At 41.0% G+C, this 288,358-nt stretch overlaps 2 protein-coding genes across 2 annotated transcripts in view; both read right to left on the reverse strand.

Annotated features, from left to right (window-relative positions):
• STK17A (serine/threonine kinase 17a) overlaps window positions 1–9,722 on the reverse strand; it is a 22,823-nt gene extending 13,101 nt beyond the window's left edge. Inside the window, exons 1-2 of the mRNA XM_082303356.1 lie at window positions 9,412–9,722; window positions 1,869–2,081 (exon numbers count right to left, since the gene is read on the reverse strand). Coding sequence (XP_082159482.1) covers window positions 1,869–2,081; window positions 9,412–9,590 — 392 coding nt within the window. The 5' untranslated portion in view covers window positions 9,591–9,722. The remainder of the gene's footprint in view (window positions 1–1,868; window positions 2,082–9,411) is intronic.
• A 13,227-nt stretch (window positions 9,723–22,949) lies between these two features.
• On the reverse strand, window positions 22,950–204,214 carry HECW1 (HECT, C2 and WW domain containing E3 ubiquitin protein ligase 1; the record flags this gene model as incomplete). Its single annotated transcript, XM_082278039.1, has 28 exons — window positions 22,950–23,061; window positions 30,398–30,596; window positions 31,855–31,969; window positions 32,720–32,866; window positions 36,596–36,725; window positions 38,098–38,196; window positions 55,538–55,690; window positions 59,026–59,139; window positions 60,549–60,669; window positions 62,794–62,903; window positions 63,890–63,973; window positions 65,972–66,068; window positions 66,252–66,357; window positions 71,619–71,753; window positions 72,354–72,539; window positions 75,348–75,469; window positions 78,035–78,165; window positions 82,353–82,560; window positions 87,753–87,854; window positions 91,261–92,628; window positions 93,930–94,030; window positions 96,008–96,150; window positions 109,794–109,963; window positions 119,161–119,239; window positions 143,131–143,225; window positions 179,660–179,767; window positions 194,030–194,354; window positions 204,155–204,214. 28 exons carry the CDS (start codon window positions 204,212–204,214, stop codon window positions 22,950–22,952), a joined length of 4,920 nt encoding a protein of 1,639 aa, XP_082134165.1.
• Window positions 204,215–288,358: the final 84,144 nt, after the last annotated feature.

Raw genomic sequence — 288,358 nt, forward strand, 5'->3', positions numbered from 1 at the left:
CAGCCCCAATTTGCTCTGCTACAGCTGAAGCCAACACTCTAATGCCTCCTTGCTTCCCACTGCTCAACACTTAATATTAACAGTGGCCAATTTTAAGTTCGTTTTCTGTCAAAAATTGATAGTGCTTGAAAGACAAGCCCCCATGTAACATTAGTATTTCTCTTCCTGAAGGCAAAACACTTCCTGAAGGCAAAACCCTCAGCCCTTATGACAGATTCCACAAGACTGGAAACTTTAAAACCTTAGCAGATGAAGTTAGCGGCCAAGAATTAAGTATTTATTTTACTTCTTCAGGAGATAAAGATCTGCCACAAAGACCATCAAGCTTAATAGAAACTGAAAAGCCCTAGAGAAGCTTGCAGTCTAGGTATGTTCTTTAATCCTCTGCAGACAGAATGTCAGAAATTCACTAACATTCATACCTGTTTTGTTGCAACATGTCTCTGAAACATGTTGACTTTAAAGAAGCATCCAGACATACTTGCTGAAGTCAGGGAAAGACTATTTTTGTAATTTACAACTCCAGCACACAGCTATTTATCTGAAACAAGGTATGACTGATGCATATAAACCCAATAATTTTGCTAATTACTGAACAGCCTAGTTAATACTTCAGATTAGAAGAGTTTTGCAACTGGAAGAAAACTGAGTTCTAAAAGAAAACTAAGAATTTTGCATCAAAATTATCACAAAGCTCATTGCTCATTTAGATTTCACTGCTCATATTAAATCCTACGGGATCTAGAAAATTAAACTGTATTTTATTTTAAATTTCTGCTAATGTTTAAAGCAGCTACTTATGAGTCCTCAGTAGCAGCAGTTAAAACCCCAGAAGCTCTGTCACACCTATGTATTATAAAAGATACTTGAATATTTCATACCTCATGACTTCATTAAGAGCACAATGAAGTTTAAAAAATGTATTATAGAAGGAATTTTGCCTTAGGAGGCACGGCCTCATTCCATTTCACTGAACTTTAAAGATACAGTTTCTTTTGACTTCTAAACAAGATGTGATTGGGACACAAGATTTCTCACCATTTCTTTTTGCTATCAAGTAAGAGAAGAGCTGCACAAACTAGATTTATCTTAGCAGACAAGTCACTTCTGAACTATTTAGCCTCACTGTTCGTCTCCTAATTATTTAAAATCCATAGAGCTTAACAAGAATATAGAGTTCAGTCGCAACAAGCATTTGGGTGGATCTTTGGAAGCCAGCTAGATGCCCTAGTATCTAAAGTCATTGGCATACGAGATGAACAGTCATGACAGCTGCTGGAATACCCATCGGGACAAACTCAAGTGGAGAAAACCACACAGACAAATGCAGAGTCAAGTGTCCTTAGAAACTATTCTAGGTCTCAATCCTCCTCCTTTCTTTCCCCCAAAAGATACTGTTTTAGCAAGCTTTCTGTCTTAGGGGGTTCTGATAGTTTCTTTCTAGCAATGATGTCGCTTTCAATACCTTTTTTATAACTGGCAAAAAAACCACAACAGATTTCATCCCGTCTTTGCCACTGTCAATGAAATAAACTTCAGTTGTTGAACAGATACTCATTGCTTCTTTCCTCTTCCTCTTTTACAAGTAGGGAGTGTACATTAAAGATGCTTTAACTACATAAATTATAGTTCAGCTTTGAAAGATACTACATAATTAGAGAAATTTGTTATAATCTGAAGTAGTTACGAGACTGCACATAACTTCTTGTAATCGTCATTTTCTTAGCAATTCTTCTTGAAGTTAAGCAAGGGTAAGAGGCAACCAATAAAAACTTTCACATTATTCACATTGATACGCAGTATTTTTACATTATTCGTTTTAAGAAAATACTGCATAAAGTTATTCAGGAATTATTATTAATACTTACTATTCCAGGACTAAAATCATCTCAGTTGCAGTTTCATAAACTTCATGCAAGTTAATGACCCAAAGGTTGCACTGTGCCAGCTCAAGGACTGCAATTTCGTGGATTATTTCCATCCGACAGTCTTGACCCTTTCTTCTTTTTCTCATGAATTTTGCTGCAAACTCTCTTTCAGTGTCTTTCTGGATACACTTCTTCACCACTGCAAATTTTCCCCTGAAATTAAATAATAATGAAATTTTACATTCCCTAGTGACAGCTTTAGCACTGCCTTTATAAATTAACGTTTCAAGAAACTTGAACCAAATCACTGTTAAAGGATGCAGTTAAGAGACAATATGGATTCAGAAAGATGCCTTGCTGAGTGATGATCCCTGTGTTTGAAAGGTACAAACACCCCAGCTCAGAATGTAAATAACCTCCATTAAACATAAAGAATTAAAAAAAAACCCCAATCAATTCAAACAACCCGGTTTTCAAAAATACAGAATAAACAAGTTGTGCTAGTCCCAAGATTAAATTATCCTCAAAACTTTAATTTAAAAAGCTGGCAAAACCAAAATGTACAAATAAGCAATTTATGCTTTCTCTGATTATCTCACAGTAACCCAGTTATTGTTTTCTCAAGTATCCCACCATATCCAAGGTAACAGCACTCTCATTGAATCCTGCTCCATTTGCCATGCAATATCCAGACTCTACATTTTCTAATATGGCACTTTGTATTTTCACCATGGCATGTCTCAAATGATAACAGACAGAGTTTTTTGATTAACAATACTCAAAATCCCTTACTTACACAGTGAGACTAAATAATAAGGAACACAGATAATTTAAATACAGTGAAGCAGCTTGACTAACATCAAGCTTTGTAGCACGATTTTTGCAGCAATGCCAAAGTGAATAGGAACACTGAGAGCAGAGAGAGCTGAGCACAGTGCTTAGCCCACATTAATGAGCGTCACCTCGGCAGAACACACACCTGATGATGCACCAGGCCAGCTCAAACCACACTGCAGCGCTTGCATCACACCACTTCCCCCCCAGCACTCTGGCAGAAGTGGCTTCTCTTAACTTCCCTGCAAGAGTCCCACACCACCTGCTCCACTCAGTTCCCTTCACACAGTGCTGATTTTTAGACTGAATAGGTATTTTAATTAATACCTGTCACTAATGCAATGATGAATTCTCACACTTTGAAGTATAGTAATCTTACTTTAGCTCTTTCCATACAGGTATAATAATAATCAAAACTACCTTTTTTTTATTTTTATGTAAACATTTTCTTATAAAGCTGCAGGAATAACTTGGAGATCTTTAGTTTGGTTCTTTACTTACTGTAGGGTTGCTGAAACCAAAATAATAGTCCTCATCTATTTTGGGACACAATTACAATGGCTTTTGCCTCTCCCATCTCCAAGCTGAAGTTCACAAAATTAACTACTTCAGCTTGTGTCAAAGTTTTCACTCTCCCAGCCTATTGGCAGAAGACTGCTATTCATGAAATATAACTGCTAAACAAAGTTGTGGTCGGCTTGCTTTTAATAAGCATTTGTTTCAAAATCACACAGTCTAAATGAATCAAGTCAAATAAGTACCCACAAAGTGGGTATTTGCTAGGCAATCTCAATAAAATAATTGGACTTGTAACCACTGATACAGCCACAGTTGTTCCTCTAGGAATAATATTTTGCATAAGCACACATTATCTACAGCACAGTAGGTATTAAGACTAGATCACAGCACAGTCCAGATGTCTGGTGAAGGTAGACAAACAGTAAGAATATGCTTTCAATGTCTTGAATCTAACTTTTTGGGAAAGAGTTCTCAATTACTAATATATACATGAAGACAAAACTATTGAGGTTTGTAAATGCATGAAGATAATTTTGTAGCACAGAATTAATGTACAGTAGAAAGCTATGCATTTATCAAAAGTGTTAAGTTACTTGTTCAAGTTCTTAGCACCAAAAACATTTCAAGACAAAAAATCAACTGGTGAGTAGGTTGTCAAAAAACAACATATAAAAATAAATGGAGATGCCCTTTAACAGCAAGTTATTTAAATACCTGATACTAAGCCTCTATACCAATAAATATAGGTCCCTGGCTGGGTTCAGCCTTCTCTGTTTTCCTTAGATAGTCTCTGAATGCACTGTGCAACTTCCTCCTGAATGTTGCCTCAGTGCAGTCAAAAGCTTTTAATTCTAGCACCAGGAAGGACCTAGAGAAAGCGGCTTAGAAAAGTTTGAAATCTTTATAATACAGCTTTCAAGTACTGTGCTGTTTTGAATTACATACAAAATCTATCTGGAAACAAGTTAATTAGCCTAATAAGTACCAAGGTTGCTGCTTCACAGTGCATTAGTCACTATGGAAATAAAACAGTATTCATGGAGCAGCAAGAAACGGCAAGAGCCACCACCGTGGGTGGCCACACATGTCCTGTTTAGCTGAGCTGGCCAGAAGCCTGAGAGGTGACGTAATTCAAAGGACAGGTTACACGAGAGTTCAGCCGGCTGACAAATACTAATTCTAAATTGTTTCAGACCAAGAATCCTGCCCAGATTCCTTATGGTTATGCCTATAATTAGAGCTATTGTAACTACTGCCTGTTAGAACTCATCTTTTCTGAATACAATTCCCAAAAAGATCAAACTTGACAAACCTGATGTTTATAACCAGTAGAACTAATTACTGTGCAATGATCTAGATTCATGTCTGAGAAAATTTCAGAGCTAAGATCCAAAGATAGCATCCACTACATGGTTAAGCCAAAAGACAATTTTTAAATAAATTCTTTTTGACTGGAACAGAATAGTAGATAAGCCAGATATTAACAAGCATTCTTATGAAGTATACATTGCATATACTTCATCTTTGCTTTTCTTAAAATCCTGCTTTTCAGAACTTATTATAAAGAAGTTTATAAAATAGTGTTAGATCACAGAATTTCTACTTTAGTGTATTGAAAAGAGCTAGCAGTGAGAACATTGCATGGAAGGAAGAATAATTTTGAGATAAAAATCTTAATGTGCATTTCCCAAGTTGAAAACAGACTACCAGACATCCAATCACAAATAAAAATATTTTGGAGAGAGACAAGAATAGGAAACTGTAAGTGGTTCTCACTCCTCACAAGAGTCTCATTCAAGAATTATGATTTAAGATAAATCGTATCTGATTACAAGGAAGCTCAATGTCACCTTTTCAGATTGCCAACAGAATTTGCATTGCTTCATTAGGTACACATTATAGCTCAAAGGAAAATTGTCAAATCACAAATCAAATGTCAAATCAGATAAGCAGGAACATTTATCCACACCAATTAATTTTTGTTGTCCTAGGTTCAGAACAACAGAGAACTAACCTGACTAATTTATTTATAATAAATAAAAATAACGAAACTAAATATTTTAAAATAACTAACCTTATTTTTAAAGTGACCTATAAAACACTGTCACTGTAACAAATGCAGGAATAACTTCTTCCTGTGAGGATATTTACTTTTTATAAAGTTCCAAAAAAAATTTTTCTGAGATCCACAATACTGTATGCAGTTTATTATGTAACTCATATCAAACATTTTTCTGAAGTGTGGGGTTTTTTTCCCCTGACGATTTTGGATTTCCAAACAACACAGTGCAGGGATTCAATTTCTGATGGTCATGAATAATTTAGTCACATAAATTTATTCTCAAATGGCAAACCCAACTACTTGCAACCCTTCATTTTTACCTCTTTTCTACTTTTGTTTAGTTCCACAGATATTTCACCCCAGCTGTGCTACTGCAGAGAGCAGCTGAGGACAGCAGTATGATGGCACAAAACAGTAAAAGTGTCATGTACTGCTACGACACACATTACTGAAAGCTACCTGAGAAATAAAAGTTCATGCCAGAGTTGTTCTTTTGGGGAAAAAACCCCCAAAAACTAAGACATGCATTACCTGCACATGAAACTACAGCCATGTCACTTGTCAGGAACAAAGACTATTTCAGTCTCCTTGGATGATTACAGTATTTCTTATCCTTACCTTTGGAGAATGAGCTTGTATGCTTTAACAAAAAACTGGGAATGAGAAGAAACAACTGAATTGCACAGGACATATTTACATCCGTGCACACATTTTGCTAGAAGATAATTTATTTTGGATCAATCATTTAAGGTGACTGTTACCTTCCAGAAGAAAGACAGACCAGCCACTTACGCCTTCCTCTAACCCAGCTCTAGAATCAAGAGTATTATTTTCTGCACACAAATGATGATTTCCAACATGTGCATAGCTTGTTTCACATAAAAAAAGGAGTGCAACATTCCATCAACAAGCTGAAGAATGAATAGCCTAGTAATACTTCGTTTGCAATTAGGAATTTTTTTCTTGAGGAAAACAAGCAAAGCAACTAAATACAATTATAGTAGACTCTTTAAGGAAGCTCTTGGTAGTAAAAAATGTATTGTTCCCAATTTTACAGTAATTATGGCTTAAGCACAAATGGTAAGAGGAAGAGTTAAGCAATTGGTGTCCTGCCCTCTGCAAAGGTTACGCTTCTTCAAACTAACCTAACTCAAGCTAGCACTGTCTGAAAACATTTAAATCTCAGTGAGGTGATGAGAATTGGCACCCCTAAAACAATCATCAGAGGTAAGTCTGATTTCAAACCTCACGCAAGTAAAGATTTGTGTGACAATATTCTGATTTTGAGGACAGTAAAATTATTAAGGATGTGAATATGGGACCAAAATTTCATATATTAAATAATTCAATTAAAAAACTTTGATTTCCATGTTATCCTAAGGAACTTGCAATAATTTCCTTTCCTAAGTGGCCATTACAATGAAGTTTTTTGATATTTTTCCCAAGTGAACCTGGCTTTCCCAACAGCTTTGTTTCAACAGCCTTGCAAATGCCTGTTCAGCTACTGAACAAGGCAGCACCTTCTGAAGCACATAAGCTCTACATTCTGAAAGCAGTTTTTTCTCCTGTGAGCAGAACTAATGAGGCCTGACTTCCTATGGGTTTGCACTCAAATCCCTCTGGTGACATTGTGATAAAGTTCTGCTAGATTCATCCATGCCTTTCAGGACTGCTTCCCCCAGGACTTTCGCTCCCTAACGTGCCACCTGGGGCCAGAGCCCCCACACCTCTCTTCCCAGCATTACTAGAACTACAATGCCTTAACACTTTGCCACGTTCCCCTTTCTTCCCACCTCCTCCAAACGCAGGGACCAGAGAACAGAAAACAGACGCTCCAAGTGCCCTGGGAAGTTCAACATCCGTGTGTTGACTGACAGAACGGGAGGCTAAAGACCACACAAACCTGCTGAGCTCACGCAGCAGCCCTGATCTCAGCAAAGGTGATAAACTTGCTTCTTCCTCCCTGCTCTCAGTTTTAAACACAATCCATATGCATGTTGTTATTCTCAAACCTACCTAAAGTTCAGCTTTTAAACTGTTTCTCTAATTCTGGGAAATGGGATGGACAAATACAGAGTGCATAAACTTTTTTCCACCAAATCTTAATTCTTAGATTATGTTGTGTGCACAAGGACTGCTCTTCATCGGAGACAAAAACCTGCCATACCTGGGTGCTAATTTGTTCTTTGTAAAGATAAACTCTACCCGTAAATAAAGAATTACACAATTTACAAACATATAAAAGTGAAACAATTTGTGTTAATAAAATATCAATAAAATGACAGTTAAAAGTGGCAGAGAGACTTTCCACCTACGTTTTGCCACAGAGAGGGCAAAAAATAGTCTTTAATGGGAGTATTGTAGCTAAACTATCCACTTTTTAAAAATCAAAATGTACAAAAACCATTGAAAATTGTCGAATAAAAAACCAAGCATATGCATTCAAATGTCGAGATTTCTATACTCTATAAGAGAAGATAGTGAAGACACTTGTGAAGTTAAAGACAGACAGTCTGAACTAAAAATATATGCAACTGTTGCTCAAAACCAAAACAAAAATTTAGAACTGCCACTTAACTCATTTTAACTACAGGTGCAAAATCACAGCCTTCATGTGAAGGTCATCTTTTAATATAGTTCTGATCAAAATATATTCCACACAAAAAGCCATGGTGAGATTTACTTGTTTAAACAGCAGACTAAGACTTGCAGCAGTACTTAATTCCTGTTCTTAGTGTAAAGCCAATCATCTCAGTTTTACTTCTTTGTTCCAGAAGGAACCTTCATCTATTCCATGTTCTGATTAGGCCAGTGACTATCACCCAGCTCTGACAGAAATGCTCAATTCCATGGAAGAACTGCAAAATATTTTCTGAAGTAATCTGAACTTCAAATTAAAAAAAAATCCAAAACCAAAACAGCAGTGATACCAGGACATTCTGGGCTACACGCTCCTACGCCTTTTGGACTGTTTCTTCGAATTTAGGCTGATTTGTAGCCTGCATTTAGTTAGCTTCAGTTTCCAGGCCTTGGACATTGTGGTCACAAGCTAAAAAAAGCTTTCTCACTCCATGGGATGTTTCTCCCACCTGCTTTCCGTGTGAATGCTTTAGACCACTATGTCTAAACGGGTATTATTCTACCGGTACATCAGAGTTACTAAGTGGGCATTAAGCTAACACCTAGGCAACCTAAATATTTGTTAGAGGTTCTTACAGCAGCTACATTTGCGCTGAAACTCCTCCTTAGCTCCAAAGGGGTTGGTTTTGCTGCTGTATAAATTGAGTTACACAGCTAGCATAACTTGCAATAGAACATACATTGAGGAGGATATCTTTCCATATATCCCGTGGTATTCCATCTAATCTTTTTTATCAGAACAATCTTTGGATGAAGCACATGTAATTCTAAGAATACTATCATTATTTTAATAAGAAGTGACAGAATTTCGGACAAAAATATTGGTTCAGTGGTGCTGAAATTCTACATATGTAGTTCCCAAGACGCAAAAACCTTTTAATGAGACGTTTTGCCCTAAACCTTGCTTTCTATCAGTCAGGTGTTAAAATTATACATGGACTAAGCTTTACATGTGGAATCACTTCCAAACTCACGATTTTAACCAGCTTGTTAACTCTTTGAGAAGTTCCACCATTAGATTATTCTCAAGCATATGCTATCCTGAATGACTCTAAAGTTGTTTTTTTCCGCATATCACAGCTTACAAAGCTCTAGGGAATAAAACTTTTTTTTTTTTTTTTTTTTTTTTAAAGGGACAGGTTTCCATCTCCAATGAAAATCTAGAGCAATACCCACTACTCTACACGGGCGCCCAGGGAACACCACAGCATCTTCCCAGCCAGATCCGCAAGGCTGGGGAGCCGAGGGTGACTTCTTCAGCAGAAGGAGGGACAGACGGCTGAGAGGTACAGCTACCTCCCAGCACCCTCTTCCAGCCGAGCCAGTGCCATGAGCACACCCTCGGAGCTGACCCAGCGCGGGCACAGCCCCACCGCTGGATGCCGCTGGACGCGGCTCTACCCGGCAGGGACCCCCAAGGGTACGACGCCACAATCCCCCGGGCCCGCTCCTTCCCCCGCCGTCCGGGGCAGCGGAGGAAGCGCTCACCTGCCGAGCTCCCGGCCGGGGCTGAGGCTGTACCGCTCCTGGAAGGGCTCCGTGCGGATGGGCGTACGGATCTCCGCCAGGAGCCCGCCCCGCCGCCGGGATCGCCCGGCCGCAGGCTGAGGTGGCGGCGGCCGGTCACCGCGGGAGCGACCGGGCGGCGGCTTCTCGTCGGGGCTCATGGCGCGGGGCTTCTTCCTCGGCAGGGGGACGCCGACGCCTTCTCCTTCTCTTCTCTTCTCTTCTCTTCTCTTCCCTCCCGGTGTCCCTGTCCGTCCCGGCCCGCGCTCCCTCCGGGCGCTGCCGCTGCCTCGGGCTCGCGGAGGCTGCGGGCAGCACGCGCCGGCCGAGGGGGCGGGGCGGAGCCGCGAGGCCCCGCCCCTCGCGCGCCTCACCTTGGCGGGCGGGCCTGAGGCGGGACGGCGGGGCAGCGCCACCTGGCGGCGGCCGCGGGGAGCGGCGGATCAATGTCGCTGCTTCGTTCTCACCCAGGTTTAAATAAACCCCCGTAAAGCTGGTTGGGTCTGAGGAGAAACCGGCCCGCCTCCCTTCGTAGCTCGGATATCTTCGAGACACAGCAGATGGAGGATCGTCCCCCTCTATTCGGCCACATCTGAAGCACCGTGTGCAGTTCTGGGCTTCTCAGTACAAGAGAGACCAGAAGATACGGAAGAGGGTCCAGTGGAGGGTGACAATGATGATCAGGGGTCAGGAATATCTCTCTTATGAGGAGAGACTCCAGGAGCCGGGCCTGTTTAATCTACAGAGGAGAAGACAGGGGATCTAATCAATACATACAAGTATGACAGAGGTAGGTGTCAAGAGGATGGTGCCGGAGTCTTTTCAGTGGTCCCCAGTGACAGGATGAGGAGCAATGGCCAAACTCAAACTAAAACTCAAGAAGTTCCACCTCAACATGAGGAAGAACTTCTTTACATTGAGAGTGGCAGAGAGCTGGAACAGGTAGCCCAAGAAAGTCATGGAGTCTCCTTCTCTGGAGACATTCAAAACCAACCTGGATGCATTCCTGTGTAACCTGCTGTAGCTGACCCTGCCTTGGTGATCTCCAAAGGTCCCTTCCATCCCTAGGGATTCTGTGATTCTGTGATCCCCCAGCCCAGGACCTCACTCTGTGGGCACTCAGGTGTGCCCTGAGGGGCAGCAGGGAGCGAGTGCAAAGCCTGGGGTGAACCTGCAGGAGATGGAGGGCATGGCCATGTGAGGCACCTGGGCTCAGGACACTGGGGATCGAGGACAGAGAGCGAGGTGAAAAGGGGCAGCAGCAGCTCTGCATGGGGCAAAGCACGTGGGCCCACCTGATGAAGCCTTGGTCCCTGTGGTGTCTGAGGCACAAGCCTCATTTAAGCCTTTCCCACAGCCAGGGTGTGTGCAGCGCCTTTCCTCCATGCGTGCCTACCATCCAGGTGTCTCTGTGAGGTGTGCAAGAATCGCCTCCTAGTCATCTGTTTGTGCAGGCCAGTGGGAATTGCCTCACGGATTTGGCATGAGCCTAACTGGAAAAGGTTTGAGAAAGGCATGTGCTCACTTCTCAAGCCCTTCACTGTCTGGCTTACTTAATGTACTTAATGTACATGTTAAAGAGACCTGTTCTGTGTGGCTGTCGTTTATCAAGGCAGTTCTGTGGCATCTGTCTCTTTTAAGGGCATGGAATCTCCTGCCAACATCCAGAGCACAGAGGAGAAAAGATGATTGAGGAAACAGGCCAACATGCAGGAAAGGATTCAGTCCAAACCTGGGTCACTGATCAGGGATGGGAGTACAGTTGCTGACAAGGCATTTTGCTCGAATTCCCTCACTCACATACTGCCAAATCTGATTTGCAGAAAAAAGTAGAATCATATAATGGTTTGGGTTGGAAGGGACATTAAAGATCATCTAGTTCCAACCCCCTGCCATGGGCAGGGACACCTTCCACTAGACCAGGTTACTCAGGGCCCCATCTAGCCTGGCCTTGAACATTGCCAGGGATGGGGCACCCACAGCTTCTCTGGGCAACCTGTTCCAGTGCCTCACCACCTTCAGAGTAAAGAATTTCTTCATAATATCCTATGTAGACCTCTTTTTCAGTTTAAAACTATTCTCCCTTGTCCTGTCACTGTCACTACATGCCCTTGTAAAAACTCCATCATTCTTGTGGAGTCCCTCCAGGTACTGGAAGGCTGCAATTATGTCACCCTGGAGCCTTTTCTTTTTCAGCTTGAACATTCCCAATTCTCTTAGCCTTTCTTCACAAGAGAGGTGGTCCATCCTTCTAAACATCTATCGTTTAGGAATAAATTCCAGAGCTAGTATGTCAAGTAAGAGAGGGTTAAAGACTGTTGGTATCACTGTGCTTTCCACTCAAAAAGTTGTGAAAGCTGTAGCAGAGGCAGGATATTCCTGCTGAACAATAAAATCTGGACTAAACAGGGATTATTTAATTGTTACATCTGAAAGAACGTATCAGTGGCGTTTATTAGAGAGAAGAGGTTTTTGCCTGACAAATACATTGGATCTTAAAGGTATGTTAGTCCTAAATGAAGGTTTCAGATACTTAATTCTTGTGACATTTTCTCCTTCTTTACTTACTTTCACAATCACATTTTTCTGGGGGGACCCTGCTAAAAATTTATGAAAATTAGTGCAATTACTGATTCTGAAATATGAACATACCTTCCTCAGAATACTTTTAGATATTTAAGGTTCCCTGGCTGTATTTTAAAATAACTTCTAGATTCTTAAATGCCTTTAAAAATCTAGCAATTGGTTCTGTTGGGCTTAGGAAGACAGATCTGTTGCATTCTTAAAAAGAATTATCCACAGAATACAAATAGTCCTACCACCCTGCAATGAGCAGGGACTTCTTCAGCTGGATCAGTTGACCAACCTGTCCAACCTGACCTTGAATGTTTCCAGGGATGGGATATCTACTGCCTCTCCAGGCAACATATGTCAGGGTTTTATCACCGTCGTTGTAGAAAACGTCTTCTTCATATTTAATCTAAAATGACCCCCATAAAACCATTAACCCATGTCCTATCACAACAGACCCTGCTAAATTGTTTGTCTCCCATCTCTCTTGTAGCCCTCTTCAAGTACTGGGATGCTGCTCTAAGGTCTTCTCCAGGCTGAACAACCCCACTCTCCCAGCCTTTCTTTGTAGGAGAGATGCTCCAGCCCTCTGAGCAGCTTTGTGGCCTCCTCTGGACTGGGGACCCCAGAGCTGGATGCAGCACTGCAGGTGGGGTCTCACCAGAGCAGAGCAGAGGGGCAGAATCCCCTCCCTCACCCTGCTGGCCACACTGCTTTGGATGCAGCCCAGGACACATTTGGCTCTCTGGGCTGTGAGTGCACAGTGCTGGGTCATGTCCAGCCTCTCATCCACCAGCACCCCCAAGTCCTTCTGGGCAGGGCTGCTCCCGATCTGCTCATCCCCCAGACTGTGTTGGTACTGGGGGCTGTCCCAACCCAGGTGCAGCACCTTGCACTTGGTCTTGTTGAACCCCACGGGATTCCCACGGGCCCACTTGCTGAGCCTGCCCAGGTCCCTCTGGATGGCATCCCATCCCTCGGGTGTGGCAACTGCACCACTCAGCTTGGTGTCATTGGCAAATTTGCTGAGGGTGCACTCGATCCCTTTGTCTGTGTCATTAATGAAGATATGAAATAGCACAGGTTCCAATATGGACTCCTGAGTGACACCACTTGTCACTGATGTCCAGGACTCTCAGTCATTGACCACCACCTTCTGGATGTGACTGTCTAACCAATTCCTTATCCACCTAACAGTCTACCCACCAGATCCATCTCTCTCCAGTTTGGAGAGAAGGATGTTGTGGGAGACAAAGGCATTACAGAAATCCAGGTAAAAGACATCTGTAGCTCTTCCTTTGTACACTGATGGAATCACCCCATCATAGAAGGCCACTGGGTTGGTCAGACAGGACTTGCCCTTGGTGAAGCTGTGTTCGCTGTCTGACATCTTTCCCCACTTTACTATGCACTAGCCATAGAACAGGCTATGCTTTGCCTAGTAGTACCAGAATACTGTGGAACTGATACATGCTGTATTAATTTCAGTTGTCCCTCTATAAAGGATAAACATAAGCTTCATGACTCACTGTAGTTTCACCTGTGCACTAAAACAGCACTGATCTCAGTCTTAACTACTGCAGCATAAACTTATATGTGCTATCTACATGGGGAGAAATATGTGTGGATATGAACAATGCTTGAATTATCTAGACATAAGCTAACAGACATACCTAGGCTGGTCCCTCTCATGTGTTACCTGCTGGTAAAATGTATATGCTTCTTCTCTGCTGTTTGAATATTTGGCTTCAATCACTCAAATATTAGTAGCTGCTGTATGTTCAATTGCACTCAGATGGCATAGCAAATATTAATTTCTGCTGGTACAGATAACATCCAGTGTTCTAAACTTCAATATATATTTTTTTCTTTCTGGCAGTCACATCCAAGGAATTCATTCTCATGAGCTGTGTTTGGCCTGCAAGCTAAGAAGCAGGAGGCGAGGTGAAAGACACCACCACAGGTATTCTGTTAAAAACAATGTCCCTTTAAGTTTATGTCTGCATGCACTGGAGTCAGAGAGTGATTTCTATTCTGCCCTGAAGAGGTGGATCAAAAGTGTTGCATAGGGACATAAGCTTTGTTCAGTTATATCAATCTGACTCTAGTTTGATCATCACAGGATGTTTGTCTTTCCAATACAAATGTATTCAGGCAGCTTGTACATGATAGAGGAGATACCTGAAGTAATCATCATCATCACCATCATCATCATGGTCCATTTATTACAGAAATACGAAATCTTACCATCTGTAGCTTAACACATACAATTTAAGATAGTTTTTCTTTTTGAAATGCTAAATTCATCCTTTCAACTTCTGTACTGTTAGAGAACCATGAACTTCTTTGGCTGGAATTTCTGCAGACTCATGAAGTTCCATTCTGAAGTTAGTTATTTTGCATTGAAGCTACTTATTTCTTCATGTGGTGGTTTTATCTGTGAGGCAACAGGAAGAGAACACATTCCTCACGTCAGGGGGTTTGCTCCTGTCCTCTTCAAATGCCTCTTGTAATCACGTAAAAGCATTTATACAAGAACTCCGAGTACCCAGCACCACCGAAAAACTCTCCCCGCCTACACTTTTGTACAAATGGATGTTTCTTACCAGCTGCAACAACTACTAAAATTGTTATTAATCTTCTCTTTTCTAGTTTAAGGGAGGAAGGCACGGCTCCACTAAGTGGCAGCAGTAGGCATCATTACTACCACCTTGCTGAATTATTTTTATATTTGTGAGAGATTTAATATAAACTGGTGCTCATGTTACAATAAGATTTATTCCTCTTTTTTACTCATAGGGTTTGATTTTATCAAATGAATAATGAATAAACTTGTGCTTAGGGAAGCTACCGGTAACCTTTTCAAATACTCTCACAGGTTCATATTTTGCAGAAATTCTCATTTGAATACAAATTTTACATATGTTATTATAATATTAACTTACCAGTTGAAAGACACATCATATGGGTCCCCATGCACTACACTGGGTGCTCCTCAGATCAGTTCCAAAACTTCTCTGCAGTGCCTAGGATAATCAATCTTTTACAAAATAGATAGACTGTATCTTACAAAATCCAAGATGCATCACTACTTATTTTATGGCTGTGTCCAGAGCATAAACTGTTTCAGTTTGTACATTTGGAGGGCATTGTTGAAGCACAGTGTTCAAAAGTCATGTTGTGAGCTTTACATACTATAGAAGCAGGGGTTAAACTCTAAGGTCGCAGTTCTGCTAATCAATGCACATACCACTAATGCTGTTAACTTACATGCCTAAAGCAGGGAAGCTTATATTCCATTGCCAAAGATGCCAAAGCTGTCAGTAAACATATCCTCACACACTGTAAGTATAATCTTATATAACAATCTCTAATTTCAGTCATTCTTAAAAAGTCACTGATCACATTCAGTACCAAGACATACCTAAGAGATACTGAAGTCAAATCACAGCTTGTAACAAAGCTCCTAAGCAGATTCCTGCGCTGCCCCAGCTGCATTCCTGAAAAGCTGTTACCTAAACATGATGACTCCATGTGGCATGCTGGTTAGGAACCTGTACTGCTTTGTCTACAGACTGCAGCATATTAAATGCTGAAAACAGAAAAATTTGAGCATATGCAGTTTATGTTTGTATGCTGTTTTGATCTTGGAAAACGAGCATTAGGAAATCACATCCAACAACGCTTTTTCACTTGCTGTCTGTGGTCCATTTTGAAACAGACTGGACACATTTTCAGTGTCATACTGCAGAATTTCACAGAATTACTTTTTCCTTACAACTTGTTAATTTTGTAAGTGGGAAACAAAGATAACCCAAATCAGTTTTCTATTTTCATACTGAAAAAATTAAAAAGTAAAATGTTCCTAAACTGTATTACTCTTCACAAAAGGAAAGGCAAGTGACCTCAGTGTTACTATTGCTTATCATTGGCACAGAAAACTCCCCCAGGCAGTTCCACTATCTTCTTGTACCATAGCAGTTAATTAATTATACGAAATCCTACTTGCCAGAAACTCAGGAAAAAAACCCCCATTAGTTGCATTCTTTGTGCGTTCCTGTGACTTCTATTCTATTCAACCTCAAAGAGCTGTTAACACGGCATTGTGGGGATGAGCTTCATTTACACTACAGTTAAAACAATATAAATCTGCTTTACATCAAAACCTAATACAAATAAGAACCAGGGCTTGTATTTCAGGTAGAATAATATATTGGGTATGTTTCTTCTAAATTTAGTTTCAAGAGAGTAGGAACTAAACACAGCTACACACTCTTCATCTTGATAGATCCATGAAAGATATTTTCAGTCAAAAATGATTTTCAAGTTTACCAGAATTAAATTAAAAAATAGTAAAAGAGCGTGTCTTTGCAGTTCAAGCAGGATTTACAATTAGAGGAGACACAGCAGATCCTTTGTGCCTTTGTTTTCCAGACATGATAGCTATTGTCCAGTCTGGCCTCTTGCACAAGGATGAACATCAGGCTGCACATGGATTTATTGTCCTTCGCAGAAAAAAACTATGACACTGCTACCACAGGGCAGGAAGAGATTCTAATTGATTTGTAATATCCTACAGAATTACGGAGTTTTGTTAGCACGTCAAGAAAGACACCTGATATACCCATGGAGGCTTCAAGTGGACTCCTGCACTATTTCAACAGAAATTCAGTAATTGTCATAGAATCATAGAATATTAAGGGGTTGGAATGGACCTTAAAGACCAATTGGTCCCAACCCTCTCTGCCATGGGCAGGGACACCTCTCACTAGAGCAGATTGCTTAAGACTGTATCCAACTTGGCTTTGAATGGGTTCATAGAATTTGAATTGAATCATTGAATGGGTTCTAGTAAAAGGCATAGTTTCAGCCAGGTATACAGATCACTGCTGCAGAAACTGACACCTCTGACGCACCCTAATGATCAGCACCTCATTTCACTGCTTTTTAGTCAATATAGATTTTCCCTGCCTTTATATGTGAACAATGCAGAGAAATCCAGCTTAGTGCCAAAATGCCCTCTCGTTCACTTCTTCCTCACACATGTGCATAGTCACACACAGAGGATATGAATAAAGCTGTGAGGTCTGGATTTCTTGAGCATGTGCACAAGTGGGTGCTACTCTTGCCACCAGCACCACCATCCCTGATGAAGGAGAGTCAGCGCTGGGGCTTGTGGACCTGTGCTCCTCCACACGAGATGAAATGCAGTGCCAGCTCCAGAGGCGCTCTCAAGAGTTCTCACAGTCACACAGGTTCACATTTGCTACTGATTTGTCTTGTGAAAGATATGCTCACCACTTCTGTTGGAATATCTTCCATGGATTTATATTTTTCCTTATAGAAACAGTGCCTCATATTTCAGCTTTCCTATCCTTCCCATTGTACCATGATCCCTCCTGGGGTGCTGTTTATGTAAGAAAACAGGTATGGTCAGGAAGGTGTCTGCTGACGGTGTAGCTGAGGTGTGTTAATCTATCCTGGAATGTGTTAATGAAACACGCTGGAGATATTACAGTAACGAGCAGGAGAGAAATGGGTGTGACATACTGAGAATGCTGGAGCATCTTACTATGTATGTGCTGTCAACACAGCGCAGATCCAGCATATGCTATTAAGAAATCATCCTTGCAGTTGCATTTCATCCCTATAATGCAGTAATTATACCTAGAAGCAAGGTATGTGTAAGTAGCAAACACACTGCTTTTGTCTCTCTGTTTGACCAGACATTTGCTATAGTGAGGAATAAGCTCACAGGCTCTCAAGGCAGGAGAGCATGGGGGCTCTGGTCATGCACACCTATGTGGAGAATCTCAAGTTTTAGACATGTACCCTGAAAAATTGAATAAAAGCAGTGGAAGGTCCTGAATGCAATAGTCGGAAAAGACATGATCCTGGAACTGCAATTTCTGAAATTAGTGGCCTTTGACAATGCCAGTTTCCACCCACTCTTACATACATCCTCTAAGAAATAATTTATTTGTAATAGACAGTCCACACAATGCCATAACAAAGTGATTTTATTGACATTCCTCTATAGTGATATGGTTGAATAGAAAGCACAGCCTGAGTATCATGTGACATTTTTCTGTCAATATAAGCAAAATCAGTCCAATAATGAGGACCTTTCCTGCCATTGACTTTATGTAGTCTTTAACAAAAACCATAACAGACATTTCCGTTAGATAAATCGGAAGCTGCAGGGAATTTGGCTAATGGTACAATATTTACTATACCTAGTATCTACTATCTACAGGCATCTGTTTTTCTACTGGAACAAAAGAACTACATGACTCACTAGTGAGAAAGTAACAATCCAATCTTTTGGACCTTGATAACTGGAAAACCTATCCCAGATTTAGTATATTGCAGTAATTTTATCTTTTAACAATGAACACTGAGGTACAGCAAGAATAATAAAAAAGCACCGCATTTGTTGTAGAAAGATCTGTTGGTCTGCATTTGAATGAAAGTGTTTAATCTTGACTGGGAAGCCCTATTAATATTACTATGGAGACAGGGCAAATATCATTTCAACAGAAATTAAACAGATCTCCACTCAAATTTGTCCTTCTGAAATGCCATAGACTGTCAAAGGATTAATAGTGAAGGACGAGTTTAACTCATCTCTTGTGCGTTTATATTTTAGCTTATTTCAGTTTCAATTTTCATGTTCAAACTCAGTATCCTATTGTTTCCAACTAGAGGTATGTCAACTATTTGTTACAGTGAAACTAGAACAACAAAACACAATCCCAACAAACACTCCCCTCCCCACAGGCCATCTCTCAGACTAGACTACAATCTCAAACCTCAGCTACAGTTCATTCAAAAGTTCATGGGCACTTGAGCAAACTGGGTGTAAAACGTCCCCTGTGTCAGACCTGTACAAAACTCATGATTTCTCCATTAGATGTTAGATGTAGTTTGGACCATTCACTTCTTGCCTTGTGATAGCCATGGATCTCTCTGGAACATAAAAGTCAAGTTTTGAATATGCACAGACTGAAACAGAATGCTCATGAAACTTAATGCAGATGGAAGTGACAGCGTTTGCAAGGTTTAGACCTGACATCTGTTAACACGAAGATACAGATGTTAATACTGGATCAAATCCTGCAATGCTGATGTGGTTGAACAGTCAGTGAGACTACTTCAAGGTGGAAGACCTACAGATGATTTAAAAAACCTATTTCCATTCTCTTATCCATTATCTTTCCATTCTCTTATCTTCAGATTAATGCTAGTAGGGCAACAGGATTTCAAAAACAGAAATACCTCCTTCCCTCCCTCTACCATTAATACCATCACGACAATCATTTTGAGAAACATATGGACCCTCTAAAACCGTTGCCAGTATTCATTGCTCCAACTGAAAACTAGAATTCATGAAAGCTGTCAGATTGGCTCTTCCACTTTTCACTTGCATTTTAAAAATCTACTGATGTTGATATCGTATCTTAATCTAGCCACCACCAGGTTTACAGGGAACTGAGGTGAAAGAGCTGAAAAGATTATTTCACTGTAAGTCTGCCCTATGGAATATCTTCTAGTCTTTCCTGTGGGGAAACAATGACACCAGAATTTCTGTAATCAACAGTCAGTGTTTTACAAATGAAGATGCAGACCTGGGGAGTAACAGCACTTGAATCAAAAGATGAACAAGGAAGGGTACATCTTGCCTACGCACAACAACAAAGTCAATTAATTGCATAATGGGCAGGTTAAATAACAGGCCAAGGGAGGTAGGCTCCTCCCTCTCCCCTGTTAGCACCATTCACTGCCTCACTCTGCCACTGCAATGCCGCTTCAGATGCATGGCTTTCCCTTCACTCCAGGCTGGGACTGGATCCTGCCGATGGCATGATGCAAGGAATGGAGAAACACTGTGTTGATCCGGATATCCTAAAGATCATGTCGCAGTTTAAAAACCTATTAGGGTAGGACACTTGGGAAGAAAGAGGGATAGGGCTTGAATGGCAGAATGCAAGAAAAGCCACATACAGCATTTTCTTTCTCTTTGTTTTATGAAAACAGTCAACTGTCTCTATTCCTGGCCTTAGATCCAAAAAACTTGCAAGGAAATCTGCATGACTTTGTCAACTCAGAAAGCAACTTTTTAAAAAAGTATTAGGCTGTGTGCTTGAAAGACAACTTGGATCAAGGATTTTGATGGGAAGTAGCTGGCTATGCTCTGTGTTTCCCAGAGGAGGAACACACAAGGTGCTCGAGATGGCATCTGCCAAACATAATCTAGTTTAGTGTGTGACGAGTGCCAGAAAATGTTGTGAAGAAGAATTTCAGGAGAAAGCCTTCTGTATTTCATTTAGTGGAGCTTGATGCTGTCTCTGAAATACAAACATCTTTTATTATGCTACAAAAAATAGTTTCACTTTTTCATAATAAAATATAGTTTTAAAATACTAAAAAAATTTAACTATACAGCATTGTAAAGATTGGATTTTTTCCCCACTTTTTTACCATGTTAATGAGACAGCTCTTGATTTTCCTTGGCCAAACATGGACCAACCAGTTGGATGCTTCTCTTTCTTTTCTTCTAATGTTGGAAGACATCCAACATTTGACATAGTACAGGTAACTTTATAACATCATCAGGAATAAATTAAGAACCATACAAGAATCACTGATTTGGGGGCCCAGAGGTGAACAGGCAGGAATTACATATATTGGAAGATTTCATGTTCAGTCTCTCCATGTTCTGAGGGAATTCATGTGCACATGACAGATGCTCTGAGAAAAACATTAATTTTTCCATCTCTCCTGTGCAGTGGGGCTGGTCACGTGGAAGAGAGCTCATTTATGGAAACACTAAACATAATTTTCAGTGCGTGGTACAATGAAGCTGGCCTGTAGCTGCAGTCTCTGTTTGCAACTGTAATATAACAACAACATACTATAAAATAGATTCTCAGTAAAAGCCATACAGTAAATTAGTATAAAAGTGGCTGAAATGGCACAGAAATTGAATGAATGGGGCAATTTAAATATTTCAAATTTTTTATGTACCATTAACAAAAAAGAAAAAAAATTTTTTTTGCTTAGAAATATATTTTTGGGTCCATCACCTTTCAAATACCTACTGACCTAAGAATAAAAGCAGGAGAATGATCTACAACTTGCAGAATGCAGTTTTTCAAGTGTGATGAGGTTCTGTATAACCACCATAAAAATATATGAAAAAGCAGAGTCCATTTTTTTTCTCTGGAGAGAAAAGATGAATTAGATGTGTTAGATCTTGAACTGGTCTCCTGATTTTACAGTGATCTGAAGCATAACTAACACAAAACTACCAGTAACAAGCCCCCACGGGGTGTCATATTTCATGCAAGCTGCTAGACACTATGATGTTACTTTCTCACTTACCTTCACAAATCTCACTTTGCATTTCTTGCATCCTTTAACATATTTAGTATCAGAAGATACTCGGTATTTCCATTTCCCAGTTAAGACAAACACTTTCAATCTGAGATTAGTCTTGGAAAACAAGGGCAGCAAAGATTAATGACTAGAATGTAATCAGAGCAGTGAGGTTGACTGTAACAGCCTCAGCAAAATCCATCTGAAGACAAGCCTACTGCTGTTTTCCTTTTTTTTCCCCGGCTTCAGAGTTGGAAAGTACACCAAACTGAAGAGGGTTCTGTCTGCAGTAACAAGAGCAAGATCTTTAGTTTAGTGGTACCTAGTATGACTGGAGCGCCTTTGGGCTTCCTCCAAGAGGATGTGCAACAAAATCTTAACCCCCAGAGAGTTACAGTTCCCTTCATACCTGACAAACACCCTCATTCACTGCAGCTTCTCATTTGACAGACCCCAGACGAAAACATTCTGTCTACAACAAACCACTCTTGAGGATATGGACTATTCCACCAAACAAGAAAAGATAAACAACAGAACTGAAAACTGCCCCCAGCAACCATAGATTAGCCCAACCTAACAGAAAATAAATGGCTTCTGACACAGGGGATGGGATTGTCTAGACTTGTCATTTGGAAAGGAACATTTTAAACATCAGAAAACAGAGATCTGGTAAACAGAACCCAAGGGTATTCGTAAGAGTAGAACATTATCTTCTTACTTCCCCTTTTCCTTGTCATATACAATACTAAGGTAAGGGAGCCTTGTCCTTTTTGCTACATAATAAAACATCCTTCTTGAGTGTGCACAACCTTGTGCTTCTTGTGTGGTAAACATTACAATGGAGATGCCCCTCCCAATAGCTCTGAAGTGCAAGTTCTCTCCAGTACTGGCAAGCAATAATCATAACAATCGCCATTATGCTTTGCATTGCATTACAGGTTGGTTTTTTTTTTTAGTTTTTGAAGATCTTATCTGCACCATGTATCTGGGCCAGTTCCAGCTGATGCAACTGATGTGGATCATGAGTTCACATATAAAAATTTCAGTTTTGCTCATAGGTGTTTTTCAGATGGGCAATACATACAGGGAAAATAAGGATGGATGATGATATATTTGACCAGCTCCTAGTACTGGATTCAATGATTAAGAAGTAAGATGGGCTGTGATTTGATTTAGAAGATATGGGTATATAAAAGCTTGGAATGCTTGATGAGGTTTTTTTTTATTTTTTAATCAACGTAGGTGGAAGTAAACATTTATTAACATTTGGTCAAGTGTAGTGTAACTTGCATTTGTATTTTCATTGTTATTAATGGAGGTATGTAGAGATATACAGAAACCTTGAGACAGTTGTTTTTCTATTGCATACAGACTAGCAGTCCATTGGAAACAGAGGATGAAAGCATGAAGGTTAGATCGTAGAGGGCTGCAGTTCTTCATGCACAGCTTTTGTTAATCTTGATTTTTGTTTTGTTTTCAAAAATAAAAACATGGGAAACCAAGATCAAATGATGGTGGACAGGAAAGGTGACATCATCAGCCATAAAAACACTAGAAGTGCTTGAACCCCGTCATTCAAGTCCAAAGGTGCTAGTTTCTTCAACAGCTGTCAGCAGCTTTTCATACAGCATAGAATATGAGGGGTAAGGTGGAAGATCCAAACGGTTGAAACATGTGTGTGCCCTGCAAAAGGAATATATGCTACATGTTAAGCTTAATCTAAAAAACTTGAGAAAATAAGAATTGAGAAAACTAGCTCCTACTGAGACTCAAGACATTGAAATTCACTCAAAGTAAAACTCTTGAATTCCACCAAATATGAGGTACTGAAATGTAGGTGCACATACACATGAATACTTCATACAGAAGACACAAGCTAAGTATCAACATAACATCTAATATCTCTGCTTCAGATGTTGCAGGGATCTTGTATGGATCTTGAGGGAGAAGAATGCTGGAGGTCACCAAGGAGCTGGGGTTATAGGGCCTGACAAACACAATGTGATGGACTACAGTGACAGAATGGGCTCAGCATGTGTTTGCAGTGAGGCAGGCCTGACTGCTAAAAGACCATTCAGGGATGTGCTAACTGAGGAAGGAAGGCTGCTGAAAATATTCTTGCAAGTCAGCTGTTGGCCATCTGCTGCAAGTCTGGCCTTCAAACATAATTTATTTGTAGTACCCAAGACAAAAGCAAAATATTCTGTGCAGAGCAAGCTGCAAACTTGATGACCATCTCTTCCCCCAGTTTTACCATTATATTTACCTGCCATTATATTTACATTGGCAGCACCTTCAAAAGAAGCCATAGAATGGGTTCCATGTGTGCCTTCACCTTGTTGCAGCTTTTCTGGCAGCAGCAATTAGACCCAGAGGCAGACAGCACTTCACTGTGTGAGGTGCCATACAAATGTGGAGTAAAGAAACAGTCCCTGCCCCAAAAGTTCAGCCATTTCAACTGACTGAGAAACTGCACAGCTCATTCAACAAATGGATGTGGGAGGGACACACATTTTCAGTACAACAGTTTCAGTTTTTTTCAGTCAGCTTAAGAGTTTTGCATGATGCTAGCAATACTTCTATTTCCTCTTCCTCACTCTGAAAAAATGTGAATTGGCAAAACTGTACAGAAGGAAATGTATCCTCAATGGCTAACAATGTCTAAGCTTCTGGCCCCTAGTATTTTTAGAAGCCATGGAGTTGTTTTACTTCTAGCTCTTCTATCTCATACTTAATTTAACTCAATCTCAATGCTATTTCTTTTACACTGAAGCAGCAGAGCTATCTTGGAGAAAACTACATGAAACCATGCTAGTCATCTCTTAGGCCACCCACAAAGTGGGAAAGACATAACGCTAGTAGATAGGCTAGCCTGAGACTTGTAGATTCAGAGGGAGAGTTTTATCAAGCACCAGTGGTGAATCATTAAAAGCAACATGGCAACTGAAATAGCCAGAGGCATATAATCTTCACTGCATTACAGGATTCCAATTAGGAGAGCTTTTACCATCCTTTTTCCCCTTCTGAATGAAGATTTGTTAGCTGGTCAGTCTCAGAAGAGAGTACAATAAACACAGAATTTTGTGGAAATGAGCTGGGAATGCCTTAGTGAAAAAGGAAATTAATAAAGCCACTATTTAATTCACTTCTTGAATTAAACATGCAGCTCATGTGTATTATCCATGAGTAGCCCTGCACTGTTTAGTGTTTATCTCAGCAATCTTTGGCAACGTAAGTTGCTTCTACAATCCATTGGCAATACATATCAACCACTGGGAGTTAATTAACAGAAGGATTCTCGTAGCCCATTCTGAACATGTTTATCACAGGCAAGACAGCCACACGAAGACATAGCCAGTCTTGAGGAGCTCAGCTGCTGAGCTCCAGAACTGGAAGAAGCATAGCCATGGTGGCTCAGGTGTGGATTCTGCTAATGTAGTTTTGCAGAACCAGACCTCTGTATGGTGCTTAACCATGGCACATTTAACTGTTTGAGACAACAGCATCTCAGACATGGCTGTTGTGCATCCTACTGTGTGGTACAGATGTATCCACAGCCACTGACTCTAGTGTTTACTTTCTTGCAGACATTTATCTTGACTGATCATTATCCATCTGATTTCACACTGGTTATGAAACAACCTTGCAATGCTGTTGACTTTTAGTCATCCTTGACCTAGTCAAACTCAGAAAAAAGATCAATTCCTTTTCTTACTATGAGGTTTACAGATGTGGGCTCTTCTACAGACGGTCTCAAGGAATTTATTGTGGGGAGCAAAGAAAGGAAAAAAAGTTAACATGTCTAGAAACACTGAAACATTTTGCCAAGCAACACTCTTGTCTTCGCCATTTAAAAAACTTTACAGAAAAAAATACTTGCACTTCAAAGAAAGGTCATCAAATTTGAAATGGAAACAGCATTCCAGGAGCACTATCCAGGTTAGGTTCTACCTACTTATGGTGCAAACCACAATACATTGCTAAGGGCAAAATCTGAGTTCATATTCTCGTTTGTGAAACTAATGTGGATGTACTGCAACTCCAATGATGCCTGTGAAGCCCACTCAATCTTACATAAAGATAATTACATGCAAAACTGTCTGGTTTACATCATATATTGTGTGATACTGCAGTACACAGGGCAATTAAGTCAGTGATACTTTCCATAATACCCACTGTTGTCTAACTGTGTCCCATCCTCCAAAGGGGTAAATTCTTCCTGAATCATGTTGGCCTCCTACTACTGATCTCAGTGAGAGTGACTACAGTAAGCACAATCCAGGCAACACTTGCCACACATATGGGGGTGAAAACATTACATCAGTAATGCAAGAAGTAGTCACAGCAATGAGAAAATATTGCTTCCCTTGATTTAAGCCTCCTACCACATAAGCCTGCTGACATTTGAGAGGGTGTTCAGGGAATGTGAGTCCTGGAATAAGAATTACATTGGTAAGAGCTTTTATGGGAAGGATTCTGGCTTCTCCAGAAGAAAATGCAAGATAAAGTAATGTAAACCAACTCTGACCCTTGTATGGCCTCATTCTCCAGTAAGTTAAGCAGTAAATGGACCACTTAAAATTTCATTCTTCCTGGCTGTCTGTCTTTATTGCTTAATATAGTTTTGGTGGGCTTGAACCTTTATCTTGCTCATTCTTCACAATGCTATGCTATTTCTTTTCTTCTAAGAATTCTTTCTAAAAATTATGAGTATAAGCTTTCAAGATTTTTGCATTCTTCTTTTCTTTTTCACTTCCTTTATTCCCCATAAAGATGAGAGTCCAAAGGCAGTAAGAGTGGGCACAGAACCCCACCCTATCTTAATTATAGCTTGAAACTATCTACTAAAGTAAGGCTTGCATTCTAACATAAACATGCCTGTCAGGCAGAAAGTGGGCAGTTCTCCTTTTCACCTTGCTTTTATTAAATGAACCCACAAACCCCTCTTTATCAATCTCAGAACCCACAAGCAGCAGCTTTTGTTCCTTTTGCCTGTAAGAAGGAACACTTATATGCTGTCTGGGAATAAGTGTTTAATAGACGAATGTAGATTTGTAGCTGATGTTGCTGTTGTATTTGAAAAAAGAGGAAGGATAAGAGGGATGGGATATAAGGAAAGGTAAGAGACAGCAAATCCCATGCACTCAGTCCATCAGGAAAGAAGGAAATTTTGAGAATAAAGTTCTTTGTAGTCATACACAATCTTTTAAAAAATTATTATATGGGATTCCATGGTGATTAAATACTTAATCATCCAATAGAGAGGAACAGAATTCTCTTACAAAAGATCAGATATTTACTAGCACTGGTAATCTGTATAACACATAACACACACTACACTGCTGAATGAAAAGCTGTTCTGATGAAAGGGTAGTTGCAGCTCAGCACTGTTGGGAAAAGTGACCTCATTGCGTCAAATGTGATTATTTGAATCCCTGAGATGCATACTGAGGTCCGTCCTTACTTGATACTCAAACAGACATAATCTTGGAGCTGGCAGGAGATTTTGCCAGGTGAGGAGCACAACCATAAGGTGGGACAGTGGCATTTGTAGGCACCGAACACTTTTGCCAGCTGAGGATTTTAAAAGACTGAACTGTTGCCCCCTATAGCTATAGTAGAAAGCACTGCTAGTTCTTAGCACAGGTCTGTTTTGGGCCAGGAGTTCTGCTCAAACTAGTGGCTTTTCATTAGTGTTTGGCAGGGAACGAGAATCCATTCTTGATGAACTACTACTAAAACTGATTCAATTTAAAGACCTGCATGACCCACAAGAGGTGAAGAGAGGCTTCCTGCTTCAGAAGAGGCTATAGTTGCAATAAGTCTCCAACCATCTCTACTCAGGCAACCAGTTAAATGTGTAATGCCTTCATTTTGGGGCAAAGCTTTGCATATTACATAGGAAGAGTAAAACTCAACCTTGATGAACAAGTGACTGAACCTGCTATTTTATATGACAAGCTACACCAGTTTGGAAGAACCCATGATGCAGTTTTACACTGACAGGTCTGCAAAGCTGGCAGTCTCTTTGGAACCTGCTTTAGGGTCATCATCTGAAGAGCTGGGATTAGAGCAGCATCTCTGAGCTGTATGGTGCCTCAACTTTCTAACATATGTGATCTCAAAAGTAAATATAGATAGGAGTAATGTATCTGGCACATGTGCACACTCCAGAAATAAAATACTGGTGTAATCTTACTCTTCTTTGTCTTAGATGAACATATTACAGCACAATTACCCTGTTCATGCAGGGAACTGGTACTAACAAACAAATTCACCAATTTAGAATGAAGTTACTGGATATTTAACCTTCCTGAAAAAATCTTCCTTATCTTCAGTGCTTTCAAGAAGCACTTTAAGTGTCATGTATCAGTGGTCATTCTTTGAAAAGTGTTTCATTTTAGAAATTTACACCATGCCTTTTTTCTGGGCATACCATGTTGCTGCTGCAAGTGCAAACAGAACTGAACTATCTAGTTTAGGTGGTTTTGCTCACTATAAGCAAATGGTAGTTGCAGGCTCCATTGCCGAAGTGCAAGGACAAGATGTAAGGGGGATTTGCCTAACGACTTCAGCCATCTGGAGCAGAAGTAAGGGATAGAGAAAGAGTCATGGACTCTTCTTATAGAGCTAAAAGTTCTCAACACTTTGTACGGCAGTTAGAGAGAAGAGGGAATTTGTTGTGGTTTATTGTAAACAGCTAAGTTAGTTACACTCATGTCACAGGACTAACAGGCTCACAGGATATGACATATGACTTTTTTTTAGCCTGTAAGTATTAAGTATGTAAATAAATATAAATAAACATGGGCAAACCATAATCAGGTATTTAAAAAACAAGGTTTAAATAATACTCATTTAGTTGCTAAACTAAGGATTTAGGGAACCTCCAGGTTTAGCCTGTGTGTTTTACGCATTTCTTAGCACTGTGTATACTTGGCAGCACCCCATAATTTTATAAAAATGCAGGCAATAATTCATGGTGATCAAGCTGTGTTTATTCCCCATGAGCAAGTGTTGTTCCTTTTTCCCCTGGCTAAAATGAATGCAGAGCTCTAAGACTTCTAAAAAGTGCTACCAACTTTCACCTGGAAAGGAGGCCTCTTTCAGGGAGAGCAACTTATTCAGAGATCAGCAGACAAACATAAAATCCTTAATGTGAATATCTCGGGGCTAACTGAATCTGGGTCAGAAGTAATGCCTAGGTTCACAAAGAAAGTTAAGCAGAGCAGAAAGTGGCCAATTACCTTTTCAGAACTTGATGGGTCAGCCCAGGGCATTTTCTGTGCATGCACCAAGGTCCACCCTCCCCTCTCACCCCTTTCCACCCCAGAAGGAGTGCAAAGAGAGCTCTACAGAAATGCTGCAGTCTGTGACTGCTGGTTGCTGACTGTCTACAGGCAGGAAGGTCCTCAGTAAGCTCTGAAACCCTTACATAGAACCTGAGTAGATAGATATATATATATATACTGTAAAAGGAGGATCTGGACTACAAATAGCAAACTGTTGCTCTCAGGCTTTCTTACCACATTGCTGGCTGAAGCTTGGAGGGCATGAGTCATCTCACTGACCTTACATGTTTTCATCTGGTTTTAAATCTCAGTGCCCACATCTAGCTTCATGTAGGCTCTGGCTCTCCATATAATCTCCGTAGAGTCTTTATGGTAGATGGACATAAATCAAAATGTACCAGCTGTGACTCAGCTGAGCTATTTCAGAAGTCTGTGTTCAGGTGAGATGAACTGCTCCTTAAAAACACTTACTCCCATTTCCTGACTTTAGAGGGAGTCCCCATAAAATGTCAGCTCTGATACCTTCTGACATAGTGCCCTGGGTCCAGTTTCTGCATCTCCCCACTCTATGAGCATGGGCTTAAGCAGACTTGGACTGAGAGGGTGACCAGATTTGGACCTTCCCTCTCCAGAGGACTGAGGTTTGCTCAAGTCCATGTCTTATAGTATGTTTCTAGGTAAACAACACAGAGAGCAAGTAATGAGAAAACTGGACCAGACCCTTTGTAAATTGATTGACTATATTTGCGAGGTCTATGAGATGAAATTTTTGCTCTGTGCCATAAAAGTGGCCTCCTTTGGAGTGTAGTTGAAAGCAAATTATAAGAGCAGGAAGAAAGCATCCTTTGGAGGGCACACGTGATGTAAAAGGGCCACTGTGGCAAAAGTATCTCAGAGGCACTGAAATGCTCTGTAATCCCAATGGGGCAGAGCCTCAGGCAACTGTAAGGACATTCAAGAAAAGGTGACTCACTTCAGTAAGGAAGGATGAGTGCTGGTCACCCATAAAGCAGTAAAACAGAACTCAAAGCCGAATCCATCATTGGCTGTGCCATGGCTCTCCTGGGTGGCCTGAGACAAGTCCACTCCTTTGTGCCCCTGTCCCCTTGCTCTGAAAAGGAAGATGACTCCTCTGGGAAGCACTGCCAAGTCTGTTGATTCTGTATGACATTATAGCTCATTTGCTCCTAGCTGGCTAACTGAACTAGATGCAACAAATTGGATATTATCACCATGTGGTCAGAAGTCCTGTCACTAAGCTTCTTCATTACAAAAAAGGGGAACCATCAGACTAAATGAAGGGAGTACACTCAGGTCTCTAGACAAAACTCAGAGGCAGATTTTGGCTTTCATGTCTCTGTAAATTCATAAGTATTTTTATTAGCACTTTGGAAGTAAAGAGAACAGAATCAGTTGACAGGCCCCTGTTGGGCTGAATCTGTTCTAGAAGCGAAATAAGAGAACTAGGTTTGAACCCACGGAAACCTTTATCTTAACCATTTCCAAGGATTCCAGGAAGTTTAAACTGAGTCTGCAAATCAAAAAGACAACAAAATAAAACACTTTCCTCTGAATGTAATTACAGAGCAACAAACTGATAATTGTTTCTTTGTTGTTGTTTTTTTAGGTGTCCTTACTGTATTCATTAACTGGCAGGGAGATGCAACAAAATACCAGGCCTATGTTTCTCACAGCAATTCTGGTACAAAGTCCTGGTTGGGACATACCTTGGGAGGGAGGTTATTTTCCCCCATTTCTCTATACAGAAGCGCCGCAGGCCGTTGCTCCCTCGGAGAGCAGCAAAACCCTCGTATGGCACACTCGATGTTCCTGTGACGAACTGTAACAACCGCAGCCTCTGCTCATTGTTAAACCTCTCCACAGCTGCCCAGAACCACCGTATCACTATGTGTCCATCATGGTAACCTACACCAAGCAAGAAAAATTAAAATCACTCCCTCCTAACTGGGAAGTGCAACACTGAAATATGCTCCCATTAGCATGGGGCAGTTGATCTCCTACTGGAAAGATCCTGGCCTACCAATATATCTTGTTCTTCATGAGCAGTAGGTCCCAGCTTCCATTTTGTCCTGGCTATGGATACTATAATATCACTAACTCATTTCAGAACCTGAAACTCAAATATATACTTGAGGTACACTCAGGTCTCACTAATCTCTTGGCAAGAACTGGGGTTACATGCATGAGATATTAAAGACCAACTGCAATACGCCACACAGAGTGAGTCTTAACAACTTAACACTGGTTCCCAAGTAAATTCCCTTTTGGATTGCAATAGTGTTCAATATACGGAGAAGGGTTTGCTGCCACAAGCCCTTCCCTGGCAAATTTCCCCCGTGAGGGACTCTGTGCCTTGGTTTGTGCTAGTGAAAGCCAGCATACACCAGGCTGAATCTGTTTCAAAAGTTAAATAAAAAAAATGTAGGAGGAGAATAACTTTGGAGACCAGCTGTGCTTGTGGTAACCTGCGTATTTCAAGGTAACCCAAAGGCTGGGCAGTGATCAGCAAAGACTGAAACCTTGTACTTCAGGGGAGGATATGTGAATCTCAGGGACTTTCCACTTGTGGTGCAGAACTGGTGGATTTCACATTTTTCCATCATCCAAGACAGCCTGGATAAATCATTGTTTAAAGCAAAGCCAGGCCAAGCAGTAGAGAAGGAAAAAAATCCAACTTGACATAGTTTAGGCTGAGGGGACAGTTAAGCAAGATATGTGAGTGGTTGAAATGTAATTGGCAACTGTGAAATTCAGCTCCTCATTTCAGCTGCCTGCTGAAGCCAGGAGGACCTGTGGAACTACTTTCTGTGAGGCCAAGAATTCAGTCACAGTCATCTTAGATGACTTGTAACTTTTAGATCTAATTCTGAAAATCCTTTTCAGTCCTTAATAGTAAAAACTCCTGCTAAGTCTGCAGGAATTGAATAGATAAGATCCAGATAGAAATAGCAGAAGCAATTTCAGTATTATAACACCAGAACACCCGCTGATCCAAACCTGAGATCTTACTTTTTTTTTATTTCAGGAGTTATTCTTCACAATAACTTCCTGGACAAAAGAGGGCATTTCCCTTAGGAATGACAGAAGGAAAAGATGGAGCAAGACTTCCATGTTTTAGACTGCAACAGGTCAAGACAGTAGTAAACATGAGCAGGCAGTTTACCTCCACGATATTCTGTGTTGTTCCGCCAGTCATTGAGATCTATCTCTGCAGTGCCAGCTATAACTAGCTCCAGTTCTCTGGCATCAAAAACAGAGACAAGCCTGGAGTCTACAACCTGGAACAAAAACGTAAGCACAGTTCAGACTGGAAATGAAGCGAAGTCATAAACCTATGGTGCTGGTGCCCAGCTCTTTATCCTAACAAAGTCTGAATGTTTGCATTCACATGTTTGTGTGTAATTAGGGAAGGGCAAGAATAGGTGACTATGTGGGTTGGTCAGCAAAGCCACAGGTTTTCAACCAGTCCTTGTAGCAGCTCTGCCAGAAAGATGTTGATCCAGGTCTTCAGCGAAGGCAAATTGCAAAATCCAGGGAAAACAGTGGAGCAGCATCCAGGAATACCACCAGCAAGATAACAGCTTGGACTGCACCCAAGCACTGACTTTACCGGAACGAATCCCTGAAGATACAGTGTGTTTCATCAGCTTCTCATCAAAGTGTACAATTCTTCACAATCTTCCTTTGCCAGGGGCCCCTAACCCTAACCCAAAACCACAACATGGTAGAACAAAATTTGCAAATGCCTACTTCTCTTACTGTGTGAATGGAAAGCAGTGTCCTTCTTAACTCTTGATCATAAGTAATGCTTTATCATATTCAGAAGACACATTTCTTTCCTTTCTTCTTTAGTCCTAAACATGACATATGCAAGGTCTCTGTCTCTAGAGATCCAAGAACTCCAATTCCTTGCTGTTTGTGTGTATTTAGCTATTCTCTAGGGTACCAAGGAAGCACAGTTTAGCCAGGGTGCTACTCTCATTCACATGAGGAAGGGATGACTGTGGAAGCATCACTTTGTTACTCACTTCGTAGAAGCCACGGACCAGGGCCTCTGTTTGCTGTACCACTCCTCTTTCCACTCGCCACTTAACCATTCTCTCAATGTACTCTTTTTTGTTCTTTTCTGTCACTGCTGTATTTGCCCCTCCAGATTTCAACTCTCTTTCAGTCACCTACAGAACAAAGATACACAGTGGTGTAGCAACGTATGGATCATGTTGTGTTTCAAACACGAGATTATCCAAGCAATAGTACAGGAAACAACAGGATGGAGAGACAATCACAGCATTGGAATAGGCAGACTGCTTTTTGGGAACTGCCAACTGGAAGGGATATCTACTTGTCTCTTAGGCAACAAGTGTTACCCTTCCCCAACCGCTAGTAAAAGTGTTTACTCGGAAATGCCAACAGCTAAAGAAAGTATCATAAAATGAATACTCCAAATACACTACCTAAAACAAGACCCGTACAGCTACCTTGCACAGGTAACAAATAGTCACTGAGGGATTCAGAGTTTTGTATCAGCCATCTAAACCTGAGAAGAGTTTGTACTGTAAATAACTTTATTTTAAGCAAGAGCTGCAGCATTTCTTTGCATTTTAATAGTTAATTTAGTTGGCTTGGGTTACTAAGGCTTGAGATTGAGAAGCGACTGAAGGAATCAGTCTGGATCCTACCCAGCAAGCACATACTCCTCCTCCCATGTGACAGAAAATTGTATTTGTCTTGCAATTATTTTCACATTCAATTTAGTGGATTTAAAAAGAAGAGTATTTTGATCTCCTCTTCAGTTTTCTGCTGCTATAGCAATAATGTCCACCACCAACAGTAAATGAACTGTATGAATAGATATTCATTACCAGTATTATTTATATTATTATCTATTTATTAGCCCAACAGACAGGACACAGCATAGGCAGTATGTAGGTCACTTTACTTCAGGGACCTATTGCAATATTATGAATTAAGAAATATTGACTGAGTCATCTAATCTGTAGCTTTGTTGAGAAACAGCAAAAACAGGTAAAGCTGGATGGAAGGAGTTAGGAATTCTTAGCTGGTTCAGGTTAAATTCTCAAACATTAATCATTGCATCACCATTATACAAGCAATGCTGCATTGTCCAGAAAGCAAGGTTCTGGTCCAGCTGCCATGCTGTATTCTTCAAGGCTGCAAGGCATTAAGATACATCTGCAAAACCAAAGACTAATTGTTGTCTAGCTTTAAGCATGACCATAAGTCTAGATGTTCAAAGTCTCTTTCAAGACTTCCCACAAACATCTAGGAAACTATTGATTTTTTCAACTTCTCATTATCCATATAAATTCAAATACTATTAGTTATCTATAATTGGAGCCTAGCAATTAATAGTAATGTGTCCCTATTTTGGGCCCTCTATCTTAGAGGCATTAATCACAGCTGTGAGCTACAATTCAGAATCAGGTTTCAGAGTAGCAAGAAGACATTTCAACCAATCTAGCTCGTTCCTTTTACCTGATGGGAACAATTGCCAAGGCTCAGAGACAGGCTGTGCCCAGAAAGAGAGCTCAGAGTAAGGCCTGGAAGAACATTTTCTACCGGGTAAAAGCACGAGAAAGTACTTTGGGTCTTGAGCAACTGACAGGTTTCTGTCTTATAAGTGAAATTCTCAAATTGTCATTGAGTCCCCACCAGTAAAAATGTGTAATGCTCAATTTGACATTTTGTCACTGCTGTTATGGGAGTGCTCCAGGTTCCAATGTGCAAGAAGGCTGGAACTGATCTGGAGTAAATTCTAATTAAGAAAGTACCAGAAAGAGGATTTGGCCTGAAAGCCTTAGAAGTTCAATACACATCAGAGATGAAACAAGAAAGAAAATATGAAAGCAGCAGTGACTGGTCCATAATAAAGTCATTGTGGAAGCAGGACAAAAGGGCTGTAACCATCTACTATACAGCTTCTCAAGGAGTCAGTATATTTCTTGTTTCCTTTACCCAGCCCTTGAAATCCAGCTTCCCAAATATTAGCAGAGCTCCCACTGTGATCTACACTTGCATGTGCACCAAGCAAAGCAATGCTCAGATGGCATTTAAGTGGTCAGATACTCCTGGCATGGAAGAATTTCCAACTAGGATCCATTTGTGAGCATAAAATGTGACAGCAATTTCTTTGTTATTTTGCTCTCAGCACTTAGCAAATTTCAGGAGGGAAATCTTACTTTCACTTAGGACTCTTGGATTCTGACGGTTGTAATTCACAGTGAGAAGCAACTTTTCCCTCCATCATTAGCTCTAGCAAGGTTAGTGTCCAGTACATAGGAAATAATGTACTAGACAACAGCCTCAAAATCTGGCTTTTAGTGTTCTTTTGCTTTCATACAACAGTATCTACAACAGATTGTGATTTTTTTCTATTCTCTTTGGAGCCAACTCTTATCTTCCACAACAGACTCCTATGTAACTGTTTTTCTCTTTCCTTTGAGGAGAGTATAACAAATAACTAGCGTGCCAAATGTAACTCTCAGATGCATCAGAGCAACTCAGTTCTTGTTCAACTTTGTAGTCTTCCCTTGTAAATACAAATTTTTCTCATCTGCCTTTGTGAATATGTCTGTATGTTTCTGTCTGCCTTTGTGTATTATTTTTATGTAGCCATACCTTCCAGGGAAACCACTGTACTGTCAATTCAATGTCATGCAAGCTGTCAGTTCCAAGTCCATGAAAAACTCCTGCATTTGAGTCTGCGGAAAAACAGTGTTATGGTTCCTACAGGGGTTTCCCACTTCAATTCTTCTGCCTCATCCTTTTCATCTACCCTTAACTCTGCTTATCCTTTGTAACCTTTTGATATATGCAGGCTAAATTCAGTTTTAATATACCGCCTGAAGCCTTGCTTGCTTTCTGTTACTTTCAAGCTCATAGCTGAGCAACCCTTTAACTCACAGGGCTGGAATTCCTCCCCTCAGAAACTAGTCTAACTTTTCCCTAGTTCACAGAACTACCCCAGGTTTGTGCAAACCCCTCCTGGAAACTTTATTGTCAAGTGCTGAGAGCCATTCTCTGTATATTCCACGTGATCTCTCTGCTCCCTTTGACATTTTGTGTCTGTTCCTTACAAGTTATCTCCATCCCCTGTAGTGTTTGGTGAGCTTGGTTCTTCAGCCTCTCTAATTTTCAGTATCTCCTTGGAGATCCTTAATCATGGTCTGAATATTGCTTTGAATCCCTCCAGGGCTTTCCCGAGACAGTTATAATCCAGAATGATTTGCAACAGCAAAGAGCACCAGGGCTTCAGTTCAACCCAAAGAATCCCACAGGAGACACTTATTCTGGTTTCCAGACTGCACTTAAGCCAGTGTTGTGCTCTACTTAAGGCTATAGTGACCCAGTTCAGCCAGGTTACAGAGAATTGTCTAAGGCAGAGCTGAGCTGTAGAAAGCACAATAAATGGATGTATATATCAAGTTGTTAAGTAGGGGCAAGGTAAGTAAGAGACATAGAAACTAACAGGGAGATATGAGACAAAATATTGGTGAGGGTTGCCAGGTCCTACACCACCTGTTGAATGTTTTTTATCCCTCCTAACCCATCCTTTCAGTCACATCAGCTTTAAGTTACATTGCTTGCATTTCCCAAATGCCACATCTGTGTGAACTACACCCTGGAGAGAAGAGCTGCACTCCAGAGAATTCCTCATGCTCATCAGTGTGTGGCTCAATAGGCCTCTAGGGGGGCTGGTATTGTATATTATACACCTTAAGAATAAACATCTGCCTTGGAACAGGTGGCTTGAAAGAAACAGAAGGTAGGAGAAAAAATGTTATTGAAAGCTAAAGGATCTGTTCTGACAGAAAGATGTTCATCATGCTCAACTTTGTCAGCTTCAAATTTGCTTTTCAGATGTTTTGCATAGCTGTGCTCACCTGTCCAAACACCTCCTCATTCACTGTGAAGGTTAGATCCAGGATATCTGTGATATTATTATCCTTCATCCACTGCAAGCTCTGATGGAACTCTTCATCCAGGTACTCTAAGTCGCTTAAATCACATGGCCTGATTGTGAGACAAGAAAAAAGGTATGACCCTGTGACTACTGGCAGGATGATTTCCTACTAAGCATGTGAACAAATTTACTGAAGATCCATCATAAAACTGAAGTTCATTTAGTTTCGCTAACATCAAAGCCTGTTTCACAGACCCTCTTGAAGCGGTTCTGTAACTGTTTGCTTTGCATAGCTGGGCTCAAGGCCAAATCTGTTGGCTGCCTGCATTATTGCAGTCAGAGGACACCCCCGGGGCTTGATTTTATGTGGATTTTCTGGATGCCCTGCACGTCACAGCACACGTGCCCCTTCAACCCCACCATGCTGTGCCTGGCTGCTTCCATTACCTATCATCTGCCAGGTGAGCACACAGGACTGAGACAGGACTGGCAGACCAGGCAGCCTAAATTTCTGCTAATAAGGAGCCATCCTTGTCTGCTGAAAGGACAAGTGAATACTATGAGCAACCTGGTTTCAAATTCCCTAAAGGGGCAATAAGGATGCAGGGAGAATCCTACGTTTCAGCCTATTTTCAGACTAGGTCAGGTACAATAGAGATATAAGTGTTTGTGCCCCAGCAATAATCATAGTTTAAAAAAACTAACATGATAAAGAATTTAAAGGACTGTTAAGACAGGTATCTTTGCTTATTTTGAATCATCTTAATTGATAAACTATTTCAGCTAAGCTTTATTCTGCTCTTTAGCATTTAATTGCAGTCTTGAGTTAATACTTACGGCTTTTTTTATTGTTGCAAATTTTATGTACCTTGTCTTACTTCAGTCTATTAATTAAAAAGAGACTGATTGTCAATCCAAATTACTGTTATAAATGTCAAACTGAAAGTAATGCATTATTGGTAGCTTATGCTTACTAAAATAAAAGACAGGAGAAGACCAAAAAAACCATTCATTGGTTATATCTACATTAACATTATTAATTAACCCAAGTTGTGTTTTAGAATGAAAACCTACTCCACCAGTGAGGCATGACAAATTATGTACTTTTTGCTTGATATAACCTCCCCCCTTCTTTTGTTACTATTTTTCATTCCATCAAAGATGTTTTTCAGTCTTCCACTAGGTTGAATCTTCATAACTCTTCATCAGTAGCAAACTCTTGAATTGTGTGTCAGTACTTTCTAATGTGTGTTTCTAAATGTCATACCTATATATTTTTGTCAACATAGTATTTATGAATGGTAAATTCTTGGAGAAAGCAAAGAAAAATTAAAATGTGTTCATTTTCTATCACAGACAAACAAACCAACAGCAGAAAGAACTTGAAGGTCAATGTACTCAAAGCAACTCCCTGAGGGTCTGTGTCTCTGCAGGACTCACTGTGGGATCACAGTTTCTGCACAGTTGCATGGTTATACTCACAGCCTTAGTAGTGCTTTGTAGAACGGCCTTGTGAAGAAAGCATCAAGAAGGTACTGATGAATGAGAGCAAGGCCAAGAATACGACCGCTGAACCTGAACCTGTGAAATAAAAATGCAGAGTAAATGAAGTGTAACTCAAGACTTCCAGCATAGAAACTTACACAGGTAGCAACCGGGGCTTGTTTGTTTGTTTCTAAATTAGTTTTCCACATTTATTCCCTGTTTTTTTTTTTTTTTCTGAGCAGATACTTAATGCCACTCCTCCCATATCTGATCAATAATGGATCTCCTCAATCCAATCCACCTTCTACTGTACCCATACTTGCAGCTGGCATGTTACATGCTCTCCTGTGCCAAACCAATGAACACTCGCCTTCTGTGATCTCTTGTTCAATGTTCTGATACAGACTGACTACATGCAACACAGTATTTGGCCAGGGAAATACTGTAATACTGCACCTCAGCAGAACAAATGCTATCTCATAAGAGCTGCAAAGGATATTTGGAGACTCAGTATATCCAGTTTCTGACTAGCTACAACCCTGTCCGAGGTGAGGCTTTAAAGTACTTTAATAGCGTAGTGAGTTGACTTGACAGGGGAAAACTGAAGTTCAAATAAGCTAACTGTTGTGACCAAGGACACATTAAAATCAGCATCTAGAGCTCAGGCACACTGTTCCCAGAGCACTTTCTAAATTCTGCTGCTCAGCTGTTTTCAGTATTTACACACTCCTGTGTTTGTTTCTGTGGTGATGCGATACCTTTATTGTGTTTTTATATAAGTTTTCTGTACCCCAGTGGTTCATCCCTACCTTCCCCACTCCTATTCCCAGTTGGTTTGCCCCAGACCCAAGCCTCTCCCCCGGTGCTCCCTACATGGTTGTTCTCCTCCCCTTGTTCTAGCTCTTTCCCTATCAATCACCCAAACCCCTCCTGTTGTTCCTGAAGGTCCAGTGTCCATCATCTGAAACCTCCCAGTTTACCCTTTATGGTCCCTATCAATCCCCCGAGACCCTACCCCTCTAGATACCTCCCCCTTTGGAAATCCCCTAAACCTCGATGCCCCATTGGGGCATGTGATCCCTTTCCCTCCTCCCCTTGGGGCTATTGGCCCAAGGAAATGTCTATCCTCGTCCATATCCCTCCCTTAGAGATTTCTATTGGTCCCCAGTTAAGCCATCCCCATTGTAACACCTCCCTTTATAAGACGTTCCCTGGAGCTGCTCCAGGCCTGTCTCCTCGGAGTTCCCTCCAATAAACTTGGATTATACCGTGTGGGAAGCCTCCTTGCTACTTTTTATCCTCTCCCTCGTCGGGACTGCTGACAGCCGCTGTGCCTGGAGCTTCAGCTCCCCTGGGCAGAGCTGAGCTCCTGAGGAGCAGCTTTAAAGCCGAGAGCCTCCAGCTGCTCCTCACTCCTGTCGCACACCGCAGGGGCTAGCCTGGGCAGTGGTCAGTGGTGGTCATTGCGACACGTTTCTAAGAACAACAACCCCCAGCCTCACTACAAGTACACTCAAATAGTGCCCTGCCCATTAAAATCTAGGACTTGCGATGATAAACTCTTAAATTTTTCTTCCTATGATTTCTCCTATGACTTATTCTATATTTTCCCATCAAACCTGCTTTTAAATCAATCATCTCAGACAGAAAAACACAAAACTGGTGTGAGCCCAGGTGAGTTTGATTTTTGTAAAAACCCCCAACACCCAATCAGAACTTGCTTATTTGTAAAAAAGGAAAGGAAAAAAAAATCCAGCACCCGAAATGTGAGTACTCCAAGTCTGAACTGACTGATAATGCAGAAAAGTTTTATTGAATGAAAGCCGAGAAACATATCAAAAAGTGCAGAAACCATTCCTTCCACTTAACAGGAACCAGTGCAAAGACCTCTCCTGCACATGAATGACACATGAGTCTGATTGTAATAAAAGCGGCAAAGAATATCTGTTCAGTCAACTTCATGCTCATGGGACAGAACAAGTGCTTAGCATGTCAAATGGGGCACAAAATAGCCTGTTGTGGGCCCAATTAGCATTTACATCACCACAGGAGCTGCCTCCGGGTCCCCTGAATCTGAGAAAGGTACTTATGATATGCAGCTGACTGGCCACAGAAGAGTGATTATATTACCCCTTACAGCTGTTTCCACAGTAGCAACAAAAGGCAGCTGTTTGGTCTAGTTAGGGCCTGCTTCACTTCACTTGTGTTCCAGTGCAAGGCTTCCAGCAAAAAGCAAGGAAAGAGGGGGGAGCTGATACAATGAAAGCATAGTGGAAGCCAGACAGCTCAAATCCCAGAAATGCTGAACCTGTAATCCATCAGTTTTATAGCACCTTCAGGATCCATAATCAAGTCTGTTTGTCCTAAATAACGCGTGTCGGCTTTTTTTGGTTTTGTTCTTCACCCCCATACATCCCCATATGTTTTGAAAGTGAGCACTGAATGAAAATGCTGGGGGTGCTCCTCACCACAGTGCTCACCCCACAGCTACTCAACTGTGAGGAACTGGGCAGGCAGGAGCCACCTGGAATAAAGCTGAAAGTGAACCGCCAAAGAAAGATTTGGGAACACTGCTTAACCTAAGAAACTGCTTGAATGTGTGAAAAGCGTCCGTTTTCTCCTTGCTGCTTGTATCACTTCTGCCTGGCTTTGAGGGCATTCCTGCAAAGCTGACATGAAAGGGTCATGCAACTACACCAAGGTGTTTACAGCTACAGGCACACGTCACAGGGGCTGTTAATGGAGAGCTTATTTTGAATCAGTGCCTTGTGGCAGAACTGTATCAAACCATCCCAAACCATGGACAGCATTTCTGCGTGAAAGGTCCAAGCCTGACATGTCAGCCTAAGAACATGTGGGCAGAACTCTGGGCTGTGTGGTTCATCAGACTGGCTTCACACTTGCATCCCTCAGGGACACACCAGAGCTGGCTTGAACTGGGAGTCTGACTATGGTTCCACAGTTCCAGCCCTTGCAGTGGCACTCAGTTCCTAATCCCACCTTTCCCTTTTACCCTATGTCCTATTACCCCCAGTGTATTCCCAATGCGTTTTTTCATCCATGGTTTCCCTCACAAAACCATGCTTTTGCCAATTGTTTCCCCAAAAATCCCTTTCCAATGCCGAGTGGGGGATGAAAAGGGGGAGGGAAGAAATTAAACCCTCTCCTGCCTCAGTTTCCCCACAAAGCATGCTCAGAGAGTTCTGTCTCCCTTCTGTCAGCCCTAAGATGTTCCACAGAATCTGTCTGGACATTTAAAGACTCATGAGCGTGGCTTGTTTTGAAACTGTTCTTGTTATGTTTATCCAGTTGTTTTCATTCTCCTTTTATTAAAATAAAACGGGTGAGGTGTTGGGGTCCCTCCCCTGCCATGTAGCCCTGGCAGAGGGGCCCTGAGGGCCCAGACACGGGGTTTCCCTGCCCCTGCTCAGCCTCGTTCCCATTGGTTGGTTTGTGTTCCCCTGCGCGGGCAGAAGGACCCTTGGTCCCGTGACTGGAACAGTTCCTGGGCAGAGCCCCGGCCATGCGGCTGGAGAAATAAACATCTCTGAAACAGCTAGCAAGAATCTGTCTGTCCTATATATTTCCTTTCCACGGGACTCCTGGTTTGATATATGCATGTTGCAGTATCCCCACTGCAACACTCAGTAGCAAAAGTCCAGTAGTCACTGACTGGGATAAGTGAGATGAAATAATTAACAAAACATTGCCACTGCTGGTGCCTGTCAGTACAATGGATAAAAAAAGCTATGCTGCAGACCGTATTCTCTGGCAGCTCCGTATCACCCCAGAAGACACAGTGCTGTGTGGCCAAAGCATGTGAGCTCTCCAGCCCACAGACCCTTCTGCCCCTGCACAGAGCTTTGGTATCTCTGCAGAGACTCGCTATACTTGACTCTCTTCTGAGGAGTGGTGTAGGAGAAGGTTCTACTGGACAGGGCCTGGGACCAGAGACGACACTCCTCTGGTCCAGCATTGAAAAACAAGGACCATGGTAAGCCAATGGATACCTATCAACAGGAGGTATTTGCTGCCATTCTCAGAGAACAAATATACAATTTATCTGTGTGCGGGTCCATAGAGTTCATCTATGAAGCTATAGATGCCACTACACTCAGACAAGCACAGCAGTCCCACTTAAAATATATCAAAACGTAAAAAAAGGCAAGAAGAAACAAATTGCCCTCCTTAGAAAAGCCAGTTAAAACAAAGCCAGACTCTTGTGTGTATTTCTTCCTGAAGGATTTAGAGCACGGGTGAGATTTAGAGGTGGGTAAGACAGTCCTTTCAGAACAAAACAAGTTTTCTTGACAGAATAAGCAGCACAAAGGTAAATCCTACCTGGAGGGCACATACCTTCCTTAAGCCTGAATTACACTTATCTTTCCAAGGAAGTGTAAAATGCTTGATTGGTTTCTAGCAGAAAAGCTAGTTTGGGAGAGGTGGGGAATGCAGGGCCTTGCTCTGGCCTTTTCTTTCAACACCCTTCCCCTTTTGGAGACAATGATTGAGTCTGAGTAATGTGCTCCGGCAGAGAGGGGAAATGCAGGAGGGAGTTAATGAACAGGAAATGGTGGAACGAGAGACAGAATTAATGAGCAGTGGAGCTGCTCTGGTTTGACTGCCTATTGACACCGTTTGTCCACTCAAAAAGGACATTGTGTGCACCTGCTTTCTGGCTTTTAACAGCACTACTCTTTGACCCATTTGCAGGAATTTCCACTGTACCCAGCTAATTCCTTTTCCTTCTGGAGGCTTCAGGTACCCCTGAAACAGCCACAACAGCCTGTTGCAAAATACCAGGCTCATTCCCCTCAGTGGGACTCTCTGCATACTTAACTGCACATCTGTGTACTCAGAGACAAATCCATATGCTGTAGTAGCAACTAGGCAAGAAATTTTCCTCTGACTGCAGCTGAGTCACAGGAGATTTAATTTACTCTGGTCCTTATCATACAGCACCAGAGCAAGGCCGGACCCACAATGACCCTTTGGTAAAGGGCTCTCCCCATACTGGTTCAATGAATGGAGTGCTACTTTATATGACAGTTTTTCCTTGGATTCAGATGGATAATGATGTACTGTGAAAAGACTGTAATCTGTGTGTACAGAGGAAGAACCGCCTTTATCATTCTATTGGGAATGCTTTGGGAATGATGCCTTGTGGGCTAAACTGGCTATGGTATAAGAAACTTCAAATCCTAAAGAGAGGAAACACCTGATGAGATTAAAAAGATTGAAAATCCTGCAAACCTTATCTCACTCAAACACATCAACTGCATTTAAGTGCGCCCTTCTTGATGCAGTAGCTTGTGAAAAAATACTCAAAGTAGGGCTCAAGAGACATAAATATAGCATGGTTCATATCAAATTTGAAAATATAACCTTCCTTTCACAAGACTTGCTTTCATCTGTAAGGGAAATTTCTGTTGCACTGGTTTTAAAGCTCTTGACTTTTTAATCATGCAGATGAACTTTTTGCCACCTGAAAGACAAGTTGAACAAATGAGGCTATGCTGTGGTCCAGGGTTTCTGTCCTTGGCAGCTCTTCTGAGGGCAAACAATATTTGTCAGGTGGATGCAGCTGGAGAGCCTATTAGTCCTTTCACAGTGGGAGAGACTGGATCTAATCTCGATCGTTACTAGATACCAGGGAATCTAACAAGAGGAAAATATTTAGAAAGGCACAATCATGGGAAAAACTTCACTTTGAACCTGCATCTTATTAGACAACAGAGAATTCAGTCATGAAACACAGATTTGTAGGAAACCAGACATCATAGAATCAAGAGGTTGTGGTACAGCTTGTTTTAAAGGACAATTAAAACTGCCATTGTTATGAAGACACTGGTGAACAACCTGAAGGCCAGAAACTGCTGATTAAAGGAACTAAAAATCAATTCTTATAACCTAAAATTTTGTGATTTGCAACCTTTTGATATGAGGGGGGGACATAATGTGGAGGAAAATGTACTGAGTCCATGATTTCTGAATTTTGGTGTTATCACCAGCACTAGCACTTTATAAATTAAGAACTTCTTTTTTTAATGCAAGAAAGTTCTAAGAACACGTATTTTTCAAAAAGGGTTGACCAGAGAGATGGTTATACCAATTCTGCCTAGACTCATACATAATGAATTTTAAACAATACTGGCAGTGTGTCAGGCATATGCTCCAGAGGTCTGTGTCTAGATATTGGTAGTACACACCCTTGTGTTGGCTCAGCACAGGACATGACCAACATGTCCTACATGAGCTACACCTACAGAGAAATGATCTAGCAGCAGAGCAGGTCACCTCTACAAAACCTTATCAGTGGATCAAATCCACACCTCTATCTATCAGCCCTCATTAACAAATGCCTTTCTTTAATTTGGTGTGCACATTAACTCCTACCCACTCAAATGACAGAATATTTGAAGGGACTAATGGGATGACATGAAGCATTCTTTTGTCAGGAAGGTTGAGCCACGAAGGCTGGGAAAGCTCACACGTTCTCTTTATCTGACTTGCATGTGCAAACTCTGCAGACTCCTCTTTGCCACCGTGCCATTTGGCCTCGTGGCAAATGTGCTCTTCGTATCTGCAGGCTCTGAGGTGGACGCTGTGGCATTCCAGCACCTTGCCTCTTCAGTTCAGGAATCTGATGACCTCATGTGTCATTAATATGAAAGGAATGGCTCTTAACGAAGGCTGGAGGCAGAAGTTCATGAAGTCTCAGCACATTAAAGAGAAAAGGTAAAATAATTTCTAAATTAGTCACAGAGGAGAATTCCAATATAAGAAGTAACAAGAGTACTGTTGGCTCATTTTCTTTTCTTATATCCATTTCTAATATGCAGAATCCTTAGAGAGACCAAGGCACAATGTTGTGTCACCTCTGCATGGCACCTTCCAATGCTGCTCTGACTCTGATATCTAACCACACTGGCATCCATGTGAGAACTTAACTCTAGATCCCTACACATCTCTTTTGAAGGAATGGTAATGACTCACCCAAACAGGTTTTGGTTTTACCTCCTGTGCATTATGTTCTAAATACTGAAATGGACCTTATCTCATATGTGGTCAAAATTAATTCCAGGTTTTCAGACAGTTACTTAGTTTTTAAGGGGAAACCCCATACTTCCTCACTTTGAAACCATAGAAAATTCTGTCAGGTAAGCCTCATTTTCAATCAATTTTTCAATTAAAATTTAAAGAAAACATTTAGGAGTACTGACATGGAGCAAGTGTGTGTGCAGATGTCCAGCCTGGAAACTGATGAACTTTAAATAGTTACGAGTCTATAGGGATTGATCCCTGCTGCCCCAGCAAATGTGACCGGGATTTAATAGAGGATACGTTCTACTCAGAGCCAAGGCATTTCATTCAGACATCAAAAGATCAAGGAGCATATTCCATGAGCCTCTCTTTGATAATCCTGTCTGCTTATTTTGCCTTTTTAGGAGTTTTAATGATATTTTCAAGGAAATTTGTTACACTCATTTAAGAAAGCACTAGTCTCTCTTAAGCAGCCCCAGTTGTAAAGTGGAACAGTCCAGCAGGCCTGCTTGTGCATTGTCATAAAGTATAAAGAGAGTGCTCAGAGAGGGTGGGAAATACAGATACATCACTCAAGAACTGAAATTAAGAAAAAAAAAAGGGTGAAAAATGATTTTCAGAAAGAAAAGCAACTTGGTACAAATAAATTTCCTTTACATTTCAAATCCTGAACAGGTAATTTTCTTCAGGTGAAAATAAGCCTTTCTTAAGGTATTTTTACTTTTGCTGGGCACTGGAGCTTCATATGATGAGTAACTTTTATGTGAGCCAATCTCTCGGTTTATTGTTGTTTTGTGCATACATTTCTGCTGCAAAAGACCAGTACAATACTGGCACTTCAGTAAGTGATTGTCCTACTTTTATTTTCTGGATCTATCTGCAAGTGGAACACATTTCTGTTTCTCAGTACCAAGGAATAACCACAACAAAAAGAACTATTGCTTACATGTGATGGAAATGTGAACTGTCCATGTCCTTCTAAATCTCTAGAACTCATGCATCCCAAATTAGCAACTAAACCTCAAACCATTCCAGAAGCCTAATTTAATTTACCAGCAACTAAGAAAAACAAAGAGATAATCCAAACCCACTGCTTCTTTATTTAACCTAATCAGATCCTTCAAGTCTTTTCCTTGTCACTAACCTAGCTATGTGTTCACCCAAAATGTCTTTTCATCTTCCTTATATCCTGGCTACATCCACCACAAAAGAACTGCCAGGAAAGGTTAAACGACTAATTGTGTCACAGAGAAGAAAGCATGAATTATGGCAAAAGCTGCAGGCTATTCTGCTTTATCCAGAAGAATGAGAGGCAAAGATAATGTAGATAAGGGATTCATAAAATCCCCTTGGGTTTCTCTTCAACACAATCTATCAAATGGTTACTTTCCTCCACACAGTAGCTCCAGGTAAATGCTCACACAGAAAAAGGGTTACAGCTGCATTTGCTCAGCATTGCAGCCAAGTCAGGAAGCCCCATGCTGAAGTGGCTGGCACTGGCTTCTTGCACATCAGCTGAACTGTGCCAGAAGTTCTTACTGCAGGTACAGAACTAAGCTAATCCAGCTCTGGGTATTCCTCTGCATGGGGCCACTGCAGGCACGCCAGCCTCTGTGTCACGGGCTGTCTGAGCACCAGAGACTTCACGGACTGGAAATGGAGAGCTGACTTCCAGGTCTGCCTTTAAACTAATCAGGAGATTAAAAAATGAACATGGTCTCTCTCTGTAATAAGAAATCCATGCTAGGTATCATTTCCCCAGTAACACTGCATGAGTGCAGGGGTTTGGAAGGGGAGATGAGGAGTGTGGCGAGTGCTGAAGTGGCCATCACTGCTTGCAGAGCCATCTCTCAGCTTCATGGACTATAATGTACAGTCATCCTCCTCTGGGAGAAGCCTGCCAGAACATGGCAGCACAAGCATGACTAACCTCCATCAGAAACCAGGCTGCCTGCAGGCTTTAGCTCCTCTTGCTGGTACAAAGGATAAGACACACTGGCCTGGGAGATTCTTGGCAAACACTTCTCTGCCCAGCAACTACAAAGGAGATACAGACTGAGGTATGAACTACTGGCTAGCAGACAACAAACCTCTACATTTTGTGATTCTCAGATCCTAGACACTACTGCTGATTGACAAATCTCAAAGCAGGGAGATCAGCTTACAGAGGAGACCAGCACTAATATTTCATTTGAAAACTGACAAAACTTAAGAACAAAAGTAAAACAACTTAATCTGAAGTTATCCAGAAAACAAGTGCTAGAGACAGCAGTGGAATCACAGTCCTCTGAGTCCCTGTTCCATTTTAGTGGTTTAGTCTATTTAACATTTTTTTACTTTCTCACCTTCTATAAAAAAATATGTAAATTTGTCAATCAGTCATCTCCAGTTTATCATCAGTTCAGTCTGATGCTTATGTGTTGTTTTATTTCAAACAAGCAAAAGAACATTTTCATCAGGAGACTTTGATTTATTTCTCAGTCAAAGATTTTGGAAAAGTTGTTGGTGGGCACTTTGCAAATTTATGAATTGGTGAAGTTTCAAACATTGCATGACTTATGTTTGCTTTCCATAGCTTTGCCAAGTGTTGAAACAAACTAGTCCAGCTACAGGGAAAAATCCACAGATTTAGTCATCTGCCAGACAAGAGGGTCATAAAAACACAGGCTGAATGACTGCACATTTTCCTTCAATGGCTAACTACAAACACTGCAGCCACAATAACTGACTTATTCTCGGTCAGAGGAGGCACATCCTTTCCAGCCTGTCTGGGGTATTTAAACATGAGCAAGACTGCTCATCTAAAGTCCTGGTAAGCACCCAGGAATGTTTACCCCATGGTATGAGGGTTGATGCAGATATCCTTGAGCTAACTGCAAACAGGTCACGGGCAGTGCAGAGCCCTCTGGACTTACCACCCCTGTCCAGAAGCCACACACTTGGGTTTGCATTGTGCTGCAACTCAGCTAATGATCCCTGTCTCTCAGGATGAGGATCCTCAACTGAGTAAAGTCAGCAATCTGTGTGTTGATATTCAGACATGCTATTAATTGCTTGGCAGTCTATTTTAGGTCTTGTTTTGCAAATCATTGAATACCTCCAACTTTTATTAATACCACTGCAAACTGGTCACTCTGATCCTCTTCTGGGAACATGCAGAATAGCAGAACCTTTGCATTTGTGTTCTGAAGTCTAAGAAAATTTTTTTCTTTACAAATCTTTCCAACACAATTAAATAATTCCAATTTCCAGTCTGTCATTTTCTAGAATGGAAGTCATAAGCCAGAGTGTAAAAAGCTTCCTTCAATGAGCCACAAGATACTGAACATACAGTTCTATATTCTTGCTATTACATGAACTTTTTCTCATAGAGGGTGGACAGGTTAAGACTTTTCTCATCCTCCGTAAGTTTATTGAGATTTTGAAAAATACTGCTATTTCAAGTTGGTGCAAACTGACAAATTACCTTCCTTCCTTTAAAAACACGTATCAGATCAAATTAAATCTATAATATTCCCTTTTTCTGGAATTTAATGTAACACCAAGGTAACATACTGAAACTAAGAATAATTTTCAATGGACAAATGAAACTTCTAACTTTCAAAACATCACAGGGAGAGGCCTATAGAAAGAGAAATGCCTTTGCTACTCAAAAATACCCAAAATTAATTTGGGTGATTTACTGAAAACAATATTGCTCTACAAGCAGTCTTTCTTTTGATGTCTGAATCATGTTACTAACAAAAAACGGTTACCTTGGGAATTTCTACACCTGCTCTAGCTGAATTTTCTTTACCTTACCGAAGTCTCAGTAAAATGTGGTGAGAAATAAGGAGGGGAATGATGACTGAGCAATACTTCATAGTGACAGCTCAGCCTTGCCATTCCAGCGTGGCTGGAACAAGAGATATGACAACATTCATCACTCCCTGGGGCCTTTTTGCCACTACCAATACACACATGATCACTGCCCATCCTGCTGCTTCCCTGCAGGCCCACATGCTTGGGGACAGCGTGGATTTTACCATTTTCTCCTCTGCCACATGCAAGGTGCAGACACTACAGAGATTTTCGTGTGAAGCCTCCCATCCCTGAGCAAATTTAATCTGCAATGTTGCAAAAGACTAAATGGCCCTAAGCATGGGTAAAAACTACAAGTATGACTTTTGTAAACACAGAACAAAACAGAACACCCGCCTTTCCCTCAAACCAAACTCTAATTTGGAAGCAGCACTAGAGAGACTACGAGATTCAGAGAAGGGAAAGGGGTAGAGACTGTAAGAGGCATCTCTTCTTTCAAAGCAATGCCATTCAGATCCTCAAAAGAGCTTGGGAGAAAATTCTCTAGTAAGAGACAAAGTCAAGAATAAGGTAAATATAAAGCAGAACCTTTTTTAAAAGAAAAAATGGTTGCTGTACAAGCTCAGTTAGGAAGAATGTTTTTTTTCTCCTTCAGTTTTGGTTTGCCTTTAATCTTCCAATTCCTCATGACCCTTAATAAATAATTAACCAGCTGTTGAGGCAGGCTCTATGTGATATAGTCATATATCAAACTTAATAGGAAAATCAAAGTTTACTTAAGTACAGGAGGCACTGAGAGAGATCACAGTACAGCAGCAAGAAGGCATTTCAGTAACATACCCTTTTCACACAGTGAAAAGGTCTTATAAATTATTTCAGCTGCACATTTATTTTAATATCATTCTTGTCCAGAAGATTTACAATAGTGCTTGAAAATTTCTCATGCAAACATAATTTATTTAAAATAAGATATTGCTAGTAAATAAAATTTATAGTTGTATTGGGTTGACCCTGAGTTGATGGACAGTCTTTAAGACCAATTACGCTTCTCACAATTTACATATTTAAACTGCACAGAAAGGCGGGACTTCCCCTTTTTGTCTGCGCTCGCCTGCTGGAAGGTGGGGGGGGGGGCTCCGAGCCTCCCGGCCCCGCTGGGCCGGGCCGGGGCCACTGCCCCTTTCCCCCTTTCCCAACACTGTGGCACGGTCCCTGGGTGGCTGGGGGGGACTGCCTCAGAGCCACAGGCAGCTAAAACCAGCCATGGACTGCTCACAGCTCAAACCAGCCATGGACTGCTCACAGCTAAACCCATCCAGCGCGGCTTCTGGGGACCGGCGGGTCCCTCTCCTCTCCATGCGGAGCCGGCGGAGTCAACGGGAGCCGGCAGAGCCTCCTGTCTGCAGCCAGCACACTTCGTGCTGAACTGAAGAAGACACCACGCAGCCAGCAGCACAAAGGGAGCGAGGCTTTCCCCACCGTAAAGGCTGAACAAAAACACCCTTCAGCATGGCGGCGTCAGAGTCAGAGAGAAAGAGAAGTGAGTCCCGTGGGACGGAGCTGGAAATGGCGGCGGGAGAAAAGAGGGCGGTGCCGCGATTCTGGCGCGCAGCTTAAAAGAAACCTTCTTGCATGCCGTGGTAAGAAACTGTAATACTACAAACTGTTTGTCTCTTTAATCCATTTGAAGAACATGGGGGGATGGAGAATCCTCGTGTGGCCTGTGAAGATCGTGAAGAATGCCTATGCCAGGCTATATAGTAGTAAGAGGCTGCTAGAGACTTGTGGCGAAGAAAAAACCTTTGTGTGCAGGCCAAAAGAACTTATCCTTAAAAAGATGAATAACCCCATGTGATGGCCCATGTTTTGCAGTGTGAAGGAACTGTGAGATTTTTCATGGGAGAGATGTTCTACACACAGCAGATTGTTTGTTTCCGGGCGGATCTGCTGTTAGTGGCAGTTTGGGAACCACGTGCAACTGAAGGAAAAACCCTTTTTTCCCTTAAGCATAAGAGAGAGACTTTTCAAGAACCGGAACACTGACTAACATCCCATGTTCTGTTACCCTTGTGTGAGCTGGGTAAAAAGAGAGAAGTGCTGGAAGGGGGGGGGGGGGATTTGCTTTAATTTTGTTTTGTTATTTTCTCTTTACTTGTAATTCTATTAGTAATAAAACTCTTCCATTGTACTGCAACTGTTTAAGGTTTGTGCCTGCTTTGCTTTTCTCCTGATTCTTATCTCACGGAAGGAAAATAAGTAAGTAATGAATATTTTGAACCAAAACCACTACACTTAATTGGTGTTTCCGCCCGGTTTCGAACTCAACCCGCTACAATAGTGTAACATAACATTAAATGCTTTGGTTTTCTATGGTGCCTTTCATCTGAGAATTTCAGAGCAGTTCAGAGCAGTACTGTACATCAAATGGAGTTCAAGTTGATTACATACTAGGAAATCTCTTCAGATGGAAACTGAGGCAAAGAGGCAGTCATCTCATTTCAAAAACAACTGGATATAGATTGATGCCTCACTCCAGGGTGCTTTATCTGATTTTTAAGAGGATGATTTTTCAGTGTTTAGCATAAACAGGCCCTTTCAAGACAACTGCAAAATTGGTCTTCTAAATTCATTCCTCCCCCAAATGTAGACCCACACAAGTGGCCCTTCTGAGCCCAAAACCAAACTCAGTGTTTCTGACTCCCTGACTAAACAGGTATTGGGCCATACATAGGTTGCCTGCCACAACAGTTGAAAAGTTAGAGAGGTTAATGAGTAATTCAGACCACATATTCCCAAGAGCTCCTTTCAGTCAGTGGAGAGGAGTAATGGCTGTTTGCAGACCTTCTGCTTAGATGCTGTGACTACATTTCTCCACTGTTTCTATAAAGAGCCACAGAGTGTGCCTAAATCCATCCCATGAGCTGGTCAGCATCTGAATACAACCCATTAGGTCATGAGGCAATTTGTCACTTACTTTAAAAACACTTTAACTGAAATAAGTCAATCTCTTTGTAGAAGGATTAAAGGAGCTTTGTTTCCTATAGATCTGCCTCTGATGGCCCTACATTACCACACTGCAATAGCTCCCAGTTCCTCCTATGTATTTCTGCTAGCACTTGCCAGACTTTGGAGTATCTCCAGTTCTCCCCTCTGTCTCCCATCCCCAAGCTACTGAGCAAGAGGATGTGGCTTGTTTGCAGCCTGTGCCTGTGATGGAGCTGTCAGCTCACTCACGCTGCCTGGCCAGCTGAGAGGACAGACAGAACAGATCTGTGCTGAGCTCTCCAGACCAACTCACGGAGCCACTCTTCTGCAGATCTGTCCTTTACCCAGACCCAGGTTTCACAAACCTTTTAGGAAATTAGTATCTTCAAGATGTTTACCTTCCCGTCAGACAGGTCTCAAACTGATTAGGAATCTGTCTGATGGATAGGTAGGGCAATTGCACAAGACACAACTCCTAAGGAAATTGGGGTAAGAAAACCAACTAAACTCTCTTAAGGAGAAAAGACAGCTGAGGTTGCAACATTCTCGGTTCTCCTTGGGTTTACTTAAACAAAAAAAGGGAAAAAAACCCACCCTGCATTCTCTGGCACACTACAGATAGTGCTGGTTATACGGTTTCTCATTTACACGAAATAAATAAAAGGGACACTCAGAAGTTGGCTGGGATTATGCCCCCACAGCACCGTGCAGGCAAAGCTGCTTCTGCCCACGTGCCAACACTTGCCAGAGCATGTAAGAGCAACCCCTGAAGAAATCAGCCCTGATGGGAGACAGCATGTATTTGCTCAGCTCAACCTTGCAGTGACCATGTCAGCTGGCTTGGAGCACTGGGAAAGCAAGTTCTTGTCTGCATGAAGAGTGGGTGCACCAGGCTTCCATCTGCCTGCAGAATGAGATGCAGAAATACATCCAAGTCTTCTGTCTGACTCTGCTCAGTGGCACAGACTAGAATATGAGGAGGGGTATTGGAGGGAAGAAAGAAAAGTGAACTATTGGAAATGAATGAAGAAAGTCCTGCCCCAAAGCAGTTCTAAAGCATTAAGTTAAGTATTAAGCATTAAGTTCATTAGGACAATGTGGCCAGGAATAAATCTACAGCTTCTGGGCATTGGGTCTGACTATATCATCACGTCTGTGGTCTTCAGTAGGATTTTGTGCAAAAATACTGTACTCACAGGTCTTCAACTTTCTAACAAGGTTCTGCTAAATAAGTGCATTAATTTTCATGTAAAGAAAAACAAACAAAACATGACAGGGCTTCTCTGAGATGGATACAGAATGCTGAGTATGATTAGCAAGCTGTAAATACCTCTGAGATAACTGTAGCACTGGGGTACTACTCCCTGGCTGCATAAATGTCACAGCAAGGTCCACAAATGCCTAACTATTACAAAAACCCATGCTGTCACTGATTTACAGTGAAAACATAGAAAAAAGATGTTTCAAGTTAAGATCCCTCAGATCTCCAAATGAATGTCTGTGAATGATTTTTTCTGTCTAGGCCATTTGGCCTTTTATGTAGAGACTGGGCTTGTTTTCACATTTCTTTCTTTGGTTCCACATTTTGCCTACTTATGTGGAAAAGGGTGAACTACCTCAAATGGGAATGTATTTCAGAAGATGTTTTCAAATATCTAGGCAAAAAGCTAGACACGTTTACCTAGATCAGATAGAGTGGCTCACTACTGGCACGGATTAAAAGCAGCTTTTCTGGCTGTGAGCTTCTGGTACAACCTGTAGCATGCAGATAACAATATGTATCATCAAACTTCTTTGATCTAGAGAGTTGTAACTGTCCTTTCAGATACAGGGGGATTTAAAATATTTTAACTTTAAAAATGTGTGATATCTTATATTTTGTGTGTTCAGCATGCACATATGTTAACTGAAGGAAAAAGTCTTATTCAATGGAAGCTTGGAGGAAAGGTGTTAAATCTCAGTTTCTCCATAAATGAGAAATATTTTCCAGTCATTATGTCTCTTTCTTAACTTGGCATACATACAACTAGTCTGTGCTTTGATGTGCTCATTTTGGACTCAGAATGCTGTTTGTACAAAGAGGAAAGCATGAAATAAGCCACTAAAAGGGGCAGAACAGTAACTTTTAGGCTGGGGAAAAAGAGCAGCATATTTCTCAATTCTGCCAATATGAATGAAACTTCAAATCTTTGCATTTTGTTGTATTTATCTCAAATTTACCACTGTTGACTTAAGAAAGCAAAAATGTAAAATAATTTTGAGCTCATTTTTTTGCCAGCCGTGTTTCTTAACATAGCTGTGTCTGGAGAGGTCTTGCAGAAGTACTATAGAGAAAAACATGCCATGGGTAGATTTCACATAAATAACAAGCCCCACAGCACCAAAAAGCATACAGCTGAAGAAATCTGCAAATCTAACCCAGTTGTGGTTGTGTGGTTTTCATGACTGACATCAGACTTCAAGTTTTGAAAAGACTATGAATATAAATTATCTGTGACCCTGGAACTCTCAAACTGATTCATCTGTCTATGTTAGCTGGTGCTTCATAACAGATTGGAGAACAGGAAAGTAAAATTTATTTCCGGCATGTTACAGGGAGGAGGCTCTGTCGGAATCTTATCAACAAGTAAATCTGAGAAACAGAAGTTTCAGCATTGACTTTGAGGAGAATGAAGAAAGCCTGGAAACATCAGAAAAGCCCATTCCTCAGGAACAAATAATGACAAGGCAGTTAGTACACTCTCCTCACAGAAGTTAGCTTGTAAAGCATTAATGGGAGAAACTCTGAGTTTCAAGAAGGTTGGTCCAAATTCAATCTTCACTGGCTGCACAGACTTCTGAACACAGGACTCTGGGGTTACACATGAATAGCTGACATCAGTCACACAGCATAAAAACATTTAGAATGTCTAGATATCTACAAGCCAATCATGAAACCTATCAGGCTAATTAAAAACTGCCGGTCTCAGGCAATTATTTCCATAACAGGTACAAGAAGTATTTCCAAGCACTGACTGGATTGTTCATCTTTCCCTAGGGTCCTGCAATCTCGCCCTATTTACAATACTGCATGTGCAAACCTCTTCATTCATAGCATTTATTTCCTTCTGCAGGCCAAGAGACCCAATTTATCTTTCTTAAAAATAAGAAAACAAAAATGTCCAAAGGCTAAATAACATTCTGCATGCAAGAAGCTGGATTGATACGTGTAGTTGGAGAAATATCCTAAGTGTCTAACTGCTGCTGTTTTCTGAGTTAAATGCTAATCACTACAGAAACCATATTAGGTGTCTTTCTGTGCTTCTATATGCCCAGGATACCTTCAAAAACCTCCCTCTTTCATGTTGAAATCTCTCAAGGCACAGAAGGACAAAATGAAGGGATCAAACTCAGCATATATGTTTTGCAGTAGAATTTATCATGTAAGAAAATTGCAACTCTTTGTATTTATGTTTAGCCCCTCTCTTCCTTTTCACAACCTTCTTCCCCACCTCTTCCCAGAATTAGCAATATTTGTATGTACTCTAAACTGGCAGCTTTTGTTTTGCTTTTCCATTTTTTTTATTGCTCTGAAACAATTGTTCAGTTCTGCATAAAATTTTCTTACCATTCCAGGTGATTTTCAACAAAGGCAGACATGGGGCTGATCTGTACAGTGTAAGTGTCGTTGGCTGAATACTCAAACAGCCCATAATAGGGATTGAAGAGCTCCTGAGACAGAAGGAAAAAGAATTCTCGGGAGGGGCCACTGTAGTCCAGCCTGGAGAGAAAAACATAGAAAAGATAAAATGAGGCTCCTTACCATTTGAGCGGATTTCCCAGGTTTGCCTACACTGGCTGCTGTCTTAACACAGTGGCCTGTGCAGTCAAGTGTTTCTAACATGATTTATCTCTCCTCTCAAAACTTGATTCTGAGACCTGAACAAGTTGCGATGCCAAAACATCACCAGTATGCAGGTTGATGTGGGAGGAACCATAACTGGGATACATCCCTTAAGTAGTTTATTTTCCTTTGTTCCAGAAGTTTAGCAAACCAGAGGTACAAGGCTCAGCCTTGCCTCAGCTGGCTGGCTGGCAGACGGGTAGCTTTTTAGTGAGTGGGTTTGAAATGCCTGTGAACACTTGGGTTCACAGACCAGACAGCCTCATCTAAAGCAGAAATTGCTCTGACTCTCCTACACTGAGATGTACCAAATTCTAGCCCCAAGGATGCTTTCTTAGCTATAGGTATAACCTAAAGGTTTATGCTGAACTGTGGAGTATGCCCAGCCCCTGCCCTAGAGGGATGCCTGCTGAGATAAGGAGATTACTTAACCTCCCAGCAGGACTCCCCTGGAAAGGCAGCCACTTTTCAGCTACAGTGAGAAGAAGACAGACCCAGAATCCTCTGGGAGACCCTATGCAGATAGTTTGTAACCCACTGGCCTTTACCCTCTGACATCCATCCCCTGTATCCCTATAAAAGCTAGCCCTCTACCCCTGTGAGGGCAGAGAGAGCTCATCTCTGGCCTCCCCTTCGCTGGAGTACGGACTAATAAAGCTACCCAGTGCGGAACAGCTATACGGGTCTCTTGTCTCTCTCCTCCTGGTCTGGCCTGGAGGCTGCCCTGCAGAGCTGAGCTGAAATCACGAGCTACAATCACTAAAGAGCTGACAGCCTCTGCATGGGCACTCTGGCTACAGCTGAGGGAAGACACCGGGACCCAGGAAGATGCTTCCTCACAGGACCATCTCTACGGACTGGTCACAGCTTCCTGGGTCAGAGCTACTGACCCCTAACCAGGTGCATCACTGAACAAGACCAAATCCCAGCAGAACTGTGTCTCTTAAGACAGAATGATGATTCCTTGCTTGTTCAATTCAAGCCCTTCTACTTTTCTGGTATTTTCATGTGGTACACCTTAAGCTGTGCTTTGCTGTTGTACAAATTTGCTCTGTAGAGAGCCTCTTTTTTTCCCTTTAATTTTTTAAACTCAACTTGGAAAAAAAAAAGGAAAACGAGACCAAAAATTTTCCCTGAATGCATGAAATGAAAGGTGTGGTGGATTTATTAAAAACAGATCATTCTCTAATAATGATAGATAGGTTTTTCAATCTAAAATAAACCTACATGTAGCAATATGAAGAAATGATCTGTAGGCATATATCACATGTGCCAAAAGATTTTCTGAGGTGGACACCTTCTACTTCCTTCTACTTAACAAATGTAAAGTAGGTGGAAAGCTCTGCAACGGAATCAGAATGCCCTGTACTATGAAGTTATAGAAGCATAAGTGAAAGGGGCTGAATGATTGATTTGTGCAACTAGAAAGATGACACAGGGCAGATGGACCCATCCTCCTGTGCTTTATGTCAGAAGATTCAGTACTTCTCTCTTTGAGGGGCTTTAGCTCTAGGATCATGAGATGACACTAAAGCCACACCTACAAAAGAGGACGGTAACAAGCCCAACGTGACCCACTAGTGCCTGCCATGGGACAGGTCTGGTTCTGTGGACATCAAAGTACTGGGTTAAGCCTGATAATGGCTGGAGTAAAGAACTACAAACATGTGTCTGATTCAAAATCCTCCAAGGGAAGAGACTAGCTATTGATTTCTGGGCAACACACTAACTCATCATAAAGCCTCTATAGTTCATTTTCAATGTCATTTTTCTTTGAAACGTGGGAAACTCTGCCCATACAGCATCACGTGGCCATACAGCATCAACTCTTCACTAGGGAACTGGCATCTTGGAGTCCCTGCAGCAGAATGTATACTAGCATTAAGCAGCAGAAACCCTGGAGGTATGTATCTTCAGATGTAAATGAATCAGTGAAGAATGAATGAATTTGCACATCAAATTGGTTTGTAATTTCTCTTGAGGACAGCATGCCACGCAGAAAACAATACGACTTTGCCCAGTATTAGCATTCCAGAATGCTATTCCAAAAACACAAACTGCAGAGTGCTACATGTTTATGCTTCACTTGCAAGCCAGAGGCAAAACCAGCTGTGAAAGATGACCTCTGTTACACAATATTAAATCCATAGAGAATAAGAAGTAAGAGTGAAAAACCCGCTGATACTGAGGTCACCGAGTGACTCTTTGAGATTGGCAACTTCTGTTTTCCACAGGACGTAACCTGTCCTGACACAAGTTCAGCCTGGCAGAAGCCCTTCATTTGCCATGACATCTCAGAGCTGAGAGTGTCAGCAGTCGCTGGACACGCTGAGAGTTGCCTCAGGTACTGTCTGGTACCTTTGGAACTGAAATCCTACCCATGTGGTTTTTGAAAACAAGAAATTTTACATGCAAAGCTACTGAAATACAATTTCAGGCCTTTGTAATATGGCACACTGGAAACATGCACATAATGGTCTTTCCATTATAAAAGTGTGTGGATCAAGTCTCAATTACAATCAATCTCTTGAGGTGAGCCAGGGTGGCTTTGAAAGGTTGTGTTTACATCTGAAAACAAAAGGTCAGGGGCTGGCTTTCATCATACAAGAATGGCTCATGGATTGTAAGAGTGGTAGAAAGTTTCCTGAGAAAAGGCCTTCTCAAGAGACTTCTATTGCTTTCAGATTCCAACTGGATGAATTAAATTTTAAAGACTAAACAGCATTCATGTTTCTCACTTCAGGTGGAAACAAGAAACCCGCATATGGGTAACAAATGATCATTAGATGGCATGCAAAGCAAAAATTTTTAAAGCAAAACCAGATCCATTGTGAAGAGTTAGAGTAACAAAGTGGATAAAGGTCTGCTCTCTAATTATAGTTCTGAGACTGATTCAATGTGTAAACATTGGCCTGTATTTGAGTTTTCCCTTCCAGCCTGTCAAAATATCTATGGCAAACAAGATGACGTTAGATTTAACCACTCAAATTGTTACTTTGAGATGCCTAGATGGAAGGTGTTATAGGAAAATGAAGCATTATTGTTATTGTTATTTTTAACAAATGTTTGAGTTGATTCAGATGAATCACTTACTCAAAGGTAAAACAAAACCAAAGAAACATTACATAACAAGAGAGGCTCAGCCTTAGTCAACTTGGTGTTTTGCAACACAACAGCTACTTCGGAACCGAAAGCATTCTGTGGTTCCCTACCCTTCCTCGCCGACAAACGTGACGTAGAGTTTGTTCCGCTGGAGCTCCTTGCGTGAGTATGCCATTACCTGGTTGAAGGTGCCTTCCAGCAAGTGGTCACGCCGTATAATTAACCTGCAAAGGGTGGCAGAAATAAAGATCTGATTGTTGAGTCTTGTGTGAGCTTGTGAGGCTGAAGGTAAACAACAGCTGTAAAGAGAGACATTGGTTCTCAGAGAACTTAATAAAATGGCATCTGCCAGTGCATGTGCTACTTGACCGTTACGGGTTTTCAGGAGTTGTTCCGTCAGGCTTTCCTATGTGCCTGGAAGGTGAATTTCCTCACAATGTCATGATTAGGTTAAAAGTGCTGCTTTACTGCTAAGACTCTTTGCAACAAACCATACATACAAATTTCTGTGGTAGAGGGGGCTGTGAGCTTCCTGTGTATATGAAGTCACAGTTTTCTGGAATTGGCCCCAAACACTTCCTGGATTTAATCCAGTGCATGTCCATGGAAATACTGCTTCTGTAGTAGGGGAAGCAAAAGGAGTATCAGCCTCTGTTTATATAACACATCTCTCACTCCCTTACTAATCTCTCAAACAACTTAATGAATAGTACTTTTACACACCATCTGTGCAAGAAATCCTTCTTGTTCATATATTCATGGACATTTTAAGACAGACCTTCTAAAATATATTTCATGTCTGCCTTGGACCCATGTAGCAGGACACCAAAATGGGTAACCACCAGCTAGGATTCCTCAGCTCTGTAAGATTATTTTGTTGATGATATTTGCCTGGAATAAATTGCTTGGCTTCATACTTTGTTTTTCACAACAGATGTCCTTTGGTAGGAAGCCAACCTGAGGCATAAATTCAACCAGATGCCCAGGAAATACCTTACAAACACACGGCCCTTTGGCAAAGTTGGATAACTAAATGGAGCACAAGTAGGTACAGACTCAAAAGCCAACTAACAAGACATGTGGAAAGAAACTCCACAACCAAATGAGAGAGAACCCCACAATACATGAAGACTGGCACTGAAGAAATCTCTCCAGTTCAAATCCAGGAGGGCTACCAACACAAAGAACTATGGAAAGTTAAACCTGCATGTACAGACTAACTTCTGTAGGATCATGTTCTGGTCCTCAGTTACACTGATATGTAGATCCAAAGAATTTGGAGTCATCCCATCATTACAATGATACAGTTGCTGTTAATACCTGGTGGATGTTTGCTTTGAAGGAGAATTCTCCTACTGGCAAATTATAGGTAGGAATGTGAACATCCCTGTTAAATAGGTAGGAAATGGGAGTGTAAGAGAATATGAATCTTTAAGAAGTAAAACTTCCACACAAAAGCCTCTTGAAGGTCACTCTTTTGCAGGGTATATGAAGATCGTATCTTGCCCTGATGGTTATGTAAAAAATGCAATCTACAGGGTGTTTCACACTCCCTATCACTGTCTTTATGGATAATGAATGAAAAAAGACAAAGCTATTGACATGTTAGACTAATTGAGAGACTAATACTCACTTAATTTTCCCTGGACCTTGCCCATACCCTTTGGCTTCAAGTTTTCGATAGAAATTGCGCAGCTTGGCTTCAAAGTCCCTCCTGTATGGAGAAGGTGCTCTTGCGCTTGCTCGCTGCAGCCCTGGAGGGAAAATGAACAGCAATGCTAAGGTGTAAGGGCCTTGACATTCTTCCAAATCATGCAGCTTATGTTTCCAGACAGAACTGGTATACAGTGCACTCAGTGTTATTTTTGTTCTATCTGGCATCAATCGAGTTAAAGTTCCTGTAATTCAGTGATTGCAGTGAACTTCCAGGGACTGTATCCTCTTCACTAAAAGTACTGAAAAGCTCACCTTGTGTGTGCCCTTGTGTAGCCTCAGCCTTTAGCTGTGATTGACCTGAATGGAAACTGAAGGATCAGAAAGGCATGAGAAAGACTGACATGCATATCTGCCTCTCATGGTCAGTGGCATTTAAGTCTTCTTTCCCTTTTGCACTTTTATGAGATCTCTCTCCTCTGCATTGTATAGGAGATCTTACTTGGCAGGATTAAACCTCTAAACTCAGAGCAATGCTTCTCACTGGAGCCTGGCACCCCAGCCAAGCTGGGAGTCGGGTTTCCCCGGGTTAATCTGACTGTATATTAAACACTTCCAGCTATGAACACAAAACCCCTTTGTGGCATCAAAAAGGATTTCTGTCAGCAAGAAATACTACATTTCCCTATTATGATTCACACATAGAGCAGGTTTTTTAGCAATTTGGAACCTGTTTTGTTTTGAAGGCTGCATTCTCCAAGTAGCTGATTATTCTTTTTGTATAAACAAGTGCCATGCCATAAAGGGCCAAAGAATAGATTCATGAAATCCCATTTCCCTATCTCATTACAAAAGACAATAAAAACAAGCCCTTTCATGAGAAATCTGGCAGCAAGTGCTCCACAGGAAAGAAAAAGAACCCCACCACATTTAGTGGGAGCCCAAAGTATTATGGTTGCCATGAGGGAAGGACATTATTGTCTCTGCTGGTAAGAAAGGCATATTTACATGCAGTGCAAAGAGAATCCCTTACAATCCCCCTTCTTTCTTCTGTTGGCCTTTTATTTTCTCCCAGGACGAAAGAGAAGAGGTGCTCTCATGGGCTCTATAACCAGGACAGAAATCAGCAAAAAGACAGTGTGTTGCTGGAAACGAGTACTTGCCCTTCTTGTGTTTTCACAAGAACAGTCTCCTAAGTCACCTTTGTGCCAAATACTTGGAGTTTTGTCCTGTAGGAGAGACTTGCTTATGACCTGTCCTGACGTAGACGAAGGGAACTGTATTAACAGTGGTGTTAAACTTCATTAATGCAAATAGGACATTCTGACAAAACACTGTCCTCCTGTAGAAAAGGGTTTAGCATGTAACTTCTTCACATCAAAAACCTTTCTGTTTTCCACAGCCACATCCAAGATTTGAATTTCTCTTGTCCGTTAACTTTGTTTGAAATCAGATAATTTAAATGAATGTTCAAAAAGCGCAGCCACAAATGGATTTCTTCAGATCATATTTGTGTTGATTCTCTCAAAATGGCCACTGGACACAGCCACGCCGTGAGACGGTGGTGGGGGTTGTGTATCTTGGCAAAAGGGAGACATTAGCTCCTCAAATTTCTATAGCATAAACAGTAACTACAGAGATGCAGCACAGCTGGAAATAACCTTCTCAGACAGCATGTCTTTCTGGAAAATATGTTTCCTGTCAAACCTAAGTTAATGGACTCAACATGGGAGGTCAGGCTAGATAATGAAGATGATCCCCTCAGGTCTTAAAATAGATGTGCCTTGGGAAGAAGAGAAGTTTTTGGGACATTGAGTGGAGGAGACTGAACTTTACAGGAGTACTGGAAGTACTGCAATACACCCTTAATTTGGAAGGTGCTCTTTGCTGCTGTCACATAATATGAATGTGCTTCCAGGTCAGTGACTTAAGCTTGGAGTACACCATTCTCTTATCCTAATCCTTTCCAATGATATAAAAAGCAGGAAAATACCTTCTTCCATACGGGCAATTTCTGATCTGTGTTTCAGCTACTGCCAGCACTTCAACAGATACACAGCAGCACTGGAAACCGATCCAGCAAAAAAAGCACCTGGGATCAGTTTGGAGTGGGCACTGGAATTAGCAGGCTGACAGGTGATGCTGGCTCTGGATCTGTCCCTTTCCATTTATTAGGAGAAATACCACAAATGCATGATTTTGTCCTAATTTCCCCATCTCCTTACCTGGAGAGTTTTGGGGTGATGAACAGGGTGAGCAGCGAGGAGAAAAACTGTAACCCGGATGGAAGGCAGCCTGCAGTGGTATGTAGGACATAATATCCTCTTCAAAAAGGCTGCACGGAAAAAGTCATAGGGAGAAATTTAGTTCACATTCATCACATGAAGCAATGTAAATATGCAGTATGGTGCAGGTTCACTGTGTCAGATATTTGGGTGCGTCTCTGAACTCATGGATTCAAAAAATCCACACATTTCCCAAAGACAGCCTGGTCACTAGTAATGAAGAACAAAATGAGTTTTAATAGACGTTTCATGCTAACACGATGGCTCAGCCCTCTGATGGAGAGCAAAGATGTGAGTAAACAGGAACACTTTCAACATATCAGCAGAGAAGTAAAGATGCACACTCTGTCTCCCAGGCTGTTTTTCTCAGGTTATTTTCACGTAGTTCAGTGCTTTGACTGCTTGAATTAAAATGGTGGGAATAAGTTGTAAACTTCTTGCATTAGGCAGGGCTATTACAGCACACCAACTCTACCTGGGTAATGCAACATTTCCCATCTCAGACCAAGACAATAAAATAAGTCCTTATCTGTGTTGAGGAGAAGTAGGACCTAAAGACCAAGCTCCCTGCTTCCAGTAAAAACTGAGGCCTTATCTTCATTACCCAAAAAACGCTCACTGCACTGGACATGGAGGTTTCATGCATGTGTGGTAGCACTGCTGCAGTAAAACTATCGATTTCATGAGCAGCTACATTATTGTACTGAGAAAGACAAGCGATTTTTTCCTCTCTTCTTTTTTCTTTCTTTATAAAACAAGATTTTTTTTCCATTAAAAGGAAATGTTTTGACCTGATTCTTTCTTATCTGCTACTTGATGGTAACAGCCATACTGACCGAGCTGGCTGGATTTACTGCACTGATGGAGGCTGCCTTCCAGGAAGTACAAATTGACAGATGTACTCTGGCTGAATCATTTTGGATGGCTATCAGTATGACCTGATTTAACAAAATCTTTTCAATTATGCTGACAAGGAGCCAGATAGTTTCTCTAGTACTGTAAGTAATGACATTATGCTATTGATCAAATTGATTACCTCAGCAGAATTACTAAATCTGCATCACACGACAACTTCTCAAGCCCATGTGTACCCTCTGTCCGAATGTAATGGATCTTCTCCCTGAAACATAAGTGATATTATGGAGAAGAGAAGAAAAAAAAATACAAGACCAGTAAAAAAAACCCATTATCATGGCATGAACCATGCATAGAGTTGTTATTCTTCGGTATTTTCCCAGTTTCTGTTTATCTCCTTACAAAGATGGCAAACATCCTATATGCCTGATTCATTTTCTAATCTCCCTAACAAACTTGCAAAAAAAAAATTCTATCTCTATCACTCAGTTTACTGATCCAAAAAGAAAAGATTTTATTCCCTATTTTAAAAGACAGAATGATTCTTAGTCCTCCAGTTTCATGTGTACATGTCAGGTCACTGACCACAGAATTTTTGTATAAGTCTACAACTAAGATAGCACCTTTTGTTAACAGAATTTCCAATTAATATCGCTTCCTTTCCCTCTGTCAGTTCCATCTGGCAAATAACACTCTAATATATACTTGATATGAATTAATCACATAGAGGTTATATGGTGTAAATATGTGTTACATGTGTAAAATCATACATTTTATTAATAGGGACTGGAAAACATAGGATAGGATCCTATCAGGAGATTAGGTCATGGAAGATATACATCTACAACCCAGCCTATCAGTGTGTTTCTAAAGCATTGCGGTCTCCAAGTATTTTTATTCTAGTATTAAGTCAAAGTATTCTACCTCAAGTCAAGGATGTGCTTTAGAACCCTGCAATCAAGGTCCATAAAAGACAGACATTTGCATCCTAGGAGTTTGCTTAATACCTGCTGCATGAGCATTGGACAGTAGCTTGGCTCACTCCTGGCTCAAGGTATTATCAGCAATGACCTGGAGGCAAAAGGCTCAATATCCTGTTACAAATCTCGTTATGCACTGGCTAAGCTGTCTAGTCCCTATCACTGGTCAATTTTGTTCTCTGCTCAAAAGGAGATAAAAGCATTATCTGTTCTCTGGGAAATGAGAATTCAAGTTACAGTTGAGAAAAAAATATAGTCTGGAATAATTTGATGGTGAAGATAAAAAATTCTCAGTTACAGAAATGTACATCTTGAATACTGAGACTATTTTTCATTCTATCTCTCTCATTTTTATTTGCATGTATCAATTCCTCCAGAAGGGAAGTCTAATCCTTACATCCAAAGAATTCTTTGTCTGGCCCTCAGAGGTAAATGACGAGTCAGTAAGGCTACTGGCAGAAAGCACACTGCAGGAATTTGGAGGTCCTTTCCTCCTTCAGCAGTCCTGCAGCCACACCTTTGACTGCACAGTACAACCTAAACTCAGGCAAACTCTCAGCTGGTGCATATGGGCATTACTGACATTGATTAACACCAACTTTATGTCCTTGGCCAAAAACAATTAATTCAAACTTTGGAATTCAAATGAGTTTAAGTTGTACTGGTGATAGGTTCTGGTTTTTTTTTCTGTTTTTAAAAAATCTAATAGGAAAGGACTTAATAATAGGAAAAGGCTTAAGAAAAGGAAAGATACAATTTAACTACTTTGGAAACCACTACCTTTAAGTCAAGTGAGAAAGGTTAAAGACAAGAGTACAATCCACTTCATAATAATGCTCCTCTTTCTTTATAAAATCTAGGGTGACTATATCCAGACAGGGTTGTAAATCTAGCCACGAAGTAAAATCTGGTTCTGCTGGAGTTACTGGGGTTTTGCTGCTGACTTCCATCCAAACACTCTTTTAACTCTATCTTCTGAAAAGCAAAGTGATAATTGCAGGTGAAAATGGAGTTTCTGCTATTCAGTAATACTTAAAATAGAAATTAGACATGTCACCATTTGCCCATATTTATTTTGGTTCTTCTTACTTCTTGGATGTCTGTGGAAAATAACTATAGTAACCACATGGATCCTGGTGGCTTCCACCTGCTCTTTAAAATGGTGACAGTTCCATAGGGGGTCCAAGTTCATCTTTTGTACTGCAGTTACTGGAATCTGGTTTTCCCCACTACAAAAAGTGCTTCCTGGAAGTAGGGTTCAGCAGTCTGGAAAAAAGCAGTACCTGAGTGCGTGGTTTCTGGCCAAGCTGGGCTGACGCTCCTGCAGCATCTCAAAAATGTTGGGTTGGCGTAGGAATGCAACAATCTTGTCATTGTAAGCTGGAAAAGGTAAAAACAAACCAGAGGCTTTATTTGCCATGTCACCATGACTCTGCAGAGGCACACTGACTGCACTACCAGTGAGGCACAGGGCAACATGAAGCAGTGCATGCAGCTGATGAGAGGTCCTAAACCCCACCTTTGTGAGCACTGCTTTGAGAAGAAAAGAAAAACTTGGCTTACCCAGAGGTAATGCCTCGTGATGGTGCTGGTTTCGAATAGCTGTTACAAGACTATTGCCTGGTCTGGCCAACAGAGTAACTCCTCTGTTTCGAGAGACTTCAGAGGCCTACAACATCAGATAAAAGGAAAAGAATTATCAAAAGCGACCACCAGTAGCTCATTAGTCAGTTAAAAGATTTGTCATCTTTACTTCTGTAACCTTCGGAATGGTCCATGATGCTGACTGAAGGACAAAAAGCATGCAAGAAAATTACAGCTTTATACTTCAGTCAACTTAAAAAAGGCAAGTAATTCTGTGCTTCCAAATGAAGGTACACCATTACCCATAGCTATCACACCTCCTCAGTGCTGCAGTGAAGGCACCAGAATACAGAAGTAAACGCATGTATGTATTGAAGTGATGGACTTCTCTGGTTCAATGAAAATAAAATCTCTGTAGTATCACACAGCGTCTTGTTTTAGCATAACTGCATTACTTCAAGGTTTTTACAGCAATGTTTTTGAAAGGAGAAAAGACCCACAACACTGCTACACGTTCACTCAGTGTTGTTGAAGGGAAGTTTAATAGTGCAAATGACATGAGGAAGGTATATCCATGTAGATCACAGCACCGGAAAAGGCCGTATCACCCCAGAAGGCTGCCTAACTTGCATAACCAGAAACAGAATTCGAATTGTATACATTAAAAAGAAGAACATAATCCAAAGAGCTGATAAAGGGAGTAGTAAGAAGGAAATTTATCGCTGCCCCTTAACTGAGGCACTTAAAGAAAGTCACTGTTGTAAATACTCTCCCTAGTGAAGGGAATCATGGCAGGAAGGCAGATACCTTATAAGGTGGGAAAACATTTCAGTATGAGGATATTAAAAGCCGAACAATGAGATCTGGCAATGTTTATATTAAGGCATTACTTTGCTGGGTAACTTTTTGGGGACTTGTGCAAGTTGAGGGGAACCCATCTGTCTCTCATGTTTTCCTCCATAATATGGCCACACTGAGGCCAAGAGAGGAAACACAGAATGGTTTGGGTTGGAAGGAATCTTAAAGATCATCTAGTTGCAACACCCCTGCTACAGGCAGACCTTCTCTGCTAGACCAGGTTGCTCAGGGCCCCCTCCAACCTGGTCTTAAAACCCTTCCATGGATAGAGCATCCACAGCTTCTCTAGGCAATCTGTTCCAGTGCTCCACCACCCTTACAGTAAAGAATTTTGTCCTAGTATCTGATCTCAGCTTACCCTCTTTCAGTTTAAAGGCACTCCCCCTTGTCGTGTCACTACAGTGTGAGGACAGTGTGTATCAGGACAAGATGCATTAGGAATTTCAACTGCCACTCTACTGGGCTAAAAACTGCTCCTTTCTCACTGCACAAATTACAGCATATGGCAACTGCTTCAGGAAGAAATCACCCCTACTCCAATATTTTAAATGCTTAGCTCTGTATCCAAGCAAACGGTGCCAACCCATTTTCAGTGGTACGGCCAAATGCCAGATCTTCCAACTGGCTATACACAAAAACTGGGAAGCTAAATGTGACTGGCAAGCTGCCTTTTGGAACCTGTAAAGCTTAAAATGTTTATATGTAACAAGATACCAGGCAATGCATTTGATACGTGTCAACACACAGGTTAAACAATGAAAAATCTTAACTATTCTAATCAAACACAATGTAATTTAAAACAATTTAAAACAATTTCATGCTGTGAAAGTGCATGGTGAATGTTTCACTCCATCATTCAGTTACAATTTCACTTGCACCCATCTTCTGCCTTTGTCTCCTCCTCACACCCTTGCAGGCCAACTCACAATGAAAGTTTAGCTCAGGTTTAGGCAGCTTTTCCCCTGTGACCTGGGCATCCACCCCAGCAAGCACTATGTGGCCTTTATGGCATTCACTCCATGCTATGGCTCAGGGAGGATGCTTAGGTGCAAGAGGTGCCTATGATCCATTGCCACAGTGGGCACAAGGGCCTTGTGGGAGCAGCCGTTTCTTGGGCTGTCTGTGGGCGGCACAGCCAGGATCACACACTGGCCTGTGACCAGCTGTACTAGTTGAGGATGTGTGGGAGGGTGCTAAGGCTCAGCTTCTTCACTTCTAGGGAGCCCTGGAATTCAGGTGAGGTCCTCAGGTGAATTCCTCAGGTCCTTGCAGAACAGACTTGCAAAGGAATGTGGATGGTGGGTGAACCTGTTTTTAAGGGTGACGGCTGACTCATCCTTGACAAAGACAAATCCTATGCCCTTGTTGCTACACTTGGATTTACTGACCAGAAGACAAAGGGAGAAAGGGAGGAGTAACAGAGGAGTTAAATATACATCTCCCATAAAAATTAGCACTAGGTGGTATTTGCTCATCAGTTGGAAACTGGAAGGTACTTCTGCCCTGCCTGGGCCTGGATCCTCCTCTCACTCATGTCACCATTTCTTTTGGTTAGCTTCCTAGTGCCTGGAGATATTTCTCCTGAAGCAAGAATTCTGGAAGGAAATGTGTCTAGTGCCTCTGAAAAGAAACCTTCACTCCCTTCTTTCCACCATCCCAGTTCTGGTTTAACAGCTAAAGTCATCTAGATGGTAAGAATCCAGTTCTGTACACACCTCAATAAAATAAACTGTTGATGTACTCCATCACCATCCCTAGGCATTGCCAATGCTGTGTTTGGTCTTTGCACATTTACACCTCTAAACAATTTTTCTCTGGCAACACAAAAGGAAAATTCCCAGCTGTCTAATTAACTTTCATTTTGCTAACAATTCTCATTCCACTCTTTTAGCTAATAGAGTACAATTGATTACTCCAATTCAGTGTTCAGTCACAATCATCTTGTCTACTTTGACTTCCTAATTGAATAATTTAATTTTGATTAGCACATTATTCTCTAATAAAAAATAAAGAGTGAACCCTCTAATGATTTAGCGACCTGGTTCATGTAGTGCAGAGCAATCTGACAGATTTATGTCAGGGTTTAACAGCTTCAAAATTGATACTGGGATGTTGCAACCAGAGTGGAGAGTCCAAACTACTGGAAGAGCCTTTCAGGATACCTTTTCCTGGGTTTTGTATCACTGCTGGATTTCAGAGGCTCATTTGAATCCTGCTGCTTGCTTATTGTGGTTTGGACTGGTAAGGAGATTTAGATACTGCCATATTCTAGTACCTTCTCTGCTCTTCTTGCCTCTCCATTGTGGATGTTTGCTTCCTTCCTCTTGCAGTCTTTAAAATCTATACCCTGTAATCATGTATGTTGATTTTCACTGCAGATGGGAGGTGCCTTAGAGGGAATGGAAAGCGCTTATGAGCTGTTCTGTTTACAGCAGTGGCAGAAGGAAATGAATCACTTAGTGACCTATACTTTCGTTACTGATGGCCACTATAGCTACCTGAACATTTCTTCCAAAAATCAGGTAACCAAGCAACAACCCCCCTTTTCCTGTAAAAGACTGATAACTCTTAAAGAAGTGCTTACTAAAGAATTTGTAGCAATTTTGTCAAATTTATATATAATACCACTTAGTATCAGTAGTCTACACAGAACAATGGAAGTTTTTGCAGAGGTCCTTTATTTCATTACCCTGGCTCTTTTCTATGCCCTCTCTGGCAACCACAACTTCACTATTCTGACGTCCTTCAGGCTCCTTTGACATATGTACATTACATTGAAAACTGGTGGGTTGTCCTTTGTGGTCCTTCATACTGTCCTGGCGACAGCGTCCAGAGGCCACACCATCTGCTCAGCAAAGAAACCAGCAAGACTGCAGACAGCTGACACATGGCCAGGACGAAGTCCCACATGTGAGCCTACAGACATGATTTATAGGCCAAAGAACGTCCAAATGTGCTGGGAGGAAATGACATGGAACACGAGGCTCTTAATAAGCGGCCTGAGCTGCAAAGGGTTGAATATTTTCCTTGTAAATGAGGGACTTTTAGGCATCAATCCAAAGTCCTTGGAAATCAATGGGAGTCCTTCCAGTGGAGCAGCAGACACTTCCAAATGGGAAGCTACTTGACTACAACAAAGAAGCTTGACTATGAAAAGGGTGTAGAAGCACTGTGGGACCTGTGCCACCAAGACTGAGAGGTGACTATTTTATTGGCTGATCATGCCAAAATACAAGTGGCCTCAAAGAACAGTTTATGCTTTCCCCAGAGAATCACTACTCAAAAGTATTCAATACTTTTGACTCCCTACCCTGTACTTGTTTTTTTGATTTATTGCATACTGCTCCTTGCCAGCCTTGCCAGTGCTTGCAAAACCAAGCGTGTTTTTTGGGCTAGGTCATCTGAATTGCTCAGTGGTTTTTCTGTCCCTGACACGGTGAATTTGTAAGCAAGCCTCAGGCAAGCATGGGCCCAAGCATGAATCATGGTGCAGGTGGCTATCACAGGCATGCCAGTAATTAAATCACAGCAGCAACACTAAACTGATGGCTGCTGGCAGAGGGAAGTTGCTAAGCTGGTGGGAAGATATGATTGGAACAGATCCACTGATACATTTCTATCTTCAGAAAATAGGGTGCTGTATTCACCTAAGACGGAGAAAACATGCCCAAGATACTCATGCCTGGTCTGCCTTTGGTCCTGAAGAAACTGACCTCACACCCTGGGCTCCTGAGCCCAACCCCATGTGGCAGTGAGAGGTATTCAGACTGGTCCTGCTGCAATAAATTTTGAGGCTAATTTCACAAGCATTTCTCTGGATATTTTTGTGAAAGAGAAAGATCCTTTTGCCATAGTTCATCTCTGGTTCTATTCAGCAACAATCTTCACAAGTCTTTTAACTGTATGGATTTGCTATAGGAAGGATCTGATTGCTGGTACTTTTTCCTACTTAAATCCACAATACAAACACAGTATTCATGCTTCTTTCAATCCTGTCCACGGCCCTCAGTGATAAAAATCATCCCCATGATACATAGGAAAGATATTTAATGTGACTGAAAGCTAGGAAAGCAAACCTCAACATACATTACTGCACTGCTTCTAGGGAGTCTATCTTTTCAGAGCACAGTGTCACAGCCGGGAATGAAGAAACATATGAGGTATCAGGCTGAGGTATCAGGCTATAAAAAAAATTAATGAATGACTTGAGTAAAGCAAGACCAGGATGTCAAATATGGATTCTTCTTTTGAAATCTATTTTGTCATCACCTCACTTCAGTAATGCTTTACTTGCTCATTAATTTATTCTGAAAACCATCAAAATACAAACCAGCAAACCTTTCAGAAAGACAAAAAAATCCCTTATTGTCTTTGGAAGATAAATATTCACAAGGCAGTCTGTTTCAATGCTTTTCAAATATAAGGAGTTCTTATAATTCTAGAGAAGAATGCTGTCAAAAGCTCCTGAGTTGATAGGAGCATAGTTACCTCTCCAGCGCTGTAGCTACGAAGTCGCTGCAGATGTTGCCGGTGAGTCAGGTGATTTGGGAGACGCCCATTCTGCAGCGGGATCCTGGGATCTATGAAGGTGGTAGCACGGCTGTTGTGGTCAACGAAGAAAGACTGAAACACAAAGGAACAATGGTGTCTTTTAATAAGAAGACTGCCAACATTGTGATGATATTGTGGGAAAACAGCAGGAAAACCACTGGCAATTTTATGGCAGAAATACCTTGGCTAAGTACAGTCCATGGAAGGTACTTGCAAATGACAGGACTGGCCTACTTGAAGCTAGAATAGCTCTTGGAAAACACCTGAAGCTGTGTAGGCCAAGATCATGTGCAATGGCCATGATGTAAACAAGACAGGAGAGAATACTATTATTGGGAAATGATGCTTTAACCTGGTGGTTCCAAAAGTCAGGCAGCAAAGTTCATTCAAGGTACAGACACTGAGTCAAATTTTGCAGTCACAACAGACAAACTCTGGCTCAAACTTTGCTGTCAGTCCAATGCTGCCTTGGCTTTGGCACAATATTCTACAGAAAGCCAGAAATGCTTTGAAATTTTGAAGCTTTTTTCCCCGCTTCTAAAATAACTCTGCTTGCTGCTTGCGTTGTTTAAACCAAACCTTCACTGACTTTGAGTCAAGATGAAAGGAACTTTTAATAATCACGTAGCCTCATGTGCTAAAACAAGTGATTACTTTAGTTGGCACTCTTACCTTGCCCTGCTGGTCAGTTTTTATCTCCCAGCCACGAGGAAGCTCCAGTCGGGTATCAGCAAACATGTTGATAAAATTTACCAGGTCTCTGTTGTGCTGATACCGCTCAAAATTACGAGCATCTCTACGAATCTTCAGAATCATATGCTTCAAGCAGGTACTGTTAGTGAAGACTCGATAGGCACTCTATGAGATGGGTAACAGAAGTGAAGAAAACCAGTTCTGATGTCAAAACATATTTGGTTATTTCATGGGACATATGCCCAAAGAACTGAAACAAGTCCTGTTAGAATCAAGAAACACTTCCATCTCATTGTTTTGATTTGAATAACTACTTTACATGCACATGAAGAATTAAGAAATACAATCTGGAAAGTGAAACATCCCACACATTATCTGCAGTTAGTTTGTGCAAGAACTGCCTTTCTAATGCACTTCAAAAAGATGGTCAGCTGAAACATCACCCTCTCAAGGTGCATGAAGTTGTGCCCCTTTCATTGCTTTTATTGGTCAACAGAAACCTGGGCAGTGTCAGAGAGATGCAAAGACAGCTGTGAACACATATTTATGCTATAACTGAAATCAAGATGCATGTGATAGGAGCCATGAACTTAAGAGGACCCCAATGCAGATGTCTCCATGTGAGCTTGATACTTTTTTTATGGTGACTATACAGCCACAGGACAGAAACAGACACTTCTCATTGTCTATTTTTGGAAGATGTGAATTGTTTCCTGGAACTGAGTATTTGTTTCTGCGATGACTACAAAGCCTGTCAGATGGAGACATTTCCACGAGTTAAATGAATTCCACCCCTCAGGCAGCAAGTTGTATCTCACAATGGGCATTAAATACACCTCTTAGGGGAATGTGGCCTGATGCAGTTCAAGGGAGTGAACTGATCTGATTGCAGAATAGGGGCCCACTGAACTGTATTTGTTGTTACCATGTGTTCAATGATAGAGCACCACAAAATAATACTTGAGCTGACAACACAAAGGCCCATCCACAGGCTAGTCTTGGAATCTTTCACTTCAGGGAACAAACTCCTCAAGACAGAGTAGGAAATTTCACAAAAATCTCCTGAGCCTTTCACTAGAGAGAAAATGAGTGCCTTGGTTTGCTGGTCAGCCCAAAGTATTGAGTCACTCATTAGAGTAATAAAGGATCACTGGAGGACTCCTGTCTCCAGTGAAGTGAGTTCGATTGTGCAGACCTGGAATATGTCCAGAGAATCTGACCCAACAGCTTTGAATTCTCAATTTCTGTGTACGTTTAGTGCATTTTAACCACTATAATGCAATAAAACATCTACAGGTATTATCTTTATTATGTAAGGATTTATTGTGGTGGCACCCCTGAGAACACTCCCTGTGGCACAGGGTCCCTAATTATGGCAAGGGTTGCTAAATGTTATGAAATCACAGAGATATGATCTCTGCCCTGAAGATATGACCTGCTTATAACCCGGAAAAGCTCTGTGGTCACAGATATTTAAGATCCCAGCCTACTACATAACAAAAGTTGTATTTTGATCTAATGTATGATCAATGACTGTCTTGAATATCTCTAAGCTGCATTAGGCAAACAAGGAGTGTAATGTAGTTTTATCTTTTTATGGAAATAAAGTAACTGAAAAATTAGAGCTTTTCCCTTTTAATTCTAACTGCTGGATAGTATTTTCCAATTCCAACTTCACTGGCATAATTAATAGCTTGAAATTTTAACAGGGGCTTGTATTGTAAAATATTACACTCGTGTTAAGGTAAAAGTTACGTGGGCCATATTCCTGTACAAGTGGTATCTGTATGACAATTTGACAGATATTTCAACAGATTATTCTGGTTCTCACATTAGAGACAAGTTTTTAAGATAAAACTGAAGGCCTCTTTTTCCTTTTTTTTAATTTCAGTGAGTAATAAAATTGGGATTTAGTCTCTTGTGAGTTGTTCTTTACACAACTATGGAATCAGTTGCTCATTTTTCCAACAACTACGCTGGTCAAAAATTATATTGCTCCCAGCTATAAATCATGATATATCACCCTGCCAATGGAAGAAATTATCTGCACTCCATAACCTAGTTCAGGGAATGTCAGATGAGTTAATACATCCCTTCCTCGGCAGGATCTCATGGGTGATAATCTCTGGCAGATGCTTGGAGATGGACGGCTGGCTTCAATCCATGAAGTGCCACAGCCAAAACCTGATGTCTGCAGTTAGCTAAAAGGCTGTGCTGGGGCAACTCTCAAACTGTTTTACTTTCTTTTCCTTTGGTAAAGAAAGGTCATTGCTACCCCGAAATGGATGACTTTCCAAATATTCAGAAGCCATGTGTAGATGCCTTGTTGAACTACATTCCAGATATGGCAAACTAGGACTGCATCTCCTTGTGGGACTTCCCATCTGCTTTGTCCTGATACTACAGTTTTTCCACTCCACACCAGGTTTGCATTAATATGTGTGGTTTTACTGCACTAATGGAAAAAAAAGTTACTTGAATTTTGAAAATTTGTTTTGATTTGTGTTTTTCCAAAATAGCTACAGTAAAACTCAAGTTAGTATTTCTTTCACTCAGCTATGCCTGCCCCCTTTTTGGGAATGCAAATTGCAAGAGTTAATTTTTTTCCCTCTATTTCCCTGAGACTTGGTGGTATCTGAGTAAGATTTCTCAGGATGTTGGATCAAAAGGGAACAACTTCACTCCCTGCAGCAACAGACAGTAGAATTGACCAAGCTGAAACCAAGGGTTCCTGCTTCTTCTGGGAGGATAACATTAATGAGCTCCTCTGTACCATGGAATCTCTTATGTGAGGCAGAATCCCAGCAAGAGCCTCCTTGGAGCAGCCCAGCTGTAGTGTCCCCAGCCTGGTCTGTTGCTCAGAAAGGACAACTGAGCCCCAAGGCACACAATTCAGATTCACTGTGCATTCTCCCTGAAGCTCTGGGACTCAAAATTTTCAGTAGTGCGAGAGAGCAAATCATAATTACTCACATAGTTTGCATGCAGCACAGTGAAGAACTCAGGATTGGTGATGAACTTCACAGCTGGAGACTGCAGCAACAAGGTGATTTTTTGAGAATTCACAGGAGAAAGGGAACCTTCCCTCCTAATCTCTGGACAAAAAAACAACCCACAGAATCTTATTAATGTAGTGGCAAGCACAGACTATTATTTAACCATTCAGAAACAGCTGCAAAAGTGATAATATAAAAAAGTCACCACCTGCCCAATGCACCTACCTTGGCATTCCCAAGACAAGCCTGCTGGCAAACTGACGGATGTCCTTATGGTTAGTGGTGCAGTATTTACCATAGCAGGGCATGAGCTGGATGGTTTCCTGAACTGTAGCTTATGAAACTCTTTGTCAAGTCTGCTGCTGTCCCTAAATATGTGACCACAGCACATTACCAGCTGATGGTTTGGTTCAGTCACCCACGTCCATTCTGGTTCGCCCCACTGCTGATTTTAGAGAAATCCAATCTCCCGATCCAGCATTGCCCTGTATTTTACTTGCATTGTTTTTGACAAGTCTGAGGTTTTCGGGACTTGTATGGTAAAGAAAACAAAACCAGACACAATTGGATTATTTTTAATCTGTATCACTTAATGAAGCACAGGAGCAGAACTGAGCATTGAGAATGTAACTCTGTAGAGGTAGAAACTCCTGATATTCTATAGCTACCAGAAAATTCTTCCTATCATGGAATTATGGCTTGGATGTTCTGGCACTTTCAAATAAAGCCAAATTTTATTTGCAATCCATGAAAATTGGATGCAGACATCATCAAGAGAATAAATGCAGTTTCCCATTTTTTTCTCATCAATTAAAACTTCTTTTTTCTTCCTGCTGCACACATCATATTATTTTGTCCATTTAAAACTGCAGACTGGATCAATTGCTGGAGTTAAATTGATTTATACTGGCTCAGAACCTGGATTAATGTGCCTAAATTGTATTCCTTCTGACATTTTTCATTTAAATTAAAAGACAAATAACAAATTTATAATATTGCAGCTTTTTCTTTCCCTGATGTGTTTACACCATCACTGACCTTCTAATCCTTGGCATTTAATACAATATTATGTTTTCTTCTAAAAGAAAAGCAATTATCTGTAGCAAAAACCATTTCCTAATAACTTATGATAACATTTATCACACTCATTAGCTCCTCGGGTTTAAAACAAAGGAGTGCATGTTAAATAACAAACTGAACTAAATACTTAGTGTTGGCAACTCCTACTAAATTACTATTTTATTATGTTGTCTAAGATACTAAACGATTATACATATTACAAGTAATGGCTACATTACCTATAAATACTAATAATACAATGTGTACCTCATTTCCACTTCTCTAGCACAGAGAACTGAGATCTCCTTATATGATACACTGTAGGTAAAAGTCTCCCTTTAATTGCAATACAAAAGATGGCTAGGAAACTTTGAGCATCAAATGTTAAACATCCTTGGCCAAAATTGATTTTCAAGCTAAAAACACCTAATGGATCAGGAAAACAAACAAAACTGAATATTTTTCTAAACTTGTTAAAAAAAGGTTAATATTTCTCTCTGTAACTTTTCCTATTAACCTTGGAAAACTAAGAAAATTCAAGCAGATATTGTGTTGGTTCTTTCCCATTACCAATGCTGTTTACAGAGGGACAGCAAAAGGATAGCAAGAAGTTGGATTTACTCATGGTAGACAATACAGAACACAAAGGTGGAGGTAAGAGTGATCCAAAGGAGGAGAACCGGTTAATCATTTTGCTGGTGCTAACAAAGAAGGGAGTTATTTTTGCATGGCCTCAAGGTGCATAGTGGGCACTAGACTGATTGCTGATACTTCTACCTGAAACAAACACTTAAGACTATGGTTTCCCAAATGTTTTGAGAAAATACGAGTGTGACTACCACCAAAAAGAGTAGAAGAGACCCCTGCCATCCCATCCTGCCTTGGGTACACATTTTCCTCTTCTGCTTTGTAGTGACACTCATTCTTGTCTCCTCATCTAACAAGCCAGATGTAAGATCCAGTCTGGCTGTAAATTACAAGGACAAGAAGCCAGGCTATTTTTCAGGCAGGTCAGTTCTCCACTCTGGTATGGGGTCCTGTCACATAAATTAGTGGTGAGCAAAAAGACAGCTGTGCCTTCTTTGGTCACAGCCCACACTTAGGTCAGCTCACAGCTATCGCAAAACTGCAGCTTTACAAAACACAAGTATTTCATACATGATGCCAGGGCCACAGCAGGTGCAATCACATGGGCAGTTGTGGCAGTGCAGAAGCCAGGCCTGGAGAGAATAAAGTGCAAATGCTCCGAGCTAAAAACCACACAGCAACAAAAATAACACAGCACCAGTTTTGCAACCACGTAGGTGAACAGTATTCACCCTAGTAGTTGCAAAATGCCTTTCCCATTTTAATTTCAAATGGCCCTTTACTAAGGTAAAAATGCTTCGTCTGTCTTAGTACTTGTTAAAAAAGGACTGGTACTGTTCTATCAAGTACCTGTAGCTTCACATCTAAAAACTGTATCTTCAGGTCTAATTATCTTTTTATTTTTTAATTAAGTTTTGCAACCTGGTATAGTAAAATTCCAGTCTCCCCTGGAAATGCAGATTTCCCCAGAACTGAATGGCACTGAACATACCACTCAGAAGCTTTGTTTCCCCATACCTGGGCTTGGCTGGGAAGGCTCTGCCTCAGAGTCACTTCCTCCTCCAGTGGGAACTCTCTCCACCCTGTTGTTTACCACAGCATCATCTTCAGTCCTCTCTGTTGCAATGGTTCGCTGGATGTTTTGGTACCTAGATACATTCATAGGAAGGAAAAACAAGCTTTAGTTAACAGAGGAGCTTTCTGTTGCTTTCTGCCTTAAGAATCAGCACTGTTTCTGAATGATTCCAATATTTCTATCTTCAGTGTACAACAGAGTAAGAGCAGAGATGAGGAACAAAGAGTCTGGAGTGTTCTGAATTCACACAACAGAAATCAAATTCTCCTTAACTTGTTCACTTATAGTGACAGATGAATCGGTGAACATGTTTTCTCTGGTTCTACTGGCAAACGATGAATATGTCTTATATGTATTATAAATGAATTTTATACAGAAAGAAAGAAAAGAAAAAGAAAGCATAAGGAGAAAGAAAGAACAGAAAGAGAAACAAAAGCAAAGCTAGAAAACAGACTCTCTTAATTATTTTAATTATTTTTTTTCCATCCCAGTATTTTCAATCCTTATTTCTTCATAGCATTTCCATGCGTATTTGAAACAGGATGGCTTTATTGCCTTTTAATCTCATCCAGCATTGTTTGTCTTTAATTTTTCTGATTTACACTCTTTTCTTTCCTCAGTTCAAGCTCCAACTTACAAATTTTGCTTACTTTCTATTTGTTAATGCATACTATATGCTAAATTAGAAGTTAGTAATGAGTTAGTTCCTCAAAGTGACACAGGATCATTAAAGAGAACAGTTAGGGTTTGGCTTTTTGATGTCTCAAAACACATCATCTCCACTAGCTCACTGCAACCTAATCTTAGGCAAAATGGCTGCAGATAATTAAGAAAAATAATTAAAGTTTTAATAGATTTATGCTAAACTTTCACAAAGTTATGTGTCCCCCTCCAATACTCAAAGTCATTTGAAGCTACATTTAGTGTATATTTTGATAGTTTAAGAAAACATCCATCTTTACACGGAAATTCTGATGGCAGGTTTTGCAACAGCATGCATTTACTGCAGTTTTAAACCCTCTGTTTTAGACCTACATTTTACAGCTTTATTCACTTGTCAGCAGGCAACTGAATGAATTTTCCATTCCAGTATTGGAGCAGTTTTACAACACCCACATGCAATAGAAAGGAAAAAAAAACCCAATCACAACCCCCCCCAAGTTCATATAATCAAGGGATATAAGCACACATACAGAAAAACCCTGCACCTTCAATTTAATTAGATGGTAGAAAATCCCCACTGGCAAACCTCAAAGAGCAACACCACCTGTATGCCAACAAAAGGCTACGCATTTCTTCTGCGTCTCAATACTATAAATTCACCTTATATCAATACCAAAAAATGCCAAAGTAATTGGAGAAAACATTGAAAGTGAAAAAGTTATGGGAATGCCTCTGCAAATTTCAGTCTCCTTTCAAAGTGATTTGTCAAAGAAATGGAGGTTAAGACATACCATGCTGTGGTTGACCTAACTATGATGGTTATAATTTCTTACGTTATTATCTTTCAAACTAGTGCATAGACAAATTTAGACATACCTATGCTGCAAAGTATCCTTTCAACAGAGCTTGAACAACAAGGGCTGTTATCTGCTTGGCCAACAAGTAAGCAAGCCAGGTAGTGTTGCAGAAAATGAGCAAGCACCTTTAAAATTAAAGTATGGATGGCTCTTTGGTGTTTGCCCAACACTTGGATTCCAGTTTAGCATTCCCTGTATCCTCGAGTGGCTCGTACAGCTAAAAGGAAGCCACAGAAGGAAAGCAGGACTAGGTTTAATCACAGCTATGGGGTTTTTTTCAAGCTGAATTTCCAAAGCTTTGTGGTTTTGGCTGGGCTGGAAATACCAAGGTTCCTTGTAATATTTTGGTCTTTCCATTCCCTTCCACAAATTAAATCAGGAAGAAAAAAAAAAAAAAGTAAATTTGTTTAAAAAGAAAAGTCACCAAGCTTTTTCAAACTGTGGAGTGATGTTGAGTTCAAATTTTGTTTGAGGTTAGAGCAAAAGTTCAGGCTGCTGCTAATTCTATCAGCAAGGCCTGTGTTTGCTGTTGCCTCACCTAAAATGATTCTCAGGTGTGTTTGCTGAAAAACGTTTCAAATCATGAAGTTTGAAACAGAAGAGTATTTCTAAAATGAGTGCTTAAAACAAAGACCAGTGCTCCACAGTGTTGATAATAACTAATGAAAAGTAGCTTTCCTGACATTCCTGAAATGTGGAGACATGAAATATCTGAAATTAGACTTAGGACTACAATCATTTTTAAAAATATAACAGCCAGGTTAAAACTACAGGAATTACCTGCCACTGGGCAAATGCTCAGGAGATTCTATATGAATCCCCTTTACTAGGACTGTAGGAAATGTTCCAAACTTGGTAACAATAGGAGACCTTTGTATTCAACTTCTTGAATGAACAGAGCTCCTTGGAAAAGAGTAGAAAATCACCAGCTTTTTTCCTTAGTCCCAAGAAGCCATGACATTTCATGTTTAATAAACTGCAAAGTCTCCAATGGAACTCGCACATGTAGAGATCTGCCACTGCTGAAAACTCTCCATACTTCTCCCTTTGTAATTGGATACATGAATACTAAAAATTGAGGGATTAAAAGAATATCAATCTTATCAACTCTCAATTCCCAACCCAAACCAGTGATAATCAAGTCATAACCAAGACAGACAGGCAGCCTATATGAAAACATTGAATAATATGAGGGAAGGAGGTCACAAAGACAATGCCTACCCTTCAGTTTCTGCTGCGATAGCTAGTTTAATGGTTAACTTGCATTAACTAACAGAATGGTAACTCACTCTTATAAGAACTTATTCCTTTCATGGCTGTGCTGAATTTACATGAGTTCAACCTCCAAAAAAATGGAAGAAAAAACACAAAACCCGATGTATGTCCACAGCAGCTTTCTGGTTTCTGTGGCAGATAACCTGTTTAAGTGGCAGCCAAGTAGTCTGAGATTTGATATGGCTAAAATCCCTCTTAGAGACCAGTGCTAAATGGCAGAGAAGTCATGTAAATCCCTTGAAAGAATCAACATTAAACATTCACTTTCTTTAGTGGTTTTTTTTGGTTTGTTTGTTTGTTTGTTTATATTAACATGGCAGCTTGAGACTATATCAGCAAAGCTATAATGAAAACAAATACCGAGCAGGTTCTCTCACTTCTGCAAGACATAACAGATGTTATAAAATACTACTCAAAATAATGAATTTTGGTAAAGAAAGGATTATTCCTCAAGAGCGTGTTGATGGTGTCAGTTTAAGTTGGCCGAGTTCTCCCAGACTGTCTCATTCAGGGCATAGCAGCTCCCAAACTAATCAAACTACTCTGAAAACAGCACTTTAAAACTCTGCATCCTTCTCTCAGTTGCAGATCTTTCTCTTAGCACAGGAAAAAAGGTCAAAACGCTTTTGTGGCATTTTACATGCTATAATTAAAATATAATTTCAGTCTTCCTTATCCTTTTCTAGAAATGGCATCATTATAGTAAGCAGGGAATTAAAAAAAAAAAAATACCCCAAACCCTCTTTTTAAGCAAAAAAAGGAAGACTTTTGACCAATTGTTTATTTTTTTTCTTTCCTCTTAGATTCAGTCGAAAAAGCAAGCACAAGAAGAAAATGATAAACAAATCTATGTGCGGACTAGTCAAACAAAGCAAAAATATAAGCGACATTAAGAGGTATCTCAACGAGCCCAGAATGAACTGACAGATTTACAGGGCCCAGTGCAACACTAAGCAGACCTGTCCACCTCTAGAAATGTGCTCAGTCCTATGAGAGCAGGGCTCTGCCCTGGAAAAGGAGACAGACCTTTCAACAGGCCTTAAATAGCTTGGGTAGAAACATCACATGGATATGGCAACAATTCCAGTAGCAGTCAGGCCCAAAAACTGTGCAGCACAGCACTAGGTGCCGACCCATCAGTGCCACTCCTACAGTTAAATAGCAAAAGTGACTTCATGTTTTGGAAGAATGCTCACTTCCTTTCTGGTAGTTATTTCAGAAAAGTTTTCCAAAAGCCTCCTCTTGCTGTTAGAAATGTTTTGCACCATCATTCACCCAACAGCACTTGTGGGCGGGTTTGAGCAGCACACACCCACAGCAGGCACACCAGCTGCCTAGAAGAGAGCTACAGGAGGGACAAGAACCTGGACAAGGTGGGAGTCAATGTGGTGCACCGGAGAAGGAAGGGAGCTACTGGAGCAGTGTGGCAAAAGGAGAGCACGGATCTCAAGGTGCAAATGCTCACCGGCGGTTCAGCTGCTCCATTTGCTGGATGGAGCCAGACCTGTGGATCCCGTCCGGTGTTGCTGCAGCCGTGGGGCGCTGCCACGTGGTGGTGCGGTTGACATGATCCACGTAGAACACTCTCCCATGGCTGTCTATCCGAGCTTCCCAATCTAGGGTTGGAAAAAAAGGAAGGGGTGATGCTGTCAGTGTGGTGCCTTCCAGAAAACCTGCATGAGGGAGATATATACAGACACACATACATACACAGACAGGGTATGTACACACAGGAGATACTATATATATATGTGTATATATATATATATATATATATAGCCTACATGCAATATATATCACGTGTATATATTCAAAGCACACATTCAAGTGTGTATATATATATTATTTGCTTGTCTATATATACATATATACAGTATATGCATATACAGAAACATTTCATACACAGCACACAGTTAGGCCATGGAATTCACTACCACAGCCCATGAAAAACTAGTGACATAGAGGGACTACATTTTTAAAAGGATGAGGTGATTTTTCAATTAGTGATACTGCTTGGCTGGATTCACTGCAGGTAGGAGCAGCCACAAAGAACCGACCCTTACAAGAAGATTACACCTGAGCTAATATGGCAAATCCCGTGTTTTCTTTTTTTATTATGTTTCAGAACAAACATGTTTCATTTCTCTCCTTTTTGCAAAGTGGCTTCAAAGGACACCATACAGCAATTAAAGGCTTCACTGAAAACTGATTACAGACTCTTTGGACATACCTTAGAGATCTTTCTAAACAGAGCATTGCTCTCATGAATGCAAACTAGATGGAGAATTTGCAGAATATTGAGCCTTCCATCATTATTGTGTCCTGCTACTGTTTATGTTGTTTCATGATTGAAAAGTAAAAATTATTTGGTATATGATGGCTTGTGGAAAATGATAATGTTGATAAAAAAAGCATTTGGAACAGACAAAATTCAGAAGTGAGTTAGCTACCAAAGCCAAGTATCAAACTGGTTGGAATGAATGGAGAAGTGGAATAAATTAGGCTTGCTAGTTTCATATTCCTACATGACCATCAGCTGATGACATATCTATGTAAATACATGCACATACTTTCTACACAAGTTTAGATGCAAACCTCACTCGCATTCACACACAAATGTACATATGATGATTACCTTCGAGGGCAAACACTTCCTCATATTCCCATATTCTTACTATGATACCATCTTCCCTGACGAGTTATTCCTCCTATGGTTTTCCATAATCAAATTCAGGATCAGCTGAATTTCATACTTTATGTATTTCATTTCCTATTCTCTAAGAGTAGGACTGAAGTTCCTACTGTATCTGGAAACCTACCCTTCACGACCAATTCCCATCTGCTGAATGCTGGACCTGGCTAAACCCACTTCCCATATTTGATTGCAGACAAGTGTAGGCTGTCTGAAGTCCGTGGCTAGTTGCCCCTGACAGCTGAATCCCACACACCTTAAAAGATGGGCACTGGGAGTCCTTGGAGAAATCTTCCATAAGACTCCAGGACAAGAAGAGCCATAAGCACACGCATTACTTCTTTCAAAGCTGACTGCAAGTACCACAGTCCTTAAAGACACAAACCCTACAGTCACACCATGGGTACACATGCAGCATCTCTCACTGTGAACATCACTACATAATTTAATGAGAGGACTCTCTCTTCCTCCACTAGGTAAAGCTTCCCAAGGATGTGGTAGCTGTTACAAGAACAAGATCACAGCTTTGTAAAAACCATGTCTAAAACGTAAGACAGTGAAGAAAAGCACATCAAGTACAACATATGCACACTGAGATAAATCAGACTGACACGTAAGGCAGGTTGAAGGCCGGAGCCTTGCTGAGCACGCTGGCACTGGTGGCAGGTGTACCACTGTGGGTGGGGAATGGCCCTTCTGGAGCTATGCATTATCTGCAATATCCTCAAGGAAATAACCTTGGCCAGATCAAAGGTAAGATGATCCAGCTCAATATCATGAAGATCTTAATTTTCCTTGCTGTTTTCTGGCAAAGGATGAAGTCTAGCCCTCACTCCACACTATTGTTGTACCTCATAACAAGTTGAGAATGGTTGACGGAGAATTAGAAGCTGGTAGGCAGTGCTGTAGAACTACACTCTAGACAGCCTACAGAAGACACCAACTGGTCATATTGGTCTAAAGCCTGCTGATGGACACTTAGCAAGAATAAATATATCCAATTACACAGTCAAACAAGGTTTTATAATCCAGCCCTGTGCACTACCAGCTGTACACGCTATTTTGCACTGTCTAATTAAATACGACTTAGAGTTCCTAAGCTCCTAAGCATGATATTTGGAAACCTAGGAGTAAGGAAGCTTGTTCAAAACTTGGAGATCACAGTGAAAACATCAGGTCAGACTGGATTACGACTTCAGGAAGGCTGTCTCTGTCAGATGTGTCAGACATACAGCAGCAGTATGTACAGATGTGAACGACACCTGTCAGTGAATGCTGCTTTATTCACTGCTTTATGGGTATGTCCACCTGACACCACGGGCTGACACTGGCATGCTAAGATATTAGGAACTGTGTATCTCATGCTCCTTGCAATAGCATTTCTAGTCAGCTGAATAACTCTTCTTTTGGTTACAGAAGGCTGTCAAAGGGTGGCAGGTACAACTTTTGTCGTATGCAGGTAGCGGGTGTACTTTCTACCTTCCCATAAGACAACCTGTAAGTCACACAAGTCACTGAAACTGCCTGAATATGATACCAGATTTATGGACAGATGGATGGATACCTGCACAGTGCGACAAACAGACTGACAGGTGAACAGACAGGCAGAACTCTGCTTCCAAGCTGTGCTCAAGTCCCTTCATGTTACTTCAGGGGCAAAGGTGATCTAAGAAGCAGCCAGGTTTCCTCAGGGTCTTTTGTTAAGTTTTCCAGGTAAAATAAGACTGTGACTACTACAAAGACTAACCTCTATCTAACCTTCACAGTAAGAGCATGCTAGAGCATGGGCTAGGGATGTGACAGTACTGGTTCTGTTCTCCAGTGATCCCCCTCCATCAGCCAAGTCATATTTCACAGCAGCCTCTGAAACTGCTCTGATTTATATCAGAAGATGCAACTTTTTTTGGCAGGACCATCAGGGGAAAGAAAATACATTGCCTTTTCCTTTCCAAGCTCAGCCACACCTTCAGCTGAGAGCAGCTCTGAACCGGGCACACGTATTTTTCTTGGCTTCAGTTCTGCAGGGTTTCCAAACACAGGCATAATAAGGAGTGACTGGTAATGCCGTCATGAGGCTGTGCAAACACTGCAAATCTTCTGTTAATCTCATATCGGACTTAGCATTCAGACTGGTCATTATGAAACTCCTACATACATAATGAATCTCTTCTACTTTATTTTCCCAAATAAAACAGTCTGAAATTAAATTTCCTCCCTGAGAGCAGCTGTTGTGGGGTTATGATGAAATCAAGCTATTCAGAGAACTATTCAAAAGAGAAAGAAGACTGTCCAGAAGATTCTTCATGAGCTAAATAAAATCAGTCAATGCTGAGCTTGCAGCACTGGCAGATTACCTTCACCTCTACTCATAGATGGAAGCTAACACTGCACGTGAGAAGTAAGCCAGCTTTGATCAAAAAACTTGGGCTTAAAATATAGTTTCTTCCTTTCACATGATTAAAGAACTATTTATCTAGGATTAAGAGTTATTAAAGGCACTGAGATAGTGATACTGAATTTAAGGAGAAGAAAAAATTCTAGATTAAGGCTATGGTTTTCATTTTGAAATTACAGTAAAATTCCATGGAGAGTTTTTGGAAACCAGTTTCCTAACTGATATTATTCAACTCAACCTTTTTTCCGACTCAAAATTAACTTAGTACCGTCTATGCCTATTAAGATCAATATATTTAAGCCCACAGTGTCAGCCTTTACTGTAAAAATGTTATATGCTAACGCTGAAACAAAATACTGCAAAGAGATATCACTTCTGTACTTTTATCATCAAATATGTCCTTACACCCTCTTGTGAAAGCACTTGTGAAAACCAGTGGTAGAAATACTTGCCTTTTGAGGACAACTATAAGAAAGAGGAAAAATGTATTAAATTGGTGATGGAAGAATATAGAATAGATTCACAGTATATTCTGTTTACCTGAGCTGGTGTCAGTGTGCTATCATTAAGTCATCTAATAGGGAATGTGCCCGATTCACGAAGTGTTGTGGTAAGAGTGGGAGGAAGAGAAATATTTCCCTGTTACAGAGGTAACCGTTCCCATTTCATCATTCACTGGCAAGCCACAGTGGGACTTCACTGGGCTAAAGGCATTTGAATCATTCATGCTACTGTGCAGCTGACGCCAGCATCAGGGCTATTTTCAGCTCAGGGAATACTGACAGCATGGTTGGCAAATGATGAATTATTTGTCAAGGGCACCATAGGCCAAATAAGTGTGTTCCCGTCTTCGGCTTTGAAGAAAATAGAGCGCTTTGTTTATACGCCTGGTTGTTTTTGTGAGGCACATTTCAGGCTGTGAAATCCTGTGCTCAATTGAAAGGGGATCAGCGGCACGGTGCAGGGAATAGAGTGCGCTCTGCTGGACACCGAACGCCAGTACAAAAAGCAGTGTAATCCTCCGGGAATACACGAGGGAAAGGCTACAAAGACAAGTAAAAACAACTCTAGCAGTTGCTTTGGTGGCAAAAATCCCATATTACCAGGCTGCTAATCAATCATGCTATTTAAAACCCTCTCACTTTTATTCACTGCAAGTGTAGACTCCACTACAGTTCATAACGAACATAAAATTCACTGATTATCAAATCCAAAGACAGTAAAACAAGACCATTTTACATGAGCTGCCTTTTCCCAACTTCTGCTGGTTTGGTTCAGATTTGGACCTGTCTGTCCCAGGAGTATTCTCACTGTGAAAAGGCTGCTGCTGGACCCGCATGCAGACCTGACAGACCACAGAGACTGCCATCCCAAACCATCTTTGAAGTTGGTTACAGAAAACCTGGAGACAAACGTTACAGAAAAATCAGAGTACTTTGCTGATACACCACCCAGAAAGCCTTATGGTAAGGCTTCTAGAACAACTGACAGATCCCAATCATTCAAGTCTGAACACACTGGAAACAGGGAATAATATTTTCATTTCAGGGAAGAAGACGGACCAAGGCAGAGAGGGACATTACAGGCTTGTCCAAAACAACATGACAACATTTGAAGTCAGGATCAAATAAGGGAAACAAAAAGGCATATTGCTTGGGTTCTGGAGAATGTATATACAGAACAGATGGGGTTCTTTAGGAAGACATACTGACCTCTAGACTGTTTGAGTTAACAGGAAAAGCTGAAAAAATGCAATAAAATAAAAAACTAAAGCTTACTTGGTGGAAGAGGCTCATCGATAGTTGGGTAGTGATGATGGTCAGGCCTCAGAGAAGGAAGCTGGCTGACTGGCTGAGAATTATGGAGTAAAGGACAATCACCTATGGACAAGATATTCAAGACATTGACAGTCATTCACTGTTTTCACAATGTGGTTCAAAAAATGTGCTACTGTAAAACAAGTGATTATTTTAAAAATAGGTTAACCTGATGTACTAGCATCTCTGGGTACTCCTATTTCCAGGCACTACTTTAATAGCATCTCATATGGAAAAGAAGTATTAAAATAATGCAGTCAAGTCTCTTGAGTCAATGCTAAACTACTATAGGCCACATTCTGGACTCACAGACACACAAGTGTAAGCGACAGAAGAATCAGGCTTGATCTCTGAGAGAAACTGTTCATGTACAACCATAGTCAAGCTTCTGCAGCAACTGGCAGGAACATGCAAAATCCTGGTTCCAACTTTTAATTCATCCCATCAGTGGAATACAAGGCTAAAAGCTGCCTTGGATCTTTTTCTGCTTTTCAAAAAGATCAGTGGCTGCCTCTGTGGACTGTAATGGCAGGATTTTGCAGTCTCTGCAAAACAGAAGATCATGCCCTTCTATAGGTATTTTTCAAAATTCAAAGAGTCCATGTTGGGTTGAAGGAGGGAGAATGAGAGAAGGACCAGAAACAGGTAGGAGACAGGTGGTAGAAGAGAAGGACAAAAGATAGTGAGATACAGTCAGGATCTGAGATAAGGAAGGAAGACCTGAGATAGAGAAGAGGGAAAGACGAAGCAGAAGAAAGACAGTCACACAGAATACAGTGCAGAGGAAGTTTTTAAATACTAACATTGTATATATGTCCATATATAGAATCACAGAATGGCTTGGGTTGGATTGGACCTTAAAGATCATCTTGTTCCAACTGCCCTGCCATACCTAAATATGAAATAAATGAAACCTAAGTACATGTCCAAACTCACGTTCTGTTGAGAGGACCAAGTAACTTAAGATCAAGTCAATGCTTATAGAATCCTTTAAGAACCTAAGTTGTTCTAGTAGGGATGAAAAAGCATTCCTTATCTTAGACTTAACATGCTAAAACTTCACAGGTTCCAGAACAAAGATTCCTTCTTGGCTTGTCTTTAAACTCTTAGAAACCAGGACTATTTATCCTACTAATGGACATATTTTCATATTGTGTGGTAACAGTTTTTGACTATAACCTCCAGCTCCAGGAAGGCTTGTTAATACAGATACACTCCAAATTGCATAAACATAATATTTATATACATCAGAAAGATGCAGCTTAGGGAAAAAGATATAGTAAGCGGAATGGCTCTGGTGATGTTGGGAATGCTAAGCCAAACTCACTGTGTACTAGCAGGTTTAGCTCTCTTTAATGTTAGAATCTTAACAGCCTAAGAATGAACATTTTGTAAAAAACCCCAAACATACACCAATCAGATGTAAAAAAAAAAATTACCAAAAAAAATTAAGTATGTGGTTTTTTTCTTAAAACAACCAACAGCTAGAAGGCAGAAGTCAATTTTGTATAGAACTGTAAAAAAACCTCACACCACCAAGAAATGAGAAAAATCACTTAGACAAAAATACTCCCTCTTCTAGGTGCTCTGATGATACCGTATGGCCTGTTAAATGTCTTCATTAAACCACCTGTGTATAGGCGTATCTCACAGATGTATCTGCTGCATGTTTTGAACAGACAGCAGAGTTACATAAGTTTATGACTCAGTGCTAGAAGTCCATCTCTCACAGCCTTAAAAACTGTGCTGTTACTACAGGTGTTGTAGCACCGACTACCAGATCACCCGTCTATGTTTCTTTACTTACCTCACCACAATTGACTCTCCCCTAGTCAAGATAGTTACGCCAAGCCAGTGGAAGCATGGTAGTGTCAGTCACCTGGAGTGGGTGGAGGTGACCCCATCTACTGTATTTGTAACAGCTGCCAAGTCATGAAGCAACGTGCACATTGAGGCACCCCCGGTGACACCCAAGGGAGTGCCAAGAGCTGGGCTGCCCTTCAGACACACGCTTAGCTAAACAAGGCAAAGACACCATGGACACTGCAGTGCCCTTTATGGAGTCTCAAGTCTTGGTGCTGCACTGAATCCATATGCAGAAGACACCCTTCCCACCACATCCCCTATCAAAAGCTCACACAGCCCAAAATAACCACCAAATCTGTAAGTATGGTCTCACACATACACCTGCTCATGCTCCCTTAGGTATACGTGCACATCAATGCTGTTCACAAGCAAAGGCTCTTGCCTGCAAGGAAGGAAGCTGGGTTTCTATGCCTGTGTACTTCTGAAAATTTAATTATTTGTGCTAGATTCTGCTCTACAGACTCAATAATTCCGTAGTCCCAGCTGTCTACAAAATATTTACACAGGCTGGTGTGTAAGGACACCCTTACACCTGTTTTTCTGCAGGGGTGGGGTCTGTGACAAAGGAAGGTGCGAGTAAATAAATTGGGAATGGAGAAGGAAAACACAGGCGAATGCTTTAATTGGAGTTCCACAGTGATACCCAAATAGGTTATCCTTTTGCTGCCATTTTAATTTGGTGTCACTTATAGAGGGAGGCAGATGACTCAGAATTAGGGAATGCAAAGACTACCTCTTGACCTTGCTGCATACTCCTGCAGCTGAGTCCTTTACTTCTTCAGCTGGATAAAAATGAAACACTAGCTGAAGAAGAGAGGAGTGATCATCTCCCCTTCTTCATGTAACTGCATACATGAAAGGAGTTACCAAAGGGAAGGACTTAATGTAATTGTGAAGGAATTGGAAAAAATAGTATCTAAGTTACAAAGACCAAAAAAAAAAAAAAAATTAAAGTATATTCTATCTCTAGGGAGATGAGAAGTTTATTTAATGTAGTTAAATTTCCAAAGTATCTAAGAAAAAATATAAATCTCTGCTGAGTTGCCCTATGATCTGTGACATCTGAGGCACATTTGTTTGACACTTGGGGAATTGGAACAAACAGGGCTTGAAAATTGCATTTGTAAGAGCTTATGATTATATATGGCTAACAAACATTTACAGAAACTGGCCCAGACCTTTATCTGGTGCAAACTGGCATATCTGCCCTTTGACAAGCACAAGCTGGTCCTCTCACTGACTATCAGAGACATGGCGGCACATCAGATATGTGATATGGAAAAATCCCAGGAAAAAAGGAATGAGTTGGTGGATGTGATAATGCTGATCTGCCACATAAGTACAGTAGCTAATCTTGATTTTATAATGATGCATGTATTTCTACAGTAATCCATATATAGAGATCCCCACCTGATTTAGTTGGTTTTGCTGGGATTTTTAAGGACAGGCTCAGTTATCCAACCCTCCCTGATATCTGGCCCAGCTCACAGCCCAGAGTTTATAAAAAATAAACTGTGAGCTATCTGAAACCTCAATTATCTGATGCCTTCTGTGACATCTAGATAATCAGCGTTGCCCAGCACATCAGTTCTCAGAATCTAACCTTCTCTTCTGCTGCTTGGACCTGCTACTGGGGTGTCTAGACCCTCTGTGGCTCTCTGTGGATTCCCACCATGAGCTACTAGTTCATCTGGCCACTGGGAGGAGCCATCCACTTGCTCCCTGTCCAGCTCAGGGCTCTGCACTGAATCTGGCACTGACTCAAAAGCACTGTTTTCCTCCTCATCATCATCCTGTGAGGAGAAGACCGTGCTCTCAGAAATCTTTGCGCTGTCGACAGAGGAGAAGCGCGTATGGCTGGAGAAGCGATTGTTACTGTCGTAGCAGGAGGTGCTGTAGCACGAAGTGCTGTAGCAGGAGGTGCTGTAGCAGGAGGTGCTGTAGCAGGAGGGGCTGTAGCAAGAGGTGTCGCACGCCTCACATTCGTTGTCACCACTGGGCCTGCAGCTTGACTCGCTCTCACTTCCTGTCCTGGGGGCTTCCCCATCCAACAGCCCATCATTCAAGTCAGAGAGCTGCTCATCCAAGGTCCCAGGAGGCACTGTGCTCTGGCTGAAGTTCTCTTCAGCCTCATTTTCCAGAGGAGGCTCCGCTGCCACGGTCTCACTCTCACTGACCATCTCCTTATCCAGCACCTCTTTGACAGTAGACTCCTCATCATTCTCCCTGCCATTGCCACCATCTTGCTCTTCCTCTCCATCGCTGCTCATCTGTGCCGAGGGCAGGCTGTGGAGCAGGTTGTGGATCCGTATGTAGTGTGTGCGAGGGGTCTCCGGCTCACCGCAAGCTGAAGCTATGACTGTCTCAAGTTCAGACACAGGCAGGGAGCACGGCCTGTTTTTCCTCTTTGCTGTGGTCCTCAGTTGTAGCTTGTCTTCTTCCTCCTGGGCTGAAGCCCCTTCTTCTTCTTCCTGACTCTTCTCTAGGTCTTTGCCAGCATGCACATCTGCACTCACCTCATCAGTATCTACTGTTTCTATGCTGGTCAAGACTCCACCATCTCCCTGAATACCAGAATTGACTTCGTTATTTTCCCTAACTTCAGTCTTGGGAGGAGACACGCAAGCCATCAGATCCGACTGCTCCATGAGGTCCGTAGCACTCAAAGAAGGCAGCACTTCTCCTGGGACGGATTCCAAGGGCTCAGGAACTGGCACCGCATCAACCTCCCCATCTCCTGCTAGCTCTTCATTTAAGCTGTTCTGGTTGACTTCCCCAGGTGGTTTGACAGCCCCTGGGCTATCGACACTGTTCACACTGTATCCATTTAGCTGTTCTGGAGCTGCACTTTCTGAGGTCACTGTGTTGATGCATGGAGGCTCACCGAGGCTTTCCTCTGTGGGGTTGTTCACAGGGCTTTCCGGGAGGTCAGCTGGCTCAGGATCTGCACTAATGGAGACCTCTTCATCATCTGTATAAGACAGGAAAAGAAATTACTTACTCTTTTAACAACAAGTGTTGACTGAACCAGAGGGTTGGCTGTGGGGGCACAAACATCCCCAGCAATTTGAGAAAATTAAAAGCATAAAATACAGTGTGAAATGAGTGGGCAACTGAACAACTACCCAGAAGCGCTGAGGTTTTTTGCTAGGCAGTCTTTGCACAGTGGATTTAATCATGGGTTTAGTCATGGTGATAACCTGTGTGCAGCACCCTGCCTCCTTGCAGCATAACCTGAAGGTAACACCTTCTTGAAACTCCTCTTTGAGCCAAACTGGCATCAGAGGAAATATTACGGGAATATGGGAAGTCTTCCCTGAGGTTTTAATGACATTCTTCTTGTCACACTGAAGCTGGCAAGACACCACAACAGAAAACATAAAAAACTGTGTTTGCCTTTTACCCCTGAAAGGCGAAAACATCCCCCAAAATATCCCTTGATGTGATCCTCATCTGTACCACCTCCTCTCAGATGTCAAAAAACCAGGGCTCTTTCATGCCATCCAAATAATCAAAAGACAGATATCAGGGTTTTCCAGCAAGTGAAAAGCAATGATTTCCAGCCACTAATGCAGCTGCTGTTGGCTTGACAAAGTGTAGCAGAGATCTCAGAGAACCCATGAGGCAAAAAGTCCCTGAGAAATGCTATTGAGACTGTGACACAAAAACCAAGGTTCAACCTTAGACCATCATGACAATCACTTCCAAATAACTACATGAGAACATGAACCAAAACCAAACCAAAAGGGAGGGAAGAAGCGGAACATGGAGTTATTTTTTGTTTTACCTTTTATTTTTTCATTAAAAATAATCAAATTGAGAAATTTTCTAATCGTCTTTATTGTTACATTCTCCATATTTACTTATGAAGTGTTCAAATGCAGATGACTCTACATATCACAGCCCATATAGCACTTTCACTAGGGCAGGTGATAGAGAAGCAGATGAGACTTTAGTTTTCCACCCTCTTTTCTCCCAGTGATGTGGTGGAGTATTTGGAGCAGCCAAGAACAGGGGAATATGAGACACCAGTAGCTCTATCCTAAGGGGAAACAGGGAAGAAATTGTGACTCACAGTGCATCCTGTGATGGGGGATTTTATGCATGTCCCTTTGCTCATGACTGTACCTAAAGTTCCAGAGCAGCCAGGAATGAATTAAGATTTCTGAAGAGAAAGAATGCAAACAAGAAGAAAACCCCCCAAAAACCCTAAACCAAAACAAAAAAATTTCTAGAAATCTAGATAAATGATGGGTTAAGACTGAGAATTACCTGGATGGATGGAAGAAGTTATCTCAAATCGGAACTGCAGCTGGCCACTGACATGATCTGTAGGAAGTCTGCGACCCAGAGTGTAGCTTACAACCCTGTCCCTGAAAGAAAACAAATATTGTCACAATAGACTATAACCTACCCTATGTCTACTGTGCATAGATAAATCTGCTGCGTCCTACAAAAATACATAATAAAATACATAAAGGCTATTCAACCCAGCCATGAGGGCATGTTGACTTGCATACGAGAGAACGAATGGCAGAGGAGAGGACAATGTCTTCAATTACAATGGAACAGCTGAGTAAGTGAGTAAGACAGGGTGCTGGGATACACGAGCACATATGTATAAATATAGAGAGAATGGTAGGAATGAAACTTCTGCAGTATGGGTATGAAAATATTGACATGGGAAGCAAACAACTCCCACTTCAGCTACTGCAACAACACTTTGCTACTCTGGAGATCTGACCATCTACCTTTCCGTAAAACCTCGCATTGCTGTACTTTCTTCCCTTCACCATGTGAATAAAATTCAGTTTTCCTGTTCTTATTTACAAAACCCTGTGCAGGCCAGTCCCCGCATACCACCTTCTCTCTCTAAACTGGCTGAGTGACTGCTCTTCATCTCTTTCCACCCCTCTTACCTCTATGAAGCTGAAATATCAGGAGAACACCTTCCTGACAAGGTTGATCAATGACTCCATTCTGTCCTTGTGCAGGTCCCTCCCTTTGCCACACTTCATCCACCCCTCAGAACAGAATGAAACTATAGAAGAGATTAACTTCCCAGCTGCCCACAATGAGGCTGAATCAATCTTTGCAAAGCATTTCTTGAGTGTAAAGGATTCACTAAGTAGTAATATTTATACATCTTTTGAAGAAACATAATTCACTTCCAGTTGGGCCAAATATACTTGCTAGCACAGTTTCACATGCATTAGAAACTCACATAAATGAGACAACCTCAAGATTTGCATATGACCTCTCTGAACTTGTGTGCATACGTCTCACTGAGCTTGCCTGAGATTTAAATGCCACTATGGTATTAAAACTGAGCCAGATCTAGTGCAGGTTGGAGGCACTGCTCTTGGCAAAGTATATCCTTAGATAGACAGTGTTTACAACAAGGAAGTAAAATAGGAAGTTATAATCAGAAGATGATGAGAAATCTTCTCATACAGAGGAAAGCCAGTGATACCAGTTACAGGGTTCTACCTTCCCCAAGCTGTTCATATCCATCTGGTTTCTAAAAAGCTACTCTATCTTCTCTACTTGTGAAGCAGGGAGTTATCTTAGTCCCTTCTGGTAGATTCAGCTGACAATATCACAGCCAGTTTCTGAACCAGCTGTTCAAAAACACTTCCAACACGCTCATCTTCCCGCTGTTCTGCTGAATCGAGATCCAATTTTCAGAAATGCCTCCTTGGAAACTGCATTGCGTATGCTTTCCTCAGAAGATGGCTCTTTCTCTCCTTGCTCTTCAAGGTCTGAACATTTCAGGCTTAGAGCCAACTTTTTGGCTTTGTCTGATTACTATCCATCTCCCTTAAATTGGTTTGTGTTATTTTGTCCCAGGACTTTCATGCAATGGGGAAGCAGGGCAGCGCTTGTGAGCTCAAGGTTGTTCCTTGGCAGCAGGGCAGGGTCAGAAAGCATTAGTTACAACATGCCACATACATATTTTTATATTTCCCCTTTCCTGAGGTTAAAAAGAGGAGGAACAGATCTGGCATGATTTTAGCCCATAGTAATTCCCTGAAACCAGCCTGCTGATAACATTAAAAGAATATTCAAATTGAAAATATTGCACTCTCCAAATTTGCAGCCATGGTACACAAAAAAGTCTTCTTTCCTAAATGCCAGCTCTCACTTTTCTAAATGCCATCCATAGGGTTATAGAGGGAATTCTGTCTGGTCCATAGTCCTATAAATTCTAATTAAGACCAACACCATTTATCAGACAACTGTCAGTTTAATAACTTCCCCTCAACATCATTATATCACAATAATGATATATCATCAGGGACTTCAGAACAGCAAAGCACTAGTTTAACAATGTAAGCAGCAAAATTTACCCTATGGCATGTCTTTCCAAGAGGCGCTGAACCGGCATAGAGAGTTTTCCCAGAAAACGTTTGATGATCGGTCGGCTCTTTGCAAATTTGTCTTTAACTTCTATTTCCAGGACATCCGTGGGCAGGGAGACAAAGCTGAATTGCTGAAAGAAAGGAAGGGTACAGAACAATAAGCTGGTGGCCGGGCCACAGCAACACAGAGTACTTCAGCTGTGAGGCACACCTCAGCACAGAGAAGTGAGGATGTAGCGAGGTGAAGGATATATGATCACTCTTTTCAGATAGATTGTTTTGAAGTATCTCCATTTGTTGTTCATCTCTGCCCCAGCTCAGAAAGGAAGAACTCTGAAAATACTGTTTATCTTGATCAGTCTCCTAACCAGGTTCATGCCACAGTCTCACAATGAACTCAACCAGAAGGCAAGCCATGGCACAGGCTACTGTCACAAACAATACTGGGAAAAATAGGAACAGTACCATCTAAAACTGCTCCTGTTACCAAGTGCATTGAAACGTGTTGACTGCTGTCTCAGGTGGTCTGGTCATAAAAACATTGATTTATTTGTAAGCAATGTTTCAGTAAGCTTTTAGAGACTTTGTGCATGCAAATCTGGGATAGGAATAAGGAGAGTGGTATTTTAGGTTATAGGAACAAGCAGGGGAGCATTAGGGCACCTGGAGATGTCTAGATATCCCAAAGCTCAATTTAAAAATAGTAGTGTTGGGGGTTTAGGAGCTCTCCTGGGGTTTTTTTCTGTTAAAGGAATGTTCCCCATACGTGTTGCTAGGGGGACAAATTGCTGGGTACTTCAGAAAAAAAAAAAGACCTAGCCATTGGGGGAGGGCTGCATCTGGCTACTCTTTTGTTTCACCTGGGTGTGTGGACAGTCGGTCCTGGCGTTTGGACAGAGAGAGAGGCTGCTTTCTTCGGCTGCTTTTTTCCTTCTGCCAGAGAAACCCCAGGATTCCAAGCCCGCCTTCCCTGCCCCGCTGGGAGCCGGGCCGTGGCTGCCCTGCCCCCGCCGCTGCTTCGAGCCTTCGCTACGTTGTAGTCGTGCTCGCCCTGCCTGCCCAGACCTCTGGGGGGGTTCCCCGTTTGGATACATTGCGTCTGCCACCCGGGATTTGTGCTCGTCCCTCCCGTCCCAGCCTGCTGTTCCAGCCTGCTGCTCCAGCCTGCTGTTCCCGAGGGTCCGGCCGGACACCGGGATCAGCTGCCCAGGGGTTTGTGAAGCCTTTGTTCCTTCCCTTCCCGGGATCCCAGGCCACCAGGGCCGCGTGTTTCCCGAGCTCGCTCCGGAGCGCCCCCTGCAGCCGCGGGGGAACCATCGCACCTGCCCTGCTCACCGGGAGCCGCCAGCGCCCCTGCCGGCTGCGAGCGGAACTGCACCCGAGGGGAAATAGCCCGACAGCCGAGAAGGCTGGGACTGGGTTTGGGATTGTTTGCTGTTACTGCCATAGTTGCTGTTTGTTTGACTGGTTATACACATATAGATATATAATAGTAAAGAACTGTTATTCCTATTTCCTGTATCTTCGCGTAAAAACCCCTTGATTTCAAAATTATAACAACTCGGAGGGAAGGGGGGTCATATCTGCCATTCCAAGGGAGGCTCCTGCCTTCCTTAGTAGACACCTGTCTTTCAAACCAAGACAAGTAGTGAAAAGCAAATATATTAGGTAACTTGGCCTTGCTTTCTCCAAGACTGCCTAATTCAGTACAGGCATGGGGCTGGTGACACAGGTCACAATAATTTTCCCAAACATCCGCTACTACTAGAATATCATCAATCAAAAGAGCACATTTGTGCTGTGGTGCACAGTAGTAGGAAAACTGTCAAGCCACTGTTCACCTAACTGAGAGGTCAGTACTGATCTGGAAGACAACTTCTGTAGTAAGTGAATATTGAGATGGATAAAAAGATTTTTCTAGCTTTCCCCCTGCCAAACCCAATCTTCACAACAAAATCATTCTCTGGGCTATCAAGGCCTGGAGTTAAAGCCCTAAATCACTTGCTCTGTTGAATCATGATCTAATTCTGACATGCTTCGTTTAAACAGCTTCAAGTGAAACCAACATGAGCGGGATATTCTGTTAATCACACCCTGCAAAAACGCAAATAATCACAGAAGTACAATTCAAGCAAGAGCGAAAGTGTTATTTTCTTCTTGTTTTCTTCTACAACTTTTCAACAGGCTACCAATTAAGATAAATGCACCAAACAGGAGAACTTGAATTCCCCATGTATACTGAAAGTTGCCTTAAAATAAGTTTTCTTACTATTATGTTTCACCTGCTAAAAATCTTGAGTAACTGCCACTTCATGACACTTGAAAGCAGAAGAGGGGAATTAACTTTTAAATGAATTATTGTAACATACAGCAATTTGCCATTTAATGAATTCTTCATTATTGTGGTGCCGACTCCTATATTGTAAAAATCTCTGTGAGGTGCAGCATGCACATACACAGGTAAAGAGCAAACTGCCCACAAGTGAAAAGTAAAACATAGGTTTAACGATCTGATGTCAATAATATATTGTCTTGCAGCTCTGAAGCAAATCAGAATCTACATGGAAATTTATTTTCATAGTATCACATGGAACCAAGCCTGACAGCTCCTTCCTTGAATAGGAAACATATTGACCTTTTCCAGAGTAATAATTAGGACCTGAGCAGAGAGTATGGACCCAAGGTGCAAGATGTATTGGAATCAGCCAAAGAAAATGTCCCTTTTCCTTGAATAGCTGTGCTTCAAGACTTGCAAACACCAGGATATTCCATACAAATTGTAAAATCCAATTGTGTTCTGATTTCATCACCTGCCAACCCATTGCATTTTAGGATACTAAGACTGCCCTGGGACCAGGCCCTGGTCCATGATCACAGTTCCCAAATGTCTCCTCTAGGAGGATGTTCTCATGCATAATACCAGCAGCATTTTGGAAACACAGTTAAGCCTTTAAGAGCAGAAGTGTCCTGTGGCAGAGCTCAAAGGCTTTGCCATTTGGAGGCAGCTGTGGTTCGAGATCAAAAGTGAACTCACTGAAATGGGTTTGGACACAGTTTGTAAAATAGTGATAATTTTACATAATTCAGTTTTCCATTAGCTAAGCACTTGCTCCTGCTGTTGCTCTCATCTAGTCTAAGTCTTGTTGGGCAAGATTTTTCTAAGGCAATCTCTGACTGCAGGTGCCTCAGGCTCACACCATTCACACTGAAAAGCCAAAAGGAATACTTGTTTGTAGAGCAAATGGGCCTCTAGCCCTCTGAAAAAATGGATCCCAGCCAAACACCTTGGTTTGAGAACTCAGAGACTTACAAATGCATTTTCAAAAACCACCAAACACTTTTGAAAACATGCTTCTTGTGGTATTTAATGATTGGAATGCAATCTTTGGATGTGGAAGCAAATCACCATCAAATCCTAGTTTCCCTCTCTTCCTTCACCATCTTTTCTGACAAGTCCCAGACCCTGTACCTCAGCCACAAAATATTGATTGCGCTTCCACTGTTCAAAGCCTTGGCCTTTCCTATCCTGTTTGGCCTCTACTATCATGTCTATCTGGAAGAGAAAGGACTCTGTGTTTTATGGTCTTATGCAACATAACTAATCCTAAGTAGTAATATATTACTGATAAAATAAATTAAATCCTTTCCTTGAATAATATTTGCAAATTATCACACAGTAAATGGCCAGTTTGTGAAAATGACAGCACAGGCTTCATATATAAGCTTAAAAAAAAATCAAACTGAAAATCCCAAACAAAGGAAAACAAAACAACCTCATCAAACCCCCCAAACCCCAAACAAACAGACAAAAACCCAACACTGATTATAAATTCTGCAGTACCTTGGGTTCACACTCAGGGATGTTGTGATTAATAATTCATCCCAAGGAGGGGTGAAAAAAGGGAGGCTGCAAAATCACAACAGAGATAAAAATCAACTGTTGAGGAGGAGGGAAGTTTGATGTGGCTTCTAACACGTGCCCAGAAACGTCACCATTGACAAGTAAAAGAGCTGCATTTTAAGAACAAGTCTGCTGACATTTTTTGATGTTACTATTACAATTTTTACTGTAAGTCCTCTGTTTTTTGGAACTTTTCTTATTATTGCAACTCCTAGTGTTACAGAATTAACTCAGAAGTTCAGCTTTCACACTGAAGAAAGTATAACACTCATAGTTGCAAAGGAAAAACAAGAATACAAAAACTTTAGCATATGGAGCCCAAGTATATTATTTTTAAAAGACTTCTGATTTTTTGGACAGTCATTACTTCAAGCCAGATTCTTTAATCTTTCTCAGCTGGCATTGACTACTGGATATTTTCTTTCACACTCTAAACCAGCAATCTTTACCCTGTATATTTTCATTTACCCTGTATATTTTCATTTGGGCCACAGCTCACTTTGTGAGCCAGTTCATTGCTTGTTTTCGTTTTTCCCCATGAAAGTTTAAGTTCTTTGAATCACAACCACTAGTTCAAACCCTGCAAGACTGGTCAAGAACTTCATGGAACCTGCTGGAATCCAAAGACATTAAACTAAATTTTACACTGAGACTAACTGTAGAAGAGTACACTGAAGTTTACATAAGTGGGCTTTTTTTTCACAGTCAAAAAACAAAGTGAAAGTATAATTTCTGGGAGTTTTTAAATTCTGCTGTCACAATTTAACTTGTTCCAAAGTTTTAGCCTCTCCAGCTGTTCAGAGGTCCACCAAACTTGACAATGGCTTCATTTAAGTGGTTTGTGACTCTGTCTGAGCCTTTCTTTTACTTGAATTAAAAAAATCTCCAAGGAAGTAATGGATTTCAAGACAGGTGCTAACTCATCTACCAGAAGACCTGCAGTTTCAAGTCTAAAGCCCAAGAACAAAACTTTGTCTAGTGACTGATTATGTATTCATTTGGATAACAGCAGACAACAGGACATCTGTAAAAAACAATTCACAACAATTTATTTAAGTAATTACTAGAACTTGTTTTCACTTGATCCACAACCAAAATTCAAGTAAAATGCATTGTATAAAATTTAGGGAACAAAATTCTTGCAAGTAATGGGCAGACCCCAAATTTATATATGATCTACAGCAGTCAGTGGATAAACAGATAACAAACAAGAAGTTAAATCTCTATTCTCTGATTAGCTCAAGCCAGTAATTACCTACAATGTTGCATGAGCACACTGCATTGCCCTGTCTATCACACCAACTTGGTGCAAAACAACTCTTAGAACTTGAGATGATACTTGACCCAGCACACTCCACAGAGAAGGCAGACTGCCTCAGCAGAACGAAACGCCGTTAGGAATAACCTGTTTTTCACAGAGGGCCTGGCCCTAGAAAGAGCCTCTGACCCCATCTTGTCACTGTGGTATCTGATCCTTACCTGCTAGGGATGCAAGGGCTCTCCTTTATAGGAAAGATGAGGAGGTCCTCCACTGAAAGGAGGAAGTAGCGAACCAGCTGCCCTTGCGTCTGGAAGAATCCCAGATTGAAAAACCCCCAGAGTTAGAGGCTTTGGAAAAGAGTACAGACATCCAGAGGGGAAAACCTTTTTATTTTCCTTTAGAAATATACTAGGACTGTTAGAGGAAATGGTTGTCTGTCAGGTGTATTCCTAAAAAGAAGTTGCAATCAGAAAGTCTGAACACAAGGAATGATTGAAGATCCCTGGTACACTCAGGAAAAATAGCACTTGTGAGCTGCAGAATGGAGGCCTTGTGGAGGCTGATGTTTCCTAACCTCTGGAATACCTTGGCCATGTCTGCATTAGGAAGATTTATGGTACAATAAATCTGGAGATCTGGAGAGCAAAGCAGCTGGTGCTGTGCACCTGACTACCACATCCAGACATGTTGCAAGGGTTTTACCATAAAGTGTCTCCAGGCTGGTGCCCTGGATTGAACTCCCATTTATTGTCTGAAAAGCACCCAGTGCGCTCCTGGAGCACCCCTGTTTGCTTCCCTTCTGTTGACAGTAACTGAGTTCAGGACTTCAGGACTGTCAAGTGGTGTCTTTAGGGGGGGAGCAGGAGATTTGCTTTGAAATAGATCTCTTGAATGGAACACAACTACTATTATAGATGGACCCAGTGAATTGTTAAGAACCATGCTCAACAGAACAAGTTAGTATGTGCATTATTTTCCCAGTGTCTTCTTCAATTATTTCCTTTTTAGGGTGTGATTGCATCTCCCTGGAATTATGATGACTAGGAGGAAACAGACTTGCTCTAGATGCAAAGTCATTACACCTCTCTACTTTCCCTACTTCATCCATTTGTCAATGCCTGTCCCACTTATTACAGTGGCGAGAGATGCAATGACTGTTTTGTTCCCACACATTTAATGCAAAGAGGGAGTAGGACAGGAGAGAGAGATCCTTTTAACTCCTCACTAAGAGAAGAGCTGCAGCATTATAACATCTTATTAGACATGGAGAATCTGTACCAGGCTCATCCTTAAAATGTCCCTGCCAATGGAAAAGCTTTAGCTGGTATTTTCTCAGTCACCAAGAATCAACAAGCTGTAATTAATTATTTCCATAGAAATACAGAAATGGAGGGCGAGGAAAGAGCAAAAGTGTCATGATAAAGAAAATCACAGCAACATATTAACATATTAAGTCTTCTTGGGTTAAACAGTGTATCATCAATCTGGGCTCTGGTCAGTAATAAGTCATTAGGATTCTCCTCTCATTTACACAGATTTTACACAGCTGCCTCCTGCAGATTCACTCTCACAAGAGACACAAATCAGAATCAAACCTACCTAGAATCAGCTGAGACATTCATATTCTCACACCATCTCAATGATCTAAATGTAAATCTGATTTCACGTTACTGCTGCCATCTTCAAGCACGATCTGTAAACACTGTAGTAAACACCACCGAAGGAATTTCAGATAGTAACCTACTTTTCAGCACCTATTTGCTTCCAGACCCAACAATGGTTTTACAGACACAGATGATTAATTTAATTAACGTGAACAGATCTTGGGGGGACCTTAATGCATGACATATAAGGTAAAGAACAAAGGCCTGTGCTAATGCTGACCTGGAGAATGCACCTATAGCCATTTATGAGATAACAGAACCACTTCCACAGCTTGGAATAGTTTTCATAGAAAGCCAGATACTGGTGATGATTCACTTCCATGTTTTATTTTTACCAAAGTTGTTTGCATCCCTGAATACAGATGGATCTCAGTGACTCAATAGCACTATCAAGGAAGTTGTCAAAATGAGCAGAGTATGTCCATTAGCACCAATTAGACAAGTTATGGGCAAGCCAAATTCTCTAAAAACAGTCAGTATAATAACCGGTAGACAGTATAATAAAGTCAGTATAATAAAGGTAGATAAATTATACACTGGTGACAGGAAGAATTGGGCTCTCAGTGTGGAGTTGAATAAGCAGTAGAATTAAAAATAAAATTTATTTGTGATATCCATCATGTACAGGGATGATACAAGCAGAAGTAAATCTTAAAAGGCTGTGAATTACATTTGATGGATGAAGACAAATTTATTCTTTCAGTTGAATATTTCATTAGTGAGTTTTGTTTCAAATACTCCAGTGAAACAATTACAGTCTTAATGCACATGCCACTCTACATCTGTATTACTCTGTTCTCCATTCAAAAACCTCCTCTACACGTCACTACCTTCCCATATAACACTACTTACACCAACAGCTGGATAAGCTCATCAAGAATTCCTGTTTCTTAAGCTTTCTACAGTGCTCCTTAGTGACAAGACAAAATACTGCAGAGTCAGTAATACCAAAAGCAGAGCTCCACTGTTGCCACGGGTGGGGACATGCCTACGCCTACTGTGAGAGAATGCTGGAACACAGCAGGGACTGCAGGGGGCCAAAACCAATGCAGTTCTTTATTCTGGCATGGCACAATTGTTGGGGCTTTTTTCCCTACCATAAAAGGGGTGCACATAAATACATTTTGATGTTCTAAAGTCTCATTCAATCCTTTCCACTGAACTCCTTCAAAGTCAGCTAGGGCCTTCACCAAATTTGCTTTCTGTATTTCTCCCTCAGATTCATCTCAGAATTGTCTACAAATTTATTAGCACAGCAAAGACTGAAAATATTTGAAGACACTTATCAGCACTAGTATACAAAGCTAGCAAGACTGATAGTCTTCTAGGTGCAGAAGCTGCAAGTAAAATGCTGTTCTAGAAGAATAATGTCTTAAAAAAAAAATCTAGATGATTTTTCACACCATAACTCATTCCTGAAGAAGCTAAAGTTGTCATGGGCTTTCACACTTCAATCATCAACAGATATTAAAATCCATAGCTGTAAAGTTACAGCTTGTCTGTGTAGTCAATGTTTTACTCTTTACCTGGGCATGTGTTTAGAAATGTTACACAGTGAACCCACCACTGCAAGGCTTTACTCAGTCCTGATGACCCCTTTGGTGAAACTCATACTAAATTCAGGATCTGGATTTTACTTCACCTATATATTGTTTTTATGCTTAGGTGTGAAGGCCTCCAAGGTTCTGCAGCATTTTCTTTTGTATTTGCCAGCAGAAGGGGGAAAAGCGTATCCAGATTAAACAATAAGGGGCTCAATCAATGTGATGTTTCTGTTGCTTTTGTTTTGGACTTCTGTTGAAATTACGGAATGATTCTGTGAGGCCATGGTAGGATTGTCAGCGTTCTACTGTTCTGAATACTATATCAAAATCAGATCACATATAACCCACACTTTAGTTTAAATTCATACTGTTGATTCAAATACACTAAAATACCTTCAATGGGTTTACTCTGTTCTGGGAAGACTCAGCTTTGCTCAAGTATCCCCTGCTTGTATGACTCTAGGTTTGTGCTACATCAGGTAGCACCTGTTGTATCAGCCAACATAAAGCCTCTAGAGACACAGAGAGTTAATGCAAACCCCCTATTGCCTGACCTGACTACTTTGGCAAAGTCTTCTTCAGTCCTGGAGCTGCTGGGTGGTCTATCACACACCAGTTCAGCATTCAGGATCATAGAATCAGTGCTCAAGTTATAACTCTGCATTAAGAAAAGCAGTCACAGACCAGCACTCAAGTCAGCCAGTTGCATCCTGGCATTCCTGCAGGCAGCATCCAAACCCAATGCTTCTATCACTGAGGATGGCCTGCACTACAGAAGCCTTCTCTCCCCAAACCACCTCCCACTGGCATTCAAGTCCCTCAGTGCTTCCTTCTTCTGTCTCTCAAGAGACAGCTTACGTGAGAAATTATTCAAGTGAAATATTTTTGAAAGGTTGTGAGGTATCTGAGGTGCAGAAAGCATAAGTTACACAGCTGAAAATACTGTAAATATGTGTATCAGGTCTGTCATACTAACTGCTATTTGTTAAGTGCTCTTGCTCTCTGCTTATTTGCATCAATTCATTCACCAGTGAAATGTGGCTGTCTTCAGAGTGATAAGGCAGCCATCCCAAACACTCTTGTCTCAACTATAACTTAACAGCATTTGTAAAAGCTAAGGCAAAGAAACAAGGAGTGAAAGAAGCTGGAATTGTTTCTGCAGGAAGTTGAGATTGTTTTTAACCTAGTAGTGGGCTCCCACTTGAAGGCAATCTACTCCTCCACAGTTAGATTATTGGAGTTGAAATTCAAGGCGTCATTTAACAGATGACGCTTCCTACTACTTAAAATATGCTGAGTGGTTGCATCAGCCAATTTCTATAGTCATCTCACTGGCCATTCTTCAGAGTTCTCTTTCCACTCACCAGTAAATAAAATAAAAACTGAGGAAACGGTCTGCTCAAGCTGCCATAGTGTCAGAGACTGAAATATTTTCATTTATGACTTAAACATTTTCATGAAAAACTTTAAAAACTGTATTACAAAAGCTGCAGAGAAGACTACCACACCCTGGACAGGGCTCTGAGAGGCCCTGGGCCCGTTGATGAAGATAACGTAACAACTCAGGGCTGGGGACAGTCACAAAGCACAGGCTTAACACCTCAGCAGTGGAGCTCACGGCCCCAGGGCTATCAGCTGCCAGGCTCGAACACACCCTCCACCAAAGGGTGGGGGGAGAGAGGCTTTGGGTGTGTGCTGGAAAAGCCTCTGGTGAGAGGCGCAGTGACCGCCCATCCTCCACCGTGCAGAGGAGCCCAGCTGAGGGACCCTCACCCAGGGAAAAAGCCGCATCCATGTGAAGGACAGAGGGGGTGTCACGGCCCATCAAAGGCCCCCCTAAGGGGTCCCCAGACCCTGCACCACAGATGATGCAACAAATCCAGAGTCTTGCAAGGGACCGTGTCAAACTGGCCCCCCCTGTAGGGGAGGCACCTGGGCGTTCCCACCTGCCCAAAGCGGGTATTAATCCACAGGATTCTGTACTCTTCGGCGGCAGGGCACCCTCACCACCAGCAGACCAGATGGAGGGGAGCAACGAGATGCCATTGGGACTCCTGGATGGGTGATATGCTTCCACCTAACCCCTGTCACCCTCTCCCTGTCGTCCCCCCCCCCCCCCCCCCCCCTTCTTTCTCTATTTCTTTCTTTCTTTTCTCTTTCTCTTTGCCTCTTTTACTATTAATACAATATATCAATTTTTTTTGGCACCAACATCTAACCTCGTTTGGTTTTAATCTCATTTTTGGGTATATTTTGAACCTTCAAAGTTCTTTCCGTTTTACACACAGAGACTTAATTTTCTTTGCTCTTCTGGGTTTAAACTGGATCACAACACATAGTTAAGAAAGAAATACCATAAATATGTCTAAGGTAAAGTCCAGAAACCTGAAGTACTTTATCAGCCAAACCATAGAATTTCCTATCCAGTTGGAGGTATGCAAACTAATTTTTAAACCACCGTGCTTGATCTATTACTTGTCTGAACTGTGTATCACTTCACTGATTTTTGAAAAAGTAAATCTTTTTGAAGAAGCTTTTTCCAAACAATGTGACAGCAGACACATTGTTTCAATATCAAACAATATGGGAACAGTGTCATTATTTTTCCACTATCTATACTAGAAGATAAGCATCCACCCTTCTCAATTCTACTACATGTACACAAGATTTGGGAAATGGGCACTTCCTTCTGAGATTTTCTTTGCATTTTACCTCCAATCAGCATGATAGGACTATTTACCCTTTGTGCTTTTGCAACTGTCTGGACTGGCAGGGCAATACCTGCCTAACCCGGGACTGTAGAGTCAAGCTGTCCAGTGCCATGTGGTTTCCAGGCACTCACTTTTTTAACGTTACAGATGTTTCTGAAGAGCATGTGAAAACATACAGAAACATGTTCAAAATGATGTCTCTCTATCAGGAGACGATAGCACCTGGGCTTTAACTTGTCTCAGCAAAAATTCTCAGTGTGAGGGCTCTTTCACCTCTACAGAGATCCCTGCTGCAAGTGTCAGATTGTCACTTGCTACTCCTCATCTATAAGACATTTCCATTTCCTTATGTCCCCTTGTACAAAGTACTGCAAATTAGAGCAATGGAAGAATAGGTTTAAGTCAGAATAACTTGTGCTGAACAGCATTTGAACAGCCTATGAAATGAAGATGATCATCAATATTACATGAGACAGATGAAAATTTGCCTGAGGTACCACAGTGCTCCCAGAGTGTTTGTATAATGCAGGTGGTTACCATACAAACAGAACAGCATGGTAAGTATATGACAAAGAATACCAGAACAAATTAATATAAATAAATCAGACATCTTTTAGTCTGTAGGACTTTTGGTGCTAAAGCCCTACAAAACTGAATTGACTCTTTCACTTCTGAATTTGCTCAAGGGTAATCAAGAACATATATAAAGATCCTAGTCTGCAGATATTTCAATAATTTTATTTCCCTATTCCAGGTTTTTTCAAGTTTAGCATCCAATACAAATCAGATCGGTCATTCAACTGAAAAAAAATGAACATCTGCTTTTTAGTCACATGGAGTGACAGAGAATCTAAGAAAAGAATGACCCTTCTGAAATAATATATTGCCTAAAATTTGTTTTTGCGAAAACAGCTTGTGACTGATACTCTTAATGAATGGCTACAAGTCCTCAGTATTTTGTCACTTCATATATTCACATCCATAAGTAAAAAGGGTGGACAGAAGAATGGCTACCACCATGATTCAGCAACAGTTTTCAGTCTTCCCTCTCCCCTTGTCCCATGAAGGGACAAAGTTGCAGAAAATCAGGCCTATGGTCTTCTGTGCAGCAGAAACCAATGCAGCTCTTCAGTAACAAAACAAAGAGTTCAGATGGGCTGATTGCACAGACTGCAGCACAAATGCACGCAGTTAAACGCCCCAGTATCAGCTGAGGAGAAGGCAGAAGGAGAACATGCTGAACCATGGCTTGACTCTTTTACACTCCTTTGCCACTCACAGCCTAACAACAGAGAGGGAGAAGCAGCATGCTTGCACGCAATCAAGAAAACCTGGGGGCTGAACAGGGAAGCTGGAAGCCAGCTGTGCTCTTTTGCTTTCCCATGTCCATAATTAGGGCATTTCATTGTTTCTCCTTTTCTTGCTGCCAAACTCCACTTGGAAAAGAAATGTCAGCCCACAAACTCAGTGATTTGGCATGGTTTGAGGAGAAGACACCGGTGACATTTTATCAGGGCCACATTCCTATGGACTGAGCATTACACACACACAGCAAGTTTCCCCTTCATACGTGCTCCCTTCTAGGTCTGTGTCTTATGCACTGCACTGAAAGGTCTCTACCAACTGCCTGATCCCCCATGCCAGTTCTAGCTTGACCATATCCTCAGCTGGACCTGGGACCTCTCATCCAGATACATCTGATGCATGGCTGCACAGAGGAGTTATGACTTGGTGGATGCCTCATAACAGTGTCCTCAGTTTAGTTCTGCTAGAAGGCATTTTTCTCTGACTAGTTTCAAGGTTGTTTCCCCAGTCATAAAACCTCCCCCACCTGTCACATAACCTGATTTGGTACCGTTTCTCCAGGTAGGACCATTCAATGCCATTTTCTGGTGTCTTTTTGCCCACTCACAGTTCCATGTCTATAGCGTTTGACCTAATTATCCCTAAGCTACTTTACAATTTGCATTTTAATTTGACTAAATCTATGCAGTGTATTTATTTACTTTTACTCTTTCCTGAAGTGGAGATATTGTTCTAAAAGAGCATGCCAGTAAATCACACCCAGTATGTCAGGCTCCTTTAATTCCAAAGAGATTCCTTATTCTTTGCTGCCTATTGCCATTTCACATGTAATTTAGAAACAGCAGGCAGCAATTGAACTCTCAGATCTCATTAATACGTACAAGTCCTTCCAACAAAAAGAAGCAGACTAGAGACTATTTCTTCAAGGTGATGGCCAAATGTGCCAAAGTTGCCTTTGATTTATATTGCCATTGATGCTTTTCAATCACATCACTTCTCTTTATTTGTATGCTGTACTTGTTCTGCTTTATGTAATGTCTCCTTCTGTGTAAGAACACTATGACAACCTAGAAGCAGCCTTTCATGCTATGCGACTTTATTTTTCAATTCTGTTTTATGCCTGCCTTCAGTAATTAACAACTTCATAAATTATGCCAATGAAGTACAACCTATACTGAAAGTATACTGGAAATTTTAATGTATCACTCATCTTTGTAGCTAATTTAGCCTTTTGTATTGAGACAAGTAGTCATGAAATATATCAAAAACAGTTAGGTCAACAACTATTTAGCCAAGAAGAGAATTTAAAAAAATAAAAAGACAGGGATAGTACTAAAGTAATGTCCATATTTTAAGAAAAGTCTCAGCTTAACTCTCAAACTGCTTACCTCTCCCTGCCAGATTGGGTTAACGGTGTTACACATGATCTTAGATCTTTTCTCTTGTCCATGATGAGGAAGTGCTGGGAAGATGCTATGTTTTCCAGGCTGGATGGAAATCTTCAGATAAGGATCTGGATTGAAGAACATCCCTTTCTTCAGACCAAAAGCCTGGAAATCTGAAAGAAGGTGAAGAACCTGATTATTTTTCACATTACAGGCATCTGTTTGGGATGCTAGGAACAGTATAAAGGGAACTGGTAAGGAACTCAAATAATATAGCAGGAATGTGAAAAAACTCACTGTGTTTATTGTGAGGCAATGTAATGCCAAACCATAATGATCTTGTGATTTAGGATTTACAAATTATTATATAATGAAACTGCAAATTTACAGCCTGATTGTACAGATTGATTCAGCTTCTAAATCAATATTTATGCAACTTCTAGTGACCTACTAATTTTCCTAATAAGCTGAGCACTTGCTCAGCCTGACAGTAGTGGAAGGACTACTCTGAAAAAGAGATCCAGTCATTTAACGACAAAGTCATGGCATTTGGTACCCAATGGATGTCATTTTTCCTAGGTATCAATTTTACCACTCTACAAATCTTAGCTTTTACACCACTTTTTTTGTACATGAGAAGTCATTTTACATTTTTTCCCACTTTAAATAATTTTCTTCCCTGCATGGGTTAACTTCACCTTAGGAAAACTCTTGACTTGAATGTCCAAATTTTAAGCAGGGCTTTACAGCTGCAGAACTCCCAGGGAGCATAATATGTGTTTTACACACAAAAAATGCCCAGGCACTTATTTGAAAATTTCCCTATAACATTCTGAAGAAAGATACAATGGCCATTATGATCTGTCCCTGTGGAGCCAATGAAATGCAAACTAATCTGCTGGTATATCATTAATTTTGGCTCAACAGACATAGACTGAACCCCTCTGGTCTTCTCCTCTTTCAGATACACTTCTAAGCTTTCTTTGGAACACATAAGCACTTATTAGCGAGTTCAGTAGCTAATTTATTTTCCACCACTCTTTGCGTGGAGATTTTCCTCTGTTTAAAGCTTTATTTCACATTGGGCTATAAGCACTGTACTGCATTCTGCCTATTTTCTCTTGCTGTATTGGAGAGATAAAAAGTATTAGACAAGATGGTTTCCAGAACTGCTTAGATGCATACCTAAACATTCAATTTAAGCACATATATTTTCTTTTAGGCAGTTTTTGAAAACATTAATTTTCACGGTCTTCTAATTCTCTTCTGATTAAAAACCCAATTATTCCAGCAGGTTGTGGGAGACCATGAAAAACCCTCAAGGCAGATATTTTGGATGAATCTGAAAATCCTACATATTGCACACCATCATCAATATTTTTTCCAGAAAATAGCTATATCAAACCCAGTTATATGTTGCTTCCTTAACATATGGTAATATCCAACACAATAAAATGTGCAAGTTAAAAAGAATTGCTTTTCTTTGCATTGGTTTTAATCATTTATTCCACGACAAAATTCATGCTGCAAATATTCAAAAGCTGTTGGACAGATGGTCATGAAACAGACTATGTTTTAAGAATCTCATTCTTGAGACATTATCTAACAATTAACAAAAGGAAAAAAAATACAGGACATCACTACTAAGAGCTTATTTGAAAGTACTTTGCTGAAACTATGTACTGCCATGGTCCTAGAAATGCACAAAGTCACACAAAGAAAACTATCTGCGTCAAACAGATAACACTGGTTTTTTCCCCTTTTTTTGTTTTCTGAGTGCACAATCTCTGTGCAACCAGCATGTATCTCATCTAACAGCCGTGCTGAAATCCTATATGGCAAACTCTTTTGCTTTGGAAGTGCTACTGTTAGAAATGCATTCAAGAAATAGAAACCAAGATTGAAAAAACAGTATGAATGATAAGGGTCAGCAGTGTATTAGTTCAGGCTGCTAACATATGAGAGGAGAGAAGGACCTCTGGGATCTTACTTTCTTTCTCTCTGATATTTCCTCAAGAGTCTGAAACTGAAATACTCATTGCTGTATATGTTTCTGATTTTTTTTTTCCTTCAAAGAGAGACCATGCTATCTTTGGGTACCACTGAGTAAAGAAATTGTCTACTGATAGAAAATACCTAGTACTCAATTATGGATACTTATATATCATGTATCATAAAGAAAATACATTTATGATGACCTTCCAGCCTCTTTCCAGTTATGGGAATTAGAGAACAGCCATGAAGATGAAGGTACTCCTAACCTCAGGTAATAATCTCATTTTTGTATTCAGACGAGGAAAAAAAAGTAATTTAGCTAAGCAGACAGCATGAAATTTTATTTGTGTAATTTTCTTGCTGAAATTACATGATACAACAAATTTTGTTAAAAATTCAGTTGGAAACTTCAATTTTATTGTCTGAAGTATGAACAGAAATAGCAGAAATAGCTTTCCCAAGGAAAAATATCCCAATTATATATCTCACCCCAAATTCTCATCACCATGAAAAACAGAGCATCAAAACTGAAAAAGCTCTTAATAAAGCTACATGGATATCTGCAGATAACCAGAATTTCGTTTAATTTGAAGCAAAATCTATGTGTACGTCCTGTTCCTATCTGCTGTAACTTGTTGTTGTAAGTCTTACCACTCCTGTGTGACTCCCCAACAGAAGAATCCCAGCTATTCTGCCTTCCCAAATGCAAATATTTTTCTCTATCATCTTCAGAAAAAAGGTTCAGAAGATACTAAACTTTTAAGTGAAAGTCTGAAGCTAAATCCTTGGTGGAATGAATGAATTCCAGAAGGCTGGGACATACCCTGCTGTACACTGTAGTTTTATAGCACATTTCTTGGAGGCATATGAGGAAATGCTACAAAGATAACTGCTCTATGGTTTGCAAAGGTGTATTTTCATCCAGTCTCTTAAATAAAAAGTTAAATACCATGTGGCAGTATCTCATTTCACACTTGAGTGTGAAAGAGGTTATATACATGTAACAGTCTAATAATGTCAGGCCATGTCTCATGACAGATGACAGAAGGAAGGAATCCAGGTAAAGACAAGTAATTACAGCCTTTCACTGCCACAGACTTGCACTACTTGTAAGTACATGCATCCTCTTTCAGCTAGGCTCTCTTCATTGGAGAAAAATGTCTTGTACTAACTGCTGCCTGCTGTTGTCCTCATGTGACTTACGAATTTGTTCCAACTTCAGAGCTTTCTTTCCATATATGCTGATCTCCAGGTGCCTGGATTGACCTAAGGAAGCTTTACACTAGGTCACTTGCATGCATGTACCCTCTATCCCTAAGGTGTGCCATAGACTCCCCTGTCTGCTTTATAAAGGAGCATTTGGCAAAGCTATTTGCCATGCAGCATCATAAACTTTGGGGCACTGGTGACAGGATAGTGATGGAGATTCTTATTTTTGTGGTGAACCAGTGTATTTATTGGAGCCAGGTGGGGATGTCAATTCCAACAACACAGCTAGAACACATCTGTGTTTTACAGTGTTTGATTTTGCCTCAGTACAAGTCATTAAACTTTCAAAAGCTCATGGAAGAGTCATGTTTTGTCACGCTCAGGAAGGAGATTCTCTGACAGTAACGAAGAGCAAAACTACCATAAAGTTGTTAGTTCAATTCCCTGCAGACATAGCAAGGTATTTGACCAGACCCATGCTCCATATAGGAGCATGACAGAAAAGGATGGATAATCAGATAGAGAACCAGACCCTGGAGCAGTCTGTTTTCTAAATTAATTACATTTACTTTGGTCATCTGTATGTCAGAAGTAAGTTAAGGGAGCTGGAAGCTGTTCTCCCCAAGGGATGAGAAGACTTTGCCAATAGAATTTTCCTAGAAATAACACACAAGGCTATTCTGTGCTGTTTATATATGTATCTCAAGAAGACTCAGTCCATCTAGTCACTTGATGGTGCATATTCTATGTCACTGAAGTACCCAGAGCCTACAACCCAAAAGAAGGGTCAAAGACTAGTAAGTAGCAGAGCTACTAGTTTTGAGAAACTGATACTGATACTCTAAAACAGATGGCAAATTCCTTCCAAAAAATGCCAAGTATTGAATGTCCTTTGTGTTCCCAAGCACCATCCAAGTGACGACAATTCATGTTTTGCAGGTATCTATACTGGCACTTATGGCAGAAGTTATTAACCCTAAGAAATTCTATAGTCAACCCACTGAATTCACATTTTCATATTTAGCATACTAGCCTCACGATCTCAGGACCAGGAAATGAGACATATTCCTCATGAGCCATCTGACCCCTTGAGAAAATGAAGACATCTTAAGTTAGGCCAAACTTGCCCAGAACACACCTAAAAGCAGAACTAATGAAGTTAACAGGACACTGGAAAAGCCCCAGTGTTACTGCAATGATCACAGTCAATTTAGATTATGATCTAGCCTGAGGAATACCAAAACGGAATTCATTCTATGATCTGTCCATTAATGGCAGTAAATATAAAATACTGTCATCTTACTGAGATCCTGATAGGTCATGTATCAAAGCACAACAAACCATCTTCATAATCCATCACCACAAGAGAGTTGCTAATTAGGATGTCAATGGACAGCTCCAGCATTTCCCTTCAGATTTCCTTTGTGAATTCCTGAAGAGCTATCAACTCGGGTTCTTACACTGAAAAAATATACTTGAACAGAACTGGTATCTAGACTGACTACCAATGAAGGAAGGTAATTGTCAGAGTGCTGATATGTCACTGTTCCTTTTGTAGAGTGTTTCTTTTGCCGACCTTGGACAGAACAAACAGAACCTATCTTAGAGGGCAGCAGTTCATCTACAGAGCTGAGCTACCTAAGAGACAGGAATGGCTTAAAAACAAGGAACAACAAAACTGCTTGCTAAAGATTCAACAGGAGGCACATAGGTACTGCCTCTCAGCCATGTGCTTTTAAAGCAATACAAGCTCTTTTAGTTACTATCAGTGGACCAACATTTCAATAGTAAGAGCACAGGAATATTGCATTTATTGAAATGCCAATTTGACTCATGCAGCAGCGTATGATACCAAACTTTATTGGAAGGAAGTGAGCATGGATTCGCGGAAGTATTGCATCTGCTATTAATGCGATTTCAAGAAGCAAATATTAAGGAATTTTAGAAATCAAACAGTAATGTGCAATGATAGGAAGTCTTAAAATCCAACACAGCAAACTAATGCAGGGGAATTGAGAAAGATACTGCCTAAAGTACAACAGATGACTGACTTCATCAGCTACCGAATGAGATTCTGTAACTGATGATATGCAAGAGGTTAAATAAAGTGCTCCTTTCTGCCCTTAGAAATCTACAGACATATAGACAGACTTCACTTCTCTTTTAAAATAAAATGCAGAAAAAAAGGCTAGTTTAGTTGCACAAGGAGGTATTTTAAGATCTGAGATTTAAAAAAAAAGACTAAATAGATCAGATAAACCAAAATGCTTCTGTCACAGGGTTCCCAGACAAAATATTAAAGACAGTGAAAAAGAGGAGAAAATATTTTTTTCTAGCTGTAAATGCTTCAAAGAAAAACAAAAGGATTTCTCATTTGTGTAAAAGAAGGGCAGCAGAGGTATTAGGAAGAAAATAGTTGTATTAATAAATGAAAAAGAGTAGTGGAATTAATTATTCCAAAATGTCAGAGAGACAGGCTACCTTTTAAATCATCTTCATCAAGAAGGAAAACACAGAAAAAAGTCTGAACCATTAATGTGAACAGCTTATCACAGCAAGGGGGTGTTTTTATCACTGCAAGTGATTAACCACTGGAGCAAAGTACCATCTTGGTATCCTCAGATACTGACTACACACCTGTCTGTGAGATACGTCTGAGCCACTCGCACAAAGCTCACCACCATGGGGCAAGGCGTCCTGTGTTAAATAGGATAATGGAGTACTTTAATTCAAAGCCTTCTGAGGCCTTTCAAACTGGCTGTCTAGAGCCTGGCAGTACTTTGCAGGCACAAGGTGTACAGGAGGTGCTAAAAAGCCACCTCACCTTGACACAAGATCTTACAAGTAAGAAAAAGTAATGGGATTAGTAGTTATAAAGACAGTCACTGGGACTTAAAAAAACTGTTGGAAAATAAAGTGCATTATATATATGCTTCCTGAACAAGCATTTCATGCTACCAACTCCTGTCATAATGACCTTATACTATTTTCAGTTGTGATTTATGCTCTTCTATAAACTGACAACTGTTTATATAATATCAGGTAATATCAGGTAACTGATATTATCTGAATACCTGGTCTGAATGCTACACAAAAGCAACTAACAACATTCTCAGAGAGCTGTGATGAGGATAAATGCCTGAATTTTTGTGAAATATTCAGATTTTCTGGCCATTTGTTCCCCAAGAACACTTATAAATAAAGTGTGCAAACACATGAGATATGTGAAATATTAAGACCTGAAAGAAGTTATTCGATGCAACATTGAGCTAGGAGGCATATTATGCAAATCTCATGATAACGCTTTCTAAATATACCAGCCAACAAGACTGGTTTTAAGGGCCTTCAGCAAATGCGTTACACTGCTGCTAAACCATGAACCTGCAGTGATGTATATCTCGGGAAGCTTAGCGCATTTTTTCCTTCTGTACTTCATGCAGGAAAGCTCTGATGCTTTTCAGCCATCTTACTGGAAGTGTGACATTCACTGGTAAGACTGGAAAAGGCAAGTTTGGAAAGTAAAAGCGAAGTGGACTGCAGAGCTTTACTTAAAGGCTTTTTTCAGTCTAGCTAAATTAGGCTTAAAATATTTCTCTTGGTATTTTAAATAATGGAAGCTATAATAATACAGTCATCATAAAAATGATTAAGAAGCTTAATCATGGAAAATTATCTTCCTTGAGATCACCGTTGCCAGTGAACCTATTAATCTGAACCAGTCTTACACAGAACCAACTTCCAGTCTTCAAGGAAGCAAACATGAAATAAAAAACCCTCCTAGTGACATGTGCAAACTCTCTGCTATTTCCATTCTCAAGAAGCTAGCCATCTTCTCATGCCTTGAAGGATCATTTTACACCTTCTTCATTGTTTGACATTTTTATTCAATCCAGAAATCTTTTCTCAAAAAAATCCTCCAGTGAAACCAGCTGGATTTTGTCCAAGCAAATACTCAATAAACTACAGAAAGAATAAAGCATTTTGTCAACAGCTTTTTAGAAAAAAGCCCTGTTTCTACACAGTTCATTTTAACACAGGGTCTCACTGGACTGTCTCAGCAGTAGAGAAAGCAATACAAGTCATCTGAAATGCACTCATGTTGTTCAGCATTTCTTGGGATTTGGCCTACTTTGAGATTTTTCTTTCCCATTCTACTAACTTTTCCTTTTTAAAAAATTATGTGGCAGAAGGCATAGCTCCTCTTGCATTCTTTAGATGACAGACTGCTTAGGGCATGATGGCTCTGCGTTGGTGCAACGAGCTCCAGTCACACTAATGCCCTGCCACTTTTTTTTTAACTGCAATTAAATCAACCATAATTTGGAAATCTAACTTTTAAGTAATGACTGTATTAAATAATACAGTCATTATTAGTTAATAATGACTGAAGATGACAGTATACCAAAATACAGATATTGAAAAGGAAAACTCTGTATGAGCCAAAAGGACTTGTGACAACAGAGGGGTTACTTTTTGCTGAGATAGCAGTGCAAATGGAAAGGAATCCCAGTTCCTTCCAATGCCTCTGGGAGGTCTGCCTTGATTTGCATTTTATTAGCTAGCATAATAGAGATATGATTAGCAATAATTTTGCTTTGAGAGAGACAACATTTTGTTGTTGTGGTGTTGACTAAGAAAGTAATAAATAAATCCTTGTGATGTGTTAATCTGTTAATTTCAGAAAAGACTGAAATGGAACTATTTTGATAACTTAGATTTTTGATAAAATAATTGCCAAATTAGTTTATCAAAGCCTTTCAAATACCTGGCTGTGATGATGTTGTTAATATGGATGTGATATATATGCAGATTAATTGCTTGTGGATCACTGGAATAAGATATCCCAAATGTATTATGAGGTATAGTCTTTGTATACTTCATATCAAGCTGTAAATTAGATACTCTAGTTTATAAAAGGGCCCACTGAGACCACATTATTTAACAGTCTCACAAATTACTACTCTTGACACCTCTTGGCTTACTAGGCCAGAGAATCTGAGAGAATGAAAAACTGTAACTAGTTCTGGGCCAAATTTTCTGTGTAAGATTATTTATTGACGCTAAAAAATACTAAGTCTACTTCTTTATTTCTGTTGAGCTAAACCTGTGGTTTTATCAATTGATGGGTGGATGTCCAGTGTGCAACTTGGCAAAAGCAGCCATGTGTTAAAAAGCCCTACCCAATCTCAGTCTGATTTGCCATGTACCCTATACAACCTCTCAAGAACCACACTGTCTGCCTAATTAGGAAAAGCACTGACATGCATGCTTAACAGAGGGAAGCTTGAAATAAATCATATGGCCAAACCCAATCATACAATGAGATGCTTGTCCAAGAGTAGGACTTTAAACTTCAAGGTCTATGCCTGTAAAACTTTTGAACTAGGGTAACTTTTTTACTGTGTACTACTTGCTCAAAGAATTTCCAAGTCAAGTCAAGGACTTCTGTCTTCCAAGAGCTAAAAAAATATGGAAACCAACCAGCAAGCATAAAACTCCAAAATGAGAGCCATGCTCATAACCACTCTCTTTTGACAAACTGGTTTCTGTCTACAGACATGATTTACAGATTGTTCTTACCAAAGCCAGATCAAATGGTTCATAGCTGTTACATGGAAACATATTAAGCCTTTAAAACCTGCAGTGATGTGCCAAGTAATGAGGCTGAGCATTCTTCACGAAATGCAGAGAAGTGAGAGCAATCTTCTGGCTCAAGAAGTCTGAGAGTCACTTTTGAGCAATATGGAGAAAGCTTCTGCACCACAGCACATGGATCTGCCTCATGTCCAGACCATGACTGTGGAACATGCTTTCCAAGGAACAGAGTACTACCACAAACCACATTTTCCTCTGTAAGTAAAGCACATGCCTTTGATCTTGCTTTCCCTGACCTACATATTTAATTGTAAACAGAAGAACCTAATGTGGCCCCAAAACTCTACTTGAACAAGACACTATAGCACATAACTCTCACTGAAGGAAAAGAGTGTGGCAACAATCATAGATATCTTTTCTCTACCTCAGCATTACTTCTAGAGCAACCGAAAAAGAATCCATGCATAAGTATATACATACATGTACCTACACACACATGTACATTTAAGGTTCTAGTAACTTCAATCCCCAACTCTTTGGGCTTAAAACTTTCATATCAGCAGTGACTTACCTGACAATGAAAAACTTATTAGTCTCCGACTTCCTTGTCCCTGGATTGAGTCTTCATTGGTGATGCTTTTAAAAATCTGCTGGAAGATAAAGAATTATGAGAAAGAGCAGTCTCCAGCAACTCTTGAACAGAGCAATTGCTTAGTAACTGTCTTTTTTACAGATTCTTAGTTAGTTTTACAACCAAGAATCAATTATATGACTAGAGATCAAAGTAATGTTTTTATCTAGGTAATCATTTAACCATTAATGGCCTAAGTCATCCCTTCCTGGAAGCTTTCTCTTAAAAAACCAGAATGATGCAAAAATACTACTGTAATTTGAATACAGGAGTTCTTCACCCAAAAAGGAACTACTTATTAATCGGGAGATAAAAGTAGTACACAAGGATGGGGATGTGGCTATCACCTCTTGAAACAACTTCCATCTTTGTAACTTGTGTGGAAAACCTTGTTCCAGAAAGTTTATTGCATACCTTGGAGAAAGACTTCTGAGAGATTACTAATACCCTGCATAAAAACCTACTGTGAATTTTGCTAACAATACACATTGAGGGTGAGCTGGGAAAAAAAAAAAAATCTATTGATTACTCTTTGTACTCCACAGTTCAGTTTTTAATGTCAGTCCTTGGCTCAGTAAGTTTATTGGTGAGCTGCTGCTGTGCAAATTAGGCACCTGGCTGCCTTCTGGCTGTGATCAGAACTGGGAAGCAAGAACACCTATGGGCCAGTGCCTGGGGCATCAGGAGAAACCCACTACCAGTAGTTTTCACGCGGAGTCTCTGAGCAGGGCACAGGAGATGCCATCGGGTGTCAGACTCCAAGTTCAGCAGGGAGGTGGCGCTACCAGTACTGCTTCCCACTGACTTTGGAGTCAAACCAAGTGCTGCTCTGCCCCCGGGAAGCAGCAGCTCCGTGTCACTCTTGCCATTCAGCTTTCAGCCAAAAAAGAAAAACACTATTTATGCAGTGAAGTTCCAATTTCTGATGGGAAACAGTAACTGAAATCCCACTCAGCTATGACTCATTGCTCGGTATATTAAATATTGTGTAGTCAAGCTTAACTTAGAAAACAAGCTGCTCTCTGCCCCCAGATAGTGCAAAACATGGGCAAGTGGGTACTGTAGCCCAGCTAGCAGGGATTAAACAAGCAGACGCAGATGAGGCCTAGATCAGAAATGTATGGGTTGAATTTAGACATCCTTGTAAAATAATGGTTTCTTCTGGACCTGACTTTTAGTCATAATCATTTTGTTTCTTTCAGACTATCTAAATGGGATAAAAGGTACTGAGCAGAGAGGGACTACGAATAAATTCCAGTAGAAACACCCCTATTGGATCACAGCTAATTAGTTGCAATTGCACTATTGGCCTTCTCAGCAAAGTAGGTTTCAATATATTTATTGAAGCCACCACTGATTTCTGGATAGAGACACATTTAATTCAGAATATATGTGTCTATGGGAATTTTATGACAAGAACTCAGCAACCTTTACCAGCCGAAGTTGTGATCCCATCAAGAAACAATGACATTTCCTTGTCAACATGTATTTTTCATAGTATGTCACTGCCTCATATTAATTACACATTACCCTTTAATGCTTATTTTTATGGTCTTTTCATGATTTTGTCCAGGATAATAACTGGGCCAACCACTCTAGATATGTGCACATTTGGAAAATGTGCTTTTTTCCAGTCCTTCAACATTACTCTGGGTTTTTTTTCAGACCTGCCAAGTATGTCATACATCATGCCAGTATGAATAGTTCAGCAGACTACACATTGAACAAACTGGGGTAGTTCTGATGGGGTCCTGCAAACCTGTCCAAAACTTAAAAATATGTTGCCATTAAATGATCCTTCAGGGGCCTTATCAACATTAGTGAAACTGTATGGAGACCTTTATAATAGAGTGTTGTCACAAATCCTGATACAGGTAAAGCATCCTCAGCATGGTCAAACTTGGAAGGCAAAGCTTGCCATTACACAACGGGAGTAATAACACATACAGTCCCGTAAGTGAAACAACAACAAAATAAGTTGATTTGCTCCTGAAGGGTCCATCTGTTCTGTGAAGCAGGTGCACCCCACAGCATCCTGTCAAGGGCTCACCACTCAGCCATGCAATCAGGGGTACTAAAAGCCAGCTCTGTTGTGCAAACAAGTTGCATCCTCGGTAGCTGACCCCTACATAACTCTCTGAGCTGCAGCACTTCATCAGCATGCCAGCCACTTTGAGAATGCCTAGCACTTAATCTTAGCAAAATGCAACACTTGCTGGAAGTTTTTCCAATTTTCTTCTTGGCCAGGTGGATGAGAAAGGGAGCGCATGGTAGAAAGGCTGAAGGAGAGAGGCTTTTGTCCTTGGGTTTGAGACCTGGGATGCACCATTAAAGACTTCATACAACTGAGCCTCCTGTGTAGCTCTACCATCACAAACCTGTGCTCCTCATCCTCCAGTGGTCTGAAGGCACTGGTCTGACACTCTCCTCACACATACACAGAACCTTCTCACCCGTGACATGGGTCATGGCAGAGCAGGCTCGGGAGCAAGCAAACATCCTCTCTCTAAGAATGGGAAGGGTAATAGGAAAGCCATAAAAGTGATTACATTTTAATATTGGCATTTCAAGAAGTCAGAAGGAACAGCAGGGAAGAAAGGGAGGGGGACATTAAGTCTGATTTTCTGAAAATAAGAAGAGCTATTTGCTGCAGTTTGGATTCACTGCTTTCTAATGCAATACCAGACTGTCCCCAGTAATGAGGACAAGGCTGCACTTGATGCAGGGCAGAGCAAAAGAGGGTGAGTGGTCACCAGTGCTCACCATCCACCACATCAACTGGGTTTCCCAGTATCTTGAGGCCTGGGATGGGGACATGCACAGGTCATACTGTCCTGCTTGCCATTAATCATGAAGGAAATCCAGACTGGTTTTAGTGGCTGCAATATAATTACACTGGGAGTTTTGTCACTCTAAGTAAACCTTGAATTTAGTCAGCAGGAGGTAAAAACCCCTCTATCTTCTCAACTGCCACTTAAAACACAGTAGTTGACAGACAGACAACATTCATCTCATCACTTGACATCCTATGGGCTTGAAGTCCTTCACACGAAAAGGACCAAATGTAATTTTTCCTCAATAACTTCTGTGCTTTGTTATGCCCTTGAAGTGAGAGCTCAGCCTGAATTAGCTTGATATTTTTAGTTTATAATGCCATTTTTGCACATTGTGCAACCCAGCCTAATTATTTTACAAGTCCTGCTGATACAAAACAGAATTAATATGCTTTTACTACATGCTTCTGCTATATCTAGACATGAAGATGGGACATGAGCTGCAACTTCAAGCCTAGCTGAATCTCTCTCCAAAAACCAAAGGCTTCCTGAACTGTGTTCAAACCTCCTTTTGATTTCCTTGCATGCAATTGGAGCCAGCATCATTGCCACTGATGGGAGCACATACATTTAAACAGAGAAGTATCTGTACTTCCTTTAAAATATTCTCCAATAAACACACACTGTAAAATCTTCTGGTCTGTGATAGTTTCCCAGCCTCTGAAGCAAGGCGAAAGACGACGACCAGCATTTGACTGTGATTAACTGTGAAACATGGGAAGGTACCTGAGGCCAGACTGAAGCCTGTTGGGACTTGCTGACCTCAGGACATGGTACAGCTTTGGTAGTGCTTCTCATTTTTTCCATACAGAGAAAAAGAAGACTGAAGGAGATGACTGAAAGCTAAAAATAATAGTCCTGTCCTGGAATCACTTTTCCTTGTGAGTAGTTCCTGCAAATGCTAGAAGGAAGTTATGTGACCCTGAATGAGAAAGGAGGCAGGTTTCATGCTAGCAAAGGGTGCCCTTGAGACTCCCTTCCTCTTCAGCCATGGTATGTGTTATGAAAAAAAAAAAAAAAATCATTTTGAGAAATCCCACAGTATTACAGTCCATCGGTTCTTGCTGAGGCAAAATTCCAAGCACATAACTAAAAATTTGTCTAAGCAGAAAGCCAGAAACAGAGATTCTCACAACTAATTAAAAATATCTCCTAAAATACCTTTCCCTTCACTAGTCTACCTAAATATGTGGAAGAGTAACAAGGACAATGCTCTTGCCCCTGAAAATAAAGTGGCTTACAGGGCACACTTAGGCTGCCCCTATTCAGCCTCCCTGTTGCTCTAGGTTATGCTGAGGCAAATACTTTTGGATACAGGTACAGTGTAAATAGAGGTCTGGAACAAACTAATTGTTGTAACTGTGCTGTACTAGAAAATCTGCTTTTGGACACCACAGTGACCAGTAACAGTGCAGCATGCTGGCAAAACCTCCTTTGCAGCATTAAATTCCTTTTAGCATGTTTGTCTATCGTGCAGCACAACTTAACTATTCTTAAAGTCCTGCTGATACAAAACAGGATAAATATGATTTTATTACATGCATCTACCACAGCTAGACATGCACAGCTGACAAATACAAGCACTTACTCCTTTTCCCACACACAGAACAGGAAAATACTCTTATGTCTTAGTGTTCTGTAGCACTCTTCCTCACCAGAAGGAAGAGGACATTTTTGCCACTGCGCTCACATGAAGAGATTCAACAAAGCTAAGAGAATTTTCTTTTCCCGTAAGTAGAAGAAACACTTAGGTTAAGTAATCTTACTCTTCACTGACAGCCAAAGCACTTCTGTATCAGTAGCTTCTGCTGCAAAAGAATGGCAACACTTAACTGATATAAATTACCTCACATAGGCCAGTATTTCTTCCATTTAAAAAGAGGAAATTGCAGTGATATTAAAATAAGTGCTGCACTACCTGTTTGCTTCCACTGACTTTATATCATGGTGAACATCATGGGCATGACCTAATGCTCAATATAATCAAGTTCCAATTTTACAAGATGCTAATTAAAACCTAGAATATTTTACACTGACGGCACAGATTGCAACTACAGTAATATCTAACACAGATTAAACAGTCAGGTACTGTAAACTGGCAAAGCTCTAGCCTGAGCAATACTATCTATTCACAAGAGCTTTTCTTTTAAAAAGTAGATCTAAGAACATATCAAAGTATTCAGAAGAGCTCACACTTCCAAGCAGTACTATCCAGACTATAATCAAGATGGAAGTCTACAATGAAAGAAGACTGGAAACCACAAACATAAAGCAGCAAAATACTTTCTGTTTGTACACACTGGCTCTGAGGATGAAAAGCAGTAGATTAGAGCACTGCAAAAAGGGAAGGCTGCAACCTGTGCTTGATTCAAATCAAAGGTGAAAAATAGCCTCAACTTAGCCCCAAACTGTGCATCAGCAAACAGAAAAGGTATTGCTAGATGTGTCAGAGCTAAAGATGTGATGTTGCAGTGCAGAAGAGAGGCTATCCAGTCACTGCCTGCACTACACTTGCTTCAAGCTCCAGTTCTCTGTTCTCTGCTTTTCAAGACTACTGAACTTGCCAGCAGATTTAAAGCAAAATAAGTAAGATTAACAGCCTTGCTGATTTCAGTTTACACCAGCTTGGAGCCATTGTTTTAATAGACTGTGTGCACATGGCACGGGAGTCCAGAACAGTCCTCAAAAATTTATTCTCCCCTAACCTATTTCTGCTGGCTTTTACTAGTGCACTCTTGACTTCACTGAATGCTTAACATTAGGTCAACTCTCCAAAACAAGTGGAAAAAGGCTTACATTTTCTACAGTGCAGCAGTGAAGCATCTTATCACAGTAAGAGAATATCAGATATCATCCTGAGTTCACACTTCATATTCTACCATCTTCTTTAGAGAGGGAATTCCTCAGTAGATCTGCAAATGGGTGAACTCCCATTTCCTGCCAGGTGCTGAATTTAAAAATAAACTGTTTTGTAAAATAAATTGACTAAGCAAACACAGACTGAGTGCCTCCTTTTATACCATTGCTTGGCTTCTCCAGTGAAGAAGCTGCTCTGGGATGCAAGGAGCGAATTCTGAAAGGAACAAATGCGGATCTGAGCTCCCTGACTGCCACTGACAGAATTATGTCTATAATCCCAGGCACCACTTTGAAAAATCTACCCCTAATTAGTGGCAGTGCTTCAGCTGCAACCCCCACTCTGCTGACAGAATTATCCAGCTCTTGAATGCAATATATTCCACTTATCCTGTTAGCTTGTTAAGCCATTGTGCTGGCACCGTGGTATTTTTCTATCAGGTGCTTCCAAACAGCTGCCAGCTTCTCCAGCAGCAGCCTAACTCCTGCTGGGCACTCTGCCGCCAGCTCACGTCCCTGAAGGACTGTGACCACACACACAGAGGCTTCCCCGTGTGCCACTGTCGGAGCATTCTAGCCTTGTAATACACCACCTTCTCAATGCCATTCCCTAATTAAGTGGAGAACTTGCCTTTTGTGGGCATATGACAATTGCCCTCTCTCTGCAGAAAACACTTTTTGCCCCATCCTGCAGCACTGTTTATTTATTATTTCATTTATTCCCAGAAGACAGAAGCTTTTAATTCCAAAACTTTTGTCCTCAAAACCCCTTAAATAGGTAGCAAGGAAGTGAGTAATTTTTTTTTTCCTCCCATGGAAAATATTACAAATTCTTTCACCAGATTCTTTCACCAGATAACAAACTGTGGCAGCCAAACTAAAACACTGGAAAAAAACTTGCTGCTTAGTATCATCAGTGAAGTCCTCTAGAAGGCAACTATCAACAGGCTTACGACAAGAGGACATCCAGTGAGAGTACCTACCAAGTATATGGAGGTTTCCATGTTGGCATGAAGCTATTTCATATTCCCTGACCAATCCTGTGTGTGTAGAATGCTCTTTCAGCATAACCAGAATCTCAAATAAGGATGTTAGGAGCAAACACTTCCAATTAAAACAAAATCAAGGACTGAGGCAAGAAACCAGTATCTTCCACAGAGTCCAATATTTTTTTCTTCCAAAAATTTATTAAATTCAGATTTTTAACTGTATCAACAGCTCTGCCTAATAAACTTCGGTTATCCTTTGGCAGCAGAGGAAAAGCTCTGATTAGAGATTCTGGTCTTCCATCACTCTTTGAAACTTAATTTAAATAAAGTCTTAGATTTTCAGATACTTAAAGACAATCACACATGCATGTGGTAGGCTTTGGTTTGCTGTTTCTGGGTTGATGGCTGGACTATATCTAAGCAGCAGATCTTTTACTTACACCTATCAAACTTCTGGGAGGGCCATTTTCCACAGCATATCCCACCAACTGCCCCCACACTGGTTCTGAGACTGAATGCTATTTGACACTAATGACCCTGTGAGCCTTAAGAAGTCTCTCAGCAAGGTAAGTGGTCTAAGACATGACAGTATTTTACAGCCCCAATGTTCAAAACAAAATCTGGTTTAGTTAGCAGAAAAGGTGGCTTTTTGTGGTTGCTAAACAGTTTTGTGCTTCCCAGTGTTACCACCATCCACTAAAAAAACCTACAAGAAAATCTGAGGTAATGATCAGATTTACACCAGGGAGCTGCCTAATGCAGAACAGGATTGACCTTGTAAACCTGACAGGTCCATACATAGAGTATTTATGTGCTTAAGCACTCTTGACAGCAAGAACTGATTGTAAATATTATCCTCTCTGGAACAGCTAAGCGATATCCTGCAAGCTACTAAAATAACTGGGAGGTTTACCACTGACAGATGAAGAGGCCATTGGATCATGTAATTTTGCATAAAAGTTGCCCCACAGACTTCAAATTCAACCTTTTCATGAAAACACTTTGTTTGTATGGAGAATTAAAAAATTGCTGCCAACACCTTTTCTCTCTGCCTAGAAATGACCAGTCACCAAAACATAGGGCAAATATAGTGAAAACACTGACACATCCACGATGTCTTTGGAAGGTAGGAAACTATTAGACAGCAGCTGCCTTCACTACAGCTTCAGAAACTCCTCAGTCTTGTAACATAGTTTGGATGGGACGAGTGCACAGATAAGTAATGCTGACACGTGAGGGAGAGAGCCCTAACTTTCAGCTAAGCTATGTTTGAAGAAGGGCTCAGAGCATTAGTCATGCTGTCAAATCGTGTGGACAAGGGAACCGAGTCAATGACCCTTTGCAGTATAAAAGAAGCAGTTAGGCAGCAAACAATGCCCATTCTTCTAAATGAATGCCTCAAATACCAGTTCAACTGTGAATACCTTTATTTCCAGAAGTGAGTTACAGACACTTCACTTTCAACCTTGGGTCCTACTTTGGGCAGAAATGAGGTGGCTGTAGATTTACAGACTGAATTTAAAAGTAGAGAAATATCTGTGCTACTTCTAAAGTCCCTCAAACTTGCTGAATTCCTAATAAAACATTTTACTACACAGAGCATTTTTCTAGTTATGATGCCACAGAAAGGACAAAGCCGAGAAGAAAAAAAAAATATCTCCTTTTATAGTATTTACAGTCTCACTTAGTTAATGCAGCCTCATTCACACTCTGTTTCTCCTTTTAGCAGATCCCTTATACTCAGCAGAAACTGCTTATCTCACCTTGGTAAACCCATTGGTTTTTTTTCTTTGTTTTGTTTTTTGGTTTTTTTGTTGTTGTTGTTGTTGTTTGCTGGTTTTGCTATTTATCTGGTTTTGTGGTTGTTTTATTTTAGTATTTTCTATTTAAAAATAGCCTTCGTTTTCCAACTGGCTTCTGCTGTCCACAGCATTTGATGTTTTGTTTTTCTTAGGTTGCTGCTTTCTAGAACAGCAGGCTTTAAAAAGTCAACAGCCTTCTCCAGTGAAGTGGGCTTGTGGGAATACTGATTGTAATCAAACTGCCATAGAATGAACAGTGTTGGAAGAGATCTCCTGAAGTCACCTGACCCTTCAGTCAAAACAGGTCGAACTTAGAGCAGGCTACTCAGGGCCCTGTCCAGTTCATTTCTGAGTATCTCCAAGGAAGGAGATCCCACAAGCACTCTGGGAAACCCATTCTAATGTAAGACTACCATCTTGAGAAAAAAGATATTCCTGAAGCCTAATCAGAATGTCTCTTGTTGCAACTTGTGTCTATGACCTGCTGTGCTGTGAGTAGAGTCTGCCTCCTTCCCTGCAATATCCCACGAGGTAGTTAAAGGCAGCAGTAACGTTCCACGTAAGACTTCCCTTAAGACTGAATAAATTAATCCAGCTCTATTGCCACTCCTTGTATGTAAAGTCCAGTCTGAAGGATGAAGAAAACAGAGGCCAGACTCATCCTGAAAATGACCGTGGCAGGGCTTTACAGCAAACCTGAGGTATGGCAACGACTTCTGGGAAGAAGCAGCTTTTACAAAATCTGATCTCCAGTAACAGATGAATTAATTGCAGCAATTCAGTTGCCACCAAAAGCCTTGTGAAGTATTTGGCCTGGTGCATATTGGATGCAAGGCTTCTGAACATAAAGTCATTAAATACAACAGGAGGGGAAAATGGTGTCAACTAAATGCAGGAGTGCTGTCACTTCAGACGAATCATTAACTCCAGCGGACCTGCAAGCTAAGCCTGACAAAGCCACAGCTCAGCCCCACAGCAAAGGAGGAGATGTCCCACATGCCTGGGTGCTCCTGCCAGCTCTGACCACCGCACTGTGAGGCTCACACAGTTATCAGCCACCTGTCTGAGAGGCAGCCAAGTGGTCCTAAAGGCTGGCTGTGGTCAGAGTACAGCATGCTTTTCAGGCAGTCTAGACCTCTCCTAATCCAGAAGCTCTTCAAAACCTTGAAAGGAAGAAGCCCAAAAAGAAGTGAAAGAAATATACTAGAAAAGGAAAAGTAGAACCAGAAAAGAGGAAAAAAGGCAAGGGTCTATAGAAGAAAAGTGGAAAACAAAGGAAAAAGCAGTGGAGGATGCTACAAGGAAAGCAAGAAATTTATTTCTAAAATTCCAGATCTTTACATCCTAAAAAAATTTCCTTCAGCCCTTTCAGATACATCTCAAAACACCCAAGCCAAACACCATAAAAATCCCAATACCTCAACAGTGATCACTACAGCTTTCTTAGAACTCCAACCTGACAGCAGCAGCTTTCAAACTTGCCTATGACAAAGGTAAGTGAGATCCTTTGGGGAAAAATGAGAGAAAGAAATAGGCTGCTTTAAAAACCAGGGTTTCCTGACAACAGTGGCACCTCCAGACTTTTCTGGTATTACGTTTTAAATATTCCCACATAGCTGTATCAGTTGTATGGTAACAGCCCTTGGTTGCCATTAAACACTTCACCTCTGGAGTCACAGTCCTAGTACAGTTTCAGTCTGCCAGTCAAAAGCCACAAATTGGTACCAGAGATATAGTCCATTATGCATTTTGTGAACTGAAGTTTAACAATTACCCAGGGTTAGTTGGGGATTATGAGCAGTGCTGGTGGTCCGTTGCTAAGAATATCAACATGTGGTCTAATTAATGTGGTTTAAACTTAGGTTCACCATGAAGTCCTACCACACAGGCATAAGGGCAAAAGCTGTTTCAGTGTAAATAAAAATCAGACTGGTTCAGTTAAAAAGGGAAGTGTGTAAGAACAATTTAGTTGCTTTCCATCAGACTTTACAGATGTAAGAATTTAAGCCTCCTTTTAAAATGATTGAGTAGGGGTATGATGCATGCTTTCAGTACAGATGGAGACAAGCTTGCCTGAGAACTCAGCTAGCCAGCCAGGGAAAAAAGACCTCAGATATTTAATGGAAATGGAAAAATGTTCCTCAAGAGATTCAAGAATTAAAAATGAACAAAGTGTTCACAATTCTATTAAAGAAATATTCTTATGCACATTTGCTGATATATAACATACTGACCTACATCGATTTCCCCACTTGTAATAAAGCCTGAGAACAAAAGAGGTCCAAGTAATAGTTATAGGAAAAAATGTTTTAGAAAAGTATGTAATGTTATATAACTTTATTCCATCAACAAAACTGTGTGAAGGGAACATGATTATCCTGTCAAGCTCCAAGAAATCAGGAAATGCAAACCTAAAAGACAACTGTGAAGCATAAAGTCTGCATAAAGTCTTGATACATAAATTTTAATGCATCTTTCTTTTTTTTAACTGTCTCCCATCATAACTTTTTCCCAATGCAACATTATCAATTTATTTTTGGATCACACAGATTTGTGTGAAGTTAAGTACAGGCACTCCAAGATATACTCACCATACAGATAAAACAAAGGATGGCATGATCATGATAGGGCTTGCATGCGTGTGCACATGGACATCCATGCACACTAAACTCATAGGGCAAATACCTGCAGGTGCCTGTTGGGATGTTGAAAAACCTTCAGGCTTTCAGTCACCACCTGCTCCTCCCTATCACCTACTTACGGTATTTCTACTGAAACAACCGCCAAGTTATTCCACAAACATTCAAAATTACCTACAAATCCACCAGTTATAAATATGTGCAACTTTACCTCATAGTCATTTCCTCAGTCACGCCAGCTGATTTTAGGTTATCTGAGGGTATGAGTTATTTCAGAAGAGATCTTAAGTACTGGCTATTTTTATAAAGGATTATGCATTGCAAAACTACAATAATGTTGTTCTCTCCCCAGATCTTCCTCCCAGCCCCTCTTCTTTCCAGGACTAAGGAAAGCAGACAAGAAAACAAAAGAAAGATATTTCAAGAAAACAAAGTTATTTTTCTCCATTACACTGGCTACTGGCAAGTCCTTGGTTACTGAAAATCCAATCAGGACTAAACTGCTGGCATCTATCAGCTGTAGTAGGTAGATATGAAACTTCACTGTGGAGCTACACACAGATAGGTTCAGTGCAGGCTACAGATCTGGCTTCAACGAATTTTATGACCTCCTTCTTTCCCTCTGCATGAATGGCTGTTTGTCTGGCTGCTGCTCTGATGTACAGAAATCCATGCAGTGCTTGAAAACAGGCATGCTGGTAGATGACAGCTGCTGAAATGTGCTGAAAATTGCTGAGTGAGAGACTGGGCACACAACTGCCCATCTCAGCTTAAGTTCATGCCTTGGTTTGTATTCAGATACATGTGACACAGATGTGTGGACACAAGAAGAAGTCTTGTACCTATCTCTCGGCTTTCCTCCCACTGTGCCAGCTTTCCAGCTGGCCACAGGGAACACAGTATACTTTATCTTAGGAATATGCGATTCCACTAAAATCTGTGTTACATTTGTGGGTTGTTCAGAGACTTTATAATCTGTACACCTACCCAAAAATTTATCAGTATGGTCAACTATGCATCAAAGCTTTGTAAAACTGTACTTTGCCTTTGCACAGCAAATTCACCACTTACATGTTTAGCTCATTTCTCATCTGTGTGTCCTAAATATTTCCCTCCCATCTGAAAACCTGCCGGCTACAGCTCTGGCTGCAACACAGACCATGGGCAGCTTGGTCAGTGCCTCAGGAGACCTCAGACAGAAACCACAGCTAAGTCCCCATGCTCTTTTCTGAAAGAAAAGAAAACAAACAAAAAACCACAACCCAAACCAATTTATTTGAACTTTGCATGATACTCCAAAGCAGCTGTCCACAGTGACATGCCTTATAGCAGTAAGTAATTTAAAATAGCCACGCAAAGAAACACAGTGTAAAAACTTGCATTTAGCCTGTATTTGTGCAATAGTTTACTCAGGCTTTGAGAGAAAGACCAACTGAATAGGCAGAAAGATCTCTATTATTTCAGTGGATCTGGCTTTCAGGTTACCATATTCTACACCAAGAGATTTAAAACCCATAGCCACACCTTTGTTATCATCTCTCCCTGCAGATTAGCCTTCCTCTTCCCTTTTCACTTGGCAGTGTGTTTGAGAAACAGCAGTAGACACCGTTAAACAAAAGACCATCTTCATGAAATAAGATGAGCCTCTGACATCCTAACACTGTTTTACAAACATCACAGATATTTTAAAAATAAAACCGTAAGACAGTAATTCTGCTGTATTTACCCTGTTTTCCATATTTTTGTATTGTTACAGAAGTATCGTAAGAATTTTACAAAACAAGTGCCTTCACTGTCCCAGCTCCATCTACTTATTTTGCCTCATTCATTGTAAGCTCTTAAAGAGCCATTTGGGATTTTATTCATTGCTTCGGATAAGCAGTGAGTTCATGTTTTTCCCTGAACACCTTTTAAAATTTATTCAACATCTTAAGAAGGCTTATCCACACAAACAGCTGTCTCTCAGCTAATATTTGCCCTCCTTCTTCAACATGAGTAATTTCTTCTTTGTTCTAAACTAATCAGCACGGCTCAATATGCCAATTTTCCTGAATGGACATGTCAGCCAGAAACCTGACCGCTGTGCTTTTCAGCACAGCTAATACTATTAAGTCTTCTGCTTTGTCTCATCAACTAATAGGAATTAATAGCAGATTAAAGTCTATGATAACAACTTTTGTTTGAGAATTTGTAACCCTTTTGGAAAACATTAATTTTTAGCACATACCCAGGAAGTAAAACATTGCCACCCACATCTGAGATGAAATATAAAGATGACCAACAGCAGTGCTATATAACAAAGCTGAACAAGACATTAAAAAAAGGAAAAATTAGCTTGAAATTGCAGGTACTAAAGATGGGTCATCATTTAGAAATTAGGATCTGAACAATTAGAATTCATACATTAAGTCAGACAGTCTTGAAAAAGTGTCAGCATGATTTTAACGATAACCACAACACGGGCTTCTTGTCTTGAGGAAAGGACAATGTCCTCCCAGAAACATGACTGGAAATGACTTCTACACCAAACCATGAGGTTGTTATCCACACTCAGAATTTCTTCTCCCCGTATTTCTATATAAACACATAAAGATCTTCAACTCATGACTAGCAGAATTACAAGAGATTCTGAAAATGTCTGCTTATGCCTTCAACAAGAATTTAATTTAGTATTAAAAATTGTGCAAGAGAAGATGCAGATCAGAATCGTGTCACCTGACACACATGCTTTTAAAGTACCTTAGAAGAACTTCAGTAAAAGGAAATATGCTAATGCTGTAAGCAGTGCTAACTGATACAGAGATGGGAGAGATCAACAGCTTATTATCTCTATGCTTGCTAATCCTGGAACATGGGAGAAGACAACAAAATTGAACAAAGGTAAATACAAAAACTGAAGAAAGCAAAGGTGGTTTTTTTTACTTGTAAAGCCTAATCAAAGGGAAAAATTCTCTGTGGGGACACAGAAAGCTTACAATTGACAAGCTTAAAATTATTTTCCTACTGCAATGACTTGTAGTCATCAAGCCTCCCACTTACAACAGGGACACAAGCTTTTCCAACAGCTGCCTCTCTATGCGGGTCCAGTGCACAGCAGGAAAGGACAGCTAGTGAAAACATTAGGGCAAGTCATGATGTGGATAAGCAGTCTGGGAAAGAAAATGGAACACAGAACACCAAACCCTGGTCTTTAACTCTTTATGCCCCATCAGGCAGTACTGCAGACATACCAAATTTGACCTAGAGGATTTCACGCAGGATTCTTATAGCTTCCACGGTCTCTGGTGTTGGACCAGCTGGATACTGGATTCACCCTGGCAACATTCAGTTCCTTCTTTTTCTGAGTGAGAAGTGTATTTTTTTTTTTTAATTAAGATTGTGCCAAGTATAAATAGTGCTTTCACTAAATAATAGTCAAACACAAATGAAAAATGGGTAGAACACAATGTTCTCTTTTTCAATTAATTAGAAGGCCTCTAGTGTGTCCAGTGAGATTTAAATCAATGTGTACAAAATTGACAATAACAAATCAAACTGGCAAATGCAGGGAGAAAGGGCAGAAATCATCTATTTTGTAAAGCAACATCAAAGGATATCTTTTTGCAGCTTCTGAACTGAAACACGCTGGAAAGCTGTGTCATGTAGTCTAAACTACCCCTGGTAATTTATCTGGTGCTCACCCACAATCAGGTTAATGCCCTATCACAGCAAGTAACTCCTAGAAGGGAGGAAGCAGGAGGTGCTTCATTCCTTCATTCAGCACTCTATCACATTCAACTCTGAAGTACTCCATAGGTCTAAATCCTTCCCCCTTCAAAAACTAAAATATCTGCCCTCAGACCCACTGTGTAATGTCAGGAACTGTACTGTTTTTCATTAATCTGACCAGATGCAGGAGAGAGCATCTAAGAATGTAAAAGGCCAAAGCAAGTATAATTATACCAGTGCAGTGTGCTGAACAGTTGCTGATCTCTCCATAATTTACTAAACCACAGAAGGGAGCAATATGATGTGCAGACATTACTATGGCTATTATGTGACCATAACAAGAGACATTCCAAAAGCAAGTGGCTGGGAAATACCAGGCTCTTTTTGAGCCCATTAACAAATAAATGGCTTGTGTAATGGTCTTCTTGGTGTTGCTGAAATAAAATCACTCCAGTTCCCATCTGTCATACTTTTTATTTCTTCACTTCAACTCTGTGCTGTATTGCAAGTCTACCAATTAAATAATTCTAAATCTACACTTAGAAGTTCATGCAGGATCAGATGACCAGTAAGGTTAAATTTGACCCAAGTGTTTTCTTTGAAACAACACATACAAAGAAATTAAGGCAACAGGGAGAAGCCCAAAATTGGTGCCACTGACTTGCAAAGTGAAGACTAGGCTGTGGCCAGTGGTACTTAGGGATGGCTCACCGGCTCCACAATTAGTGCTGCTTAATTAGAGTCCATGAAAGGGCAAGAAATGGACAACAATTTAATGGAATCTGCAAATGGTACCATTAACCCTGGTTTTTGTTCTGTCCTATTCTGCTTTAAATCTGCAGAACTGCACATTTGGACTACCACAATAGGAAAAAGCCTGATGGATGAACACTCACAGAATTATTTTATTTAGTAATTTAAAAGATGCCAGCTTTTTCCTGTTTATGTCACCTCTTTCCTGTTTAAATCCATTGCAGCTATGCCTACAGCAGTGCATCATGTGTGAAGCTACTAGGAATTTAAGCATGCCTGCAGTGGTAAAAGAGGACTTAAGACGACAGTGTCAGGACCTCGACAACTTCCACTTCAGATCATTCCACTCTTCAGTGCACTGAACAGGACACCTGCCCCAGGCACTCTGCCTGCACAGGCACACAGCCTTTCCCTGCTTTGGGCACCTGGTACTCTGCCAGGGATACATTTGATATATATAGGCGTAGTTCTTTCACGCTCTCATATACTACCTGGATTCACCACACGATGCAAAAGGGCTGTCAATGCAGCAGCAATATGTGCAGAGTTGCTGCCTGACACAGCACTCCATGCTGATTGTTCCCAGGCAGCATAGCCAGCGCCTCCTCAGCAACAAGCACTACATTCCAGAGAAGTGCAGCGCTGACCCCTGCACACCTGCTGCCCCGTATCCCACACGCATCATGGAAGAGGCTCTTCCCCTTCTCTCCTAGATGTGCACTCCTTGAAGATCTGCGTGAAATATGCATGTGGACTTGGGCACAAAAAACACTGAGAAGTATTTTGGGAGCATTTCTTGCATAATCTTTTTTCCAATTCATTCTGATTTTTGATGCCAAGATTAATTTTAGGTACTTGTATTTGAAATTCCATTAAGATGATCCAATAACTTGTCTTTCATATGGATAAATCAGGAATTATGAAGACTGCAAGATTAAATTACATTTAAATATACAAACAGCTGTGTGCTGGAAAGCAGAGACATTCCTCCTGAGGTGGAACAATAAAAACACGCATACCTGCATGTTGAGAGTTATGGGCTGCTGCTCAGGAAATCAGTGTTCACAAAGAAAATTGTTTGTACCTCCCTTGCTCAATTTGTGCTTATTAGATAATAAATTATGAACACTTACCTCTCAAAAGGGGTGTAAATCTATGAATGAGTGGTAATAGGAGTTTCAACCACACCAAGCTGAACAGTCGATAACAAGATAGAGAAAAAAGCCACCAGGAGCATGGACCTGGATCATTTCTTACTTTAGCCACTGACATATCTGAAATCTGTCATAATGAAAATGCAAGTGACCCTACTTGCCAGTTCTATTACATTTTGAAAGATATTGCCAATATGAAAGAAAATAATTAAACATTTCCAGTAAAGTCAGTGGGGTTTCACCAGATGTTCCACCTGACCTTTACTAAATCAGAACTGTAAAAGCAAGTATTATTGGACTGCACTCAGAAGAGACCTTCATTACAAATAAGTTTTCTTAATATTTAAAGAAAATCTTAATATTTAAAGAAAATATTTAAAATGAGTGTAGGGAAAATAAAAGGAAGAGAAAGGTTATTATTTATAACACAGTGACAGTCGTTACGCTGCAGTCAGAGGACCAATTACATCCTGGTTACGCTTTCCAACTCCACTAATTCATATAAATGAAGTGCTCACTACATGACAGGGTAATTGCAGTGTAAATACAATAGTCTTTATATAACTGGATACTGAAAAAGAGCCTGTGTTACTGAGGTGGCAATAAGAATTAATTTGGACGTGTCATTAACCTTCAAATTCTTTGAATCAGTGATAATTAGGATATAGAAAAGCATAACCAAAAATGTAATTACACTGAACTAAGGGCTCAACTGTGCAAGTATTAAGAGGCTGCTCATGGGAGTAAGTATGCTTGAACATGAACTGAGAATGACCAAATCAGGCTGTAAAACACTACTGTAGGTTTATAATGAAACAACATGGAAGTGAAAAAAATAATGACATTTTTCAGATGTAAGAAGCATGCTGAGGGTTGTTCTGATATCAAAAATCATTCCCTTATATTATATAGCTAGTGGGGTCAAATTCTTCCAGGAAACCTGCCCTTCCCTCTGAATGAATGTTAGCTATAGCTGTAAAATGGCTGGTGTATCCATTCTCTAGAACATTTCAAAGCAAGTATACAGTGAGTGCAGACAGAACTGTGTAACATGAAAGTGCTAGTGTTCCCTGTGCACATAAAATCTTTGTCAATTCCCTTCTAAGAGGTACTACTAAACTTCTCTGATCAGCTTCTGTGAGCTATGACACCTCCCTAACTCCAGACACCATAATGTCTTCTGCACACAATGACGAAATTGCTTCTTGAATGCCTACGGAAAACCATGGGCATACAGAACTGTCTGTTCAAATGCTAAAGCAACTCCCCAGTCAGTGTAATAATTTCTTTAAATTCAAAGACTTGTGTCTTCATGTTATACCACTTCATTATGTTAGTCTACACCAGTGGCAATGTATAAGCACATAAGGCAGGCAGAATGTGGACAGCACTGCTGCTGTTGTGAAAGAAACCCTGTTATCAGGGACAACGCTAAATGTGCAGGTACTTCTGATAGATGAGAAACCTACACAGGTCACTTTCTTTCCACAGCTTATGGATCAGCTACTTTTTTCAGAATTACTCATCTCAAATGGTTAATCAGGGAATCCACTCTCTTTCAGCAATTGTTTCTTAGCAGATAAATTTTCTGCTAGAGGCCCTTTTACATTGGAAAGGGACCATATGTTGGCAGAGAAAACTTTGTATTTGACTGCTTCCTTCCAGCTGAGTGAATGTTTCCAGTCATTTCCCCTGCTCATTTTGGCTTGATTTTTTTTTCATTCCTGAATGACTTAATCTCCTTTGCAGGTAAGAGGGGGAGACATATAGAATATTGGTACTAACAGTGCTGTTCCTTGCCTTGTATTGGAAGGCAGCTGCAGCTGTGGGAGCTCTGGCTACTTCTCAGCTCAAGATAAGGAAGGGAGATTCTCCTGCTCACTTTTGACAAATACTCAGTCACATAAGCATACCCATAGCTTCCAGAGAAGTGCTGCTTCCCACCCTGGAAATGCTGAACCTTTAGTACCTGTAAATGTACACTGCTTACACTTGTTAAAGATGTACCTGACTTGCATTCTTTGCTGTGATTAATTGCAGCAGCCTGATGTTGTGTTTTCCATAAACTTTTTTTTAACCTCAATTGCTGAACAGTGCAGAAGCCACTAGAAGTTTCTGTTCCCTCTTCATTTGCTGTTTTTTGAAGTATAATTATACCTACACCCTCAAAATCAGACTGTTACATTTGTTCCATAGCAATATCCTAGAAACACTGACAGTTTTAAAACTCACTTATCACAGAATCAGACATGAAGTGAAAAAGAAGACCCAGGTGAGATTTTAAAATCCAGCCTTCCAGTAGAATGAGAGATACAGCTGCTTGTACACGCACACTCTCATAAAATCCCGTCTTGCAGCACATGGAAATGAAGCAGAATCCTTCATTATCAAACCCTCCTCGGCAGCCCACGCTCTGACGTGACAGCACGTAATGCAAATATTTACAGCAGGAAGTCCTCAGCAGCGATCAGTCACCACCAAATAGCAGCAGCTTATCAAGCAGTAATTCCTGCTGTGGGAAACTGAGGCAGCACTTCCATACAAACTCAACACAGAGAAGGTCTCTTTCAATAATCAGCTCCAATTTACACAGCTTTTCCCACAATGCTAAGTGTATCTGACAAGTCCCATCACGATCTTTGACACAGAAACAGTGGCATGAATGCTCCAGAGGTTCAATCAGCTGAAGTTCTTTGCATTTAATACAGAGTGAGTGAATGCTCCCAATTTAGTGAAGACATTTGTCCTGAGGCTAAAGCATTGATTCTCCACTTACTGCCTTTTAATTGTGATGTATCCGATTTATCTTTTTAGGCTATAAACTCTTAGGGAAAAAGGTTGTTCTTCTTTCTTCTGCATGTTGTTCTCATGCCAGCTTTATTTTACTGCAAGAAAACCATGTTCAGGTTACATAATTTTTGTATTAAGAAGATAACACTTCCCTATTGCTAGAATTAATTGCTGTAACCTGTATTTCTTCCTACAACTGTGTCTGATGTAAAGTTGAATCAGTGGTGACAATATTATGAATAAATGAAGAGTAACAAATACAGGAACATTTCAGATGTTGTAAAAATGTTCTTTTCTACCAAGAAAACTGCTCATCCATACCATAATAATATTTATGCTTTAGTAGTATAAATTCCTGTGCATAAGCAACACTGCTTTCCACTAGTCCAGAAAAAAAAGGAGCCATCCAGGATGTTCCTTTTCTTTTTTTCTAGAATTGTAGGTGCTCTTTTTTACTGTCATTAACCCCAGGCCTATCTGCTGCCCCAAATTCACATTTAAGCTCTTGCCATGTAGGAATTGGCCAAAGTGCACAGCCTTTCGTTTCCAGATATTCAAGCTTGATGATTCACAGGCAATAAAATGTGACAGGACTTTTCACCAACAAATGAACTGCAGGGCATCCTAATCAGCAGGCAAGGCTGCTCTAATAACTGGGTTACAGCAAAAGGAGGTAAACTCAAATGGAGCAGAACATTCATAAGACAAGAAACGCGAGATGCTACTCAGCCTAAAGCACCACTGGTGCTATACAAAGACATCCAACTTACACAGAAGCTTTTTTTCCCCTTTGGAAGCGGGATTCCTTTCAACTGCCAGTTAAAGACAGTCTCAGCAGCACATGAACAAGAATGGCAACCGCTTACAGCCCCCAGCATGACTACTTCCAGCTTCTTTTCCCTTTTCAATTGCAGCAAACTGCAGTCAGACAGACAATGGAGGGTTTTTTTGTTGTTGTTGTTCTAAATTGTGGTGTTAGGATACTGCTGGTTATCAGGGTTTTCAGACTCGTTGACAGGACACACACCAAGCAGCCAATATGCCAGCTGCTGCCCCTGATGCAGAAGCTGCCACGCGCTTGGAGGCTTGGACAGAACCCACTTGGGTGGCTCTGGCATCAGCTGCAGATGAGTTAGTGCTAGCAGTGAAAACACTGTCCCTAGAAGGTCACCTGTCCCCAAATGCTACTTCTCAAAGGACACATGCTCTGGATATTTTTCCGAAGCTGTGCCAAACAAAAAGGTTTGCTTGTGCCAAAACCACAAAGCCTCCTTCCCTCTGTCCTCCTACTAACAGCCTAAGAGTCAGTGAATTTGTGACATGGTCACTACAATGGCAAAACTCTCTTTGTTTTCAAAAAACTTCAGCCTCTACACCCACAGTAGGATCCTTAATGAGATTATCTTCCTGTAAATTTTGTTTTTCTAACACACTTAGGTCCATCAGACACTGCTGAAACTCCTCCTGGCTGCAATAGAGGGTAAATTTATAAGCACAGACCACAGAATTGCTTCTTTCAGCAGAAAGGATGTGCAGGAAGCTGCCCTAGGATCTGAAGAAAGCTTCCTCTGAGTGGCAGAGCCCCTCTCTGCACCCAGGCCCCAGCTTTTGTTGGTACTGTAAGAAACTCCATGCCTGGCACCCTGGGGCAGTGCTCCAAACCACTGGAGCGATGAAAACAACTGTGAAATTTGATGCATCCCCTTCCATCAAGAAGGGCCCCACGTGTCAAGTCTCACTAGGGTAAGAAGTGTCAGGGACCCCAGATGAGCTACAGGCATGGTGCTAGATTGTCACGGCCCTTAACTGATTGCACAAAATTACAGTCAAAAGGTGTTTGCAGTTCTAGAGATAATGTCTGTACTTTGCATGGTAATATCCAACCCCTAGCAGCAGCCAGTGCAGAGGCCCACAAGAACCAAGAAAAGAGTAGGGCCAGGCAGATCCCTTGTTATCTTCTTCTCCACCTGTGCAGTGAGAATAACACCACTTGTCAATGGTACGGGATGCTGTGAAAAATTCAAATACTTCAGTAATAAAGGTTGGATGTGTACTGCAGAGAGGCAGATGGAGAAAGCCATCAGATGGTGTCAGCTGGGACTAGAATTTGGAGGATCACACTTAGCTGAAAGCCTTCACACAGGCAAGAGTCGGCCCAGTATTTTTCTCCAAACTCTGAAGGAGTTTTCAAATCTATAGCACTTTTCCCCCCTCTTTGCACTCATACAGAAGTGTCCATCCAAGTTCATATTGCATAACCTTTGCTGCTGTTCCATTGCTTTTGTTGTCTTCACTTAGCATTTGCCTTACAATGCATCAACTAAGTAATGCAGCAAAACAAGGAAGAAGAAAACAGGCAAAAAGATATTGCACCTACAACACTGCTGGCCTCTCAGGTCTGCAAAAAACCCACACAGGTATTTTGAAACCCAGAAAGGCAGGAAAAATGAGAAGATTACAGACAAAGATTGCTATTTCCAAGGACACTGGTTTGGCCCTCAAACAGAGAACCATTGATACCTTATTGGGGATCATATTTTGGGTTTTGGTCATGTACAGTATACTCAACTAAAGGCAGTTCTCATCTGATTTCTATGATGACCACGAGTACTGCATGAAGAGGATTTTCTTTTAAACACAAGTCGTGCCTTAGCTGAAAGTGAATGGCTCTTTTATTTCCCCATAAATATGTATGTAAAGGTCTCAGCTGAAGAACTTGGAGAGATTACCTATTTGCGTATTACAAAGGCACAGGACCTCAGACATTCTTCCACTAATTTCACACATACTGTTGATACTTAATAATGAAAGAGTAACCCTTCCATACTAGACCTGAAAAATTTGTGTAATTGGTTCCAACTCAGGTCTAAGACATGGATGGGAATAACAGAAAAAAAAATTCTAATCTCTCAGCCTACTGGTATTTATTGCCTTGGTTGGCTGGCTTACCTTTCAGAGAAGACAGGGATTATCCCACCAAATTGTAACAACTGGGAAATCAGCAACAAGTCCTAGGGCAACAAGACGTGACTCACTACAGGCTAAAAAGAACTTTTCAGCATCCCTCACAATGAAGATATCCAAGGCCACATCCTAATGTTCTTCTGAAGACAGCTGAAGGGAACTCTCCAGGCTCTAAAACTGATGAATAGCTTCACCATGAGCACATCAGAAAGGTGCTATGAGACATGAATGCCTTTTATTCCTAAAGGATGTGCCAGCAGCCCCTACCCAGCATCTAGTTTGCAGGTATATTGTGCATCAAAAAGAAGGCAAAGAGAAACCACCAAAAGTCTTTTCACGGCTCAGGGGTGAAGAAATGAATCCTTTCTGGCTCTGGTGGAATCAGATACAGCCAACACACAGCACAGCAGACTTCTCAGCCTTTCTAGAAATATTAACTTGGGACTGGGAAAAAAAAACAACCAAAAACCCACACCAAAAAAAGCAACAAAAACAAACGACACCAAAAAAAAAAAAGGCTAAAAACTAAGCTTTGGTGATGTCCACTGAAACCTACATGCTCCCACAGGTAAGACAGTTCTTCACTGTTCTTTTCTGAATCCATCTTCCAGACTTAACATTATCTGAACTCATCCTTTCCTTATGCCGGTTGGAATACAACTCTTCAGTTCATGCAGGTCTCTGCCAAGCCTGGCAGGCAGTGAAACACTGTCAGCAAGGCCAGACAAGCTCTGGAGGTCAACAAGTCTCTTTGTGGACTTCTAAAAGACGTTTCACTCTCAGGGCGATAAAATTTCCCAATACCAGACACGATATATCGCTTTTTAGAGCTATCTAAGCCATAAAGCTTTGCTAGGCTCTAGCAAATCAAAACTGCTCGCAGTGAAGCCTCAATCTGTCAGAAATGATGTTTGGTCCTTTGATAGATCAGGTCCTGAGTGCCCACTTCTTACCACTGATGGGAGCATGTCACAGTGTGCTTGTTCCTGGAACTCGGAGGCACTGCTGTGAAAATGCTCATTTTGAAAAAAGCACCTGAAAAGAGGAAAATCTTTTTTCTTTCTGGACACTTACTGTATTTACTGCCCAAGGATCCCAAATCCTCTAGGGGAATCACCCAAATCTCACAGCACCCAGCAGAGAGAAGACAACTTTACAGAACAGGATACAGCTAGGATGTGGGACTTGCCCCAAATCAGAGAGGTTTTCTGTGACAGATTCAGAGCTGAATCTACATTTCTCTTGGCATACAAACCCACACCTTCACAGAAAGACTGCCCATTTCTCTGTACCACAATACAATGGAGAGCAAATATTATGTTCAGTTTTGATATAGAGGTATATAAAGCAGGCAGGGAAAACAAGGCATAGCACAATGACAACGGAACATACATGGAAAATAAAATGTCACCATAACTTACAGGAGCTGCGTTGTTTTTCACTGTGACACTCGGAGTTGTGGCTCGTAGCGCCCCACTCACGCCATGGTAGTACTTGAAGCAGATCTTTGTTTCAGCTAAAAAAAAACCCAAAAGCAGTATTTTAGATTAGAAAAACTGCCAGGGATAAGCTGCATGATCAGCTGCAGCTCACAGACATGAGGCTGGCAAGCAGTTAAATTGCAAATGGTTCATTCTGTCTGGCTGGCAGAACAGGATACCTCCTGCCTCTGATCTTCCCCTTTGCCAGGGTGAAATTTAGAGTTTGGTTCATGGATTCAAAACAGTTAAAATCCAAACCTCTTCTGAGCAGAAGTTACCACAAACAGATCTTAGAGCACCTGTTTAGCATCCTTTAGGTAGAAAAAAAGTAGGGACATATAAATCTTCCCAGTTCAGATATACCAAGCACTAATGTGCAGAGAAATTGAGGAATTTCCTTAGGATAATGTAGCGGGTTGAGTTCGAAACCAAGCAGAAACACCAATTAATGTAGTGGTTTTGGTTCAAAATATTCATTACTTACTTATTTTCCTTCTGTGAGATAAGAATTAGGAGAAAAGCAAAGCAGGCACAAACCTTAAACAGTTGCAGTACAATGAAAGAGCTTTATTACTAATAGAATTAAAAGTAAAGAGAAAATAACAAAACAAAATTAAAGCAAATCCCCCCCCCCCTTTCCAGCACTTCTCTCCTTTTACCCAGCTCACACAAGGATGACAGAACATGGGATGTTAGTCAGTGTTCCAGTTCTTGAAAAGTCTCTCTCTTATGCTTAAGGAAAAAAGGGTTTTCCTTCAGTTGCACGTGGTTCCCAAACTGCCACTAACAGCAGACCCGCACAGAAACAAACAATCTGCTGTGTGTAGAACATCTCTCCCATGAAAAATCTCACAGTTCCTTCACACTGCAAAACATGGGCCATCACATGGGGTTATTCATCTTTTTAAGGATAAGTTATTTTGGCCTGCACACAAAGGCTTTTCTTCGCCACAAGTCTCCAACAGCCTCTCACTGCTTCTATATAGCCTGGCACAGGCACTCTTCACAATCTTCATAGGCCACACGAGGATTCTCCATCCCCCCATGTTCTTCAAATGGATTAAAGAGACAAACAGTTTGTGGTATTACACTTTCTTACCACGGCATGCAAGAAGGTTTCTTTTAAGCTGCGCGCCAGAATCGCGGCACCGCCCTCTTTTCTCCCGTCGCCATTTCCAGCTCCGTCCCACGGGACTCACTTCTCTCTCTCTGACTCTGAAGCTGCCATGTAGAAGAGTGTTCTTGTTCAGGCTTTACGGTGGGGAAAGCCTCGCTCCCTTTGTGCTGCTGGCTGCGTGGTGTCTTCTTCAGTTCAGCACGAAGTGTGCTGGCTGCAGACAGGAGGCTCTGCCAGCTCCCGTTGACTCCGCCGGCTCCGCATGGAGAGGAGAGGGACCTGCCGGTCCCCAGAAGCCGCGCTGGATGGGTTTAGCTGTGAGCAGTCCATGGCTGGTTTGAGCTGCCTGTGGCTCTGAGGCAGTCCCCCCCCAGCCACCCAGGGTCCGTGCCGCAGTGTTGGGAAAGGGGGAAAGGGGCAGTGGCCCCGGCCCGGCCCGGTGGGGCCTGGAGGCTCGGAGCCCCCCGCCTCACCTCCCAGCAGGCGAGCTCCGACAAAAGGGGCAGTCCCGCCTTTCTGTGCGGTTTAAATATGTAAATTGTGAGAAGTGTAATTGGTCTTAAAGACTGTCCATCAACTCAGAGTCAACCCAGTACAGATAAGATTGCATAGCTGCTCATTGACAGCTTCACAGTTTCACTGTGCCAAATTGTTCTGGCCTTGGTCAGGGCAAGGATGTAGATCTCCACAGATTAACTGCTCTGCCAGTTACTACATTAAAGCATTTTTCAGGTACATCAGAGTACCACCAGACCCTGCCTTAGTGTATTTCCACTGACTTCTAACGATTTAAGTTAGGTGACAAACACAGGAAAGGTCATGATTTTTGACACTCATAGCGCTGCTTTTTGCCACATGAATTGACATTCAAATAAATAACATTGAGAGGAACTCATCTCAATAACTGTATCAAGGCACAGAAGTGGAAACAGCTTCTTCTTAATCAGCCCCTCACAACCCACTTTCTTGTCTGCTACAAGAAGGAAAGACAGTTCTAGACAGCTTCTGTGTTGGTCTGTGACTACAGATGTGAAGTACTGCTATTTGCCTACTCACCTGGAACTGGTGCTCATCCTGGCCTGCCTGCTGGCATGCAAGAGTTTTCTTCCACAGTAAACTAGATGTGAACTGGTCTGGTATGTGCCTACATACAGTCAGGACACAGCAATTATGCAGCATTACATTCGTAACAGGTATGTTTGCAGGATCTGAAAAATGCCTGTTTAAATAAAAGCAGCTTTCACATCTAGTTTTAACTGGATAATAACATGCAAATGTTCATCTGTTCCATAGTATACTTGAAGGTGCTTTTCATAACCAAGATTTTCCTTAACACCTTGCTTTGCAGCTGCTGCTGTAGCTCAGGGAAAACACCAGCCTTCACCGGCAGAGCACAACAATGCTCACTTTAAGTACAGTGCCCATGTATGAAAACAATAAAAAAAATGCCAATTATGTGTTTTAACAAATAAATTGCATTGCAGTTTTAATATCAGTAACAAAATTAGCCAAATCACTGCAGCTCTGATCTGCTGTTTGTAGATCCAAGGAACAACTGTGTAGCACTCCAGGTGGAAGCAAAACTTGAGACATGAAAAATGGTGGAGACACTCAAAAATGCAGGTCTGAATTGCTTACCCTGATAGCTACACAGGAACATAGGTGGAAAAAGAAATCCTGATATTTTTTGAAAGGCAAAATGATTTTGTAAGTGTAAAGCCTTCCCAACTTTCACATGTCACTTGGGAAATGAAAAGCAAAGAGGTGATGTTCCCAAGTAGTTCAAGCACTACTTATTTTCAGGTGGCTTCCCAGTCCTCTAACCTGAGGGGTGCTGCAGGAATGCGCAGTCCATTCATGAGAAGCACAGTGCCAGCGCACTTAATCTGTCACCATATTTTCCATCCCCAGAGCCTGTTCTGCAACCAGGTGCACATTTCTGCTCATACAGTGAAAATACAGCCTCTCCCTATATCCACAATGGGTGCATGTGTCCCATTTACTTCACAGAACTCCATAAGAATTGGAACAGGCTACACAGCCCTTCACCACCTCCACGAGGGGCTCTGGGGCCCATCCTGGGGTTGAATTCATAACTATACCCTCCAATGAAATTCTGCAAGTTCAAGAGATTTACTTGAGGTGTCAGTGCAGCTGAACAAGCGACCCTATCATTGCACCTGGGAGCAGCAGTTGTTTCCTTTTGGCAGCAAAAAAACCTGGAGGAGCCTGTGGGACAGAAAAATTGCAAGTCCAGATTGTATTTTCACGATGTAATTTTCTCTACAGGACTTTTAACAGCTCAGCAGCTAACTCATTTACTCACTGAGAGGACAGCAAAAGCTGAGGATATCTCAATAGCTAAAACACGCAGTTCTCACCAATTATTCAAATCTTAATTTTCCTCTCCCCTGGTGATTTTTAGCTACAGTTTGCATGGAACATTGAGAGCTAAAATAAAGAGAAGAATTAAAAAAACCCCAACTTTTGGAGGTAATAAAACATATCTTCAGGTGTTAGCTTGTATGACAATGTTCAGACCCCACAGCAGGAAATCTTCTCGTAGGTTGACAAGCAGGAAATCAGTTACCATGTGCATTGGGAAAATTTTAAAAGAACCCATCAAATTAACCTAAAAGTATTAGAGAGAACAGAAGGAGAGAAGAACATATCCATGTGTAGTTAATCTGGCTATTAGTCCCACTTTCAAGGACAAAGGACTTTTCAAGACTAAATGACTGAATATGTATTTGGAAAGAACAACGTGGATATTACAGGTTCCTCTGAGTTTCACACTACTATTTCTAATTTAATTTGCAACCAAACTGCCCGCATACAGGTGTACACTGGCAAGAAAGCAACTCAAGAGAGATGCAAGTGTCACACCCAATCCAAAATGGTGGCAGAGCTGGAGCCATTCATCAAGCAGTGGTAGAGGTGGTGATTAATGAACATCAAAGGTTTCATTCAGAGAACAGATCTGAGAGAAAATGTCTTATGAAGGCCTTTGTAGGTTGAAAAATTGCTCTAGAAGCATCAGGGGAACATTTTCTTTTTTCTAGATTCCTCCCTCCCCCTTTTGCTTATATTGTTTTCAGATTGAAAATATTATACAAATGTCTATTTTCAATGGAGAGATGAAACTTTAGCAAGTATAAAGCTTGCAAAATTATATACAGTTTCCTGATGTGTAAAAATGCTACTAGGACCCTAGTTGGTCATTTTTTGGCCATGAGCCATTCTTTCCAAATAACACTGTTGGTGCCATGTTTTTCACCGCAACAGAGTCCTAACATTTTAATCCATCTGAAGATTACTCTTGCATTCTCGAATCACCTCTGAGACATTTCCAAAACAGATGCAGAACCTGTGAACTTGGTACCACTGCCTCTGTAGATGAACAGAAAGCACTGGAAGTTTTGGTAAGACAGTGACATAAATTAACCTGAATATTATCCAGCTGGCATTTGTAAATAATACGTACTTACAAAGACTGTTTGGATTGTAGTCTTGTAGATTAGCTTGTTCTGAAATAAAGGAGACCATTTAACTCTGTCCTGCTGCCCTAGCTACATGGCACAGTGTACAGGTCAGGAGCAGGTGTTGTCTGGTTAATCCCCAGTTATAAACAAATGTGTGCCACTGTTATTTTCATCTCTAATTATTTGGAGGTCCCTGGATCCAGTAATGAAGTTATGATGTTAAAGTCAGGAAGTAATGAGGTTAAATTCTTCTTTCAATCAGCAAAAATGTCAGGGAAACTGGTAAATCTTCCAAGAGATGAGATGCCTAAAGATGCTCGGACATAGTCATGCCCGTGGCAACTACCAAACTACTCAGCAATTCACATGGATCAAGAACAAAACAGCATTGTACTCCCTTTACACCAGACTTGGTATCTCCATTTGTGCCACTTTTGGCTGGAGTAGAGTTAATTTTCTTCACAGTGGCTGGTATGGGGCTATGTTTTGGATTTGTGTTGAACACATGGTCAATAATATAGAGATGTTTTTGTTGCTGCTGAGCAGGGCTCACACAGAGCCAAAGCCTTTTCTGCTTTTCATACTGCCATGCTGAGGAGGAGACTGGGGGTGCATAGGAAACTGGGAGGAGACACATCCGGGACAGGTGACCAAATCACATGACATCACACTCAGTATATAAAGTGGGGGGAAGAAGGACGAAAGGGGGGATGTTTGCAGTGACGGCGCTTGACTTCCCAAGCAGTCCATTGCACGTAATGGGGCCCTGCTCTCCTGGAGATTGCTGAACACCTGCCTGCCCATAGGAAGGTGGCGATAGAATTCCTTGTTTTGCTTTGTTTGTGTGCACAGCTTTTGCTTTCCGTATTAAACTGTCTTTATCTCAGCCCATCTAGTTTTATGGCTTTTAACCTTCCCGTTTTCTTCCTGATTCCACTGGTGGGGGAGTGAACGAGTGGCTGTGTGGGGCTTGGCTGCTGGCTGAGGTTGAACCATGACACCATTATACCATGACTTGTTAGAGCTTTCCACTGCAATGGTATAAAAAAGAAAATCCCCAGTTGTATGCTCAGATTCACCACTGTAACTATTACAGGTGCACGAAAAATACAGCTGCCCCAAAGGAAGGCCCTCAAGGCACAGCAATGTAAGATAATCAGAACCAGGCAACAAGAAGGGTGATCCTGTTTTCTTCCTCGCACCAAGTGCCTGTGTGGGCCACACAGGTTACAAGAAAGGGAGAGGAAATGGGATGTATTTCATCCCTGGACACCACAGAAACCACTCTTTATTCAGAGGAAAGCACTGAGAAGTTTGACTTTTGCCAGAGAAACTCTGCCATGGGGCTTCATCCCTCTCACAAGAAAAAAAGTTAATTTCACAAAAATGATTTCACTATCAAAGCCCTGAGTTACTTCAGTTACCAAATCAGTTTTGCAAATTAACTGCAACATTAATTTACCAGCTGAACATTAGGCAATAGTTTACACTGCCTCTGCAACCACCCAGCTCTTGAAAACATTCTACTACTTATGAAACTGAAGTGAGAGGAAATAAAATCTAGTAGGGCCTGCTGATGAATTGCAACTGGAGGTATTGAAGTTTGAAAGTCTCCAAGAGGTCTCCTAGTGCCCATTATCCAGCCACTTTTCTGTCAGTGTTATTAGTCCTGTTGGTTTATTTGATACCCTTTCCCTTTAAAATATGTCCATTCCTACGCATCTTCCTCATTCCTTAAGAGTTGTCAAAACTGCTCTGAATGTCTTCTCAAAAATTCACTTGCTCTTATAATTAGTTCTCTGTTCCTTGCTTACTAAGGACCTGATCAACCCGATGTTAGAGGCTTAGTTTTCACTTAAAGGTGGATTTATTCTTTCAAATATAGAAAAAAGGCTCTGCCAAGGTTACGCAGTTTCCCTTGTTAAACTAAAAAAAACCCCAAAACACCCTAACGAGTATTTCAAGGAAGACTAAATTATATTCTTTGGGGGAGGCAGGAAGCATCAGCTGGTGTTTGATAGAAGCGTGAGATGCACCTGGGGCACTTCCACAAGCTTGCTGTGATTTACTCCCATGACACTTTATGTTTCAGTTAAATAGCTGAGGTGACTGGGCATTAGTTAGGCATTTCTCAGTGCTATAAAAACCTCTCAGGGAAGTAATGCCAGTCTTAAAAACTGAGTCATTTTTGATCAATTCAATCTATTTCTAAAAGAGCTGTTGTTGCTCTTTTGGGCAAATACTGTGCATAAAAAATGAAAGGTGTCAAAACCAGTAATGAAAAGGTAGCTGTCTCTGGTAAGTGGTTGGGAACCAAGTGAACCAAATCAGACAGCAAAGCAATTAAGTTATGAGTCATACCATTTTCCCTAGAGAGGAGCCGGAAGTGGAATAGACAAATATATGATGCTGTGCTACAATCAGATGTTTGTGGGACCACCCTGAATTAAAGCAGCCATGGTGATCTCTAGAAGTGGAGACAGCTTGTGTCAAAGTGAAGACTATGAGTCAATGGAGGGAGAGAACTATTTGAATACAATGGGGAAACTGGGAGAGGCATATGAAAAAAACAGGACAAGGAATTACAATGGGAAGCCAAAATAGAGAGAGATTAAAGGCAATGTATATGAAGAATTGAGTGAGTACGCAATGTCCTTGAGGGGAGGAAAGGATTGAGATTATAACAAAATCACTGCACAGAGTGGGACAGGGGAGAAAGCAGAGAGACTTCAACTGTGTAAACAACACTGAAAGAGACTAAAAGACAAGAAATTCAGGAAAAGGAAATGAAGCAAGGAAAGGCAGACAGGGAAAGAGCAAGAAAGTCAAACTTGAAGAAGAAAGAAAGAGTAAGAGAGACCTTCAGCCAGCATGGAGCAGCACAGTGTATAAGCTGTATCAGCAGCTCCCTGTGAAACCTGGTGTGCATGTCATGTCCACCTCTCATGCCTGACCTCCCTTCTTGACCTGCTGCTGCCTCCAGCACCCATCTCCTCTTTATGAATATCACTGGAAGTGTAGAGAGCAGGTAAATTGTGCAAGACAAAGAGGTGAAACCCAGCACTCCTGCACCAGTATGAGCTTTTCCCTAAGCATCAATAGTTTTTAGATAAATTTAGGTAGTTTCTCATGATATTGCACCTGCCCTGTCAGCAAAGAATTAATATTCATAATGAAGATAAAAGGTAAGGTTATTACTGGCAGATCTAATTTGTACTTACAATGTTGATACATGGTACAGTTTATTTCCATCATGTAGGCCTGCTGCTGCTCCATGCAAACAATGGCTCTTATTTCTGGTGCTCTATCAGAAAAACTGCCTGTTCCAGGCATTGGCTGTCTCCAACATCCAATGGTGACACTACAGCATCAAGCTAGTTTGCTTTAGTAACCAAACAAGGCCTAAACCGATGTGTTTCTTTAATCCTGTTGCAGAATTTCTTCCAATTTTCTGATGACTTTTTCCTTGCTCTGCTCTGAAATGTGCACAAACACTTAACAGGCGTCTTTGGAGAAACTGCAAGCCTTGAGATTTTGAAGTCTTGCCTTTCAGGTAACTATAACGTTTCCCAACAAGAAAGAAAGAAGTATCTGGAGCCAGAATTAAGGCTGACCAGTACATATCAGCAATTTGAGGCACAAACATTTGCAAGCAAACTCTAATAGCTCAAAAGCAAGCAGTAGAACACTCAGAAAAATTCTAATCAAATTTTAACTGAAGCCAAAAATCCACACTTGTCAAGATACAGAAATATGCAGTTAGAACATTCAAATAACCATAATTCTGCACCAATAATATATTTCAGTATATGTAGTTGTAACTGATATTTGAAGAACAAATCAGATGATCTTAGTAGTAATTTTTTTTTTTTTTTAATCTTCAGAAGTTGTTGCACAGACTGTTCCTTCCCAAGGGTTGCACATGAGGGCTGCAGTTATCTCCTTTATAACCGGAGAGCTGATTATTAGCATTTATTATATCATTGATTCTTTGTTCCATTGATCTGCAGATACTCTCCCCTATTGACTTTCACTTTTATTTCCTTTGCTTGATATTTTGATTCAGCAGCTACCTGCCATGACAAGAGTAGTGGGGGAAGTTACTACAATAATAACTAATGTGTAGCCACAAATCTTCATATTCAGTGGTTCAATCTCCTCTGTCCTTCAAACTTCACTTGTTTGAGCCCTCAGTGTTCCACGTTCCATACTGTATTGATTTTGAGTCTAGCTTTGTATAATCCACCTCTGTTACTACGCTGTTCATATGAAGTGACAGGTATGTGCTTACCCATGGCTGCACTGGGAAGCTTTTCAGCTCTGGACTCCTGAGCACAAGACAAAATCACACCATCTTTGCCTTACAAAAATAAAGGCATCTCTGAGTTTCTACTGCAGGACAGATACAACAAAGTGGCTCTGTAAACTGCTGTTCCAGGAAAACATATAGATCTAATTTCAATAGGCTGCTGCTTACGTGCTACCCTCATAAAGCTGTCCTATTGGCAAGACTCATTACTAAAGAATGCAAGCAGCTGGAATGGATGTGTGCTTATACATTTCAGCACTTTTATGTATTTCTCCATACAAGCAGTACATCCAGCATTGCTGATTACGAAAGCTGTTTGACATTTTTCATTATAAACCTTGTTTTCAGATGCTTCTACATTTTCAAATATACATACATTTGGAATAAAATTTTGTGTGCTGGATGTCCGCCTCAGATCTACAGAAAGGCACAGCAAGAAAATTTCATCCAGAAATTTGTAGCTGAAGGTAAGGAAAAACCATGGTGGTTTTACCCATGAAAAATTTCTGAAGACCTTTTTTTTTACTCCCCAAGTTAATACATGCTTAATATAGTGACTTCTGCTCCATATCTCCCTGTGTTCCTGTGAAAGTACATTAAAATTCATCTAACTTATAAGCCTCTCTAAAAAATTCAGTCTAATATGCTCATTTGAGATATCTTTGATTTTACCATCTAAATGCCCAGGAAATCCTAGCTGTGCTGAGCATGTTCCAAACTGGCAGTAAGACAGGCTTTTTCTGCAATACAGATCTAAGTTTCTCCTGACTGTGCCATGTCTGGAAGCAGGAAGATTGCATCTCTGGGTATCTCCCCAGTATCCAAGTAGCATGAAAGAGGAGAATATGAATCCACAGCCAATTTGCCCCCCTTGAAGGAAAAGACAGAGGAGGCTGGGGGTATTATGAGCATAGGGTGGGGAAACAGAAGCGGTGACAAAACCAGGTAAAATGGTGAAGAAAAAACCACTCTGATTTGTGGTGGTCATAGGCTTGAGTAGAGAAAGATCTGGGGGGAGCAAGCAGCAGAGCACTGTTTCAGTCTTGCTAGAACAAATGAGCACTGCCAGCTGCCTTCAAGGTGGGAACACAATGCATGTACAAGGGCTCTTGTATTCAAGCTCCCAACTATGCAACTACAGGGAGATGGCAATGGGATCTAAGGTCAGTCTGCTGGCTAAAATTCTCTTGAGACAGGCAGGAGTTGGAATGCATTAAACTCTGCAGCTGTCCAGCATCCTTCATGATAGTCCAGTTCGTCATAGACAAGGGTCTGTACCATCAAAGTGCCCAATAAATCTGGCATTTAGATGGACAACTGGAGTCAAGGTAGGTCGAGTGAGGCAGAGCAGATCAAGTCAAAGCTTCCACAGATAGCCATCACAGAAAAGGTCAGTGGAAGGATGCCAGTGCCCACACAGTAGTTAAAGCTGCTAAATGTCTATAATAAAAAGTTGTCTTAGCCCTTTTGTAGCTGGGAAGAGAATCTGCAGTTTGTGTTGGCACATGTTCTGCAACTATTACCTCAGTTCTTAAATTTGATTGTGTAATGAGAGTAGTGAACCTGAAATTTGGTTTGCTCAGACAGTTCACAATCTTGAAAATAATAATTTCATAATAATTTTCCCCCTAAAATTATCTTCAGATGGGGAGTGGGGGAGGGGGCTGGGGGCAGAAAAGGACACAGCCTTACCACTGCTGGCACTGAGTCATCTCTCATCCCATTTAAACCAACAGAACTATTTCTTCCATATTCAGAAAGACAGCAGGATTCAGCCCAGAACAGGCAAGAATTTCATCTTTTTATTTACAGTTAACCCAACAGTGATATCTATGTGCTCTGCCTTTATAGACTGTTGTAAAGAAAGGACTGATAGGCACCAGTCTGGGTGAATGAAAGTTGGAAATGGGAGGGTTGTAACAACTTACCTGCCTTTCATCAGGAGAAGGAAAGGCTGTTTGAGAGAGACATTTTAGTCATTGCAAACAGCAAATTACAAGGGCTGAACTAAGACTGAAACTTTAATGAAATTCTGGAGCCTACAGGCGTCTAATGTTTTTATGTAAATCAGCTTAAGGATGACTTTTCATCATAAGCATTAGCAAGCAAGCAATTTATTTGAGAAAAACTTGCAATCATCAAAGTATTTTAACTGTTTGATAGTTGAGTCCATAATAACTGGAAAACATGCCTACAGTTTGCTCTCTGGTCCTTAGCACTCATGCACGTTTCATGAAAATTAAGACTGCAGGCAAAACCTAACACATGGTTCATTTTATTTGAGGGAGATGATCTAAAATTACTTCTGAAATGCAACAATTAGATGAAGTTCTTAAACAACACTTTTGTTTTAAAATGGCTCATCATCTTGGTTACAACAAATTCAACAGTTCTTTATCAAAATTGAATAGTAGACAAAAAATCTCTATGCCTTCAGTACACGGGAAATGAGCCCTTTCTGCCTCCCATGTGGCCCCTTAGCTACATTAGAGTCATTGACATATTCAGGAAAAGAATTTGAACTGGAAATATAATGTCTGTGTTTTCAATTACACCAATATATCTTAAAACAAGATAAACAGACAGAAAATGAGTATACAGAACCACTGACACCCCTGAGCTTCGTTCTGAGTGTCATCAGAGGCACTGTGAAGGTGACTCAGAGATGACAAAGGTACAAAGTCTGTACAATAAGGCACAGCTCCACAAAAGAGGAGGGATGGGCAGAGTTGGGGACCTCTCTCCTCTCTTCACTTAGATATACAGCCACTGGGGTGTCCCACAAGAAGTAAGCTCTTATCAGTTGCCCCTATTGTAACATATCCTTTAGGCTTCCAGGTATTATGTCTGCCTCAAGTTAACTGCCTATAAAGCAGATGCCTGTGAACCATCAGCTCTTTGCTTTTATCAGGACAATTGTAGTTTAAAGTCTTAATCAAATACATATGACTGGTTATGCCTTCAGGCACAGCCTTGAGCAAGAGATAATGCATGAACTTCAGAAGCCAAGTGCCTGAAACACAGCCCTCTCCGTCGCAACATGTTTTCATTCTCCTTGATCTCAACACATGGGTGTACCTTTGGATTTACAGAAGCAGAAAATTACAACGGATTTATGATCAACAACTAGTATTTAGGAAGGCATAAACTGTAACTTTACCCAATGCTTGCTTTGTGGTGAGAGGAGGACAACATGAAAAGCCTTGCAATGCCGAACCGGGCCAATTAGGGAGGAAATCAGGGGCGATTCATGTTTCCATTTACATTAGTAGCACCTGCTACAGCACTTGTTGATCTGGTCTTTAATCACAGTCTGAGAGGCATAACTGAATTTCACCTTAGAAACAGAACATTCCCTTGAGCCAGTCTTTCTTTTTTTCCTCTAAGAGAGTTACCCAAGAAAGTTACAGTGCCAAAACAAACCATCCTGGTGCTCACCATTCCCCCAGCTCCTCTTATAATTTATGTCCTTTCTCCTTGCTCTGCCAACTCTGCCAATCAGAAGCTGTATCTATTCACATTTCTCAGATCTGCTCAGTCACTCTAAGAATGCCTTTGAACAACAGTTTATGTTTTTAGCAGCCAGACCATGCAATATTAAAACTCAGTGTTCTGATTGGGAGCTATTACAGTCAGTCAAGCATGTGCCAAGCAGTACACAAAGAGAGTCTTGCAGTCAAGTGCTTGAGCAACAAGATGTGAATGTTACCCAGAAAAACACTTGGATGTAAGAGAATCCAAGACCTTAGCACCATTACTTGCAATACCATAATAAGGGCTGCTTTTCTATTTTAATACTCTTATCATAATTCAGTATGCACACATTCCTTGTCTCTACTCATATCTAAATGTATATTTTAGCCTAGTATTTACATGAAAATGAAGCAAAAAATTGTCAATTTAAGAAGATGGTGGAATGAACATTCAAAATGCTTGTAGAAGCAGCTTTCTAATGCTCAAATGGTTTCAGTTACCCACTACACTAAGCACGTTATTGTTCACTGCTGCTACTTCTAATCATCAAATTAAAGAACTAATTTTGAATGACTAAGGGAATTATGCATCATACAACAAAGACTGTTCATTGCTGCCATAGTACAAGCACACTAATACAAGTGAAAGAAGTCATCAAAACGCTCCTTTCAATTGAAATAAGAGCTCACAGAAGAGATATTGTGATACTCTCTTAGGCAGTAATGGTTTATGTACACCAAGGACGCGATGGCAAGTATGACAATTCATACTCTTCCCTTTCTGCACTCTAACTCAGGGCAGAACTACCTGCAGACAGTTTTGGAAGACAATAATTTTTAAAATACGGAGGACCAAAATTAAGGCCAGTAGTTGAGGTTGAGGCATTAAAGGAAACGTACAACAAAGCAACCCAAGGGGAGGTATGCACAACTTACTTCATCTTGGAATTATCTGGTCTTATTTGCAAAGCATGGAACCGGTCTACACAGTGTGAAGAGAAAATGAGGACAGTTGCACCTATGTTTTGGCACTGTAACTCTACTGAAGGGAGAAGACAGTCACAGCATGATAACGGTGCAGTGGAGCTTGACATCTTTGGCACACCAGTTCCTGGTTTCATCATCTTGAAAACATTTTATTCCTTTCCACATTACTTTTTCCCTTCTTTGCAGAAGGGAAGCGAACAGCAGTGAACAATATTTAATTCTAACACTAAATACTTCTTACTTTATTAAATACAGTGTGAGATTAACAGCCCTGCACTGTAATTACCCAATGACCAAAATTTCCCAAAGTTCAGTTGTTCTGAAAAACAGCATGCTTTGAGGTTTTTTCTTAGTACACCAAAGACTTACCTCCATAGGTCTTGTAAGCATTAATTAAACAGAAGAAAAGAGACTTCTGTGTCTTCTCAACACAGAGTCGTTCTCCTGTTTACACAGCTGAAGCATTTATAATTAATTGAGTTCACCCACTCAGACCCATGAGCCTTGAATAAAAACTTTGTGCCAGCTGTGCTGCTGAGGTATGGGGTTTTTCCCTCTCTTCTCCTTTTAGCCTTACAAATGCTTTGCTTTATGACAACAGGGGCTATCTTCCTTCCATTTGCTGAGAAACCACTTGTAGAGAAAGCATGGTCACATCCTTTGGTTCTCACAGAGCTTTGTGAGCCATGGCACTGGTTGGTAAAAACCAGTCAGTGCGACGCTTTCGCAAACGTTGTGCTGCATCTAGGTATAGTGGATGGAAACTTGGCCTTAAAACACTGCCACCAGAGTTCCTCTCCCACCTACCATTGCTTGAGATGGCCCACGGGTGGCTGCTCACCCATTCAGAAAACTCCTTTTCACAAGGGCATTTTGATTAGATACCACTGCTACTGTGCCTATTGCTAATCTCCCTGGGAGTTTGTAAGACAAAGCACAAATTATCAAGAAGGAAAAGATCAAAAGGCTGCTAGGAAAGAGGTATTATACCTGTTATTACTTCTCAATTTAGAGCTCCCTCTGCAATCTCCTATTTCACCACCTTTTTTTTTTTCTTTTCTACAGTACCAACTTCTGTTCACCATTTATTTGCAATCTAATAATGAGGGAAGAAAATTGCTGTAGTCACGAAATGAAACATGATGTTTTAAAGTCCAGCAATTCCAAAAGTATCTCACTTGATACCAATAAAAAGAAGGGGCTACAAATGGGTTACGGTAGGTTGACTATAAAAAGACCAGTGAACCTAATACTGAGCACATTGGATGAGTATATTTGTTTTCAAGTGCAATAAAAATAGGGAACTGTAGGGGAAGTTACTATGAAATAGATGTTGCATTTGTGCAGGTTAAAAAAATTACTATCTTCTAACATACACTGGAGTAACAAGGAATGGAAATTTAAATATTTTAGCAGAGGGACAAAGAATCCTAAGCAGCACAGACAAGATACTGCAGACTAGGGAAGATTTCTTCCCTGGTACAATATACCAAGAAGTATGGGGGACATTGCAAAAAAAGGTCTCCAAATCATTTTTAGTTCCTAATGATCACAAGACCATACACAGATGCCAGCCCGTCCGTCCCCTGAAGGTGTGTGCCCAGTGGCTGGTGCATTCTCTCTGATTCTGCACTTCACTGCTGGTGAAGGTGCAGGGTCCCTGCAGTGCGAGCTGCAGATGTGCGCTGCATTGGTAGGGCTGACAACACCTGCAAGCCTTCAGAGCTGCCATCCCAAAAGCAGCACCTCCCGTCTCACTCAAGCCCATCCAAGCTGAAATTGCTGCAGTCACACAGGTGGCAGATGGGAAACATTATTCATTTTTTTATAGTAAGGGCTAAGGTCTCCAACCACAGCATGCTTAACTTCCAAGGGATTTGCTGCACTGCGAAAAGGAAATCCCAGTGCAAATCATCAATAGGCTGAGCAAGATTCAACAGCTGTTATATGACAACACATGTTGGGATGACTACATAGTCCAGACTGCAGATAACCTAGACTATTTTTAAAACACATTTTTTCAGAAATGAGCTTTTAGAGTACCTTGACAAAACCCAAAGCTGAGGCAAAGGACATCTGAAAAAAGGAAGTAATAGTAATAGAAATAGTAATAGAAAAGATGATTCTGGAGTAAGTTTCCTTTGAATCACCTGCATATTTGTAACTTGCACGATTGCTAATTTATACTTAAGTGTATTTTATATACGTTTTTCCCCTAATCTGCCAGTTAAAACCATAAAAATATGACACTTAGTCCTAATCTTGACAGTGAAAGTCATGCCTTCTATTGACCCCTAAGTGAGAGATTTTATACTCTATATGCAGCAACACTGAAAAAGGAAAATGCTCTGTTCTTTCCTTGCAGTCTGTAGGAAAGGTGTCAGCTCCGTGTGCCTGAGATAGGGCTGAAGACTTCAAGTGTCCTGCAGAACCTGGGCCACCACTTTGCCATCTTTGGCAGAAACACACTGAGCATTCAGATGAGATGCTCCCACACCAGAAAATCTGGGCTCTATTCAAACCTCTGCCACTGACTTCCTGTAGTAGTCTTACTCTTTCCCAACATAATTTCTTCCTCTATAACATGAAGGAAAATATACTACTGGCAACTCAGACTAAGGAGAAAAGAATATGAGTGTTTGCTAGTCTTTCTGTAAGCCAGTTTTCATAACAACATGGCAGTTCTTCAGGGACAGGAGGATAGTATTCTCTGCTGAAAAGCAATGCTCATGGCCACATTCGGTAGAGGCCCTAGTAAGTGTATTAGCACCTGGGAAAACAGCAGCTCAGTAACAGATACATTCCCAAAAGGGATATGGTGCAGGTAGTCAGTCTGCCTCTCTAGAGGTGAGGCACTACATACACCCTTCTCTACTGATCTGAAGGGATTGGACTGGATTGGATTGGATTGGATTGAGCAGGTCATCACAGGATTTAGCTCTACTTATTACTCAAGATGTAATCAGTCAGGTCACACTAAAATTGAAAATTACATTCCAAATTTCTTTTAAAGTATTTGTTTGTTTGAATCTGCCTTACACTTATTTTCCCTTAAGTCACCAACAGGTTTGTACTTCAAAAACTCCTGGGCTGTAACCCTGTCACTCCTGGTATTACAAATCCCACTGAGAGAGCAAGGCATTTGGATAATTCAGACTGTATTAGGCACCTTGCCCAGGAATGACACAGGAAAAAGGAAGGAATATAAAGTGAGACTGAAAGTTACTGGTCTAACTGGCTGGCTGCAGGTGCTTACAGCGAATACACAGAGGGAAAAAACTACTATAGAAGGAGAGCAAATGGTTATGGACAACTAATGCAATGGTAACAGTAACAGATGCACTGCTACACAAGCTTGGTCTGCTCTTTCTACCCAGCCTACTGCAGTTGCAGCAACCATACAGATCCTTTATATCTTTGGGTGGGGTTTCACTAACATCAGGGGAATTGTAGCTGTAGCTGTCTCTTGAAACCATCTCATTTGTTGAGATGCTCAAAAACACAGCCAGGCCACATCCCATCCATGATTTTGCAGTTTCACAACAGAACTCACAACGCCAAGAAGGTCATACAAAGTACTTGCAGGTAACACGTTGTAGTCCGCTCACCAGGTCAAAACAGAATCTACATAAAACATATTGTAAATGCAAGTATTATTCTTACTAATTATCAGCAGCAAACATCTTTTTTGGCAGTCTTGAGAGCAGAAAGAGTATTAAACAAAGCCAAGAATGAAGTTTTGAGACACAGGAGAGGAACAAGCTGTCCTCCTGGTTTGAGTTTTTCATTTTTAAGAGAAGAGATAATGATTCCAGGATGGGTTTGCAATAGATTGCCTTGTAGGTTTGTTTTTTTTCCCCGATACCTCTGGGAATTTCTATTCTGAAAACCAAACACTTGAACTCTCACTTGCTGTGAACCGACATCACCTCATATAAACTAATGGATCCATCCTAGTTCATGCACACAAAATACTCAGCCTCTTGGTTTTCAATTAGAAATCCTTTACTAGCACACTTACATTCCAAATCTGAAGTCTCACGTAGGCTCTGAAGATGAACAAATTTACGTCCAAGCAAAAGACCAGCATAAAATGTGAATTTTTACCATGTCAGTTTGGTCTGACAAAGGAAGCATACATATGTGCATGTACACTGTCCATCTGTATAGTGCTGTTGTGGGCATCCAACTGCTGAGTGCCCCCCTATGAGGTAGATGTATTCCCAGTATTGTTGTATCACAGTTTTGATGGTTCATTTTTCCACCTCTCTGCCTGCTTGGAGAATACACCTACCATAAATTGACAGTCATGACCTAAGAGAAGGCTGGCAGATGCTACTTTGAGTCAGCTGCCAGCATGCAGGAGTCTGTATGTCAGTCTTGACAAGATGTGGTTTCTAAAATTAAAGTGTTTTGAAGGACTAAGTAACTTTTACTTCACTGCTCAACAAAAACTGCTTACAAATTTTTATGCTTTTAAATATTTCTCAGCATCTAGACTGCATGCCTCTTCCCCACTAGCTGTCAAAAGTCTGATTCATCTTGTTAAAGCCAACAGTAAAGCTCCCACTCAGTGGGATCTCAGTGGACAGAGACCACACCTACCTCTTCTCATTTTCCTTCCAAAAGAAACAGACATCTCAGCTGTAATCTGTCCCTTGCACATCCACATGTCAGTCTTGCTGCCCTTCTCCAAAATATTTCTAAAGCTCCTGCAATTTTTCTGTTTGAAAATTTCCAGGCAAAGAAAAAAAGATCTGCTAAATGCACTACCAACTGGATTAATGTTCCACAGCACATGACATGCATAGAACAGCTAAACAAATAATTTATGCATGTCACGGAAGTATTAATTGGCATTTCACTGCATCTCAAATGCAACAAATTCATGAAATTTAGAAAAAGAAATAGATCTGCTAAAGCAAAACCAGATTCTATTTTCCAAACTGAACAAAATGTAGACGGGCTAGTTCAGAGACAGAAACTTATATCTTTATATGTATTTTATATATATATATATATATATATATATATATATATATATGGCTTTCACTGAGTCATTTTCTAATAGAAGAAAGCACAATATGAGATTTTTTATTTGTTGTAGAAGCTCAGCACTTGATAGAGAAGAAGTAATAACAGAGGTGTCTGCTAGCAGTGCTACTGTTAAGGCTGTGTCAGGGGGTTCATTAACCCAGTTTCATGGTTTCACACCTCAGTTAGAAGACACCCATGTGCTGGCCTTAAACTACCATAAACAATTTCCTCCCAGTAGCAATTTATTTAGTTACTTTTTCTTCTTGTAAAAATGCAAAGAGAAAAAGGGAACTATATTAAATTTTCATGCTTTTCTACAAATATATACTGGGGAAAGAGTTAATAATTAAAACCCAGCAAATTCTGACATTTCTGTCTGAAATCCTTATTGTGTTTAAATTAACAGCTAGTTCCCTTGACTGCAGCAGGACAGGATTTCAATCTCTCAGTTCTGGAGGAGTTTAGATCCTGCTGTCCACAGAGCTGCTCTGCAAGACCAAGTGCCTTTTCCTCTTTGTGTTTTTCTTAAGCCTGTTCTACTTGCAATATAACATGAATTAGCTCAAATCCCACTGAAAGACATGGGTGTACATTATTACGTTTGTGCATTGTCACACTTCTCACTGTTCTGAGCGTTGCTAAGTGTTTCTGATAAAACTAGAGATGGGATCTTTTGAAAGAGATGGTCTAGATAACATCTGGAAGCCCCTTCTGGATGGCTGCTCACACCTGTTGAAAGACACACGTTGCACAAATCAACACTGCTTTAATCCCCGTGCTGCACTGTATGACACACACAGCACAGCCCACTAGGGATAAAAGAGCTTTGCTCTGCTACTGAGTGGGTACAAGGGGGACTTTACAAACAGTACTGATGCTCTTGTCAACATTTTTGAAGAAGGACCATCTTTTGCAACACAGCTGAAAACTGGCATGAGTCTCCAGAGTAAGGTTTTAAACTAAGATTTTAGTTTGAATTGACTCTGCCTATGAACCCTCTACCTTTCTGAGGTAGAAATCATGGCAAATTTGGTTGATCTGCTCCATTGCCTCCTACTCTTTGGCAAAGGAAATCAACATACTTGCAGCTGAGATGCCTCCTGGCTAAGTTTCATTTTCTTTCCCTCAAACATTAAAGAAAAATTTGAATGGAAAAGCAGCATGAACCTACATAAAAATTCCCTCTGCACCAGAATATGATAAACAAAAATCCCAAGTCAGAGGCTTTCTCACAACTGTGCCCCACACATTTTAAGTTTCTATGTAGTGTCAGCTGATTCAGCCCCAAATGCTTGCTTGCATTCGCTAGCCTACTAACACACCAGGGCCTTCAGAACAGCACCCAGAGATGATCTGAACTACCAAGGCTGGTGTAAGTAATCCAGTAATCAAAACTGATTACAAATCAGCCACTCCAAAAATGGTGTGGTGGTGAGAGATGACTTCTGACTGAGTGCCAACACAGACAACCATCTTAAGCACCACAGATGACTCTGCTGTGGCTGCCCCTGAACAATCCAACTTACCACTATATACCTTTTCTTTTGCATTTTCACCTTACTACAAAACAGGTACATGGTGAGTTCTCCAAAATATAAGGAGGAGACAGGGAAAAGAAGAAAATTAATGATAAAGTCAAAGTTTACTGGTATCAAAATATATTGCTCATTTTTGTGACATGCCATGCATAGACTTCATGCAGCTCACAGAGGGAAAAGAAAATGGTGGCTGCATTACTAGCCATGAAGATTTAAGATTCCTCAGAGGAAGCTCATAAAGCTTATCATAATATCCTGTAAACAGGAAAACATTTGAAAGCCTGAATCCAGATGCATGCTAATTACAAACATCACTTATATGTAAATCAAGAAATCTTAGCAAGTGGAGGAAAGGAAAGAGTTTTTTCTCTCCCCACGACCATAAGGTACCACAGTGACAAACCAAAAAGAAAAAATATTTTTTTCTTAGTGTTTTCTAAGGGGGCATGGCTGGCTCATTCCACTTCAGGCAAACACCTTTATCAACAGGAACAAGAAAAAGACACTTCTTGGAGGTGTCTAGGCTAACACAGACTGGGGAGGTTCAAAGGAAAAAATAAATGTTAGCTAATACACCTCAGGAGGCAAGGAGAATTCCTTCTTGTAAAACAAAATCTTACTAATGCACTTGTATTCTGTTTTAAACATGTGATTTCATCCTTAGATCTTTCGAGCAATCAAGCAGGCAGACTAATCTAATTCACTGTAGGCATATCACTTTTGGTAAATCTGCTGTCCCAGTGTTGCCTGGAAATGTGGGGAGATTATTCACATGCCAGTTTTTGTCACTTCCCAGGCATCTCTGGAGTAACCCAGGGCCGCCAGATTATAAAGTGGTATTTTACCCTCCGGGAGTACTGCTCAGCAGCTTGCAGAAACAGCAAGTTATTAGGAAGACAAACCGAGACTGAAATCTCTATAAGCCCATGATAAACCTTGATGTGTTGCAAATGTAGGTTTACTTTAATGGAGTAGAAAAAGAGAAGTAGAACTGCATTCACACGCCTGTACCACCTGTGTTAGACAACAGAAGTGTTAAGAAACTTTTCTGTTTGTAGATTGATTTTTTTAAGACAGAGACAGCAGAGAGAGGTGTCCAAGAGATGTGGGCTGCACCAAAAGCTGCTTCCCCTCCCAGAATCTGCCTGCTGAGTGGGACCCTCAGAAGCCTAGAGCTCTTGCCCAGGAGCTGCCTGGGAAAGCTCTCTGGTGCTCATCTACATCAAAAAGATTGCACATTTATTCTGAGTCCTTTTTCACCCTTGTGTTTGCACTCTCTACTTTGCTGGTTTTGTACTTCTGCCATCCAAAAGTCTGTCTGAGGGAACACTGTTTGCAAATCCAACAACCACATTCACAGCTCAAATTGTGATACACATACATTGCTCATCTTATTTCTAACCCCAGCTATACCTCATGTTTGGAACATTGCAGCAATGTACTTCATAATCAAAATCAATATTGTTTCTTACGGTATAAATGATTTTCTTTAAAAAGATACGCCATTTTAAGGGTTTTAAAAATATTTCCTCTTTGGATCTTCCAATGAAAGGAAATAATTGTTGAACTTGTAAAGCATCCCAGACATGAAAAAGAAATGGGTCAGGAAAAAAAACAAAACTGAGAGGCATTGAGAAAGATCATCTTTGAAAATTAAATACGACTTTTTCCACTTTTAGATTTGGGGCCCAAGACACATTTACATTTAGGGTCAGACAGGATCTAGAGCAACCTGCTCTGACCAGACAACCCAAGATAATTGAACAATGGTATGAATATCTGTCTTACAGTGTGAAGAGGCCACTAAGAGGAAGCGAGATTATCAGTATCATATGCAGTCTAATAATAGAAAGGTGCCTTAAAAGGCCCCAGAGTGAGAGGCAATCAGATCTGTAGCTCTTACTCTCAGGAGTGAGTCTAGAGCTACAAGTGAGTTGTGACAGCTCACCCCAGGTGAGTAAACAGGTCACTTCCCCACATCTCTGCTTCCTACTGCTTCAGAAGTTACCAAGTACCTGCCAGGTACACAAGCTCTGCTGCCTTGGAAAAGGAAGGGTCTGGAATAAACACTGCTGTCTACTCTTAGAAGTGTCACTGTAGCTGTGAGTGATTTTGGTAAAGGAGACTTGGAAAAAAATCCACAGGCAGGACAACATTTAATGAGAAAATACGTAATGAAATTAACATAGATAATTTAATGAAAGGGGAAAGACAGAAAGAAGCATCCTTATGTAAATTTAATTAAGTAAACAATTACAGAAAAACTATCTATTTTGAGGTTGGTAGTGTTTTTTTGTTTTGCTTTGTTTTTAATTGTAAAAGGTATTAGCACTGAGATATGGGAGGAAATTAAACCTACTACTGATTGGGTAAAGTGAACATCTAAAGTGTTGAAAGGGTTGGAGAAGAGTTTGAAAATATAAAACACTATTTGTCTGAGGCCCTATTACCAATATCAAAGACCTTGCAGAAGGATGTTTCTGCTGGGCAGAAGTGTTTGAACCCTGCAGGGAGACTGTAATTCATTCCTGCTGAATTCATCACTTCCATTCTTTGAGAAGTCTGTTCTGGATATAGATGGCGTTCTTGACATCTGGCAGTCCCTATAGCAGGAAACCTTGGAGCAGGAGTAAGGTAACAACAGGGCTAGATTTACTGGCTAGTTAACAAGAAAAACCAGTTATCAAAAGGTTTCCTGCATCATAGGTCCACTATTTCAGAAGCAGGATGAGTTACTACAGCAGTATACCACAGATATAATTCTGCTTTCCTCATGGAAGGTCAAATAAGTTTTGTCTGTCTAATAAAACTATCCAAACACTGTTGTATGAGTTGAATAAATATTGCCATAACTACCAGAAGGCATGAGAAACAGAGTGTCTGACTGAAATCAGACAATAAGATAGCAGGGTTACAAACAAATTTCTGAATTAGGTGAAGGGATTTATCTCCCTTTATACTGAGATTTTCCTGTGTCCTGGTGGACATCTAAGAAGAACCCTTGAGATGCTTCACTACTGCAGAGAGATATAAAAAAGTTTTTCTAAAAGAATGCATGAAGATGTGAAGCAAACTCACTGCCTCCATAAACTGAGAAAAAAAATTATCTTTAATACATATGCTTCCAGTTCTGTTTTGATCCGTTACTTTCATGGTATGCTTTAACAGGATCACCAAAAATACCACGACTGTAAAATTATCCAAAGTTAGAAATGGTAAATTATTAACACTGATCTGTTGAATGCAGTACTTTTATATTCTGATTTATGTATTGAGAAAACTGAAACAAAGCTCACTACCTTACCACTCTTTTGCAATAAATATGACCTTTTGATGCCTGTGCTGATACCCTTCAAATTCCAGCTGCTTGACAATTCCATTGCATTTGTTTTCTGTTTTTCCACACAAATAAAACCACATGGGCCAAAGCCTGCACCAGGTAATCTGTACGTGGTGGTCCACAAAGGGTTCTGCGGCTGATGGCACACAGGCTGCCTGCAAGCAATTCTTACCGAATTCAGTGGCGTCTCACTTGGCTTGTAGCAACTTCAGAAATGTACCCAATGAAATAGCGATGGGGAGAGCACAGGGTGCAATGGAGCAAAGAGAGGAGATCTGTCTTCCAGCGCAATTCCACCAAATCCCTAGACAGCATTATCTGAAAAAACTTTCCAGAAGCATTTAACAGTGGCAAAGACTAACTGATTTGTGAGTTGGAGGTGACACTGTAATTTTTTACTGTCAATAGTAGAAAGATTATCAATGACAAAATAACACTATCTAAGTTATAGTGATCCATTATAATAAATCGTGTGACTTCAGCACCCGTTGTGCAGAATACTGCCTATCCAAAGTTCAAAGCAGCAAAACAATAGGTATCTGTTCATGCATTTATCAAACACTAGGTTAGATGAGAAAAATACAGCTACTAGCTGCACTATGGGATTTCAGGAATCTTCATTTCCTCAAGTGCATGATATGCTCCATGGTACACTGGGGGATACCAAAGGTGAAGCACAAAACACATTGCATGTGTAGGAGTTCTGGATTTAAAGCAAATACAACATGGCTGAGGATACTGCTGGAAGACCAAAGTGAACACATATGTGAACCCATACTTTTAATGCTTGGCACCTACAGTTAGATTGCCCCAGACCTGAACTAAAACTTCAGTTAAATGTTACTGCATCTCCTTGACCACTTCTTTGGGAATTACATGATGTCCAGCCTCTGAAGCATTAATACAATGTCTATGCCTGTTTAAATGGCTGAGAAGAGTCCACGTAAGCTGTGGTCTCTGTGACAGGGAACTGGGCCTTAGTGAAGAAAGACTTCCTCTGACATCAATGCCTAAAATCAGGCATTATTCCTTATTCAAAGCTTTCCAGTTCATCTTGAGAGAGCTTTCTGAAACTCCTATTACCAACCTATAAAAACTTTCACTTCAGTCTTAGCTTTGTACAAGCAAAGTCCTTGTAATGTCTTTAAGCACTGCCATGAAAAGTGTGGGGCAGGTAGTGTGGGAACCAGTGAGGTGCCCCAGGATGGTGTAGCCAAGCAGAGATGCTGCAACACAGACACCTCCTTCCCTGTGTGTGAACAAAAACACAAACAGCCATGATCTCCACACTACAAACAAAATATGTCCAAGCGTCAAAACAAGTTGTGGAAAGGGAGAGAAAGCCCAAGAAAAACCTGATCTGCAGACAAGTCTCTTGGTTAAGCTACCACAGTGCAACCATGCCAGAAGCTGAGAAATGGTTGTCTAATGCCTTGTGTGGATTGACCCATATTTCCATTTATGATGGGCTGCTGCCTACAATCCAGGCACAGAAAGACTTTGTAAGAGGAAAACTAACAAGAAATGCAAAAAAGGCAAATATTAAAGGGCTGACCAAAGGATCCCAATGTGGGGAAACACAAAAGGTGAAAAAGCTTTTAGGTGTGAGAAAAAAGCAGGTTTCAGAAACAAAGCAGAAGAGTTTAGGGATCAGCTTTGGCTGTGAAAACTTGAAGAAGATACAATTATACAGCAAGCAAAGACATTAAAACAGAGGTTAGAGTTTTTAGGTTTAGCTGAAATAGTTTTTGAAGTTGCAGAAAATAAAGATGTCCTGGAAAACTAATGACCCTGTTTGGATCAATAAATGGCCTTTACCAGAGAAAAAATAAAATATCCTCAAAAACTTAGTAAATGAGCAACTACAAAAAGACCACATCACCCCCACGAATAGTCCCTAGAATTCCCCAATGTGTGTCATCCATAAGAAAACTTCAGGTTCCTGGAGATTGCTTCACGATCTAAGGAAGATCAATGAAGTAATCAAAGATATAAGACCCCTCCAACCTAGACTTCCTTCTTTATCAATGATTCCCAGAGACTGGCCTCTCGTCATCATCGATTTAAAGGACTGTTTTTTCAACATACTGCTTCATCCCGAGGATGCCCCAAGACTTGCCTTTTCGGTTCCAGCCATCAGTCGAGGGGAACCACTGCAGAGGTATCACTGGAAATCATTACTTCAAGGGATGAAGAATTCTCCTACAATTTGCCAATATTTCGTCCACAAGCACTGTCTCCAGCTCGACAGAAGCACCCATGATCCGTGATTCTACACCACATGGATGATTTACTCATTGCAGCACCAACACAAGCAGAGATGGAACAAACTTGTGACAGTGTTGTTGCTGAAGTTCAAAATGCCAGACTGGCAATATCCACATCCAAAATTCAAGAAATCCCACCCTGGAAATATCTAGGATGGAGGATGACTGAACAAACCATCACACCACAGAAGATACAACTGTGAACCAGTGTCCACACCTTGCAAGATGTGCAATGGCTTTTGGGAGAAGTTAACTGGGTCAGACCTATCCTGGGAATTACCAACGAGGAACTTGCCCCACTCTTTGACTTACTACAAGGCAACTGTGACACCAAATCTCCGAGAAGTCTAACACCTGAAGCTCAAGCAGCCCTTGAAAAGGTCACAAAAGCTTTCCAGAGGAAACAAGCCCATCATTGTGCTCTGGAAAAACCTTTTTTCCTTGCAGTTTTGGGGGAAAAATTGCAACTTTATGGTCTCATTTCTGAATGGGACCCTTCTGAAAGGGATCCTTTGTTAATAATAGAATGGGTTTTTCTTCCTTACAAGTCTCCAAAGATGATTTCTATAACTCTAGATCAGATCAGATCATAATTAGAGCCAGAACAAGACTGTTAACCATAGCAGGCCAAGAATTTTCAGTAATCTATTTACCCCTGAAAAAAGATTACCTTGATAAGGCATTACAAAATTCAGATGATTTACAAAATGCATTGCTAAACTTTTCAGGTGTTTTTCTATTCATTATCCAGGCCACAAATTGTTGCAAGCAAAATTGAGTTTTAGAGAAAAACCCATGTTAAGTGAAGAACCACTGAGTGCTATAACTCTCTTCAGTGATGAGTCGAGGAAAACACATAAATCAGTGATCGTACAGTTAAATCAAATAACTAAAACATAGGAGTCAGACATTCAAATAGTAGAGGGATCTCCTCAGATTGTTGGATTGGCCACTGTAGTTAGAGCTTTTCAACTCTTTCCCGAACCTTTTAATTTAATTACAGATTCTGCTTATGTTGCTAATGTAGTTAAAAGAATAGAAGGATCAGTTTTCAAGGATGTTAACAATGATACCCTATATCATTGGCTTTTAGGTCTTCATACAATTTTGCAACACAGAACTAACCAATATTTTGTTGCTCATATTAGGGCTCATTCCTCGCTTCCCAGATTCCTAACAAAAAAGAACACACAAGCAGATAACCTGACAATGGTTGTTTCAAACACTTTGCCAAACATCTTTAAACAAGCAAAACTGAGTCATACCTTTTTCCACCAAAACGCACAAGCACTTGTGAGGATGTTTCACTTTCCTAAAAGTCAAGCTAAAGTCATCATTAGTACTTGCCCTGCCTGTCAGCTTGTGCAACCCCATTTCTACAAAAACTGTCAAACCATAAAGTTTGCAAAGCCTGCAGTTATAGCAAACAGACATCACCAAATACCCCTCATTTGGGAAATTTAAAAACATCCATGTGCCAGTAAACACATTCTCAAAAGCAGTATTTGCCTGGGTCCACACAAGAGAAACTGCCAATCATGCCTGTCAACACTTTTTACAAGCATTTGCTTCACAAGGCATACCCGAAAAAATCAGAACAAACAATAGCCCACATACATATCCCAAAAATTGGCCACATTTTTAATAGATTGAAGTGTTTGCCAAACCTTTAGTATTTCCCACTCCCCCAAAAGTCAAGCAATCATTGAAAAGACACATCACACCTTAAAATGTATTTTAAATCAACAAAAAAAGAGAATGGAGACAATATCACAGATGAGGTTGAGTAAAGCTTTATATGTTTTTAATTTTTTGAACAGCTCTTTTGCAGAACCTGATCTACCAATTTTTAGGCATTTTTCAAGTAACACACAAGCAAAATTGAGAGAAAATCCCCGTTTTAATTAGAAATCCTGAGACAGGACAAATTGAATGTCCTTTTCGACTAATAACATGGGGCAAAGGGTATGCTTGTGTTTCCACAGGTGCAGGACCGCAGTGGGTCCCCACAAGGAACGTCAAACCATATCGTGCGCGAGAATGCTCTGACAACTCTATGAGCGAAGAAGCAGGCACGCAGACGTGAGCCGAACAGAGAGACTGCGAGTCATGCCTGACGCCCCTTGCTCACCCGTGGAATTTTCAAACCTTGATTTCATGTCAATGATGAATGGGTGAACTGTTGGTTTCGTAGAGCTCTTTTGGCAAAAGCGTGGTATCCATTGTGTCCAGTAAAAGTGTGTCCCCCCATTGGCTATGCAAAGGTGAAATTTCCCCTTCTACCATTGCCACTCGGTTCCCTGGCAACTTTGGGAAGGAACAAAACCAGAATTTGTGAATTGCAATATATGGGAAAGTCTTTTGCCAAAAGGTAGCTCTTGAAAAGAATGGAGCAAAATCAAATGTTTTATTGGAGCTTGTTAGCTCTGCTTGCTTTTTGCAATGCAGATTTCCCTGTGGTACAACCAAAACCAAATGTTTGGGTTACCTTAGCCAAAGCAGCAGGCTCAGATACCATATTCCTGTCCAATTCAAACCCAGAAATGCCTTTTGCAACCTGTTTAGTCAGTGTGCCAGTAAAAAATTGGCCGATACCCATATATCATGATCCCTTGACCAAAAAGCAACTTAACAGCAAACCAGGAGAAGTTGCTAGTGGGAGCAATCCTGTAAGGGATTGGGACCTTTGGACCATAAAACTCCCCAAAGCAACTGCTGAACCCCCGGAATTGGAAATTCTGGGCTCCCTGACAATGGATTTCTGCCTCACCTTTTCAAATAGCAATTGGCAAAAGAAAGATTCTCCCAGATACAATGTCACCTCTAATCACCCTGTCTACAAAACCTCAAGTTTTTGATGTAATTACTCAGGCAGTTGGGGTGGATGCTCCAGAGTTGACCAATATTCACGACAATTACCAAAAGAATATTGGTTCATTTGCGGAGATAGGGCTTGGCAAGGCATTCCATCACACCTTGAAGGTGGTCAATGCAGCATTGGACAACTTAGTGTGCTAGCACTCAATGCTAAAACAGTCATCAGGAAAAAACAGAGGGAAAAGATCTGCTCATCCATATGGTGAGAATTGTAACAGTGAGTTTAGACCCTGAAAAACTGCTGCAAGGGATTCAGCAGGTTTGTTAGTGCCCCAGCTTGCCTCAGCAATGGCACTGAAGCAATTGGATCAAGTAGGATGCTGGCTGAGTAAACAAACCAATGCCACATCCATTGCAATCAGTGATATGCTGACTGACATCAACAGTGTTAGACATCCTACCCTTCAAAATAGAGCAGCAATCGATTTCCTTTTACTGGCACATGGACATGGTTGTGAAGAATTTGAAGGATTGTGCTGTATGAACTTGTCTGACCACTCTGAATCCATCCACAAAAGTATACAAAAGCTGAAAGATCTAACGTCTCAAATTCAAAGAGACAGTGGATCATGGCTAGACGGTTTGTTTGAAGGATGGAGCTCTGCACCTTGGTTGAAAGAGCTTTGTAAAGCAAGTTTATATGTGTTGATGATTGTGGTGGTGATATTGGTAGTTGTGCCTTGTATACCTCAGTGTGTGTGACGAATGATAGACAAAACTGTTAAGGAAGTTTTTGTCATACAAGAGAATGATGTAGGAAAAGGAATCACAGAAAGTTTTCAGAATCTTACACAGACGGTTATGGATGAAGGTTTTGAATTAAGGCCTTGGAACGGACGAGGCCTATTCGAACAATACAAAACAACTAATGCTGGATTTGACCTACGTCCTTGAAACAGACCCGACCTTTCACAGCATAAGAATCGCTGTGGTGTAAAATAGCACTGCTTAGAGCAAGGAGAAGAAGTGCCTTTATGTAGAGGAGCTATGAAACGCAAGGTAGTCGAGAAGCGACAAAGTTAAGAGGGTTTCCTTAAATGAGAGGAGGAACACAAAAGGTGAAAAAGCTTTCAGAAACAAAGCAGAAGAGTTTAGGGATCAGCTTTGGCTGCAAAAACTTGAAGAAGATACAATTATACAGCAAGCAAGGACATTAAAACAATGTTTAGAGTTTTTAGGTTTGGCTGAAATAGGTTTTGAAGTTGCAGAAAATATGCTTAGCAAGATAGGTAAGTTTAAGCTTAATAATGAAATATTGTGCATTGTTATATAAAGGCATAACAAGCAAGTATTGTATACAACAGATGTACATGTGCTGTTGAGGATTGGTTAAAACAGTTGTCTGTAATTTTTAGAAGCATGCTAATTGGCTAAGAAGCTTTTAAGAATGCCCTGTAACCAGGAAGTCTCTGGATGCCTGTGATGGCGTGAGCTTTGTACCATCTCTGTCTCAACTCTGTATGTGAGATTGACAATGGAATAAAATAATAAAAAGGCTGCTGGAACGCCTGTCCAGGCTCCCCATCCCATTTGTCAACGAAAACGGTGACACCCAAGAACAGGGTTCTTAAGGAATCTCAACACCTGGTTTCAGACTGTGCTTGTCTTCCCAAAGCTTAGCTTGGCGTAAGTATGAGTATTAAACTACTATCAGGATAAAAGGCTGAGGAAAAGAACAAGGAATTTTAAAACTGTGTGTAAGGTGTAAGACAACCAAACAGCATCAATAAGAGTAATACATGTGCATGGAGATTAAGAGAAAGAACCCTAAAACAATGGTATGTCTTCCTTGGAGGAGAGGCAAGCAATAAATGTACCTTTAGGGGCATATGTCTCTATTACTGCTTCACATCTGCTTTTTTCCCTGACACCTTTAACCATTCTGCTGCTAAACAGTCTTCACACTGTTGAAGATGTTTCTGTGTTACGCAAGTTTTTACCATCTGTGGACCCATGAAGGTTAAAGTCATGCAGCATGACTGTAGGTCATGATAAAAGTTGTATCAGGATGGACTTCAACAGCCTTACCTGCATTTTTTCTTCTCATGTACTCTTTCATGAAGTGAAGAGTATATGATTTGAGAGACATTGTGGTAATGAAAATGGTAACAAGAAATTATTTTAGTGGGCTGGACTTGTCAACAATCTGTCCATAAAAAGGAAAAATTTGTAAATACTCTAGCTTCAATAAAGCTTTTATTGATATGAATGTGCCTCATTTATTTGGAAATATTCAAGGCTAGAACATACTTCAATTATTTGTACTTTGAAGGCAGCCTTTATATTAGCTTCCTAAAGATATATTTTGTAGAGAGAGACCCAGATGAAAGGGCTGATTGCCAGTTTGGGGACATTTCTGTACATACTCCATAAATGCACACATATACAGCATATATTGACCATAACATAGAATATATATCTTCCATCTGAACATGCACCAGGTTCTTCCAGATCTCAGACTTTAGTTGCACCTTTTTTTACCTTTATTTCCTTTCTAGCCAATAGGAATAAATGACTATTATTTTTGTTTTCTGCAAGGGCCTGTCATCCATCTTTGTTATTAAAAATTGAGCCACAACAACAGCAACAAATTTAACTAAACAGCTACATAAGTTTTCACATACAAATGCCACACAGATGACTGGTAACCCTTGGAAGTGGTTCTTAGTTGTCAGGTAATAATCTTTAGAGAGGCCTGTGGATTAGGAGGGGTCCCAGCTATTTGGCTATCTCAGGTGCAATTCTGAATAGTGTCAAAACTTTACTCATCATTGTAAGGATGTGCTAGTTTGACACAATGTTTACAGGATCCTGCTGCTCCGCACCTCAGGGAAATGGTCTCGTGGATACTGTCTCTCTGTATTGCTGGGTAAGCCAAAAAGTGTGCCAGAGATTGCAGTGCAGCAGAGCTACTTTCTTTCCTGGAAAACCCATTATAGGCTGGTTCTTTCACTGCAGGGCCCTCTAAGCCTTAACACAAAGTACACATCCCTAGTGGCATAGAGCCTCTCTTCACTCCTCCTTCCTCCCCTCAAACTCTGACCAGTTCATGGCCACAGTGGGTGGTTACTGTTTATTGCTGACTGTCAGAAAAAACCCAAATTGCCAGACTTCTGCAGAAATGCAAAACTGGCTGTAGTACAACACTGCCTCTGCAGCTGTTAGGGCTTTTTGTCTGCTGAGTATTAGTAGGAGATGAGTTCTGTTCTGCTGTCATTTGGAAGCAATTCCCTCTCTGGCTCAACCAATTAGGTATCTATCTGGCAACATTATGTTGCAAGTTTGTGACATGCAAAGTGGAAAGGTGTATCCTTCTCTGGGAAAGGTACTAGTCCTTTTCAAGGTGAAAAAGTAGATCACTAAAACAAATGCAAACTTTAACCATCTGTGGTATCTGAAAATGCTGCACAGGTACGTGTTAAATTATCTGTTTTGAAAACTGACAGGGCTCTGTAGATGGTCTTAAATCAGACTATCAGCAAATTCAAAAGCAACACATATTTTGCCCAAATACTCCCAAAGCATAGAAGCATGCTCCAAAAAGAGTGAACTATTTTGCTTTGTCACCGAACTCACAAAAAGCATTTTCTTAACTGGTGAGATTTTAAATATACCTGAAAAAAAACCCTTAAAGACTGACTGGGCAATCCACTGAGAATACCATGAAAGTATAGCTTCAACAACAGAGCAGCATCTGAAAGTGCAGAATTTCAGTTTTATAAAAGAAGTGCAATTAAGGCAGAAAATGGTTGACATTTCTTTCTACATCTTCCTTTGTGCTCTCTGCTCCTGATGCACTTTTACAAATCTCTCACAATATATTACTAGTTTCTTCTGCCCATGTGCATGATTTCTCTCTAGTGTGATCCTGTAGGTTGGTGGGTTTGGCCAGTAATTATCATTACAACTGTGTTTGATAAGATTTCATTGTGATAATCTGCTGCCATGAAGAAAATAACTTTCAGGTGCTTTCCCCTCCACTCATTCCTATTCCAGGTCCCTGCCCATTGCATGCAAGTTACTATTTACAGTGATATGATGGCAGCAATCTGTTAAGTACCTAAAGAGTGGGTTTAAGTATAATGACTACAGGTTACATAGTTAGAGCATCATATTTCATTTGCTTGTTATTTTCCAAAAATGTAGGAAAGAAAGGATAAATAACTGTGGAATGTTATGGATTTGAACAAAAATGCTCCCAAGCATTATAGATGCCTCCACAGTCAAAATACAGAAATGAGTAATAACCTTCTATTTACTTGACCTAATTTCTAATGCTTTTTTTTTTTTTCATATTAATGGCAATTTCACTGTTGCAAATCAGCTAGTCTTTAATACTTCCTATTTTTCAAGTTGCCCCACAAAGCTCTTTAATAAAAAAAGGCTCAAAGATGTATTTTTAAGCTGGTTATGTCAGATGGCTGGCTGGTCAGACCATAAGGGTAATTTCCTTAAATGTGGTACTAAAACAACCTGTGGGGAGTCCTACAGTCTAACTGATGACAATAGAAAAAATCTGGCTTCTGAGGTTGACCAGGATAATTCCCATGGTCCCCCTACAATGAGCCTCATACAATAGCACCACCAAAAATATTTAACCTTTAATATTTCAAGGCCAGGATACAAACCAATCTGCATGGGGTGCCTGGAATTCTTGAGAAATTTAAATTGTCTGTGTAAGGCTGTTTCTTTATCTGGCCGTACATTGATCTCCCCTTTATCATAGCTCCAGGACAAACATTGCAATTTATACCATAATATTTTCTGAAGCAATGTGCAGGTGATAGTCAATATTGACTCATGTGGTAAAAAGATACCAAAGTACAAATAGTTACAGGAAAAGCAAAAGCAGAAATTAAGAGCTGCCTTCTAAATGAGCTACTCTGTTTTATTGAGAATTATTGCTATAATCAGGAAGACTCCAATCAATAGTAAGTTAAGGGAATTATAACGATGTATGGGAAAAAAATTCGGATACTTTAAAAATAAATTACCACACCTTAACTACATTTCTGAGCTGAGTTTTATTTTGATGATCAGTATCTCTCTGATCCTTGCAAATGTTATGCTATGTAACATAAAAGGGAGATACAATCTCCGTCCAAAAAATAAAAGTCTGAAGAAAGATGGTTTACACCATCCTCTTTGGAAAGAAAATACACAAGGTGTTCAGACACTGCAGTTTTTAACATAACATTTAATCAACTGCAAAGCTGTGTACTTTTATATGTAAGTCTCAGCAATGGGCAGGAATCCTCAAATATGCCTTTAGATATATAAAACCAACATACATCAACATTCTTCACTGCTTTGGCTTCCCACTTGAGTAGTCATGTGGCTCAAGTGCACTTGCTGTTATTTACTACTGCCTACTTCATTTTCTCCTATTTTAATTCTGGACAGGGCAATGATTTGTCCTTCCTGAGCGCACTGATACATAATCTCAGGGCTGATGTTCACAACCTAATGGTAGCAGCACACAACAAATTACCAAGAGGCAACAACTCATCAAGCATGGGCTGCCCAACTATGGTGTAGTACAACTTGGTTCCAAGCATCAATGAAGGATGGTTATGCTAATTGGCATTTTCTTACAGTAGGGCAAGTGAAGAATGTACATGCAATCAATTAACAACAGCTACTGTGTCTCAGCTAATGGGGGCAAACCTATTAAGCTGACATAAGTCATTGTGCAGTGGAGCCTTTAATGAAAAGTGGCCCACCTAAAGAGGCTTTCTCCTAAGCGTTTCTCATGTTGCCTCTTTGTTTTGTATTGTGGATTAGGCAAGGAAGCCACCAGCAGTCTCATCACACTTCTGCCCTTCCTCAATAATCCAAGGTACTAAAAAAAAAGGTCTCTTCAAAAACCCAGTCTGGGATTTTGTATCTCCTTCCCACAGTTCTTTAACAGCTAAAAGAAAGTATGATTAGTCTCATGAATTTGTAACCATGGCTCAAAGCCTCTGCAAATTAGAGCCTGCTTTAAAGGTTAGATCATGTAATGAATTTCTGCCCCAAAACCAGAATAACTGGAAAAATCCCAATGTTCTTATATGTTAAATAGTTTCACATCCATGTATTTTTCAAAACACAGGATACAAACATCCTGTATATCCTGTAGGCATTTCAACAGCTCCCTAAATTCTTTAGAATATTCTCAGTTTGACACTAGGAATTACAGACCATCAGCAATACTTCATACTGCAAAGAGAGAACCTGCTTCTAGGACTGAGCATCTGTAAAATATTTGCATGTAGCACCCTTGCTGATACCAGATATGTAAGATCAAAGTCATAGATTGGACAAGTATAACTCATGTCCTTTACAAATCCTTTAAAATATAGGTTATATCAAAGATTTCTTTGACTGCTCTCAAATTTAGACAGTCTTAGACAGATAAACCTGTCAAGTAATTTATAAATGCTTTTACCGAACTTCTGAGTTTTTTCCAGGAGGCTAAGGCAGATCACTGGAAGTATGCAGTTCAATTGTATAACTCAAATTGCTTCATGCTACTCTTCTTCATGCTTAACTCCTTAAGTATAGATGTGGCTCTTTCACCACAGATGTTTTGCTACAGATTTCAGTCCAGTATTTTGAGTACCCAATTTCTATCCAAAGATGATCATGGATTGCATTCACACTAATGCCGTGGTGCCGTTGCCAGCTAGCATGCTTCCCCAGGCACTGGGCAATCTTCTGCCTGCTCCAAACGGGGAGGATGGGGGCTAATCACAGCGCAGGAGGGCAGGCAAAGCACCTGCTCACGTTCACCTTGCCCATCGATGGCACAGGTGCGCGGAGGAGGCAGGAAAGAAGCGGAGCGACTTCTTCATGGGGGAGAGTGTTTATTGGAGAGAAAAATCCACGGAAAAAACCCAAGAAACATGGCTTGCAGGGGTCTTGAACTCCCACAATTTGGATGTGGAAAACACACAGTAACCAAAGGAACATCAGCCAGGGGGTGTTACCGAGGCGGGGAGAAGGAATTACAGCAAATGGGAGAAGGGGTAGGCAGGGAGGAGTAACAAGGGCCAATTAGCTACCAAGGAACATAGAAGAAAACCAAATATGAGAAATAAGGGGAGGGGAGGGCTGCAGTCAATGGTAAGGCACGGATGTACATATTTTTCACAGCCTTTTGAATGCTCAAGGCTTTTGGGCTGTGGAAGCATCAAACCAATGGACTTTTTGGTCCACTTGATTCATCTGATCATGGCTCAACGCAACACATTAACACATGGTAAATCTTTGAAAAGAGGAAGGATTTGAATGGTCAGGGAGATGGGACAGTCAGGGCTGGAAATATTAACTTGCTGTATAAGGAACCTACTACTTTGCAGAAGCAAATTCAGTGTTTCTGTATTTTCATTGCTAAGAGGGTGGAAAAGAGTTATACTGCATTGCATCAAATGCCCTGGGTAATATATTAATGTAATGAGGAACAATTAATTTGAAATTAGTGTACCTTGCTGCAACTACATATAGTTATACTTTTATTCATGTAGATATAACTATATATAGTTATATATAGTTATACTTTTATACAACTATATATAGTTATACTTTTATATCATGTAGATGATAATCAGAACTCAACCCTTTCTCCTTCTGAGTTCACCTGAATCTGTTAGAAGCTGGATGCACCATGAAGTTTTCCAATTAAAAGCCAATGTGATTCTTCCTGGAATTATATTATGCCCCTGACTTCCTGTTTTCCTTAAAACCATATTAAAGTTAATGCATCTCATTACTAATGATATAGTCCAAACAACAGCAAATTGAGTAAAACACATATTCATAACTGTATTTAAAAAAAAGTAATTAAGTCAATGCCCACAAAATTTGTTTGCAGAAACTGTGGGTTACTATTCCACCAAGCATTTCAGTTTCTATCAAAACATTCAAAGATTTTGGTAACATTTTTTGCCCTTCCTAAGGGACATATTGGGCATAGGAACATCATAAAAACAACACTAACAGCTGAATTACCATTCTGCAATGACTGAATTAAATCATAGCAGAATTGGGAAAATACTTACGCTCCACAAAGTAAGAGCTGGCATCAATCTTCCAGATAATTTGGCCACGGTGAGAGCCATTGACGCCACGGTTCTTGTAGTCCAAAAAGTTTTCCGACAAGACCTCGTCTATAAACAAAGAAGATTGGTTTCAGTAAGTGCCTGTTATGACAATATGCACAGCAGAGAGTCAGGCTAAAAATACAACTTTGGCTTGATAGAACATACTAGAGCTACTAGAGAGTTTGGCATGATATGTTGAGAAATCAGATTTATCATTCATTTATATTATTCAAAAGTTCAGCCAAAGCAGCTGAAGCAGCAACCCAGGATGGGCTGGGCCATGGCCTCATTGCTCCAGCTTCAGTAGGATGAAATGGATTTCGCATCTGTGCCTTGACAAAGCAAAAGGCCACAATCCCTACCTGCAGAGACCAGCCAGCAACCTCCTGGGCTTTTCCTTTAACAGAGATTTGTACAAATGTGCTTTAACCAACTCAGCCTTGCTATGCAAATAGTCCTGGATGGGTCCTGAGGCTCAGTTCTGGAGACAATTTTGTTAATTATTAGTTGCACTAAAAAGTGAGAATCTCACTCAATCTGACATTAAAATACATCAATTGTAAACACTGAAGAATTGGCTTTGTTTCAAGAAGAAAACGAAGATAATGCCACACAACAAGGGACACTATGCCTGAGGACATATTGATGGTGTGACCAACTGCAGAACAGATGAGGCAGCCCAACAGACAAAGCTGAGAAACCCAAAGACTATCACAATAGTTTAACAAAGGAGACTAAGTTGAAGGAAACTACACTTCCACTGAAAGAAGAAAGCAGCAAACAGATTATCAGTATTGTCCCATTGGCTTTACATAGTCATGCTCTCAAAGGAGGAAGGTGAGCGAGTACTGACACTGAACTCTTTGGCGATACTCTCTTGAGGGATTTACAACAGAAATCCTTCTAATGAGGTCACTAACAATTGCAATGGATAATTATAAATAGCAATGCTATCTACAACAAATTTTCCCTTTGCTGACTTGCTAACTGTCAGGAATTATTTCACCAGCTGTGTTTCATTCTCTGTTTTGAAGTACATCTCTGCTGTAATCTTTCAATAGCAAAGTCCTCTGGTAGGATTTCTGTTCTCACTTTGTACTTTATAGTTGGTTGTGTCTTCTTTTAAATTCCAAATTATATATATCTAAAAAAAGCAGGTAAGTATACAACTGTTACTCTCAGAGTTCTGGTTTACTTATGAATACCTTGAGTAAAGGACCATCTTGGATACAGATTATCAAGAATCATGCACATCATTCTGTGCAAGTAGAAACATTATATACTTGCGAGAAGACTTAAACTTGTCCTTTTTGCTTTGGTAGGCAAAACACTTTATACTTAAAGGTGAGCATATACTGAAATGTTGCACTGAGCTGGAGCCTGGGAACCCCGCCTGGCTCTTATCCTGAAGGGGCACAGAAAGTATCCCTCAGCTCTGGCATGCTGCTCACTGGCTTCTTCACTTGTGATGTTTATTTATCATATTTAGTTTCTGTAAGCTGCTGGAGATGCTCCAACACCTGCCATGTTATTATGATGCATGGGCAATTACTGTTCCTCAAGATATACTGTTTATAAAATAGCAGGCTTGCTTAAGGACGCTTAGCTGAGCTGGACTGGATGGTCTTGCTTAAGAAACTGCAGGCATTTTAGGCCAGAGTTTAGTGGCACAGGAGATCCCAGAATCAGCTTTAAAATACTGTGTTCATAGGCAGTATCTGTGGGGACCAGCTGGCACTTCCACTGTAACTGCTTCCTGCAGCTGGCACAAAGGCAGCATGAACTCTGCCACCCACAGCCCCTCTAATTTGACAGAGATATTGATATATGCCCATACCCAAACTAAAGCACATCCCTATTGCAAGCTGCGCCAGTGGGGATGACTCCAGAAAACTCTTTCCTCCTTTTTGTTGAAAAAGTGTAGGAAGCCTGGAAAACCAGGCTGAGAAAGAGGACCACTATCCATCTGCATGTCCAAGGTAGAAGACCACGGGAAGGGAAGGATAAACAAGCCAGTCTATGGTTACAGCTGACAGGTGAGACCACAGGAAATCGGTAACAAGCTGCTCCCACTGAGTAACACCTGCACACTGCCTCATACCATGGAGGCAAGAGACAGGGACGTGTGGGAAGCATCCAGAGAAAAGCAGGTCCCCAGGGAAGGGATACATACATGGAACTAGTCATGTGCACACAGTTTATGGACAGAGGCCACTGATGAAATACAGGCTCAGGCAGCAGAAAGGGTAATTTAATATGGGCTTATGGAGCTCTGCAATATGCAGGACACCCAAATAGGAGCAGTGCAATCTCTAAGTATAAAAACAATTTGTATATAAAGCATATTTACAAATATCATGATTTAGAAATCCAATATGTAAATTGTTCTCACAGTCAGTTTTAACCCTGTCTGTCTCTTTTGAAAGAAGTACTTCCCTAATTCCAAAGAAATAAAAATTATTTTTAGACTAGTAGAAATTTATGTTCATTGGGATTTTTAAGCCAGACAAATTTTATCTCTAGAAGAGCACATTCAGGTCCAAAAGGGAAATTTTGCTCTTTCAATTTTTTAAGGTATGTATTTTTGGAAGGTGAAAGATAAGAAAGAAATATCCTCTGGCAAGTTAAAAATAGCAGTAATTGAAACTTGTCAGGAGTCTGGAATGTATGAATATTCCTGGTTGATCTGTTTTAATTGGCAAGGAATACTATTCCAGGCATACTATTCCCTCAACATGCACATTATGTATGTAGCATACTGACAAAGAAAATGGTGCATGTGAAATACAACACTGTTTAGTGCACTAGATGCATATGTATGTACATATATTTACCAACATTCATGCCATAGGTAAGCGAATAGATGGTATGGTATGCTAAGGAGAAAGAGTATGTGCAAAGGAAAACAAATTTTATTTCCTGTATCTCTTGAGAATCCCTGTAACAAAGGAACTGACCTTTAAAACATATTGCATCTTAATTCCCAAAGGTAAATGGTGAAATACTTTGTTTCACCTCCATACAAATGAAGAGCAGAGTTAATGTTGCTCCCTTTCATATTTCAGGCAGCAACTAATGCCTTTTGACATATTTCCAATGAAGCTTTGTAATGCATCTCCCTCCCTCTATTTTTGAAATGCGATTAACCTTTAAACTAGCTATTTGCTTCCTCTGCATAGCTTGGGTTTGGCCCTGCTTGGCCAAAAAGCAAACACTTTGCAATTGCTCTCAGGTCGGCAGCTTCATTTCCCTGGGCAATAGACAGCTAACTAATTAAGGAAAGTGTAAAATGGGTGAGTATTTGGGATGTGCTGCACTTTGAACATCATTAGTGGCTCCTGGAGCTAGAGCTGGGGATGGTGAGGGTGTCTAAGATGGGGAGCCAGCAGACATTGCTCTCTGCCCCCGCTGCCTTTGGGCATGCAGAAGTGTCAGCTGCCTCTTGCTGGAGAGGGGAGGTGGCTGCAGACCCACAAGGCTTCACTGGGACAGGAGCAGCAGCTCCCACAGTCATCCCACGGGCCCTAGAAGAAACAGGGAAGGTGATGCACGACCAGGAGCCAGGCAGCCCAGATCCAAATAGCAGTCAGAGGGACCAAGGCATGCTAGAAGCAAATGACAGCAAGTGCTTTGGGAACCAGCAGCAATTCTGATGGACTGCTTCTCCTCACCAAACCAGATACCGCCAAGCACAGCCTTTTACTGCTAAAAATATTCTGTGTTGTCACTTCCATGTGAGCATCCCAATATACTTCACAAGCACTAGAGAGAGATAAAGAACCATGGCCACCAAAGAAAGTTATCTTTCAGATGAAAAACAGTACGCAATTGGCAAAAAGCATGCTGTTTTTCAGAGGAATTAGGGAAAATGTTGATAAAGGCCACTCCTCAAAAAGATTTGTGAACAATCTAATAGGGACTTCAAGTGCTGTCAGCAGCCTACGCTAAACAGACAGGACCTCGGTATTTGAAAGTTTGCCTGAAATTCCCACAGAAAAGCAAACAGATAGTCAATACATCTTCCTCAGAAGGATTGATGGATTTTAAATTACAAATAGCTGAGTGACCCTTTTGGTCTGTTTGGTTTTACTTAGGAGGGAGAAATGAAAAACTAACTCCCTTTCTCAAACAGTATTTTGCTGATATATATGACCTGCCTATCTTTCCACATTCTCAAACACTAACAACTACAAAATTTAGAATAACGCGTCTACTTTCAAAGAAACAAATAATTAACATGAGACAGAAATACAATGTCAGACAGGTTCCTGAACTTGGTACAGTATTCCAGTCTCTTATCCATCACTGATTTAACACTACATACAACAACACTCGCTTCCTATAAAAATAATGCAATTATGGCGCAAAAATAAGAGTTACACATCATGTCTTGATCCCTTCTGAAAAGGAAATGCCGTACTTCTGAAATTACAGAAGGACTTCTAGTCTTCAGCTAAATAAATCTGCGTTAGTTTGAAATTTAAAAGTGTTTTTGGTCAATATGTATGTCTGTATTATGACATATGACGATAGCTAGCAAAATGCTTTTAAAAACAATTTTCTGTATGAAGAGGCTGCGCTCTGGTTGATCTGTTTTGCAACTAGCATGGAAAGCTGCAGGAAAGAGATTTCATAAATCACAGAATCAGTTAGGTTGGAAAACACATCTGAGGTCACTGAGTCCAACCTATGACCGAACACCACCTTGCCAACCAGACCATGGCACTGAGTGCCACGTCCAGTCTTTCCTTAAACACCTCCAGGGACAGCGACTCCACCAGCTCCCTGGGCATTCCAGTATCTAATCACCCTTTCTCTGAGGAAATTCCTCCTAATGTCCAGCCTAAACCTGCCCTGGAGTAGCTTGGGACTATGTTCTCCCATCCTATCATCACTGGTTGCCTGGGAGAAGAGGCTGGCCCCCATCTGGCTATAACCTCCTTCCAGATAGTTAGAGTGATAAAGTCCTCCCTAAGCCTCCTCCATGCTAAACATCCCCAGCTCCCTCAGCCACCCTTCACAGGACATGTGTTCCAGACCCTTCATAAAGTACCAATAAAATAAAATAATCTTGCAGAATAGTAATAGAAGGGGTAAGCCATAAATAAGCTTCATATTTCTGATGTTTATTCTCTTGCCACCCAATCTATCACTTGAAGAAGAAAACAAAATGATGACACAGCCTCTGCAATTCACAAGTGGAGCTTGTAGTGACTTGTATCAGGCCATGAAAGTGTTTCCCTTTTGCAATCCTTTAGCTTTGCAAAACCCAGCCCTTGGAAGCTGTGCTTCCAAAGAGCTGTACAATACAAGCAGTCATCATTCTGCAGAAGAGAAGCTATTAATGAGAAATATATGCTGAAGATGCAGATCCCAATTTCTTATGTATGAAGATACCACATTTTAAAAATCACAAATAATAGTTAGGAACATTTCCATTGACTTCAGCTGCTACATATTAAGCTCTAGTGTGGATTGAAACTTCACTGTTAATTCATTTGCCAATTTCTGCTGCAGGCAATTAACATACTGCAATTTACAGCTAGCATCCCTCCTTCTATAACTTCTTAGGGAGAAGAGTTCTGGAAAACAAGGGCCTAATGCTTCCCTGGTGCTGCAAGCTCAATTCTTGATCTAAGAGTTTTGCATATGCTTTTTTTTGAGTACATCAATGGCTCCATTTTAATCCCACAAAAATTAGCCCCTTGCCCAGCTAAAGAAAAAAAACTGGGAGGGAGAAATGTGAACAATGAGTGGAGAAGAGCAGCATGAGGAAGACATGGCAAGAGAAAGATGAAAGGAAAGTAGGGAGATAAGCTGTAATAAAATGGGGAGTGAGGTGGCAAAGTTAGAATAATTCTTGGTCACCGAGGGCAGAAGATGGTGGCCATGAGTAAAACTGCTTCTGGCACACAGAAAGGCCAGCATGGTGGATTTCAAACGTGAAGCAGAAAGAATTACACATTAAACCCAAATGACACATCGGCCATTCCCAAAATCAAGGGGTCTCAACTTTCAGCAAAACACTTTTATCTTTGAACATGTAGCTTACTTTCAGAGCCATTTATCACCCTTTACCACTCCACCAGTCTCCAAATTACTGCTGGGAGATAGCATTCTCATCTTTTATGACACCAACAACAATTAAAAACGCAAATGACTGGCCGTTACAGAGACCCTATTAAATCTTGGCAATGATAAGCGTGGGTGTTCAGAAGGCTCTGGATGAACTGTGGATCCAGTTCTTCCTCACTTGTACTTGAGCTGACCACACTGAGAGTTTGAGCCCTGTCACTCAAGGGACTTCCCTCTCCTTCCCTGCAACAGTGGAACCTCTGGCTAAAAGCAGAGTTGATGGCCATGGACTCTGTTCTTCTATGGTGTCCAGCCATAGAAGGTGGGAGCTGTGTTTGGGAGCTGTGTTTGGGAGCTGTGCTCCAGAACAACCCACCACTCATCTATTTCTCTTCTGTAACCACAAATCTTCTGCTGAAAAGGTAGAAAGAATGAAGAAAGCAAGGAGTGGAGGATAAGCATTAAAAACTTGTGGGGACTAAAACCCCAACAGCAGATGTTAGGTTGCAGTGGGATGGGCATCTATCCAGTAATACTGGTGTCATTTGGCTCTGCTTACCCTTAGATGTGTGATGGCACCACACAGCTGTCAGTGTTACTTCAGCTATGCCCGTCCCAACTACAGGCTTCTCCTTTAAAGCACCTGCACTTCCAGATTTATTCTTAACCCTGCAGCAGGGGCACCACATTTGGGTCTCAGTACAGCAACAGCTCTACTTCAGCTATGCATTGCACAAACATATTCACAAGTAATGACATCCGGTTTGCACACAGAACTGAAGATGGGAGGAAGGAATCCAAACAAGGATATTGAAAAAGTGAATATATCCAATGTGTGGTAAGGTACAAAATAGAAGAATTTTGTTTGCTTGTTTTTAATATGACAACAGTTCCAAAGTTCTCACAATGGAAGCCTCCCCATTTACTACAGTGCAATTTGGAAAATGAAGATTAGGACAAAGCAGCGCACCCATGAAATTTGCAAGAAAATTTTAAAATAAGAGATACTGCAGGCCCAAGGCAATATGAAGACAAGATATAAAGAGACATTGGAAGATCTGAAATGTGAACAAGGATGACATTTTTCCAGGTTAACAATGTTCATTAAATATGGGGGAAATAATTTGCAGTATTTGAAAAATGGATTTACAGAAATGTTAAAAGACATAACAGCAGACAGTAAATTAGACAGGAGCTTGTAATCTGATAAAGCAGTAAAAAAAAAAAATCCAAACGCAACTCAGATGTGTACACTGAAGCCCCACCGTGCAAAGAATCTCTTGAGAATCTGGATTGATTTTATCTGAAAAATGGTATTCAGTTATAAACTTATTACAAAGTGAAAGATTTCCAGTGAAGAAAAAAAATGTCTTTAGGGCTGGAGAGATCAATGGATGAGCAAGATTACAAAAGCTAAATGCATACACAGTCATTACAGTAGTTGTGGAAGGCAGCATGGGAATATTCCTGTGTTATGAGCAGTGCAATGTAAGTGTTATAAACACTAAGGAATGGGAAGGATTTAGTTCTAAACCAGAAAACTAAGAGAAGAAAAACATATGCTGAACCTTCAAAATCCACATGGCTGGCTTGACAACCTCTCCAAAACAAATCTTTCTGCTTTAAGCCTTATCCTGCCAAGAATTTTATATTTGTTCTGTCCACTGTTTACACCATGATTGATTTTATCCAGTCAATGGTCTGAGCCTGCTGCATGGAATACGCTTCTTTTGAAGGATTGAGGCCAAAACCTGGGATTTGGTGCACCAATATCCCCCACTAACTGATTTCCTCAGAAATATTTTAGTAGGTGATCATTACTGACTTCACTGTAAGTCTGGGCTATTCAGCAATATCGGCAGTTTTATCCACGGGCATAAGGACCCTAGAAATCACTGAGAAGGCATGAGGATGCAGTACTCCCTGTCTGCATTATTTCCGTCTCCTGATATTCAGCATGAATAGTTGCAGTGGAAAACTGTTCTACCCATTCACCTAGAAAGATGTTCATAAGAGCTGTTATTTTATGGAGAAGTAATACACGAAAATGGGAATCCTTTGGCACAAAGTAAACACCTCTACCACATATTAAATATCTTTGAGGAAAAGAACTGGCAGTCTGCAGGCTTCTTTACTATGAATTCCCTAAAAGACCATAAAGCACACCAATACTACACTAACCACTCTGCAGAAGGTTTTTGGTGCATTGCTACTACCAACATTAACACAAATGACAGCTGAACCTTGGGAGCACTGAAAGGGAAGGTATGTTAGAAGCCATACATGTTGGGAATATTCAGAGACCCTTGCATTTAAACGTTGACTGCATCTACTTGTAAAGGGGTGAATCAGATGCAAAAGCTAACTGTGTTCATGTCACACTTGCTGGGTCTGTGAAACAGCATATCCAGGTTTTGTCTGGCTGAAGTGGCTCACCGGATACAGAACTGGGAAAGGCAAAAAGTGACTCAGCCTGATAAATCACTCCCACTGGAACAAAAAGCAGCCAGGTGAAGGCAAGCCAGGTTGGAACAAAGAACTGATATCACTGCAGTAATATATCTGCCAAAGGCCTGTGATACCTGCTCCTCTGACACTTTTTGTTCCTGATATAAATAGCGCTGTGCCTCGAGAAAGCTGCCTGGCCACCTCTGTTGATGTTTCACAGAGGGAGCAGAATTGCAGATGTCCAACAAAGCTTAACTTGCTGAGTTGATCACAGCCAGCCATGGTTGCCATCCCCAGCCTGGTGACAGACCCAACTACAAGATGACCTACTGAGGAGGAGCCCTAAGACCACAGTGAGATTCTCTTCCAAAGGCCATAAAAGGATTGGAAAAGTGGGTAACCCCAGGACACAACATCAACAAAATTCACTCTAAGCAGGCACATTGTGAAGAGTTTTGTTTTACAGATGGCTGTAGCTGAAGCAGAGAGGTGGAGCAACCATCCAAAAACGGACAGAGAGCCTAAGTCGGGGATTAGACCTATAACAAAGACACCCACAACCCCACCCTTATACGAACATTGCTGTTTCTAACATTTTACATTTCTGCTGGCAACATTAACATGCTTTCTGCTTGTATGCATTCAATGTTTGGTAAAATAACTGCACAAACAAGTTCTGGTCCAAGTCTGACGGCAGGAAAAATGTACATTTTTCCACTTGTCTCAGTGGGTAAAATAGCAACACAGGCCATTTAAGCCTGAGAGTATTTAAAAATCAACCCAGAGAGTATTTAACCAAATGTTTAAATGTCTATTAAGCAATAGTTATTAGATTGGTCAGGTTGTGGGGAATTGCCTTTTTGGGGCAGAAATAACACCACAAGATGAAACAGAGGAGGAAAAAAGTTTTGAAGTTAAACTTTAGTCACTAATCAGGTGAAGACATTTCTACTTATATAAATTTGAGAAGAACTACTCTGGAAAAAGCCAGATATGGGCAAGATACTGGATTTGTGTACGAAGACATTTTTAATAAATAGCCTTTAGTAATATTTTGCTTTCATGTAAGGAAATGTTGAAAGAAAGAAAGCCTACTTCATATGGGTAAGAAAAGTATAATGTTAGCCCTGATAAACCCGTAACATCAGAGTGCACAGACACTGGAGCAAATGATTTTTTTGAAAGTCTGCTTTAAACATTTCTCATTAGTTCCTTTACATCAGATACCAAGGTGATGACAGAAGTGAAATCTAGTAGCAGCTAAAATGCCACTGCAGTAATTATAAGATAGCTCTTTATCTACAGGCAGCTGCCAGCAGTCCATATTAATTTATCTAAAGGGGCTTCATACTGTAGCAAATAGCAACAGCAAATGAGATAAGAGAGAAAGAGAAAGCCTTGAGATAAGTAACTGCAAATATTCCAGCTGCCTCACACTAGCCATTAAATGAGAGTCCTTACTTAAAAAAATACACTCTTTCTTCATTATTCATAACTTTATTTTAGTTTAATTTTTGTCCCCAATGGGCCTTTTCTTTACAAATAGCTTTTCTGCACAGAAAACTTAAATTCCAGAGACTTTTAAATAGCAACAGAGCTTTGTTATGTTCAAATTTCTTAGAGAACTCTTTTTGAGTGTTTACACATATTTTTGATTGTGGGTCTCTTTCTGAAAAACTGCTGAATGTTCATAATACTGTAATTCTCTTGAGGGAAGACAAACACACATTTCAGATGAGTTGTTATAGAATGTAGAGGTTTCTCTGCATTGCTCAGAACTGATAGATAGTATATAAGAGGGGAAGTTAGAGCATCTCTAGAGTTCCAGCTTAGCAGGAATGAAACGTAATTCCTATTCCTGAAGGCACAGTATGTGTTGAGAAGTGTTTGTTTTCCCAATTTACATTTTTTTTGGTCATCTTTCCACGGCTAATCTTAAAATGTGCTGAAGGAATAATATCTATATTTTAAGAGAGTCAACATTTACTATTCTCCCTTCAACTAGGGAGTTTTTCTATGGCCCTTCATGAAAATCATGTACGTGTGCATGGATGTTTTCAGGAAGCTTCAGGATGGATACTATTTTTTGCCATGAGAGACCTGACCACCATTTTCTACATTGTTTTACGAGAGACTGACTGGCTGCTTAGTCCATTTCCTGAGACCATGAGCAAATCCTAGTAACTTCTAATAACCAGTACTAAATCCAGCTCTTACCTGCATCTGCAAAGACTGTTTTGTTTCCCAGCTGGCCATCCTAAGGAATGCATAAATGGATTGAAGGGGAGAAGAACATGTATCTTGTGATAAAAGGAGCTGTGGCTCTTCACAAGAGCAGCCAGCAGACAGAATTTCCACACAGGGAGGACTCCCTCTTTCAGGCTACTTTAACTTTTGAATAGCATCCCAAAATGTCCCACAGTATGAAAACATATAGGACACATGATTTCTGCTCTTTCTTTTTTTTTTTTTTTTTTGAAGCCCTTTATATCATCTCTATTTCCCCAGACTTAGAATACCATTACTCTGAAGTCTGCAGTTTATTGGGTATCATCAAAATTTTAGTGATGGCAGGAGTGGTGAAAACAGAGTAAGTTTTATGCATTTCAAAACCAACACTCATACAAAATTATTTGGAGATATGTCCTAGAATACTACAATGGCAACGATTAAACTCCTACAATGTGAGAACTGCCTTCTGTTCTGCTTCTGCATAGCCCCTTCCTGGGATACTCCCACAAGACAAATAACAAATACCAACTCCAATGCTCCCAACACCAAGGCTTAAAGAAAATCCACAACACACTGCCTGATATCCTAAGGATGAAAATAATTTCCCAGTTCTCATGACTCTCCACAATACTACATTAAAACCTTTCAGCTCCAATTTCACCAGCCCAATCACAGAAAGGATTGGGCTGTATCCACAAGCTGGATTGAGACACGCTAGAATGACCAGCAGCATCGCAACAGTTAACAGAGTTGCCATACAAGTGATAATAATAGGTTTCAACACTAATCCTCTCCCGAGCAGAGTGGGAAAAGCTCATAGTTTCTTTGGTTCTCTTGTTCCAGTCTGGCTGCTAATTCAAAACATAGTTATAGATCAGTTTACATTGTGAAGGTCATATCCACAAGGCCAGGAACATTCCCTCTCTAAACAGGAATGCAGACTCACCAAATCTGTGCAAATGCAGACACAAATCTAAACCATTAGGGATGTCTGGATCTCCCGCCCCTACGAACTGGTCACAAACAGAAGGCATCAGTGTTTTATTTCAGGTCAGAAGGGTGCTTTGTACTGACCCTTCCAACTGTCCCTACTTTGTCACCATCAGACTGTGCCGTCATACAGCCACACAAACTCGATTCTGTCCTGATGAAACTAAACTGGAAGATGCACTACAGCAACTCAAGGGCATTCAGTTTGTCAGACTGAACTGTTCTAACTCAAGCCCTCAAAACACCTTCATCAGATGTTTGCTTCTACAGGCCCATTCCTACTGGTTCGCCCTACTTTGTAAATGTGGATACAGCCACAATGCCAGTTACCTTCATAGATTCTGAGTGTTTTCCGTGTCAAACAAACACTAAAACCCAAGTGATCTTCACAGTCTTCCATGTTCTTTAAAGGGAACCAAACCAAAGCTCATCTTACATGAGGTTTGGGGGGGGGGGGGGGCATGAGGGGGAAGAGGGGAAGGGAAGAGAAAAAAGCTAATGAGGGATGCTGTTGTCTGCTGTTTCCTCAGTTATTTATAGTGGGAACCTGAGAGAGTGGAGACAAAACACCTTCAAAGACATCAAGGATCAGCTACTGGTTTCTTGGGGACTGGACACACTATTTATTTTTCATTTGGCAGCGGCATTCCTTGGAACAAGCCATTGACTGTTGTCATAAACAACTGGTATTCAGCCAGCAGGATTAAGGATACACTTCAAAATTTGCCCCTACAATTTACTGGGGTGTCTGGGGCAATGTATCCTGTTTGATATGGTAAATTAAGCAGGAGTACCAGGGTGTATTTTTATTTTGTCCAGTTAAATTTCTATGTATTCATGTTAACTATCAAAAAAAATTAAGAGTGTGTCTTCACAGCCCTGGATGCAATGCCCAAGCTGTAAAACCTGGCTGAACGAGCTCAGTCAGTGTGAAACAGCCCTATGCACTTTCTGTTGACTTCAGACCTCCAGAAGGAATGCTTTGCCTCTATCCACTGAGGCAACAATTCACGGGTTGCCTGCACTACTGCAGAGCAGGCATACAGTATTTCTTAGTGCCCAGTACTGGGGGCTGCTGTGTCTTGTCATCTATTCCAGCAAAACATTCCACTTCAAACTTAACTGTAAACATAAGTAATTTTCTGTTAAGGCCGAAAAACAAGACTGATTTCGCGGCATCTGTTTTAAATCCAGTCTGTTTCTTTCCTAAAGGATTTACATTTCAGAAACCTACTTGTATTTTCAAAGCAGGACATTTTATGAGGTTACTCATGGGAACAAGTACTGCAACCCGGCTTATTGTAACCTCCACTTCTTTCCCTCCATGTCCTAAATAGCCACCCTTGTGTATCCCTTTGTACAATCTCTCCAATACCCTGCACTTATTTTCCAATGCGTAACACCTTGCCACCATATTTCTTCTACATGCTCAGACCTATTATCTAGTACTTTCTCACATATCCCCTATGTCACCAACATCTGTGTTCCCAATATCTTCAGTATGTGAAGCCAAGCCATTTGGTTTTATCCACTAAAGCACTTAAGTAACACTGTGGCTGCCTACAATGTCCCCTATGCCTGCTCCGAAAGCTCATCTCACAACATCACATGCTTTATCTGGTTTCAGTTGTCTGTCTGGGCAAGATGAAACAGTGCTATTAGAACTAAAATATCTGCTTAGTGCTAGGCACTGTCCAAATAGACAAGGAAAGTGATTTACCAACATTTCCCTTTCTGGGGGCACCAGTTCTTTACGAAGTTGCTGGTTTTCAAGAAACATGTAAGAACTTCACATTTTTAAGACCCCTAATAGACAGAGAAATGCATCTGAAACTGATCCACCATGTTCAAAATTTACCAGAAAGCAACGAGTTAACATAAAGTCCAGTCTCAGCAGCAGGACTATTTCCATAGGAACCAAACCAGGTTAAGAAAAGCTAATTTTATACTGAAGTGAAACAATCAGGTAAAAGCCGATTGAAACCATTTCTTATTACTCTTATGTGGGGCTGGATTTACTAGATGGAGTTGCCAAAAATATGCTAATGTACATGGCTCAATATAACTTCCAATACACAATAAAAGGGAAAAAAAGCAAAACTTTCTGGGACAAGTTCAGACTGTCTCAGTCTATAATTATTGTTCATATCAAAATATCCTGTGGCTATAGAGAAAAAAGCATTCTTACAAGGTTTTTAAATGATTCATATTCTTGACTTGTAAAACCTCTCATCTGTCACAGATTACTCAAGGACTCTCAAGAGGAAAACCTGAAAATATTATACTGTCTTGAAACAGGAGGTATTTTCCCAACATCCAAATGGCTTTAAAATGAATTTATCTTGAAATGTCAAGAAACCATCAACAGAAAGCCTTGTATCTTTGCTGAAGAAAAAGTGAGTGCAAGGACTGCAACCAGTAATTCAGGAGCAGAAAAAATTCTTGTCATATATAAACCCACTTTAAGACTACACTTAAGGGAGCTGTATCAGCTCACTGCTATCCATAGCCCGTATTACCCTAATGCCTACAACTAAGAAAAGCAGCAAGAAATCCAAAGGGGAAGGGGTAACAGGAACTTACCTATGAGATACATGCCAATCCAGTCCCCTGCATCCACTTCCTCTTTTATATCCCAGTATATCACTAGGTCCTGTGAATGCCCGATGGAGTAGTAGGAGCTGCTGACCATCAGGGTGGACCGGCTGTCTGAAGTGACAAGGTCTGTGTCACTGGTAGACCTAGGAATGGTGACCGTCTCATGGGAATTGCTCCTGATGTCCACGTTATGGAACTGGTCAGGGTTATAGCTGTATCTGAGAGGCTCTTTGCACCGGCGCCGATTTTGTGAGTTCCTAGATGGAGATGCCATGGCTGCCAGGCCTAGGAACCTGTTTTGGTACAGATTCTGTGGAAAAAAAAAAAGGATAGTATTTACAGTGTTATTAATTTTTCAGCAATATCAGAGTTCAGGAGAAGTAGTAAGTTATAGCAAGAAAGTAGCAGATCTTTTTCCATTTGTCATTGCAAAAATGCGACACAAAAAGAGGCAGCAGGAACAGTGCTAACTCAACTCTTACTCTGTAACTCTTACTGTGAAAACAAGTGTAAGAGCAAGCCTTGCACCACCAAGCTCAGCCACAACTGAGCTTGGCAGTGTGAGGAAGTTTATAGGAGCTGGCTTCCTCCATGGCACACACCCAGACACAAACATCGTGACTATCGAACTGCCAGAGAGCCACCCTCTTTTAATGTCATGAGATAGTCTGCTCACTTTTGAGACCTGGAGTCAAGTGTTAGCCCCAGTATTTCCTGTTACATTTGCAGGAGAACCCTTAAGGTGCAGTCACCCTAGAGACCATATTCCATCTGGAGGGACTGGTTAGCAGGGAGTAAGAGCTGTTCCTCCCTGCTGGGTATCTGAAGAGTGAGTGCCATGAAAACGGAGTTAACCCTGCTGCAAAAATAGAGACGTCTTCACAGAAGTATAAATACAAACTAAGTGTTGCAATGCCCCTCTGATAGTTTCCAATGCTATAGTACGGATCTGTTTTTTGCAGCAGATTGTGAGATACTAAGCACTCCCCGCTCAGGTAGGAATTTATGAATGTGCCAGACAATTAATGGCAATTGAGAAGGTTACTGCAGAGTAGTCATCATCCTAACAGTTGAAAAATATTTTAATTTCAACCTACCCTTCCTCAAGGCAAGCTGAGTGACTTGTACAAAATGTGTCCTGGTGCACAAGTTAAGAGCTTTTGTCAGATGGAGAATGCTTAAGTTATGACTGGGTTAAATTCTGATGTGAAGACATTGTCTGATACTGATCAAAATACTGGTTATTCCTGACTTCTGTATTGCTTGTTTTGCCATTTTCCTTCCCAGTTTTCCCTCTTCTCTCCATGCAGCTCTGCTATTTCAATCACTCAACTTTTCACTATTCATTAGCCTTCCATTATCCGTCTGTTGCCAACCATGCTGTCAAGTCTGTTAGATACAAAACCAGACAGCTTTCCAGTATGCTATGAAATGCTTTTCACATGATCAGAAGTCAAATGGTCCTTTTGAACTCAAACAAATTAAGCGACAGAAAAGCATAGCTCCTTTGTCCAGCCAAACAGTTATTTAACACTGTCGTTATTAAGGCTATGGTAGCACAGAAGAACAGTAAGTCCTGAAAAAAAACCCAGTATTTTCTTTATTAATACTGTTTTGGGAGGAATAATTAAGTGACCTATTATTGTATCTTAGGATTCTGTTGCACAAAAACTGTACAGAGAGCAAAAAAATTCAGCTGGCATTTTTGCACCCCTAGAATATGCTGTCACTTTGCAAACACTGCCCAACAACGCTTACAATCCGCTGACCCAAATCCTCACTTACTGCATTAAACAGGGTTTATAAGCAAAAATAGCCCTAGCAGGAATGCCACACCTTATAGTATGTGCTGCAAGACTGAAGCTAACAATGCAAAAGGTATTTTTTTGTCTACTACAGGAAGGGGGAAGGCGGAAGGCGGAAGGCGGAAAGGGCAAAGGGAAAGGGAAGGGGGAAGGTGCGGGAAGGGAAGGTGCGGGAAGGGAAGGGAAGGTGCGGGAAGGTGCGGGAAGGGAAGGTGCGGGAAGGTGCGGGAAGGTGCAGGAAGGTGCGGGAAGGGGAGGGGAAGGGAGGGGAAGGGGAGGGGGAGGGGGAGGGGGAGGGGGAGGGGAGGGGAGGGGAGGGGAGGGGAGGGGAGGGGAGGGGAGGGGAGGGGAGGGGAGGGGAGGGGAGGGAGGACATGGTGCTGCATTTACTGTGCATCTCATCATGTCTTTTATTTTGCTACTTCTTTTCTTACATTTATTCACTGTTTGGAAAGAGAGTTCACATCACAGTATAAAGACCAAAATACCATGTAGACAGAAAATGCATCTTTTTTTATCACGAAACATGCTGTGAACATTTTCTAATCTGGAATGCACAAGCGGGCACACAAACTATCACACTCTAGTCAGTAATTTTAAATTGTTGGTAGTTTCTGTCACTTAGCAAAGAAGGCATTTGCTGTCATGACAGTATCTGACATAACTAGAATTGGTTTTATAATTGTGAGATATCAGTGTAATGAACTTGAAGTTCACTCTTCTGGATTAGTATGTATCATTAACATGGGTTCCTTTGCTCACAGTGCTACCCAAAAGCTACTTCAGTTCAAAGGCAGACGTTTTATTTCTGGTGACAAATTACTCTAGGGAGTAGTGGTTCTGCAGATACTTTCACTTTTGAATGTTAATAGATGTAGAGTATTAATTAACTGCATACCTTAAAATTAAATTAGACTAAAACATTTATTTTTTCAGCTTCAGCATGACTTCAAGCAGTTTTAATGAAAATGGTATATCTGTCACTATGTTTTAATTCTGTAAGTTCCTGTTTTCCTGTATGTTGAGGGAACAAATGGCATAATTTTTAAGCAACCCAGAAGGCCAAATTCTCCACAAATCCAAGTCTCTTGTATTTCCAGAAAATCGCCAAACTGAAAAAAACTCCAAATGAAAGAAACAATAGTCATACATAATTATCTGAATTAAATAAAGGCATCAAAATACAAGCATGGCTGTACGAGTAAGTAGAAAAGAGGTTAGGTAAAATAGTTATTCCACATTTTATTACCAGATTGTAATGTTTTCCATGTAACTATCTAGAGCCCCCAAGATCTGGTGATAGAGTCCCAGCCAGGGTGAGACAGCTTAAAAAACTGCAAAGACATTCTCTTGATGTCTTGTGAAAGCAATCTGGTCCATCATGGATACATAATATATTAAAAAAATTGTATCTATTTTAGCAGTGTAAGATTAATATTTACTCAATCCTCTTGCAGAGGTGTGTACACTACACACACTACACTAAACACTCATTTCTAATATAGAGTGTAAATTATAAAGCAAGAGCAAAGAAAGGCCAAATGCTGGTTGTCAACAAACAACTCTTCATTCCTGCCTCAAAACAGTCATTGTACAGCTGCTTCTACAGTCAGTCCTTCCAGGGGAGTTTCCACCCAGGGACTCTCTAGACAAAATGACCTCCAGGCTTCACTTTCTCACTCACTCCCCTTACTGCTGATTTTCAAAGAGCTCTGGAAAGCTTTGTCTCTAAAGATCTACCAGCTACATGACAGTCCTGCCTAAAATCAGATATTTGGAGGATTATCTGTGAGCAACACTTTGCCTCTTATTCATCTTGCTTAGTCCATCTAATGCAAACACCAGAAAAATTAAGGGAAGATTTTTTTTTTCCTCCTATATAAATCCAACTGGAATCACTAACAGGGGAAGTAGGAAGGAGCAGCCCAAAGGAAATGACAGATGAGTCAAAGAAAACTGACTTCAAAAATATACACATAGAAAACCCGTAAACAGTAAATACCAAGAAAAAAAATTTCACAGTTTCTTCCCACATTCTCTCCATTTCTCACTCACACCTCTCTCCCTTCCCGATTGCTGTTTGGCACTCAGAAAGCAGAGAGCTGTTGCCACCAGTGCCTTTTCCCTCACCACCTGAAAAAAATGTACCATCAATGGTACTTGTCTCCGTCTTTGAGACAAGAAGAATCCTCTGCTTGAGAGGCTTCACAGCTAGCTGAATTTCACCACAGGATTTAGAGCTGCCATGGAAGCTTCCCCTGAAAGTCTGTAGGGTTTAATATTAGGGATTTTTTCTTTTTTTTTTTCTTTTTTTTTTTCTTTTATTTGGGATTATTTTAAATCATGCTAACAAAGTCCATGATGCTTTAGCAAAAAGAGGTAGATCTCAGCTAAACATCTGCACGGATCCAGCTCTGTTCTCTATTCAGACAATTAAGAGTTGTCTTCCAGAAACTTGGACTGATACCATTTACCTCCAATTGCTGGAAGATGGATTTGTGCAGGTCCAGATGGTGGTACAATGGACTTTTATTGCTCATATCAAAGACAGAATATGACTGAAACACAACCCACCACTGGAGCCCTGGCAGATGAATAAATTGAAAAGAACAAGGTGACAATATTAGTCACCATGACAGCAGGCTCAGAGTAGTCACTCAGATGTCTGCAAGCATCATTGGCAACCCAAATTTCAAGGGCAAGTACTGAGAAAGACGATGAGATAGCTTTCTGTGATGGGAAGCTTGGGACACAGCACATTTATCCATATGAAAATTTAATATGCCAGCAGTCAAGTCTGATCTCATAGGGAAATCAGGTGTGGAGTCAGTCTCTTGGTTGCTCCACCAGAAATTAAGGCCCTCCTGATAAGCTTTTAGCTGTCATTTGCAAGGCTTATGTGTTTTTTAAAGACAAGAAGGAGCTAAGACAGATTTAAAAGTAAAAACTTAGGGCAGTCTGGAGCAAGTGATAAATTATCTCAGCAGAACTCTTTGGACCAGCTTTCAAAAAGGTAAGATCATGTGTGTCAACAAGGATATTGTACTAACAGAACAGTAAGTAAGGTGGTAACAGCCCATATGAAAGATTTGGTTGGCTGGATGAGAGACAACCTAAAAAGATTTTAAAAACTTACTCATAACCCAGGTATACATACGCAGGGCAAATACCAGAGGCTGGGCCAGAAAGACAAGTAGGAAAACAACAGTGCCTACAGTCATCAAAAGATGATGTGATGGGAATCTGCAAGCCAGAGCTTTGAGGCAGACCCCTAACTTGAAGGTGAGGCTGCTGAAAGGGCTTCCAGCATGTAAAACTGTTTTATTAGAGCTTAAATTTTAATTGGGTAAATTCTGAAGGACAGGAAACACAACTCTGTTGCGTGGAAGAGTAAAAGAACTGGGTGAAAGCAGAAATATATGATAATGAATCTTGCTGCTGCTCCTTACAGGGCAGGACTTTCTCCTCCAGCCTTGCTCTCAACTCAGCAAAGTGAAATCTTTCCTCAGAGCAAACTCTCTCACTTTCCATAGCCCTGAATACTTATTTCAGGATCTGCTTCTTGCTCTTCCCAGGAACCTTCTCATCTTCACCTCCACCACAGGCCTGCTGTGGAGGCATCTTTTCCCCATCTGCTCTCCCCACCCATAGCCCAGAGGGCCCCTTAGCTGCCACCACTCAGATGCTTTCAGGGAAGCTACATTATCTATACTCTGTCAAACTCTGAGGCAGGAAAAGGTAAATAAATGAAATACTCCAATTTCTGCCTGGGGACAGTCCTTAACACAGCACATGGTACCTGCACAGCAAATTTTAACCAAGAGAACATTTGCATTTTCCATCACTGCAGGCGCAGTACAATTGACTATACAAAATGCAAGGCAATGCAGAGGTAAGAAGGAACACAGTTCCAAAGTAAGCTGTAAGCAAAGCTACAGCTTCAGCTATCATAACCACCTCCCATCAACCTACTGCCACCTATCTCAGCTATTTATCATCCTGTGAGAAAAAAATTCCTTTGGATATTTGAATTTTGGAAGAATTGTTAATATAATGCTTGGGAGAAAATGAATTTTTAAAGCATAGCTTATACTACAAATCCAGTAAACAAGGACTTAGAGTGAAAAATGCTATGCAAAGTCCTCTCCATACCATCCAGTATCTGACTTGCTGTAAACATAAGACCCAACATGAAAGTCATGAAGCTAGGGATTGGAGAATACCATGAATCCAAAGGATTTGCAGAGCACAGAGAACTTCATAGCATTGGTCCATGTATTTTAGAGGCACAGGAATGGCTTCTTAGTGCTCCAAATGAATCTCTTAATAGCCCAAAGGAGCGGCAGGCTTACACAGTCTACTGACACCCTCCTCCCTGCAAGATATTACAGAGCACATAGGTGAAACTGCTGTTCTTGGGAAGGCTGAAAAGATTTCAGAGTGCATGCCATAGAAACACTAGAGAACTTTAAGAGCATTTGTCTCAATATTGCACATCGATGGCACAATACATATATATATTTATGCCTATAATGACCACTAATCGGAAATCAAAGCCATTATACATCAGCAGAGGGGCAAGTGGATGTTATTAGGCAGTTCATTTTTCCATTTTGTGACCTTTGTGCATTTCCAGTCCAGCTGTACTGCTGTGTTAATGTATCCTCTTACATTTAACTTTGCTTCAGTGATGTGCAAATCAGTGCAAAAAAGAATCAGAATGAAAGAGCTGGCCTCAAGGTCAACCTGGCAAGGTTTGGTGCAGGTGGGTGGGATTGACTCCTGATGCAGGCCCTATTAGTTGTAAGGCAGAAAAAGCGGCAGCACAGTAATGAGGGTACTCTTACCATCTACAGAGCAAAAGCACAATAAAGAGCAGTCCATATTTTCTGAGAGCACTTAAACAATCTCCAGGGGACAAGAAGACAGAAGCTGGAATATGGGGCAATGATTGGAGGGAAATTCTTAGGGTTCAGAAAAAGGAAGAAAATTAATAATGCTTTTTTCTTCTCTTTCTGAAAGTACTACAAAAGATTTAATGCCTGATGAACCCAAGAGAGTGTGCTAAAAGACACACACATCACATTAGGATTTGTACTCCTGTAAGTATATAAACCAAACAATTTTCTGAAAAACAACAACAACAAAAAAGACATTTTACCAGTTTTACATGAACTCACTCCAAATTTCTCCACTTTATGTCTAACTAAGAGCAATTAACAATCTTACGTTCAAGACATTTGCACTGAATCAGTGATAATCCACTCACAGTTCACTACATTAAGTACTAGGAAGTTTCTGCAATGGAATGCAACTAAGTACAAAATTAATTTCTTATTTTCTGCTAAATCAGTAGCAGCAAAACCAGTCTTGTCTCAGCAGTTTGGCACAGCAGGGGATGAGAAACAGCCATTAGACCTACCCGTTACAGAAAAAAGATCTAAAAACACTGCCAACATTTTTAAAGGACATATTCAGGCACACAAGAACAGGTAAATATGCAATATGGCTTGAATATAAAATCTCAAAAAGATAATTGTAAGGAAATTAGAAAAGGGTCAACATGATAATATCTTTAATCAAGATAACATTACACAGCTTCACTCTGTTCTTTCCACACTACAAAATGAAATAAATGAGCTTAGGATCTACTCATATGCTACTATCAAATACTCAGAAGTCCACAATGCTCACCTTTGTTCATGCTTTATGATGCACATAATAGGAAATTTATATTTTTTACTTGGCTGGTTTTAAACACCAGAAGCAGGCAAAGTCTGCAGCAGTACCAGACAACGAAGGACAGTGACTACCTCTCAACAGGTGCAAGATGAAGCATTCGTACATAGCACAACATACGCCTCTTACCGAGCATCCTCATGTCCACAAAGGCCAGTGTGGACTACACCAGATTCACAGATACACAAGTCCTAGTGACTGTGGTGCCAAAGACTAAAAACCTCAATTCTTCATTATTTCAAGCCCAAGGACAATATTTATGGACAACAATCTTGGCAGGAAGAAACCCAAACATTCTGTACCAGGCACGAGTATTGGTTTCGTCCACCTTTTAAAGTAAAGAAGCACCACTCTAAGAAGAGGATTGTCTCAAAAAACCTGTGTGCCCCACACTGGTCGCTTTAGAAATCATCACCGCATTTATGAGGTCCACTGCAAAGCTGGACTCTGCTGGCCTCCCAGGAACAGTACTTAATCCAAGGGGCTTTCAGAAAGGAGGTTAAGAACAGGGATGCTCTTCTCTGTTACAGGCTAAAAACATTGCTGCTCTTCTGTGAGGTGATCCACTGATACTCCGACTGAGAAGCCCCAGCCATGCTGGATGTCCTGTTTCAGGTTCTGCACAGCACATAATAACAGTCCTCTCTTACCTGATGGATTTTTATAACCAGTGGCTTCGGTTCTTCAAGTACTTTGTATGAAAAAGATCAATGTCTAGAGAGATCTAAATTCATTCAACTGAAGTTCTGAGTACTTGAGCCACCCAATTTAGGAATGCAAGACTCCCTGAATACTCACAGGGAAGGGACAGGCTCCTCATGAAAACAACTGAGACCCAGGTTAGGCTTTCCCAGACAGAATTCAGCTCCACCTCTCTTTCTCCCTTTTTAAGGAGTCAGTGACTGTAGGGATCTTAGGTCAGGCATGTTAGGTTAGGTAGGAAGGAGTCAGACCTCTCAAGCTGTAAAATTTTGTATTATATAAAGGTAAGCGGGCAAAGCACTCCTGAGGATGGCAGAAAATGTGTATTCTAAGTACATTAATGGATGTAAAACAGAATCATAAGGGAAATTAAAAAAAACATACTATACTACCTGATTATCTAAGAATAGTCTGATTTTCTAGACAACTGTAAAATTGCAAACTAGAGGGTACATCCGGAGAATGTCAGAGCACCGAAAATAAAATACTTAGTATAGTGTATGTACTCTATGTACAGCTCTTGTAAGAAATGTAATACCAGTAAATGTAGCAGAGGTTTACAGGAAAAGCTGTGAAGACATTCTGCACAAGTTAAGAGATTAACAATGAAACAATATAGAGTAAATATGAGTTGCAGAAAGATATCCAGTAATGTACACCGTTTCCCAGAACTGTCAGGTATAGTAATTTCTCAGTCACTGCTCAGAAGCAGTCTGACATTTCCCATATCTCTTCCCCAAAGTTCAGTGACTGGAGGAGTCTTTTTTTGCAGAAAGCACTCTTAATTTCTTATGCTACGTAAGAGTTATAAAAATCCTACCATAGTCTACCATGAACAATGCATTATACCTTCCACTAAGACAACTGTTTTGCTAGAAAACAAGCCTTGTGTGATGTCCGTAATGTTTATTGCTACCAGACAGAAGAAGAAAAGACTTGTCTAACGTATTACACAAGTGTCAGGCATAGCTTATTATGTATAAAACATGCACACACACAAAAAAAGGCAACAGAAAGTAACTGAGCACAGGTATCAAAAGAGAGGTTTTTAACCTCCCTTCAGACACAAGTATAAATCTTTGCAAACAAAAGGTTAATGTGCGTATGTATCAAAGGATTTATCCTGCAGATCTATGCATGTAGCATTCCTACCGCCCACACTTCCCTTTTTGCCTAGACACTGATGTGCAGCACAAATGGATCCATACCCACACCACAAGACATTCATCACCATGACCTGCAAAGTTTCTGTTGACTCTGTGAGTACCGTCCCCTGAAAGAGCTGTGTGCACTTTCCCTCCTACCTCCCTCTATTCCAAGCTGTTGGCAATGACCCTGTTCTTCTGTGCCATGTCCCTCACATCACAGCCCATGCCATAGGCATATTTCAGGTAACCTTCTTCTCGTCCCCATCCCATTTTATTCTCAAGGCCTATCTTCTCTTTCTGACTTGTCAATATGATCCTCCCCAACACTTGTAGGTAGGAAGAGACAGGGCACACAGCATCACTTAACATTATGTACCAGCTATAAGAAAGGCACTGGATTAATTTGTGGAGACAATAAACACAAAACCCAGGAGGGCTGGAAGGAGGCTCTTTTCATTCATGGTTCTTTCCAGCTGCTCATGGTGGCTGACCCCCACTCCATGGCAAAGAGAACATTAAAAATGTCCTACTTCATTCACTGCTGCTAGACTCTGTCATGCTTTTTACCTCCATCTGTATTTCTTTAAGAGTGTAAGTGTTTTGAAGTGTCAGCCTCTTAGCCTCCGCAGGCAGTGAGGCAGGTAGGTACCATTAGCAGTCTGTCGAGTATTAATGCCTGTATCAACCACTCCTTTGATCTACGAACAACAACAAACCATTACAATAAACCAGTCTTTCAACCCGACGCCAGCTTCAGAGTATGCCCTCAGTTCCATCGTCTCCCTTTCAGTGAGGCCTAGAATATTTCCTGACATTTTAAAATTAATTGGCTACAGAGCTCCTGTTATTACCATATCACCTCCAGACAAATACAGAAATGCCATCCAGTTGAGTGTGCTTGATCCTGCTTATGATAAAATTAAAGGCAAAACTCCCCTTGATTTCAGTGTGGAACAAAGTGACTTGGAAAAGCAAAGAAAAACCCATATAGCTGTCAACAGCTGCAGCTAACAAGGAATAATCCAGACCTAGAAAATAAAGAGTTCATATCTTAACTAAAACACTTCAAACATTTTTATCCATGGACAACCTATTCTGTTGGAAAAGACATCAGACAAACATGTAGAGCAGCAAGCTGCATTTTGGAATACAGATCACAGCAACTACTCTTAGAATGAGATCTCAAAACCTTAAAACAAACATGTAATTTGATGGGTTAGGATTAATTTAAGATACAATTAGTTTAGGCCATGATATCTGAATGTTCTTTTTCCTAGGCAATTACAATAATAGGAACCAACTCATTTTTAATTTTTTCTAAGAAAACTGGAACATGAGACACTGAAGCATAGCCATCATTACTGCACATTTTCTGTCTGATGTCACAGGATGTTAGTGAAAATGACAGAATGAAAACTTCTTGCAAGTACTAAGAGTTTCAATTCCACATTTAAGTATGCTTATTCTCAACAGATTGTCTCCTCATACATGTACACTTTTGGGGAGACTGACAACAAAATATCTGAAGTTTGTTGTTTTTAAAGAAAAATCTATTATGACCAACATTTTGACAATCAAGAGTCCCTAATTTGCACTGAAGAACAGTAAAGAAAAACTGACTTATGCTAAAGAATGGCACCGATCCAATAGTTTATTCTTGAAAATAATTCTGATACAATAAAAAGCTTAATATTAGTGCTTTTGAACCCACGAGGCATAGTTTAAAGGGTGAGATGTCTCTGCTCCTGGACAGGTAAAACCAGCCTCAGACAAGTATCTTCAAACCAGACTGCCACTTACTGTTTCATCTTTATTAAAAGTTGTTTATGTTTTGATTGTATAAATCATAGTAAGCTGCTACTATAATTGTATTCATAAGAAAGCAAAGAAACTGGGGAAACTGCCTAGGGAAAAGTAGTACTTCTGGTATTACAATCTATAGTTGAGGAACAAGATCCAGATTTTACAAAAAAGAACATGTGGTGGCTTTATCTAGGGCCCAAAAAACTCCTACATGAGAGAACAGAAGCTGTGTTCAGGGACTCTGTTTTCCTCTGGATCACCGTAAGACAATTTTGAGCTACAATATCTAAGGTTTCCTGGGGAAATGCTAGCCAAGGCTAGATGAAATGCAGCCTGATTGTTTTCCAGGGGGAAACTATTACAGGCATAAAGCAGATTTTCAAAGCAGAAACCACCCACAACAACTGGAGCAGTCTAGTTCAAGCAGATGAAGAAGAGCAAACTGGTCCAGGCTCCACCAAACAAATATAAATATAGAGAAGAGACAAGCCCTGTGACTACCATCTCCAAAAAATCCTGGAGTTGCACATAGAGATGGGCAAGTCCGGTGGTGCCTGTATGATTTCTGAACTCCACTCATACTGAGTTGGTTGTCAGTATGCCTCCAGCACAGTAACTAAATATTACTACGGGGTATCACACAATCATATGTAGGACCTGTATATCTGCTCACGTTACTGCACGAGGTTTTAAATTACTTTTTTCTTCTTTTACTCCAGTTCAAAAAGGTTTCTAGTTCTGTGTTTAAAAGGTCTTGTGAGAGTTTTCAAAGAAGAACATCTGCAAAAGTGATGGGAAATATTCCATTTCACTCTTTCACAGACAAAAGCATGAGAATGGTTCTGAATGAAGGTTCAAACCATAGTTTCATTTAATTTTAATGAGGACCATTAGTTAGACTTAACACTTTTTTGCTGCCATTGAATCATCACAGAAGAAAATTAATTACAGTTTTTAATACTGCACTTAAAGTAAGGCTCAAAGGAGAAATTTTTTGAACCTATTTTTCTAGTAACAAATCCTCTGTCAAGGAAGTGTCCTAAATTCATCAAGGATTAGGTTTTAGGGCATTGCAATGAAAGTCTACAGTTTAATTAATTAGTATTTGTAGACGCCTGCACAAGTAAGCAAGTTGGAAAACTGTTCAGCTCTGCAGGCCTTAAACCTGAATTCTGGAAGCAAGACCCAGACACACACATCACCCTGCAACAAGGCTGTGGCCATGCGAGCCGCCATGGCCTGCTTGGATGTCTTGCCATGGGAATCAGTTCTGTTCTCCTAAGGACAACAAGAACTTCCTGCTGTCTGATTTTGTGCACAAATCAATGAAATATGCTTTGGTCCACATAAGCTAGTTTAAATTGATGTTATTACTCACTAGATGAAATGCAACTCAACACTAGACAGTAAAACTGGAATGTCGGTGACGTTAAAACTTGATTTTTGAACAGGCATTTCCATTAGGGGTTCCAAAGCAGTGCAGGAATTCATTTCTGTGTATACGTTGGGTTTGTGTGACCAAGTTTTGGTAGCAGGGGGCTACAGGGGCAACTTCTGTGAGCAGGTGCCAGAGGCTTCCCCTATGCCCAGGAGACAGTGCTAGCTGGCTCCAAGAGGCGTCCATCTCTGGCCAAGGCCAAGCCCACCAACAATGGTGGTAACACCTCTGGGATAACATTTTTAGGACAGGTAAAAAGTTTCAGCACAAGACAAGACAACAAGAGGGGTGAAAAAAAGTGTCAAACAACTATGCAAACACCAAGATCAGTGAAGAAGGGAAAGGAAGTGCTTCAAGCATTGGAGCAGAGATTCCCCTGAAGCCCAGGATGCAGACCATGGTGAGACAGCTGTGGCCTGGAAGCTCTTGGAGGCCCACAGTGAAGCAGAGATCCACCTGCAGCCCAAGGAGGACCCCAAGCAAAAGCAGGTGGATGCCTGAAGGAGGCTGTGACCCCATGGGAAGCCCACACTGGAGCAGGCTCCTGGTAGGAACTGCAGACCCATGGAGAGAAGAGCCCACCACTGGAGCAAGTTTGCTGGCAGGGCCTGTGACCCTGCAGGCAACTCATACTGGAGCAGTGGAAGGGACCCACACTGGAGCAGTGGAAGGGACCCACACTGGAGCAGCCTGTTCTGACAGACTGCACCTAGTGAAAGGGACCCATGCTGGAGAAGTTTGTGAACCGCAGACCATGGGAAGAACTCACATTGGACAAGTTTGGAGAATTGTCTTCTATGGGAGGGACCCCACAGGAGACCCCTTGGTGGAGCAAGGTAAGGAGTCCTCCCCCTGAGGAGGAAGGAGTGGCCGTAAAAACATGCGAAGAACTGGTCACGACCCCAGGGGGAGAAGGTGTTTTTTACGATTTGGTTTTATTTCTCGTTACCTTACTTGACTGCTAATAATTTCATTTCTCTGAGTCAACTCTGATTTTCCCTTGACAGTAATGGGTGAGTGATCTCTCCCCATTCCCATCTCAACACAGGAGCCCTTTGTTACATTTTCTCTCCCCATGTCCAGTTGAGGAGGGGAATGATAGAGAGACTCTGGTGGGCACCTGGCGTCCAGTCAGGGTCAGCCCACCACAGCGTAAGGCCTGCAAACAGATAAAGACACTGATTTAACAAATTTATCACTTGTAACACATTAGCTTAAAAACTGCATACTAATGTTTCTGGTACTTTCTCTCTCAATATCAATGATAAATTAACTTGATTGCTGTATTTTTCTAACCTTTAACCAGAAGCTAAATGTTTGCACTAAAGACATTCAGGTCTGATTCTGAAAGCATTCCTGGAAATAAAAACAAACAACCCTGTTAGCAGTGGAATTAACGCAGCTGTTTTCCTGCAGAGCTGTATCCTTCATCATCACCAAACCTTTATTGAAGTCCCATTTTTTTTCTGTCCATTTCAATGCAAAAAGGCCACCTAAGGCAAAGGTAATGACAATCCCAGAGACCTTCCCAGCTGCTTAAGCAGGTGACAAGCAGCTCCACTTGTCTTTCCTCCAGTCCCAGCCTTGGGTGTCTCTCCTCTTCCCAGCCCCTGAGGCCTGTAGAAACCTAACTATCTGAAAGACTCCTTTCTGTTTCACTTGAAATTAGCCAATGGCTTCAGAAGTAATTAGGTAAGAGACTGACAGACAGAAAGGGCAACCAGAAGTCTGATCAGCCCAGGAAGATAGGCTATAAAAAAATTATACATAGCCTCTACCGACTGAATTGATTACTCACATGAGGGAATTTCCTCCTGTGTAGAGGCCTGCAGAAAGAGGTATTTCAAAGGCCGTTAGAAACACGTAACATAAATCAAATCAAAGGGACTTTAGTGGGAACAGGACCTGATCAAATATGCAACACAACAGTTCTCTCTTTCCAGCTCCCTTCTTCCTAATTAGTATTTTGTCAGAGTTCAGTGTGTTCTCATCCTGGTGGAAAATTTTAGTTACAAATTAAACAAAATATGCTTATATTTTCTGTATGAATTTTCTGACAGATTTCCAGCTTATAGTAAAACTGGTGTGAATTTTTTCTCCCACGTTAAATGTGGCATCAAGTGTATAATTTTTCTTCAAGAAGCAAAGAAATTAATAGAGGTGAAAACTCAGTGTCATGAAAAATGGACTAATTTAAAATGCAAAGTACAAAAAAAATCTCATTTATATTTTTCATTTTTAAATTCCCAGTTCAATTAAAGCATATATTCACATAAAGAGTCAGAGATAATGTATTTGACAGAGCTTTCTTGGTGTATTGTAGAATAATTTTTTTCACTATGCAACTAGTTCTGTAAATGGTTTAATATTAATAAAATTAAACATTAATTGACTTTAATTAGACTTTTCTCATATAGAGGCTCAAAAAAGAATGGATTTTTTCAGCCAGTTTCTCTGCTTTAAAGAGATGGGCCACATTTTGAGAACATATTTGAATTTCCCAGTAAAATCAAAATATCTGTACACATCAAAACCAAAGTATATCCACACATCATGCAAGGGCAAAGCTGCAAAACACTGTGGAAGCAATGTAGGTTCCCAGTATGGAAAACCTGAAAGTTATAAGCATATCTGCATTTTACTGAAAGATTATTTCAGATTTTTTAAAAGTCCATGAGTTTTTAGCTGACAATAGCCAGTACAGCAACCAGAAATTTTAAAGTGGCATCGAAACTCCAAAGGCATACATAATTTCCAATGTCATCAATTTTATCCAGTATGGACAATGGCTTGTGCACATAGGTATGGATCAGTGCAAAGGTGAATTCAGCCTAGGCCTCATCTTGCATGTCTTGGATGGGATGGAAGATTAGGCCTAGGTTGTTTCAAGGTCTGTTAAATTCAACAGACCTTGAAACAACTTCTGTTCCATACTAAATACTTGAAATTAGATGGAAAGCACCATCTTCACAACCTTTCACTTAGGTGATACAGCGGGCAGAACAGCAATCACACTTAAGTGATATAGTGGGCAGAATGGCACATAATCAAAGCACTTCCTTTTAAGTGCTCCCTTCCTAATAACCTGGATGATAATATTGGTCAGTCCATGCTCTTTTGTAAAGCATGTCTTAATTTCTGGTGGTGCCCTTAAGCACCCTTATGTTTTTCCAAATATATCGTTATTCCCTTACATGTCTGGCAGATAATAAGCAAACACAGAGAATTGTTCCTTCAATTAAACTGGTGCTGGAAGTAGGGACCCACGTAAACAGGAAGCGGGAATCGTGCCAAAAAGTAATCTGTTTCTTAATTTCTCCATTAAGATGTAACTGCCGTCCCAGCCAATATTTAAGTACTCTAATTAAAAAGACATTAGGAGAGCAAGGGCTCCGGTTCACAGCTCCACCTCTCCTCCAACCACTCTCCCATATCTTGCTGCCATTGCAGGGACACCAGCATACAGCTGAGAGTCTACAGGAGGAGCCAGGGTTTCCTTCATGCTCGCAGGCTGGCTAACCACCATCCCTTTTGCACCCAAATGGATTTTGCTGGATCTGCTGGCTCTTCTGCCTATCAGGCAAACATATAAGAAGAGTTGCACAGTTCAAAGCACATTTTTTACATATTTTGGTTATAACTAGCACCAAAAAAGGCAATGCGACTATAGAAGGCACAGCTTAAAGCAAAGGGATTGCAAAATGCTTTATTTTGGATATGGGGAAATGCTTTTGTCTGGAAAATAGCTTTCAGTATAGGTTCTACCAACATGTACTGTTTTATAAAAAGTAATTCCTGTAGCTTATTTGTTGTTGTTTATTTTTGCTCAAGAATTACACTGCAAAAGGATATCTGCAAAGTTTCTGTCCTGAGTCCTAAATAAACCCCAACAACTGTAACAGTAACAACAGGTAACAACTGTACAGTAACAACATTTGGCATAGGACCACCAATAGATCTTTTTTCCATCAATAATTCTTTTTATTGAAAGTATGAACTCCACATCTGATAAACTCTAATTAAAGAATACAATATTGCTGTGCATCTCAATGTAAATACACAGCACACTTCAAAAAACACATGTGCTATAGTGGTCCCTGGTAGACCAAACATAATGTAAAGCTCACATAGGAGATGGTTTTTTGAAGTGGTGGATCAATATCAGCCCTCTTCCCCAGTGAAGGACTAAATCCAAAGCAAAAGGTTAATATGCTGTTCTGTGTCTCATCTAGAGAAGACGTTTTCTAAGGCAGAAATTACTTGCAGAGGAGCCACCATGTACTGGATTGCTAATGCCTTTTGTAACTGGGACCTTATTTTGATTGTGCAATAAAATTACTTTTTTGGCCATGTTTCTATATTTTACTTCCAGGTTTTATAGCCTGCATTGAGATTTGAGCACTTGACTGAGGATAACTTTTCTGTATTTGTTATGTAGTTAAGGGACAGAAAAGGGTGCTCTGAAATACCAACAGGAGAGTGACTTCACTCTGTTGACTATATAGGGCATATGTAGGGAAACTAATTTAAGAAAGGAAATTGGGTACTTAAACACTTCTAAATAGTGGTCAGGCCTCCCCAAGGATTTGGAAGGGTCCTACACTCCTTGTGCCCATCAAGTCTTCAAACTGCTTATAAATACTGGCACTTATCTCCAATGCCTACATTGCAAGTCAAAAGCCTTATCTGGAAGGACAAGTAAATGCCCTTGCAGGTACCTACTGATCATTGCCATACACTAAATTGTGCATCTGGTTTGATTTCCCTGAAGTAATCCATGCTGAGATTAAAACGGAAACTGATTTTTTTCTAATAAGGGCAATAAACGAGAAAACAGTGTCCACACGCTTTCCACACAGGATGAGAGGGGAGGTGAGGCAAGGAACTGAAGAAAGACTTTTTTCAGTTTAGGAAATGTTTTGCTTTTTTTCCTCCATACATAGAGAAGAGTGGTAGAAACTGAACCAAAGCTGCAGTTAAGGAATTTTGTCAGTAAAAGACAGGTGATATATCTAATAGACAGCACTTCGTGACATTTGGTACATCTGAATACAGCAGTCCACACAGACTGAGGACCAAGACTCCCTTGTCTTAACCACAAGAGCACCCTGAGGAGACAAAGCACCACAGTCAGTTGAATATGCTGCAGCAAGTAAGTAATTTGTTTTCTTCCTGCTGTTGCATCAGCTACCTATTCCTGGCAGGATTCTTGGTGGGACGTATTTAACAACCTCTAGGATCTCCTGTGGTGTTGCATGTAAGGCTCCAGATTTGTTAAGACACACAGCTAGCAGTGAGAGATCCATTCATTTAAAATTTAGGAAAATCATCACCACGGATGAATTTGAAAACACTGCGAATACATCCTTCTGATGTCCAAGTAAAACACAATTTTGCTCATAAATTAAACAGGTATTGTGCACTCTGCTTTACTAAAACAAACCCTATTCTCAATCTTTTTCATACCACTTCTGCTATTAAACATGCCCTTCCTTTTAAATCTTTTCACTTGAGAAAAAACATGCAATCCTCCCATGACCTGCATCATCTTTGGTGGGATATTTCATTCAGTTTGTTGGTTTTCTTTCTTTTCAGAGTAATAAAAGAAACCGCCAAATACTTCTGATGAGGTACTTACCTGATGAAGTAGCTGCAAAAGTCAAATGATTGTCATATGAAATGTCAGCTTGTAAACAGTTTTCATGAACTAGGACATTCAGATTACTCCTCACCAAAGAGTCTTCCTGTGATTCTTCATCACATTTTATGAGTCTATATGCATGTAGAATACCACTGAGCTTGCAGCTAGACAGAGGTGAAAGGGGGAGTGCTGTTGGACACGTCCACAAAGATTCTCAGCTGTCATCATCAAGAGACTTCATGTATTTCCTCAGCAATTACAGCACTGCTTAATTTGCACGGACGCTCAAATGCCTCCCCAGCAGAACTGCTCATGCCTGAGGCTCTCACTGGCTACTATGAAGTGCAGAACTTTAAATAGAAAGGATAGATACGTCCTCATGAAACTGGAAGAGCATAACGACCTATGACATATGTGGCTGTTCACTGAACTCTTCCTCTTCACAGATTTCAAGTTATTTGGATGATTAATAAGAAAGGAAAATGTCGAAGCAAACACTCAAACAAAAGCCCCAACCATATCAACATTGCAGTGACAGAAATAACACTAGGTAAGCTTCAATGCACATTCTGTCTCTCTTTGATAACACATAACAATTCAGAAGACTAAGCTGTGCAGGAAGATGCATACAGCAGCAGTGTGTTACGCATGCACATAATCTCACAGGTTCCTCTAGTCAGTGATTAGTGCCATAGTCATACATCCCTGCATCTCACACATTAGCGTCTATCGTGATGGCTGATTTGTGTGTTGTGATGACTAAGAATTAATTCACAGTTAGAAGCTGCAAGTTTCAGGAAATGCCTTGTGAAGGTGAGTGGTTGATGCATTCTGTGCTTTGCCTAGGCATGGATACGTGCAACTGCAGTGTTACAGTTGCCTGCTGCTCCCAGGACCTCCTTGCTAGGATCTTATAATCACCAGGTCTTGATTCAGTAAGAATTCTTGGGCCAGCCACACAAAACAAACCCAACGCTGACATCAGATGGATGCTTAGCAGGTTACAAAAAAAGAAAACAAAACATAAACAATGGAAGATCACTTCAAATGAAGCTTGATTGGGTGTATTCTTGAAAAGGTGCTCAAATTACCTGAACGACTTTGTTTGATCTTAAACATGGACCAGGGGCAGCTGCAACGAGCTCTGAGCTTTGGCACATTCCATTATATGAATGGTAGTGAATTTATAATGGAATGGTATGGATGGTTTTTATAATCAGAAAAACACACTGACCTTAACACTACACAGGTGGAGCAGCATAATGACCCGCCAATTGTAAGCGCATCAATTCCTGGGGAAAAGTTCAATGAGGTTAACTCAGCATGTATCCCATAACCAACAAAAGCGACATTTAAAAATATTGTTTTTTCCACCAAAGCCTGTCTGTCTTTGACAGTATTTTATTAATTGATTTGTTCCACTGCTCAGTACCGAGTGTATCTTACCCATGTTAACAGTGTACTACAGTATGTTCCAGTAGAGCTGGACGTTGTCATGCACTTCAATGCTGAAATACATGTGTTTAAAAAACTAAGAATGATGGTAAGTACAATGAACTTTTCAGACAGTGTAAGATTAAGCATAATATCCATTTAACTTAGGAAGAAACTGAAATAAAGCAAAAGATGCCTACAACAGATGTTCAGTTTCATTGCAAAATCCTCATGTTGAATGAGCTTAGATGGGTGCCAACTGACCAGCATTTCCTCTTCCCATCAATTTATTGACAAACATGGATACTGCACGGACCAGCCACAAAGGAAGTAAATTTCAGTGTACCATACTGGAGCTGACCAGATATCCAGTTTGAATAGTCCAATACACAGTTTGAATAGTCCAAGATTAGACCACAAAATACTGTGAACAAGATTCTGCTTCTCTATTCAGCCTCAAACAGTTTTAAAACATCCACACATTACAAAACTACAGAGAGAAACAAGGAAACAGAGAGAAACTTAAGTCTGAATCAGGAAGAGCTAATCAGCAAGGACGGAAGGCTCTTCAAACGTGCAGTAATAAAACTTTAAAATACAATTAAAGCACTGAAAGACAACCACAATTCGGTCACACCAGCAACATTTACGATGCCTATGCTTCAGCTCATTGTCCCTTCTTCTCTCTTGTGACCAGGACATGCTGACACTTTAGAGCTTCTCAACAGCACTAGCAGGGAAAGCCTCTCAGCAACCAAGACAGTTCGATACCCCCATCTCCTCAAGTCACACACCTCTGGAGACTGTTGGCCCACCTTAATATTCATCCTCACCATCAGTTTCTGCTGTGCACTCAGTAACAGCTGAGAAGCCTTAAAGCAACATGATCAACACCACTACTAAAACTGTCAATTCATCGAGACCTCAAAAATGAAGAAGAGAACCAAAAGCTTTGGATTTAGGAAGATGCTCAACAGTTCAGAAATGTTCAGATGAAAAAAAATATTTATAAAACAAAACAATGCTGTTTGATTATACTCCCCTGTTATTAAAAGAGTATCAAAATATGTAATAGCCATGAAATTAAACAAAATAAAAGTACACATTGCTTTGTCATCTCCCTCTGCCTTTCACAGGGCACTAAATCTCATGGACATAATCCATTTTAGTCCCAAATTTACCAGCTGCCTATAGTCTGGCAGCCCTTTGCTTTTATTGAAAAAGCGTATTTACAAGAAAGCAGGGTGATCCCAAAGCTGGGCAAAGAGCCACATCATCTTTAAAGGCAATCTCAGAGAAGTTAATCCACACTTTTTTCAGCTGTCTGTTAGAAGCACACACAGCAAAAACTCTTCCAAATAGCTGAACTGTAAATCCTCTTCTCACAACCAATCACCATTAATTTTCTACAGCCACACAGAAGCTGGTTTCAGACTTAATAGCTTCGCACATAACAAAAAACAGTAAACTACGTTATGCCACATATAGTGGAGACATTCCATTCTCTACTTTTTGTGATTTGGGATGAAAGCACAGGTACAGGTCTCTTCCTAAGCCAGTTCTAATGCAGCTTACATAGAAAGTTTCATTCTCACAGGCAATGTGAAAACCCCACAGCTTCACTCCTGCCTTCAGAGCCATCCACAACACACCAGCAGATTATGCAGAGCAGGGATGCTGCAAGACCACTCTGAAAGGAGGAAGAGCTTCCAGACTTGCACCCCATCTGCCTCCTGCTGTGCCAGACAACACAACTCCAAGGTATTGCGATTATTTTTTCACTCCTTCCTCAAAGCATCTCAGCATTACAGACTTCAATTCAAGTCACTCAGTTTGTGAATGGGAAGCAAAAATAAACTGATGTGCTTATCTACCTAAATGGCCTGGCTCACATATCATGCAAAACCTATACTGAGTCAAAGAAAGCATTTTTTGCACAGAGACAGAATGTGTTGTGATCCCTTCACACATTTAATCCAGAAAGAATGAGGTTGCTCAGGGTTTATAGCAAACCTGACAGAAAGCCCAGCTGCCATCACCCCAGCTAGCCAGGAACACCTTGCGGGCAGCAAAGCTCCAGTGCCACACTGTGGCCGGGGCCCTGCCCTCTGTGGTGTATTCACCCCCTGCTCCAGGACAAGTGGCACGTGTGCCTGTATGCATTCAGACTTTAACAGCAATAGATAGGAAAAGTGCTATCTTACATATGGATAGATTTACTCAGGGGTACATTTATACTAAATGACATGCTTCAGAATCATAATTATAATTGAAGTGCACTTCAGGTAAATTGGAGAGCCTGTGATCAGAAGACTATCATTCCTAGATGAACACTCTTTTCTGGATTTCTTTGCTCGTTGTCTCTGGTCATCTATGACCTCCTGTCTTTATATTCAGATTTCACATTTCCTGGCACTTTAGTTCAGGTTTCACACGGCTCTCGTACAGCATTTGAACGTCTCAGACCATGACTGGGTCTGCCAGTTGCTATTGCAATGGAAGTCTAAACAGCACTTATTTCAATAAATGCATATGCAAACATATAATCTCAAAAGCCAGGAAAATCAGAAGTATTATGTTTAGAACCTGTGTGATGAAGAGGTGAGAGAAACAGACTAAGGAATACAGGAGTTGTGCTGCTTGTGTTACAACTACTCACAGCCTGCGTACGCATTCATTTTCTGTCTGGGAGTAAGAGTTTGTCAACAAAACCAGCCCTGCTCAGAGGATGAGTAGTTTCTTCTTAGATCTCTGTGTGAGATTAACATGATCCAGGAGAAAAGTAGGGAGAAGCGTCCATTCAGCAGTGGAGTTTTCTTAAACTATTTCTCCTTCTGAAAATGAAGCGAATTGAAGTTGATTCAGTTTATGTTTACTACCTCCCTGATTTCTGTTTTTACCTCTCTCACCTTGCCTAACACCTTCTCTTTCATCACCCGTCACTTATCATTAAGGTTTCTTGTTTGCTCTTCAGCCCTGACAAGCCCAGCTGTGCCTCAGTCCCTTTCCCTTCAGTTTTCTTACCCATCTCCTTAGTTTCTGCTATTATTCCATCTTTCCCTTCTCCCCCTCCACTTTTCATTTCCTTCAGGTTTGTCCTCCCTACAGAAGCCGTTGCTGGTCTCTGCAGCTGTCACTTGACCGTCCTATCCCACCTTTTAAGTAGTCTCTGTATACCTTTGGTTTTTTCAGTTTATCAAACTAGTATATTAACATAATCTTTATGCATGCCATGTCCTGCCTGAAGCAATCTTAAGACCCATATCCTCCTGGTAGTGGCCATCCTGTTTCAAATCCCTTACTCAAAAACACTTTTTGCAAAGAAAACCCCAATCGCAGTAAAGCTGGAGCTCAAACAGCTAAAATCAGTACCTTTTTAAAATTTCTACATACATGTGCACAAATTTGCTTGTGCATGTTTACATTTCTACTATATCCTGGCCTCTGGCTGCAGCCCATGCTTCCTATACTGCTCCCTCCTAACCCATGGGGTAGTTTGTATAGCAATTAGCCCAACAGGTCTCCAGTCATGATGTGCAGTACAGGCTAGTAAAAGCAAGAAAACCTACTCAAGCTTGAAAAATTATTTCATTCAGTGCTCAACAGTCTGTTTCCAGAGACAGCAAATACACCACTTGCAAGAGGGGCTGATCTGACATTTGAGAATAGACATCTGCCCAAATTCCTTAGCCACTTCAGACTGAGATGGAGCTCCACATGCAGCCGTGCTAGCAGAACACAGAACATGATTTTCTGTCAATAAACAATCCTGTTAACAATGACAGAAGAGTAGGTATGTTTGTCCAGCGGATATGCTTTTCTGTTCCTCTGTTGCTTCCCTTCTTCGTTCACCCCTGCCACCATCAGCCTCAATTAACCTGCTGCACAGTTTAAGCACTGTCTTTGCATTGAAGTTATTGGAACACCATCGAAGAATCAAAATTACTTTTTTTTTAAACCTCCACAGATTGATATTTGGAAGGTTTTTCAGTTTTCATAAAGATCAGAGAAAGATAGGTAGCAGTTATTTATGGTAGAAGTGTTTGTTCCTTCTATCTCAACAAATACAAACACGTGAAATGAGAACAAAACAAAAATTACAAACTCCTGCATTTTTTGGGTTTGGTAATTACACCTGCCAGCTGAAGCTACTAGAGCAGGAAATATATAAAATCCCTTAAAATAAATGCATGGTTTTGTGACTGCAAGATAAATACTAGCAAATTCTCATGTGTAAATTAGCTAAATAACTCAGTATACAAATTAAACATTTTCTTTTCCCTTCAGAAGACAAAAAGAATGCAGTATCATTAGAAAAATAATTAATATGTTAATTGAGGATTTTAATTGCCCAGAGACAAACCTCAGTTGCATTAAAATCTGGCTCAAAATCAGAGTTACATCTGTTGTGGAAAGCACTCCAGCTTTTTCAAGTAAAGGCACAAATCTTGTACATATTAATATAAAATGAAAACTCTGATTGTTTTACACCAAAGGCAAATTAAAAAGATAGCAACATCTTCATGCCATTTTCAGGTGGATCTTCCATTTGTTAATTTGCAAATCTACTACACTGTTCTCAATTTGCAGCCCAGTTTTGGAGTTATCTGATAGTAATGGTCTTCTCTCCCGGCCTCAGCTGGTGGGGAGAATAGGGGCTGTAGAACTCTGCCATGAGATAGAGCTTTTCTTCCTCATGGGTGCCATGAAATCCAGAATATGATGTGGACAAGGAAACCGACATTCTTGAACAATGGTTTCATACAATCTAAATTCAAAAGACCTGACCATGAACTTCCCTGTTTCCTACACTTGATGACAGCAAAGTGTGAAGGGTGGAGCCTGAGAGATGTGTTAAGGGGGCTTCCACCCATGAGTAACCTGCTGGAGTCCAGCTCCACACTGTCACAACCAGATCCAGCCTCTGCCGGCCAGCTGAGCCATGGACGAGGTGTGTGGGTGGGCTCTAAACACAGGGCTGGCAGTGTCAGACCAGCCCCTTTCAGAACTGGTGCCTGCCTCTTAAAAGAGAAAATATCAATGGCCGGCATTAACTGAGCTTCCACTGGGAAGTTTCATGGGAGGAAGTGCCCAGCCAGTCCAGGCACTGAGAAACTACAAGAGACCAAACCCTGCTGGGCCAGTGCAATCCAGTTCATGTCCCTGCTGTCTGTGGGGATACACTTTACTCTCCAGGAGTGTAAATAAAGCTTGCTGATGAACTTTGAAATGAATTCTGCAGCCATGTAGTGAAAAGGAAGGTTGTTGCTGACATGGATAAGGAGGTGGCTGGACAGGTGGGCATAAGACACTAAAAGGCAACTGCTGCTCTTTAGAGGCCCTACATGCCTGGAGGAGAGATGCCAAGGACTGAAGAGTTTGCTTCTCATATGCCTACCTGGAACCACCTGAGACTGCCAGTGTGACTCATGACATCATTCAAATACAAAAGAATGGGTTTTTTTAATTAATAAAAGAAACTATGAAAAATGGTCTTCTAGCACACACTTGGTAGGTAGTTTGCAAAACTGGTGCAATGAGTACAGAAAGGTGCCAGACTGTATGCATTCAGTTACAGAATCTTAGCATTTTGATGGAAGCTCAGTGTGACAAGACAGGCCCTTGCATGTGTCCAAATGTGATTAGAGAGATCAGCAGGCAGAGGAAGGCTAGAGACAGATCTGCCATCAGTGCTCCTATCCAGAGGACTTTGAGAAAAAGAAATCTGTACATTCCCTATAACACAGGATTTTATGAGCTAAAATTTTATGTTTGCATTATGCTTGAAAACAAGCTGGTAGTGACTTTCAAGACCAACTGAACTCTTCTCTCATAAATAACTTACAGAAAGGACAAAGTGATAAATGAGCTTTGAAAATTCTACCCATGGCTGAAGTGTGTTTTGTATCCCATATAAATACAGCCAGTGAGTGTATTTAATAGAGGATTCGCACAGCTTGGTTTCACTGGAACAAGGGGACGTGACAGCGAGAGCAGCAATGAGCTATTTTCCCAGTTTGGAAGAGTTCTTATTTGCCTGACTGTTCTTTGGGCACAGATCCAAATGTTCTATGTCCAAAAATGATCAACCTTTCCACCACACCAATGTCACCTCCACTTACTGGTTTCTCAAAGTCTGTATTATTTCCATGGTGATCTGCCGGCTCTGTCCATCTCAGCCTCTGGCTCTGGTTACACTTTGGCTTTTCTCCAGGTTGCAGTTGTTGAAATCACCCCTCTTATGCTGCAGGAAAAGGGTTTGTATCCAGACAGATCAAGTCTCTGGTTCTCCTCATTGTGGGACTTCATAGACATTAGCTCTGGCACAGAGGGAGACAGCTGATAGGGGTGGTCTCTGGGCTGCGGGGTTGGATTCTGACATGGCCTGAGAGAGGAGTAAGAGCACGAGGTTGGTCCCTGGGAGCCGACTGGCAGAGAATGTCCAGGGGATGCCCAGCAGCTGTGCCCAGTGCGTGGTCACCAAGGGCAAGGACAGCACCCCGGGCCTCTCGGGCAAAGGGAGTGCCTTGGGGCCAGCACCTGAAAGCCTTCCTATGAAGGATGCTGGGTAGAGGATGATGCTGCACGTAGTGGGTCCCATCACCCCCATGTCAGAGTGCCACCACCCAGCAATGCAGCACTCACAGTGCCCTGGGGCAGGATAAAAGGGAGCATCCTCCTCTTTCCTGCTGCCAGAACTGGCCCAGGGCCAGCCCAAAGACATCCAGGAGGAAGTCCCGGAGGAGCTGGTGAAATTACTTGGAGGAGGCTGACAAAAGGAGACCAGGTGCTGGACAAGGCTGCTGGAAGTTCTCTGTTTCAAGGCCACCTTCAGAGCTCATTGGAGGGATGAAAATCTTTTTCAGCTACACAGCTAGGACCAGACCAAGTAAACGCCTTCTTGAGAAGCACTGCAGAGGTCCCTGCCCTCATTCCCTGTGGAGCCAGGGGCAACAGCCATAAGAAAAGATGTGCAGAGATATTACCAGGACTCCCAGGATTTTGAATCACCCACTGGTGCAGGACGAAGATGCAGGAGGGATTCTTGCTCTCAAGGCAGATCAGTTCAGGGGCACATGATCAGTTTCAGAACCTCCTGAAATGATTAGGGCTTGGGCATCTCCTGGGAAGTGTGATCAGCCTGTGAGAGGAGGAGCTATGCTGTTCATGTGCTCAGGGAACAGCTGATTGCCCCCACCCAGGTCAGGGAGGAATTTTCCCCCGAGGTAGATTGGCACTGGTCCCCGGGGGTGTTTGCCTTCCTCTGCAGCACTGAGCCTGACCACCGGTGAGGACAAGAAGCATAGCAACAGAGTGAGATTTGGAAGGCAAAAAGTGTGCTTGGCATGAGTATGTGTCATACTTCAGAAATTCACCACAGTATGGCACACCTCCTTTTTCTTTTGTGTGTGGTTGATCCTGATCATTCTTCACATTCTCTTCAGGAAACAGGAGCTGCTTGGCATGCATTCCTGCTGCTATTTTCTGTAGCTCTGTCACTTGCCTTTGCCAGACTGCAAAGGATGTATTTTCAAGCTAAATTGAAGAACACATCAGCCTGCTTCTGGCTACGCATGCACATTGTGGTAATGGCTTTGAGCATCAGCTCTAAAACAGATTCAGAAAAACAACAAGAAAATTTTATTTTCAGTTGTAAACTTTGTGCTATGTGTCCTCTTAAGTTTTTGGAGCTGAAAAGTCCCTGTCATGGCAGGCAAATAACAGCTTCTATGTTACTTAACTTACCGTGAGCACAGGAGATAGAACAGAGCAGTTATGCCAAGTTAAACCCAGAGCGCTGCATGACAAGGTTCAACCCAGGTCTGAGGGCTCCACCCTGGAGAGCAGCTCTGCAGTGCAGGTCCCAGGCCCACCCAGGAGAATGGAACAGAGATGGGCACACCTACAGCAGGGCTCAGGCAGGGACTGAAGGTCCCAGGCAGAGCTGGGACACCTCCCCTGGGCCCTTGGCAGGAGATGGTGGGGGTGTGGGTCCCAGGAGAGGCCAGTCCCAGCCACTGAGGCCTGTGAGCACCCCCACGTCCTGGCAGGACTAGACTTCAGTGCTCATGTGCTCTTCTTCCGACACTGGTGGTTGGACACTTTGGAGACAGACTATTGGGCCAGATGGACCTTCCCTCTGAGGGAGCACTGCTGTTCTCAGGCTCTTGTGTTTTAGTATGTTTATAGAAGGAAAAAAGTTTAAGGCATTTCTGAAAATGAGTACAAGGAGTAGAAATAAAAACTACAGGGAAATTGACACCTCCAAAATATTTGAAACCATTTAGATGAGAAGCACGTCCTGCATCAGACTGAGGGCTTGATCTCTGGGCCTCGCTAATGTCAGAGATGTGGGGCTTTGCCATCTTGTGAAAACCTATCTCAGCTGGATGAAAAGAGAAGGCTTTCAAAAACCACACATCACACGGACTTTTTATACATTAGTGCAAATGGTCCCATTATCTCAGGGTGACCTACAGCGTGACAGAGCCAATGGCTAGGCACAGTTATGGATATTCAATCCCTTTTGCTAGTGCAGGGCTGGGAAGAAATGTCATCAGAGATAACCTCAGCATGTACTGGCAAGATAAGTAGGCAGTAGAAGCACAGAAGAAGGGAAGGAATAGTTTATCTGGAAGGGATCTACAATAATCACATAGTTGAACTGTCTGGCTACTTCGGTTCTTATCAAAAATTTAAGCATTGTATTAAGGGCATTATCCCAATGCATCAAAAAACAGAAAACAGTCACAGGCTTGAAGTGTCGACCACCTGTAATCTTCCTGCAAAGCCTGACCTCCAGAGAACATATGATTTATTTTTCCTCCTGACTTCCAAGTTGAGTTCCCTGTTCAGCCAAGTAATTTTAATAACAAAGAGCTGACATTATTATAAATGCTATATTATGAACATTATTTGGGTGTTGGACCAGATGACCTTTTAACATCCCTTCCAACCCAAGCCATTCTGTGAAGAAATGCTGACACATTAAGATGAAGTTTAGAATATAGGTTCTGAACCAACATCCTTCATGAAGCAAGGAGACGTAAGCATAGAACAAATCCCATTATTTCTGCCCCCAACAAGGTGACACCTCACACACGCCCACTACGACCTTGAGAGACTGAAGAGGAAATGAGAAAATATTCACTACTGTAGTAAATTGTGGTCTTGAGACAGTCTTACTGTTTATCAAATTTCATTCACTGCAGAGAGCAGGAGTTTTAAAGAGAGAACAAAATATTAGGGTATTTTCTTTGCCTAACAAGCAGGAAGGACAAAGGAAGAGCCTGTGAAGATTAACTGAAAAGGGGGACAAACTTTCTGGGGATGTTGGCAATGAGGACTGATCAACAGCAGAGCTGAATTCTTGCTCTGGAAGGAAAGATGGTAGGAAGGGCATCCACAGGTCATGAATTCCTCAGAAGATGAGCAGCTGTTTGATATACTGCACAGAACCAAAAAAGGAGCATAGAGAAAATACAGTTGGAAGAACATTCTCTGTAAGCAGACAATGTTTCCAGCAGTAATGTAGCTAGAGAGAAAGTGAGACTTGTCCATTCCTACACAGGATATTACACTAAGTGAAGCCCTGGGGAAAGAGACACTGGACAACAAGCTGGACAGCTCCCAAAAGCTTCTCCTGAAGAGCCCACTCAACTAATTATCTCCAGCATCACTTCCTACCCTCAGTGGAGGGATCAAGTTCTGAAAGAGTCAAATTTCTTCTAGCTTTGGCAAGCCTCTGAGAAATTAGGCTTCTCTACAACCTCTTCTTCCACCTCTGGATTTTGTCAGGCTATTCACCAACATCCTTGGCTGTATACATAACACTACAGCTATTGACAGTACACAATGAAAGCTAAAGTTGGTATTATTGCACTAATAATAATAGGAAAGGTCTCAGTTAGGGTTCATTTTTTTTTGTATCACCAACATTAGTTATCCACTTTTTATATGTGCTGAAATGATGTGTATGCCCATCTTTACCTAGTAGTTTGGTTAGAAATGACACTTTCCAGGAGAAATGGTCCATAGATACTTTTGATTACTCGTTTCACTTTTTTCTTTATTGATAGACTTCGTGCATCAGCACAGGCATGAGCAGTTCAACCACTGGGCTCAAAAGACTTCTCTAAGTTCTGGGACAGCTGCAGAAACAGCCACTGCCAAGCTCCTTCTAGAGTCATGCCACAGTGACATTTTGCTTTTTGATGAGGTGGAACTGTGTGTACGTCTTCAGATGGAGTAAGTTCTCATCACTCCCCTGGCTCCAATATACTATAATCAACAGCTGTTTGAAGAGACTGGCTTCAAATCTTCAGTTTCTCCCTGACAATCGTGATTTTCCTAGTGATGTGGATACTTGGCAGTACATTTACTTAAGTAGAAAAAACAGTTTAACACAGTCCATCAGCCACTTATGAAATGAACTTGGATCGGAACTGCAGTCCTAGAAGATCAGTGGAACACTAACATCTGCAAATGAATTAATGCTTACCAAATGAAGTTTACCACTGAGTGGGCTGTAAATGTTGAGCACAAGGAAATCAGAACATCTAAAGAAACAGGCATGAGTGAATAGTCAGCAGATGTATCCCTTATCCTGTTTCTATAACCCTATAGTTGCAAATGCATTTTTAGGGTCTATTTAGAATCATCATTTGGCTGGGACAGAAAGAGATGGAGGAATAGAGATGACTTGATCAAACAGCACGTATGACAGTCATGCCATAAACTATTACGGATGGCATTTTGTATCCAGCAGCATGTTAAAGCTATTAGACTTACAGCGGGAAAAGGTACAAGACAGAAAACTTTGTTTAGCACTGCCTAAATGCTATTACTCCCCTCTGACTGCAACAAACCACTAAAGCATTTGTCTGCAAAGCAGCATGTTTCAAGTATAACACAGTGCTGCCGGACCTCGCTGGAGCTGGCAATCTCCTCAACTTATCTGACGAATTGTGACACAGAGATATCCAACTATCTATTAGCAGCACCAGCAACATCTTCCCCCAATTGTTTAGTGCAATGATCAGTATCTACAAACCACAGCTTACATTTAATTGGCACAAAAATGGGGGGGTGCAGGGGAAACAAGCAGCACACCCAGCAATAACAAGCTTTTATTGTAAATGATAAACACCAGACCCTTTAACTTCTGTTTCTAAACGACCACCAAAAGTCATCAGGGCTACACTGCCACAACACTAGCCCTCATAACAGCTATTCAGGCAGCAGACAAGATTCAGCATCCTTATATTATTTTGATGAAATTGTCCTGCACCCCATTTTCATCCTCTTTTCACTACAGATGCTACAAAACAACAAACTGGCATTATCTATGCCACTGTCATGCATGTATTACCTTATTAAATGCTGGATTTCAATGGTTTACTAAACATGGAAGTTATAGGAAAGAGATGTTTGAGAGGTGGGTCTACTATATAAATTGATTTTGCATCTCTCTGCCAGGCTGTGAAACACTAGACTTCTGTTTGCTTTCCCATAAACACTCAGGTAAAGGTTAACACAACAGCATCTAGTAGTTGTATTCAGGATTGCACCACTCACTTTTTTCAAAGCAATATTCAATCATCAAGTTATTAGTGGAAGATAGAAAAAGGAAGAGATTAATTTTTTTTCCACCCTGAAAAAAACAATCCCAAATCAGAAGCATTATTTCTGCTAACTTGATAGCTCCAGCTCACTTGGCATGAAACCTCTTGGAGAACACCAGCAACAAGTCTCAGTGGGCTTATTCCTGGGAAGCCTAAAAGTTGATAACCAGTGCCATCTCTGAAGTTACAAGCAAGCTAAGTATCTAGACAAGCTGAAATTTTCTACACAGATGAAATGTAAAGCCATGATGATTACTGGATACTACTCATCACTAATTATGTATGTATCCAGCAGTCCATTTTCATGGCATTTCAAGCTGGCTATAAGGAATATATCTTTATACTTGGTAAAAGTGATAAATAGGATAATGAATCAGGAAGATAAGAGATGACACTAGACTTTATAAAAGGCCACTGAAGAAGGCAAGAGGTATATCTCAAGCAGACAGACTTGAGGACACATCAGACCACCTTCACAGAAATCTGCCCACAGGCATAACAGCCCAGTGAGTCCTACCTAGACCTCCAACTTCCCACTACTTGCTATACACCATCTTCTAAATGGAAAGAGCAAGATGAAATGCATTTTCAAATATGAGCCACCCAAGTAATTCCCATCCCAATAGGGTCACACCAGCAATGTTCCATCTTCTCTTCAAGTCTCTCAGACAGTCTTCAATAGATGACCTGGATGAAAAAAAAGTTACTTACAAGTGATTATGTCCTTTTATTTTTAATAGGACCTAGGAAACAATAGGGTGAAACTCCTTTACTGCTGAGGAGGATTATGGTGAAATATTAGCCCCATTAATAATACCTTGCTCCCCTACTAATTTTACCCTATAAAAAGGGGCAATAGATTAAATTATAACAAAAATAAATCAAAGCAAGGTTCTACTTGCCTATGTGTGACAGTAGTTAATTTTTTTTCTTTTAAGAACTGAAATTAAGTGACTAACATTTTCTCAGAAATACAGGTATCAAAGATAGAAGAATTTTTCTATCTCTGTCTTCATGCCTGCTTTTTCCCATAAGGGACTAAGTCAAAATAACTTCTGAGTATAATCTCTTCCACAACAACTTCAAGTTATTTACTTGACTACATTTCATAATTTCTGTAACCCTGAGAATTTAAAGGACATTCTTACCTAAAAATGTTTAGCAAATATGCTTTTTTTTTCCCCCCGAGGAATTGATTTATTTCCTCTTCTGTACAAAATCACTTCTCTATATAGAAAACCCGCAGTGCCATGAAAAAGTCAGTAAGATTTTCTTATAAACCTATAGTTCATATGACCCCATTGGCTTCAGGTTCTCTGAGAGTTCATCAAGGCCCCTGAACTGACTGCAACTGAGCTGAGAATTTCAAGAGTATACATCTCAATTTTAGAACAATCTAAAAAACTTGGGCAAAGGAGGAAAAAAAGAGCATCTTTTCAGACAGGAAAATTTTGGAACCAGTAAGAGAGAGAAGGAATTCTTACCAGCTCCTAAAGAACAACACTGTCAGGTGAAACTATCACTCCAGGTGAAAAAGTTCCCCTTAAGAATAAAGGAAGGTTAAGTTTTGAATTTGAACATCTTTTTGTGTACATGTTTTCAGTGTCCAGCGATCACTGTACTAAAGAATCTCCCTTGTATCATTAAATTAGTGTTTCCTGTCATTGGTTCTCTGCGTAGTTTGTTCCTAACTGGCACGTGCACTCACATGTGCAACTTCTCCCTGCTCATGTCCCTGTTCTCTACTCTTGGTGCTTAGAGACTTAAAAGATTCGTTTTCCTATGCAGTACCTTCTCTCTGCTTGCCTCAGGCTATGCCTCAAATCATTCCACCTCAGTTGCATGGACATGATCTCAAAAATACAGGTTGATAAGCCCTGTTAGACATCCTACTTATTTATAGTATTGCTCTATTACCTTGAAAATGAGATTCCTCCATGACGTAACCCCCCCCCCAAAAAAAAAATCAATGAAATAAGCAGCAATAGTCAGTGAACAAGCCACCATCTCACATTTGCCTCATCACACAGATTTGACTGTGTCTACAGTTTAAACAACAGACTACTATTACAGTATCTTTATTGGATGCCATAGGCATACAAAACTTTATGTTTGGCTTACTCATAATTGAAGACAATGTATGAAGAACTATCTTACTTAAATGATCTGATTTTAAAAACCCTCCTGTACACTCATTTCTGTATTAGGTTTGTGGCTAAGATGAAAGTATCAGTACTCCATCTGATGCCAAGATTTCACATCAGAGAGTCATCTGACCCTGAAGTACATCAATTAGTGCATGATAAAAAATAAAAATCAGAGCAACAATTCTCATTCCCTTGATTCAAAACAACAACTTAACTCCCTCTTTCTTAATACAACTTATTATGCACAATCATTTCCTTGTTATGGTTTATTCTTCTATTCTTTTGGTACTCCTTAGCTGTCCTAAATAAGATGATATGGTACAGTAAGTGTGTTCTTTCCTCTTCTGACATTAAAAACCTCTGAAATGGTACACGGTTGAAACTGCCTTCCAGTAATAGAAAATGAAATTATATCACTGTCTTGTTTAGGCTAGTCTGAGCCTAATCACCAGCTTTGTTAAAACTAAGACTAACTCCCTCTCTAAAGATCACATCACTGTCTGACCACAAACGATGGGGCCAGACAGAGGGTTCTGCTCATTGTTCCTGTGGTCTGTGACAGGGGACCACACTGGGTGTGTATTAGTCTCAGTCTGTTCTCACCACTTAGGAGAACACAGTAGATAATCCTCTAAGATCACTGTGGATCCGTTAAGCGATGGGTAACTCTAGGGGGAATAGTGGATGGCAGACAGCACTATGCTGGGCATTTTTAGGAGCCTAGGTCGTGTAGCAATCACTGTGTAGAGAGGGAGCATAGAGGGAGGGACAGGGCAGCAGAAGGTGCCCAGCTGCAGAAGAAGCAGAAGATGCTCAGTATGAGAGTGATGCAATATCAAATTTAAATCAAGAGACAAGTATTTTGCCCCTACTCCCTCCAGCACTGCACTTCAAGCCTGGGCATTCAACTTGACACAGAACATCAGGCAGGCTTCTCGAATGTCATGCAGCATGTCAAGATCCCATCCCCTGGGGCCCCCAACAGCTGGCAGCTATTATTACTCTTAGGAGGCATGCTATCATCTCAGGGTTTGAACTGAAGTGGCTGTCTCCTGGAAACAGCCCATCTCCTCATTTGCACAGCCACTGCTCAAGCAGTGTGGAGTGGAGAAGTTTGAAAAAGAAGAGATGCTTGGGGCAGTCTTATCTACAGCCTCTTACACAGCCTAGCCTGTTCCTTAACATTACACATGCACCAGATTTGTGTTGATGGCAGTTCTACCCGATGTACCAGCCCCTTATCTCCACTGTGCATGTTTACCTGATGGTTCCCGATTGTTGCAGCTACACCAGTTTGCAGCCAGAACAGCGTCTGCAGAGGTGAGTATTTTTAATGTATATTGCATCATTATAAACAGACTTGAAAACTAAATCCTGGAACTAGCCCATGGTATTAATTCTAATTTAGTTTGGGCCCAGTTCCAAATGGGTGACTACATATGCAAACATTTGTCTGAGTGTACAATCGGCTGTTATGAACACAAAATTATTTCTTGTGCTCATGCATGCATAATTTACACACTGATTTAGATCCTAAAGTAATTCCCTAGCAGAATTCCTGTGATCAGATTTAACTTGAAGACTGGTGTTAAAAAAACAACAACACAGTAATGTAGTCTTAAGCCACACAAAAAGGAAGAAACTAAGGTAACGTTAGAGAAATTAATTGCTGTTTCTATAACTAAAAAACCCCAACTTTCAATATAAAACTATTATTTTACAGTTGACTGCTGGGTTTTTTCCTTCCCCAGATCCCCCAGTTAATTTCCCCCCACTATTTAATTTCTAATAATATGCATCTTATATTGTGGCATATAAGCATAATGTCATCCATTAAAAAGAATCAGCAGGATGTGAATGCTGTTAAGTAGAATGTTTTCTATCAGGTAGATCTGAGTTTCATGTTTTAATGTACAAAACCCAAAATGCCTCTCAGGAACCAATACTTGGCTTCTCAGTTTTGAAGTGAAATGCCAAACGAGCGAGCCCAGTGAACCAAAAGCCGACTATGAATCATAATCTAAGAAAGACCTAACTTTCACTAAGAAAATTGAGAAACAGAGGTTAGGCAAATTGTGATGATGAAAAAACTGAGTGGAATTATTGCTCTCCTGGTAATTTTCATGATAAATTTTTGTCCTTTCCAAAATAAAGTAGTAAACATTGATTAAACATATGCTAGAGCCACGTGTTTGGAATACTGCATTTTGTAACAAGACCCTATAGAAACCATGCAAAATCATCATCAAGCATGCAATTAGCACAGAAGTACCCTGGAACCAGGATCTCTGCAAACTAAGACAGCCTGATTTTTCCATACAATTGCCACAGTGATTTACCCTTTCTGTCACCCTTATTTAAAAGGAAAAAGGAGTATTGTTTAAGCTACAAGAGATTCTTAAGGGAATCATGTATTTTGGAAGTTATGAGATTTGTTTTTTAAAAACTCACTTTACAGAAGCAAATACTCAAGCTGGTAAAAAATTCCTTGGAAAGTTAAAATTTTTTGAAGTAACATATTTCGGATATTAAATTGTAAAGTAGAATCCAAAGACTGGTCTTCAGTCAAGTCAGTTTGTTCTTGACTTTAACTCGGGCAGAAACAGGTCTTGTACGTGACAAGAGACATGTATGGGGAATGGTTTTGAAATAACCTCACATGAAAAAGGCTTCCCAGGGCTACTGATTCTGCATGCAAGCTGCAAAATATAATCAGGAATTTCCCCTGCCTGTTTCACTATTCTTCATTCTTGTTAAACGTGATCAGAACACACTTTGAAATGTGCTGACATACTTTATATTCAGTTAACAGAGGTGAACATTACCTTATCAAAACCAAAGATGTAGAGATTTCAATTCATCAAGTTATGGCACATTCTTAACTACAAGAATAAAACTATCAAACGTAGTCAAAGAAATTATATGTGTGTTTGTAATCAAGCTGGTATTTTAAAATACAATCAATATTACTTGTTAGAGTTTGTTACTTGTAAGGATTTAGGAAAATCTGTGCTGGAAAAATCGTTCTACATCTTAGCCTTTTTAAGGTAACAGAGTCCAGCAGTAAGTCACTCTGAAATTAGAAGTATTTGTATTACCATGTTGCACGACTCTTGATTTATTTTTTATAAATAAAAACATGTGTACCATATGTGTATGTATGTGTATATTTATTCCTCTTTGTCAGCATAATTTATATATGACATATTTCCAAAGATTGATTTTTTTTTTTTTTTTTTTTAAATAAAAAACACTGCATTCCATGAGACAAGCCTGAAGTGAGATTGTATTTATGGTAACTTAAAGAATCAGGCACTGCTCCTTAAATGACTTTAAATGATGCATTTTTCAATTGCCAAACGTGTCAGAACATTTCACCTTGCCTTGACTGATAGGTTACATCTGTCAGTTTCTCCAGACAACATGGTGTTTTCCAGTGTAGTGGAAATATGCTCTTTAGGTCTTATTTAGAGACAACAAAGGAAACTATCTGAATTTTAAGCAAGAGTATTGTAAATATTCGACAAAAAAACCCCACAGACTGTTATCTAATTTCAGCATGTTCAAGGGGGTTTGGGATGTGGGGATAAATAGAGTTAGTAACTAAGATTTAATTGCAGCTTTTACAATATTTGGTATTCTTAAAACTCCCAACCCTGGAGCTGTATGAACAAGTAAAAATCGTTCCTTTCTATATTGTGAGTTTCTAGCTTTCATTTTTCAGAGTATCTGAAAAAGGTCAACCTTAGGCCTAAAGGCCTAAAAGTCACAAGACAAATTTAAAAAAGGTTTTCCTTCCCAAAAACCTTTTTTTCATAAATCAATTTCTTGGCTTCTGGTTCTTGATTAGTTTTTAAGCATTTGGGATCAGCAATAAAGAATTAGAGATAAAAGATACCAAGATGCAAGGGAGGAACTTGCAGAGAAAGAAATGCTTGTGCGCTGTGTGGATGCAGAACCACACCCCAGCTCACATGGAGCTGCCTTGGCTGCCCCCTTTCCAGCTCACAGAAAAGGAGTAATACGAGCACATCCAGGGGAGACTGAATGGGGCATGCAGAAAACCTTAAGACATTTGTCATTCGCAAAAACGCCCTTTCCCTCAGCAATTCCAAAGGTTTCCAAAACATTGCTACAATGGAAAGTTTTAATAAAATAATTACAGAGATCACACATCCAGTTCCTAGAATTCTTTCTTCAGTAAACACATTACAAAAGCATTTACTTTAACTGAAGAGAACTACTGGCCATTGTATCAACTTTGTCCCACCTGTTTTTTACATCCACATGTAGATGTGAAATCAAAGCAATTGCATCAGGTTAGCAGGGATGCAATCAAGATCCCTAATCAGACCCTTCATATTTATACATGTTCCACTCTAGTAGAAGGTGAAGTGAGGACTGTATTTTCCAAAGGCTACAAGTCCATGGTTTTTCCTAACACCAGTTTAAATTATCCATTTATTTATTATGAATAGCTATAAGCAGTGAAATTCTAAGAGATTCATTTCGTATACAGAGATCAAAAAGAGCCCTTTTGGCAAAAAGTATCCAAACTTGCTCATTATTCATCTTCTGCATTTTCCCCACCAGTAGCTGTATTTTAAGGAATATGTGTCCCTATATGAACCAGGTTTAAGAATGAAAAGTGTCTGAAGAAAACTGGAAAGGCTTCCTATCAGATTTATCTTGGGCTTCTGATAATCTCCTTAATTTCAAAATCAGCATACTGTAGCAGTACCAGAAGCAATGGATAGGATCAAGACCCCATTGTAGCAGCAGTTAAAATAACACAGGGGAGGAGAAAAGTAACTGTTCAAAAAGGCTTAATTTAAAAGGAAAAGCCAGAAAATGGAAATATTAATTATCCTTACTTTGTAAATGGTGAAGTACAGCATCCTGTTGCACACCATGTAACATTATGCAAGCACCCAGAAATAGACCCCTTGCCACTTAAGCATTGATTCCCTGCCTTTGCTTTAAGGCCATCTTTCATATCTTTTGAAATACTTCTACCCTCTGAATTAGGAGAGCTCTGACTGCTGAAGATAGTAACAGAAAGCCTGTCAAAATCCAACATATATTCAAAAGAGTATGTGATAAATTGTGACATAAATCCACAATTCTCCTTGGAAAAAAAATCATCTGGTCATGTAAGTCATGGAAATTTTTGTGATCCTCTAAGTATTTTTATATTTGGAATCAAGGAAACTTCGAAGTGTTTTCAAGACATTGACTCATATTCTTTTGAAAAGGTCTTTTATTCATAAGTGCTGTAAGCCAATAATGATGAAAAATGGTTGTTTCCCCATGCTTACCCCAGAATTTCTTCTGATCACTTAGCAGTCAACCACCACTGACATACAGTTTAATTATGACATCACACAGTTATCATTTCACATCTCACCCCTGTTCACTCTTGCTGTGCCAATAAACAAAGTGGATGACAGCTCACAGTATCCCCTGTGAGAATCCACTCTATTTCACAACTGGCTAACTGAAGCCATGACAGATCTTTATATGTTGTGCACTATTCTGAACTACAGCTAAGCAAGACACACTGAAAACTTGCTACTGGTAGATCCCAACTCAGACGCAGAAATTTCCTAATTATGTCTTGGCACAATCCACTAAGTAAACAGATCCTTCTTGAAACATCACCTGCAAATGCCTTGACAGCCACCAATCATTCACCAGGGACGGGGGAAATAGCTTATTTTTTTTATACAATCTTAATGTTTCCTTCTTCTTGATATTAAATGAATCTTACAAAACATATTTCAGGGCACAGTCCTCAGCCTACTGTCCAAGTTATTACACATCAGGTAGAAATGGTTAACACCACACTGAGCCAGAGCCAACATACCCTGCAATGAACTGTCTCCAATCTGCCTACTGAAGAGTCATAGTGCTACAGAGAAGCCCTATAAGTAATGCATCCCATCTACCAGCTGTGCTATGAATTGAGCACAAAGCATGTGGAAGAGGTGCACAGCTTTCCTAGAGATTCTTCAGGACTGAAGGCAGCTTTCTCATCAGCAGCAGCTGGCAGACCATCATTTCTCCTGTTATGCAACAACACAAAGGCACTTGACTTCTACAGGAAGCCTCCTCTTAAGTGTAAGGTATTCATCTGGGGCTTGTTTTATTCAATTTCATGTTGAATTTCATTAGTGTCTGGGTTTTTCTGTTTTGTGTGCCAGACCTTTTCTTGCTTCTCAAACAGATCTGGAGAATGCACTTGGGCTGGCAGCTCTTATCGAAGTTCCCAACTAAAATGTTCACCTTTTAAATAGTCTTTGACTAAACCAGTCTCTACCTGTGGTGGCCTAAGAACCACCGTTTGCGAAGGGAAAGCAGCCAACTGTCCCATGTAAAATGAAACCAGGATTTCCACAAGTCTTTCCTGAGATAGAGGCTACCAAGTTCCCAAAAACTTCCTGTCTACAGAATTACACAAACTGAATATATGTCTCTTTTACAAACAACAACACAGAGAAGTTAAAAAACAAAATGCAATAGTCAAAAAGAAAAGAAGGCAAGGGTGTCTCCTTGTAACTGCTGTGAGTTTAATGAAGTTGTAGAAATTAATTTGGCCCAAGTTCACCATGTGTTTAAAGCCGATTAGATAAATTGGGTTACCACCAATTTAAATGTCAGTTGTTAAAAATACTGAGCTCTCCTTTTTCTAAAAATTACAACTTGCAGACATTAAAAAATTACTTTCCCACATACATAAAACATGAGTAGCTTCATTGTTATCCTTATTTTCTTTAAAACATAAGGCAGCAATTTGCCTATCTCCATGGAAAGCAGGAGTAGCCCAAAAGTGAAAATACAAGCTGGTGATTTTACAAATTTCTGAGATTCAAAGTTCTGCAAGGCAATTCCAAAGCAATAGTACCCACAATTTAGAAAGATGTGAATGAGGAGTGATAAAACCTTCTGACTTACTTTTCATGGACTCACAGAATCATCAAGCATGGAAGATACCTTTAAGATCATCAAGGCCGATTGTCAACCCAGCTCTACCACAACCCCTAAACCACTAAACCACATCACCCAGATCCAGACACCTCTTAGACATCTCCAGAGATGGTCACTCCACCACCTCCCTGGGTGACCTATTCCAATGCCTGACCACCCTAACACGGTAATTTTTTTCCTCGTATCTAATCTGAATCTCCCTGTCTCAGCTAAAGGGCATTTCCTCTGGTCCGCTCACTGCAGGCACAGCAGAAGAGACCAGTCCCCACCTCACTACAGCCTCCTTTCAGGTAGCTGTAGAGAGCAATGAGGTCCCTCCTGAGCCTGCTCTTCTGGAGCATAAACAACCCCAGCCCCTTCAGCCATTCCCCATCAGACATGTTTTCCAGACCTTTCACAAGCCTTGTTGCCCTTCCTTGGACACGCTCCAGCACCTCAATGTCCTTTCTAGAGTGAAAGGCCCAGAAAGGAGCACACTCAAGGTGTGGCCTCACCAGTGCCGAGTACACGAGGGTGATCACTGCCCTGGTGCTGCTGGCTGCACTGTTCTTCACAGAGGTCAGGATGCCATGGATCTCCTTGGCCACCTGGGCACACTGCTGGCTCATATTGAGCCAACTGTTAACCAGCACCCCCAGGTCCCCTTCTGCTGAACAGCTCTTGAGCCTCTCCTCCCCAGGCTTGTAGGGCTGCATGGGGTTGCTGGGACCCGAGTGCAGGACCCTGCACTTCCCCTTTGTCCTCATGCTGTTGTCCTCAGCACATCGATCAAGCCTGTCCAGGTTTCTCTGCAAAGCCTTCCTACTCTTGAGCAGATCAATACTCCCACCCAGCTTAATGTCTTCTGTAAATTTACTGAGGGTGCCCTGAATCCCCAGGTCCGGATCACTAATAAAGATGTCAAACAGGGATCAGCTCCAAAACTGAGCCCCGGGAACACTGCTAGTGACCCACCACCAGGTGGATTTAGTTCCATTCACCACAACTCTCTGGGCCTGGCCATCCAGCCAGGTTTCTACCTGCCGAAGAGTCCACACATCCAAGCCGTGAGCAGCCAGTTTTTCTAAGAGGATGCTGTGGGAGACTGTCAAATGCATTACTGAAGTCTAGCAAGAGTATATGCACAGCCTTTCCCTCATCTACTAAGTGGGTCACTTGGTCATAGAAGGAGGTGTCATAGGTTAGCAAGCTGAGTCTTGGAAGTGATGTTCTTCTTACAGCTTCCTCTATGACCTGATAGAACCTATCAGCTGGCCAGTTTGAATATGGATAATTCTCTAAGCCACTTAAAGTTGTGACCGTCTCTGTGATCCACACTTAAGAACAGGCAAACTCCCCCACCCAGCTCTCTCTTGTTTCCAGTGCTGGGACAGGTGGCTGCGGGCCCCGTGTGGGGGCCAGGCCACGGCCATCCTGAAGCCATGGACCTGTTCCAGCCATGGAACCCCCCCCACTGCCTTGCCGTGGGCAGCCGGAGGGGCTCGGCTCTCCCCCTCTCCACTGAGATAAGAAAAATTCAACATTCCAGCTGCAAAGCTGCAAGGCCGAGGTGAGATTAACCCTTTTACTGCTGTGAAGAGCTGAAAACCTGAGGGAAGAGAGAGAGGAGATGCTTAAAGCTGAAATTCTGTTGTGAAGCTATGATATATCAGAGTATCCTGTTGTAATTTCATGAAGATATGGGGGGTGGAGTGTTCAACTCGTAAGCAAAAGCACCTGCGCTGAGATAGGCAGATGCTGACGCAGCTGTAATTTCATGAGAAGTTTGGACAGGGAGAGATGAACCAGATGAGGACTTTTGCTCCAAATGGGAAAGGAGGAAACCTCAGTCCCTAGAGATGCTCCCAGAGATAGTCCTAACGATGAAGATGAGGAAGACCCTTTGCTCCCAGGGAAGGAGAAGGGCCTCTGTTCTTGTTTCTGAATGGCTCAACCTTAAAATTGTACCCCAAAAAACTTCAAGAGTGGACCCTCAAAAGCAGTTGCGGGAAAAGCTGCAAGTCGGGGGAAGGGACTCACATGGGAGCAGAGAGACTCCTCTTCCTAAATGGACTGAACAATATTTGGAAGTGGGCGGCTGTCTCGTTGTGATAATGTTTTCATAGCATGAGCAAGAAGAGACTTCTCTTTCTAAATGGACTGAACAAGGTTATTATGGAAGTGAACATCTTAACGGTTGTCTTTTTACATTGTCAGTGGGAGAAGGGAGGAAGGTGGGGGGAGGAGGAGAATTCTGAAGGTATGGTATAAATTTTTTTTCCCTCTTTTAGGTCTGTTAATAAACTTCTTTATATTCTTTCAAGTTTGGTGCCTGCTTTGCATTTCTCCTAATTCTTATCTCACAGCAGATAAACAGTAATGAGTATTTTGGACCAAACCACTACAGGAGGTCAGGTTGATCAAGCAGGATCTGCCTTTCCTAAGTCCATGTTGGCTGGGTTTGATCCCCTGATTGTCCTGCATGTGCCATGTAATGGCACTCCGGATGAAGTCCTGGCACTCAGGACCCTCCTGGTGTGTTGCTACCACAATGGCATTGGACTAAGACAGAAATAGGAGGCTTTGCAAGTTGACCCCAACCCAACAATAAGGGCTGGTGAAAAAGCAGCCCCAGGATACTGAAGAAATAGCTCTCAGTATCTCACAGTAAATATGGGAGATCTGAGTGCTGATTAAGATACCACTCCTGCTAAAGTTATTAATGTGGCATCCTTACAGAACCACCGAAGCCTGGAGTTGCAGTGTGTGGCATCAAGCACCTTTAGCTTTACTCCTGCCCCAGGCATGCAGCCAAGATTCAGCTTTATGGGCCATCTAAAAGCAAGGGGCTACATGTCTTCAGGGTTGATTTAAAGCCTTCAAAAATAAAACAAGCAAACCAACAATTTGGGCCTATAGAAACAGTGAGTACCTTCTGAGACTGCTCAATTTCTATTGTCTTCAAAATGCAGCACACTGGCTTGGGTTCAGCTTTTTTCATTTTTACTCACAGCACCCATCAATCCAAACAGTGATTTTGCCCACACTATTTTCTCAGACTGAAGAAAAACCTGGTGCAGATTGCTCTCCTCATCAGATAGTGGGAATAAGGGAATTATTTAACTGGTAATTGAGCTCTAAAGGACTGAGCTAAAAGAAGACAGCCTAAGGCTAGGCAGAATTTAATTCAGTCTCTGAACTAGACAGAACTTCTTTGATTATATTACTTCAGACACTGAACTCACCTTCCACAACAATAAAATATTTTTGTGCAAACCTCACCAAAGAATTAAATCTGAATGTCACAGACAAGTCATTATGTTGAGGAATTGTCATAACAGGGGGCAAAAAAGTAATTTGAGAATGCTAATGTGAGCCTTTTTTAAGTGCCTCCTACAAATCATGGAGGCGGAAGAAATAGCAGCAGAAAAAGACAAACCTAGGTTTTATTTTGAATTTGGATTTGAAAACCATTCATGCTGGGATCCAGGCAATTATTTAGTAAGTGTTATAAAAGAAAGGAGCTATTTGTCCCCTTTAGCCACCCCTGTTGTTTTTCTTTCCCCCCTACCCACACAGTGTGACACCACCCAAGCTATGCCTGTGCTCCAAGAACTGTAACTCCAGTGTGTAACTCCAGTGTGACCTCTGACAAACATGCCTAAGAAATGCAGCACCTCTGGGGACACGTGGAGCAGAGACCCCTGTTGTATTTCCCCCCATTCCAGAGAGGATCATGTTCTCTGCACCCCATGGCCAGCCAGATCAGCTGGCTGGTGAGAAAAGATGACTAGAACACTGTATCAGCGTTTGCCCAGACCTCTTCTTAAGTCTAAGAAGCCTGCAGAAGAATAGATGAGATATGCTCTGCACCTTTCTGTAATCATATCCCTTCCTGCTTTCTTCATTGGAAAAATTCTTTTCAGAGCAACTTTAAAGGATCTGAGGAATAGGCACTGTAACAGCAGGCTGTAATACCTCTCCTCTCCCACCTCCTCACCAGCTTAGACTGTATCCTTTGGACTTCCACTCAGAAAGTATGGCTTGGACATGATAGAAAACTGCTGTACTGTGGTTCATTATCTAAGTAGGACAGAGTGGCAACATTTACTACCTCTGCTCTCTTCTTGCCTCTAAAATTCACACCTTATGCTGAGAAGAAAGTAGGTGTGTCTATGTCAATCCTTTAATCCTCATCCCAACACTGAAAGACCTGGTTAAGATCCTCCAAGGAAAAGAAGTACTATTTGAACTGTGATGATCTGTTAATTTCTAAAGCTGTGCACACCAATTCCTCTTACTTCAGAGGAATGAGTTGTAGAAGTAGAGATTTGGAGGTGTTCAGCTCTGTACTGACTGTACAAGTGATGGCAATCACCTCCTTTAAGGATTGTTAGAGCACCTCATTATGATCCAACAAAGCAAATGCAAACAGCAGCACTCTAGCAACTCTCTAAGAATACATTTTTTCTGTGAAGAGCAGTGAAGACTGCAAAGAACTGACACAGCAGGAATAAAACTACAAACCCCATCACTGAGCACAACATCAGCATTAAAGGATGAAGGATAAAGCCATTGAAGGGTGCAGACGTTGCATGTTTCTTGTTACACTGGAACAGTAAAAGATGTTTTAACTAGAACCTTGCTTAAACTAAACAAATGAGTTTGAGGTCTAGACCTCAAGCTTCCATTCCTTCTAGACCTCAGGAAACCATTCCTTCTGGGTTCAGTTTCTTCCCCAGGAACATACAGGAACAAACCCCTAGATTCCTCCCTCTGACCTCAAATATGAATCAGGCTTATTTTTGCCACTTATTTCCTCTAGTGCCATGAACTTGGGGTGCACAGTAGCTCCAATTCATTAAGAGGGATTTCTTTTATCCAAGTAAGTTTTCTTACCCAAACCTATTTCTAGTCTCATGATTTGTGATTTCTCTGACTAAACAGGTGACTGGATTTAAAAACACAAACAGTAGAAAAGTGAAGGGCCTGGCCACCCCATAATTAGGCCCCTTCAAAGGCCCTTGGAAGACAGATGTGCAGTTTCTTGATATTTAAAAATATAGAGGTGCTTTGAGGTGCTGCATGAAGCAGTTCTGAACCATGACTTAAACAGAAATCAGGATAATGACAAAGTCATGCTACAATACTGAGCATAGAAGCCTCCAAGCCTCCATGCTTAAGGCAGCAGAGAATCACAGTTTATTATCTGACCTTGGACATGTGTAGTTTAATTCCACATGGTCTGCATCAACTCATCCAGTTTAACCCTTTCAGTCTGCAAGCTCAGCAAGTTTAACTAGTCTTTGCTAAAACTCACTCCAAGGCTGTGGCTGTGCACAGCACCTGAGGTTTACCTTCACACCTGCCACAGGCCAGCTGAACTCAACTACTCTTGCACCATTATCGCTGGGATGGCTGCAGCTCAAGCTGATCTCATGAGCCACCATCACAGGCTTTGCACGACTGAGAACTTAAACTCTAACATCCGAAAAAGCCAAGAGGCAGCTCTGAGACCAGCTCAGCTTTGGAGTAGGCTGTAGATAGAAGCAAGCAGTAATTTTGCAAAAGTGTCTTTATTAGAGGATGAAGCTGGCTACAATCAGCAGCCTGAGCCAGCCCAGCCTCCTGCTGCTCCTGCTGCATGCATCTCGGAGCACCAGCTGGCCAACCTTGCACAAATCTACCATTAAATCAGGACATGTGTCCCAACACAATGTGCAAACACAGAACAGAAGACCAATTCCAGTCTCAACAAGCCTGTGAGAAACACAAAGGGACAGTGAAGCACTGTCTGACAAACCATGGCAACTACAGATTAATTACTGATTATTTTGGGGTATGCCACATGGCAAGGAGAAACATGAAAGAGGATGGGAGACAGTCTGTAGTGCTTCATGGGAAATGGATTTGTAGTGCTTTTGTTTCAGCTGGGGAGATTCTTCCCAGCATGAAGGCAGAATATGAAAAAGTATAAAGGGTCTTGCCAGCATCTGAGGTCATGTGGCACCTTTTGGACGCTCAAAGGAAGTAATAATGTAAAGCTTCTCCCATTTGGACTTCATTCTCTATTTCTTCCTTCCACTCAAGGGAGAGAAAGGGTGGGATACTGACACATGCACAGTTAAAGGAGCAGCTAGTATCCTAAGGACCATTCAACTTGAAAGAGAAATACCAAGATTACTGGTAATAAAATAAACAAGTTTACGAGAATAATGCAATTTTTAAAAGAGACATTACTTAATCAATGGTGGGATTCTGCAGAGACACACTGGAACTCTGCCTGAAAAGTGAAAAGGGAAGCAAAACCTAAGTCCAGATTTAAAATATATGTAAAGCAAGATCACAGTCATTGACAATAGAATGAACAATCCTGACATAATACAAGTTTCATCCCACTGAGGTAAGCCCTCATAAAAGTTGAATTTGGTACTCTAGAAAATATCCCTGCCAAGGCCAAAACACATTGGAGCTCTGAACAGTGAAATAACGAAGATTTACTTGGGAGTAAACCCCAGAAGCCAGAACTTCACAAACAAGACTGCAGGATCTCTCAATAAGAGATCAAAACTAATTTCCCACTCCACTTCTTTCTGTAGAAATACTGGTGATTACTAGAGGTAAGTCAGTCCTCTGAGAAGAGTGTGACAGCAGCCAGTCAACTGGTCTAAATTGTTCCAGTAGATACTGGTTTCCAAGTGACCTTGGCTGGCTATGTTGGCCATCACAGTTTATTTCCCCATTCTGCCTTCACTGATGTCCAAATGCCCCCAAAACAATCCTAAAAGCCTATCTTCAAGCAATGGCACAAAGAAAATTTGTAAGGTGAGTAGAAAATAGCTGTCTGCTTTCTGCTCTCGTACCTCACATAACAGATGTTTCGACCATCACCTTACACTAATGATGCACTGTAAGAAAAATGTTGTTCCAATGATCAACTGTGTCCTCCGCATAACTTTGCCTGCTAAGATATTTTTGAAAAGGACAAATTGCCTTCATTAATTGAAGCTGTGCATCCTACATTTTACAAGAAAGGTGTCCCAACAAGCATGACCTCACTTTGCAAGGAATTACAAAGTTCCCACACAAAAGAAATGCTGTAAGGAGAAAACACAGGGACTCAGCAAAAACAAACAAACAAACAAACAAACCGAAAACAACAAACAAAAACCAACCAACCAACCAAGAACACAGTGAAGTTCATTAGAAAAGAACAAGCCATTCAGGATGGTTTTGAAGCAGTCACTGCTATGGGAACACATTTGTGAGAGACTATCCTTAGGGTTGCCAAAAGGAGGGGTATTCAGTTTTATTTAACATCCTTATTATGAATCCAGCTGAGGGGCTGCAAACACATTTCTTGAGTCTGCAGCTGTATGTAACCAAGAGGCGCTCTGCACCTCAGGGTGTTGATGCTGTGAAGTGCACAAACTCAGACTTAATGGTAGGCTCGCTCACAACAATGTCAAGTTTCTCAGAAATCCGAAATCCTTGCGCCCTTTTGATGGTCAGAGCTTTCTATCAGAGGAGCTACTCAGGTGCTAGGAGTGTCACTTACACGCACTTAGGTGTCCAACTCAAGAGTCCCAGGGAGCGTGACCTAAAGTCCCTTGAAAGCAACAGCAGTAAAAGTCTTGAGCCATGGTCTTTGGACCCACCTCCAATAAAATTCACACAGGGAAGTTAGTACTTCAGATGGAAAGTAAATGGTACACAGAACATCCAACAACTCAGCTCTTTCAAGCTGGATAAAGCACTATGAAAAGTGCTTTAATGAGAAGGTAATAGTAAAGAAGCTTCTTGGCCTGACTTTGAGATGGGTGAGATAATCTGTTGGGTCATTTTCATCACTGATTTTTTGATATTCTGCTTAAAATGAGCCTAGAAGCCTGAGGAAATACAAATATCTAACTCCATTTTAAGCCTGAATAGCTGAGGTCATTAGAACACTCAAACATCACTCTCAGCCACCAGATACATGGAGCCTCTTAATCATACAGGAGCACCAAACTGGGGTGACACAAGCATGGACACAAAACCATGGGAATGAGGGTTTTTTTACTGAGCAAATGGTCATAGAAGTAGAAAGAAAACATAATTAAGAACAGCGTTGTGGTAACTGTTTATGGAGTTTATCCTTTGCTGCTTTGTCTTGTTTCACACAAGACTTGCCAAAATTTCTCAATGTCTCATTGCCTGCTGGTAGGGCATGGAGCAGCTTATTTAATAAAAAAAAACCAAACAGGACTACAGCCTTCTGCATGGAGACAGCTGCTTGTACCAATGACCTCCTGCTAACTAACAGGACTGTACAGTACATCAGCTCTAAGTTAGAAACCATCCACTACCTTAAAAATGTTTTTTATCTGGTTGCTCTCTTGCTGCAGTGAAGGAGGCAACGTTTTTCTCCCTTCACAAGAGCAGGAAGGGCTGTCCTCTCCAAAGGCATCACATCCTCATCAGGAGGATGTTGAACAGCCACTTCATTATCCTTGTGTTTCAGAGGAAGGACCTCAGCCCTCAGCTGAGCAATCAAATTTAGACTACAAATCCCTTTGGTTACTAAAGCGCAGCCAGGAAAGACACTTGTGGCTCAGAGTGTAACCAGCCTGAAGAGCAATCAACATGTTTAGAAAATGAACCAGCATAGACCACAACAAATAACCAAGCCTGATAAAGGGCAGACTAGAGTAGGCACTGGAGGAGCTATGACTTACATAGAACTGGATGTTCACATAGCATCCCTACTGGTCTTAAAACGTCATGTTGCATTTTGCGAAGACCTCTCCATTAATTCCTTTTTTAACTACCAAAACAAAGTTTCACTGTAACTTGTATGTCCTCTTAGCAACTCTCAGGGCCTGCTGGCTCAACCTGTGTTGTTATTAAAAAGCAAATAATATCCCTTTTTCTGCTAAAAGCACAAATACATTACTAACATAACACGTTTGCTTAGAAGAGCAATGAACACAAGGTGACTGGCCTCGACTCCAGCAGCAGCTCCTCTGAAGAATGCATCCAAAATCTACATTCCCCAGCATGATGTGAATCTGACCCCCATCATTTCAGCAGCACTCTGTGAAATGCAAGAGGAGATCTTGACTCACAGAACTGCTTCTGGTGGGTGTCTTCAGTTTGTCCAATAGCCCTCTAGTTCTGGCATTTGCTTTTCAGGCTTGAGTTCAGTTCCCTCCTCTGCTCAAGTGGAGATTCAACTACCAATATCTACACTTCCTACTGCAGGATAGCTACCAGTGAGGCTCTCTCAGCAGCTCTGGGTGAAGCTATTCCACTGTGGATAAAATACCTAAATATCAATAGAAAGAAAAAAAACAAGAACATGAGTCTGGCTCTCAGCATCACCTGTAAGGATGCTCAGTTGCCAAGCAAAATCCTTCACTCTGTTTCTGTTCCAATCCCGTTTTAGTTATTTATATAAAATTTAAACAGAGGGGTTTATGAAGACTCCTCAGCTCCAGATTAGCTTTCAGCGTTGTGGTTCAAGTGACTAATGGGACATGCAAAATTAAATAAGCCCTCAGGAAACAGGGGAAGCAAATGCAAGTTTCTACTTTCTAGGTGACAACAAAAAACAACAAAATCCCAAGAAAAAAGGGGCCATGAACATTGGTGATTTTGTGAACACAGGAATTTCCTTCCTTTGTTTTCCAAGCAGATGCTGAAAATAGCGCTATATGTTTTAGTTTAAACTGAGTGAAGAGTGTTTTTCAGAGAAAAGGGAAAAACTTTTTATTTTTTATTATTCAACTCATTTGACACATATTTTTAAAAAATCAATTATCTGGATAGGCCAGTTATGAACATTTCGCATGTTCATACATCTACCCTGAACTTTGCATTAGACATACACTAACGTCAACAGATGTCATGCTGCAGATCAAAGGCAAATATCCATTTTGAGTGTAACCCTGAAGCAGCTCTGTCTTTCCAACAAGGCAAGAATCCGCTATATTCTTGTAAACCCGCCTGTCATCAGAACACCTCAAATCTGCCATGAACATGAACACCACAGATGAAAACATACATGAGTTTTTACTTGAACAGATAGACAAAGAGCTGCTCCTCAGCTAGGGGTAATGCTAAACATGAGAGAATAACTCACATAAAAAATTCTTCGATCGGTTCACACCAGGAATTATGCCTGTTTCCACTAACATGGCTGTTAGTGGAAACACTTTGTTTTTCACACAGAAAAGAATTTAATGGGCAAAACGTAAGCACAACAGGAGACACCAGTTTCTGTCAAGTCTTTGCAATGACTATGACCAACTGGACTTTGTAAATTCAAGTTCATGATCCCAAATCTGACAAGGTTTGCAGTATTCCACCCACATCTCAGTAAGGCCTAAGTGGCACTTAATTATGTACAGAGTGACCCCAAACACAGCCAAATCAGTTTTTTTGAAGCTTATCAACACTGTAATTTTTTGCAACAAGTGCATTTGTGTACCTGAGTTGTGAGACTAGGGTTTTACATACTAATATCTGCTACTCATGTTTTCTCACTTAGTAGCACAATCACTGGCTCTTCTGGTGGTTTTCAAGATGTTTGTTGCATTCGTATCTATGGTATGTCTTCTTATTTTAATTTTCTCAGTAATAACAGAGACATTTGCTAACATTCAATATTCAGTAACAGAACCCAAATACACTGCCTTTTTGTCACATGGCATAAACACGTGAGTAGCCAGGAAAACAAGTTTAAGGCTTTCATTGCACAAACTTAAATTAATTTGATGATTAACATCTGAATCTTGAGAAAATGAATCTGCCCCTTGTCTTGTTGTACTGACTCAGATGTCCTCCTAAGGCATCAAGTACCACACTGGAATCACTAGATCATTCTAAACGTTACAGGAAAATTTTTACCCTTTTTGGTTTGGGTCGTTGTTTCATTACTTTTAACCCTCACTTTCCAGGTGTCTGACTTCCATGTTAGTGGTAAACCAGCATCTAGATCAGGCAAGACAATATCTGCAAATTTCACTTCTCCCAGCACAGTGAAAAAATACTGGAAAGATCTCCAACTTGCATCTTGAGTCATCTCCAGGACAGACGTACCTTGCCTGTTGTTTCTTTAAATCTATTTCAAACACCACTGAATGTCTTTATTTGGTATTTTAAAAGAAAATATTTGTTAATAATATCAAAATAGAACCTTTAAAATACACAGAATAACCATGCAAATGAGAAGCTTGGGCGCCAAATACTGTGTGGGTAATAATTATGGGGAAGCCAAAAGCCTAGGCAATGCAGTGAACACAGGTCAGAAATACAGTGCTTTTAAACATTGGCAGTCTCTATTATCATAGCCAATGTTATTTCTAGGACTTGTAGCAGAAAAAAAATCTTTTTATTACAGTCTGCTCTTGTCTCACTGCAGTGGACTAACTCAATTTTGACGCTGTGCAAATAACACTGGTCTTTGCGAACAAGTGACCTCAGGTGGAACTTCTTTATCAAGAAAAACTTGGTGATGCCCCACAGTGCTTCACAGCTTCCCTTTTACTGCTGGAATGCAGGAAATCCATAAGTCCTTTTAACTTCCAGCATGAGAACTCCTTCGCTCCCCACTGCAAGGGGAAAGGTCATTCTTCTATTAGAGAAAGCTTTGCTCTGTTCTTTAAAATACAACTGCAAAGCCAGCCAGAGCCCTCAAGATGATGACAAAGCTGCTGCATAAACTCACATGCCTGACATTTCCAGCCCTTCAGCTCATTAAGAGAGTGTATCCCAGGTCACAATACATTACAACAGCCCATATTCCCAAGTATTACCATTTTACAACTGGGTTTAAGGTACACCAGCCCATCAGTGTGGGTCCCAATGCAGCCTGCACACCCATTAGAGGCAAGGCTTCACTGCAAACAATAGCAGTCACAGCTGTGGGGAGGTGAGTCCTGTGATTCAAGAGGCTGTCTGCCATAAAGCAGGGACAGGACAACAGTGGCACTATTATGATATTAATATCTGGTGCACAAAAACCATGTGCTTAGTCCAAGTGCTATCAAAAGCAGTTTTTTACTGCTCTGAAGAACAAAACTTCTCTAAGTGCTTGGCTTAAGAAAAAATTGGACTCCTAGATTATCATTTAACAAATATCATTGATGGAATGATCTTTCCTAAATCCAAAAGTCAGTGGATGAAATTTTGATTCCAACAAAATCAGATACTTTCTAGTGATAACCTGGAGAGGCATATGAGTGTCTAACAGCTATATTTGTTACACCTCATAAACTGAATGTGGCTTTCTTCTTTGCCTCTGGGTAACAGTCATACATTTACACAGCCATCTCATCTTCCATGGATCTTTGCCAGCCTCTTCACGAGATAATTTTTTCCTACCTACATATCGGCTCAAAAGATTTTCTCAGGAAGGGGAAGAGAGGGAAAAGTTGTCTGGGCACCCCAAGCATTATCACATTCAAAACGATAAGGCACAAGCACAAATTTGTGTGCAAAGAGCTCTGTGTCAGATGCTGCCAAACTGAAAGAGCAAATTCTATAGAATTACTGCCTACAGTGTTACAAGACTCTCCGTGTGACATTTACACTCGTTGAGAGTCTGAGACTCATGCTCAGGGCAAGATGTTTCAGGTTGATTACCTACTCAATTAGAGTGTACTGTAACCAGATTAAGGAGATGGCTCTAGCCTTGATTACTTAGAGTGGTTTTGTTCATACCATTTGTAGAGATTTGGACAACTTAGGTGAGTATATTGTTTTCTGTTACTGTTTCCATTCTTCCAAAGAAATATCCCAAACTAATTGAAACTTTTTTTTTTTTTCCCAAAACCAGCACATCATAGCTGTTCAAATTGGAGCATGAAATAGCACTATCATAGCATCACATCTCTCTGGCAGTCCAAAATTGCAGTTTCCAAGAGACATGCCTCAGAGTGGAAACTTAATGTTTGTGAGAAATTTGGTGGTAAGAAGAGGAAAAGAATTAAGAGATTTAAAAGGAGAAATGCAACTATATTTTAATAAATTAATAAAAGTCCCTTAAGAATGTTTAGACAATACACACTTGAAGCTCCTGAGCCACAGAGTACTGCAAGCTGGAAGAGTACTGGCAGAAGACCATTAGAAAGCCTGAGATGTTCTTACCTTTCATTAAGTAAAACATATGTTACTGGCTCATGAGGCAGGAACTGCACAAGGGGGACCTTTCCATCTGATCCAATACAGCTGTTCTCATGCTTCCACAAAGAACTTCACTACTACACACCATATCTGGTTTTAAACTTACTCAGACTTATCATACAGAGAGTTTTAAATTGCTCTAATCTTGAACTAAAGTAGGTTGGACTCATGAAAGCAAACTAGACTTGCTAGGTCTTTCCAGCTTTAATGCGGTGAAGTATTTTTTGGCAAATCAAGAAATAAATTGAAATGTATTAATTTTGATTACATAGCCAGGCATCTCTGCCTGTAAATAGGACCCCAAAATTCTTGGTTTTCAGCAGCTCTGGTATACAGCTATTACGCATTCCTACATTATATGAATACATATAGAAATATGTATTTGCTGTCCCGTTTAAACACATTTTTCAAAAAGCACTCTGCATTTTACCAAAATCACCTCCCAGAGAAGTAAATGTATAAAATTTCCCTGATACGAGTGAGAGTGCTCTTAAGCCAGTCATCCAAAAGACCCTACTCTGAAAAGCATTGTTTGTACTGGATACTCAAAAACTCAGCAGAAGAAGGCATATTGCAATTGGGCTTTTACATGACAGTGCCAATAGAAAAGCTACTCCTTTATTAGAGTTATGTACTCTGCCTTAATACAAGGCACATCCTTGCCTCTAAATGGCAAATTCTGCAAATCAAGAGAAACATCACAGTTACCAACAGCAGAATTCACACACTGCTAACGTATCCTTCTGTCTATTACTTACTACTTTGCTGTGATACTGTCCATCTGCACAATACACTGCCATGCTTGTCCACCACTACAACTTATCTGTCTTCTTCCACATCTTACAGTCCTTAAATGGCTGAAATGATTACAACTATTACCTTCAGGTGTGGGCTGGGGATAGTGCTGTCATCAGAGCTCAGTGCAGCGTGGCATTCAGGACTAAGGGAGGTGAACATCTTTGCTGCACAGTTGCAGTGGAGCAGGCAGGCAAAGGCAGCTCCTGGCCAGAAGCACACAGAAATGTTCATCCCTGCAAGAAACCTACCACACACACTGCTGCCAGTCAGAATCAGGCCTCATGTCACCGTGGCAAAGCCATTTGAGTGACACTGGTTATCAACAGATTATTAGCTCCATCTTTTGTGGACACAAAAAATGTTTTCACCCCTTGCAGCTCCCTTCATCAGCCAGTGCCACAGTGAAAAGTTACTGTGTGGGCACAGCCTTTTAATTAAAAGCCTTGTTAAGCTCCGCACAGTGCTTATTTCTAAAGCAGTGAATGAAATGAAAAAAGAATATCTCCCAGCACAATGTATTCCTAGGAGCCTCGGATAATTAGGGCAGTAACTTAATTTTCACATTTTGGTTTCTATTGGGGTATGTGCCAATTAGGAATCTTCTGTGACGTTCCTGCCTCCCAAAATTCTACCCCTTCTTAAAAATTCATGCACAGCTTATGTACAGCTGCCTGCAAGCTCCATTTATGCTATAGCAAACATTAAATATTAAAGTATCCATGAAGAAGTATTATGTAAGCTATCACCAATTCACTGGCACTAACTGGTGTCTTTTTAACCTGCTGATCCTGGTGCATTACACCTCCTGTTTGGAGCCCAGCTCACATATGATGCTGGTTTAGGACAACAACCCAATAGAAGCTCAACCCTGCAGCCCTGGCTGCCGAGACAAGGACACCTTCAGCTGCACCCCTGGCATCATCCCTGCCAGTACCCAGGAGGTTGCACTCTACGACCTCTGGAGAGCACAGGTGGAGCAAGCCCTTATTCCCCTTCAGGGACAGCCAGCACTCTACCTTGCACAACGAAAGGACTGTCTCAGCCTGCTGAGGTACCCACCCTTCTGTACCCTTTTGCCTTCAGCGTCATCTCACACTCATTGGGACTTCACTGGCTCACTTACGTTGTGCTCTCTTCTCAGTCTACCACTTTCTCACCTGTCCTCTCAGCCTTCTCTCATGTAGGCTCACACAATCATTTAGGTTTAAAAAGACCTCTAAGACCATCAAGTCAAAACATTAACTTAGCGCTGTCAAGTCCAACACCAAATCATGTCCCTAAGTGCCACATCCACCCATCTTTTAAATACCTCCAGGGAAGGCAGTTCCACCATTTCCCTGGGCAGCCTATTCCAATGCTTGACCACACTTTCAGTGAAAAAAATTTTCCTGATAGCCCCTCAAAACCTCTCTTGGCACATCTTGAGGCCATTTCCTCTCACCCTGTCAGTTATTACTTGGGAAAAGATCCTGACACCCCCACCCCCACCACACTCCCCACCCCTCTTTGCTACACCCTCTTTTCAGGTAGTTGTAGAGAGTGATACGCTCTCCTCCGAGTTGCCTCTTCTCCATGCTAAAGAACCTCAGCTCCCTCAGCTGCTCCTTATCAGACTTGCATGTGCACAAACAGGGTAGCAGCTCATTTTCTGAAATCAAGCCCAATTCACCACTGTGATTAAGTATATGCTTGAATTTTAGGTAGCATAACTGAAGTATAAAACTGAAACACACATAGAACCTCAACTGTCTTCACAAGGATTATACAAGAGTGATTCTAGCTGTTAAGATGACCTTTTCTGTAAAAATGAGTAACACACAGGACTACCACTCCTCAGAACATCTCGGTTTTGTCATTTGCTTTCATCTCTAATTAGGGCAAAAACTCAAAATATCAGCATTTTTCACAGAATAAAGCATTTAGAAAGTACTGTTTTAGGTACTAAGTATTCCACTATTCCCCAGCTGAAGGCCTTAGCATTATGGACTAAATAGCAAAGTCTTAATTTAAACTGGTTTGACATTAAATTGAACTGGGTCTAGGCTGGCCCCGAGGCCACATACGATGCTGCAAAGTCTCCCAATAGCATCTCCTGACCTTATTCTCCCCCAAAGGGCTGATCTTCCCAGCCACTTCACATCTCACTGCACTCAGTATACAAAAATGGGTGATGTATTGGGAAGTAGTTCAGGCAAGAACTCAGGTCTCACTGGGGGAAATGGGATCAGCTTCTGTCACCAAAACGCAGGGAGTTTTTTTGGAATTAATTTCTGTACTCCTCCCCGAGTGTACATTTTAGAAAAACATATAGAAGGACTAAAATTTTAGATGTGGCAAAATCCATGCAAACTTTTGAGGAATCATTTTAATTGTTACTTACAGCATAAATGAAAATACCTGTTACAATCTATCTTCATTGTGTTATACCTTGGTTTCAGATTTCAGATTTCTATTTCCTCTGTATATATTGAGACAATGATCAAGAAATCACTCCAGTTCTCTTTGATAAGGTAAGTGTATCAACACATTAAATGGGCCCAGCATCTCCATATCATCAGTGCCCCCTGTACTCCTCCTCCTTCTCTAAGTTCTTTCAAAAACTTTCCTGCCCTGTGGGCATAAGAAGATGCAACACAGAAAGAAGTGGAAGCCTTCTTTATGTCAGCAATGTTTTTTCCTATTTACCATTACATTTGGAGACCTCAGTTATACAGTTTTTATGTATTTAATGTGTCACACTGATTCTGTATCAACCTAGTGTCTCAATCAAAATGTTGTACAGCAGCAAGAGAAATGCTTCGCAGTAGTCTTGGCGTATTAAATCAATTGCATAACTTTTCTTAACATCAAACAAAGCCCAATTTGACATGATTTTTTTGTATGCATCAAATCCCACATGGGCTAGCTTTTCTTATGCTACCCTTCCTTAAGATGTATAAATCACATCCCATAATTTCTGCTTGGCATAAATAACAGATAATGGACAAACAAGTATCTGGGTTGTACCATTCCCCCTTCTTCAATATGTACAAAACAGATCCCTTCTGTAGTTTTCCTGAACCTCTCCAGGGCCCTAATATATAATAAAACTTGTATTAGTGGCCTGCACAACACACCAGTAAGCTCTTTTACAACTAACTGATGCAAATTTCTGGATTTGTTGATCTCCTCAAATGCAAAAGTTTGTATTTTCTGTTCCCCATAGGGTGCCACATAAGCAATATGCCCAAGAAACATACACAAGAAAACAGGCTCATCTTTTGACCTGGATGAAGCAAACTAAAGCAGGTCAGAAATGACAGTATTCCCCCTGCCCTCCAGAAATCTCCTTGAGGAATAGATGTTAAGAGCTACAAAATTTTCTGAAAAATAAACTCAAGTGGAAATTCCATATCTTTATTCCTAAATTAATGATTGCATGCAGATATCTATACAACCTTGCTAATCTCCTCCCTTATTTTGCCTTCCTGTCATTTGTTATCTCTCATCTCTCTTTAATTTTGAAATGGTCTCTTACACCTTTTTTGAGTGATTAGAGTGAGAATCTGGACAAGGGGGTGGAGAGAGTCATGTCTGGTGCCCTCCAGAAAGGACTGTCCTCTTGCTCTGGCCATGTCGCAGCATGTACCAGTGAAAACCCTGGTATGTTTTCAGTCATAGAGAAAAGCTCTCATTGTACATTCCCGTGGCTAAAAAAGAAATCACTAAAAGGTAGAATGAATTCAGATTTTCATTAGATGTGGATAGCCTGAACAAAACAAAACAAGCTGTACATTCTGGGCTGGTCCAAGGGAAAGAAGCTCAAGAAGATAAACAGTAGATGCTGCAATAATGCCTCACTCTACCATAACATCATGGGCAAGTCAAGGAAAACAGAATAAGGTCTAGGTTGTATAAACAATAATAAATCCAGTTTCACTGGTTAATGTTAAACATGTTTTCCTTGAAGAATGGGGGGAAAGAGTCCAGAGCTTACTTGAGGAAGACAGGAGCAGTGGCCCCAGGCTTTCTGCACAGGACAAGAAGTCAGAAAACTACTTAGATCCTCCAAATTTCCTGTGGCAAATTTCTGCTCATGATCAGAAACTCTGCCTCAGAAACTGCCGAAAGCCTTATCCGAGGAAACAGAAAAGGCAAGAACATGAGTGGAAAACAACCCATTAGTTTAAAAGCAGGAGCAGCAGTGCACAAAGCTACAGCAAGATACAGCAGCTGAAATAGTCTCTACCATGCAGATGATTTTCGTTGATTTTCTGAAGACAGCAGAAAACCCACATTAAGAAGAGCTATCCAGTCCTTTCCCACCACCTCTTCCCAAACCTATTCATCCCTTCTCACACAAAGAGCTGTGTAAAATTCAACCAATTCACAGAATTATATTACCTGCCATGCACAGTCAAAGAATGGTGGAAGTTTTCTGGACCAGAAGAGGACCAGATTCACCTCTCCACCCATCAAAGAGCCTCATTTATATATTTTTTCTGCAGTAAAATGGAAACATAAAAAATAAATGTATCTAATTCCTTGAGCTCCTCAGATGAAACAAGTGTAGAATATACACAGTGGCTATACCTCTGCAATTCTTCTCATACTGCTGTAAATGGAGTTTGGCAACACCCAAGCAAGCTCCTGCAACATTTACTCTTTTTATGCTGATGTATTAGTCTTCAGGATTGGTTGCAGGGATTTAGTTACTTGAGGTTTTTCTTTATCTTTTTAGTTAACTTAGGGCATAGAGCCCACCCAAAACCCCATAGCAGTAGGACATAAATGAAATACACCACCACCTCCAGCTACAAGACTGAAGGGCACCCTTCACATTGCTCGGTACCACCAGACCAGTATCTGCTGTGGTAGACAGGATTTTGAACAGTTTCACCACCTGAGCATGTGCCATTTCCTCAGGACTTCTGCAGCACCAAGGACGCCACTGTCCCTCCAACAGCACCTGGAAGAGTCAAATAGAACCTAACTCTTGTATCTTCACAAACCAGTCCCTGCTGAGACAATACAGTGTACAAAACCTTCATCACCAACCGAATTCCCTTGCTTTCAAAACCTTCTCTATACAGTATCACTGTTCAGAGATTCCGTCATTGGTTAAAAATAACACTGCCTTTAAGACTATACTGGCAAAAAACTTATGAAGTGACAATCACCGTACCTATTTTAGAAATCTTCAGAAAGCAGATGAAGTAAATCCAACATGTTTTGGGACCCACCACTGTTTGTGAATAAAAAAGAAGCAAACGTTGACTTTCAAGGGATCCTTTTGGTCTATATCACAAAAATCTAAACCTAAACCCACACATTTCAATTAAATACACACACACACACAAGGCCTGTACCAACTTGTCTTGTGCCATACACACAATTCAATTTGATTCAAAATTTTCAGTAGAGATAAATTAAATTGGAAAGTTTATTATTGCCAATATCTGTGTTTAAGTTTTTACCAAGACCGAGGTTTATTTTCCATAATGTTTTTCAATATAGTGCAGACATTCTGGAAGATGAAGGAGATTAGAATATGCTGCCTTCATGAGAATATGAGGCTTCATGAGAAAATCAAGTTAAATAGGTTAGCTATTCCCTTTGGTGTAACTACTCATGTTAGTTCAAAAAGGCAGGAAGGAGAAGCAGAAAAATAAAAGCATTTAAAAAAGGATCTATAAGGTCCAATGACAGCAAAAGAAGGTAAGTTAACATAGATTACTCAATAACCTGTTGACTAATAAGGTGTTTGAGAACCAATGGAAAAGAGTGCATTGTCTAATCACCGATGATCACGTCTCTCTTGAATCATGAAACAGCTGTGTTTTCAGAGGTCTGGAACTGCCTTGGCAGTTGCTTCTTATTCCCCAGGGATAATTTATTGTCTCAATCAGAAATTTAGCTTTGCTGCCCACCTAATGTATAAGTGAAGGACTCCAACTTGTATTTCTTAGCACCTGACCACCATCGTATATTCTGACACATAACTAGTTATCCTGCCTACAACATATGCAAAACAATTGCGTCTAGGGCTCATACTTGGGCAGGTGTGCAGAATTGGCATCAGATTAATCTTGAGACAAGACTTCCCAGGCTGCAGTGACTTGATTGTATAGGCCTTTGAAGGAGGAGTAACTCAGCTGTCTTTTCAGTATCAGACATTTCTGTTCCACTCGTTGAAACTCTAAGCCTTAGGCAGGAAAAACCAAATCCATTGGAATAGAAAAGCCAACCCAGAGGCCTTTTATTTTGTCGTTCACTCAAGATTAAGATGACACTTTGCTAGTGGTCCCCAAACTACATTTCTACAGTGACTGGCAGCAGGAGGATGAGACTGGCTTAATTCACTCATATTCTGAAAAAGCTTTCTTAAAAAATTTGAGAAGAATCGAAAATGGTCCAAGAGAAATTCAGGTTTGACAATCATCTATTTCCAAGAAGTTTCAGAATCACTGCTACAGGTGATGAACAATACTATGTATGACTACAGCCTCTTGATGCTTGCTCACAGATTCAGGACAAATTCATTCAGTGTATTAGTGGAAAAAAACCATTTCCTCCAAGTAAAAAAAGCCACAAGTTGCTGCTGAATGGGAATCTTAACAGCTGCAGTACTAGCACCTGTCATAAACGAAGGTGTGCCTTCAATGATCATTTTGTCTCTCAAGCCTCATTCTCAAACTGCTTCATTTGGTATTATAAAGTGACTCTGATTTAATTTTGGCATGCATAGTCCACACTGTTGCCATATGTCCTGACATTGCCCTTGTTACATGTGATTCTTTTGACATTCCTTATCTAGAGAGGCCAGCAGAGACAACTCTTGATTAACGTATTTGTTCACTTGGGGGTAAAGTCATACACACACATTTATGTTCTTGTGCAATAGGGAGCAAGTTTTGCAGCTTTACAGCTGTGGTACGTGCATCATGTGCAGTATCCCAGAACTTAGAACAAAAAAAACCCAAACAACCCATTGCAAAGAGGCATGTAGCTAAAGAGAAAGTCATTTGACAGAGCCTAAAATCAAAACACCTTCATAAATCACCTTGTTGGATTCTCCTGGAATAAGAGGCAAAACATGCTTGGAAAATATTAACTCCTTTTCCTGTTAAACTTACACCCCAGAAGGTATATGGAGCAGAGTAATTTATTCTGTTTTGTTAATAAGGAAGCTTCTTGGTAAAATTGTAAATTATTTTTGTTTAATAACAGCAAATGGAGCATCACAGAAATTCATGTCCTCTATGTGTCTATTGTAAGGCAGACAAGGAAGCCTGGCAGTTGCTCATTATTATTCCTCACACTGCTTCTAATGAACAGATCTATGCTCTCACTTTTCACTGGCTTAATCAAGGATTCTCTATGATATGCAATTAATCTTTAATATGAAAGTGATTAGGGAGAAGACAAAATATGCAGCTGAACATCCTGACCACTGAAAACCAGATTAAGGAATTATTCAAAATCCCTTCCCTTTATATTGCATTTTTACATTTGCAAATCTCTTGATACGTGAAAGCTCAATGAAACAAGTTTATTTTTATAACCCATGGAACAAGATTCACAGCTTTCATTCAGATGGGTATGTTGGTAGTTCTTCCAGCAGTGTGCCCACATTGCAATTTTAACACTCTAAATAGACAACCGGAGGAAAGAAACACATTACCACAGTTTACAGAAAGGTATTGGAAGTACGTATTGAAATCATAATACTGGCAAACTTTCCACATCCATCCTTTCCTGGTCAAACATACCAAAAAACAGCAGATGTGAGCCTAGGTTGTCCTGCCTTGCTGAACCTTGCCTGCGTCAGAGGTCTTTGAATAGGGCCTTAAAAGCATGGAAGACAACAGCTGGAGAAGCTGCTCTTCATTGGGACAGGAAAGCAGCTAAGAATCTTTAGATGGATGGATGACCTTGACCAACACTGCACATCTAATTCAAGCCTGAGAATTACTGACTGGGTATGGCAAATCTTAAGGACAAGGAAGGAGGCTGAAAACTAAGAAGGAATCAACCAAAGATGGATTCTCTGGGTTCAGTGCGGAAAGGACTAAGCCCCCTGGGATGTCTAAGCAGGGCACAACATAAACACCATGAAAGAGTGTTAAATATAAGATTGTCTGGATTTTCCAATCAACACTCCCAAATACTTTGAGACGGCACACGAGCTACAGAAAAAAAAAATCAATGTTGATATTTTGGAAGGTTAGTAGTAATCAAGAACAGAAGCATAGCATTGGCTGGTTATACAGCTAACACTGCTATAAGCAAGCCTTTTAATATGGGTAGCCTTTGCATGCATTTTTGTTTCATCAGAAACTTCAAAGGACTAAAACTTTCAAAATATGAAGGCCCCTAAGAACTAGCTTCTGAGGAGATTTATGGAAACCAAGATCCTTAAAAAATTCTCTAGCCATTTTTTAAAACAATAGTAATCAGCTAAAATGGAAAAGTAGGCAATAAATAATTGCTATGTGCATCTTTGACCATTTCATTCAACTCTGTTCAACAGACCATTTCCACCAGGATAACTTCCAAAAGTCAGCAGAAAAAAAAAACCAATTCTATGAGACAACTGTTTTCCTTTTCTTCTGAAAGAAAAACACTTGAATATTTTGTATGGTAAGCAGGAGTCCGCAGTGGGTAAGCCAACTTTGAACAGTAATGTATTAAAAGATCCAGCCTTCTAGGACTCACTGGAGCTGGATCCTATTCCTCAAGCAGGGCAATGTCCCCAGCCTGAAGCCATGTCTCCAGAACCTGCCTCTACCCTGGCAAGTCCCCAGACTAACGCTGCCTTCCACCTGCCACACCATCAACTGCAGCAATGCAGTGTGGTGTGGGCTATTGTGTGTTTCTTTTAATCAAAAGATACCTTTGATACTTATGAATTCCCTCCTGCATTTAGCCCTGTATACCCACGTCTATAACGTTTTTAAATAAAACCCAGAAAATAAAAACCCATCTTCCCATAAAAGCTCGCATGCACGACAGCACACCATACTAAGTTTGATGGGAACCACTCTGAAGTGACAAGAATAATGTAGTAGCCTTGCATTTCTAAACCAGGATCAATATAAATTTTTGAGCTACTTTTGCATTCTTTTCTTTTTTAAAAAATCATCTCTAACACAGCTGAGAAATAGATTCTACTAAAACACCACCACCTCTCCAATGACATAAATGCCATCTCTCCCATGCACATGGAACTGCATCTCTCAGAAATGGGAGATGTGCACAGCCCAAACAATGGAGCAGACCCCTGAGAATACCAATATATGCTTGCCCATACTCCCAAACCCTCTTAGTACAAGTCCTCTGACACCCAACTCAAGCTTCTATTTACACATTTGGTTGCTAGCAGTAGTTTAGGTTCCTGACACAAACACAATGCAACAAGCCTGTTGCCTGCATTGTGCAAACCTGAAGAATGGATTATACTCAGTCTGAAATAAAAAGTAAAAAAGTAAGCTGCTTCACACCTTGCAGTCCTTCCACATTTTCCCTCATGACTTCCCAGTACTGTTACCTTGAAAGAGAAGTGACCTTAACTCTTTCTAAGACAATCAGCCTCTCATAGTATCCTGTCTCTGAGGTTTAGAAAAGCATCTCATGAAAAAAAGAGACACTAAACATGTGCTTAAACATGTTCCTGACTTCAGATCATCACAAGAATCTTTATACATTGTTTATTATATCCATCTAGCTTAGATGCCTGTAATTCTCCAATTCTCAGTGCACAAAGCCTCCTTCCAGGGACTGAACAGAGAGCAGCTTTTCACAACACCTAGAGGAACTTAATTACCTCCTCAACTTTGACCCCTCTGTCAGATTCAAATAATCTGATCAATGGGGGCAAAAGCTATGAGGTACCAAAAGGAGAGAGACAAAGAGACAACTGGATCAGAGGATTGTTAATGTGTAAGCCTCATTTCCTTATGAAACCAGGCTAAAGAAGTATCTTGGGACAAAAGACTTGTGACAGCCCATCACTTACCTACTCATGTGTGGGAATGCAGCTGGATGGCACGGTAATTATGGACTGGAGAATTTAGGGGGTTATTTTAAATGATGTGCTTACCCTGGAGCAAAAGCTTTAAAAGGACAAATTGGAAGAAGTCATTATCTCACCCAGCCTCTTCCAGTGTTTCCTCCCTTTCCCCTCTTTTTAATTTTAACCTTGATCCCAGCCTGCTCCAACAGTCGGGCTTCTTCTTTTGTTTGACACTGTAGTAAAGTTGTAGAGCTGTTTGTGAAATGTGTTGCCATGGAAACTAATGTGTGCTGCCATGGAGATCATGTCAAATCCAGCTTCACATCTTCACCGCAGATTCAAGGAAAGAGGAAGAGAAGGCAAGGAGGAGAAATCCTTCCTTGAAAAAACAAATGTTATGAAATACTAGCAAACCTAACAAGAGAAGTGACAAAAATCGAGGTCACTTTTAAACTATCAACATTAACTAATAATTCACACAATGTTTTCTGAGATGTTTTCTGAGTGTTCTCAGAACCCGCATAGTTCAGGGCTTCAAATTGTTGAACAACATATGTGCAAGTCTAAGATTCATTTTTAAACTATCTAGATACCAAAAAACCTTGCTCAAGAATTTTTCCAAGTCAAATATTTTCAAGAAGCACAGAAGGAAGGAAAAAACTAGTAACTGCAGAAGCTTCATAAAATGTATGTCTTTTAATAAGATAAATTAATTAATGATTCATGACACACATACATAGTCAGATTAAGACCTAGAGGAGATTAAGGAACCAAAGTTCATTCTAAAGAAAATAAGTAAAAAAACCACCTGGACATTATTTTAAAGTGAATGGTAGATACAAAATCTTGTTTTCATTTCCCTACACTTTAAAACTTCAATTCTTATTCTTTCTGGATTCTTTAAATGAAAAGAAGGGGAAGTTATAACTAAAAGTCACCAGTAAATTACTTTAAGGTTATGAGGTATCTTAAATCCTCCCAGTAGCCAAATCCTAAGCATTCAGGCTCCCTGAGTAAAACCCAATTGACCCAAACTCTGCTTTAGCCCATTCAAACAATTTTTAAGCAGAGTTTCTCTAATCAGGGTCCACAGTCATCCTGCTTTAAAATCAAAGATATCTCTAAATCTTTGCCAGATCAGGGACAAAGTAAGTTCGCCTGGTTCATGAAGCTACTTGAATCACTGGTAATAAACTCTCAGAATAAGGAAACATATAAATTAATGTTCAAAGACCCACCATGAAGAGCAATTCCTTCCTGAGTTGTCAAATAAAATATCTATTATGTTTTATGCGAGATACATTGCATCTCCAAATTATATCAGTTTCCCACACTTGATGGCTCTGCACCAAGCATTGAGAATTTGCAGATTTTATAACACACAAGCACAATGACTTTGGTATCCTATAAATGCATTTTGAGTACAAACTACGACTGCGAATTTAAAATTCAACAAGTCATTTTCTGTGAAAGAAGGGGAAATAAGCACTAAAAACATGAACAAATGTGTCTTCTTCCCCATGCTGATGGACTTCAGGAAAAAAACAAAAACCAAAACTAAACTCTGCATCAAAGTTTTACAGCAAGAAAAACTTTGCAGACCCATCAGTTCAAAGGATTTGTCTGAGAAAAACATTACAGATATCAAAATACCTGAAACTCATCCTGCTATAACTCCACACAGGACACCCTCCTCTAAAATCTTGAGGATCATGCATTTTCTTACATGCAAAAGGTATTTCAATGTGCTTTTCACAAAACTAGATATTTAATCAACACTTCTATACTTAAGTGTTAGCATGCAGGCAGAAAACCTGCCCCGTATCTGACAAATCAAGCTGTGAGGCATGTAACGCTATTTTCAGAGTGCCAGCAAGAAACAAACTGAATACGGCAGCGAAGCTGCACTGTGCAAAACAAGGAGGAGGACTGGTAGAAGCCTTCCACAACTACACAGTGATAAAATAATTTTTAGTAAATAATGTGTCTTTTAGATGGAATAACATTCAGCAAATAAAGTATTTTAGATGAGAATAAATTTTAAGATTCATAGATTCAGCCCACAAAAAGTCTTTTAAAAATACACCTTGAAAATGGATTAGTATCTTACACTGCTCCTGCTCTCTGAAAACAGCTGGGATCTAACATCCACCTTGATTGGGACAGGCTGAAGCCCTGCAAAACATCTGTACTAAGACAACCTTATTCACTGAGATGCTACAAGTTAAATTCTGTTTCTTTCTCACACACCTACTTTCTCACGATAAAGTTACCTAGAAAACACTTTAGACTTCTCATCCCTGAAGACTTTTTTCCCCATACACACAATATGTGAAAAAACAGATCATAAACCTACAGTAATTTCATTTTAACCATATAATGAATCAATCAAACTTTATGCTATATATTGGATCCCACTTTCTTCCAATCTTATGCATTAGGGGAAAGGCTCCTTCAGTTCTGAGGACAGGTTGAGGAAGTTGGGCCTGTTCAGCCTTGAGAAGAGACAACTGAGAGGGGACTTTACCAGTGTCTGTAAGTATCTGAAGGGAGGGCGTCAAGAGAACGGGGCCAGACTCTTCTGGCCAAGCAACAGGACAAGAGACAACAGGCAGAAACTGATGTACAGGAAATTCCACCTGAACATGAGGAACAACTTCACTGTGTGCCTGAGCACTGGAACAGATTGCCCAGAGAGGTTGTGGAGTCTCCTTCCTTGGCGATACTCAAAAGCTGTCTGGATACAATCCAGAGTATCATGCTCTAGGGGACCCTGCCTAGGCAGGAAGGTTGGAATAGATGACCTTCAGTGATTCTGTTACTTGCCTACAAATGCATAAGGTATCAGGGGAAACAGAGATTCTGTTCATCTGGAGTGTTTATTCTACTTGGGTACAATTTAATAATATAGAAAATATTCCAAGTAATGATACCAAATACTCTTTCTAGCTGGCAACTGCTGCACAGATCTTAGGACCAGCTGGCACACTGTGCACCTGGCCAGTTTATTAACTTACTGGATCTTGCAATAGTCCCCAGGGAGAGGAAAATAAAAGCACAACTGATTTTTTTATTCCCTTGACATTGAATTTATGCGGCCTGCCTCAGAGACTGCAAAGTCTAGACAAAGAAGAATAAGTCTGGACTACAATCCCTCTTGCAGGCATTTACTCTCATGAGAGATTCCAAGAGCTCTTTGTGTGGGACAAATCCAAAACCAGCATCAAGATACTGGTAACAGGAATTAACAAGAAACAGATTCATGGAGACAAAACACCTCAGACTAATTTAATTTTCTTCTGCAACAAAGTAACAGTTTTTGCAGCTCAGGAAAAAGCACAAATACTTTATACCTTGACTGTATTTAAAGTTTTTTACATACTTTCACATTTTTTAAAAATTCTTTTTAAAACATTTTTTCAAAAAAGTTTGGAAAACATGGTCTAGATAAAGTTCATTCAGGTTGGATCTAGCAGTTATCACTGGTTCTACATGAATGATTAGTACAGACCTGGAGAAATTCCATGGGCTACTCTTGCTACATCTCTAAGTGAAAAGAAAGAGTCAACTTATTAAGTCTGTAGACCAAATGGAATAAAGAAAGACCTGAAGTGTGAAGGACAGGATTCAAATCCAGTGTTGTTGGGGCAAAGTGGAGCAACTGGAAAAACCAGAAAAGAAACACAGCTGTACACAGTGCATAAATACAGTAAGGAGAACTTCACACCCAGTGTTGTGGTTTAGCCCCAGCTGGCAACCAAGCCCTGTGCAGCCACTCCGTCACTCCCCCCAGAGTGGGATTGGGTAGAGAATCAGAAGAGTAAAGGCTAGAAAACTCATGGGTTGAAATAAATACAAGTTTAATAGAGAAAGCAGAAGCTGCACTGACAAGCCAAGCAAGGAAATTAATTCACTGTTTCCCATAGGCATGCTGGTGTTCAGCCATCTTCAGGAGAGCAGGGCCTGCCCCATCAGGTGGAACAGTTACTTGGGAAGACAAACACCATCACTCTGAAAATCCACCCCTTCGTTCTTCTTTCCCCAGCTTTACATACTGAGCATGATGGCATATCGTTTGGGATATTCCTGTGCTGAGTTGGGGTCAGCTGTCCTGGCTATGTCCCTTCCCAACTCCTTGAGCACATCCAGCACCCCCACTGTGGGAGTGGTACAAGAAGCAGAAAAAGCCTTGAGGCTGAGCAGGCCCTGCGCAGCAGCAGCTGAAACATCTCTGTATTATCAACACTGTTTTCAGCACAAATCCAAAATACAGTCCCATACCAGCTACCGTGAAGAAAATTAACTCCACCCCAGCCAAAGCCAGAGCACCAGGTAAGAGTACTCAGAGAGAATCTATTGGTCAGAAGGGATGACAATCTGAACAGGAGTCAGAGTCAAGCTATTGAGCACACGGCAAACAAGCAGGCTGGAACAGATAAACACAACTGTGCCCTACAGAGCACATGGACTTGTCCTTCCTCTCTACTGCGCATCAGCAAAGCTTCAGCTGCAGTACTACATCCTTGCCTGGGTGGTGCATTTGAAGAAACATATGAGCCAACTGGAGCAGGTCCAAAGAGCCACTGGAAAGAGAAAAATTCAGGAAAACACAACCCATAAAGATATACTTATAACTGAGACTAGCTAGCAAAAATGTGGAAAAAAGATGGAAGATGCAGTGGGAAGAACAGTGCAAGTGACACTGCTCAGTATTTAAGATGCTTCTGTGAAGAAGAAAGAATATTTTTTTCTTGAGCCCACAGTGGGTGGGACTGATTACACCACAGCAAGAGTCAGCTTAGATATTATGAAAAACTTCCAAACAATTAAGAGAGCAGCACAGGTGTGATGTTGTAAATGCAGGGAAAATGAAGCAGCCCTTTAAAATTGTTGTTACTTTGGAATAAAAGACAGTGGAAGAGGTACTGTATCTGTAAGCAAAATTTTTCTTCCTCTTCCATAAGGGATGGCTTGGAAATGGTCACTACTCCATATTATAAGTAGCTACTTTAAACATCACTTCTAACTGAAAGATAAATAAAATCCAGGTATAATGACTACTTGTGATGAGAATCTGCTTTCTTGCAACTGAAGAATTACACATAGCAATGGAATAATGGAATATGGCAATGTATTTCTTTTTTCAGCTGGCATTTTCTATTATTTGCATACTTTTAGTAAGACACAACAAGATATGACAGTTGCTCCAATTTCTTGTCAAATTCTCTTTGTATTTTCATCTGCAATAAATGACAAATGGGGCAAAAGCAATGACAGGTACTCTCCTCACCATATGAGGAGGGGGAGAAAAATTGCATACACAAGTGATCCATTAGTTTAATGCAAAAGAGATTATGGAAGCAGTAGTCACTCAAGAGCAAAGGGATAAGTGATGTTCTCACAAGCCATTACGCTAATGGTGAGAGCAAGGGAATGCCTCTGTAATTGCCAGAGAGCAGGCTGAGAGAGACCTCTGGGGATTCAGACACTGCAAAGGGCAAAGGAGAAACCGCTCAGCCCTGGCAGAGGGATGACTGCTGACTTACAAAATAACATGTGTTATTACAGACATCAGACCCATCCTTGCAGCCTTTACTTGTTAAATGTCAGTCCCTGGTTTGTTCAAGACCCCATGAGTCAAATGTATTTCAAAAGCATTGCCTAGGGGAGTAAAGGATCAAGTATTAAGTTCCCTATATTCCCTCCTCCTCAGTTCATTTGCTGTTTCCAGATTTTCCCAATTCAGTCCTCATCTGTGAATCCAGAGACAATCCTCATCTGTAGGGAGAAGAGCAGAACATGGATGCACTCTTCCCCAATGCACAGCTCTGAACTCTACAAAACCTGGTCACATAAAGGCATGAAGTGAGCCACTTCCTTTTCACGCCTCTAGTAGACCTGGCCCAAGAGACAGACCTTTTGCTGGTTCCTTTAAAATCTGCCATCCCACATATGTCTGCACCCCTCAGCTGACCTTCTGCCAACCAGTTCATTGCCCTTGCACCTCCAGGGTTCAGCCAGTGCCAAAGCGCTTCTGGCCAGCAAGCATGTAAAATTAACCACATCGATTTAAAGCAAGACAAATCTGCTGAAGCCTCAGTGGACTTACCCACCCACTGTGCTCGAGGTACTACTCCACAGGAGGCTGGCACGGCTGATGCCATGCTCCCTTTTAGCCAGTGAAGGTTGGAAATGGTACCTCTGAACTGTAGGCAACTCATTAGTATGAAGTCTAAGTGAGGCATAGCAGAGACACACGTGCCACAACCAGCCCTGATTCCCAGAACCTGGGAGCCACTTCACAGTCTAGATGTGGCCCCTGCAGTGCTGACCTTCATCAATCAGATAGTTAAACACTGCTTTCAGATACTTTGCTGTGCTTCATATCTCTCAGGCTTGGTACACTGCACAAGTTCTTACCAATGGGCACACACTGCTAACAAATGTCTCCCTCACCTGTTGGCTTTTTGGCAGTCCACAACAGGTCACTCTTATGCAATTTCATTTTCTTAATTAAATCTTCCCTGAGGTATCATCACAGAGTATCATTTCACTTTGATTATTTAATACTTCAGAACAGTCTCACCCTGCTTTCACAGGGTAGAAAGTTTCTCCCTTGATTAACCCCCAGAGAGGATGACAGGATTTTTCTTTTTAAGTGGGTAACATTCATGTTTGTTAAATAAACAACATCTAAAAGGCCATATAACAAGGCTTAGGAGAATATAAAGGAAAAAGTGAAGCACAGCCAAGTCAAAACCACCCCAAATCAATACAAAAAAACCCTATAGTTCCTTGCTATCTGAAACTTGTAAAGTTTGTTTGCAATTGGGCAGAAAGCCCCCCACATCTAACTGCCTTCTAGTGAGAGCAGCACTTTTGTGAGTTTAATAAAAACCAAGGCTTTTCCTAATATTTGTAGTAACTGTAGTCACAGAGTCAAGGAAAAAAAAATCTCACCTTTCCTTTCCAGCAGTACGTCTCCAACCTGCATGTACTGGAAGTCTTGAACCCTGTAAGCACCCTGATGTCATAGGAGAAAGTCTCCACATTAAAAGCCTTGAAAATTCCTCCATTGGCAGGCAGTCCAACTCCTGAGTTTCCAACACTTACAGACAGAATTATTGTCTGGATATGCAATTACCCTTTGCACTTTCCAAAAGTACATTGCTCTACATAGTTATGTGCAGGTGATTATGAATCAACCATTACTGCTTGTGACACCTTCCACTGAACATAATGACATTCAGCCCCTCTGTTAAAGCAAAACTAAACTCTCCAGGAAGACAGACACAAATGATGTGAGCAACATATACTTCAAGGAAATGCTAATATGAACTACCACAGAAATACTGACCAGAAATTCCAGTCTTGTTTGACACAAACAACCCTACAGTAGAGATTTACATCATCCAGCTCTAGCTGTTTTGCTTAAATTTGCATTGAGGCTTCCTTGAGAGAGAGAGACACAGGAAATTACAACTCACCTTAAAATACAGAATGGTTCATCCCAAGCCCCTCTCCTCACAACAAAGAACTCAGTTATTCCATTGGCACAGAAAGGCTCAATTCTAGACAGCTAAAGTAAGGTGAGATATATTTAATACAGCAAGGGGAGAAAGATCCCCAGAACACCCATCAAAATGAACAGGAATCCCCTGTACCCTCTAAGAGCCACAATGATCCCAATAAGCAACTTGTGCATGAAAATCCCAAGCAGAACTCATTGAGGTCTTCTGCATTTTGGAAGATGTAAATATTTCACCTACTAATAAGGCAAAGTCAAAAATGTCAGAAATGTCAGAAGCAACTGTCTCACAAATGGCCACTATCAGACACAATTCTGTGAAATACAAGGTACAGCACTGAGCAGTGATTCATCCAGTATCTGTACACCCAAACCCCAAAAACTTTATACAGACAAGATGAGCACATAGCAGAGGTTCACAGATATTATTGCAATGGACACTTTGTAGCAGCAAAGGGAAGGATCTGAAGGAAGACAGTAACAAACTACTCAGGCAGTCTCTTACCACTGGCTCAATGAGTACAGAAAGCAGCTTGAAGCGAGTTGCCATACTTTGTTGCAAAAGCAAAGTACTTTAGTAATGTTAATTATCTAGCAAAGAAGAGACAGAGGGCACAAGAACGTGTATTTAAGAATAAGCAGCATTTACCAGATCCACAAAGATAAAAATAAGATTAATAGACAAAAGAAATTGACCTGGGATTCAAATAAAATGCAACAGAGGAGAAAAATGCCCTCACAGCAGTTTTAACTTTCAGAAAGCTGATGACTTTAAGATTACCATACAAAAGGAGAAAAATTACCAAATCATGGACAAAGATTTTTGGTAACAAACAGAAAATTACATTCCGCAATAATGTGAGAACAGATGTGAATTTGGTCTAATTAAAAAAAAAAAAAAAAGAAAAAAATTTAAGAAAAATCAAATACTTCGACTAAGTCCCTGACCAAAATATTGCTGGTGGGAGGAGACAAAGGAGAAAAAGGGGTCACATACAAGAAACTGGATTGTATCCAAATCAGACAGCAGTGGAACAGGACCACACAAGATACCCAGAGCTAAAACAAAAGATGCAAAGCTGAGCATTAGGGGGTTGGAGTTAGAAGACAATGAGTCTGGGATTTAATGCGAAAGGAGTATCCAAAAAATAGGAGTGTGTAGTATAATGGTGACAAATCAGGAGCAGGATAGCATGCAGGTACCAAAGATGAAAGCAGGAGAGGAGAGGAGAGGAGAGGAGAGGAGAGGAGAGGAGAGGAGAGGAGAGGAGAGGAGAGGAGAGGAGAGGAGAGGAGAGGAGAGGAGAGGAGAGGAGAGGAGAGGAGAGATCAAGAGAAAGCAGTAGGAGTCAGGTTCACAGCATCCTAAAGGAAGTGATTCTTAATGCAACAGCTAGTTGAGCTGTGAAATTCATTTTCAAATACAATGAAAGTGTAGGTAGGTTCAGAGGAAAGCAGAGGAGATTTCACGGAGCAGATTTCTGTTGAAAGGTACGAAATCCACAGAAGCACAAACAGTTCAGCAAGTTCCCGAGCAGCAAATGGTTGGGGTCAGGGTAAAGAAATAATACAGAAAAATTATTTTTCTCACAACAGCGACAAAAATCCCTTCAAAACACCATCTTCATTGCCTTAGTAAGTCTAGACCAAAGATTTTTACCCTTAGGCCTTCACATCTGTTCACAGTCCACACAGGTGACAACTGTCACAAACACTTCAGGCCAGCATAAACTGACACTTCCACAGGGAGGAACACCTTACCTTCCTCCCACTTCTTATTCCCAGTCTTTGCCTGCATTGCCATAAGCCTTCACAGAACAGCTGAGCAGACCTCATTCTGGGTCAAGAGCACACAGCATAAAATAACTGGTTACTTCCAACCCGGGTCACTTCCCTGACACAGCTCTCCATGCAGGCACACAAATGCATGTCCTGACCCAAGGGAATGACTAACATGCAGAAAAGAGTGGCTAGAGAAGCAGAAGGATGCACTGGGATTATTTAGCCTGGAGAAGAAAAGGCTCAAAGGGGATCTTATCAATGTGCATAAACAGCTGGTGGGATGGAGTGAGGCAGACTGAGAGAGGCTCTTCTCAGTGGTAACTAGTGATAGGACCAGAGGCAATGGTCACAGACTGAAATACAGAAAATGCCCTTTAAGAAAAAAAAAACATTAACTAAAAAAGAAAAGAAACCAAACAACTGTAAGGCCTGAAGAATGCAGGTTGCATAGATAACTGAATGGCAGATTTGACATTCCTATGGGAGATCACATCCCTGCTAGAAGAGCATTTAGTACCTGAAAAATTTGGGTCGAAAAACTGAAAATGGCTAAATATTTGTGGCAGAGCATGACAAAGATCTCTGAAAGATTCCCATTTTTTTCCATGGACAGCAGAACACCTCTAAGGAAAGGGAAAGGACTTGTCAAAATATTTTTTCCACATATATACTTGGCTATCCATACTCAGCCTAGAAAAAGACTAGAAAGCACAGTGATAAAGCTTCTTGCTTTATCCATTGACAGACAAAAAGTTTGACACCTCCAAGTTTTGTCCAGCTAATAGAGCACTTCAAGATTAGTTCCGCCTCCTGCTATGTGAGTACCTTGACCAGGGAACCAGTGGCACAGCAGAGATACCCTCCAATCCACCATGCAGCAGAAGAGCTGGGGACCAGGGGAAGACTGAAAGGTAACTGTATACACAAGATGCAAGACAAGTGCTAGGAAACAAGCACAAGAAATTTATTAACTAAACAGAATCAGAAATAATCTCAGGATATTAAAATAATCCATTAACTGTCTCTTTCTTCATCTTACTTAGGAGATGACAAACTGCTGTTGTTGTGCAGCATGCTCTGAACAAGGAACGGCTCAACTGTCAAACAAATGCACTGTCAAGTGTCCACACTGAAAAAATGCAGTTTCCACATTCATGTTTTGCCAGGCTAAACACCTGGAGGATGGTCTTCAATATACCAGACCAACCCACAAGGCAAAGAGTGAAGGTCTTTGAAGGAATAAGACAAATGACCACAAAATTGTAAGATGTTAATTGAAGCCATTGTTTTCTGTTGCACTGATGACTGGTTTGACTGCCACAAGAGAAGTGAAGCCAAAATGGGACATTTGTCTCCTTGATGAGGACCACTTTTGAACAATCTGGTGAGGGAGGCTGCCTTTGCTATACCCTAAGATAGCCCCATTGTGTCAAAATACAAGCCATTTTGCAAACAAAAATAAGAAGGTCCCAATACCACTGAAACCAGGAGGGCCCAAACAGCAGCACTATGCTCAGTTTGCACCAGATGCTTGAAAGCCCAAACATAGGCTCCAACAACTATAAAAAAAGTGTTTGTGAGGTGGAAGGAAGTAGAGATAATGAGAAGAAAAAAAATTGCTCCCAGCAGTGTCAGGAGGGAAAAAAAGAAACTTGCCAGCATAACATTTGAATCTAAAGTGGGAAAATTGAATTTAAGAAGGCAGCAGGGATCCCATTCAAGGTGATCCTGTCAAGCCAAAAGGCAACTGTGTATGTTTGGGGGACAGGTTTCCCTCACTGATGTGTTTTTGTTTTCCAGTGCACAAGCATTAGAAAACTACAAACTGAGAAATCTGTGTGGTCTCTGTCCCACATAAATATGCAGTGAATATTTCCACAGTTATTTTAAGGCATCATGGGTCAAATGCATCCCTAGTGCAAGATCAGTGACTTAAATGAACTTGGTGTAAGCAGTGAGATGGGCCCCAGGCTTCCATGAAGTAAATACAATAGAACAGCGCTTTAATGATGTGAGCTGGAGATGGGAGATAATTTTTAAGAAAGGGCTGTATTAAGAAATGGCAGAGTAGGTCAAGTCTCATTCTCTGCACTGTGGGAAATTGAAGCATTTTGAAGTTTTCTTTACAGCTGAAGCAACAATAACCAACACCTTGCCACACCTCCATGTCTGATCTCTCCCAACTGGATCTGATCATTAAACAAGGCTGCAGGGCTCCAGGTCCTCTGAACAGTTGCCAGCTGCAGTACAAACACGTTCTCATGAGGAACATTTTGATTCTGTTTAAAACAGCATTTTTTTTTGACAGAAAACTGTTCCACTGGCAAATTTTCATGCAGCTCCACTACTTAATATGCCTCCCCTCCTCCCACACATGCATGCTCCAGAACTACTTCAGGAAGATAATTATGCTGCGTGTTCACAGTGCATTGGATTTGCTCCTGCCAGGTCACCTGTCTTCACTGGGAGTGAGAGACTCCAAAGAAAAGAGTCATCAAAACAAGGGTGATTAAATGTCTACACATAAATGACACACATTCCCAAAAAGTATGTGCAACTAAAAATACATGGAATTTTTGGGGGGTTTTAAGAGGCTTGGTAGCCTCAGGGTAGCTCACACGGTGACAAATTCAGCTCTTTACTCAAGAAGCCATCTATTGGAAAATGAGCATCACAATTATATCACCAATCTTGGTCAATAACTGATGACGTGCTTGTGATTTGTGGGAGTCTCTAGTTTTCAGCAAATAATCCATCAGTGCTGCACAGATCTGAGTACTACTCGTGTCTCCATCTCTTCCCTGTGACTCAGCATTCAGCAGGGCTGCCAAGGGCTGGTCCAAGCTCCTGAACCACACCTGAAGCCGGGTAAGCCTGGCAGGACAGCACTGCAGGGATCTGAACCATGGCAGGAGGAGGAACATCACAACTGGTTAGCAGTCTCTGAAAAAGTCTTCTCAATGCCAACCCTCTCTGCTCTAAAATAGGACTATTTTTTTCCTTCACAGCAATTACATAAAAATGGTTCATTACACAGAAGACTTGCTACCTCCAGCAGATGCAGAATTTGCCTGCTGACTCAGGCTGAAAAAGTTTTTTACCTCCTGCTTCCTTTAAAAAATGTGTGTGGGGGGAAACAAGCAAACAAACAAAAAAACCTCTAAAAGCTCCTAGAGGGAGCAAACTTTTTCTATTCATTTATAATGAACTGCAGTTTTAACCGTGTTTCTGTAATGAGAAACCCATAGTTTGCATGAAGTCCAACTGAGACCTCTGCAGCTACAAAGTCTCCCTCCCATTCTACCATGCATCGGAATCCATGAACAGAGAATCAAGGAAAGTGGTTATGGAAAGACAATGTTTTTGGCTGAGTGGTGCACCTGGAAAGCATTTCTCAGTAATCTCTCACCTTAATCTTCTCACTCAAACTCAGCGGTGAGCCCAACAACTTTCTAGGCTCTGATCCAAGGTCTTCTGAGGCTTGAAGAACTGGTTACCACATATGATCTGCAGCTTATCAAAGCTCTGACTGAATTATATCAGTATCCTATTACATGGGAATTTGTATTTGAAAGCTTTCATACTCACCATTAGCTACCAGGATTCCACAGAAAAAACTACTGCATAAAACAAGCCAAAAGAACATGCAAATTCCCACTGGAAGCATCACTGAGGCATGAATAAAAACAGTTCTAAAGACTAAGACTGAACATAGATATTCTGGGCCAGATCAAAAGAATGGGGTTTACGCAAAATTTAGGCATTGAAGTTGAAAATGGTACTCACTGCTTCTCAGTCCTGCTCTCAGCATAACAGGATTCAGGAACCTAGTGTTCTGTTCCTGTGCGTCTCAGAAACACCAGTCTTGACAACCCATGTGCTACGCTGCATATAAAACACAGGAACCAGCTCTTGGCAAAGGCACACATAAACTCCCCCTCTACCCATTAAAGCAGAATTATGCTCCCTCTTGCTCTCTGGCTCCATGAATCTTCAAATCTTCCATGTAGAACATAACAACTTTGGCCAGATGGGTGTAAAGCATGTCCCATACTCACACACACTTAGAGAAGCTCCCTGCCTGTTAGGACACATTCCTGGAAAGTCATAGATCTAGGTCTGATCTAGATCGGGTACAAGAGAAATAGTAACACCCTTCCTGGGAAGGGCAGCTCCTCCCTGAGCACCAGGCCTTACCCAACACACCAGTTCTGGAGCTCCTGCTTCTGAGGACCTGCCTCCCTTCAGGCACTCCTAAACAACTTTGCACCTAACCCAGGGCACGATGATGCTGAGGGGGCAGAGATGCAGCAAGCTACTTTTGCCTTTATTACACAGGGAATAAAAGCCCTGGCGACAACAGAGCTGCACAAAAACCAGTCGCACGCAGCCAACTCAAGATAATCTGTCATGTCTCTCTTTTTGGTGCAGCACTGCACGAAACATGGCTATACTGTCCTGGATATAAGCTAGTAAGATCACAACATGCTGTGTAGACTTAGCAGCTTAGATCTTCATTTGCTAAAGGCCCTCTTTTCACTTTTCATTTCAGCATGTGGATGTCCCCTCTCATGGTCCCACAAGGATTATTTGGATTAGCAATGCTGCATTTATATCCTTTTTGGTCCAGGTAGCTAAAGCAGATGAACTGGGTTTTCAGTGAGTTATTAGAAGGCCATCAAACAGATTGATCTCCTGTCCATCTCTCAGACCTATTGTGAGAAGGTCACAAGTCAACCAAGCATATTATTCACAATGACCATTCCTGAGCTGCCAGATAATACGGTGTTAAATCAGACTCCTCCTCAAACACCCTATTTCACATCTTCCCCTTGCTCAGCCAGCTTGATGGCCCACCTCATGCAAACCCTGAGCCTGCTACCACTACCACCACCACCACTTATGCATCAGCTTTTGTAAGGTGCCTTGTCTCTCTAAGGTCAGCAGGACTCCCTCAGCAGGAAACATCACGTGTGCACACAGCACTGGCAGAATTAGGTTGGGAAAAAATAGGTCAAACCAGGCATATATTTAACTTGGAGACCAAACCTCAGAATCGTATTTTACCAACAAATAATTCATACACATGTGCACAAAATCCACATTTTATAACCATTAGAAAATCATTCTGATATGAACTAGGCAACCAAGATACTTTACAGAAGCAGAGGCTCTACCAGAAACATTTCTATTCCCACTCCAAACAGAGGTTTAAACATACAACCTCTCCCCCGCAGCCCTACATCATCCTTTTGCTGTAATCAAGAAACTTCTTTCTGTACTATTTTTGGGGAAGTTGTTACTCATTTCCACCCAAAGCCTTAGACATTTTTTAGGGGTTTTTTGAAAGACAGTGATGGTGCAGGGTTGAAACACCCCTGCAGGGAGACTGGCCTGAGCCACTACCCCTATTCCAAACTTCAAAAGTCACCTTTGCAGACAGATTCAGACAGACATACAGGGAAAGGGGGCGTGAGGGCAGCCTGCCCCTTTCTAGAAGTTCTGCAGCAACTTCCCTGGGCTTCTGATGATCTTCCAAGATGGATAAGACAATACAGCTGACAGGTCAAAAAAAATTACCGTGTGGCTCCAACAAGCAAGTCAAGCAGCTGCTCCTTAGATCCCTCCTCTAAAAGATGCTATCTGCTTCCACCCTACTGTAAGATCCACCTCTAGACAAACTCCAGTAACTCAACTGACAAACTGAACACACAGAGGCACCCAGAACACTTTACCACACATTTGCTACAGTTTTGCTGCAATTTCTGCTTGTGATTTTGTTCCCACATCCCAAACTTTTTCATTCCCTCCCCAGCAACAGTAAAACCTAATTTGTAAATTGCACTAAGCACCTCCTGATAAGCAAGCACCCTCTTCTGCGCTATGCAAAAGATACCAATATTTAAGAACTCAGAGACTTACAATTATGTGATACATGTTTTTAATTAAATGCCCTAATATAATTGCTCAAATACAGATTACTAAGGCTTTAGCCTACATCATGTTATTGTGTATGGAGAATTAGTCTGAGTTATTAAACACGTTTTAATTATCTGAAACATAAAACTGCCTGACCAATGCTACCTGTGTAGCAAACTGCATTGCAAAGAATAGTACTTCGCAATCACTTGGTTCTTGAGTAGGGGGAAGGTTGAAGGGGAAAACAGACTATCAAAGAGAATGAAAACACATGTGCAGAGAAGGAGTCTTTGAAAATCTGCAAAGAGGATTCTTTGAGAGTGACAGTTCTGAGGAGCATGAAAGAGTAACGCAAAGTCAGATTTCAAGAGTGGGTAATGTTCTAACCAGGATTCAGTTTCCTGACCAACATAAGAACTGCTGCCTTTAGTCCAATGAGAAATCTTATTCTTTAATAGGAGCTTTGTTCACATAAAAAATGAGTAATTTTACACACAAAGCAAAATCCTTAAGGAACATTAAGAAGTAAAAACAAAAAGGAAGGTAAATCAGGTAGCCTGACTTTTAATAAACCACCAAAGTGTTCGGTTTTGGAAGGGAGTTCTAGCACAGGACCATGTGTTTCTCTACTGGAATCATTTTCTAGCCTAAAAAGTGGAAGAGAAAATACAGTTCAGCTCATAAGTCCTTAATGTCTGGTCTGTAACTCCTATGGCTCTTTCTGCTTTAGCCTGCTGCTCAAGTAATGAGAAAAAAACGTCAGTGCTTCACACTGGCACAGGACACAGCCAGCTTCCCTATGACATTCAATTCTGTAAAAAAAAAAAAAAAAAAAGTCACCAGAGGCCTTGCAGCACTGCCCTTCATCAAGAAAAGTTCAAAAATAACTTTAAAGGAGCATTGCTCATTCTTAAACCAAACTCAACAACACTTTATCTCAGCATCATGTCTTGCCTGTGACTCAGGGTACGTATGTAATGTTTCTGCATCATTGTATTGACCTCACATTGACTACCACTTGAGAGCATGGTGCAGTCAAATTAGGCAACTTAAGAGTTCATGGAAAGACCTTACTCCTTATCTCTACACAGCTTTCATGGGCCTGTAACCAAGGATAGAGACAACCTAATGGCTACTGGGCATTTCATGAGTCTCAAACAGCATCATCTTAGAAATGTGTGTTCCGACTCTAGGATTAAATATTTCATCTGCTTACCCCACTTTTCATGTTAAGCATGTGGCAACTAAACTTCACTACTTAAATCAAGATGCCACTTCAGAGAGTAAATCCAGTATTTTCTTTGTCTTCTTAAGGCAACCACACAGTTGGAAACATACCTCAATGAAGGAAAGTATGTATATTTTTTAAAATTAAAAATCCTGGGGCCTCTCACATAGCCTTTTTTAACACATCACTAAAGAAAACTGGCAAATAACCCAATACTTGATGGATGTTCTGCATTAACATATAAATTCTAAATTTAAATTTTCCTGAGGCTGCATTAAGACATTGGAATAAGACAGTACCTCCTACTTTAATGACACTATCAGTCTTGAAAGGGCCCAGATTTCAAAAGAAAAGCAGCAAGTTGCCCAGCTTGGGACATCAGATGATCCCATTCATCCCCCTTCTTTGTCATGCACTTGTAAGAGTACCCAGACAGGTAGCCCCACACACCTGAGTCATTTAATCCAACTGAAAGGACTGCAGTTCAAACAGTTCAGGAAGTGCCTTGTAACAGGCTGTATACAGTTCACAAGCAAAGCTGGATTATCCCCAACTTCATTGCTTCTTACCTATCTTAGCAAAGTCTGTACAACATGTAACGTACATTCCGCCAAAGAGACAGACTTTGGCAGGATAGTTTGTTTTGGGGAAGAAGAAAAGTCATGGCAACTCCTAAGATCCAGAGAACAAACAGCTTCTTGACCCATCTCTGCTCTGTACAACCAGCACTCAGGCATTTCACCAGCACACAGCAAAGAATGACTTGTTTGACCATCTCATCAAGCATTTCCCCCCATGTCTTGCTCTCCTTCTTCCCTTGGGAAAAGCAGACAATTTCCTGCTCCACCTCTTCTGCTTACACATGTTTCAGAGTTACTCCTAACCAGTCCTTCTCTCTGTAAAAAGAAAACAGTGAGTAGCACAACATCAGATCTTCTGCAGCCTGCAGGATGCCATCCTAAATTTTACATGGAGACGTGTGAAAGCATTTTGTTGGCACCAGAAGTAAAGCATGCTCCTGCTTCCTTTACAAAACCAGGCCTGCTGAACCACACATTTCACGACCTGATGAACCTGATTTGGTAATTGAAGGTGCACATGGCACACGTTTTCCTATGAAATGGAAAAATTAATTATACCACATGACATATTTCAGTCCTGGTGTTCAAGAGTTCATTAACAAAACTACTTAAAAGGTGGTAATAGAAACAAATGCTTTTAACATCACAGACTTCCCAGATGACTCCTGCTATGGAGATGGATGACAAATCATTCTGTCAGTCATCTCTAAATTCCATATTGACTACATTGAAGCAATTAGCCATTTATTCTTAGAGCATGTTCCATTTTAAACACAAGTGATTCAGTCCAAGAGATATTCTATACTCCATTGCTATTTAATGGGTTAACAGCTCTCAAATTTAAATGGATTTTAATTCTGGGAGAAATACTTGCCTTTTTGATTTTGCCTCCAGACATTGGTTGGGAATTTTAATTCAGGCTTGAAACCAAACAAATGTTGGTGTTCTACAAGCATCTGCAGAGAAATATAAAAATATCTGGAAAGTGTGAAAGAGCGAGCCTGTTTTGCTACATGCACAAAATGAAACCTCAGCGTAGGTCTCAATAATAGGCTTCCTTACTGCTGTGCACACGCTCTCTCCCACAGACCTTCTGCTCTGCAGCAAGGGAACGCTGCCTGCACTGCTGCGTCCTCAGAGAACTTTGCAATACAATGGAGCACAGCAATTCCCTGGGGAACACAGCGCTGATCACCGACTTCGATATTTCTAACACAAGAGCCAGGGTTTCCCCCTGTTTTAAGATCTAAAAGAAACGACTTGCCATATCGCTCTACCCCAGCCACCAAGCCATCTCACAGTTTATCTGCATTATAGGCAATGTTCTGGACAAAAGGATGAGGAGCTGAGATCAAGCTAAGGCTGTTGGAACTCATGGAAAAGGAGGGTGAGATTATAAGTGGAAAGCTGGGGGAAGGAGAGTCCCAAGGAGCTGACAGTGGTTTCTGTTGCTGCCGCCACTGGAGGGAGAGGACAAATGGGAGCTGCAACAGGTACTGCAGCAAGGGAACCCCGCTTCGGGTTCAGCTGCTGCCCTGCTTCAACCCAACTCCTCCCTGTTGCAAAAGCAAAAGCAGTCCACAGCCAGCCTCTTGCCCCCAGCAGTCTGCTGCCTGGGACAACAGCCCATTTCACCTGTAGTTTGGACCAGTCTTTCTGGTCCATTTTCCACAAACATCTGGGATTGAGGACACCATCTTGCCAAGGGACAGCCCCAGCACCTCCTGAAGGAGCCCTGCCTGAAGAACCTCAACTTCCTACTTCAGAGCTAACGACAGGATACCCTAGCCAGACACAGCTGATCAAAAAAGGCCAAGACTGATTCACAAGCCCATCATACAGCCTAGCCACCATTCATCAACTGTAAGGAAAATGACCCTGGAATCTTGCATCAAAGAACCTTACCATCTCTTCTTAATTAATTCTAAGCATCTTGCTGGCCTCAAATCTCAGCTGGAAAACATCAGCTAGAGTAGGTGGCATCTTATCTTGCCCTTCACTACTGGCTTCACTTTTTTTTTTCTGAGTTGCACAACCCCCACCCTTCTGATATTACCAGTAGAAAACAAAGTATTGCTATGTTTTAGGACAAATATGGAAGTACGTAAGATCTAGTCTGTTCTAAAATTTATTAGAATTAATGGTCATGATATCTAATAGCCAATAGAAATACACTTCTAAGGAATTAAACCAAACACCTGCAGTATTTGCCATTGCAGAATCACAACAGCACATGAAATGTTACAGAAAAAATGGGTAAAAAAAGCCTTAAACAGAAGCAAAACTGACTCATCTCCTTATTGCCAAAACCGAGAAAGCCACTGAGTGTAAACAAACAACAGACATCCTGAAGAAAAGGGGGTGTCACAATTCCTTTTCTGGCTAATAGGCAGATACACAAACCCGTATGGGCAGGATCATCCTCCAGCTACTGCAAGCCAATCTGAGGGAAACGGCCAACGCTACAGCAATGTTCCCGGCAGCACAGGTGCCACTGGAGCCAAGGGAGCATCTGAGGTGATGGTGACTCCCAATGCAATCAGGGTTCATAGCTGTATCTGCTGGAAGGCTGTGGCAGCTCTAGGCATGATCCACTCGTGTAAGCCACACGTGTACATAGATACCCAGCTGAACTGTTTGGGGCAGTATTCACAAAGGCATAACTTCAGCTTACACTGGCAAGCACCCGTTCTACAGAACAGCAAGGACAGTGAGCCAGAGCACTTGTTTAAAGCTTGAGTTCTCCTCCCTGTCTCTGGAGGCCCACAAAGACTATGTTCTATACATGCTGAAGCCAGGCCTTGTGGGTACCCCTAACTTTGGAGGAAACTACACAGGTAAAGACATAGGACCATAAAGATATTTAGAAAGATCAAAAGTCATAGTAAAGATAAGCTATATTCTCTGGCAAAATCTATCATCCCAAACTAAGATACTTCGGAATAACTGGTTTTTTTAATTATTAAAAGCCCTTCTCTTTGAACTTTGCAGCATGTTTAACTGGTGTGGAAATGAGGAGGTTGTTTTGCTGGGTATTTTTTACAAGCATCTTTCAGAGGTGAAACCACAGGGGCAACCGTAATGCCTGTATCCACAAGGCAGATCCAACAGGTTTAAAACACAGGCAGCCTATCCTCTTTGTTAGAACAGCTCCTGACCCAACACCAATTGCTCAACACCATCACTCTCACAACTCGAATGCTCCCCACAGTACCTTGGCCGCATCTTTTGCAGTATTTCAAAAGGCAGCCAATAATCTAAATTTCTCTCTCACTATTTTTCCAAGTCACTGCATTGTTTGTAAGAAGACTATTCAAAAGGAGACAAGGAGAAGGATTTAGCACTACCTTGAATGAACGCTACTTAGCATCAGACACAGCACGTGCAAAACTCCACGAAGCTTCACAGGGATTATCTCACAATGGGAAAGGATGCTAGATCGCATGCCATGTACATGAAACACAAAGCCATTGAAAAATGCACTCTAGTAACAAGTCTTAGCCAGTTATTTACTGGAAAAGAATAAGTACTATATTGTTTATTAGAATGCACTTAAAATACTGAGCATATGGATTTGGGATCAATTCTTTGGGATGTTCTGAGCACGTGTACACAGTTTGCTTTCAAATAAATCACCGTCACATTCAGATATTGACGGTTCCTGCTAAAGTCACTGAGTGGATCAGTTCATGCTCTGGCCTGCTCGGGTTTCAAATGAGTAAGCTGATTGATACTAAAAGTTTAGGAGTCCAAAGCTCAGGTCACATTAAGTCAGAAACACATCAGCAATAGTATCACACAAGTGACAAAACATGCCATCCATCCTTAACTCACATACTGCTCACTGCTCACAAATGCGGGCCATCTGACCAACCACTCTTTGTTCTGAGCTAACTCCCTGCTCACCCTCCTGAAACAAACAAGTAAATGGACCACACATTTCCTCTGTAAGAACACATACTCTTTTCGCCTGTACTAGACTGAGACTGCATTGACAGGATGAGTGTTGTGGGTTGACTAAGCGTGTGCTGCCTTTTACATCTACTTCTGCTTCCAGCATGAAAATCAACATTGCACCTGTGTTGTCCAAATTGGGTGTGCACTTCAGAGACAGACAGAAGGGAAGCAGAGAGAGCAGCCAGGATACAAACCATACTCCACTTCTTCACAAAACACACGTACTACACAGAGAAATGATAATCCCTTCTTAGTGGAATACCCAAATTTTCAAAATGAATCCCCAGGCTAAAATGAATTACTGTAATAACTGCAATCCTCACATGAGCACTAATCAGAAAGGCACAGCTGACCACCTACTATGTGGCACCACTGGCACAGCAGCACCCTGCCCCTAATTGCTGCCCTGCTCAGGCGGGGCTAGGTGCCCCACAGAACGCAACAGTGGTGCTGGTAAACACAGGGACAGGAGCACAGCCTGACTGACTGTTGTACAGTCTCACTACGCACTTCTGCTGAGTGCAGCATAAAAAAAAAAAAAAAGGCACTACTGCAGCTCCAAACAGCAGGATGCAAAAATCTAAACCCAGGCTGAGTGATTTCTTCTGCAACTACAGAGAAACACACGGGAAACGATGCACGAGAGAACAAAATGAATTGTACTGCCCATGTCAGTACAATACCATTATCTAAGCAGGTTGCAAAATGAGAAACGCATTTGACAATGCTACAGGCTAGGGCAATGTTCTTAACATACTTATAAGTTATTTTATTTAATTGCTAACAAAAAATGCAGTTACATAATAACACAAGGTAATAACCAAAATATGAAGTCACAAGATTGGCTTACAGCAACAGAGCAGGGGGGGAAAAAGGCAGTTCGTGCTTTAAATTTTGCTGCATTGTCAGGGAGCCAAGAACCAAAACTGGGGGCTTCTGCTTTTACAAGGAAGGGACGTAACCACCAAAAATTTGGCACGGGACTCTTCATCACTGCCTGCGTGCATCTACATCCCCAAATGATGTCAATCCCCGCCGGCACGTCGCTCATCATAATTCTACACTATTTGCTCGCTAGTGGAATTCAGCCGACAGGCCGACGGCTCAGCCCGTAACCCACCGGGGCCCAATGAGCTCCTCGGAGAGCGACCCCTCCACACCGTCACCCCCGCCCAGGGCAGCGCTCTCGGGCACGGCCGGGGGTCCCATCCCGCACGGACCTCCGAGGCACAAAGGCGGCACCGCGCAGCCGGGCACAGTGACAGCGCACACCCACGACTCGCCACCGCATCCCGCCGGCCGGGCGGGGGCTGCCCGCCCCGGGAAGGGCCTTTCCCGGAGCCGAGGCCGCTACCAGCTCCATCCCGCCTCGCACTTCTCCGCTGGGAGCCGACGCCACCCGCCCCCGCCCCGGCTCCACCACCCTCACCCGGGGCCGGGCGGCAGCAGCCCCTCGTACCTGGACAATGCCGGCCTGGGCACAGCTCATGCTCCCCCGGCGAGGGCAGGTCTCACATCCCACACGTGCCTGTCAGCCGGCAAGGAGGGAGGGAGGGCGGGCGGGGTGCCGGCGTGTCAGCCCCCGCCGAGCCGCACCATAGTCCAGCACCGGCTGATACGCCTCGCAGCACCGCCGCGCTCCCTCCTCCTCCTCTTCCTCCGCCCCGCCAGCCTCCTCCCACCTCGCCGCCTGTCGCTGGGTACCGGCCGCCTGGAGCCACCCACACGCCGCGGTGGGCGCCCGGCAGCGCCGCGCGGCCCGGCCCGCCCCTCAGCGCTCCTCCCGCCCGCCCGGCGCTGTCCCAGGCCGGCTGCTCCGCGGGCCGCCCGCTCGCTCCTCTAACACCATCCTTCCCCGCGCGGCATCCCGGCTCTCCTCGGCTGATCCCACGGGGACATCACCGCACACAACCCAGCTCACCCTACATCGGGCATGGAGGCGGAAACAAATCAACCTATTCTCTCCTCTTTGCCCCTTGAAGTCGGGGCTGCCGCCCTCACACCAACTGCTCACCAGTGCCAGAGCCTCCGGGGGTGGTCATTAAAGCCTTTTCCCCGCTCACCTAAACAAGAACTTGGGCGGCACTACTGCTCTAGCAGCTGTGTCTCCTCCCCTAGGGAATATGCACCCTTCACCACTGTCATCTCCAGCCTCTCCTCCTGGACAGGGCTTTATGGCTTGAACCCCAGGACAAAGAAAGTCAGTACCACAGCTGCGAAAAGAGCAAGTTTCAAAATGCAGTTCAGGATGGGATAGAAATGCTCTACACTAATTTCTTCCGCAGGTCTTGCAAACCGGCTCACTGAAAATAGACCACGAGCTGCTGGGACTGCAGGGAACAACAGCTTCCAGCAGCAACTTGCTATGTCTGCATCCACTGGCCAAAAGGGCCGAAGAACAGCTCTTCTTGTCAGCTGGCAGAGGGAAAAGACAGAAAAATCCTGCAGAGGCCCATTTACCCCCTCACCTTATTTTTCTAGATAAAAGGTTTTTTTAAATAGCGCTTTTTTTAAACCGTCCTGTTGGAGTGGATTCACACCTACCCACTACTAAATATATCGATTTTTTAACAGTCTTCTGGATTTTAAGTTGTATCTTAATGCAAAAACATGTTGCTAAAAGTCACAAATGTGTCCAGTAACTTCACAAATGAAGCTAAGTTTGTGTCTAAAACCTTCTTTGCAATCTTCCCTCATACAAATTTCTTTGGATCTAACACTTACTTTGCTTGGTATCGGTGCAAGAAATACTTATTTTAATTCGCTAATCAATTAACTCCAAAATACTTTCAGACACATTGTGGCCTCTAATTTCTACTTCATCATCTCATTTCCTTTCTTAAAGAGGTGAAACAGGAGAAATTGGAATCCTGTTTCAGCAGAAACCTCAGAAGAAAAATCAAACTGGATTTGAAGAGGAGAATGGCTCGGTAATTTATAACATTACTGAAAGAAGAAATATATCAACAGTCAGAATTACCCACACACAATACCAGTGAGTGGGCTAATTCCCTGTGCACTAAGAGTGGGAAAAAATGGGTGCCGATCATCACAAAGCAGCTCCAGCTCTTCCCCAGGAGCAAGGCAGATCAAAAGGCATGCCAGGTCCTGAAGTCCAAATGAGCAAATGTGTGTCTCAGGGCACTCTTCTGCAGGTGTTTGAAAAATTCAGGTGATGTTTGGGCAAGCACACTGGTTCTCCTCATCCAGCAAAGCCATCCACTGATCATAGATTGCAGTGGACCACGATGACAAATAGCTACAGGAGACCTCCAAATGGATATTTGCCTCCTTGTTTTAAATCTGTATATCAACATTTACACTGGAACTGCTTATAGTAGACATGTGCTTCTGCCTTTGCACTTTGAAAGTTTAAATAGGAAAGAAAAAAAAGTAGAGATGAGGGAGAGAGTCAGAGGAATGGAAAGGTGGCGTTTCCCCAAAGGTCAGACAGTAATTTTCTGGAAGAGAATAGAGAACTGGTCCAAGCCTCCTCACTCTTGATTCATTGCCCCCTCAGAGCTTTTACCCAGCTCCTTCTGCTCTTGTGGGTTACTGGTGTAATCCTACATCATGTATTAAAATGAGACATGCTTTTCATCTCCAAAGGTGGACACATATGTTGATTTTATCAAAAACAGTAAGTTAGGAAAACCCGATAAATGCACATGTCCTAAAAACAGTCTAAATCCAGCAGCTCAAACTTCAGTCTTGATTATGAATTTTAGAGGCAGCTTAACATTATGGGTGTGCAATAAGGAGTCAGAACCACCATGAAGACATTTCAGGGCCATGAGCTATGAAGCACAAGACCTTGTCATGCACTGTGGACCTGGGGAGAGGAATCCCTTTAAGGGGATACAGCATATGCTTTCTTCTTCATGGGCTACCACCCTGCTTTCCTTTAAGACTGAAAAGAACATCCTGAATCTCCTATAAGAGAAGGAAGTTAAGAATTGTCTCCTGCTGGAATTTGAGTAAAACCAGAGATCAAAATTAAGATCAAGAGGCAAAATGCATACTCACTTCCAGTAGACATACACTCAAATACTGAGCAGAAGATTAGTGTGGCAACTGGTTCAGAAAATGAACCAGGCTTTGAAGAGGACATTTTGCCCTGCTGTTCCTCAAAAGAATGAAACTAATACATATTGGAAATAAAGTGGTTTGCATTGTAACTTTGCATTTTACTGAAAAGGAGGAGAGTTGCATAATGCATAAGGAGCTTTAAAATTAGACTAAACTTTGGCAGTTCAGATTCTTATCTATATAATAAACAAACCTCTGAATTTCATATGCCTACCTTTTATACACTCCCCAGCCTCCCACAGACTAAGCAAAACAGCACATTTTGCTGTCCCACAGGCTTATTGACAACTCCTGGTGTCTTTTCAGACATAAGCTAAGCCCTATTCATGCCTCGGGACTGATCTGCAGGCAGCTTAAGATGAAGATGATTCAGGCAGCAAGTGACCAAAATGCATGTCTGTTTCACAGGAAATTTTGCAGAATTTTGACAGCCAGAGAGTAGTCCTGCAGGAGCAGGAAATGAAAGCAAGAAAAATATGTCTTGGGGAGGGTGTGGAAAAAGGGAGATGAAGCAAACATATCTTTTCCTACCAAATACTTCTGAGGTACATAGACACACACTCTTGAGTTGGCACAGGACAGATTCAATTGCATTTCTGAAATCTGTCATTCTGGTGGCTCAGGCCTGATATGTATCAGAGGAATGTCTACTTGGTATAGCATACCTTGTAGCTATTTTTAAGTGCTTTGATCAAATAAATGGAAAAAAATGGGGAATTTAGTTATTCTTAAAAAATGTCAGGCACACCTTGATCTGGAGAAACAGACAGCTGTTTTGGTTCTTGTGTTATATCCAGTAAAAAAACCCCAAAAATTCCCACTGAGGTCCTTCTCTTCGAGACTTGTGCTGATCTGGATGATGATGGTAGAACTGAGTAAGGCTCTCACAGAGGATACTCATACCTTGCATTTGTAGGGGGCCGGGTACAAACAGACCCAAACCTTCTCCAAGAAAGCTTTTCTGAAAGAAGAAATGGTCAGTCTCTAAATCACTGACTAGGGATGCTCCTGCCTTAAAGCTATATGAAGTCCACGAATAACTTAAGCTGCTTAAGCTTTATATTGCCCTTTGAATCAGTCAAACATAAGAGGACAACCATTATCCTGCCACTGGCACTGGGTGGCCTTTGAATAAATAAAGACTGGATGATTGATAAGTGGGAATCCACCACCTTGACAGAATATGGTAATTTAACAGTTCACATGTACATTTGGACGTATCCTAAGTTTTTATGCTGGATTCATCTCCAGCTAAGCTAGATGCCATGTAAGTACATCTCTTTTCTGCAACTTAGTATTCACTAAATTTTACCAATAAACACAATTTTTGCCCAATAGAGGCTGCCACTCAGATGATCTAGGGCAGCATTTCTTGATGCTAGGCTCATTTTGTCCAGGTGATATTCTCAGACCTGTCTTCTGTGGGATTTGACTTTGGATTATTCGCTCTGTTGGGACTCTGAACTCTGTTACTGACACACAAAGACTGTCTTTAAAGAGGCTCTTGGCTGATGCTGTCTGATGCTTTTTACTGTGTTTTGGCTTACACAGATGGGATTGCTCGTATCTCAGCTGATGCCACACTTATGCACAGCAGGAGGTACTTGTCTGGTGTAGGTGCTCAGACTTCAGGCCTTAACAAAGTGCTTTCTTTTAGCAGCTCTTGGGCAGGAGCTGCCTTTTTCTTAGTCCCTGTAACCTTCCTTCCTTTCCGGCAGCCCAGATCTGAACATCTGGGGAGGCCATGATGGACAGTCTCCTAGAACAATTGACCAAAGATTATAATTGTTGGGGAATGATATAGAGCAAGTGTAAAAGTGATTTCTGTCCTAGTAGGACTGCACCCCCATAAATATTCTTCCTCAGAGGAGCAGACAGCGTGCTATGCAACAGCCCTAACTCCATCCCTGTTTTATCCTGGGTGTAAAGAGAAATTTCTTTACAGAGGAACTGAATTACTGGAGCGTTTAACCAACTTGATCAAAAGAATTCTAGCCCCTCAGCTGCAATCATTTGCATGGCCTGATTTTTGCAGTTTCTCCTAATTGTTTTACATGTAGATATACACTGGTTTGACATTTGCCCCTGTTAAGTTCATTTTCCTCTACCTTGATTCTCTTTCTGGAGCAAATGATAACCAGCTTCAAAACAGAAGGAGGTTAAATATTAGCATCCCTGACAGAAGAGTGATTATGAAACATTATTCTACGTGGGCAAACACACTGCATATTTTTCCTGTGTAAAGCCTATGATAATGCTACTAAGAGACCAATTATTTTTACAACTAAGGCTCTACTTAACGAAAAAAATTCATACAGCATGTTCGATGACACAAAGATTGAGCCCACAAGTTGTTCTGCTACCAATGAAATTATTTTGATGAGTATTCCTGTAGCTTCTTTGATATGTCTTCAGTGAATGGTGATTTCATATTACAGCTTTTTCTCCCACACCCAGAAAGTGGGGGTTGGAATACCCTTTATCAGAGTCTCTTCTCCTCTACCTGGCTGTTATAAAACTTTAAAGAACTCAGTATATTTGAGACTCCCTCATCTAATACATATCAGAGGTCTCAACCAGTTTAGAGATTGCATGGATTGCGTAAAGCTGGACACCCAGAGTATATATGCAAGTCTTATCTTCTTAGGAATCCCTGCTAGAAGAGGGGGATAGTTGCCTAATTGTCTATGAAAAAAGTTGGCCCTACGTTGTAACTACAACACTTAAGCCAGAAGAGAAGGGACCCCTGGAGAGTCACAGCACCATAGTGATTTGGTTAAATTAAAATATATTTAGTTTTAATCTCAAATGGAGACCTCCTCTGAAGGGGCAAACTGAGAAAATCTCCAGTTACACGAATGGGTTTTGAAGGTACTCTCCCAAGAGGACTAGTTTTTGATGAAGTTCACCAAGTTTACCTTTCACACAGGCAGCACTGCTAAATTACTGACCAGCAACTGTTAATGTGTTTAGATACATGCCTTAACATTGTGCTAGAACACAGCCAGAGAAGTTTTTCTTTTGATGAGAGTGGGTATTCAAAAGGGATAAATGAATCCTTTTGGAAAGGGGATACTTCTGGTTTTGCTCTGCACCCAGTTTCTGATGTGGTGGTCCCATACCTTCTTGCTGAGGCTTTCCCTTGGTCTTTCAGTACCCACTGTTTACTGGGTTAATTTTCCACTAGCTGAACAGGAGTCAGACCAACAGCTCCCACTGGTACACTGCAGAGAGGTGAAAGCACGTGGACAAGCAGTGCTTTCCAAGGAGGAGAAAAAAGTTGAAATTTCACCTTTCATGAGTAGTTAAGCCTGTTGGATCAGTTCAGACATCTCATAAATCTCTACCAGACTGAACTGGAAGAGAATCAAGCTCAAGACAAACAGGGGTGTTCTTCTTAGCTTGTGAAAGCACACTAAGCCAAAAATCACTCTTTACTCAGAAGGTTGGTGAAGATGAGATTATTCCTGCCTGCATCCAGGCCTTGAAAATTTTTTGAAGATGCCAAATGGTCAGTTGTTTTGTCCTCCCTCTCAAGGATTTCCAGACAAATCATTAATTATTTACATTTTTCTCAACACTGGCCCACCACTGAGTAGCAGGCCTGTTTTTAACTAGGTTGGAGTGAATAGAAGAGCTCATCATCTACATTCATTTGGCTGATAAACAATTCAGTAGTAACAGAGGGCTGAATTAACAGATGAAGGCAGATGGGCTTATGGAATAAAGGAGGGACTGAGAGAGAGGTTATATTGAGAGAGCAGAAGGACTGGAAAAAGATCAACCAAAAATGGGCCAGCATGGTAAGCCATATGTCTCTTCTAAACATTTTTTCTGCTCTTGTTGTTTGATTGTCACAGTGCTTCATAACTATCAGTTGTTTTGTTCTGACATTTTCAGGTTTGTGGGGTTTTTGGTTTTTTTTGCGGGAAATGCTTCTCAAGAGTCCAACCAACCAACAGCATGAACACTCCATTTCATAAGGGGTGAAGATCTATGTTATTTTTACAAATCTACAAAATCAAAATTATATTAATACAGCTATAGTAAGCACAGATTCACAGCCACCCTCAGTCATTCTGTAATGTCAGATCCACCTCCCCATGCAAATACTGTAGAGATAAGCCTGGCATGGGTTCAGTTGCCACTGTCTTCCCTCATCTGTCAGTATTTCCTACTAATAGAAGGGAAAAGAAGTGGGTATTCACTTAAATAGCATATCCCTTCCAATTGCAGCCAAAAGAATCTATTATGACATGTCGTAGCCATTCAGGACAGATGTCCTGAGATCATACACAGCCTTCTACAACATTTCTGACAGCCTTTGGTTGATATCAGCCATGCCAGGTTTAAACTTCAGCAGCCAGTAATAAAACATCAGCTTGAATCCCCATGCCAAAACTGAGAAAAATTAAACTAAATTGTGTTCAAATACCTAATTTTTCTGCACATAAAACTGTATCAATTTTCTTAATAAATTACTTTAATGAATGGGAGAAAAAAGAGAGCAATAAGACAAAACCAAAGTTGCACTTTAATAGCTTACAACTTTCTTCCCTAGCACCTTGGTGTAGGCTGTTTTCTCATCTTCTTTACTATCAATCTCTTTTCAGTTTGCAGTCAGCAGGTCCCAGGGCTTTGTTACCTGCAGAAGAGGATAACAAGGCTTTATCCAAGCTGTCCAAGCTGCTGGCCCTACAGCATTAGCTGCTGCTCCTGGCCAGAAGTGCTACCTGCTCTCCTGGTTGAACCTTGCACCCCTGTTTGAGCCCTGCCTGCTCCTCCAGCTCTGCTCTTGCACATCTTGCTCTTGCCCTTGCTCTG

Source organism: Coloeus monedula (assembly GCF_965178545.1).
Source record: "Coloeus monedula genome assembly, chromosome: 1".
NCBI classification, from domain to species: domain Eukaryota; kingdom Metazoa; phylum Chordata; class Aves; order Passeriformes; family Corvidae; genus Coloeus; species Coloeus monedula.